Source organism: Balaenoptera musculus, chromosome 3, assembly GCF_009873245.2.
Source record: "Balaenoptera musculus isolate JJ_BM4_2016_0621 chromosome 3, mBalMus1.pri.v3, whole genome shotgun sequence".
Taxonomy (NCBI): Eukaryota; Metazoa; Chordata; class Mammalia; order Artiodactyla; family Balaenopteridae; genus Balaenoptera; species Balaenoptera musculus.
Genome location: NC_045787.1, coordinates 61,566,530 through 61,854,887, shown reverse-complemented (window position 1 = coordinate 61,854,887; position 288,358 = coordinate 61,566,530). Strand labels below are relative to the sequence as shown.

The 288,358-nt window shown below is 37.6% G+C and overlaps 2 protein-coding genes and 1 long non-coding RNA gene across 7 annotated transcripts; 2 read left to right on the top strand and 1 right to left on the bottom strand.

The window, feature by feature from the left end:
* The first annotated feature begins 46,701 nt into the window (after positions 1-46,701).
* Positions 46,702-172,888, top strand: HOMER1 (homer scaffold protein 1). Of its 2 annotated transcripts, none has more exons than XM_036847662.1 (9): positions 46,702-48,029; positions 91,063-91,219; positions 95,651-95,782; positions 99,375-99,467; positions 109,773-109,912; positions 146,067-146,223; positions 150,312-150,422; positions 151,043-151,123; positions 168,673-169,086. In XM_036847662.1, exons 1-9 carry the CDS (start codon positions 48,025-48,027, stop codon positions 168,718-168,720), a joined length of 924 nt encoding a protein of 307 aa, XP_036703557.1. In that variant the 5' UTR covers positions 46,702-48,024; the 3' UTR covers positions 168,721-169,086. The 2 variants fall into 2 exon arrangements, with proteins under 2 accessions (XP_036703557.1, XP_036703555.1); XM_036847660.1 differs by lacking the exon at positions 168,673-169,086 and adding an exon at positions 169,806-172,888 and having other exon boundaries at positions 47,908-48,029.
* A 10,970-nt stretch (positions 172,889-183,858) lies between these two features.
* Positions 183,859-206,179, top strand: LOC118892757. 2 transcript variants are annotated; one of them, XR_005019339.1, is made up of 6 exons: positions 183,859-187,329; positions 188,586-189,012; positions 189,575-189,770; positions 191,003-191,086; positions 195,928-196,060; positions 206,029-206,179. It is a non-coding gene; the product is annotated as an uncharacterized LOC118892757 (long non-coding RNA). The 2 variants fall into 2 exon arrangements; XR_005019338.1 differs by having other exon boundaries at positions 183,859-189,012.
* JMY (junction mediating and regulatory protein, p53 cofactor) lies at positions 197,622-269,466 on the bottom strand. 3 transcript variants are annotated; one of them, XM_036847657.1, is made up of 11 exons: positions 268,295-269,466; positions 239,185-239,358; positions 228,738-228,888; positions 224,988-225,157; positions 222,256-222,421; positions 221,583-221,770; positions 219,208-219,294; positions 209,325-209,429; positions 207,552-208,143; positions 206,184-206,491; positions 197,622-201,907 (listed from the first exon to the last, which is right to left on the bottom strand). In XM_036847657.1, exons 1-10 carry the CDS (start codon positions 269,333-269,335, stop codon positions 206,187-206,189), a joined length of 2,979 nt encoding a protein of 992 aa, XP_036703552.1. In that variant the 5' UTR covers positions 269,336-269,466; the 3' UTR covers positions 197,622-201,907; positions 206,184-206,186. The 3 variants fall into 3 exon arrangements, with proteins under 3 accessions (XP_036703552.1, XP_036703553.1, XP_036703554.1); XM_036847658.1 differs by having other exon boundaries at positions 209,334-209,429; XM_036847659.1 differs by lacking the exon at positions 219,208-219,294.
* Positions 269,467-288,358: the final 18,892 nt, after the last annotated feature.

The window sequence follows — 288,358 nt, the reverse complement described above, 5'->3', positions numbered from 1 at the left end:
CCTGGTGGCGCAGTGGTTGAGAATCTGCCTGCCAATGCAGGGGACACGGGTTCGAGCCCTGGTCTGGGAAGATCCCACATGCCGGGGAGCAACTGGGCCCGTGAGCCACGACTACTGAGCCTGTGCGTCTGGAGCCTGTGCTCCGCAACAAGAGAGGCCCGCGCACCGCGATGAAGAGTGACCCCCGCTTGCCGCAACTAGAGAAAGCCCTCGCACAGAAATGAAGACCCAACACAGCTAAAATAAATAAATAAATTTATTTAAAAAAAAAAAAAAAAAAAAAAAGTCTGACCCCGTGACCCTGCTTTTGCTCTCAGAATGCCTGGAAGAGTAATCATATACAGTCTACCCCCAGAAACAGCAATCCTCCAACTAACCAGTCATGAGCACAGTGTCATGGTGTGAGGATGGTGTGAAACATTTTTTTATTTTTTCCATTAAATTATCTCCATGCAGAGACAGCATCAGATGGGTGCCAGCGTCCCTTTTTTTTCTCGTCTCATCTTGTCTTCCCTTTTTTTCCCTCTGCCCTATCCCCAGGATCCTCTCCATCAGTCAGTGCTCTCTGTGGTCAAGTCCATGGAAATTCCTGTCTCTAGTACAGTTCTAGGAGGGCAATTGTGAGACCTCTCAAACCTTCATTTTAATTGACTAAGGCCTTTTAGGGTCTTTAGAGTGTAGCACCTACAAAATAAACCGCAAACACATTTTAAAAACGAGACATTTTTTCCTGCAAATATTGGTCTCCTCTTATAGTACAACGTGGGTATATTATTTTACTAAAGACCTTCTGCTCACCTGTGTGAGAAAGCGAAAGATTCGGGGGAGAGGGCAGGGAAGATGAAAAGAATGCAGTGGTAGCTGGAGATGCAAGTCATGTCCAGAGAGCATTTCAGCAAATGAAAATAGCATGTTGAAGTCCCCAAAGCTGGGAAGCTGGAACATTTGTGGAACTAAAATAAGGCCAGTGTAACTGAAGCTTTGTTAGCAAGAGACAGAATGGTTTGTGAGATAGAGCTGCGAATCAGAGAAGGCAGAGCATCACGGGTCACATTAAGGAGCTTGACTTTTATTCTAAGTAAAGAAAGGGTGGATGGTTTGGGGGAAACCTGAGGGAAGGCGAGTTAAGTAAATATTGTAAAAGTTTGGTTAAGAAAGATTGAGAAGCTGACCCATGTGATCTATTGCATATCACTCTATTTCTTGGCTTTCTTGCAAAATTTTTTTTTAATTGAAGTATAGTTGATTTACAATGTTGTGTTAGTTTCAGGTGTATAGCAAAGTGATTCAGTTGTGTATATATACATATACATGTATATATACACATATATATATACACACATATATATACACACATATATATATTCTTTTCCAGATTCTTCTCCCTTATAGGTTATTACGAAATACTGAGTGTAGTTTGCTGTAGGTTCTTTTTTTTTTTTTTTTTTTTACTGCATTGGATCTTCGTTGCTGTTCACGGGCTTTCTCTAGTTGCGGCGAGCAGGGGCTACTCTTTGTTGTGGTGCGCGGGCTTCTCATTGTAGTGACTTCTCTTGTTGCATAGCACAGGCTCTAGGTGCGCGGGCTTCAGTAGTTGTGGCTCGCAGGCTCTAGAGCGCAGGCTCAGTAGTTGTGGCACATAGGCTTATTTGTTCCACAGTATGTGGGATCTTCCTGGACCAGGGCTCGAACCCATGTCCCTTGCATTTGCAGTCAGATTCTTAACCACTGCGCCACCAGGGAAGCCTCATAAATATGTTCTTATAGTAAAAATTTTCAACAATACAAACTGAAAATTTCCCCTGACTTATCGTCCTTAATAATTCTTGAAACTTCCTCTCAGTTAACTATTATGTACTAGGAATGTTTACATCTACAACTAACAAGAAAACCTGGCTATCAATGACCTAAGCTAATTGGAGTTTGTTTGATAGGCAGCTGTTAGCGTTGGTTCAGTGATGTCAAGATGGCTGCCATAGCTCCAAGCATGGTATCTATCATTCACGAATCAGTGTGTGGCAATAGATAATTAATTTTCACCATTGTGTGGAATTCCATTGTACAAATATACTACACTGTATCCATTCTCCTGTTAACGGACACTTGGGTTATTTCCAGTTTAGGGGGTTTTGTTTCATTTGTATTGTCTGGTTTTGCTATTAAAAACATGTGCTATTAATAGTCTTATACAAGTCCTCTGGTGTACAGATTTCTCTAGGCTATACCTAGGAGTAGAACTTCTGAGTAACAGAGTTTTCACATTTCAATTTTATTTTATTATGCCCTTTATATAAATGGTATCATGTAGTACATATTGTTCTGTATCTTTAATTTATTGCATAAGCTCAAAGATTTTTCTCACTACTCGATCCCCAGCACCATTCATTCATTTAATAAATATTTATTAAATACCTACTCTGTACCAGGCTCAAGTTGGAAACATTTACTTGAGTTTTCCTCTGAAGTCCCTTCCCTCCCTATCTTCCATAAAGGCCCTCAATTCTGATCCTTCAGTTTACAAGTTTACAAGCCGGTATTATCCCAAGAATAGGGCCACTGCTAGTCCACAGGGTGCTTTTATGCTAGTTGAAAAAAAGGCATATCCCTCCCACGGCACCCAATCACATGCCAGGGTTACACACAGCCAGCACTGCGCGATGTTTGGTGAGCAGAGCTCAGCCTGAATTTCAGCCCCCTCACTCCCTCAGCAGATGCTCTTATGCAGGTACAACCTGTTCAACTGTACAGAGCAGCCCTGCCCCAGAAAGCTAGCTAATAGATGCAAACTTCTCTTTAACTGTCTCTCAACCTGGCTATACTCAAAGATGTTCTTCCTTTACCTCTGTTATTCTCTCCTTTACCTATTGCACTAAACAGACTGTAGGAAGAGTCCATAATATTTGCCATGAAGAAAATATTTGCCATGAAGAAAAGCAGCACCAATCAGTTCTTTTAAATATAAGTTCTGTGGCTCAAAAAGCATTCTTTGTCAGTAAAACCAACCCAGATACCCAAGCCATAATGATTTGGGTTGGCTTGGATGGAGAACTGGTATATGAGCCAGAAATGATCTCTGTGGGCTAGGAATAAAATATACCAGGTTCCTCTGAAGTGGCTTCACCCAATTTCTGTCTAGTGGCCCAATTTCTGTGGATGCAAAGTGACAGCAGACAAGCCAATCAAATTCTGTCTTTGAGAACTACACATGATAGATGAATATAGAAAGGACAGATTATTCCAGTTTAATGAGCCCAAGTAATAATGAGAAATTTATGATTTTTAGTGATACTCAGGGTTGCACTAGGATGAAGGGAAATTTGGAGCCTGAGGCAACTTCCTTTGTATAAAACTTCCAACAGAGAATGAAATCTGTGTGACTCTTCTTAACACTAATTGGTCATTTCCCCCACAGTTAAGTAGAAAATGTCTTATATCATTTTCTAAGTTCTGCTTTTCTCTGCAACCGGATGCTAACTTCCCCAAGACGACTTCCTTGTGAGTTCTTTAACCCCTGGCAGAGTGCTGAACATGCACATAAGAAGAATTCAATAAATATTTGAGAGGCTGAATTACTTTTTAAAAAATTGTTAATAATTCAACCTAAAACATTTAAGTATCAAATAACATATAACCATTATAAAAAATGTAAACAGTGTAAGTTGGAGTTCATGTACTTTTTTTCTCCTCCATTCTCAACTATCTCTGCTGAAGGCTTATCACTGTTAACAGTTTTTTATATGTATTCCCAGACCTTTTTACATGCACAGACATATTAATTTGTAAGGTTTTTCCTTACATAAAAATGGAATCATATATTGTTCTGCAACTTGCTTTTTTAAATTAAACAATTTTTTGGTCTGTTCTTCGTGTCACTGTGTGTGGTATGTACCTCATTGTTTTGGATGGCTGCTTCCATGGTGTCCCTTTCATAGGATGGATATGTTAATTTTTTAAATAACCATCTATAGCTGAATATCTAGGTAGTCTCCAAGCCCTCACTATTATGAATAATGCTACAATGAACACCCTTGTACATATATTCTTGCACACTTTGGTGGTATTTTTGTAGGCTATAGACCCAGATGTGGAATTACAGGGGAACTTATAGTGATGTTTTGAAAAGGACATTTAGTTAGGAAAGTCTAAATTCTAGGCTTGACTCTGCCACTTCTAATCTGTGTTACTCTGAGCAAGTCACTTCAACTCCCTGAGATTCTTTTATTTCATCTGTAAGAGAAGGAAAAATCTCAGTATGTTTCATAGGATTGTTGCGAAAATCAAATGACCAAACTAAAGCATCATGGTTGACTAATATTAGATTTCAGTATAGTATTAGCAGAATAGGAGTATTTCTTCAGCCTTTTTGTAATCTGCTGAATCTCATTAGATGACTTGCCAATTTCTAGTAGTCGGCTGAAATGTTCCTCTTTTGAATATAGTATAGGGAACCAAGTAGAAGAGTATTATTGAAATCAAATAGACAAACCATTGCATTCTGTGGAAATAGGTCTTCTTCCTTGAAAAGATGAATTCAGATCTCAGTTTTGATCATCCTTAGAAGAGCATGAAAGTGACCCATAATAAACTCCAAAAACAGAAATACAAAGAAAATGTCTTCTCTAGAATCCTATAAGGCAGCGGTCGCCAGCCTTTTTGGCACCAGGGACCGGTTTCATGGAAGACAGTTTTTCCACGGGGTGGGGAGAAATGGTTCAGGCAGTAATGCGAGTGATGGGGAGCCATGGGGAGCAGTAAATGCAGCTTTGCTCGCTGGGCCTGCCACTCACCTTCTGCTGTGCGGTCTGGTTCCTAACAGGGGGTTGGGGGACCGCTGCTACAAGGTCGTAGGCAGAGAAAGTCTTTGTAATCAAAAAAATCCATTATAAATACCTTTACTGGCTAAAAGTACTTGTGCCAGTCATTTTGTTATCAAAACCTGAGCTTCAGTTCTGGTTTTTACCATTAAGTTGTCTGTGAGTAAGAACCTACATTTTCCTCACTTGCAAAATGAAGGGGTTGAATTAGATCATGTTTAAGTTCCCTTTTACTGAAACAATAGTAAAAATTATAATAGTTGCATGTATAAAGTGTTTACTGTATTAGAACCAGCACTGTTCTAATTGCTTTATATATGTTGATTCATTTAATCTTCACAGCAAACATATGAGGCAGGTACTACTATTATCATTTCCATTTTACAGATGAGGAAACTGAGGGACAGAGAGGTTAGGTGACTTGCCTAAGGTTACACAGCTAGTGAGGGACAGAGGCAGGGCTTTGGGTCTAGGTTGTCAGGCTCCAGAGTTCGTGCTCTGAACCTTTCATCCTGTGATTCTCTGATCTCCTCAAACACTTGAGTTCTTTGCTTTGTGTTCATATTTGAAAGAAACTTCTTTTCTAGGAGTTTCTTTCCACTTTGTTTTGTTTCAAAGCTTTATTGACATAAATTTATTTGGAGGTCCTTTTGTCTTTTTTGAGAAAAAAATTAAAAATGAATAACTTATATTAGTTTTCTACTGCTACATAACAAATTACCCCAAGATTTTGCAGCTTAAACAATAAACATTTATTATCTCACTTAATTTCTACTTAGCTGTGTGATTCTGGGTCAGGGTCTCCCATGAGCTCATAGTCATGTCATTGGCGAGGGCTGCAGTCACGTGAAGGGGCTGACAATCTGCTTCCAAGTTTACTCATGGCTGTTGGCAGGAGATTTCAGTTTCTCCCCACATTGGCCTCTTCATCAGGCTGTTCATACAACTTGGTAGCTCGTTCCTTAGAGTGAGAAATCTGAGAGAGACAGAGACAGAGACAGACAGAGACAGAGAACCCAAGACAGAAGCTGAAGTCTTCTGTCCCAGCCGCTCTCCTAATCTTGGAGGTGACATTCCATCACTTCTGCCATATCTATTTGCTGGAAGCAAGTCACCAAGTCCAACCCAAACTCAAGGGGAGGGAAAGTAAGCTTCATCTCTTAAGGGGAAGAATATCAAAATATGTATAAATATATCTTTAAAACCACACTGAGTACAACAAAAACATACGAACAGTTGTATACTCACTGCCTCAAACTGGCAATTATTACCTTATCATATTTTCCTCAAAACATTTCAAACAAAAAACATTAGAAATAAAATCTCTTTGTTCCATACCCAGTCCCAATCCTTTTCCTATTCTCCAGATTCTAATCTCCCACAATTCTAAGATTATATGGTGTATCATTCCAGTCTTTTTATTCTTTTAAATACATATAGGTCAGGCTCCAATAGGTCAGGGACCTTGTCCCGCTAGCACCTGACATAGAATAGGCACTCAGGGCATATTTGTTGACTAAATCAATGATTTCTAGCCTACAGCCTCAGTCTTCTACTCTCCACTCCTATACCTGATGGATATTTCGAAATGAAAAGCCTGTCACACTCCCCCCCCAGCTTGAAAAATGCCATTGGCTCCTCCGCATGTGGAATAAAGTCCACTCTTCTTACCACGCATTAAAAGTTTCTGTGAAAACAACTCTCCCCTCCCCCCCCCCAAAGCAAAACAAACACCACTTCTTCTAATAGAGGAAGCAGAAGAAGAAAAACGCAAATCAGCTAATACTATTATAGCTGATGGCCCTGGTAAAAGAAGTCCCAGAGGAAGAGTTCAGAATCCATAGATAAAGGAGGTTATGTAATTATTTATAGATTTCATCTTCATTGTTGTTGTTTTTTTTTTTTCTTCATGCTCTTTCTCTTTCATGAGAAAAGTTTTACCTATTGTTTAAAGGGAAGGGAATCTAACATTTCATTGAGCACTTCACGATATGCCAGGCATTTGGCTAAATGCTATATTTACTTTATCCCATCTAATATAATTTTCTTCAAAAACCTAGAGTAGGTGTCACCTCTTCTTTCAAAAAGAAAATGACTGAGGTCAAAAATGTCAAATACACCAAGGAAAATAAAATGTGCTGGTGATTTCTACATTACAAGAAAGTACAAAAGACTTGTACAATGCATATGCTTCTTATTAGTTAATATTAGGTCGTGGGCCATCTGTGGTCACACATCTCATGTGTGATACTCTTGATGTGCCAGTCTTCCTCATAAACTCCTCTCCCATCTCTCTCTCTCTTCCTGCCCTCTCTTTCTCTTCTCTTCCTCTGGGCTTGCCTCTCTTTCCCTTGCTCTTTCTTAATCCCATTATTTTCCATTTTTTTTTTTTTTTGGTTTTGGTTTTTCGTTTTTCTCTCTGCCTACCTCTTAAGCCCATCAACAGCTTCACTGTTGCCTTCTAGGCCAAAAAGTTTACTGAAGGCTTGTCTAAGCTGAAGTGAAAGTAAACAGAAAGAAAGGCTTCCTTTAATTCCTGAGCTAGAATTGCAACAAAGTATAATGATGTTTCAGTACAATATGTGACCCAAAGTGATAAAGTTATATACTCTAGCCAGGCTTCAGCTTCCAACATGCAAGGGACAGTTGCCCACTTTCAGCTTCCAACATGCAAGGGACAGTTGCCCACTGAGCTCTTTATTTATTTATTTATTTATTTTTGGCTGTGTTGGGTCTGTGCAAGGGCTTTCTCTCGTTGCGGCGAGCGGGGGCCACTCTTCATCGCAGTGCGTGGGCCTCTCACTGTCGCGGAGCACAGGCTCCAGACGTGCAGGCTCAGTAGTTGTGCTTCACGGGCCCAGTTGCTCCGTCGCATGTGGGATCTTCCCAGAGCAGGGCTCGAACCCGTGTCCCCTGCATTGGCAGGCAGATTCTCAACCACTGCGCCACCAGGGAAGCCCTGCCCACTGAGCTCTTGATGAGATTCTCAATCATTACTGGTAATACGAAGGTTCTCATGTTTCCATTTTGAAAAAAAAGGACCTGTAACCAGGAGATGTTCGTATTTTATCAATATGTAGAAGTTGTAGAGGGAAGTTTCCCTGAGACTTGAAAAGTAAGAATGGAAGCAGAAGAAAAATTTTCTTTAAAGGACAGACAGGATGTGGAAATCTGAAAATAGCATCATGTGGAAAATTCAAGATGAGTCTGGTGGTCCTCAAATTCCACCCATTCATTAGGTCCTGAGAGTGCGGAGGCTGCTTTGGCAAACCAAAACTAGATTACTAATAATGCAGGAGGTTTTATACTCCGTTCGAGTGTTTAAGTGGAGGTTGCCCTCCATTTTGATGCTTTCTGATTCTCCACTTTTAGGCAAACGAGAAGAAACCAAGAGGATCATTCCTTTGGCTCGATTTCAAGAAAAAGGTATTCATTTACTTGCAAAACTTTTCAAGTGCTCTCTGAATATCAGACTCCATATTTAAACAAACCAAATCTTCATGAGCAAGCAGATGCTATAAATCATCAAAACAGCTCCCTCTTGCCCCACCTCCCGGGCAAACAAACAGGCATTAAAAGAAAATTAGCGTTGAAGAACGGAGCTAGTGGGTAGGTGGTTTATAGCTTGTGGGTTGATGATCTGACAACATTTTAGCAGAGAACTTTGCTGACTGGCAAAAAGCAGTGAGTTGCTAAACACTGAGAGATTGTTATGAAGACTTAAGGGCGAAGATATTGTTTCCTGGAAAAGGGGGCAGTGTTTGAAGACTATTGCCCTACCACTTTCATGATTTGAATCTCATGTGGAGGTGTCTTTCCTTAGTAAAAAGCAATTAGATTCTGGCCAGGTACCACCCCCTCCTCTTCAACAGACTCTTACCACCCTGAATTAATAACATACCTTGTTGACTCGTTAAGTCTTGGTGTCATTTTGATGCATATATTATTACAGCAATACATACAAAGCTACAATATTCAATCTGCTTAAACGATGTTAAGGCTATACTTTGGAGATGAGAAACTTTGAATTATCCAGTTGATTCAGGAAATGAGTTTACTGGCCTATTGTACATTCGTTGGAAGAATGAAAGAGAGAGAGAGAGAGAGAGAGAGAATCCCCTGAGGCTTAAATCTGAAGGGAACTCAGCTTTTCACTGTACTTTTAGAAATAAAATAGTAATGGTACTCATAAGGGAGTTTTATAAATCGGCATGCCCAAAATTTCTTTTTTAGCTATGTGCTCGTAACTGGGTAAGTGAATGAGCTGGACTGCATCAGGGACTAAAGGAAGCCACTTTGCTCTTTTTCTCCACTGCTCTTTCAAACCTCCTCTGTCAAATTATTCTTCTCCAGCCTTGGATGAAATCTGAGGCAGAGATCCTAGTTTTTCTGGTCACATTCGTGTATTAAAAAGCTCAATATCATCTAATATTAAAATGTTATGGTCTCATTTGATTCAAAGTTTCTATTTATGCCCCCATCCCCCATTCCCTCCATCCTCAGGCCTGAATCAAGCTTGCAAGCCCCAAATGGGAAAGGTCAGGGTGGTTTTGTGTGGAATGGGGGCGGGGGGAGGGGGGAGGGGTGTTCTTTCTTCCTAGACCCACTGACTTCTACACTTTCCAGGCTGCTCTTCGTGGCTTTTCTATGGTCTGATCAATGGAGGAGGTGGATTCAAGGACAAAGGCAATGTTCTCTGCCTGGTGCGGTGGACTTTCTGAGTTCTCACTACTGAAGACCTCCAACGTCCAGTTTCCTTTCACAGAAAATGATTTCAGACTGACGATTGCTTTCTCCACCACTTCCCACTCCAATCACCACATCTCAGCTTGAAGCTTTAGATGGCTCACGACCACCCTTTAGAAAGATTGTTTTGGTGGAGTCTCTCTTTTTTTTTGAATTTTATTTTTTTCATTTTTTTATACAGCAGGTTCTTATTAGTTATCTATTTTATACATATTAGTGTATGTATGTCAATCCCAGTCTCCCAATTCATCCCCCCCCCCCCCCCCCCACTTTCCCTCCTTGGTGTCCATACATTTGTTCTCTGGTGGAGTCTCTTTTAAGATGACCCAAATCCAGTTCTTTTTAATGTAATCCACATGCAGCCCACAGGAAACCTGTGTATTAGCCTCCTCAGATCCTTATTTCTAATTGCATTAATCAGGGTTCTCCAGAGAAACAGAAACAGTATGTGATAGAGATAGAGACAGATGTAGATAAAGAAAATTTTTTTACGTTTTATAAAAACTTTATTATAGACATTTAAAAACATACATGAAAGAAGAGGGAATAATAAAAAGTGAACTGATGTATACATCTCCCAGTTTCCACAATCATCAACAAACTGTCAGTTCTGTCTTATCTATGCCCACAGCCACCAGTATCCCTGGCCTTCTACCCCAGAACTATTTTGAAACAAATCCCAGATATCATATCATTTATCTGTAAATATTTTATTATATATCTCAAGAAGATACAGATTTTTTATAAAAAACACAATCACAATTATTACACTTAAAAATTAACAAAAAAAGTTCTTGGGCTTCCCTGGTGGTGCAGTGGCTGAGAATCTGCCTGCCAATGCAGGGGACATGGGTTTGAGCCCTGGTCTGGGAAGATCCCACATACGACGGAGCAACTAAGCCCGTGCATCACAACTACTGAGGCCTGTGCTCTAGAGCCCGCAAGCCACAACTACTGGGCCTTAATGCTGCAACTACTGAAGCCCACGTGCTGCAACTAATGAAGCCCGCACACCTAGAGCCTGTGCTCCACAACAAGAGAAGCCACCACAATGAGAGGCCCACGCACCACAACGAAGAGTAGCCCCCGCTCGCCGCAACTAGAGAAAGTCCATGCGCAGCAACAAAGACCCAACGCAGCCAAAAATAAATGAATAAAATAAATAAATTTTTTAAAAAAGTTCTTAATACCACCAAATGCTGAGTCAGTATTCACATTTTCTCAATTTTCATGTATATTTTAAAATATCTTATTTGTTTATCTATTTATTTATTTATTTGGCTGCATTGGGTATTAGTTTCTGTGCATGGGCTTTCTATAGTTGCAGCGAGCGGGGGCTACTCTTCGTTGTGGTGCGCGGACCTCTCATTGTGATGGCTTCTCTTGTTGTGGAACACGGGCTCTAGGTGCACAGGCTTCAGTAGTTGCAGCACGTGGGCTTCAGTAGTTGCACAATTTGGGAGCCTACTTTAAGGAAATGAATATAAAAAATTAGGCCTTTAAGTTTTACAAAATCATGAGACCGTGTGAGCACATTGCCAGAGCCCTTTCTGGGAGTGAGGGGCTTCATATAAATCTGACTCAAGACTCAGTCTATTTATGAAAGCATTAAATCTTTAAGGACGGGGCTTCCCTGGTGGCGCTGTGGTTGAGAATCTGCCTGCCAATGCAGGGAACACGGGTTCGAGCCCTGGTCTGGGAAGATCCCACATGCCGCGGAGCAACTGGGCCCGTGAGCCACAATTACTGAGCCTGCGCGTCTGGAGCCTGTGCTCGGCAACAAGAGAGGCCGCGATAGTGAGAGGCCCGTGCACCGCGACGAAGAGTGGCCCCAGCTTGCCACAACTAGAGAAAGCCCTCGCACAGAAACGAAGACCCAAAAAACCCAAAAATAACTAAATAAAAAAAAAAATAAAAAAAAAAAAAAAAAAAATCTTTAAGGACTATTCTAGATTGTACAATGGTGAATTGGGTTCTACAATCAGATCGGCAGACCTATATTAGATCAATTCAGCTATCTACCAGATACTTCCTGTATATTTTGGGAAAAGTTATTTAAATTCTCTAAGCCTCGATTTCCTATATTAGTAAACCCACTTCATACGATAGTTGCAAAGATGAAAATACGTAAGTGTGTAAAACATTTTAGCATAGCTCATAATTAGTGCTTAATAAGTGTTAGCTATTATTAGCTATTAGTATTAAAATCTGAAGTATCTGAACTCTGCCCTGTATTTGCCTTTTCAAAACTCACAGATCCTTAGTTCCTCACAACAAAATTCAAGGGATCATCTGTAAGGAAATAAAATCCAGAATATCCAAGTCTGAAGTTTCCTGGTGAGAACGAGCAGCTGGATCCCACTCTCCCCCGTGAAGTTCCCCTCCCGGTGGATCATCTTGCCACCATCCTACCTGGATGATAAGGAGCTGCCCCTCTTTGAACACACTGAGAACAGACTGGGCTGTGAAAAAAGAATCGACTAAAATCTAGGGGATAGTTTAAAAAAAGAATAAATAAAAATAAAGTATATCCAAGGTAGACTCTGCTTTCTCACAGCTATCTCCCCGTTCCACATGAGGCCTTAGAAAAAGAAATTTTGCTTGGATTCCTCCTAGCTTCCAATCTTCCTCATCATGGTAAATACCATACATGAGTACCCACCACATAGGTGTACAATCCCAGACACAGAACTAACATACAGTTAGGCAGGTTGGGCACTGCACAAAGATATCACATCTTAGAAGGCACTATTGGCATTGTAGACATCACAGATTTCTATGTTTACCAAAATAATTTTCTGGTGAATGGCAGCTAAGTATCTTGTTACATAGTCAATACATTGTGATACTTTTTATAATCATTGAAACTAGAATGCCTTGAGGAAGACTTGGGGAGGGGGTGCCTTTTCCACTTTGTACACATGTATGATGTGGGTGTGGAGGCCTTGACTGGGCATCTAGAATGTTTAAAGTCTAGAAAGAGGAAGAGAGATCCAGCTCCCTGGCTGTTACCCCAAACCTAGAGCCTGCTCTCTCAGTTCCCATTTCCTGTCTAAGGTCTTACCTCTTCCTCTAGCAACTGACAGAGAGAATTGCTCCACCCTTCAGGCAAGAGGTCTTTACTTTTTCAGAGCTTAATGATATAACTAGATTCATATAATACAATAATCTACAACAATAAATACACACATTGTAATAGAAAATGATTTCCTTATAAAGTTTCTAAGATACACACGTAGAGTTGTTTATTTTAAGGCCATGTTAATTTCAGGAAGAACAAATTTCTGTTACCCAAATGGCTGAGGATGTATTAAATTGAATAATAGATTACATCTGCTGTTTGCTTTGACAACTTCAGCTTTTATAATATCACATCTAAAACACGAGGAAAATATTACTAAGTTAATTTGGTTTTCAATGTAACACTCACTAGATATGATGTCATATTTCCTGAAACATCAATGAAAAGAGAACGTTTGGTTTTTCAAATGTGTTGGCCCAGTATAAATACAGCTATTTCCAACAACATCAGACCTAGCCATTTTTAGCCTTCCCACCCTTAGTATAAGTGTATTTCTTAAAACATGGTCCTTATTGCAATATTTTGTACTATGTTTAATTCTCAATATGTTCTGAGATTTAAGCTAAAACCAAGCCTTAATTCTAAATAAAAAAGAAAACAGTTTTTAAGGTGTATCTTTGTAACTGCAATATAGAATTTCCAAGTTAATTAAAAATATTAGCTTGTTATTGTTTAAACTTTCTTAGTGTAAAATATATCATACCTTCACAATAGTGTATATGTGTATATGTGCTGTTTAAAGAAGAATAATAAAAGAAGAGCTATGTACCTACTATCCATCTTAAGAAATAGAACATAACCAGTACCTTAGAAGTTTCCTTTCTACCTCTCCCTGGTGACGCTCCTTTCCCTGTCCACCATAAGTAACCATATGTTGAAACTTTGTTAATCATTCCATGCTTCTATCAATTGTTTTATCATATACCTGTATCCTTAAGCAATATATTGTCTAATTCTGCCTTCTTTTACAATTGATGTAAATGAAATCATACATATATAGGCTTGTATGATTTGCTTTTCTGTTCAACATGTTTTTGAGTTTTATCATCTATTGATACACAAAGCTGTATTTCATTCAGTTTTGCTACTCTGGTATTCCTTTGTTATGAGTAGACCACAATTTAGTTATCAATTCTACTACTGATGGGTGTTTGGGCTGTTTCCCTTTTTTTTTTTTTTTTTTTGTCTTTTTATGAACAATGCTGCTGTGAGTTTTTTTAAATTCACATCTCCCGTGTACATGTGCACAAGTTTCTTTAGAATATAAACCTAGAAGTGGAGAGTTTTAGTATTCATCAAAATAGATTAAGAAATCAAAGCAATGTCAAACCACAGTATTCACAGAACATATGTTTGATGATGATGATGATGATGATGATAATCTCCTTGCTGAATAGTGACAAAATAGGAGAGCTCATGCTTTGCTTACTAGCTCTGGCTTCAGAACATTACTAAATATCACCAATCTCACAGAAAGAAATTCCAAGAAACTTAACTCAAGTCCCCAGGTTTTTCCTGATAGGAGACAAGAGCTAAGAGTATGGAAGTCTTAATGAAGGGGTTTATCAATTGATGGTAAAGGTTTGCCAAGTGATACAGAACGAAGAACTGACTGCTGTGGGGAAAAATATGGGCTGGATAGGAACAAGAAAGCTTGACTTCTAAGCTGCTTCTATCTATAGATGGCTGTGTGGTTTTTGAGCAAATCAGGTAATATCACTGATTCTCCGTTTTCATGTCCATAAAATATGAAGTTTAGATTCAATGACCTTTGGGTCACTTCCTGCTCTAATTCTGATTCAGTGATTTTAAGTTCTTTTGGAAACGACAGCTTTGCTCGCCCCCTAGTGGTGTCCTCTGGCCTTGCAACTGGAGAAACCGGTTTAAAATGGTGGTTATTGTCTCTCAAAAACTTCCTTGTACAATGTATTTTAGGCATTATAATTAAAAGGCATGAAAATGAAAGGAAGCTTTTTGTGAAGTTATTAAATTTTTTGAAAACACACATTTAAATAAAAGTTTTTTTTCATTGACAAGAATATTTGGTTTTAACAATAATGTCCTTGAGCTGCACACTTATAATTTTTGCATTTATTTTAATAACTTTAAATACAAAATGAGAAAAAAAAAGGTTCTGCCTTCTTCGCCCAAGATGTAAAAAGAAATTAATTAATACATTTCCCTTCTACTAAATTAATGCCATTAATCATTATTTAAGTACTGTAGATAAAAGACCAGAGAGTTCCTGAGGATTAAAGAAAATAACTTACATAGTACCCTGCCCATAGTAGGCATTAAATACAGGTTAGATGAGTATGAATCTTCATCTGAAAAAAACCAACAACAACACTTTTTTTTCAGCTGGAGCCTGAGTTGTCTAGTGGATTGAAAGTAAAAGAGAATGGCATTGATCTACTTTGTAAAGCTCTTGGGAACAGACTTGCTTAACCACTTTAAGAATGGGTTTCTCTATTTGCAAGGAGGGAATAAAATTCCTGATGCTTCTTGAAATGACAGGGACATCATAAAGATTAGTGATTCGAATGTTGGTAAAGAATATCATATTCCTTATAGGCAGTGTTATGTAAAGACTCAGGTCAGTATCATCAGAAACTGGCTACAAGGGCACTATGAAATGCATTACCTGCCATTTTTGAAATAGAGTATAAAATCCCAACAAGAAAAATAGCCCTGCTCACAAAACTATAAAATGTCATTTTTCTTCAAAGAGAGGAAAATTAGAAAAACGAAGACTCTTACCTTTGAATTTAAACACCAAATCGATACATAAAAGAAAAGAATCAGGTTCTGAGTCCTGAATGTTTTTTGTTCTTTCAGAATTTTAATGAATAAATGAAAAATAAGTTTAATTATATAAAAATACTTTGACAGAAGTTTAGCTTTGTCTTTCTGTTGTTGTCTTTTCAACAGTGGCGCTGCCTTGGGAAATCTTTTCCTATGCTCTCGTATCTGTTCACCTGACTCATAGAGACAGCCCAGTTGAGGGGGAAAAAATGAGCTTCAAGTCAGGGAAACTAAATTGTAGCTCTGGCTCTGCCTCTTAAAGTATAAGTGACCTTGAGCAAGCCCCTTGAGCTCTCTGAGATTTACTCTTTTCTATAAAATGGAGGTTTTGATAATAGCAGTAGCTCCGCGCCAGTGCCGTTCTGATGATTAATTAAGAGTGTGTAAATTCTCTTTAGCGACTGCAAAATTATTTCCAAATGTTAATGACTGTTTTTCATATTTTTATTTATTATTATTATTTTTGTCTATACAAACTTACCCATCTTGTCTTTATCAAGTCTTGATGATTTTACCTTCAAAACTCCAGCTCTTCCTCTATATTCCCACCTCTTCCTCTATATTCCCACCTCTTCTTCCCTGGATTCCACTAGGACCTTTTTATTCACAGCCCCATCTCTCCCTAAACCCCGCCCCGGACTCTCCCCCAGCTCCAGTCAAACCAATCCACCACCAGGGTGAAATTTCTCACCTGAAAATATAGGCACACCCTTCTAGTGATCGGTATTCTTTCTGGCTCCTAATCCACTGCAGAATAAACTCTCAGTTCCTTCACCATCTAGCCCTGCCTACCTGTTCCCTGCATCTTGTGCTCGTCCTTTCTTGTACTGCACAGACTCATAATTCCATAATTGTCTCTTTTTCCTGTCTGCATGCATTTGCACATTTATTTCTCCTGCCTAAAAAGTCCTCCTCCTCCCACTCAGCAACTCTAGTACAATTTTTCTGCAGAATCTTCTCACTGATTGCTGGCAAAATTCTACTTACTCTTCACACCTTTGTTCAAACTCTCCCCCTTTCACATGCTCCCTTTGCACTATGTTGAGATCTTCAGAGTTTTTACTGGATGGCTGTCCCTCTTCCAGAATGTGGATTCTTAACAAGGGTCGATCATGCCTTTTCATGTTGCACAAGGCCTGCACCTAGCAAACATTTAACTTTTTTTGTTGCATGAATGACTATTTTCTAGTATGCTTAGCCCTGGACTGATTTCATTTTATACATCTTATTTTTCTAGTTGTACAAGTTTTAATCATTTCTGTATACCAGTTTGGCCTCCTTCCTTCACTCTCATGTAAGTATCAAAAGTTGTAACAACCTTATCTTGGGACAGCATTACTGTATCAAATACAACATTCTTGCTTAAGTTAGGGTATTTATAATTAGAAGGAACAGAGAATTACTCAAGCTAACCCAAGGGAATGGGTGAGGGTGGGGTTGTTTTTAAGACTCTGCAGGGATATCCTGGGGATCCTAGGGAAAGCCTCAAGGGAAATGTGGTGTGTACAGAGCAGTTTCTCCATCTCTTGTCACATCTTCACATCATTCTATATATGTTCTCTAGGCCTTCTTTCCCAGCTCCATCTGTTTTCAATTTCCTAATAGCTTGCCTCTGAATTTTGGCTACAGTTCAAGTCCCCGACATCCTTTCACCCTTTGCCCCCGCACTTCCTCTGTTTTCTCAAATTTCACATCCACATGAGAGGACTCGAACTGACACAGCTTATCTCCTTGGGCCAAGCCACATTCATTCATTCATTCAAAATTTATGGAACACCTGATATATGCTAGGCACTCTTTTAGGTGCTGGGGTAAAAGTAGTGGAAGAGACAAATAAAAATGTCTGTTGCCACAGAGTTTACGTTCTTCTGGCCACAGACAAGACCCTAAACTGGCTATCCCTAGACCAGATGCCACTTTTCAGCACCATCGTGTGTGGTTGGCAGTGGAGAGAGGCAGGGTCACGTGGTAGAAAATGTGGTCACCTGGTCACCCAAAATTGAGCAGGACAGAGTCCCTAAAAGGAGGTGTGTGCAGGCACAGAGACTTTGGTGCAATTTTAGTTTGAATCTTCTCTTTATTACTCATATTCCCTTACTTTATTTTCCTTCACATATTAAATATCTCATATATGGTTTTAAAAGCATTCTTTTGATCTTCTTTGATCCATTCAAGGCCACCATGATATCTGAATACATTCTTACATATCCTAAGTATGTGTAATACTGCAAGGGTTTGTAATGTTTTTTAACGCCTGAAGAGTGTAGCCTGAGAGAGGATGGGTAACTTTTTATTCTTGATTTCACTGTATCAGCTCACTTTGCAATTACTAGATGTTGTTATTCCCATTTATATCTACAGTTGGGGAAAAAAGAAATGACTTTAGAAGCCTTTAGGACCAAGCCCTAAACTCCATTAAAGTCCATCTTTCTTTGTGAGTCTACCTGTCTCTCTGGGATCACTATGTGCATGTGCACAGGTGTGTATGTGTGTGCACAAAAGTTTATGTGGCATAATATTCACGCTGCCCCTTGATAGCACCATCTCTATCTCTTTGCTGTTCATCTCTCTCTCTCTCTCTCTCACCTCTTTATCTTTTTCTCCTCCCTCTTCCCACGAACCCTGAGTCCGTTGTTTCTCTCACTTATGTAAAACAGAACTAAAGGCAATGTTTTCTGCTGGTGCCACCACTTCATTGGGCTGGGATTGCAGATGAGTACCTCAGGACTGGATTACCATTTGGTAGCAGCCATCAACAGGTGAGAAGTAATGACCCAGCCAAGGGCCCAAATTGGAAGACTTTTTACAGGAGTGAATAACTGCCACTAAGAGGCGCCTTTTCACTCAAAACTTAGTTACTGAAATGCATAATGCATTATGTAAAATTCATAATGACAATAGACAAGAATTTTTTTTATTAAAAAGAGATCCCAATGTGTAAAAATGTCAAGGAAATCTAACATCCTTCTACAGGCAAGAACCTTTCTTATTAACCTTTAACATAATTACAGCTAAGTACCCTGCTCTGCAGTTCACTGCTTAAACTAACCCAGGTTCATTTAGGCCCATGCAGATTAAATTTGCCATAAATATTCTTTTAGAATCAGAAGTCTGCAGGGATGTCCTGGTTCCAGAACTATAGACTGCAGAGCTACTTTTCATAAACAAATTCTCATAGGCAGTTTCCACCCTGCTTTTAAATCCTAAGTGGATCCATAACTATTTGCTTACAATGTATAGAAAGAAAACATTCATTTAATTTCTCTTATTCTCCCTGTTTCTGTCTTTGACCTCATCTTTTGAGCCTCATAGCAAGAGAGAGAGAGGGAGGGAGGGAGGGAGGGGGAGAGAGAGAGAGAGAGAGAGAGAGAGAGGACAATGTTTAGCATAATCCAGACCTGAACAAAAATCCTAAGATTCCCTTTGTCAACAGCCAGTTCTACAACTATGGACTAACTTCATCCGATTTCTCTCAACCTCATAATTGATTTTTTTACCTTCACTTGCCATCTATGTATTATTAACTTGTTTCAAACAGCTTTAGTACAATTCCAAATTCTCTTTTAAAACTTGCTTCTTAAAGAAACTCACTCTTAAAGTGGTATCAGACCTTCCCTCTCTTATTCTAAAACAGTTTTCAATATGTTAAAATAACCAGAGTTTTTAAACAATTAATTTGATTTTTCAACAAACATTTAGTGAGCCCCTACTGGGCTGGGTACTGGGAATACAGCTGAATAAAACAGACAACAATCCTTGCCCTCTTGGACTTTACCTCCTACTGATGATAGGGGAGACAAAGTAGCTAACAATTATGTACTATCTTAAAAGGTGAAGTGCGGTAGAAAAAATAAAGGAAGGCAGGGGGATAGGGAGTGGGAGTTGCAATAGTAAATAAAGTGGCCAGGTAGGCTGAGTCTTTTGAAACAGTTTCATGTTTTCTATTCTTAACTTTAAAAGCAAAGATATATCCATTTATAATCCTCCCACTATAAAAAGGTGAAATACTATTTTTAATTGCTTTTGAACTTATACACCCTTGATTAAGTATTTTTATGTGGCTCTATCACCTGCCAGGAAAAAATAATCCTAAACCAGAGTTCATGGTTTGCTGGTTGTATGCAGCTGCTTTAATTGATCGCTTTATAGCAGCATTCCACTTTCTGAAGTGAATAGCAATCTTGGGCATCAGAAGACCTGTCTCTAAGAGTTGAAGATCCTGTGAATAAAGAGTGCAGTACTCTAGAATATCTGGAACCAAAACCCTCTGGCGAAGCCACCTGATTTTAGTTTTTTCAGACTAATGCAGAAAAAGCTTACATGCATACACTTCAAATAACAGTACTAACCAACTATAAATATTTGGGGATTAATATGGCATGCAATTGTCATTGTTTTCCCACAAATGAAAATGGGTTTTGTTTCTCTGTCTTGCTTTGCCTGGATTCTCTTGAGCATCATTCTTACTGGCCAAATAGTCACACGGCATCAGTTCAGCTTCCAGTCAGCCAAACCAGTGGGTCTTAACCTTGGCTGTGACTGGAATCGTCTTTTAAAATTACTAATGCATGGGCCCCTGATTCCAATTAAATCAGGATCTCTGGTGGGTAAATATATGTATTTAATTCCAATTACACAAGAGATTCTAATGCATAGTCTGGGCCAAGAACCTGTGCACCTAGCCTCTCAGTCCCTAACAGCCTCCTACTCAGCACCTCTGAGGGTCTCCTAAGGTCATTAGCAATTTATTACCTCCATAGAGACCTCAGCTCTCACCCTCACTTGCTTTTTCTTTCAACTACTTTACTCCCTTTCCTTTACTTCTTGTCCCCATTATTTCTGCTTCTGCCTCAGGCCTGCCAACAGTACCTGGTAAGGTTGTTTGGCCCTATTGGTGGCCAGAGGTGAGCTAGGTTTTCAGCTCTCTGATGCAAAACACACTGATCTAATTACCTGCAGATTGCCCACTCATCACTTCTGCAGCTGCTTCTGTGGTTCTCCAGGGCCTCTCCACCCCCTGCCAGCCTGGCTGCCCTCCATGTCTGGTGCTCCGCTCAGGGCTGGCCCCCAAGGTGGAAAGCTTTGGCACTCAGGATTCCCGTTGAATACGTACTATCATAGTGTCCTAGTATGCTCTCAGTGTGGCATAGAAGGCATTTCATCATCTGGGCGTGGCCTCTTCCCCACCTCACTCCCCTCCACCACCACCAGCACCTCTCCCACCCCACACACTTCCCCTTACATTATCACGTTTCTCTAGATATACCTGTTTGTTTGTTTGTTTGCTTGTTTAATCTAGAAACTCCCTTCCTCATTCTTCAGGCCCCTAACTCAACTGTTGCTTCCCTAAGAAGCCTTGTCTAACCCCCTTGATTATAGCGTTGTTCACACTGTATCATGATGGCTTATGTGTTTATGCTCCTGGCCGCCCCTCTAGACTTGAGGCAGAGGCTGGATCTTTATCTTCCATATTTTAAAATACAGACTAGCTTCTTGGGCAATGTTGGGTGGAAGAAAGACTGAATAGACTCATAGACTGTGGATGGCAAACTATAGCGAGCCTGTGGACCACATCTGGCCCATCACCTGTTTTTGTAATTGTAGTTTTATTGAAACACAGCCACATCTTTTGGTGTATGTACTGTATAAATATACCCATTTGTATGTACGTATAAAGTTTTATTGAAACATAGCCAAGCTCATACGTATTGTCTGTGGTTGCTTTAGTGCTGCAAGGGTGGACTTGAACAGTTGCAAAAGAGACCATATGGTCCCCAGAGCCTAAAATATTTACTATCGGGCCTTTCACCAAAAAAAAAAAAAAAACCAGTTTGCTGACTCCTGATCTAAAAAACACCTGAGAGATCTCCTATGGCAGTGTGCCAAGTAAAAAGATAATGCAAACCATATAGGTAATTTAAAATTTCCTAGTAGCTACATTTAAAAAAGGAAAAGAAACAGATAAAAATAATTTTAGTAATATGTTTTATTTAACCCCAAATACCAAAAATGTTATCATTTCAACATGTAATTAATATCAAAATGATATAATGAGATATTTTACATTTTGATAGTCCTAAGTCTTTGAAATCATAAAGATATTTTATACTTACAGACCATCTTAATTTGAACTTGTGCTCAATAGCCACATCTATAGCTAATGACCAAATTATTGGACAATTCTAGGCCAAATCCACCAGTTTATAATTGAAGAAATTGGTCCAGAGAGGTTAAGAGTTTAAAGTCACATAGTGGAAGAATCAAGCACTAAACCTAGCTCTCGTTATTCCTAGGCAAGTGGTCCTTCCACAGCATACTGCCTTTGGTCTTATTGTTTGTTTACTAGAAGAGCTATGATAAGGAGACCTGGCTTCTAATTCTGTACAAGCATCAATAAGTTGTGTGACTTTGGGATAGTTCTTAGCTTCCAGGATTTTCATTTCCTCATCTCTAAAAGCATTGGACTGAGTGATCTTTAAATTCTACTGTTATGTGACTATCAAACATGTCGGTTTGAAAACCAGAATACACCGCAGTCATTTTGCCCAAGAATTCTGTTCCTAAGAAGTTGTGTGTAGATATGAATTCAAGACCATGTAGGTTGTCACCATAACTTAAAGCTTTTAGGGGCCAGAATTTTAGATAATTCATCCATTCAAATTTACATGTCAGTAATCAGGAACAAGCCTAAAGCCTGATACCTTCGTCACAGAAGCTCTCACAACATCAGTGTTATGTTCGCAAGAGATTTTGGAGATGATCCAAGAAGGCCACTGCTGAGCAGTGAAAAAGCAAAGAAGGGACTGGTGTTAGGGCCCATTCAGGGCAGCAGAAGGGTTTCCTTTCTCTGCTAACCAGCATCAGGGTCTGTCACAAATGACAGGAGGGTAGGACAGTGAGGAAATTGATCTGGCATAATACCTATGGGAAATTAGGGGATAGAGAACTGTGACCATGATTAGATAATGAAATTTTAGTTTGCAATACCAAATTTTATAACAGAATCAGTAGTATTAAATTTGTAATCCAAATCACAGAAGAAACATAACAGTGTAGGAGAAAGGTTCAGAAATGGAAGTGGACAGGCACCAAAGAGAGCTGCATCTTATTTACAAGTTTGCCTAAGACCAATTGTGCTCGCTTTTAAACTTATTCATATCTTGCCCCTCCTCCACCACAGAAAAACCTTTCTTTCCTTCCAGATACTGGAGAAGATTGCAGTAGAGGGCAAAAGCTATGTGCTTTGGAGCTGGTATGAACCCCAGATCCTCCTTTTAAAAATGATATGGCCTTGGCACAAGTTTGTGCCTTAGTTTCCTGCTCTGTAAAATGGGCATGATAATAGTACTTACCACATCGGACTGAATATTAAATGAGGCAATATGGAAAAAAGTTTTTAGCACAATGAGTATCACATATTAAGTACTCAGTTAATCTTAGCTAGTATTCTCATTCTGAAAACAGGATTCAAGAAGCAGGAGAGGAACTACCAGTGTGCTATACCTGCAAGTGACTGCTGGTGATTCACAGATGCTCTACCACGTTTATGGGAATATTGGTGGTATATATTAAATTGTGTGCATGGAAAGCAGTGGAATCTGACTGTGTCACTGAATCCTCCATTATTAATGCTTCAAGATCAGTGACTGGACATGATGGTGTGGAGTTCCCCAGTGAAGCTCACTGGGCATTTTGCTTTTATTACTTGCTAGGTAAGTTCTTCAGAATTCTAAAGCTGAGTTTTGCTTCTTTATGACAGTATTTCATTTTCATAAGCTTGTGCATTGCTAGCTGACTTTAGTTTGCTTTGGTTAATCTGCCTTCTTTCTGGGAAAAACAACGTGAGAGTAGCTTCAAGTTTACATCCTGTGTTGGGAAACTTGCCCTCCAGGACCAAGAGACTTTATAAAACAGTCCTTCAGCAGTTGTTCAGCCAGTGGAGAAGAGGTGGGTTCTCTTCCCTGCTGACTCATTGATCACGTTTCCTGCAGAATGGATTCAACTCAGCATATTTGGAATTACTGGCCAGAGACCAAGGTGACAGCCCTGGGTGTTCTTTCCTGGGACATTTATCAAGGGAAACTCAGCCCCTTAGATAGAACAGCAGGTTGGTTTTGAACCAATCATCAGCTACAGTAATTATCATCCCTATTTTACGAAACTGAAGGACAGTGAGGTTGAATAATTTGCCCAAGATCACACAGCAAGTAAGAAGCAGAGCCTGCGATCAACCCTAGGCAGTCTGGCACCAGAGTCTGTGCCTTTATTTCCCTCTTCCCCCGTCTACAAGTTAGGAGGTGCCTTTTTATTTTCGACCAGTTTTTTCAATGGAACTGCAAAAATGTAGATTTTTAAAATTTTTTATTTATTTTACTTATTGTTCTTTTGGCTGCGTTGGGTCTTCATTGTTACACACGGGCTTTCTCTAGTTGCGGTGAGTGCGGGCTACTCTTCGTTGTGGTGCGTGGGCTTCTCATTTCGGTGGCTTCTCTTGTTGCGGAGCATGGACTCTAGGCGCACAGGCTTCAGTAGTTGTGGCACATGAGCTCAGTAGTTGTGGCTCGCGGGCTCTGGAGCACAGGCTCAGTTGTTGTGGCGCACGGGCTAGGTTGCTCCTCGACATGTGGGATCTTCTGGGATCTTCCCGGACCAGGGCTTGAACCCGTGTCCCCTGTATTGGCAGGCGGATTCTTAACCACTGTGCAACCAGGGAAGTCCGAAATATGTAGATTTAAAAGTCTATTTTGTTTAATCGAAATGATTTACAATAATTGATTTTGATACAAAGGCAATTTGCACTCTTTTAAGAACTTTTACTTTATTATTAGTTCCTTGCAAAAATTATTATAGAATTATAATATGTTTTATTTTGTGGCTAAACAATGAGACAGATGATAGGAAGTACACTCCTTCCGCCCCTTATCTTCATGTTGTCTTCCTATACATCCCTCAAAACCCAGGAGTTCATTACTTCCTCCTCTGCTACTCCTACAACTATACACATATCTATAATTGCACTCATCACATTGCATTGTAATTATTTGTGTATCTCATTTATGGCCCCTGCTCAACTGGACAGGATCTATATTTTTCTTCATGTCTGAATTTGTGTAATAAAGTCAACAAAGAACAAATGCTCATTGAACTGTATGTGAGGAAAATGCTTATGTTCAAATAGATTTCTTTTATGTGAAATGTCTTTTTCAGCTGATCAGATAGATTTAATATAAGAGAAAGTTCTGGAGTTACATGATCCCTGATACTCTATTTTTCAATTTTTAAAATAAATTTATTGATTTATTTTATTTATTTTTGGCTGCGTTGGGTCTTCATTGCTGCACACGGGCTTTCTCTAGTTGCAGTGAGCAGGGGCTACTCTTCGTTGTGGTGCGCAGGCTTCTCATTGCGGTGCTTCTCTTGTTGCGGAGCTTGGGCTCTAGGCGCACGGGCTTCAGTAGTTGCAGCACACGGGCTCAGTAGTTGTGGCACGCGGGCTTAGTTGCTCCGTGGGATGTGGGATCTTCCCAGACCAGGGATCGAACCCATGTGACCTGCACTGGCAAACAGACTCCTAAGCACTGTGCCACCAGGGAAGCCCATCACTGATACTCTTATAAAAAATTTTCTTATTTGAAATACTGAGTGTGAAAAAATATGGAATAACTTATCTGCATTCATTCTAGAGAACTGTAGTCTTCACATCATGGAATATTTGTAATCCATTCTTCCAAAATTAATAACTGTGTGGCTATTCATGTTTATCTACCATTTATTCTAAAATCTTTTGGACTCAAAGTTTTTAAGAGTTACATGAAATCATTGTGATCTGATTTTTTTCTTACTATTTCCCTATTGTGTCTTAGGTATTATAATTAGAAAATGTATCCTTGCTTTTAAGTTTTGTTTTTTACACGCTGTCATTTCTCGTTATTATTCTATGAAGCGAATGTCATTGTACACAGGATAAAATGTTTAGCAAATATACAAACACCAGATTTTAGCTGAAGAAACAAAGAGCACAGTGTTGCAGCTCAATTATACACATAGAAGCAAATACATTTATGTTACAGCTTACATTTTCACTGTTTTTTTTACAAGGATAAAAACAAAGTAATTATGTTGCATAATCTTTGATTAAAGTTAGTTGAAAACCAATATAACTCTAACATGTTATGTTGTAACTCACCTAGCAGTCAATCTTTTCAGCTTTTCAAACCCCTGCAATTTATGTAATTCCTGCTGTTAAACATATTAGTTTAGCTTGAATTAAAGCAAAATTTAAGCTTATGCTATCTACTGACTGGTTTCTTAAGTTTATTATATTTTAAATTAAAATTTGGAGTTTATTTATGCCATTTTAAGATGATTAAATGTGATTTCATATGTTTAAATTATAAACATACTGGTGTTTATAATATTTTTATTACAAGCCGTACGGATCTTGGACCTCAGATTTCCTAAGGGGCTTTTAGGAACTTGTGGTAAATATTTATTAGAGGATATGAGCTTTCTTTTCTTATTTTAATCTTTCTTTTTAAATTTCATTTGATTTTTTTTTTTGGCCGTGCCATGTGGCTTGTGGGATTTTAGTTCCCAACCAGAGATTGAACCCGGGCTCTTGGCAGTGAGAGTGCTGAGTCCTAACCACTGGACCACCAGGGAATTCCCAATCTTTATTTTTTTAGAAAGAGATATTATTTAATTCATCTATATTTATTCTATATTTTCATACGATAATGCAGAGGGGACAGCGTGCATTTATGGAACTTAACTTCCAAATTCCAAAAGGCTTTTTATATTGTGAATGTTTGCCTATAATGAAAGTCTGTTGAACAAGCTGAAACAATTAGAGAATCACAGGATACCAAAAGAACAATTTCCTCTCTTATACTACACTTACAACTAGTCTTGAAGATTTCTAAGAGTCAATCTAGAACCAAACTCTTTTTGCAAACATAGTACTGAATGACTTTTTCCTTCATGTGCACTGTTTGATGTGTAAAAGGAAGCCGTAATTTTTGTGAAATCATCTTGCTTTTTAAAAATATGTTTGTTTTTAAGTTTGTGGCTTGCCCAATTTTAAAACCATGATGGGAAAAAATTTTAATGGCCTACAACCTCACCAGCTTCACAAATTGAGATTTTATTATTTTCTGTGTCTGCATAAGATTTGTTTTGCATATTGCTAACTAGCCTGTAACATGAGAATTTTAATAACATCATAGTTTTCTCTATATTCAGCCACTAACTAGGCATTTTAACTAGTATGGGGATGGACAAATGAAGGAAAAGTAATCATTAATCTCTGAAATGGCTGAATCTTTTAAATATTTCCCTTCATGAACAGTTTACACTCTTGCTGCTTTGCTCCTGATGGCAAAAAGCAATGCTAACTTTGGTCATTACCAGTATTTCCTTTTGTGCAAGTCCAAGTTGACTTTGTTCAACTTAAATTCAAGCCATTTTTGTTGATTTCTCTCTGGAGCTTAGAGTGCATTCAACAGACATGTGGACCTTTGATTTATTGGTTACAAATAAAACCTAAAAATCTTCCAAGAGGATAAAACTCATCTTTGTTTCAGCTTATTTTAGCAGGAAAGTTGTTTTAGCCCCACAGAGACTCTGAACCTTATTTTGAACTTATTGCCTGGTGCCTTTGAGCCATGGGATCAATATTTTGAGGCATTTGTTCCAAGCCCCACAGTTCCAAATCAGTCTCAGCAAGTTGAACTAAACTTTATTTGGCTTTAGCAATTCAAACCTCCAATATTTCTTTCAATACATGATTGAAAGTCAATCATATCTGCTCATAAATGTGTTTAGGTTTTGTTTAAGCACAGGTGTTTTATTCATTTGTAAAAGCCTTGAATTTTTAGGCTTATGAAAAAAGGATAAACTCATTATAAAAAAAAGTCCAAACATTACAAAATTATTGTAGAAAGTCAAGCTCTTGTGATATGGCGAGCCGTTATTAACAGAGGAGTAGCAGTATTCCACAAGAATGTTTTCCTGTTTACTAGCATGTATTACTGTCCTGAGAGACCTTTTTTCAATAATTCCTTGACAATTATATAGCTCTTGAAACATACTAATCATACAATACATACTATTTTGCACATCGTATTTCTCATTAATATCTCTTGGATATCTTTACATGTTAGTATTACAAAGTCTACTTCATTCTTTTATTTGGCTAAATGTCATCCCATTATACAAATGTACCATAATTCATTTAAATAAATCCATAATTACGGGCACATGGGTTGTTTCCAGGTTGGTTTTGTTCATTTGTTTGTTTGATTGGTTGGTTTGGTTTGGTTTGCCATACCAATGTTGCAGTGAATATCCTTTTAAACATATCTGTGTACAGTTGGAACACTATTTTAAAGCATTAAAAAAAGGTAATGGCATAATACTGTTTTCATGTATGTATTTCATTCTTGTTAGCACTCCAGATTATTGTTACCAGCATACCAAACTTGTAATAAATAACATTTCAAAAATTTAACTTGGTGGCTTTAGTTCTAAAGAATAAGTGCGTTTTTCTAGAATTGGAAAATATTGACCCATGAGTGACCTTCCAACACATTATTTTATTATTCATTGAATGATAGTAATAATAATTCCTTGAGCATTATATAACTTCAGTTTACAAAGCACCTTCATATAATTATCTCATTAATAATATATTAATATAATTATCTGACTTCACATCAGTGTGATGTGTGCAGTGCAGGTTTATAGGAAAAAGTGGTGCTGACTTGGAATTTTTCACTGCCTGAAATAGTTATATAGAGTGTAAGTCCTCTGTTCTGCTAACTCAAAGAGTCAAGGCCACTGTCATGATAAGAGCGTTATATCATACCGGTACCTTAATGTGAAAAAACACTTATGTGACACTTCAATAACTGGTTGCTAATTTACTATCCAGTTTTCAGGCATTTTTATTTAATTGTTTAATATCCAGAGATTAGACTCACCAGGCATTTATTAGCTAAATGCTCCAATAATTGCTACTCCAGAACCAAGTATTTAAAAGACATTTATGCAGCAGTTGTTAATGGTGGAGGAGTCTCGGTGCCACTTTACCTCATTTGGAATTGGGAGAACTGAGAGTAATGGGAGAAAACGAAAGTCTGTAGAATGTAGCACCAAGAGGACAGTGCTTGCTAAAACCTTAGAAATTACTCTCTCCACCGATTATTACTTCTGTATTTTTATGACCCTTCCTTTACCCAGTGCCTATCATGGTAGGCTAGTAATAAATGGCGAAGCTTCTCTGATTTCCCACACTCCTGGTAGGAAGCAGGCTCCTGTGCAGAGAAAGGAAATCATTGTTATGTTGCCTCCAGTTTTGGGAAAGGAAGCAATCTTGAATGACTATTGTTGCAGTAGCTGCAAATTTATGTTGCCTCATTAGTGGATCTATCCCCACCCTGCGTTTAGCTGAGAATGCACTTCTGAACTTCCTCTCTTCCTACATCTATTGTAACATGCGCAGGACCACAAAATCAGTTTCCAGATCTGGAATCTTATGAGATGGTATCCACTTCAAGCCCTGCTTGTTGAATATGATAGCATTTCTAACCAACCATGATTCTACAGAGTGGCTACTGGGATAAACATATACATACTACTATATATAAAATAGATAATCAACAAGGACCTACTATATAGCACAGGGAACTCTACTCAATATTCTGTAATAACCTATATGGGAAAAGAATCTGAAAGAGAATGGATATATGTATAGCTGAATCACTTTGCTGTGTACCTGAAACTAACACAACATTGTAAATTAACTATATTCAATAAAAATTTTTTAAAAATCACATTGCTGACAATACTTAGAAATTCTGGTGTTCTCTTCTCATCAGCACCATTATAGGAAGTTGATCTGCCCCTATTTCATCTGTCCAATATTACTTTGTACTTTTCAAAGTATACTTGACTGTCAAGTCAAGCTGGTTTTTTCATTGTCCCATGTGTAATACCTAGTTCATTTCCATCTTTCTGTCCAACCTTATATTTTTTCTCTCTCCTACAAGTCCTTTTTCTCTCTTGCCTAAGTGAATTCTAATTGAATTTGAAAACAAACCCCCATGTCCTGATAAAGCCTTTCCTGTTACGACAGCCTTTCCTGAGGTTTGTACACAGGCAGAGAAACTCAACACCTTTCTGCACATTCTGTCTTTCCCTTCCCAACCTGTGGCTGAAATATCAAGTTTGTACTCTTGACATTCAAACTCTTAAAATAGTAACCTGTTTACTGGATTACAATAATCGTATTAGGCACCAGAGTATAGTGTATGCCTTTCTCATTCTCCCACCTCTGGGCCTTCTCTCTGAACCTAGTAGGGAGATATACTGATGAGCAAGGTTGGGTTTTAGTGCATAACTCTGGACCTATCAGAGGACTCCCATTGAAGTTCAGAGTCAGCTGCAGTTGATCAGTTTCTTACTCACATAGTGTATGGGAATGGTGGAGAGTTTCAAACTGATCAATGGCAAATACCCTACCATTCTTCTTACTTGACTAACAAATTCCTCTTATGTACACAAGAATGACCTTTTGGCCCTCATGGTGTTTTTACAGCAGGTACCTTTGGACACATTTCACTTACTCAGGATATTTCAAGCATTAGTATTCCATGGCTGGTTAAAATTTCACTAATACTTTCTCATTCAGAATAATATATTTTATGTGTAATAAATAAAAAATGTTTCCAATTCAGAAAATTAAAAAATACAAGAAGTATGGCATATCTGGAGGGTGAGCATTTCCTATGATAATTTTATCTCCTGTCTCCTGACTAGTCTTATGAACTACCTAATTTAAGATTTAAAATCCTGGACTTCCCTGGTGGCGCAGTGATTAAGAATCTGCCTGCCAATGCAGGGGACACGGGTTCTAGCCCTGGTCCGGAAGATCCCACATGCCATAGAGCAACTAAGCTCGCGCACCACAACTACTGAGCCTGCGCTCTAGAGCCTGCAAGCCACAACTACTGAAGCCCGTGCGCCTAAAGCCCGTGCTCCGCAACAAGAGAAGCCACCGCAATGAGAAGCCCACGCAGCGCAATGAAGAGTAGCCCCTGCTCGCCGTAACTAGAGAAAGCTTGCGTGCAGCAAAGAAGACCCAACGCAGCCATAAATCAATCAATCAACCAATCGATCAATCAATTTATTTTTTAAAAAAAAGATTTAAAGTCCTGGGAATTCCCTGGTGGTCCAGCGTTTAGGCCATAACACTTTCACTGCCATGGGCCCAGGTTCAATTCCTGGTCAGGGAACTAAGATCCTGCAAGCTGCATGGCATGGCCAAAAAATAAAATTAAATTTAAAGTACTGTGTTACATGTTAATTTTTTAGTATATTGACCATGGACTTTCTAATTAGATTATAAACTTCTCAAGGCCAAGAATCATGTCACCAATGACTTTGGTACCTCTCACAGCACTTAGTATAATCCTGAGCATATCAAGATGTTCAATATGTATTCATTGACTGAAGTCAATGTCATCTTTAGATTGAAGTGCTTAAATTCCAATTCAATGGCCTTTAGGTAAGAGATGGTGAATCAGTTGGGGTCCTAAGGAAGAAACAAAATTCACCCTAGGTGATTCAAATGAAGAGATTTTAATGAAAAGACTACTCAAAGATATACAGACAAGGATAAGATAAAGTATGGTGAGGCACCCAGCAGCCAGCTACAGAGAGAGAGCCATTTCCCCCCTGGGGATGAAGAAACAAAGAAAGGAAATAGAGTTAGCAGAACCCAGTGAGAGCTGGAGCTGGAAAAAAAGAGTGATCTGACAGAAAATGTGGTTGAAGATTGATGGGCCAGAGCTGGGGTGCCAAAGCAGGGGGGCACAAAAAATACCCCACTTTCCACCGTCAGATCTCCTATGTGTTCCAGCTCACAAAGAGTCATGGAGATATAGTCAGCAAATTTCCGTCTTCTGAGGCACGGAGCAGGGCAGAGAAGGGTGGAGGAAGATTGGTGTGGCTAGGACTTGGGCAGGACTGGGGATGGGGTGGGAGGGAAGGCATGCAAAATAACCCCCATAGAAGGTTTCTATTATAAACGGAAACAAGAAAAAGGATGAATTTTTTTTTTTCTTTTTTTTTTTTTTGCTGCGTTGGGTCTTCATTGCTGCGCACAGGCTTTCTCTAGTTGCGGCGAGCGGGGTCTACCCTTCGTTGCAGTGCACGGGCTTCTCATTGCAGTGGCTTCTCTTGTTGTGGAGCACCGGCCCTAGAGCTCACGGGCTTCAGTGGTTGTGGCTTGCAGGCTCTAGAGCGCAGGCTCAGTAGTTGTGGCGCATGGGCTTAGTTCCTCCGCGGCATGTGGGATCTTCCCGGACCAGGGCTCGAACCCGTGTCCCCTGCACTGGCAGGAGGATTCTTTTTTTTTTTTTTTTTTTTTTAATAAAGCCTTGAAACTGCAGTCTTTTTTTTTTTTTTTTTTTAAGAAATTCACGTTCTTTTATTTATTTATTTATTTATTTATGACTGTGTTGAGTCTTCGTTTCTGTGCGAGGGCTTTCTCTAGTTGCGGCAAGTGGGGACCACTCTTCATCGCGGTGCGCGGGCCTCTCACCATCGCGGCCTCTCTTGTTGCGGAGCACAGGCTCCAGACGCGCAGGCTCAGTAATTGTGGCTCACGGGCCCAGTTGCTCCATGGCATGTGGGATCTTCCCAGACCAGGGCTGGAACCCGTGTCCCCTGCATTGGCAGGCAGATTCTCAACCACTGCGCCACCAGGGAAGCCCTGGCAGGAGGATTCTTAACCATTGCGCCACCAGGGAAGTCCCAAGGCTGAATTATTATGTAAAGAATAAGAGAAGCCTAGAAATCTAAAAATTATCTGGGGAAAAACTAAGTCTGACTTAGCCAAATCTAAGCCCTGACTGTTAATTTTCTTCACTAGATCACTCTGAATACAATCTGAAAAAGGGAATAAACACTCTGTTACATTCAAACTTTCAATTATTGCAGTTTCAAGTCAAGCAATGAACATGTATAGCCATGACTCATAGCAATGAATAAAATTCATTTGCAGATATAAGTGCCATCACACTCAAAGTGGGGGCTGTACTGCTCAATGGGGGCCTCAGTGGGGTTTTTTTGGCGGGTAGGGCTGTGAAGTAAAATAACAGAACACACATGTTCCTCCTGTGTGGAGGAATTGTTATGAATAATATCAAACTGTTCTCTTTCCACTTAAAAGAGAAGAACGTTTTCACATTTTTTCCTTTTGTTTGGTGCCTTTCTATTGACCACATAAGGTTATGAATATTTACATAAATAGAACGAAAAGGTCTTGTAATCTGCTAACACTTTTAACACATAAAGAAACAGGTTCCCACAAGTCACCTGCCCTTGCTCAAATAGCTGTTCGTGGCAGAACCAGCCCAGAATGCAGATTGTCAACATCCTAATCTGGCCACTCACAGTTCTAGAAATGCTTGATTTAGCTCCAATTAAATGGCAAAAGAGTATAGGGGGTTAAGGGCAAAGGTTTGGAATTAGGCAGATTTGTGTTCAACTCCAGCTGGACTTCAGGCAAGCAACAAATAAATTCCTGCTGTGCTTCCGGTTCCTCTTCCATAAAGCGGGGGTGAATATCCACTCCATTAAAGTTATTGTGGGACTAAAAAAAATATAAAATGTTCAGCACAATGCTTGGCATGTAGTAGATGTCCAATAAATAAAAGCTATTATATAGTAGTTTTCTTTGAAAATCAACTGATAATTTGGTAATAGATGATGGTCAATAAGAATTTGAGAAGCATTTTGTAGGAAACCCTAAACCAAGAAAAGAACCTTTAAGTCAATCAGAAGAGGTAAAGCAGAGAATGAGGGGAATTACTTACCTGGAGTGGAAAGGAATACAACAGACAGTCCTAACGGTAAATGAATTGGTTTTCTTTTTTCTCCTCCGTCGTTACTAAGGAAACACGACCATGAGTCCCACTTTTAAACTATGTTTTTTTGATTAATAGGCTTTATTTTTTAATGTAGTTTATCTTTTGATTCACAGAGTTTAATACTAGTGGACCCACGGAAAAGTGGAAAATAATTGAAAAGCATAAAGCACTATACAGATACAAGGTCATATTATTCTTATGAATAAATACTGTGAAGTGCCTGTTACTAGTTAACACACCAGAAAGAGGTGAATCAACAGAACTTCATCTACATAGGTTTTTAAAGAACATCAAGGGTTAAATGGTGCAACTGCTGGCAAACTTTCCCGGGGACTGATGGATTGCTTATCTGAATTCTATCTAAATGAAGAATTGCAGGCATAGCTGTGGAAACTTACAGACAGCGAGTATTGCACCATACTGGATAAACCAGTTGAATCTGTAATTAAATGGTAGGACCATTGAAAAACGTATAAAACAACCTACTGGGGAAAAGGCACCATAGCTTGTAAGGGAAATTCACATAGAAATATTATGAGGTCTTTAGAGAAATAAAGACTATTGTGCCAAAGGGAAAACTAGTGGGCAAAACTTATAAGACTTTCCCCAAATCCTTAAATGCAAAGACATCTCCTACTATTTAATAAGAAATTTTGATGAGGTCATCAGTGGATTGGCAGTACTTTAAAAATAAAATAAGGATAGAGACCTGGCTTAAAATGAGGAAACAGAGTATATGAACATGTCTTAATGTAGGGAAGCATAAACAGCAGGATTTCAGAGATACCTCTGTGCTGAGACAAACCTATTTAAAATTTGTGTAGGTAATCTGGAAGACAATATCAGATTCATAGATGATAATGAGTTCCTCCAAGTAGGAAGTACCTATGAGAGCAATGGGAGAAATGATAGGAAAAATCTGAGCATTTGGGTAAGTAGGCAGAAAGGTAGCAGCTCTCATTCCTGTACACTTCATGCTCAGGAGTGTTGACCCCCTTTTTAGATGAGAGGGTCCCAGGGAGATGCTGTTAGTTAAGGAAATGCCACGCACTGGAGGAATGCTCCATGTAGCTGAAGCCTCTGTGTTCACTCCAAAGTAGGTGCTGGGTGAAGGACAGAGGTAGACCACTTTCTCTCTGGCTCCAAACTGTGGGATGTTCTGTCGTTCCAGAGAAGTCTTCTTGCAGGAGTGGGAAGGGCAGAAGAACAATGAAGAGAGATTTTCCCCTTAAGGAAAAATGTTTTGTGGACGTTTAGCTAAAAACTGTAATAGGTACCCTAATGTACTCTTTTTGGTTTTATCTTTTGGCCGCACTGCTTGGCATGTGAGATCTTAGTTCCCCAACCAGGGATCGAACCCATCCCCCTCCTGCAGCGGAAGCATGGAGTCTCAACCACTGGACCGCCAGGGAAGTCCCTACACTAATGTACTCTTAAGGGCTCAGTTAACTCATGCGGTAGGCTTTGAGGTCAACTTTGACTGAGATGTCCAAAGGCCTTTGAAGTTTGACATGAGCCTTTGTGCAAGGAAAGGCATTCTTTAAAGGCTGGGAGTTTACTCTGGTACCTATGTGGTAAATCCAGGGTCAATGATAATCTGCAGACCAGTTCATGGATGGAAGAGACTACAGTGTAGTAGTTCAGAAGGATTCGGAGATCACTGGGCAAAGTAGAAAAGATTTTGTATTTTTATGCTAGATTCTCTGTATTTGCTTTCCTTTTACACTTGATAAGATCACAGAGTTGGTATGGTATGCCTCTGTGTAAAACTCTCAAAGGTTTTGGATGCTTTAAAGGAAAGGAATGCATTTTAGAAACAACTTTGAAGTCAGTTTCTCTAATTCTTACATAGTCTAATGTTGCTTGTCCATGTATATAGTTCCTCTTACACAGCTGATTACAGAAGGAGTAGGAAGAATGCCATTAATTTTCATGCCAGTAAAAGAAATAAAAAACTGACAGCTGCCTTTCATACATAAAAAATGCATTTACTAAGCATTTGCAATGTACCAGTGTTTTATTCTTCATTTAATTATTATAGCAAACCCTTCAGGTATTATTATTATACACATTTTAGGGATTGGAAAGTTGAGGCTCAGAGATATTCAATAATTTATCCAGGCTACCTGGCAGGGCCAAGAAGACTCAAAGTCAAAGTCTGTCTGATTCCAAAGTCCATATTCTTAATATCCATATGTATAAACTTGTTGATGTTCTTTAAGTCCATGTTTGATTGTAATCTGTATTAACACAACAAAAGGAAGTTTAATTAAAACACTTTATCATCTTTAATCTATAATATTTTCATCTCTACTTTTAAAATCTTTTCATTTTATTCTACATGCAGCTTACCCTGTTAGTAAAGAATCCACCATTACAGATTATAAAAAATATTTTTCAACAAGGGACATGCCACTGAATGTCATGACTATTCATGTGCTGGCTCTAGTGCTTTCAGACAAATTTGTTTTTGGGTGCCCACTCTATTGCACTGAGTAGGTTGTAAATCTTGTTAAAACCAATAAAAATGTAATTTCAGAATGTTTTAAAAGCAATCTCTCATGTCACTGGATTCTCAAATGCTTTCTGTTTCTACTTTCTTTTACATATAGTGCAAAAAAGATTCTGATAAAAATAATTTTATAGTTAAGTATAATATTTTTCTAATTATAAAAAGTAATACATGACTTGACAGAATTTAGAATATGTATAAAGGTATAAAGAAAAAAGTATCCAGAATTCCATTACCCACAGATAAAACATTATAAACATCTAATGTTCTTCCTTTAAATGTATATGAGAACAAAATGTTAACTGTGGATTATTTTGGAAAGTGGTTGAAGAATTTCAAGTAATTTAAAATTATGTATATGTACATTTTAAAAATACTTCTATTTTATATATGTATATATTCATCTAAGATATTCATTGAAGTTTTCAAATATTCTCTAAAGTTAATTCCATTTCTCTATATGGTGACTATGAGATGTTATGACTTTAAGCAAAACTTTGGCCTATTTGTCTAGATGAGAATTGAAAAAAATTAATGTGATTTATGCATAATAGAAAATTTGAATTTTTGCATCTTTTAATTTTATTTTTCCTGTTTACAAAGATAATATGTGGTCCTTGTATACAAATCAAATAACACATAAAAGTATTAAAAATAATTAACATTTGTTGAGTGCTTTCTATGTGCCAGGCACTGTTCTAAGAGTTTTGTTTATATTAACTCATTTAATCCTCACAATAACTCTATGAAGTAGGGACTATTATTTATTTTTATTTTACAAATGAGAAAACTTAGGCATTGATAAGCTAAGTAATTTGCTTGAAGTCTTGGTTTAGTAGGAAAACAATCATGCCAAACAGCATGGTTTTTATTTGTTCACTGAGTTGTTTTAATGAGAAACAAAGATGATGAATTAGAACCTTGTCATGGACATATTATAGTTTCATTTTGGGAAATAAAATGATCAAGTTCCACGTGATGTTCTTATAGATGAAGAAGGTAAAGGGAGGGTGGATGCACACCTAGGAGGATCTGGAGCTGGCTGAGCCCTGGGACTCAGGACAGGTAGTGGGTCACTGTCAAGGACATGTAGATGCTAAATGACAGAGTTGAGACTCAAACCCAGGCAGGATGTCCCCAGAGCCCACAGTGAAACACTCCCTTAATTGCCTCTATAACGTATAAAAAAGAAAGGCATTAAGAAGAAAACCAAAAACTCTGATTCCACGACTCAGGGACAACAACTGCCATCATTTTGGTAAACATATTTCCAGACCCTTTTCGATGCAAAGCATACCTGCAGCTGATCTAAGTTTTGGCAGACTGTTCTGTGATCCTCTTGGAACGTGAGACCATGGGAAGCTTGTGAGGAACTGCTGCTGCAAAGCCATTTCTCACTTGTCTCCACATCTTTCTGGGAGGGTATCATGAGACCATTTCTCACCATCTCTTAGGTTCTGAACAGGTATGAGGTTTTCTGCCTTCCCCTCTGCAATGCAATTATGATGCTAACCACCCAGAATCAGGTCAGACTTCACAGGTTAAGAGCACAGTTCCTTGCTATACACCTGAAACTAACACTACATTGTAAATCAACTATACTCTAATATAAACGAACAAACAAATAAATAAAAAACCCAGTCCCCACAAGGCTGTGCTCACTTAAGACACTAGCCATTAGCTCAGGGGTTCTCAGGCCACCCACACTTCTGACCAACTAGCTACAAATTCAGGTGCTCCCACTATCCCCTCAAGTTTGATAATTTACTAGAACAACTCACAGAACTCAGGAAAGCACTAGACTTATGATTATGGTTTTATTATAAAGGATAAATCAGGACCAGAAAACTGAAGAGACACATAGGGCAAGTTCTGGAGGGTCCCAAATATGAAGCTTCCATATCTTTAGGCTGTGTAACCCTCCCACACATCCTGTACGGTTACCAATCAGGGAAGCTCACCTGAGTCTCTGTGTCTAGAGTTTTTATTGGGGTTTCTTTATGTAGGCAGGATTAATTGACTCATTGACCAAATGATTGAATTGATCTCTAGTCCCTCTCTCCTTCCCAGAGACTGGGGCTGATATCACCTGGCTCAAAGCCCCAGCTCTCTAATTATATGGTTGGTTTTTCTGGCATGGCCAGCTCCTGTCCCAAGTCATTGTATTAGCAAAAAATTCAGGTATGGCCCAAGGTACCCACCATAAATACTGAAGACACTCTTATGCCTTGGGAAATTCCAAGGATTTAGAGGTTATCTCCTAGAAACCAGAAATTAAAATGTCAGCCAAATCCTTTATTATATAACACCACCCCCCTTAGCACATCACTGCAGGCTATAAAACTACTTAGCTGCAGCATGGAATCAGTTCCTCAGCAACAGTGTGTCCCACAACTCATGTTGCATTGTCACCCAGGTCCTTTTGTTTCTGTGTTGTCTTGTGGGACAAGGGACATGAGGAGCTGGCACTTTTGCTGTCTTTGCTTTTGCTATTTATGTAAGTAATAAACTATTTGAATTTTAAAAGGGCTTGTTGTTTCTTTACCAGTCACATGTGTTAGCCTTTCTTGACCTATCGTGTACAGAAATAAGAAAATCCCAAGAGGACAAGTATGGGTATTAAGGTGTTTAACTTGCTTTAGCCATTTTGATTTTTAAGAACACTCAGTGGGGCTGTTCAGTAGGCTAGATGTGAGATCAGAGCATGGAGGGTAGTGAAGAAGGTAAGTTGTGCAGTAGCAATGACTGACATCAGAGGAGAGGGTAAGTTTTCTGAAGGAGACAGTGTAGAGAAGCTAATGGTGAAGGATGACTTTGATGTGAGCTCAGACTTGAATAGTCATAAAATCTTTGAATAAAAAATGACTTTAAAGGTCTTATATCCAACCTCTTACCCAATAAGAGTAACATCATCCCAACAATTGGTCATAAAGCCAGTTTATGCTGTAATAGACATAGTGAGGAAACAATAAGCCAATTATTCTCAGGGCAATCAATTCTACTGATAGAGATCTGATCGTTTTTGCATTCTTTCTCATACTGAGCTAACAGTTAACTTTTAATAAATTTTACCATTGACCCTTTACTACCTCATGTAGCACATATTCACACAGCTATTAACTATTGTTTGGGACAGACATGCTATGAAGTCAGTCATCATGTCTCTCCTTGGTTTTGTCTTCAGCAAATTAAACATCTGCCTTCACCCACACCTCACGTGGCCTTGTCTCGGTTTTCACCACCTTTGTTATCTTGCTATCCCGTTAGCATCTTTCCTAAAATAAAATATCAAGATATTGTTGCATCAGTGAAGAGTATAATGAAATCACTATTTCCAATAAAATATCTTATTTCAATTTCTTCTCTTTGTATAAATATATTTTTGAACTTACACAGTCTTCTTCAAAAAAGGATATGAGGGAGATAGGAAAATAAAATGTATATTAATGTCTTATTCTGTCCTCCTACTGTGAAGTTTTAACATATTTGTGTGTTTTAAATAATATTTTTAAATAATTTGGTTTGGTTTTACATTATGAAGATAATGTGTTAATGGTTAAAAAAAAAATTCAAACAATACAAATAGTAATAGGGAAAAGTTTTTAAAAATCCCCCTAACTCTCAAACTTATAATCCCACTCCTTAAAGCACAACTTAGTTTACTGTATTCATCCAGAATTTTTTTATATTGGGCATCTTTCCTTATCAGCACTATGGATCTATCTCATTCTTTTTAATAGCTGCATAGTATTTTATTATACGGTTATACCATTTTTATTTATCAGTCCCCTTTGATGGATATAGATGTTGTTTGCTCTCCTTTTTTTATTTTATAGCAATACAATAAATTTTTGCATGTGTCTCTTTGAATGCATGAGAAAGCATATCTGTGGGATAATTTCTTTAAAGTATTTAGAACCGCTATGTCAAAATTTATGTATGCCTTCAAGGGTACACCAATTTACATTACTGCTAACAGTCTGTGGTAGTACAGTGGACCCCTGAACAACATGGGTTTAAACTGCACAGTCCACTTACATGTGGATTTTGTAATACTACGTGATTGGTAGTTGGTTGAATGGGAGAGGTGGGGACGGTCACTGTAAAGTTATACTCAGATTTTCAGATTTTCCACTGGGTGGAGGGACGGTGCCCTAATCCCCATGTTGCTCAAGGCTCAACTGTACTTGTTTTTCCATGTGCCAAACTCTAAATAATTGTTAATCTAACAGCTGACAAATAGAATATGATTGGGGCTGGATTCCTTCTGTTCACCCCACCAGATACACCCTGCACTCTTCTCCCTGCTCTTTGCCCCAGGAAGACAACCTGTATAGACTACATCACTGGACTCCTGTGCCCTCTAGCTTCCTATATGTCAAGTTTAGGAAGGGGGCCACCAGTAGGAGATGGGGAGGGGGTAAGGGGAGAGGTATTTATTGGTGAAGTTGAGATCTTTATTTCCTGGGCTCCCTCCTTGTGGGATCTCTGTGGGCTGGCTATGACCCTTAAGCCAAGGACTCAGCTCCTGTCCACACAATCTTCTCTGTTTCGTTTCTAGCCACTGCTTTCTATTCTTGTCCTTTCAGGCGTAGAAGGGTGGTCTGCCCTGCTAAGCCAGATATTGCCCTCTCTCTTATGGTTTTCCTACACCCTGCCCCACCTTTGTAAGTAGTATCTTTATTAAGCATGCCTTGAAGTACCCAATTTGAATATTCTGTTTCCTGCCAGTTCTCGTTCCTGAGAGCTCCACTTAGAGAGATTCCCCGGGATGTTCAGGAGGTATCTCTCAAGGGATGCAACGTGAACATAGACCTGAATGGTAAGGAGGAGTGTGACTGTCTTAGGCATATGTGTTCCAGGCGGCAAAGGCCCTGAGTTTGGAACAAGCTTGTCATAGTTGAAGAGCAGCAAGAATAGCAGAGCAGCTTTGGGCCGAGTGGCAAATATATGGTTTGCTTGTCCAAGAGCCATTGCCTCTTCTTCCTTGCTGAGAGAGCTCTAATTTTGTTCAGACACAATGGGAGGATTCAAGGGATGAACCGTCATTTGTCTAAGTGAATCATGAAAATTCTGTTCCAAAGCGTCAGTGATTGATTTAGGGATGGGCATGTAACCCAGTTCTGGCCAATGAGACATGAGAGGGAATTTTCTGGGGTCCTCTTGAGAATTTTTCTCTCTGGTAAAAACAGGCATAAAGGAGAAAATTCCTGTCTCTTTCTCTCCTTTTCTGCTTTGGATGCTTTTTGTGAGACTGTGATGCCTGGAAATGCAATAGTCTTTTAACAACCATGAGACAAAGGGCCAGGTTTAAAAAGCAACATATGAAGATAGAAGAGCGAAAGGTTGGAAAGAACCTGGACCCTAATGATACACTGGACCTTCCAAACCAACTGTAGGACCACCTAACTTCAGACTTCTTGTTAAGTAAATAAGCAAATAAAAGCCAATCTTAGCTTAAGTCACCATTAGGTGGGGTTTCTGATCCTTTGCAGTTGACACACCAACTCACACAGTAGCAACGGAGGGGGTGAGGAATGGTAACCAAGGTAAGAGAGGTGGGCAGGGGTCCGTCATGCAGTGTCTCTTAGGCCAAGGCATGGAATTTGGATTTTATTCCAAGGGTAAGAAATTTTTGCAGATGACCCGGTCAATACAGGCATATAATACAGATCTATCTAGCTATCTGTCTATATCAATGTACATATTTATCATGTATATGATAAGAATATTATTTATTATTAAAATAATAGATACTGACTAAAGATATATTTACCATTTCCATTTTAAACTTTAGAGAAATTACTATTTACAACCAGATAAAAAGAAATAAAAAGTCTCACGAGTAGCTTATAAACTAACTTGGCTGAAACTCGTAAATGTTGAGAATCTTTTTTTTTTTTTTTTATAAAGCCTTTTAAATTTTATTTATTTATTTATTTACGGCTGTGTTGGGTCTTCGTTTCTGTGCGAGGGCTTTCTCCAGTTGCGGCGAGTGGGGGCCCCTCCTCATCGCGGTGCGCGGGCCTCTCACCGTCACGGCCTCTCTTGTTGCAGAGCGCAGGCTCAGCAATTGTGGCTTACGGACCCAGTCGCTCCGCGGCATGTGGGATCCTCCCAAACCAGGGCTCGAACCCGTGTTCCCTGAATTGGCAGGCGGACTCTCAACCACTGCGCCACCAGGGAAGCCCAAGAATCTTTTTTAATGTCTGACCTCTTATGCTTGGGAGACCCTTCAACACAGTTTCTAGGTATTGCTTCCGCCTGCTTTAGCCATGTCAGTCTTTACCAGTTATGTTCTGCTTCAGAGAGCTTGCAATTGTCACCTCAACCCCTTATCTCTCTTTGAAAGAGCCCCCAGTTTTTGCCTCAGCCTTGTGTCTTTGAAAAGAAGGCAGCTTCCTTTAAGCATGGCTGTCCTAAATACCTTGGATGGTGTTTTTCTCCTAGCTGGCACCAAAAACATCACAGAATAAGATAGATCATTTAAAACATTTGCCTCATGGTTGTCCTGTTCCCCCATTCAGCAGAAAGATTATTGGTTACCATGGCAATCAGCTTCCACAGCATTCCATTCTAAGGAACTGCACAGGTAGAGCGCAAGCTTTACTTTGCGTTCTTTACCCCAGCTCTCTGCAGATCTGCATATTTTTCCAGCCTGTACTCTGTAACTGCTGTTTAGAACAATCAATCAACCAACCAGACAAACAACTTGGAGTTAAGCCAGATAATTTTTTCAAAGGCACCATATCCCCTTCTCTTCTGAATATTTTAAAAATTTACATAAACCGTTGTACAATGATTTTCTCACAGCACCAATTGAAAACTTTCTGGTATGTTCTTTCACAAGTCTGGGATTCTAGTTGTATCTCTTTAACCATGTTTAGAAAACAAGTAATGAATTTACAGTAAAAATCAGAGCAGGAGATAGTTCTATGAGATCACTGCCCATGGGCTTTATAGCACATCTTTCCTAAGGATAATTCTCTGACTTCCCTTCCTCTACCACTCCCAAGCCCTCTGATAAAATAGTGCAGATACTCAGAAGGGTAAAAGTTGTCCTCAAGCCATTGCCTTGGAGGTGCCAAATGCTTAGACTTTCACCCCTGAGACCATTAACTACCCTGTTTCTATTCAGAACCTTATTGGTAATAGTAAAAGATGGTTTTAAACAGGCCAAACAAATTACTGGCACCCAGTACCTGTTACATTCATGGAGGAGATGGAATAACTTTGGAGCATCAACCAGATAAATTCTATTTCCCTACAACTTTTAAAAAAGTCTTATTACTTTTAATCTTTGCTGATTATTTAGTTTCTTCATGACTATGTCACATAAATGAGGAATCTAGAGATTTCTGTGGTATGGAGAGATATCTTTCAATCTATTATTTCTACCTATGACTTTATTTGAAGCAATAGTGGTATTTTGGTAATGAAAAAGAGAGAACGTGGAAGGGGAGTTGCTATTATCTAATGTTAAGCAATTAAAAATAAAATCTGGCTTTAACCCTCTTTCATGGAAGGCTTTTCTATTACCTAGATATCTTTTCATTGAAAAAGACGTATCTCATGACCTATCTATGAACATCCCATTGAACATCACCATCCCCTATTGAGGGCACGGAAGTAAACTCTGTAACTAAAACAGATGCCTCCGCCCACAGATTCTAAAATCAGTGGGTATTCATAAACCTTGCACAAATTTTCAGAGCATAGTGGGAAAAAGGAACTGTTAAAAATTTGAAACTCTACTAAAGTACTTTCTGCCTCTTCCGGTAAAAGAAAATATATTGCTTTCTAGGAAGCTCACTACTTTAAAAAACAAAACAATCAGGATAGGAAATTCATGACCAGCATTTGGGTTACATCAGCTCAGTTTTAGGAGAGAAAATATTTACTTTTAGATGGAAAGCCATATAGAATGGTTCTCTGACTCCTCTCAGAATGGTACTGGAATTGTTTCAAGGGAGGAGAGAGACAATTTATTATTATATTTTCTGAGCAGACATACCATGATACATAAAATGTTACAAAGTTTTACTTATTCCTTTGGGTACATGAACGCATGTATTACCTTATATGCTAATCCCACATAAGTTAGAAAGAAAAATTGACCAATTATTGGTAGAATTTTCTAGATTAAGTGCAGAGGCTAAAATAAAAAATAATCGCACAAACTTCGAGTAATTATATCACAGTGCACCCTGAGATTTATATAGAAAAAAAAAGTTGTTTTCAATTTTCAGTTGACAAAAAGAGCAGTTGAGAAGGGACCATGTAGGTTTGAAAAGCAGAAACGCTAATGACGGGTCAACATTGTAAAAGCAGGGAGGCAGATAACATACTGTTTTGACAGCTGAGTAAAAATGAGGGGAAAAAAGATTGTAAACCAGAGGAAGTCATGATAAAAAGGTAGAATGAAGTGTTTGAAAATGGTAAATTGAGAGCTTTAACATTGATGGCAAGAGCACAAAAGAGAGAAAAGTGATTTAGTTTAGATAGGAAATGGCTTGTAGAGAAATTTGAGTAGAGTAATAATTTGTATTTTAATTTGCAAGGGCCAAGAGTTGACTTTATTTGAAGAACGATAGCTCTATTGCTTTAACATTTTATACACACTTAAGAAGCTCCATTTGTCTGATATATAAATTAGTACAATTTCTATTAATATGATATATATATTAGACAAATTGGCAAGCAGGGGTTTGCTTTTGATCAACTTTTGTTATAACCTTAATAGAAACTAGTTTCAATATTTCAAACTATAAGCAAGATCATGATTTTATAATGTGAAGATAACAGAAAGCTTGATTTAGTTGCAACTTGGTCCTAATTCTTTTGGCAAGTGTTCTTTAGTCCTGGGCTCCTAACCTGATCAAGAAAGCATAAATGCAGAAAGAAGTAAAAACCAATGTTCCTTAATTAGGAATCATGTGAGTAGTTTAATATTAAAAACATTAAAAAAAAAACTACACATGATATAAATTCCGTAGAGTTTTAGCTTCTTTTATTTAAACTGCACTGATATCCATTTACAGCTCTCCTAACAATCACCGAATAGGTTGGCAATCCTATGTCCTGAATTTCCCAGGTCATTTCAGATTGCAAATATTTTGTCTATTGTTAAATGATGTGTTTGGATTTTGGTTTGGAAAACATGGTCACTGAACTTATAGACTAACTCTGAAATAGCAATAGCCTTTGGCATTTTGTAGTAGCTCTGTTTCGGGGCCATGGTTACCATGTTAAATCAGATCAAATCAAAGTTCATTATTTGAGTTGACCTAATAATAAACTATGAAATAACGGAGACATTTTAAAAAACTTTGTAGTAATTTGGAATTTGAAGAGCATTCATAGCATGATTTATTATAGACACAAACACACACATAGCTAGTAAACCTATAGATAGGTGGCTCCTCATCGTTGCCATATAGGAAATGAAAAACAGCATACTTAAGAGATATTGTGTTATACGTTATACGGTCAAAACTAAGGAAGACAAAATTAGTCTAACTGTGCTTGTATTAATACTTAAACAAAAAGGATTTGGTAGTCTTTTTTATTTTCAATTTCCATAGACTGAAACTCATATTCTTGATAAACCAGAACTGAGAGGTACACTGGGATTTGCTATGTGTTGTACATGACGATAATTATAAGGGAACAAAGTCAAGATTGACTCATTATCCTATGCCAAAACATTGCTGTTTTGCAAATGAAAACGTTTAGATCATTTGATGCCCCCCACCCCATTATTATCCTTCATATCATTAAGATAGTGTTCATGGCTCCGCTCTTTATTCTTTAGTGATTTAGGTAGCCACTAAGAAAGAAAAAAAGTTTTAAAGACTACTAAGTCCATAATGGCATTTAATAACTCTTTCGAAAATTAAGGTGCTTCTCCCCAAGTCTTGCTGGAAACATATCTACCACTGTGCTCAGTCTCTCCTCCCACATTTCCGTGCTAGTGGGGACTTGAGAAACCCGGGAAAGCTGCTGAAACAGGGGTGGGAGTGGGAGATAGGCTATCACCCGCTTGACACTTCGGCACTGTTGCTATGAATGATTCACTTGTGTTTGGCACATTTGTTGCAAGGAAATCTCCTCCCGCCGCTCCTCTCGGCTGTCTCCTGCGCTTTGGCCTTTAAGGAGAAGCGAGAGCAGGTGGGCACAGAGGAGCTCACCGAGTCCTCCTCCCCCTGCTCCTTCCCTAATTTAGCAGTACTTCCGGCCGCGTGACATCATCCCCCGCACCCCGGTGACGTGAACGGCGGGTGACGTGTGTGCGGAGAGGAGCGCGCTGACGTTGCTATTTAAAGGTCCTCCTGCGGGGAGGATGGAGACTCAGCGAGAGCACCGGGTGTGGGGCGCGGAGGAGGCTGTGGCGGCAGGGAGCGGGGCCAGGAGCCAGCAGAGGAGCAGAGCGCACGGCCCGCGCGCCGCCGACCACTAGGGGAGGGGGGAAAGCAAGGACGGACCGCCGGACCTGCCGCCTGGCCTAGCTCCCCACGAGGGCCGGCTCGGCCCGTGACCACGAGCGTCCCCGCCGCCCTCGCAGCTGCCGTCTCCTCCCGCTACCCTCAGGGCCCCGCCGGGCCCTCGAGACGGATCAGCGCCCCAGTCCCTGGTGCCCGACCGCGTCCTCGCGGCCGCGTCCCGCCCCCTCCCGCGAGCAGGGGGAGGGACCGCACTGCTCCCGATTCTCCCCGCCCCCTCCCCCGCCCCTCGCAGCCAGCTCCACTGCCGCGCTCGCCTCTTGCGGGCGGCGCTGACCTGGGAAGCGGCGCCCTCCGCTCTGTGAGCGGCCGGTGGAGGCGGAGGCAGCGGCGGGCTTCGGGCCGCCCGGCCAGCGCTGCTCTGCCGAGCAGGAGCTGGAGGCCGGCGAAGGCGGGCGGTGATGGAAGTGTGAGAAGGCGGCGGCGGGGCCCGGGGACTGTGAGGCGGCGTGTGGCAGCGGCGCGGAGCGGGCGAGGCGAGGAGCAGGGGTGGGGGCGCTGGAGCAGCGACTGTTCTGCGGCTTCGAGCCCCTTTCCCCTGGTCCCGACGCGGGATTAGCCGCCCGCCTCGGCTCGGGCGGGCGCCCGTCGACCCTTCAGCCCCGTCCTTCGCCGCTGCTCGGCCCGCCCCGGAGCTGGGGGCAGGGTGCCGGGGGCCAGCGTGGGGCTTGGTTCTCTGATTCATTCATTCTCCGCCGCCGGAGCCTCGAACTTGCGGTGCTCCGAAGAGCGGAGGGAAGAGCGGCAGCAGCGAATGAAGGGCCGGGCGCGAGCCGGGCTCCATTGTGCTCGGCGGCGGGGGGCGGGCAGGGGCTGAGGGAGGTGGGATCCGGCCCCCTCCCCCTGCTCCCCGGCGTGCGCTGCGCCCCCAGCCTGCTGCCAGCCTGGAAATGGCTCCGTGTGTTCTCCTCGGGAGAATGAATCGATCCTGCCCAGCCTTCTCTTCCTCCTCCCCGCCTCCTCTCTGCTCCCAGTCTTAGGAGGGGGAAAAAAATTAAAAGACAGATTCCAATGTGGAGTGCCGTGCACGTCGCGAGCCGCTGGGTTTGCACTTCGAAGAGATTTTTCTACATAGCTTTTTCTAATGTGAGCGCAGGGAAGCAGTGGCATTACTGCGTTTAGGATTTTTATTTTCTCGTAGGGATCTCTCAAGTGCACGTCGCATTGGGTTGCACGCTCCACCCCCAGGGACCTGGTGTGGTGGAGAAATTTGAACCCGCAGCCTTAGTAGCACCGAAAAGGCTGAGTTACCTGGGCTCTCCCTGAGTGTGGAGGAGGACAGGAGAGAAATGACCACTGAACTCATTTTTTATAGGACTCCGTGAAGCTGGATTCTGCATTTCCCGATTCATAGACTCGTTTTGTGGAATAGAGTTGACCACCGTCTCCTCCGCGCAGCATTTTAACTCTAATAAGCAAATGCCACCTCTGTTTGAACATTTTGGTATTTCCCAGAGAGAAATCATTTTACCTAAGGGAACTAACTGAATTTTCAGCATCACTGAAATACCTCCACAAAAGGATCTCGGGGGGTGGAAAAGCAACTGCGAAATAACGGACGGAGAAATTCCTTTGGAGTTATTCCGTAGCATAAGAGCAGAAACTTCCGAGCAAGTTTTCGTTGGGCAAAATGGGGTAAGGATTTTGTGCTTAACCCCGCTTCGAGTCTGTTTATGTATGTGTGTTACTGAGCGGTGGTGGTGAATTGTCTGTGTTTTATGTTTTCAAACAAATTTGCCACCTTGCTAACCTGGTCGTACTTTAAAAATATAGGTGTATTAACCTTTTAAGAAGTTATTTTTGTGGAGTGACACCGGAGGCCGTAATTAAGGAACGTACGTCTATTATTGTAACCAGAATGTAGCTTTATTAGTGGTATTTAAGAAGACCACACGTACTGCCCTTTCCTGGTCGAAGTGCCGCAGCAGTTTATAATCAAAGTCGTGTTGTCTTAGGTTTTGTTGCCCGTATCTTCCAAAAAGAAGTCCTGCGTTCTCTCAGTACTTTGAGAATAATCAGGTGCACAAAGGACAATTGTAAAGTAATGAGTGGTTAGACTACAGTCCTTGAAAATGATCCAGTGTAAATTGTTGTCCTCACTGTGCCCTCCTTTTTGCCCTTGAATAGCCGAAGCTAAAATCTATAGAATTGCTCTATTGGGGCATTTAAAACGAAAATCTGAAAGTCTTAGGAGGACTCCACAGTGCCCTGCATTTAGTTGAAGATCAGAGCCTGAATAGGAAACAGCTTTTTGTTGATGGAACTTGTTCACTTTCTCTGTTTTTTTTTTTTTGCTTTTATGATCAAGTCTTCAGTTTGTGTTAACAATGTCAGGTGTATACCTTCTTTCAGATCCAAGTCAACCAAGAGTTCATTTTCCAACCTTTAATTAACTTTTCACACATTAACTCGATAAAATGCTAGTGACTCTTCCTAATTTAAGCCAGACTTCCATAATATATTAATGGAGTAATGATCTAGTTTCATTGACAGATTTTCAATGATTTTTTGTCAAAGAGGAACTTCTAGAATTTTCTCTCTTTCTCTCCCTCTCTTTTTTGTAGTTGAAAAAACACATCTAAAGTGTAGTTAAGGGACAGAGATTGAAAGGACAGACACTGAAATTCGTTGTGACAGTTTAGGGGTGTGCACACCTAAACTTTAATTCTTAAAACGTTCAGAGGAAAGTCCTTAATAGTACTGCCCTTTTTTGTTGGAATTAGAACTTGAAGTTTATTAACTTAAGTTTGAAGATGTAGAACGTACGTTGTAGGAGTCCATCAGGAACTGATGAGAAAGAGCGATACTTGTTTTTAAAACTTAAATGACAAAGTGATGACAATGTATATAACTTGCATGTTTTGGGATACTGCTAACAGCAATTAAAATACCTCATTCTATTTCTAGTGCTGCTATTAGTAGCTTGGTGATCTGAGGCAAATTGCTTGACCTTTGTGGACTCTTGTTTTTTTAACCTGTAAAATGAAGGTCTTAGGTGAGTTTTAAAATTTTTTCCAGCCTGTAAAAGTGAATTATTTCTTTTTCTCCTTCAGTTTTCATATTTGCTGTTGGTTTCTTGAAGTAAATCTCTCAGATGGAGAGATTTTCTCTAAGCAGTTTTGAAGCATGTAAGCTGGAAAATAATGGCATTTGAAAAATGTTTTGGATGAATTGTACCAATTTTAATGAGAGAAAATACTGAAAAATACTACTATTCAAAACCTTTGAAATATGGCTTCCCTTGAGAGTCTGCAGCTCTTATGTTTAAAACGTGTCAGAGAAGAAAAATCAAGTGGCAGTTTTTCATGTTGAAGGCGGCATTCTCTCTAAGCTGTGGAGTGGTGGCATCATGAAAGAAAATTCATGGTTTTCCACAACCTTTAAGCTGCATGAATGTCCATGGTTTTACCAAGGGAAGCTTGAGATGAACTTAATATGAAGGGGATTGGTCTTTAAAACATGAAAATAAGCCCCTGCACATAGCCCGGATTTTAGATACTTCAGTGTAATTAAATGTGTTTATAAACTAATTTATTAGTCCTTAATAAAGTCTTAAAGGTGGACTGGAGAGGCAAAGGAGTGAATGTTTATGGCATAATTTTTCTGCAAGTCTGCGTTTGGGGCTGCAATTCTCAGTAATAGTGACCTGTTTCATCTAAGTTGTCAAGAGAAGGCATTTGTGGAAGTTTCCACACTTAGTAGGTGTTTGTACCTAATAAGTGTTTGTGGAATAAGCACAGCCTCCTGCACCTACTTAAAACAAAAGGGAACAGAGCTTTAAATGGCCTTTAAAGTTTTACCTAGGCAATCCTAAATTACCTTACTCTGACAGGTATCTAAAATTTAATATTGTGGGTGAAGAGTTTCATGTCTTATGAATACATTTTTGACTAATGTTAGGTTATAAAATATTTTTATCTCTGCCTTAGTTTTGGATATAATTGCAAGTCTAGGGGCAAAATCAAAACAAAAGGAATGATTTTGAAAGAAAATGAGTGATTAGTTCAGGCAAAAAACAAATCTAAGGCTCCTGTAATAGTAGTTTATGAACTATGGTGGAAATGAAAAAGAACAGCTGAAACTGACAGTTGGCAGAATCTGTCAAAGTATCTTGGATGCTGCCTGAACTGTTTTTAATTACAGTGAAGGTGGTTGAAGTATTGGTTTGTGAAATAGGTGTATCAGAACCCCTAAAAATGAGAGCAGGTATGTAAGGTGAAGTCTAGGAAAACTTCCGGGCCCCAGCGAGGAGCCCTTGTTAGGTATGACCCCCAGTCCTCCAAGTAGTATCTCCTAAGGAGAGCAGTGAGTCAGGAGATATTTTGGAATGATTAGAGTAGGCAACAGAAATCACATAACTTCAGTGAGGTATTTCATGCTACCTTTTGTTTTACTTAGCTCCCATTGGCAACTTAGTGACCTCAGCAAGGGAATATTCCCTCCCCCCTCTTATTAAGAGTGAGTTATTTTTAAAATGTGATTTTCCCTGCAAATGAGGTTGATAAGCTGTTTGTGATTTATCTCACCTGCCTGTGGGCGCCTCTGGAAACCCTCTTCTCCACCTTTCCTCAGATAACTTCCTGAAGCATGGAAGTGGGTGCTGCCTCATTGCAACCTGAACCAAGTCGCTTCTTTGCTGGGAGAGGAAGCTGACACCTCTTTCTGCCCCAGGCTACTGGGTGCTGCTCTCCGGGGACTTTAGCTAAAATGCAGAAATCTTGATCCAGCATGCATGCACTGCAATCTGAATGGGCTTTGTTGCAAAGGCAACCACTCAATCATTTCTAACTTCAGGAAAGTTAGATGGAAGTCTTAATTATTTGTTCTTTTTACCAGGTTTGAACCCCTATCACATGGCATGTACAGCAGCTCAGTACTGCTGATACAGAGACTAGTAACATGTGCTTCTTCCCTTAGGGAGTTTATAGCTTAGAAGTTGATCTAGGATAATTACCCGAAATGGAATTCATGGCAGTTAAGGGATTGACAAAAGTGTCTTTATACTTAGTTGTAAACTCAGTTTAGTTTTAAGTGATTAAATGTCTCAGATGAAAAGGTGGTTAAAATCTCAGAAGGTCCAACATCCCTACTGCAGTGTGTTTGTTTTTCCAGACCTATGGTGTTTAGTTGAAATATTTATTTTTAGTTACTCCATTGCTTTGTTTTGTTACTTAAGATTAATCCAACTCACTGGATAGAAGAGTAGGGAAAATGAGTTCCAAATATTTAAGTGTTTCCTGATATAATTTTTAAATGACTGAATATAAGGCATTTTAAATAGCTTTATTTCTCAGTTAGGATCTGTTTAGTTGAATGAAATGTGCAGTTTCTTGTTTGTGTTGCATATTTGTAATGACCCATGGCTTATACAGTAAAGTGACCCTATAGTTTAAGAGATTGATTATGTTTGTGGAATGACTGAGATTTTCCTAGAAATCAAAAAGACTTCTCGGTTGAGGTTTGAAAAGTTGAGTGCTTTTTGAGACAATATAAGGTTTCATGCTCATTAAGTATCTTCATTTCGAAAGAATCTCCATGTGATAAGCAGCATTTATATACATTACAAGAATTGAGATAAAATTTTCCAATCTTATTGAATGGGCATTGCAAGAGTAAGTAAAACTTTTTAAAGGCTAATCATTCAGTGGTCTTTAACGTGTAATCATACAGAACTGAGTCTTACTTTTAGGTTAAAAAATCTTAATTTTCACAACATATCTCTGTATACTATAAAATTAGGACATCCATTATCACTCTGTTAAAAGAGACAGATTTATCAGTGACCTTGTGCTCTTAATTGCAGTTTGATTTTCCTTTCTTCATCCATCATAAGTGTAACACATTGGTTATTTCTGTGCTCCCTAATAAAATATCTGATTTGAAAAAAACATGAAATTGATGAGAATCAGTGCTGCTTGTTTTAAGCAACATTTTTTAGGGAAGCAGTTGAAATTAATCACATGTATATGTTACCTTTTTTTGTGCTTTGTCATTACCCTCCACTTGTGTTTTATTTATTTCTCATCTTGTTTTTAAAAGTTTTTAAAAATCTCACTTCTCTGGTAGGTATAATTTAGAATTACTTTTACAGGTACAAAACTAAATTACTTGTTTTTTTTGGATGTGTTGGGTCTTTGTTGCTGCTTGCCGGCTTTCTTGGCGAGCAGGGGCTACTCTTCACTGCAGTGTGTGGGCTTCTCATTGCGGTGGCTTCTCTTGTCACAGAGCACGGGCTCCAGGCGTGCGAGCCTCAGCAGTTGCGTCTCACGGGCTCAGTAGTTGTGGCGCACAGGCTTAGTTGCTCCATGGCACGTGTGATCTTCCTGGACCAGGGATCGAACCCGTGTCCTGGCAGGCAGATTCCCAACCACCGAGCCACCAGGGAAGTCCCTAAATTACTTTTTAGTGACCTTGCAAAGGAAAAGAAACAAATATTCTTTCTCATGAGGGTTTTTTTTCCCCCCAATGATTAATTGTGAACCCAGTATGGCTCTTGTGTAGCTAAAAGAATTTTAAATATGTAAAACAAACATTTGACTTAGTTAAGATCTGAATTTCATTTACACATAATTATCTTTTCTCTTTTAAGATAGGCTACTGGAAGAAGGCAAAGCGTCATTGTTCTCTTTTTTGTATCAGAAAATAAAATTATAAAATCCGAAAAATTAGCAGTCTAGTCAGTACTTTCTCTTCATAGTACAGTTTACCTTTGCACTTTCTCTAGCTTTTGAAAAATCACGTTAGTCTTTTAACACCTAATATTAGCTTTTAAAAAATTGCTTTGCTTTATGGACATTTTCTTTTAATGTTCTTCCATAAACCATGAAGCATTTCCGTGTTATCTTTGAAAAGAGTTGGCACCAGTTCCTCAAGGCAGAGCAGTTTTAAGAACTGAGGGCTTTCTGTAAAATTACCAAACAAGAGTTAGACAGAAATTAAACACAAACAAAAAAGTGTGCTGAGGGATCACAGATACCAAACAGCTTTTATTCCTTTATTAGGTTGTTTTAAGTCATGTTTATGATGTCATGTCTATGGGCACATCTGGATCCATGTGTCCACATGCCTCAGAGTCCAGAGGGCTATGGAAGAGAGTGTCCTTGACCCCTGCCCCGCCCACAGAAGGGCTTGCTTCTCATTTGTCCCTGTCTTTAGTAGGAGGGCAGAGATAGAGAGCCGCAGCTCTGGTACGTATCTCGCTGAGTACTGTACAGTGTGTTTCCTAACCACCTAGGTTGTAGCAGAGCTCACACGTGCGGTGTAAGTTGAAGGGATCTGGGGAATTAGACCCCACTCTTAGTGTACAGAAAATGCCGATTCCTAGCAGTTGGGTATAAGTTGGATGTACCAATTCTTCTTCTGATAAATTTTCTTGGTAAATTGTTGGATCCTTTAACCTTTACATTTAAGCATGCCTCAATCTTACTTAAGTAGTGTTGCTTTCCTTCTGTTTCATTTAAGTATGAAGTTTAAGACGGTTATTTTGAATAAGGCTTTTCTATGAGTTGGTATTTTCTGCCCTAGTTACTTTCAGTTTCCCCCATTAGGCTCTTAATAACGGTCTCTACGAAATTCTCTTAAGTGGATTTGACTATCAAAGAGCTCAAAGTACTCGTATTAGAAAATTTCTGTCCGTGTTCCTTTGTGGAAGGTAAGTTTGTACATGACTAAACTTAGGTAGGACAATTATTTTGAACCAACTGTAATATTTGAGTGTGCTTAGCTTATCCTTTTACTACTGCTGTTTTCTGTCCTCTGTAGTTATGAATCTCTGTCATATGACTTTTAACGTTAAAATTCATGTGCTTTGCTTAATCACCCTGCCAGCTCCCAAGATGTTTACAGAATGAGGATTCCACCTACTCTTGTGTACTCAGTTTTGCCAGGGATCTGTATACATTCAGCTGAATGGGAAGACTCACAAATCACCCTTCAACTCATCTTCCTTGAGGTTCTGTTGATTAAAAAAAAAAGTTCTGGATCTTGCAGGCTGCCTTTTTTCCCTACTCAACTGAAAATATATAGGATTTTAGTTGTCTATTTTTATTGTTGCTTTCATTTACTATTTTTTTAATGCTAAATTGATATTTATTGCTATGCCTATGTTAATGTGAGGGTAATAAGACATTAATGGCAATATTGCTACTTAGTTTTACTTGGTAGCATATTAGTATATTTGGATGTAATTAGTGTATGATCTGTGGGTAAACTATAAGCTAGTCATATGGTAGAAGCTAGCCTGAAAAATATTTTCAAAGATGGTGCAGTGGTCGTTTAGAACCAGGATGCAAAACTGTATATTCTCAACTATATAAAATACATCTGTACATGCATAAAAAGATTTGAAGGAAATTCATTAAAGTGCTACCATGTTTATTTCTGGGACATACGATTGTGAAATTTTGTTGAGTCTTTCTGAATCTTTAAGTTTTCTCTGATGATTAATGTATTAAGTTTTAGAGCTTCTCTGGGTTTAAAGAGTGAAGGTATTAAAAAATACTAATATCTACAGTACAAAGTTACCAGGATCAGTCACTGTTCCTACATATTACAGATACTTATGTGTTTTGTATCAATTTTAGCTTGTTTATTTCAAATTTTATTTTTCTTTTCAAAATTGGCTAAAGAAGTAATTACACCAATGATAGCAAAAATAGTTTCTTGTTTAAGTGTAAGGAGTAGTTCAGAATGTTAGTACTAATCCCCACTTTTTTTGGAGCTAGAGCTCAAAGGGAAAATGTGACTAGGGGGGGTTATGCAGGGGCAGAACATGTGCTATATCTCCAGCTCCCTGGGGTTCCTACCATTAGCTCAGGGGATCCTAAATGGATGCTCACATATACAGGGGGGTTTCTAACCCCTCATAGTTAAAAAAAAAAAAATTCTAATTTAATGTAAGCTTAGTGTCTTGATAGTGAGTTTTAACTAAATGAATGTTGTTTTCCTTTTAGATGGTACTGAAAGAAAGTGCATTCTAATTTTAGCATAATCATTGTCTGCTCAGTGCATTATATTTTAAATACACTGAAGTCTTTCTCATAAATGAATTGAAATGTTATTACATGTGTTTTGTATAGTTTCCAAAGTTGATTCTACAGTGTAAATTCCATCAGTCAAAGCCCTGTTAACTGCTCTTGTAGTTACTGGACACATGAGCCTCAAGAATATGTGAGGAAGCAGGGTCTACTTCTCTGAAGACTTCAGACCAGAAAAAGAATGCTTAAGATGTTATCTTGAAACACTTTTCCTAGAGCTTAATGTTGGACCATGAGACCCACAAGTGGAAGGATCACTTGTAGCATACAGTACAATTCCTGAATCATCATGCAACAGCTGTAAGTTGTTTGATTCCCTAGAATTCGTAAGAGACAGCTGGGCCATATTGTATACAGATTTAAAATTGTTATTCTTTCTGAATCTTTTCCCCCAGAGGTCCCAAACTCTAATGCTGTCATTGGCTGGGCAGAAAAATGTGTGAATATATAAGGTAGAAGGTAGTAAGGATTGGTGGGGACTGTGGGAAAGTGAAGAGAGCATGTCGTGCCTGAAGGCATTCATAGCCAGTGTTCTAAAAACCCTCTGGTGAAAGAAATATACCTGAATCCTAATCTCTTATTTATTTGGCAAACACTTTTTGAGCTCCTACCATGTGTTAGTGACTGTGATACTTTGATCTAGGTTGGATACAGTAGGTTTGGAAATGCTTTAACTCTTGACTCAAGAAGGAACACCAGAGCATAGCAGGGTAGCGGCAGAAATTCACACTAGATTAGTGGTTCTCAAATTTGAACTTGCATCAGAATCACCTGGAGGGCTTGTTAAAAACACAGATTGCTGGACTTCAACCCACGTTTTTGATTCAGTAGGTCTGGAAGTGAGGCCCACGAATTTGCTGTTCCAATAACTTCTCAGGTGATGTTGATGTTGGTCCAAGGACCTTACTTAGAGAGTCATGGCGTTTGAAAAACGAAGCTTACGTATGAGAAACTTCTGTCCATTCAGAAGCCTCGATGATTCTTGAAGCTTTCTTTTCTCTGCTTGCAAATTGCAAAACATTATAAATTTGAACTAAAGGGGGAAACCCTGATTGAACCTTTTATCTACTGTTTTTAAGCTAAAAGATCCAGGACAACTTGAAACTGATCTCTGTCTCTTTAAACCTGATTACCTCCAGCAGTACTTACCAGTTAACGCCCCTTTCTTCAGAGTGACGTCTGCTTTCTGGCATTTCGGAATGTATTATTTTGAAACTACCTGACACTGCTTTGACTTCTGAAGTTTTTTTTTGTTTTTTTTTTTAATTTATTTTAATTTATTTCTATTTTTGGCTGCATTGGGTCTTCGTTGCTGCATGCGGTCTTTCTCTAGTTGCGGCGAGCGGGGGGCTACTCTTCATTGCAGTGCGTGGGCTTCTCTTGTTGCGGAGCACGGGCTCTAGGCACGTGGGCTCAGTAGTTGTGGCTCGCGGGTTCTGGAGCGCAGGCTCAGTAGTTGTGGCGCACGGGCTTAGTTGCTCCGCGGCATGTGGGATCTTCCTGGACCAGGGCTCGAACCCGTGTCCCCTGCACTGGCAGGTGGATTCTTAACCACTGTGCCACCAGGGAAGTCTGACTCCTGAAGTTTTTATGCTTTTGGAGGAAGTATGATTTCCTTCTAAGTTGTTTATCCTGTTTAGCTATCCTTAAGTTTGTCCACATCCTATCGTATTAGTTTTCTGTTGCTGTGTGACAAATCACCGTAATTTTAGTGGCTTTAAAACAACACCCATTTATCTCAGTTTCTGTGAGTCAGGAATCCAGGCACCTTAACAGGGTCTTCTGCTCAGGGTCTCACAAGGCAGCAGCAGTCAAGGTGGCAGTTGGGACTAGAGTCTTATCTGTGGATCAGCATCTCCCTCAAAGCTCCCGTGGTTGTTGGCTGAATTCATTTCCTTGCAGCTATAGAACTCAAAGTGACTGTGACTTCAAGGCCAGCAGGAGGAGCCCCTCTCTGGTGCTTCATCTTCTTCTAAAGGACTCGCCTAAATAAGTCAGGGCCACCCAGGGTACCCTCCCTTTTGATTAATTGAAAGTCAGCTGATTAGTGACCTAATTACCTGTGTGACATCCCATCGTATTCAACCCTTCTACCCATACTTAAGGTGAGAGTTTTATGCAGAAAATGCCCACCAGGGGGCAGAAATCTAGGGGCCATCTTAGAATTCTGCCTGCTGCACCACATCAAATACCTATGGATATTTTCCAAATGCTCAAGTGTCAGTATGACCATTCCATTTTTTTTTTTTTTTTTTTTTTTTAACTTTTACAAATCTGTAGTCCTCTGCATTCGTGCTCCACTATGGACTGGTTACTCTTTAGGCATATTATATAGTCCTCATACTAGACTTTCCCTTAATTTTTTTTGGGGGCGGTGGGGAGGCATCATATCTCCTGTTTCCTGGACACTGTTTGTTTTCTTCATTTATCCTTTTGTTTTACTGAATCTCCTTTTCCTGTAGTTACCTGAAAATGACTAGGTAGGAGACAACTTTTTTGAGACATATGTGAAAGTGCCCTCCCCCTCAATTGAGGCTAGATCTCTAGAGAGGAAGTAATTTTCTCTCATTACTGTGAAGGCACTGATCTATTGTCTTCTAGTTTCCAGTGTTCCTGTTGAAGCCTGCTTGTTTCTGATTCCTATTCCTTCACGTGTTACTCTTACCCCACTTTGGAATGTTTTAGGATTTATTTTTTTTCCTCTGCTGTTCAAAAATTTCACGATGATGTGGTGTGGCGCTTTTTTTTTTTTTTTTTTTAATTGTTCTTTTGGTCACTGCTGGACCATTTCAGCCTGTCAACTTCCCTAAGTTTGGGAGATTTTCTTCTATTTTTAAAAAATATCATTTCATACATTTTTTTCTCTTTATGACCTATTAGTTGGATGGTAACCTTCTTTTTGTCTTATCTACCAGTTTTTTTCTTTTTATCCTGCCTTCTAAGGAAATTTCCATGACTTCATCTTCTAATACTTTTATTGGATTTTTAATTTTCACATAATTTTAAATTTCCAGGTCTTCTTTCTCAATATGTCATCGATTTGAGGACACTTATAGTGTTTTGAAGTTTTGTTTTCTGTTCCCTAAATTTTCTTTTGTGTTCCTTTTTTGTTTGTTTAGTTTCTTCTTTCATGATGGAAACTTTCCTGGAATATCTGGTAATCCTGAGCTGTGTGTAAGAGTAAGATACTAAAAAGCTGGTTAGAAGCTCTCTGTGACCCAGTGAGTCCTGTCACCGGTAGGCTTCATGTTAGGCATTTAGGTGGTGAACAGGCCATTTTCTTGGGTGATTTCCAGGTGTCAGTAGTAGAGATCTGTTCTCTGAGATTGTAGGTCTTTTCTTTGAGACTGTTCACTCTAGAGAACAATCTTCCAATGTATATACCTCTTGGCATTCTGAGAGCAAGGTATATACCCAGGAGGCATACTACCTGCTGTAAACTGAAAACCATGAAGGGGAGGGTTTGCAGCCTTTCTCTTAATGCTTCATCCTTGTTTTCTGCTATTGGTAAAGGTAGTTGCTTGACTATGGAGGGTGGGAAAGGGGGAAAGGGAACTCTCATTGTTCTGTTACTTAAACTTTGGATCAACTCCCCAGTATCAGTCCCATACCTCACACCCTCTCCTGCAATTCCTTTGCCTCTGAATTCTGGCCAGCAAGTTGTTCACTCTTTAGTTCCCTTTTTGCAGGCACTATACAGTTTCCTTGGCTTTGCCAAATCACGTACTATTCCTTCTTCCAAATTACTTCTTTCAAAATTGTATTAAAATTACACAGTGGAGTCACTTCTGTTCTTTGGTTTCATGGGTTTATACCTTCTTTTTCCCTTCACTTTCATTTTAGTGTAGTTTCAGGAACGGAAGATATATGTGTGCAATTAATTTGCCATGTTTGACCGGAATCACTGAGCCTTAGCTTTTGAATTTATATAGGGCATCTTTCAGAATGTGTTGACAGTGTTGATGGTTAATTGATTAGCATTTGGTGGATGATGAAGTGTTGACTTTCTAAAAATCTCTCTGATTTCACCGGAAGACTCAGTGCATGATGTAACCACATCTTAAAATTTAAAAGTTAAAGTTGATCATCAGCCCAAACCGCAGCAAAGCAGAGCACTTACTCTCTCAACGTGTCAGGTAGCTAAGGTGTTGCTACAGTTTGTTCCTTAGCACTGTGCCTCTTGAGCACTTGTAACAAACATTAAGCACTTTATTTGTGTCATGAGTCACGCTAGGCGCTGGCAATACAAAGATGAGTAGACAGTCATGTAAACAAGAAATTACATTACTGTGACTTAAGTGCTGTAATAGAGATGTATGTTGTATTTGCCAGCACAGAGAGGGAAGTGCCCACCTCTACCTGGGAAGGTCAGAGAAAGCTTCACGTAGCCAGTTATGTTTGTTTGGAGCATTGAAGAACAAACAAGAGTTGATGAGGGCCGGGGGGGCCAGTGAGGAGAGGGAAAATGTGTGAGGAGGTTGTTAGGGTATTTTGGGGAGGGGAGTGGCAAAGGTACAGCTAGCTTCAAAGGCGGCATATGCTAGTTAGAAAGTTTAAGGTAGTTTGGCATAACTCAGATATAATATAAAAGTAGATTTGGCTAGAAAGTTAGTCCAGGGCTAGATGATGACTGTGTCATGTTAGAGGATTGTACTTTCTGTAGATTAGTGGTCTCCACATGTTTTTGTGGCACCCATATTAATGAAAGATGTTGAGCATATTCCTTCATATGTGTATATTTATAAGTTGCATGTCCTACTGTGTGTTTGTAAACACACATACATATATATTATAAAACATAAAAATAGAAATGAAAGAGGAGAAAATAACTTATTCCTGTACCCCACTTTAGAGGCCATTGCTTTACATAGTGGTGAGCAAAGGAACAATTTTAAGCTGGTATAGTTAATACCGCGCTCGTGTTTTAGATTAACTACTCAGGTTACAATATGGGAAGAAGTTTTAGACTTGGAGGAGGGGTGTGTGTATATGAGAGAGAAATGAGTGGGGGTCTTGGAGATCCTCAAATTTAATTGTTTAATAGGTTAATGGCAGCAGCTTAGTCAAGAATAATGGCTTGAATTAAGGTAGAGTAGAACATGGGCTGAATTCAAAAGAGATTTAAGTAGTACTATCTATAGGCGTTGACAGTGAACTCTGTTGATATAGAGGGGTAAGGAGATTGGCTTGGTCAGCCATTAGTTGAGATAGGGAACAAGAAGAAAAGCAAGTTTGCAGTGAGGTGAGATGACAAATTGAGTAAAAACTGATGTATTTATGGCCAACTACGTAGGAATGTCTTATAGTTGGGTATCCAGGTCTGGTATTCAGGAAAAGAGAACTAGGCTGATGATAGAGTTTCGGGAGTCATTAGACTATGTCAGTAGTGGTTGAAACTTTGAATGTGGATGAGCTCATTCAGGATATTTATAGAAAAGGGCAGATCAGGCCTCTCTGGGGGAATAGTCATTTAAGGGGCAGCAAAGAAACTGAGAGAGCTGTCAGGCTAGAACAGTGAGGGAACAGTGTCGAAAAGCCAAGAAAGGGAGTTTCCAGAAATGAGTAGCTAGGATCAAATGTAGCAGAAACATCAAATGAGGCAAAAAGTATCTATTAGGTTGGGTAAGTAGTGGTCCTTTCACGACCTTACCTTGGGAAGTTTGAGCAGCCTGGGATGGAAGCCAAATTGCCACCGGGTGATGGTGCTAATGAAGGATGAGGAAGCAGGGACCATAAGTGTAGGCTTTTCCTTTAAGACTAAGCCTCTCTGAAATACAGTGTAGCTTCAGCAAGCTCTAGAGTTCAAGAAATTGTTGTGGTTTTGTTTTCAAAATGGGACTAAGCATTCTTCTTAGGCCCTGAGAAAGGAGTCCATAGCTAGGGGTATTTAAAAATTAGAGTACAGAGGGATAATTACTGAGAAAGGAGATGGGAGAGAATGCAATCTGGAGCACAGGAGAAATAGTTAACCTTAAATAGGAGGCATATCTTCCTTGTAGACTGGAGGGAAGTATGTATGGAAGGATATGATTGGGTTAAGTTTGTAGGTTAAAGGGCAGGAGACTGGGAGAGGGAGTTCCTTAGCTGGGGGACTCCATTTCCTCAATTCATTCCCTGATTCATGTAATAAACAAATATTTATTCTAAATGCCTGCTATGCGTCAGGCACTATTCTAAGTATATGAGCTACATCTGTGAACAAAGAGTCTTGCCTTCATGGGCATGTATTCTAGAAAATGATGAAAGACAAGGCCATCTTCTGAGAATGTAGAGCAGCAGTCCCCAACCTTTTTGGCACGGGGGACCGGTTTTGTGGAAGACAGTTTTTCCATGCGGTTGGGGGAGGGATGTGGTTTGGGCAGTAATGGGAGCGCTGCGGAGCGATGGGGCCGCGGCAGATGAAGCTTCACTCACTCATCCACCGCTCTCCTCCTGCTGTGTGGCCTGGTTCCTAACAGGCCACGGACCGGTACCGGTCCGCGGCCCGGGCGTTGGGGACCCCTGGTGTAGAGGATGAAGGTTGGTCAGAGCCTTGGGAAGAGAGGTGAAGAATGGGAAAGATTACCGACCATGAACAGTGAGGAGCTTGGAGGGCCCACCTGAGGTTAAAGCCACAGGTTTTGGTGCTCCTGTTGTGGAAACAGTCTAAATCCAGGTTGCTCCTGTACCTGAGGAGCAGAGAACTGTGTCTTAGAAGGGCTTTCCTGGCCTCCATTCTGCTAAAAACGAAGCACAAAAGAGGTATGTCCAATTTTGGTAGTGTTCTATTTAGAGTTATTTTCATATGCCACTTTTCCCCACCCCAGTGGCCCTTTTCCTTCTGTAGAGAACATTCTTATCTTAGGAAACCAACCTAGTAAGTATTAAGTTTGCCAGAATGGCACCAGTTTCTTAACATTTGAAGCCTTTTCTGTGGGAAGCATCCTGGAGCCTAGTCCTGTGGCATGTCCTGGAGCTCTCCTGAGTTCTGGGGCTCCATTTACTATTTATCTCCCCATCCCCGACTTGTGCCCTGTACACATGCCACACACAACACACACATGCATTCATGGGGAACCAGAGTGCAGAGAGGTCCTTTACTGAATTTTTTCTTCTGTCATACTGGGGAAAGTCACAGAGGTTAATTGATTGGCGTAAGCACTCGAACATAGCTCTGATGCCTATTGAGAACTCAGTACAGTATTACTATTTTGGAAGCAGTTTTGCAACTTTAACTTACCCTGTCTTTCTTACTCTTGATAAATGTAAATATTCTTAGCCTTCTTGGATGGGTGGGCTTTGATTTCTTTCTAGTCATTCAAAGTACCTGTACTCCTTGGCTAATTCTAATTTCACTATCATGACAGCTTGGATAACATTTTATTTTTTATGGGGACTTTCATGCTGGAGGAATATGTCTTAAATAACAAATTGAACAGCATTTTTCTTTTTTTGTAGTAGTTAGAATCAGTTAAGAAACAGAGACTTTGAAGTGAAATAAATTTTACTTCATCTTTTGTTCTATAAACTTTAATTTCACCATCAAGCTATAAATTGATGGGACTGGCACCATTTTTTAAAGTTTGTTTGTTTTTTTTTTAATTTAACATCGAGAGATGGATTTAGGCTGCAGAAGCTCTAGCTGTGATATAGAATAGCATAGCATAATACAGGCAGAGCAGTTTAGAAGTCAAATGAGGTCTCTTGAACCAGCCAGTGGCTGCGTTTAAATTGTTGATCCTCTTAGCTCTGTGATCTTGGGCAGGTTACTTAAGTGTTGTATGTCTCAGTTTCCTCATCTGTAAAATGGGGATAGAATTATGAAGGTTAAAGGATCACATATAAACAAGTTGTTAAAACATTGTGGCAATAGGAACTACTTAATAAATCACAGTTATTATAACTAGAGTTTTTATACAGTTACATTTCTGGTATTAAAATTAAGTTTTGTGTTTTTTTGACTTATAAATAAAGAACATGAAAAAATTTTTTTAAGTTCTAGTATTACTGAAAGCCAAAGATAAGATTGTAGACTTTATCGCCTTCTAATAAAATACCCATTAAAAAACCCCTTCCTCCTGTATTTTATATCCAAAGAACTTAAGCTGTTTAATGTTCTAATTTCATTGATTATCTTGAAACATCCTGATTTGGGAGGCCTTGATGGAACCATGAAAATATTAATTCTCAGTAAGGAAGTTGAGGTTTAAATATTATATGTGGGCTTCCCTGGTGGCTCAGTGGTTGAGAATCTGCCTGCCAATGCAGGGGACATGGGTTCGAGCCCTGGTCTGGGAAGATCCCACATGCTGCGGAGCAACTGGGCCCGTGAGCCACAATTACTGAGCCTGCGCGTCTGGAGCCTGTGCTCCGCAACAAGAGAGGCCGCGATACTGAGAGGCCCGCGCACCGCGATGAGGAGTGGCCCCCGCTTGCCACAACTAGAGAAAGCCCTCACACAGAAATGAAGACCCAACACAGCCATAAATATTACATTTGATAGGAATAATCACCTATTCTACTGTAATTAATTTTATAAGATGCACATACAACTGTTTTTATGAAAACTCTTCTGTATAGTTAAGCCATCTTGTTGGTCACCTTAATAGGTCTACAGAAGATTATTTAAATACCTGATTAGGTCTTTCTTATTAGACATGTTCACCAATTACAAGAATCTTTAAAGTCAGATATTATTAAATTACTCAGATTAGAGTTTAATATAGGAAAAGTTAAGTAGAAAAACAAAACAATAAAACATACTCATACTTATTACCTGAAAATATGTTTCTAAATTCTTATGATAGCATTAGTTTAGACCATAAGTGTCATGAGGGCAGGGACTGCCTTGTCTATTAATTCAAGTAACACATGTTTATTGAGCGTCCACCGTGCACCCAGCACTTTTTGAAGTGCTGGGAATATTTCAGGGAACATAATAGACAAAAATTCCAGTCCTCATGAGATCACATTTTAATGTAAATTGTATCTGCACTGCTTGGCACATGACAGGTGTTCAAGAATATGTTCCTCTACACCCTTTAGCTGCCCCAGAGGCTGAGTATAAAGGTGCAAATAGTCTCCTTCCCTAGCCAGTTACTGTTAGGGGCTACAAGTCAAGTTATGCTAGGGAGCTTCGTATGTCCCCTCCATGGGTCTGTCTGCAGAGGTCATAGGTCCCTGGAGGATTTTAAGCAGCAGAGTGAAATTTCAGTTCACGTCCAAGTGTTGCATTTATGCCGTTGAAATACTTGTTTGACCCCAGAGGGCCCGTTTTTCCTCTTTTAGTAACTGAATGTTGGGTCTAACTTGAATATAAGTTAAAAATTAAAGTAGTATATTAACTTTTTCAAGTAGAGTTTTCATGTAGATGGAGGAAAGAACCTTAGAGATATTCTGCCTGTGTTTTTTTTTAAATTAATGTTTTGTTTCCCTTTGTTTTCAGATGCAGAAATAACCTTGTAAGTCGGTATCTGTGTTATTTTTAAAATTTTTTTATTTATTATTTTTATTTTTGGCTGTGTTGGGTCTTCGTTTCTGTGTGAGGGCTTTCTCCAGTTGCGGCGAGTGGGGCCACTCCTCATCGCGGTGCGCGGGCCTCTCAGTATCGCGGCCTCTCTTGCTGCGGAGCACAGGCTCCAGACGCGCAGGCTCAGTAGTTATGGCTCACGGGCCCAGTTGCTCCGCGGCATGTGGGATCTTCCCAGACCAGGGCTCGAACCCATGTCCCCTGCATTGGCAGGCAGATTCTCAACCACTGCGCCACCAGGGAAGCCCTCTGTGTTAGTTTTAAGTGAAGCAGGTGAGGGCTTTGCCCAAAGTCCCAATGTTAGATGGTGGTAGAGCCTAGCCTTCTATTGCTTGGCCTTGTGTTCTTTCCTCTAGAAAGAAACATACACCACTCAGTACACCATCCATTAGTTAGTACAAGCCAAACTAAAACTCGGTTGTTTAACAAGTTTATACATTTCTTGTATTTTGAAATTTTGAAATCTCTCCCTTTTCTGAATCCTCTTAACACTTTATATTACCTCTCCTGTGGCATTTATCACTTTGTACTCTTCCATAATTATCTTCTATTAGAAAAAAATTTTTTCTAGTTGAAACCTCTCTGAGAATAGGATATGTATGTGGTTCCTCTTTGCATATTCCCCACAGCTCTTAACCGAATGCCTGGTATTCACTAGGTACTCAAATTATTAAACATGTACTCACAGAGATTATATTTTGGGTCTGGTAACCATGAAAACCCACAAGAATCTATTTAGCCTACAACAATTTAAGAGGCTCTTTGGTTTAGCCTCAAATCTGGGTTTGAATTCTGGCTCCATCCTCAGCTTGGCTTTGTGATCTTGAATAGGTCACTTACATCCTTTTCTTCATCTGTAAAATGGAAATAATATGTGCTCCATCCAGATTGAAGATTTAGGTAGTAAAATGTATCCAAAGGATCTAGTGCTTGATGTACTAATAGCCACTCAATAAATGGTAACTATTCCATTTTGAAATTTATTTTCTATTTATTATAAATGTGCAGATTTTAGTAATAGCTCTATTACTATGTGCAGGATTTATAATAACATAGAGGAAGTTCTGTGGTGAAAAGTTGACAGTATTTTGGTGTGGTTATCAGATTGTAAAGTCTGGGCTTTTTGGCTTACTAGTTATTTATTTAGGATGTCTGATTTTGGGCTCTATGGACTGATTTACACTACGAAAACTTAAAAGCGACTGATAAATAAACTGGAATGGCAATTTATTAATAAGTCATTAGAAATACATCCTCTCCCATAGAAAAAAGTGCCACAGTGGAACCCTTGCAATCAGGAGGTTGCTTGATGAGTAAAGGTAATTGATTGGATGTTTAGTGCTACAGTAGTCTCATGAATCAATCTTCACCTGCCACTGGGATTGTTGGGACCCCCACACCCCCAGAGAGTGCTAGGGGCACTGCCTAATCACCTCTCATGAATCACCTGTTCTTACAGAGTTATCTGCTTTTGTGTTGCATATTCTTGAAGGAAAAAACAAAACACTTGGAGGTTTTATACTTAGTCATTAGCCTGTCATTTCTGCCTGAGTTTACAGCCTCACTTTGGTTGGATTAGGGGAGCTTAGATAGACTCCTAAATATTTAAGATTTAAATTTTGTATTAAGAAAAGTTTTAAGCATACAAAAACCTAAAGAGATTTGTATAATTAACCCCTATGCATCCATCATCCAGCTTCAACGGTTATTAACATATGGCACATATTGTTTCATCTATACTGCCTGTCCCTCTGCACATTATTTTAAAGCAAATTCTAGACATGATATAATTTTACCTGTAAATATTAAGTATGTATCACTAAGAAATAGGACTATTTTAAAAAATATGTACAGTACTATCATCATACCAAAAAATCCCACTAATAATTTCTTAACATCTAATCAGTGATCAGAGCTCCCCAGTTACCTCATCAGTCTTTTAAAATCATTGAATTGTTCAAATCAGCTTCCAGACATGTTTCACACATTGCACTTGGTTGATACATTTCTTGGGTTTCTTTTAATCTATAACAGCATCCTCCCTTTCTTGCTGTTTATTTATCAAATTTGTCATCTAGAATTTTACATATTCTGGATTTGGCAGGCAGTATCCTCACGGTGTTGTTTCACTTGTTCCTCTGTTCTCCTATCTTTGGTAAACTTGTGGCTAGGTCTAGGCTTGATTGGATTCAGGTTTGAAATTTTTCCCCCAAGAATATGTCATAGGTGGTTGTGGTTTACTTCCTGTCTGTTGCATTATACCAGAAGGCAAATAGCAGTGTCTTGGCAGTTCTCTTTTTGTATGTTAACGTTGATCATGGGGCTCGGTATTATCAACTTGATCCATCAATTATATTCTTTCAGTGAAACCATTATAGTTTAGTTATTTCTAATTTTATTCTCAAGGAGTACCTTGCTGTCAAACATTATTGCCTTTCTTCTAATTTGTTCTTCACATGCAGACAGAATGATCTTTTAAATATTAGTTAGATCATGTACTACCCTGCTTAAAACTCTTCAGTAGTATCCCATTACTCATAAACTAACACCTGAACTTCCACCCATTCTGTGAAGATCTGCATAACCTGGGCTTGATCTGCCTTTCTACACCTCATGTTATGCCATTCTGTCCTTTGAGTGGAAGTACGCCTTTGTTCATAGCATAGGCTCTTGTAGTAGACTGCCTGAGTGTGTGATCTTGGGCAAGTCATTTAACTGCTCTGTGCCTCGGTTTCCACATGTGTTAAAGTCAGTGTTTTAAGAGTATATGCAATAGGATTCTAATGATAAAGTAATACATATAAATCACTCAAAACAATGCCATACAAAATAATAAATACCAAATATTAACTGTTGGTTGTTGCTGGTGCTGGTGTTATCTCTCTCTCTGTGTTGCAACCACACTGTATTTTTCAGTTTCTGGAACTGCCAAGCTCTTGCCAGCCTCAAGATCTATCCACATTGTTCTGATTATCTCTTGCTACATAACAAACCACTCAAAATTTAGTGGCCTAAAACAACAGTATCATTTATCTAGCTCACCAGTATGCAAGTTGGGTAGAGCTTGGCGAGGACAGCTCATATCTGCTCTATGTGGCACTGTCTGGGGTGGCTTAACTGGGGGCTGCGAGATCTCCTTTTAAATGGGTCATTCATATGGTTGGCAAGATAGTGTTGGCTCTTGACTGAGAACTCAGCCAGGGACCTTGGTTCTTCTCCGCAGGCTGTTTAGCTTTCCTTTCTGCATCGTGGTCAAGTTTGAAGAGTGAGTGCCCTACAAGAACCAGGCTGAAAGCTAGATGGCCTATTACAACCTGGTCTCAGAAGTCATACAGCGTCACTTTGGCTTCATTGTTTTGGTCTAGCAATCACAAAGGTCTATTCAGATTTAAGGGAAGTGGACATAAACTCCACCTCCTGATAGGCGGATGACATGGTTCTGGAAGAGGGACAGGAGTTATTGTTGCAGCCATCTTTGGAAAATGCATTTTGTCACACACATGCTATTGTCTGAGCCTATGAAACACGATTATCACTCCGATTCCCACTCTTTAGCTAACTATCCAATCTAAATCTCTTCCTCCATTCCTGATGTGCACTCTCTTTCCCACAGCTCTCTATTTTCTTTGGCAATACTGATCACAGTTAGTAATTATCTCTTTAAGTCCATGAAGGTTAAGGCCTGTTATATACCCAGTACCTTGCATAGAATCCTTTAAATGTTAAAATGTATTCTTAGTAACTTACAAATATAAGCATCATATATCACATTTTCATTAGCAATAGCATATTCCAAACTTTGTTGGAAGAAAGGAACAGAGATATAGAAACACCAGGAGTCAGTCCTTTAACTCCTCAGAGTTCATCTCCTGTTAGCTTAGGGTGAGGATGGGGTAGAGAGGAGAAACACATATATAAATTTTGTGAGGGAGAGGAGGTAGGAGGAGGAAGCAGTTTGAACGGCTGAATTCCTACTATTCTCCCTGTACTTTTAAACCTAAACCCACAAGTCTATTTTCTATTCCCCTATTCCTCTAGGATCCAGTTCATGGCAAAAGGCTTCTAGCTGGTCTGACAAAGAAATACTCACTACTCTCAGGGAGCAGCCAAATAGATGTACTTTATTCAAGAAAAGCTAACCAGACCCTCACTCAGAAACAGTGTTCTTTTACTTTTGGCACAGATCTAACAAGATTAGGTTCCAGGTTTCTCAGCCCCCAGGAGACTGGGTAGGAAAGAGAGAATAGACTTTTCGAAGTGAGATATAGATAACAGCAAGAAAAACAGCTGTTGGTGCCTCAGATATTGTGGCCTGGGAGTAGTTAGGTGGGGCAGAAGTTTTCACAAATTCTAAAGGCTTTTATTAGTTAATAAACATAGCATGCCAGTTGCTGAGTGTTAGAGACAGAAGGGTGAACAAACTCATGGAGCTTGCGATCTGGGGATGGGAGTAGACTTTATGATTACCTTTACTTTTAACCTACATGTGTCTTTATATTTTAAATGATTTTTAAAATGATTTTCTTATAAACATCATATGGTTAGGTGTTCCTTTATATCCAGTCTGACCACCTCTGCCTTTTAATTGTGGTGTTTAGACCATATACATTTAATATGATTATTGATATTATTTGGGTTTAAGTCTACCATCTTACTTGTTTGCAGTTTGTCCCATCTATTCTTTGTTCCCCTCTCTTCTTGCTCTTTTGCCTTGTTTTGGCATACTTCCTTGAGTATATTTTATAATTCCTTTTATTTACTATGTTGGCTTACTAACTATACCTCTAAATATGTTTTGTTGTTGTTTAATGATTCTTTAGTGTTTATAGTATGTATTTTTAACTCATCACACTCTACCTTCAGGTGGTATTATATCCCTTCACATATAATAAGAACCTTACAATAGTATAGTGTTTGTGCTATTGTTATACATTTTACTTCTACTAATAACATAACCCTCAAAATAAATTGTTATTATTTTTACTTAATCAATTATGTTTTTTTAATTTATTTTATTTATCTATTTTTGGCTGCGTTGGGTCTTCGTTGCTGCGCATGGGCTTTCTCTAGTTATGGCGAGCAGGGCCTACTCTTCGTTGCAGTGCGCGGGCTTCTCATTGCGGTGACTTCTCTTGTTGCGGAGCATGGGCTCTAGGTGCACGGGCTTCAGTAGTTGTGACATGCAGGTTCAGTAGTTGTGGCTCGCGGGCTCTAGAGAGCAGGCTCAGTAGTTGTGGCGCACGGGCTTAGTTGCTCCGCAGCATGTGGGATCCTCCCGGACCAGGGATTGAACCCATGTCCCCTGCATTGGCAGGTGGATTCTTAACCACTGTGCCACCAGGGAAGTCCCTTAATTATTTTTAAAGAGATTTTTAAAATAAGGAAAAACACATTATATTTACCCACATATTTACCATTTTTGGTGCTCTTCATTCCTTTGAGTAGCTCTAGATATTGATATCCATAAGGTATCATTTTCTTCTACCTAAAACTTCCCTTTAACATTGTCCCACAGTACAGGTCTGCCAATGGTGAATTCTTTCAGCTTTTGTGTGTCTTGAGAAAATAATTTCACCCTCATTTTTTTAAAGGTTTTTTTTTTTTTTGAGGTAAAATTCTTGTAACATGAAAGTAACCATTAACTATTTTAAAGCATATAGCATTTAGCACATTCACGAGGTTATGTAAACATCGCCTCTGTCTAGTTCTAAGATATTTTCATCACCCTAAATTCACTTTCATTTTTGAAATATGTTTTTACTGGGTAGAGAATTCTTGATGAGTTTTTCTTTTCATACTTTTAAGATGTTGTTTCACTGTCTTCTGGCTTGTGTTGTTTCCAATGAGAAGTCTGCTATCATTTTTCTCTTTGTTCCTCTGTATGTAATGTGCCCCACAATCCTGAGATTGTGTTTAAGATTTTCTCTTTATCATTGGTTTTAAGCAATTTAATTATGATGTCCCTTGGTGTAGTTTTTTTTCATGTTTCTTTGTGCTTCACATTTGTCAAGCTTTTTGGGTTTGTGGCTTTAGGATATTTTCCAGTTTGTAAATTTTCCAACCGTAATTTCTTCAAATATTTTTTTCCATTCTTCCCATCTTTGCGGATTTCAATTGCATGTATATTAGGCTACTTGAAGTTGTTCCATAATAATTACATTGATACTCTATTTTTGTGTTCTTTTCCTCTGTGCTTTATTTTGAGTAGTTTCTATTTCTGTATCTTCAAATTAGTTTTCTTTTCTTCGGCAGTGTTTAATTTGCTGTTAATTTCATCCAGTATGTTTTTCATCTCCAGAAAACTGATTTGGGGCTTTTATATATCTTCAAGTCTCTCCCTAAAATGCTTATGCTTTTCTCTGCCTTCTTGAACATGTGGACTATCATTATAATAACTATCTTAATGTCCTTGTCTACTAGTCCTATCATCTGTGTCATTTCTGGGTCTCTTTCTGTTGACTGATTTTTCTGTTCTTTATGGATTTAATTCTCTGAGTGTTAGATATTTAGAATTCTAGTTTATTGAGTGCTGAATATTTTTGTATTTTAAATATTCTTGTAGAAGGGCCTAATGAAAAAAGCAGGATATTTTCTAATATTTATATGGAGATAATAACTTGTATAGTTATAACGCTCATCTCAGAGGGAATGAGGAAGTAAAATGTATTTGTTAGCATGACAATAACAAAGATTTATAACCTATGAGATTTTGAATCAGTCAGTCAGTAATTCAAAAATGAAGAAGAAAGAAACTTAAGTCTAGTTTTCATCGCCAGACAACATTCTCTTCTTTGGAAGTAGTGAAAAGTCCTGGGCTTTGCAGTTGGTCTTGGATTTGAATCCTAGAGATACCAGTACTGGCTGTGACCTTTGGCCAATTATTTAAACTATCCCCTCCTCCAAGTCCTTTTTTGTTTGTTTGTTTGTTTTTAATCTAACTTCTTTTATATCTTAGAGTTGTTTTGAGATGGAAATGAGAATTTATATAAGGTATTTACATGTAATAGGAATTCAACAAAATGTTACTTTCTTCCTCTACCTTTTCTCCTTTTAGCTGTTTCATTTTGCAACAGTGCTGCTTTTGAATCACATGTTGGTTTGAAATGGGAGAAAAATAGTCACTACTCAACTACTCTTGTTACTCTTGAACAATTATTGTAACTCTTCCCATGGCAAGAGTTATTCTTGAGCTTTAATTTTCATCAAATTACCCGCAGTTGAAAATACCCAGTTGGCAAACAACTTGCCTAAAATTGCTTTAATACATTCAAATTTGCTTCTATTAAGATTTTATGCTATTTTTTTCAGTTATTCTATCCCTATTAAGTAAACATATTATTTGAGATATATGATGAGAAACTTATTTTTAACATAGTTTAGAATAAATTAATTCTATAAATGGCAGAGGGTTAATAGATTTTAACTGAAGATTTGTACCGTCTATTAGTGTATTAGTTTCCTATGTCTGCTGTAACAAATTACCACCAAGTTGGTACTAAGATAACACACATTTATTCTCTTACAGTTCTAGATGTCAGAAGTCCAAAATCAGTTTCACAGGGATGAAACCAAGGTGTCAGCAGGGCTGCAGTCCCTCAGGAAGCTCTAGGGGAGAATGGTCTCCTTGCCTTTTCCACTTTCTAGAGCTGCATTCCTTGTATTCATGGTTCATGGCCTCTTCTTCCATTTCAAAGCCATCAGTGTAGCATCTTCCAATCTCCCTGACTCTTCTCCTTTTGTCACATAAGCTTCTTCTTCACTTAAATCTCCCTCTGCCACCTTCTTATAAGGACACTTGTGATTACATTTCGGGTCCACCAGCATAATCCAGAAGAATCTCTCCGTCTAAGGAGTCTTAATCACAGCTGCAAAATCCTGTTTACCAACAAGGTAACATTCACAGGTTCTGGGTATTAGGACCTGGATATCTTTGGGGGCAATTATTAAACCTTCCACAATCATTTAAAGAGGATATCAATAAATCCTATTTTTCAAGTGGTATATTTGCAGCCCTACATTTAAAAGATCTGTCAATTTATTGAAGTCTTCTGTTGCTCTCCCATTTTACATTGATTATTTACAGTTTCACCTAGTGAAGTATGTTTTTTTCTATGTCCACGTCACAAATACTTAGTTGTGATGATTGATAAGAAAAAGACTGTTTAAAAGTCACATCATTTTCAAATAATTGATAAGTATTTCCTGAAGTAGTTCATATAGCCCACTTTATAAAACTTGTTTTTATGGAATCTAACCTTTCTGACTGTGTGTGTGTGCGTGCATGTGTGTGTAGGAATCCTGTAATGGTTCAGACAGCTTTTACAGAAAGTATAAAGTACAACTAGTTATGGAATTACATTTTTAAAACTGAAGGGAAACACTTTCCCGGAAAAACTTCTTTATCAGAGGTGAAGTGTTCAATAAAATGCTGGAAGAATTGAATTCTTAGATGTTTTTTGCCAGAAAGAAACCAAATCAAGGCAGGAAAAACAACAAGGAGAAAGTAGAAGGTATCTTCACAAGTGTATAGCTCCTCTGTCATCAAGATATGCGTATTATTCCTGTCATATAATCCTTTTCAGAAATGCCATGTGTGCTGAAACCTAGTTAATGTCTGAAGCAGATATAAGATACATTGGAATTAGTAACTTCTAGTCTCAAAGACCAATGTTTTCACCTCAGACAGGCTAACACTATTATTGTTATTGTTGTTGTTATTATTGTATTTTGTTACAGAGGTGAAATCATTGTATCAAAATACAGATCAGAGAGTTATCTTCCCTTGCAGAAGGAAAGCTCAAGAACTATGATAATTGGCATGACTAAAAGTAAGTTTTTGGATTCTTCCAAACCACACTATCATTCCAATAAAGTGTTATAATACAAATTGTCTTCAAAATACAAGTAAAAGGTAAGTGGTGCCAGTGCACATACATATGTCCCATGAAAACACTTAAGTACTCTTAACAGTGCTTAACATGCATAGTAGGCATAGTTGTCTAGCTATACTATCCCACTTCTGTCAACAAAATTTCAGCTCAAGGGCCATGCGAGAGTTTGGTTACATCAGTGAACTCGGGTTTACCTGGTAAAAGAATTCTTTTCCCATCCAAGGAGTCAGTATAGGACAAAGATGTGGGCTCTGGAGCCAGGCTGTGTTTGTGTGCTGGCTCTACCATGTGTCATCTTGAGCAAATCACATACCCTCTCTATGCCCCAGGTTCCTCATCCTCAAAAGAGGGTTAATAGTAACTACCTCGCACAGGTTGAGAGGATTAAATAACACAGGCGTAGTGCTTATAACAGTGTCTGACCATATGGTAAGCTCTCAAAAATATTAATTATAACCAAAGAATTTACCACGTATCCATTTTGTAAGTTTAAGCTTTTGTTTTCAGGCTTAAGAGCGGCATATTTGAATTTCTTAGTTTGAATTATCCAATCTACGGATCTCTTCCTTTGGCACAAATGATGGAAGTTGTATGCTTATTGATTTATAAAAGGGAAACGGTTAAGATGTTATATCATTCCAACTGCAAAAGGTTAAAAACTCAACTTTTTTGTCACTATTACTTTTTAAAATTCAATAACTAGTGTTTAAGCTATTCAGTTTTTATTATATTAGTTCTGTAATCTTTCAGTTACTACAGAGAATTTCCAGTAATTTGTAAAATCAGGAACAAGGTAAAACAGGATGGTTAAAGATACAGTGTTGAAAAGAAATATGAATAGATACAGCAGACACCTGAGATAAGATCAGTATTAGTGGAAAACAGAACATGGCTGAGCTTCTTGACAAATGAGTGAGAAGTGTGTTGAGTTGTAGTCTTGTTTCGGCATAACAGCAAGCAGACAAGATTTTCCCTAGCACTGTCATATGAAATACTGAATAATATGGGGATCCAAAGGGAGTTTGTTGTTAGTCTGTTAAGAGATTCAAGGGATAACTTTAAATCTTAATTCAGTGAAGGCATTCTTCTAAGGAATTGCGATAAGCAGAAATTTGCCTTCTGACTCTATTAATAATATAGGAGGAGGGAAGGTTTAGTCTTGGAGAATTTATAATAGTTAGCAGGGTTCTTTTTTTTTTTTAATCTTTATTAGATTATAATTGCTTTACAATGTTGTGTTAGCTTCTGCTGTACAACAAAGTGAATCAGCTATATGTATACCTATATCCCCTCCCTCTTGGGCCTCCCTCCCACCCTCCTCGTCCCACCCCTCTAGGTGGTCACAAAGCACCGAGCTGATCTCCTTGTGCTATGCAGCACCTTTTCACTAGCTACCTATTTTACACATGGTAGTGTATATATGTCAATGCTACTCTCTCAATTCGTCCCACCCTCCCCTTCCCCTCCCATGTCCACAAGTTTGTTCTCTACGTCTGCGTCTCGATTCCTGCCCGACCACTAGGTTTATCAGTACCATTTTTCTAGATGCCATATATATGTGTTAATGTACGGTATTTGTTTTTTTCTTTCTGACTTCACTCTGTATGACAGACTCTAGGTGCATCCACATCACTACAAATGACTCAACAAATACTTTTGATATTTCTGCCAAAGTAGAAAATAGTAGAAAAAAGTGAATGCATTTAGGATACTGGGGATAGGAAGGTGTTGATTTTTTTTAAAGTGTTATGGCCTAGCTTATAAATTCATATAAACGTTGCATTTTTCTCCATAGTCTAGCCATATTTATTTTTGATATGATTTTTTTTTATTACCATGATGGAAAATTGTTGTAGGATAACATGCTGTGCTCATGTGCTGTCTGTAGTACCCTTGCCATTAAGACCACTGCTCTCTTCTTGAGAAATAAGGCTAACTTGTTTTTTCTCAAATGTCTCAAAAAGAGCATTCAATTGAGGCTCTAGAGCTATTTTTCACATGATGAGAGGCTATGTTTGAGTAGGAAAGATTTAAGAGTAGATTTTACCACTTTGTCCAGAATCCAGGTTATAGACTTTTATAGAAGAACCGAAGAGAACTGGTTCCTAAATGGTCACTGAATAGTTGGATGAGGCAACCTTAATCCGAGTTCTATTATTATCCACTTAGATAGTGTGGAATGTCTGCCAAACACAAAGCCATTAGTAGAATTGATACTTTTCTATTTATCAATTGGTTCAGCTAATATTTGTACTTAATGTTTAGTTAATCCATCATCATCTTCTATGCTGTGTTAGCTGGAGAACCAGTTAGGGAACTTTCTCCAGATTTAGATGATTGGCTTTCTTAGAGTTGATACTTTACAGGATTTCTTAGGACAAGCTTGCTGGTTCACAATTAAAGGCACACAAGTAGTTTTAGATTACTGTTGTATAGGATAACTCTAGGTATTGTTACACACCATAAAGAGAATTCTGAGGAGACCTAGTTGATGAAGAAACTTGCATCAGTGGAGATTTGTGGATGATTTGTAGGAAGTATCCCACAGGCAAGAGTGTCTCCAAATCTCTGTTTGCCAGATGAATCCATTATCACTCAGGCTGTAATATTTTTAACTGTCATTCACTTTTTAAAAAATTTAAGGCATATATTCAGTAAAGTGCACAAATCTAAAGCTCAGTGGATGTTTACATAGCTATTTATTTGTGTAATCACCGAGATAACGTTCCACTAACTGTGTTTTTTTAAAGCAAGGAAATACATTGCATTAAAATTGTTTGCTTAAATTTTTTTTCTTATAAATATAGTACATGTTCACATATTGAAAAGTTGAGATAAGAAAAAATAAGTCAATTGTAATCCCACCACCAAGAACTCTAAACGTCTTGGTATATAATCATTTATTCATTTATTTATTAAGTATTTTCTGGGTGCTTAATATGTGCCAGGTGTTTGAGTTGCTGGGAACACAGCCCTGATTAAAAATGGCAAAATCCTTGCCCTTGAGGAGATAACACTTTAGCTGGGGGAGAGGGATAATAAATAAGAAAATACGTTGTATGTCAGATGGTGATAAGTGCAGTGGGGAACAGTAAAAGAAGGGAGATAGGAAGTCCTGGGAGAGGAGAGGAAGGGGCTACAGTTTTTATATAGAGCAACCAGGAAGGCCTCACTGTGAAAGTAACATTTGAGCAAACACCTGAAGGAGGCAAAGGAAGATTCTAGACAGATCTGAGGGGAAAGAGTGCTTCAGGCAAAGGCCCTGAGGTAAGGGGTTCTTGGCATTGTTTGAGAAACAAGGAGGGCCATTGTGGCTGGGCAAAAAACAGTAAGCAAATGGCATTATTTTGTTCTTTTTTATGGCTGAGTAATATTCCATTGTATATATGTGCCATATCTTCTTTATCCATTCCTCTATTGATGGGCACTTAGGTTGATTCCATGTCCTGGCTATTGTAAATAGTGCTGCAGTGAACACTGGGGTGCATGTATCTTTTCGAATATTACTCAACCATAAAAAAGAACAAAATAATGCCATTTGCAGCAACATGGATGGACCTGGAGATTGTCATACAGAGTGAAGTAAGTCAGACAGAGAAAGACAAATATCATATGATATCACTTATATGTGGAATCTAAAAAAGAAAGGGTACAAATGAACTTACGTACAAAACAGAAGTAGAGTCACTGATGTAGAAAACAAACTTATGGTTGCCAGCGGGTAAGGGGGAGGAGGGATAAATTAGGAGATTGGGACTGACATATACATACTACTATGTATAAAATAGATAACTAATAAGAACCTGCTGTATAGCACAGGGAACTCTACTCAATACTTTGTAATGGCCTCTATGGGAAAAGAATCTAAGAAAAAGAAAGACTGAATGTATGTATAGGTATGACTGATTTACTTTGCTCTACACTTGAAACTAACACAACGTTGTAAATCAACTATACTCCAATAAAAATTAAAACAAAACAAAACAGTAAGCTACGGACAGGTTGGAGAGGGAGCAGGGGTCATATCCTGTAGTGGTTTTTCCTCCTGAGATGTGATTCCACCTGAGAATCACCTTGGAAGCGGGACTGCCCACCAGACCAGTGATTCTAGGGCTTGGGGCCAGGCGTTTGTAATGCAGCCAGGGTTGAGAAACACTGATGGCAGGTCTTTAGACCATTTTAAGGACTTTGGCTTTTACTATGAGTGAGATGGGAAGCCATTGGAGGGTTTTGAGCAATGCTCCACCTGATTTAGGTTTTATTACTTTAAAACTCTATATTATGAAATTTTTTAGACATACAAAAAAGTAGAAAATACAGTCTCCTATACCACCATTTTCCCACCCACTTCAGTAGCAGCCTCATTTTGCCTTACTTGGTTTATCCTAACCTCTCGCCCCCTTTTTTTTTTTTCCTGGAGTATTTTAATACTAGCTTCAGTTTTTAGAAAGATCACTCCGGTTTCTGTGTTGGGAAAAGGCAAGGCAGGGCAAGGGCAGAATATAAGTATATCTTCCATGGATTTTTTTCTCTGAATATACAGTTGACCCTTGAACAACACGGGTTTGCGCTGCGAGGGTCCACTTATGCTTGGATTTTTTTCGCTAGATACATATCACGATACTGCACGATCTAAGGTTGGTTGAATCCAAGGATACAGAGAGCTGGCTGTAAAGTTGTACTCGGGTTTTTGACTGCTCAGAGAATTGGTGCCCCTAACCCTCACGTTGTTCAGGATTCAACTGTAGATAAATTTTTAAACAAAAATTGAATTATGCTGTGTTAACAGTTTTACATAAACTCTTTTCACTTACTATATTGGACACCTTATGTCACTGAATATTCTGGAACTTTGTTTTTTAATGGCTACATAGGATTCCGTTATGTGGATCTACCATGATTTATTTGATCTTATGTCATTAGATGTTTTAATTTACAATCTTTGCTTATCATAAACAGTGTGGTGATACATCCCTATAGCTAAATCTCTGCATATATATATATTATTTCCTTAAGGTAAGTTCCTAGAATGGAATTGCTATGTCAAAGGATATACACAGAAATTTACAGCTTTTGATATGCACTGTCAAAGTGTTTTTGGAAAGCCTTTACTAATTTATACTCCCACTAGGTGTTTCTGAAAGTGTCAGATTTCCTTAAACTCTAACATTGAATTTTTTCATTAAAAAAAAAAGTTTCCTGTTTAGACAGGTGAAAAAATGATAACTCATGGTTTTAATTTGCAGTTCTTTGATTCCTAGTGAGGTTGAATTTCATTTCCATTTGCATTTAAAAAAAATATGCTTATTATATCATTTTTTAGCTGTATGACTTTGGATAAGTCACTTAGGACCTATGCTTTTGTACTATGAAATGGGTGTTGTATACCTGCTTCACAGAGTTTTCATGAACATTAAATAAAAGCATTTTTTATCTCCAGGTTTTTAAACTTTTTGACCATGATCCACAGTAGGAAAAAAAAAAGACATCCTGCTTTGTGACAAGCATATATAAATATGTAGCCAAAAGTTTCATGAAATGATATATATACCCTTACCAAGTGTGATACACTCTGATGTTTTACATTCTCATTCATTTCTTAAAATGCCCATTAAATTAATTATAACCCTCTGGGTTGTGACCCAGTGTTTGAAAAACACTCTCATAAGCTCTGGAGTACTATATCTTGTCAGGTGCTCTTTTATCTTTAGTGATTATCTCTTCCAGGTAGCTCAGAAGTCAGCCTCCCTTTACCTCTACTAAATTCATTTTCAGAAAAACTAAAGAGGAAACAAACAAACAACCAAATCTAGCTTACTGTACTGTTGAATCAAATTTTTGGTCAGTGAAAAATGTTAAATAACTTCGCAGTCAGAAAATTTGTTTGTTTGGGCTTTTGTGATACCATAATGACTGAATTGTTAACACAGTTGTTGTGTGATAGATCTAATGCATTTGAGCAAAACACCACATCATTACAGGGATGGATTGTATTTGCAAAACCCCAAATTGGGACACAGCGTCTGCTAGTTTTGCCTATAATTTTTGTTACCTGAAAAGCCGACAAAAATGGAAAACATAAATCACATTTAGTTATATTTAATACAGCCTTTTTCAATGGAAAAATAAAATAGTATGAAAGCTAGGTAATCCTGAGATACTGGGAATGTGTGGCGACCATGCATAAAATACCAGATGCTGTTCATTGGTAGGACTTGTAGCTAAACTACTTGAGGACCACTCAGAAAGGAGATAAATCTAATTATTAGCTTTGACTAGAGGAAACTTGATCAGATGAAAGTGAGAATCACTTCCAAGCTTGAGGGCTGTTGGAATGAGAATTGCAGAGAGAAACAGAGTGGGAATGGACTGGTGGCATTTACTATTTGGAAAGCATCCAGGAGTTTAACGTCTTTGAGAAGAGAACTGTGTTGTTACTTTTGACTTCTAGTTTTAACATTAAATATGTTTTATCTGTTAAAATTATTTTTTGATGCTAAGACAGAAAAATTTTTTGATGACTCTAAGTTAAAAGTTTGACTAATACACATTTACCATTCTCCTACTAGCCCCTCCACAAAGGAGAAAATTTTGAGGCATGTCAGAAACAATTTGGTACAAAAATATGAAAACTAAATTTTATACCAAAGAACTGTAATTTACCTTTGAAAAATAGCAGAATATATATGCTATATCTATACTATATTGATTTTTAAACATTAAATGTCATCAGATTTAGAAAAATAAGCAACTCTGCCTTTCTCTATGTTAGTGGGTGTTCACCTTAATTCTAACATGTGGTTAGAATTGTATATATGAGATGTTTCCATGCATATAGTTTGAGTGATGACTTTGGATTCCGGTCTTTTCACTCTCTGCAGCTAAAATAGAGTTTTAAACAACCTTAGGAATAAGGGTAGAAATCTTTGGGGCTCAAATGGCCCAGAAATATATGAAGACCTCCTCAGCCTCACTAGTAATCAGGGATGTGCAAATTCAGCAATGGTGAAATACCATTTCATGCCCATCAAGTTGGCACACATTACTTGGACCTTACCAAGTGTTGTGAGGAAATAATATTAGACTATTAAAGTATAAACTGGTACATGTGTTGTGAGAAGCAATTCGGAAATATGCTATGGTGCATACCCCGTGACCAGGAATTCAGCTTCTAGTATCTCTCTTGCATGAGTACACAAGTGAACATACAGGGGCATTGTTTGTAATAGTGCAAAAATTGGAACAACCTATATGTCTGTCAGTAAGGAAGTGGCTCCAAAAATTGTCCAGTATTTTCCACTTGAAATACAGTATGAGTAATACATGTAATTTTAAATGTACTTTTACAGTTTTTAAAAGGTAAAATAAATTTTAATATATGTTGACAATACAGTTGACCCTTGAACAGTGCTGGGGTTAGGGGCACCAACCTCCCACGCAATCAAAAATCTGCTTATAACTTCTGACTCCCCCAAAATTTAACTACTGATAGCCTATTATTGACCAGTACTGTTACCAGTAACATTAATAGTTGGTTAACACATATTTTATATGCTATATGTATTATATAGTGTATTCTTATGATACAATAAGCTAGATAAAATAAAATGTCATTAAGAAAATCATAAGGAAGTGAAAATACATTTACAGTATTGTATTTATCAATATCATTAAGTATATATCATCTGTTTACAAGATGAATCACCTGTCAGTACGTACATTGATATTGTCTTATATGATACAAAACAGTGTAAATGTTATATATATTGCTAACACTAGACATCAAAAGTGATAAGATAATGTGAAAAAGAAATTCATTTTTATTTACAGGTGTAACAATTCATGCATTGATAACGAAGAGGCAACAATGTGATGGCTTTATGGTAGCCTAGTGTTAATAATCAATACAATTGCTTCACAGTAGCCTTGCCTATACACTAATGAATGAATTATTATAAAATTTTTATGGCATACAGTATTACAGTCATATTCATAATATAGTATTAGAAACATTGTTACTTTTTGGGTTTTTTTTGGCCACGCCGAGTGGCATGTGGGATCTTAATTCCCCGACCAGGGATCGAACCCGCACCCCCTGCATTGGAAGCATGGAGTTTTAACCACCAGACCGCTGTTACTTTTTTTTAAACTGCTTACCTGTGATGATAGGCTGATACGCAGTTTCTCCACTTATCAGAGAGAGGGGCATACTGTACAGTAATGTAATTCTTTGAAAGCAAAGTTAAAAAACAGTAAGAAAACTAACTCATTATTAATTTTATATTAAATATTACTCACCTTATACCTATGTGAGGATAGACCAGTATCTACATATATTTTATGCATTCATGACATACCTAACTTTTTCTTAGTTTTTCAATTTTCCTAGGCTATGTGGTTTGTCTGTGAGTTTTTTCAAACTGTTGTGTAATCTGCAAAAAATTTTCTAATATATTTATTGGAAAAAATCCGTGTGTAAGTAGACCTGCACAGTTCAAATCCATGTTCAAGGGTCAACTGTATATCCATAATATTTTTAACATATGTAAAGAGATTCAGATTTTACATTCTTTTTTCATGCTATCCACTGTGTATTGTACACTTAGAGCACCTCTCAGTTTGGATGCTAAAATTTTTATCAAAAATACTTGATCTGAATTTAAATTTCATAAAATTTACATTTGAAACGGTAGATTCACATATCGAAGTTGTTCCATACATGCTTAAAAGTATTTCAGTAACTGACTTACTTGAGTATCAAATAAACTAATTCACTTTCTCAATTGCCCGAGCCACATTTCAGATGCTCAGTAGTCACCGTATTGGATAGTGCAGTTCTGATCATAGTGCCAACTTTTGCACAGCAGTTTAAAAAAAAAGATCTATATGTGCGTAAAATAAAATGTGGCTGATTTAGTCAGATTTCTCGGTGTTAATAAGAATTCTAGAGAAATGGTGTGCGGTTTTTTTGTTTGTTTTGAGCAATTAAAAATATTCAGAATAATACAGGGAATAATGTAACATCTGTGCAACCACTCTTCAAATGTAGCAAATGTTAATATTTTGCCAAAATACCTTTGGATCTTTCTCTTCAATCATAGGTTTATTTTTTAGAGTATTTGCTTGTTCAGATAGAATATGGATTGCATATTCACTTGGTTAGTTTGTAGTTAAGTGTAAAGGAAAAGAGTACCTAAGAGTATTATTGTTCCTTGAAGTATTGTTGGTATTAGAACTTAAATAATCTTTTAACATTTAATTCACTTAAAAAGTTTTTAGGAATTGGATGTCTACTAGAAAATTACTTATTTTGGATTTTTAGGAATGTGCCATATATATTAACAAGATTAAATTCTCATTAACAAGAGGCTATTTTCCTTAGATTTCCCTAGTGTATACTGTGAGTTCTCAGAATATAGCTTTATTTAGTGGAAATCAACTGGGAAAAGAAGAATGTTGAAAGTACAGTACTAATTTTAAATGTAACTGAGTTACCAGGAATACCTCCTCGTATATTTTAAAACACCAAGTATTTTATCTGAAATAAATAGGGTTTTAAAAGGGGGAGTGGGGCAGAGATGATATCACTTGGGAGTCAATACTCAAAGGACCTAGCAAGCCAGGTCCTTTGAGTATTGAAGATGTTGCTTAAATATATACATTGAGTGGGTTTACTTGCTCTTTCCTATGAATTTGAACATATTCCTTTGATCTTTTAAATGTAGCTACTGATTAAAGTGCCCAAGGTAAATGAGTACTGTAATCCCTTTTAATAACTAGTGCTGTGCCTTAATGAAAGGACTGAGACTGAGAAAAAAAAAAGAAAACTTAAAATGAAGGCTGTATATAAGGAGTATAAACAATGTTGTTACTGTTGAAGTACAGTTTTATAATTTAGTAATCTTAAACTCCAGATTGAAAATTTTAATTTATTTGATTATATTTTCTTCAGATATGCTAATTAAGTCAAATACCTGATGTCATGAAGATATTTCTGATGCGCAGTTGTTATGATACAATGATTTTCTTAAAAAATCTTCCGTTTGAATGTGTAATTAACCAGTTCAAAGACCAAGGAATTTAGATCATACACTTTTTAAGAATTCTTCCAGAAAGGACGTTTTGTAGTTGTTGGTGTCACATTTTAAGTCTGTATACCTATGTTATAGCAATATCCTTTACAATTTTGTATTTGCTGTATAGTAACTTGGAAGTTTAAACAAACACCTGCTATGTTTTTGGTTCATCACTAGATGGCGCTCTTGTGGTACAACTATGTGTGGGGTAGCCATTAGTCGGATAAGCTTTGCTTGCCTCAGAGGAAGCATGTGTTGTTTGTTTGTTTTAAAGAAAATTCAAAATGGATAAGTAATCACCTGTTAAACACATAACATGGTAATAGAAATACATAGCTGATAATATGCAGTCATAATCTTTGAGCCGCATCAAAACAGCTGTTTTAGTCGGTAAGATTTTTCTTACAGGCGTGTGCTGGGAGAGTAGAGCTGGGTGGTGGGATAGGGGAAGTAAACCAATTACCTGATAATCCAGTGGAATTACACTTTATATTATTAACTAGTACAGGACAGTTCTTTTGAGGACATTCCAGTGCTTGAGCTCCAGCTTGTCTGAAGACATGCTGTGCCAGCTCATAATGGCACTGAGACTAAATTCTTCAGGCATTGCATTTGAGGTTAAATGGTCATTAGTGTCCATCCACTCCTTGTCTTATCCTTGCCCATGTCCTTTTGGCCTTAACACATATTATCCCACTTCTCTTCCCACTTCAAACTCCAAAAACCAAGCTAAAGGTAGAATGTTTTTTGTCTTACTTCCGGTGTATTTACTTCTAATGAAGGAGGGAAGTGGACGTACCTTCAGCACTTCCAGAGCCATAGTTGGACACATTTGGAATTTCTGCTCCTGTCTTACTTTCCCTTTATTCCTCTTTATGAATAATAAGAATGCTTTCAGATGATGTCCTGTTAAGTTAGTTGAGTTCCAAGCTATTAAAAATTGTCACTTATTCTATGGTTCTTTGGCAGTCTTCAAAAGTGGCCCCTAAAGCATTCTTTTCTCAGCATTAACTGTGATGTAAGTGTAGCTTCCTACACTGTGCCACTTAAGAAAATCTTTTAGTACTAGAACAAGTTTTAAAAGTTAAATAGTACTTAAAGGTTTGTAAAGACAAGTACTAAGTTTCCTATCTCATCTTGTCCTTCATCTAGCCCCATCCCCCCAGGCAACTGCTTTTACAAATTCCCATTTTTATTTTTCTTGGTAGTTGTCTGCATATCTCTAATATGCTGTTATACTGCTGTTTCTTGATTAAAAGACTTGGATATTAAATCCTTATAGCAGAAAGTCAATTGATAATGAACTTTTATGATTTCCATGTTTCTTCCACCCATCTCAATCAGTTAGTCTTACAAATTTTTCCATTGATTACCTCTACAGTATTAAATGGGGCCCTAAAAATCTAATTGTATGTGGATCTGTGTTACAAAGTTAATGAATGACCAGTGTGTGCTAGCTAGCCAGAGGAACTGGAAGACCACCAATCACATTTTATTGGGGAGCACGTTATTGCAGAATTTATTATATGTAAACTTCTTTCCTCAATTATTATTTGTGTAATTTTTTAAATGACAGCTGCTTGGAACAACTAGGAAACTTGTTTTATCACATAAAAAGCCTAGAGGCTGAGTCATCGATTCAATGACATAATCAAGGAAACAGATTCCTGGTTTTTCCATCTGCTCTTGTTCACAATGTTGGCTTTGTTCTCAGGTTAGCTGCCCTCAAGGTCCTAAGATGACTCTTCAGGTCCGAGTGTCACTGCAAACAACGTTATTTAAGAGAACGTCCCTTCTTATGTGTGTATCTTTTTGTGAGTGTACCCAGAAGCTTCCAGCAAACTTTCCCTGATTATTTCATTAGCCAGAACTGCTTCAGAGGTCCATTCCTAAACAGACTTCTGGCAAGGAGAATGGGATTGCATTGATGATCTTAGTGAAGCTCACAGTCATGTGGAGGAGGGTAAAGAACATCTGAGGTGTGTTAGGAAGGAGCCAGGAGGAATAGTTGGCGGATAGTCAGCCAGCAGTGTCTGTAGCAATGTCAAACTCTTAGTGGAAGGTATCATCTACCTTATACCTTTAACCTCTGCCAGGCTACTTTCTTTTGGAAAATTAAGTGGAAAGTCTGGCAATTGTTTGAAACCATAACTTTCTTCATATCTGCTTTGCTATGTATGTATTATCAATACTTTTACAGAGTTTTAGCCCACAATTAAGACCTTCAGAATTCTTCTTATACCAACTTCCTAGAATTATTTTATGAACCTTCTGGAAAATACTTCAGTAACCTCTTCTAACAGTAAGGTCATTTGAACTACTCATTGCCTTGACTTTTTTTTTTTCTTAATTTTTCTTGCTTTCTTTCTTTTTGGTTGCACTGAGTCTTCGTTGCTGCATGCGGGCTTTCTCTAGTTGTGGTGAGCGGGGGCTACTCTTCGTTGTGGTGCGCGGGCTTCTCATTGTGGTGGCTTCTCTTGTTGAGGAGCACGGGCTCTAGGTGTGCAGGCTTCAGTAGTTGTGGCACGTGGGCTCAGTAGTTGTGGCTCACGGGCTCTAGAGCACAGGCTCGGTAGTTGTGGCGCATGGGCTTAGTTGCTCCATGGCATGTGGGATCTTCCTGGAGCAGGGTTCGAACCCGTGTTCCCTGCGCTGGCAGGCGGATTCTTAACCACTGCGCCACCAGGGAAATCCTGTCTTGACTATTGATGTAAGAAATTAGAAAGTAGATGATTCTCTAGGATTAAAATGTGTGTATGTCTCTCTCTGTGTGTTCTGTGTTTAGTTTTGTTTCTCTGAGCTAGTTAAAAGCATTTCATGCAAAAATCTATTTGCTTTCAAAATTGATTTTTAGATTAATGTTTAATTTCTTAGGAGAATTACTTTGTGTTGTTATATCTGTTTAAGAAATAATACTGTAGTCATGACTAAGGCCTCAATTTTATATTATGCCATATATATGTATATATTCTAGTAACAGTAATGTCAATAAAGATGGTAGAATATACAGATTGGCTTTCAGTGAGATGTGTTTACCTCAAAATTTATCTTTTGATTCTCATATTGTGGTTATAAATGTAAGTCCTATGAGATGTTACTGTGTTACGTGAAAAAGAATTCTAGGATCAGATCACTTTGCTGCATGCTGGGTTATTCAGGGTTAAATGGATTTCTTTACTGCAGGACTTCTCAGAAACTTTAATATATTAACGTGCATTATAAATGTTTCAGAGTGGAACACGTAAGTGTTTGCCGAACTTATTTAAGTATGGAACACTCAATTCTAGGACTTTTGTTCCATAGAACATACTTTGGAAAATGCTGGTATTTGATGCAGTTAGTTTTGTGTGAATTGTTATAAAGGAAGTAGTGTGTCTAACCTTTATTTATGAGTGCCATCCAGTTTATTTGAAAAAGTATTAGCACTTGAACACTTGGGATAATCAATGTCAAATGCTTTCCAGATCCTTTAAGAGATAAGTGCTTTAAGATTTCAGGTATAGCTTCTCTACTTCTGCTTCTACAGCTTTTCTCTAAAATGAAATTTATCCACATGCTTAGTGTTGAAATGTACCTTAAACAGACTAGTGATAAGTTCTCTTGATGATTCCCAGAACTTTTCACTCCAGCCTAGTTTTCTCTACTGAGCTCCAAACTAACATTTTAAGTTCCCTTCCTGACAGTTTTACATGCAAACCCTGTAGGCATCAGAACTTGGTCAAAACTGAGCTCATCCTTTCCCTCACCATCCCCCCTGTTCCAGACTTTATTTTCTGTTTACCATACTGCCTAGTGGCACTGTCTTCTTTTCAGTCACCCAGACCAGAAGCCCAGGAGACTCGGATTCCTCCTTCACCTCCTACATCACGATTTGTTAACCTTGACACTGTTGACATTTTTGGCTGGATAGTTTTTTGTTGTAGGAGGCTGTCCTGTGCATTGTAGATGTTTAGCAACACCCCTGGCTTCTTCCCACTAGAAGCCAGTAGCAATCTCCCTCCGTTGTGACCACCGAAAATGTCTCCAGACATTGTGAAATGTCCCCTGGGAGACAACTCACCCTGTTTGATAAACCACTGCCCTACGTCCAAACTGTTACTTTATCTTATTGATTCTACTTTCTAAATTTACCTTTAACCCCTCCTCATGTCTTCATTCCACTCCCTAACCTCCTATTCTTTTTATTTTTTTAATACTTGGAATCCTTTGTAAGGTTCTGACTAGTGTTCCTATGTCCAATGTTGTTTCCCTTCAACCCACCCTTTTCAGTGCTACTAAATTTATCTTTCTAAAATGCAAAGCTGTTCCTATTTACATCTCTCAGTAGTTTCCAGCGGGTACCCTCATGAACTGGCTTCTCTCTCTATCTCTAGCCTCATTCTTCAAAGGCACACATACTCACTGAGGTTCTTGCTACACATGCGTAAGTACTATGCCCTCTAACCACTGTGCCATGGTTTCAGACTCTCCTTAGGCATCAGTTTCGCCACAGTAGCCTTTACCCACTTATTTTCAGAGGCTCTGTCATGGTGAAGAGCATTTTATTTGTTTAACATATCTGTCTTCCCTCACCAGATTGAACTTTTCAAGGGCAAAGACCATCTCTCCCTGTTTTTACCATGTAGTAGATATTCCGTAAAAGGGTGAATCATCTGCTTGTATGCCCTGACAGACGTAGTAACATCCTCGTTACTTCTAGGAATTCTCTTCCCTGTGTATCAGCTGTAAAATTATTTCACTTTATCATCCAGATGTTGATGGCTAGGCCTTTAGCCACGGAGATCTTGAACCACAGCTTTTTTTTTTCTTTGAATGAACTATAACTTTCTTTAAGAAATCAGCTATTCAGAAAAGGATTGAAGAAAACAGCGTGTTTAGTTGATGTCAGACGTTATTTGCTTGTAAAATAGCTAGTTTACCCTAAAGGTTTTTATTCAGAATGGAATTAAGTTGTGTGGAATAATTGTGCAGATTAATTACACTGTGTGAATTAATATGGTGTGGAAAGTATTTATTGGACTCAAAACATCGCATTTCCATTGAATAAGGATTTGATGATTGGTCATATAAGGCTTGCAAAAGCAATATCATTGTCTTAACAGTTTTACTTTTTTGGAAAATACATTTATTAGAACACATTCTTATAATTATCAGCCTACACTATCTAGAAATTTATCCCCTGTCAAATGAAAAAAATATTATCAAGTCAATAGAGACAAGAATGGCCCACTTCCCTTCCTTATGTGTCTTAAAACATAGAATTTTGTGTGAATGAATTTCCCTGTGAATTGGAACTAGCTGCAGTCACTGAACTTTAATTAAAAGGTGAAAAAAAGAAAAGCAGAGGTTGCAGGGCTTTTGGACGATAACCCAAATGTAGCACCAGCCTTACTATGAAAGTCAAGCATTGAGGATGGGGAAAGGGAATGAATAGGGCCTACTCCTAATTTGGAAGAATTCTGCATCCTGGCATAGCGCCTTGCCAGATTATTAATAATTATTTGCTGAATGAACCCATGTATAATGGCAGTTAAGCCGGAAGTGATGACTTTCTGCTTCATTTTTTAGGGAGGGGCATAAAATGTATCGCTCACTTCCTTTCAAAGAGCCCAGTTACATACAGGGAAGGTACCTCCCTTTCCTAATAGCTCTCTAAGGGCTAAAGTAAATCATAGGAGACATATGTGACACCCAGCCCATTATTATTAATCCAAAGAATCATTTTTCCAAAGACCAAGATTTGCCTTGCCTGTTTTCTAATCTCACTCTTTTCCATACTCTCTTTTCCCTTCTTTAAATTTAAAATTGGAAAAAATTTTAATTCTTTAAAATTAAAAAATTTAAACTTACTTAATTTTAACATTATATATATAATACCAGTTAAAAGTCTCTTTAGGACCTTAAGCTGCTTTAGGAAAGAAAAGTGTTATGTAAATGAAAGAAACATTTGGACTCCAAAAAAATTTTTGGTAAATGCTCTTTACAAGAGAATTCTTACTGAGAACTTGGAAAATTTTGCCTTATAATGCTTCTATCACATACAGATCATCTCATGCTTGTTTTTTCAGACTGTAAAAGAAATCTGTAATGATCATATTTTGAATATATATTTTTGATAAGTTTTGGTTCTTGAAATTATAATTTTAAAAACCTCTATTTATCTTTAAGGCCTTACTTGATCTAAGTAAAAGATACTGTGATGATGGGCTACTTTTTTTTCCATATATTTTTCAGTATAGAGATTATATTGAAAGTAAACTTTCCCAGTAAATTCTTTACCTGTTACCAGAATAATGTAGTTTTAAATGGGTAAAAACTTTTAACTTAGTGAGAGTCACATATAAGATACTTGTATTTTAACAGCATATCGTCAGTTCTAATTATTTGCAGTGGTTTTGTTCTATAAAGGCACCACAAACACTGAATTAATGAGTATTGAACCATTGTCCAGAGGGAAACACAGGGTTAGATTCCTGTGAGCCTCTGGTCACAACATTTTCATCAGCCAATCAATAATGACCTGGTTTGATGTATGTTTCTGTCTAAAGACACCCTATTTAATATATATTGTTGATTCATTACCATTGAACTCATGGCCGAAAGCACTGTAACTCATGCCTGAACAAAACTTATATAACATTTTTTCTCCATGAGGCACATCACCGTCTGCTTACATCTAGGAACAGACAGCACTCAGCACTGTGCTTGGGGGCCATTTGAAACAGTGAAAGCACCAACAAAAAGAACAAAAATGCAGACTTCATGGTGCTAAACAGATTGCAAAAAGGACACTAGTTTATAGTATGAGAGCTGAAACAGGACGGCAGAGTGCTGCCTTGATCAACCTCAGGTGGAAAGGTGCATGTCAGGTCACTGGAAAAGACCAAGGAAGTACCTCAAGTATGGATTTTGGGGTTACAAATGCATTTTATTGAGTAGGCAAAATCACAGATACAGAATCTTCAAATAATAAGGATTGACTGTAATTGTTTTAAAGAAGCTTATAATACTGAGTATTCAAATTTAAAAGAAAGTTTCTCTTATTTTCAAGGATGTGGGAATTTTTGGGTAAGTGGAATCATACAGTTTTCATGTTCTATTGTCCAGTGGAATAAAAGTGGCTGCTTTCATCCTGTCATTTTGTTTTCTCCCCCACAGGGAACAACCCATCTTCAGCACTCGAGCTCATGTCTTCCAGATCGACCCAAACACAAAGAAGAACTGGGTACCCACCAGCAAGCACGCAGTTACTGTGTCTTATTTCTATGACAGCACAAGAAACGTGTATAGGATAATCAGTTTAGATGGCTCAAAGGTAAGTTACATTTACATTAAATAACCTTGCTGTTTTGCTTTATATAGTATACACTTCAGTTTCATTCAGAAGATTTTTTTCTTCATTAAAATAAAATATTTCCTTTTGAGCTTTAAAAACTTACCTTTTAAAAAACAAAATTGATCATTTTTAGGGTAGCAACTTTTTTTTTTGTTTGTTTGGTTTAATTTTTATTTTTAAAAACTAAAAAAAAATTAATGGAAGTATAGTTGATTTACAGTATTATCTTAGTTTTGTAACCAAGCAAAGCGCTTGTGTGCTCATGGCTCAGAAAGCCAAACTCTGACAGCGGGAGTTTGCAGCAGAGTAAGGGTTTATTGCAGGGCGCCAAGCCAAGTGAGTGAGAGACAAGCCTCAGACCCACTCCAGCTTGGTCTTTGAGTTATGGGTGTTTTAAAGGTGAGGAACAAAGAAACTGGAATTAATCGTGGTAGCAACTTTTTCATCCCCTAAATTACGTGGATTAACCACCTTATATATATGTATTGAGTTACATGCCAAAATATTCTACAAATTTGAAGTCAGTTTATTTGATAAATATTCATTGCATATCTGTTGTGTCAGGCACTGTGTTAGGTGCTAGGAATATAGTTTTCAACAGAATGGACACAGTTTCTACTCTTGGAGCATGTAATCTAGTGAGGAACTAGACTTCTTTTCAGATATACTTCTATAGTCTAGTAGGCAGTTCAAAATCCCTAAATCATAGGAAGTCTTTCAATATTAAGTTCAATATTCAATAATAAAGCTGACATCCATTATTCAGAAGAGAAGCGTATGGACAAGACCTGTTTTTATTTGTTAGGAGAGGCAGATAGTAAAATGTTTACGAGCATGGATTGCCTGGGTTTCTATCTCAATTCTACCATCTACGAAGTTTTCGATTTGGGGCAAATTATTTATTTACTGTTTACTTCTCTGAGCTTCACTGTTCTCACCTCAGTAGTAGTTGTAAGGATTGAGTTAGTATCTACAAAGCACTTGGTTACCTCAGTGCCTGATGGAGTATACCCTTCAATAGGGGGGAAGTTCCATTTTTTCCTCAATGAATTTTGAATAATACATGTAGATAATTCCTAGGAAATTTTCACAGTTCAGTGTAGAGTTAAGACCACAGACTCTGAAGCTGGACCATCTGGTTTGAATTTTTACTTTAATACTTAGTAGCCATGTGACCTAGAGCAAGATATTTAATGTCTTCATGTCTCAGTTTTCTCATCTGTAAAAAAGGACTAATGTAAATAACTACATCATTACACCGTGGGATTATTGTGAAGATTAAATAAATTAATTTAGGCAAAAGCACTTAAAGTGTGTATAGTAATCACTATACAAACACTTACTGCTATTGTTATTATTAATATTATTCAGCTTTTAATTATGTATTGCCTAGTGGTTTGGGGGAATAAAAGGTAATTTAATTTAATGTTGAACTTTCAGTCTGTTTTTTGTATGTGCTCATTCCTTATCTCCTTAACTGGATTATAGGACTCCAGGGGCTGTTTGCACTTTGTCTTGTATATAAGTGACTAACATGTATTTATTTGAATAATTGATCCTCTTTTCATTTTTACTCAGGATTTATAGGACTTGGGAAATAGCAATAGTTAATTTCTCTGAAGTTTTATTTAATGGAGAATAATTTTGCCACATTTTGTAACTGTTTAGTGAAATTAACAGATATTAATTATTATAATCTCAGACCCTAGAGTGTTAATTTATTTCTTTTCCCTGACTTGAACCTTCAGTTCTCTGTAATTTGTATTTCTCTCTTGGCCCAAACCATGGATAAGATGTGGTTTTATTAGAGAGGGCAGTTAAATGATATATAAAAGTGAAGTAGGCCCAAGTCCATTGTGATTAAATAATCCTCATGTGTTTTTCTCCTGAAGCAGTATGAACTATTGCTTCTGTCATTTCCATTTTTGAATACTTTGTAGCTTGTAATTATTAGGCTCTTATATAACTCTTGTGAAAAAGTTTTTTTATTTCTTTTAATAAAATCTACTCTTTGTACTGGAGTTATATTTTCTATCACATTTTCCATTTTCTAGTTACTTTTCTAAACTGATGCTATTAAGTATTGCAGTTTCCTGCAGTAGTAGTTTTTTGGTAAGCAGTAGTGGTTTATTTGATGCAGCTAAGTGGGTGAGTTTCTTCTCCCCACCCTCACTTCTATTTCTGCACAACATGATGAGTTGGGAAAACCTTAGGTGCCCCTAATTAGAAAACGTCCATTTGTTCTCACTTAAGGCCTTTTCTGTGCATGTCAAGTTTGCTTGAAGGTTTTCTAATCCTGCTGCAGAGACATCAGTATGGCCAAGGGCCAGGATCAGGGCACTATATGGTTGGTAATGACACAGCATTTCTACTTCTTTTCCTTGAAAAGACAAGAACTATGGGATTGAGAGACATATTTATTTTAAAGAACTAAAAATTTTAAAAAATGGATTTATAGTAGCATTCTATTTTAAGAATTCTAATAAATAATTTTAAGTGCAGAATCATCTATTATTTTAAAGTTTTATTCACTGATGAAAGAATCCCCAAACAAGTCATATGGTTGGCAAGAAAAGGTTCAGAATGGGGATTAAAATGGAACTCTTAAACATAAAAGCAGAAAGAAGTTAGTCTGAAATAGCCAAACCAGAAGGTCAGTGACCAGCAGCTCGTGAGTCACAGCTCTTACATGCCTTATAAAGCCTGTGGTCGCCTCACTATGTGAGAGTTATTAGGGTCAGCTGTAAGATGCCCATCTCTCCTTGGAAACACTCAGATCCCAGCTCACACGTCCATGTACCCTCCTCAGGGAACACTCAAGGACCACCAAATCTAAAGTAGTGCTGGCCAGCCCTTGCCGTCCTGCCTCTCAGTCTTGATCCCATCCTGGTCTATGGTCTTCACAGAACTTAACCACTCTCTGAAATGTCATTGGTCAGCTACTTGTTTACTTGTTCAATGACTGACTCTTCTTGCTCTAGAATGTAATCCACAATTACATTGCTTCTCACTGTTGTATCTCAAGTTCCTAGAGTTGTGCTTGGCATTTAGCAGGTACTTGCACACGTGAAAAGTTGCACATCCAAATGAGTCCTTACCATTCGTTAGTATATTCTTTCCCACTCGATCTTTCATTTGATGACAACCCTGCATGTTAGAGCAGTTGTTAACTACGTTTTACAGAATCTAAAATGACATGCCAGGAAAAACAGCTTTTGAACCAAAGGGTAAGGCAGTATATTAGTGTATTAATTTTGTCGGAGGTGAAAATGCTTATAGAGGATAAGGGTTCTCATGTAACCACAGGTAACATGTCTACTGTCTGTGAGAGAAGGCAAGCCACCACTCTCTTACTGTCTACTTTAGTAGGACAAATGTCATGTATCCATTATAACTTCATCAATACCTGCATAGCTCATAAATATTTACTGTTTATACTGTTGTTCATGTGGTGTACAGATTTAGTTTTGTTCTGGAATGCTTGATCCTTATTCCACATTTAATAGTTCACCAAATAACTGCTTATGGATTTGATAACGTATCTATTTTTATTATTACTGGGATCACTTTGTAATCTCAATCTCAGTTACAGAGTCATTAGACTACTTAACTAAAACTGATTCTACACCTTAACAGTACTGGCAGAGGGCATGAATGAACTGAAATTAATGTGTTAAAGAGTAGTTGAAGTTTATTAAAGTGATCAGCAAAGTTAATATTTAATAAAGTACTAAAAGACTAGTTTTCTAAGAAACTCTGTTATAAACAGAAGTGATAGTGATTCTCATTACCATGATTTTATATCACTTTATATGTAAAGAAGCAAAGTATATATTTAAGGGTTTGTTTTTCTCTTGAGTAAAGGAAAACTTACTAAAGGATTGAAAGTCTTTTCTGTATCACAGTATATTTCAGGTAAGTTGGCTTTAAGAAAATTCTTGTTGATGGATTTTAGAAAATAGTGATCAAATAGAAAATTTGTTCTATTGCTGCCTTCATTTTTGAAAGATTCTTTGGAGAGGGGGACCTTACTTTTAAATAAACAACTATTAAAACCTACTTGCTACTGGTGAATATCATCCAAAATTCATAGATATTGATCCTAAATGTTCAAAGAGAAGACACTGACCACATTAAAAACTCTTTAAAAGTTTTTGCATCACAGGAAAACTTATTTTGCTTGTAAAGTATTAAAATTTATGAGAGAGTGCCATTATATTTATAGTTCTATTATTACCATATTGCCACACTGTCACTTCAAATGTTAAAAACTGTTTCTCTAACTCTCTTTATATATTTAACATTGTGGCACAATAGGAGTCCTGAGTTTTTATGTAACTGAATAGTCCTGTGCTTAAATGCCTATTTACGAATTTTGGGCTGGTTACTCATACTTGTTTTATTTTTCAGGCAATAATTAACAGCACCATCACCCCAAACATGACATTTACTAAAACATCTCAGAAGTTTGGCCAGTGGGCTGATAGCAGGGCAAACACTGTTTATGGACTGGGGTTCTCCTCTGAGCATCATCTTTCGAAAGTAAGTTAAATCATAAGATCTGAGTGGAAATCTACATCTTCAAGTCAGACGTCTTAAATAATATAATAGAAAATGGAGAGTATAAAATGTAGGAGAAATTTCTTTGATATTTTCAGAACGGCTGTAGCGACAGCAGAGCAAGAAGTGAGAGATCAGTGGATCCCACTGTCAGCTGGAAACATTGTATACATTAAAAACAGTCACCATTGATGGAGGAGGGTTTTTGTGGTTAACTAGGTATGATAGGAAATAAACTGTGGGAATTATCACTTCAGAATGGACTTTGCTCGGGAGTTAGCACCCTTGGTTGATGTTCTGTAAGATAGGTAGACACCAAACGCTTCTGAATGGTGAAAACTCAAGCTGATAGTGATATTTCAGACATAATAGCAGGCACACATAAGTTACTGTTTAGGAAAGTGGTGCTTTGGCTGGGTGAGAATTACTCTGATCTCTCTGATGCAACACAGAGTAAGATCTAAGAGACACCATGAGGAGTTCTCGGAACTGACCAAGTAAATTACTGTGGCTAGAACGGCTGATAAAATACAGAGCATCACCAGGCTAAATACTGGAAATAAAACAGTTTTCCTGCATATAAACAAAAGCCATGCAGTGTTCATACCAGCAGCATCTTGAGTTCTTGTGGATGTCACAAAGAAAGAGTTTATAAGGAAAAGGAAACAATCTCAGGATAACAAGATGATCAAGGAGATGAGGATTACTCACTTTCACCCTTCACATTTGATGCTCACCAGACCCAAAGAGTTATGCTTAAAACTTCTCTGTTTGAAGCATTCAGTTAAAAGAATAACCCTACATTTTAACCATATTTTATGTATGATTTGGTATACATAGGATCTGATGGCTTGAGAGTTGAAATTGCTCAAGTGCAGGATAATCAGGCTCTTGTTAGATATACACCGTTAATACTTAAGTTAAACCTAAGCTGTTTGTTATAGAAATCATTGAGATTCTTAAAAATTACTTCTTTTAAAAACTCTTACACTTTTGTGAATATTTATTGACTTGAAGTTATAATTAGATAGTTCAATAGTTAAAATAATCTTTCTTTCCTTTTGTTTTAGTTGTAAACTTTCCTTAACACTGTTGTTTTCAAGTGCTTTTGTTATCTTTTTGATATAAATTAGAGTTGAAAGCTCAATTTTATGACTATTTTAACTTTTGTCTTGATGATTATAAGTCATTCTCTGTAAGATGATTAAAACAAACAAGTGTTGCCTGATTTCATTTCTCTTACACCCATTATATTCTCTAAATACATTTCTTGAACTGTGGTAAAGTTATAAGTTTTAGACTTAAAGTATTTCAACATAGCAGGGACACAGGCGTTGAATTAAGCATTGCCCCTCCATAAACAATCCCCTTAGGAAATTACACATTTATTCTAATAGTTTTGCCGTTACTCAGAACCTTTTTGGAAATTTTCTTTTGAAATTGTCTATTAAAGCCCATAGCAAAAACATTAAAACTATAATTATATTACACTTGCTGAATTTCTTGACAACAAAGGAACTAAATTGTGGATTAATTTCTCAAACCTGCATGAAATGATTTTTGAGCCTAAGTGATTTTGACTATATTAAGTTGTTGTTGTTTTTTTACTACATCTTTCAAGTTACTGGGCAGACAGCTAATGTGGCAAAGAAATAGTTTATTAAATTCTGTCAATCATATTGTCTCCTCTTATCTGATCTTTTTTCTGAGAATAGCTTTTATAGTTAAAGAATTTTATTTTTCCTCTTTAAAGTTAACATATGCTTTTGACCAAACTGACTGGTAGCGAATTCTAGTATTGTATTGTGAGGGTGAATTAACCATTAGGAAACAACTCAGTAGCTCCTGGAGCCAACTCTAGTTTGTTTATTCACTAGACTTGGCTCCAAGAGCTTATGATCAGTCTCTTCAGAATGTTTTGGTCCAAAGATCACAAAATCATGACTTATTTTCCAAGCTACCTTGAAGATTAATGTTGGTGCTTTGTAAACTATAAGGGACCCAAAGGAGTACATAATCTTTTACATGAATGAAGCAAGCATGTAAATATTCTGGCTTGTTTTTTCACTAAAATCATACATGAAATGAAACATTGTAAGAGTTTGGAGAAGGCTCTGAAGGCAATTCTAGACAAGGTACTCTCAAAATATGAGAGAGCAGCAGCATTGAAAGAAATTTGTGGTCTCCTAAGGTTGATGTATGAGGAAAATTCCAACTATGCTTGGATTGTTAGAGTGCTTACAAGTTGTATTTTGTTATCATGGGAACCTAAACCTATAAAAATTAGCAACAGCATGGGTCTTTATGAAGTTGAGAAGACTTTTAAACATTAACTACTTTGGAATGCCAAATTAGTGTAAGAAAAACTTTGTGTATTATTTCAAATTACATAAAGAGAAATTAATTATGGTTTTGCTTTTATTTCAGTTCCAACAATGTGAATGAGACCTTTTTAGCTCTATATTCAGACTTTTTTTTTTTTTTTACAGTAATGAGATATTCTCTTTAATTAGATAAGTATAATAATACAGATTCAGTTTCCTGATCTACAAGTTGTAGGTGGGGGTAACAAGGTTTAAGAAGGAAAGTTGTAATAATGACAACTTTTATTTTGACCCTCCTCCGTCTCCCTATTGGCAGGTCAGAGTATCATGAGACTTTCCTTACAAAGCTTTCCTTCCCAAGATGGCAGTGAAATCAGGGTTGGCTTATGGGGTTCGAAGAGGGACCTATAATTTCGTATTTTTATTGCTAGCTATAACAGATGTTTTGAGTTGCACAAAGATTTTAGATTTTTAAAATTTGGTTATTTTGTAGCCTTACGTTATTCTCTCTGAGAACAGTGGCAGACTAGTTTCCACTTCCAGTTCCTAAGTAGATACTGTTTGTGGCCATGACATTTATTTGATCACCATGGGTTCCTAAGAGTTAGCATTTCATATAAAGTAATTTTTTTTAATTGTTACCAGTCTTAAAGACCTTTGTGGGGTCCTGCTTTTCCTTTCTGCTGCTGTGCATTAGCTGTTTAGGAATCTTTGGAAATGAAGTTTTAGTAATGTCAGTTAGTGATAGTAGTAAACGTTGCTGTTTGTACTGCTGCAAATAAAATGCCTTACATAATACAAGAGTTTATATTCTAGTAAAAGTTAAAAGCATGCTCCAGATACAGAGATGATTAGGAGTGGACACTTAAGCGATTTAGCTTTCTCCATGAGAAACAAACATAGTATACCCATCTTTACTGATTCCACTCCCAACCTGTACCCCCACCTTGGTCTTAGTAAGGTATATCTGAACAACCAAGGAGAGACAAAACTAAGTTAGCTGACACCAAATTTTAACTTAGTTGTATCATGATTTTTTTTAATGAGATTTGTCAGAGTACTTTATAGTGCGCAAATGTTTGATATTAGGTTTATTTTCCTGTCATTTTCATATTATGCCTGTAATTGATTTGAGGGCTAAGTTGCTGTGTAAGAGTCAGTTATTCCGTAAAATGGAAGAAAACTAAGATAAAAGTGGGCATTAAGACCTATTTGTATTTGATTAATGTATATAGTCTTTCTGCGTTCAGTTTGCAGAAAAGTTTCAGGAATTTAAAGAAGCTGCTCGACTAGCCAAGGAGAAATCACAAGAAAAGATGGAACTTACCAGTACACCTTCACAGGTGGGTATCTAATTTCTATTCTTACTTATAAGCCTTGTTCATTTTAGATGGTATCCTTTATGCCAGAGATAAGTTTAGGAAAATAATGGCAAAATTAAGGTGATTGGATTCCAAAGTAGACACAGAAATGCGCCCTTCAGTTAATCCGTACTAGTGGAGAAAGGGTTTTTTTTCCTATATACCAATGTGTACAAGAATCTCGGGGAAAAATCTGTTTAGTAATTAAAACTTAGTTTTTTTAATGTGCATACAACTTAAAAACAATTGTATATAAAAAACATAGATTGCCCTATTGTTTGTATTCTGTGTTCTGTGATGGTCAGTTGGGTGCAGCCCCGCTAGAGAAGACATAGGAGAGGCTTGGGAAAACAAAAGTTTATTGTCCTCACAGGTCCTAGAAACAGGAGGCACGACACACCTCTGGGGGGACATCAGGGATGCCTCAGGGTGGTCAGAGGGCAGAAAGCAAGAGTACAGGGGAACACTAAGGCTAGAGCCTGTATTGGGGTTTCTGTTGGTAATGGTAGGGTAGGGTGAACAGTTTAGGACTGGCTAGTCTGAATGATTTCAGTGGGCCGTAAACTATAGAGTTAGTTCCTAGTTGCCTGGTACTGGGCCCCTTGGATGATTAAGGCAGAGGAATATTGTCTCCTGGGATGGAGGGGCCAGATAGAGGAGTTATGGCCTGGAGTGGTTAATTTGCATATCAAAGCCATGCTCCCACCTTAGCCCCCTGCTATCTCTAAGAATTGGCTTGCCAGAAAGGTTTTTTAAGATGTCAAAACATCACAATAGGGACTTCCCTGGTGGCACAGTGGTTAAGACTCCGCGCTCCCAATGCAGGGGTCCCGGGTTCGATCCCTGGTCAGGGAACTAGATCCCACATGCTGCAACTAAGGTTTGCATGCCACAACCGAGGAGCTGGCGAGCTGCAACTAAGGAGCCCGCCTGCCGCAACTAAGACCCAGCGCAACCAAATAAATAAATAAATAAAATATTTTTTTAAAAAAAGAAAACCCCAAAAACATCATAATATACAGAAAATAGAAATATATAAACAATATAGTTTGTTCTACCTGATTTTAAGGTGTGTTTAAATCTGACAGTTCGGACATTTTACATCTCAGCACTGAGACCCAAAGGTTGTAGGTTTTAAAGTATCCCTTTTTGAGATTGGAATTGATACTATGTATAAAATAGATGACTAATGAGAACCTACTGTATAGCACAGGAAACTCTACTCAGTGCTCTTTGGTGACCTAAATGAGAAGGAAATGCAAAAAAGAGGGGATATATGTATACGTGTAGCTGATTCATTTTGCTGTACAGTAGAAACTAACACAATATTGTAAAGCAACTATACTCCAATAAAAATTAAATAAATAAAAAGAAAAAAAAAGAAAAAGCATCCCTTTTTCCTTTAACAAATGAGTTAACACCTATTACTTGTCCATTGTAGTCTTTCTTCAGTTGGAAATTAATTACATCTCCAAATAAAATTCATTAAACAGTTACATTTAAGTACTTTCACAAAGGTTTTTTTTTTTTTTAATTAATAGCTACTTTATTTATTTATTTATTTATTTATTTTTGGCTGTGTTGGGTCTTCGTTTCTGTGCGAGGGCTTTCTCTAGTTGTGGCAAGCGGGGGCCACTCTTCATCGCGGTGCGCGGGCCTCTCACTATCGCGGCCCCTCCCGTTGCGGGGCACAGGCTCCAGACGCGCAGGCTCAGTAGTTGTGGCACACGGGCCCAGTTGCTCCGCGGCATGTGGGATCCTCCCGGACCAGGGCTCGAACCCGTGTGCCCTGCATTGGCAGGCAGATTCTCAACCACTGCGCCACCAGGGAAGCCCTCACAAAGGTTTTAATGTAATAATATGACTCATAGAAAGCCAATAATTTTCAGCTTTTTAATAATAGACTTTTCTAAAGTTAATCTTTATTTCAATTGTCATCTTAAGAGTAAGGTTCAGCTTTGTGCTGGGTTCTTCTCTAGAGTAATTGTTTGTTTTTGAAGTGTACTTAAGAGATTTTATAAAAGGAAGGATTGGATGTTACAAATGTTTCTGTGGAGTATGTCAGTAGTAGCTGATTTACATAAAACTTTCTTAAGTAAGTAAATGGTAATTGCCTTGGAATTTTGTGACTAGCCAAATGATTGGAACATTTTAGAAAATATTTTGCTCTTCACCTTCCTCCCCACCCCTGGCACCCAACTCTATTTGGTAAACCCTACTGGTATAAATAGTTTTGAGTGTTTTCAGAGGAAAGAAGAGTTCTGTTGAGTATGCTTAAAGTACATACTTCCTCATAAACTAAAGGTGTACTCTGGATTGAAGCCAAAGCTCCATGATACCTCCTCTGTACTTGCAGTGACCTGGAATAACAAGAATGATCATTTTGAAACTTCCCTTGAATCTATCTTCCCTAAGTGCTGTGATAATGTAGTGATGCTTTTAAGCATAAAAGCCTATTTAAAATTTAGTACCAGTACACGTTGGGAGCTCCAGTTCCTCGGGTGAATGATTCTAGTGTCACAGGAGGATGCTATAACACATTCAATAAGAGAATACTGAAAAAACTCCAATAAAATTGTAATGGTTTACACTTTGCCATTGTACTTAGTTCCTGCTTCTCTAATCATAACTTGTTTTTGTTTAATTGGTCATAAAGTGTTACAAGTTGCTGCTAAGATACCTGCTTCTCTTTGGTGGAAGGAATGTCTTTAAGCCTTTACTTTCTATCAAAAGAATATATCAAAGATGTTTGTATTTGGAAAGTGCTGTGAAATATAAGGAATAAAGAAATGTCTTAAGTTCATTAGGATTTGATAGCCAAAATATGCTGACCTTAATTTACATTTTTAAAATATTTGAAGTCTGATTGTTAATTTACAGAGCCAGAGAAATAGGGGGAAAATGGTATTTTCGTTTCTCTTTCCTCTCCTTTCTTTTTTTTTTATGACAGTCCCTTACAGAGGTCATTACTATTTCTGTTTTGACTCGAATTGTATGACCTCTGGCCACTCTGATTCTATTCAGCTAGAAAGCACAGCTTGAGTCTCACTGGTTTAACCCAATCTACTAAATTAATGCTCTGCCTGAAGACTAGAATATTACTCAGGAATTCAGCAAAGGGGATAGAGAGATTAAATGGGATAATTGATAATAGTAGACACTGAGTTGGTCATAGCTTTTGCTTTTATTCGAGGTGGTATAACAGACCAGTTAGGCGTATGTATTTTCAAGTCAAACAAACTTAGACATAAATTCTTTTTCTGCCACTATGTGATATTGGAAAAATTGCTTAACCCAAGTCTGTTTATACATCTGCAGCATGAGTATTACATTACTTACCTTACAGGATTGTTGGGTGGAATAAGTATGATAATGGCAATGTCATGTTGACACAGTCATACAATAATGGCAGTAATGTAGACTCTAGAGCTTGGCTTTGATCTGGGCTCTAACCCTTGTTAGTTTTCTGAACTTAGGCATGATAGTATTTTCTTTAGTCCATAAAATGGGAATAAGGACAATATTTTCTTACAAAGTTATTGTGAGAATTAAATAAGGATTACAAAGTGCTTAGCATATAGTAAAGGCTTAATAAATGTTAACAGCTGAGTTTCCAATGTGGCTGTAATGGTGAAGATGATGATGTAAAGCCTTGACATAGTTATTTAGAAAAATACAGATGCCTTAATTGAATAAAGTCTATATCAGAAGCCCCTGGAAGACATGTTAAAACACAAATTGCTGAGTCCCAACCTTAGCATTTCTGATTTAGAAGGGCTGAGATGGGACCTGAGAATTTGCATTTCTAACAGGTTTCCAAGAGATGCTGATGGCTTGGGGAATCAGACTTTGAGAAATAGTGCTGTAGACAAACCATTCCATCTCCCTAAAGGCTTGTGATGAAAGGAGTCTGGCATTTAGAACAAAGTTGGCCAATTCCCTCTTAGACTCTTGAGCTAAGGTTGTATACTTGATATAAATATGTGGTCATATCAGATAATCTTCATGTTGTCTTCATCAAGGTAACATCTCTAGGAATACTTTGAATCACATATTAGTTGTCAGTTTCTTTCACATCTCTCTTTAAATAACAGACGTTAATTTAGAACTTTTCCTCTGTTGGAGATCTTATGTTCTCATGTTTCCATGGGAATATTTTAAACAGTCAACTTGATATAAAATCAAGAGAGATGATTGACTTTAAACTTGAAATTTCTTACATAGTTCACAGTTTTAAAAATACTATATTTCAGTTAACTTGTTAGGCACTTTCCTCAGAATATGCATTGAAGAAAAAGGGGCTATATGATCATATAATCCACATTTTTCTTCATTGGAGTTTAGAAAAAAAATTATTTTTAGCTGTCAGTTGACTAAGACTTTTAAATTGAGTAAAATCTATTTACTCCATCACTTGTTTGTAACCAAACAAAAGTCATGGGCTTTTTTTCCATTTAAGATATCAGGTTGTATAGCATTAAACATATTGTAGTAGCTATCTTGATTTATATTTAGTATGTCTAAACCTCTTCCTCAAGATTTTTTAGAATTCACTTTATAGAAAAAACGGATTATATGTGTGTGTGAGTGTGTGTATTCAAAGAAAAATAAAGTTTATTTAGCTTTGTTATAAATACCATAATTTTTAAAATGTTCATTTTAACGATAAATTATATTTACCCAATGGCACTGGTTTATTGTAAGTGATTATTAGGCTCTCTGTGACTAGCTATTTGATCCTATGAAAGTCAGTTGATCTCTTTGGCCGCGGTTCTTGAATCTGTAAGGTCAGAGGTTTGAACTATATCATTTCTAAGGACATTTCAAGTGCAGTAAATCTCGAATGTTTTAGATTTTCCTGCTATAAATGGATTTTTTGAAAAGTGGTCTGCATTAGCCAACTGTTACTATCGTAAACTATATTATTTATATATCTAGCCCACAAATATACCATTAGAATTAGTGAATGCCTATACATTAATATGATGCCTTCTTAGTATCATATGACAAGTGTGGTTTTACTGAACCAAATACCACGAGAACAACTTTTACAACTTCAGGAAAGGTTCGCTAGAGTTCCCTGGATATTTTTTTTTTGCTCTCCAAAGTAAAGGCAGTGGAGATATGTGTCATTAATCCTGTTACTTGTCCCAATGGAGTATTTATCTGTTTCTCTATTGGGTTTACCTGCTAGGTATTGGCAGTGAGAATAGAGAGGGAGGGAATAGACATAATGGTGAACTTGACTGAACTTGGAGGAAATGTAAGAATTGAGGAAATAGTGAAGGCAAGAGAGAATGGTAAAGTAAGATATTAAGTTAGATGTTTCTGAAACTTCTATTCTTGGTTTGTAACATGAACTTCAAAGGAGGATATCTACTTCAGAGAATGAATTTCAATCCTATTGGACATACAGGTGAATAGTGTGTAGTTAGAAATTCAGAATTGGAACTAAGTCTCAAGAATCATCAACAAATGAGTAATAGTTAAAGCTGTAGGTGAGAATGATATCATCCAGAAAAAAATAGGATGGAAAGACAGGAGAGACAAGGGTCAAAAATTGTCACTTAAAGATTGTCACTTAAAGGGACTTCCCTGGTGGCACAGTGGTTAAGAATCCGCTTGCCAATGCAGGGGACACGGGTTCAAGCCCTGGTCCGGGAGGATACCACATGCCGTGGAGCAACTAAGCCCGTGCACCACAACTACTGAAGCCCATGTGCCTAGAGCCCGTGCTCTGCAACAAGAGAAGCCACTGCAATGAGAAGACTGTGCACCACAATGAAGAATAGCACCCATTCCCCGCAACTAGAGAAAGCCCGCGTGCACCAACAAAGACCCAACACAGCCAAAAATAAAAATAAATTAATTAATTTAAACAAAAAAAAGATGGTCACTTAAGGAATTTGAGGGAGATATAGGGAAAGACACAGAAGTAGGAAATGAACCAGCAGAGAATGTTAGCACAGAAGTCAAGAGAAGAGCATTTTAAGTTGGAGACAATGACTTGGCAGTGCAGGGAGCAGAGTTCCACTAGGTTGAGACTTTAAGAGGACTTTAAACCTAACACAGTGGAGTCCACTTGTAAATACAGGGACTGTTGGTGAAGGAAGGGCAATGTGAAGCACTTTCTAGAATGAAAAGAGATAGTTAGTGACTTTAGGTTATTCTTGAGGCCAAAATGCTTAGTAATAAGAATAAGGTAACAAATATTTTGTTCTCTTGTATGAGGAGAAAAAGGGTTAGCGTGATAATCTCAGGAGGATATGGAGCTAAGAATTTTTTTTCTGGAATGTATGTGTGGGAGTGACTGGAATGTGTTCTTAAATGGAAGGAAGGAGTTAGATAAGGAAAAAGAGACGAGAAGGAAAGGATCATTGATGGAGCATTGTGCAGAAGAGGGTAATGTGAGAGGGAAGGGTGGAAACAAATTAGCTACTTGATTTGAGACAAGAGGGAAGGATAAAAACAGATTTAGATGCAGATAGGTGGGAGATCGAGGAAGTCTATGCCAGTTTATTTCCATTTTTTCTGTGAAGGAAGAGTTAGATCATTCTCTGAGAGGAAGGACAACTGAAGGAAGAGAAAGCTTGAACAGAGGTTTGAGACTGCTGTTAGTTAAAGAAAAAGAAGAGTCAAGTGGGAATAAGTAAAATTAAAGAATACTCAGCAGTTCAAGAGCATAATTGAAGTCAGAGCTCAAAATTATTTTCATGACACTAACCAGCATATTTAACGTATTTTCTCCCATAGCATTTGGTAGCTTGGGCACATGAGAATAGGGAATGATGATATGAATTAGAAATTGGCAAGACGGGTGTTGTGGAAGGTAAGGAAGCCCGGAAGTTGGGATGATGCTACTGAGAATATAATTAAGGTGATTGACTTTCTATTGCAGGCTGGGTATGGAGAGAAATAAAGCCAGGTTGAGCCTGACAACTAGCATAATAGCAGAGGGCCAAGAGGATGTAAGACTTGATGAGGTTGAAGAGCAGGTGGAAAGGGAGTGGGACAGGTTGGGAGGATAGGAGGTTGTACAGCGTAAGCCCTCTTATCTGTTGGAATCAAAACCAGTAGTTGATGAGTTAATCTAAAAAGTCAGTTAAAGACTTTTTTTTAAAAAAAGATTCTTTTACATTTATAAATTAACATTCAATAATATTATGTTTCATTTGTTCACCAGTATTTTGATTTAAAGCTGAAGGCTTTTCTTTGATTATTAATCTTTCTTACGTAAATCATACCAGTAATTGATCGTCTGCAATTTCCTGAGTTTTTTTTTCTTTAAGTAGAGCTAACCCTTGACACCCCATCCTCCTTCTATGGCACATACACCTGAGAGTAGGCTGGTGACACCACCCTGAAGGCCTGGCCTGGAGTGAGGGCCAACATCATTTCTTTTCCATGTGATTCAAGATATTTCTGGAGCTTTTTGCTTTTTGCGGGGGAAGGCTTTCTTGCCACTTCATAAATGAGTAGAGAGAATTCTTAAGCACTTTCTGAGTCTTACGTCGTTGCTCAGGTTCCTTTTTTATAGTGTGGTCACATGTGTTAGTTTTGGCTTCCTTGCTACTCTCACATTTTAATATGCAAACTTTTTTTTCAATCTGACTGTTATTTTTCTTTTTCAGATTATTTATTTTGGTGTGGGGTGTGAGGGAAATTTCCCAGAAACAGTGAGATGTGAGTTTTATTTTCTCAAAATAAGGATGGAGAGGTGATAGAAGTTGATTAAATCTCAGTTTTTATATTTTGCACTTTTTATTTTTTTTATCAACTGTGATCAAAGAATATATTATTTGATAATTTTTTCCTTAAACATTTACCATAGAAGTGGCTAGCCATATTAGTTTAGGAATCTCTTTCTAAAGAGGAATTATCCTACTTTCTCAAAAGTTCATAGTCTAACAGATATACCTCCATGCTTTTTATTTTAATGTTTGATTTAAAGATGTAAAATGTAGGTTTTATGAAAGTTAGGGTTTTTAAGGAATAACTAAAGTGGAATGTTGAGGAAATTACACAAAATTTAAACTAAAAAACAACTAGATGCTTGGAACATGTTAAATAAAACAAGTTTCACAGTGCTATTTTTAGCATATGTAAAATTTCTAGAAGGTTTCACACAACACTTTTGGCTGCCTGTGCGGCTACCTAGTTGGAGTAGTTGGAAGGCAAAGGAGTTTCATTTCCCTTATGTACTGTTGGAACTATTTCTTGTTCTCTTGAGCAAATGTTAATTTTTTTTAAACATCCTTAAAAATGAAACATGCTTTGGGCTTTTGTTTTCATTTTAGGTATAGTGTCTAGGGTAATTTCAATATGCCTTTTGTTAAATATAGCTAATATTCGAGCTTTCAGAAGAAAAGCTTGCCCTGTTGAGATGCTGGAATTGTTGCAACCTCTGTCCCTTTCTTCCTTCTCTCCTTCTTAGCTTGTCTCTGAGAAGTGTCGACTTCAGTAGCATCAACAGTTATAGCCTCCCCAACACCCATGCCTCATAATCTTTCTTATTTCACCCCAGAAGGTAATAAGAACCAGAAATCACACTACTCCTCCTCTGACTCTTTCTTGTAATCCTAATCGACTTTTGGCCCTCACACTCTTATCAACCAAATCTAACAAATCCTTAGTTGCTAATACTGGTTATGCCCTTTCAGGTTAACAAGGTAATTTTTTCTGTTATCACTTCCACTGAATTAGGTCTTGGCCAACTTACTGTTTAGTTGATTGGACAGTCAATCTTGATTATTTTAGTTTGGCCTTTCTTGGAGAAAAATTTTCCTGATTTATTGAAACCAAATATGAATACCTCATGGTCTCTTACTGGATGCTTAAACTTTTTCAGGCTAATTGACATGGTCCATAATTGATCTGGAGATAGTCATTTTGGATACTATTCCCTCAGTAGGATTTGACTTTGTTGTAAAACAAAATTTCATGTTTTCACAGTATACTACAAACTATTCATACACTGACTATCAGTTAATAGAAACAGTAGATTCAGAGAAAAGATTTTAAAAGAATGAAATTAAAGGTCAAACTAGAGGTCCCATTAATAATTGAAAAATAGTTAAGGGAGGATGTGGAATCAAGAAAGTAGTCTTTTGATCTTTGATAGCGTGTATAATTTATAGCACTATGGTACTATTAGTTAAAATATTTAAATGTAAAATAAAACACATACAGCAATATAAAACCAGAAGCCCCAGAAAAGAAAGTTGGTCTCACCACATTAATATCAATATTTTCCATATTTCTTTCTAGTGTTTCTTCATGTGCAATAATTTTTATGTAAAGTATATAAATTAGCATAATCTAGATATCTCCTTATATTGTCCTCTTTTTTCTAGTTATAAGCATTTTCCTATATTACACATATTCTTCTTATTTTTAATTGAGGAAATCTTATATTCTTTCAAGTTGACAAATTATGACCATCCCCAACTACTCCCCTATTGGACACTGATGTTTTATTGTGACGTTTTATTGGTCAGAGATTGCAAGGGGTCTGTCAAGCTGCTCTTTAACAATCTGGTGCTAGGATGTCCCCTGGTTACTAGGGTTATCAAATGACTCCTCATTCTGCCTTCTAATATCAAATTTAGATAATCTGATGATGGCAGTCATAAGAGTAGGTGTCAGAGTGACCTTTGTTTTAAATCCCATCTATTTTCCAGTGGGATAAACTAAATTTACCTTGATAGAAATAAGACAGGAAATATTGCAAAGAGAAATAATTTCCTTATGAGTAGCAGGCAAGAAAAACTGAAATACATTATATATAATGTGTTATAGAAATATTTCCAGTTACTTTTCTAAATGACTCTTGGAATTGAAAGCTATGGCAGATCAAAAAAATTGACTTGTTGAAGATTTCGTTCCCTTTCTCTTCCTACCCTCCCAAATAAAAAATAAAATCTTCTTGCATTTTTGTCCCATCTTTTTTCTTCTCAAGTAATTATTTGAATATCTTATTTTAACCAATTAATTGCTTATATAACCTAAAAGTTTTTCAGTTCTTTGAAACTACATTTCTAAATTGGTTATGTTTACATTTTTTAATTGTATTGTTTCAGTTAGTTTTCTTGTGCGTTGCTTTGCTTTAAAATTTTTTCTCCTTCAAATTTCATTTTTACGTCTTTGACTCCAATTTCAATTGAAATATAACTATATTTCATAAGTAAGCATACATCAGAGTCAGTTTTAACTTTTAGATGATCTTGTGTATTTTAACAAAAGTGTAACACTTTTTTATCCCCACTCCCTTTTTTTTTTTTTTTAAAGGAATCAGCAGGAGGGGATCTTCAGTCTCCTTTAACACCAGAAAGTATCAATGGGACAGATGATGAAAGAACACCTGATGTGACCCAGAACTCAGAGCCAAGGCCTGAACCGACTCAGAATGCATTGCCATTTTCACATAGGTACAGATTCAATTCAACCATCATGATTAAGTAAAATGTGTAGAAACTTACTTGGTTTCAGATAAATCTTGCGAAGTTACAACCCTGAGTGAAATTCCAGGTCAGACTTTTTTTTTTAATTGTTAACCTCAGAAAAGGTTGAATAATTTATAGTTGCCTAGATGGACTGGAGTGGACATTTCCATTATCTTTGTAGAAAAAGGGCTACTGAGCTAATTATAGTACAAATTGTTTTTCAGTGAAACAACATATTATTGCAAATCTCTTCTACTTATTTCTTAACCCAGCCCCTAAAAGGCCCTCTTTGTTAACCTGGTTTCCATTTTCATGTATGTTCTTGAGGGTTATAAAAATTTTTTTTTAAAAATAGGTTTCCTATTCTGAAATTAAGCTTTGCTGGTCTTAGAGGTGATCTCACTGTATTATTTCAAAGAAGAAGACAAGTTATTGGTGTAACTTCCAGTATGGACCTGTTAATGTTAATGTCAGGTTCATTTTTGCACACCACCTAACAGGAGATAAATCTTCACATGCTTCTGAATTTTAAAGAATTTGATACTTTAAAAGATGCAATTTATCCTAAATATGTTCAAAACCAGTTACATTAATTATTGGCCATATTGTGGTATTTTTAGGATGTAAGGAGGTCTATGAAACTGTAAATGTAAACAAATACCTCTCAGTCATTGTCTTAAAGTTAATTTTTATCCTTCTTTGGAAACTTTTGACCTAGATAATTTTAATTAAAATTCAGAAAAAAGTTTTCCTTTGTTGTGCATCTCTTTGGACCAGTTCAAAAAGATCAAATTCTTTAGCATATTCAGAAGAATTGTGAAGTGAGATATTCTAAACTCTCTTTTTCATGAGAATTTTAATTTTGATTGTATTGGTTGAATATTAGGGGCACAGGACGAAACTTATTAGAGACTAACATTGAGGGACCTCATAGTCAGGCTGAGGAAGAAGAAGGAATTTGTTAAGATTCTTCTAGGAATGAATGGGGAAAAACTCTTCGACTATGAGGCTATTCTAATTTGTTCCTAAAAATGCTAATAATTTTGCATAAAAGAGTTAGGCATATTTTAGAATTTTCATAGAGGTAATGCTTTAACTATTGCAGTATAAGTGTGTTCTCTTTTCTATAGCTAAAAAATGACTGAACACGTGAACATTTTTGGTTCTTCCAATCTGAAGACTATATGTTTACATTGATTTGTAAGCCATACTGGTTTTTAAAATACGCAATTACTACTAAAGAGCAATGTGATTCATATGCAGTTTTAAAAATATTTGTGTTGAGGGAAGCAAAAATTTCTTTCCTATTATATTTAACACGTCCAATTAATAAATAGATGTAACTATACTGAACATAATTATAAACTTGATTTCTTTGGCTGACACTTAAATGAGACATGTGCATTGGATACTGTAGCATTATGAAATAAGAACTTTTATATTTATCATTTGTAAAAGCTGTTTCTAGTTTACTTTATGCACCTAAAATTTTCTGAGTGTTTATTATTTTGCTAATCCTTAGTGTTTGGAGTTATTAATTGTGATTGGTCATCTATTGATTTTCTCTGTTTTGGGGAGTCAAATAGGAGTTTACTTTCTTTGATGTGAAGGTACAGCTTCTTTGACTACTGGAATATATAATTAGCCAAGGAGATATTTGACTTCTGAAAATGAAATTTAACAGGTCAATTTAAGCTTTTAATTACGTTAAAGGCATTATATAATCTTACAGTTTTCTTATTATTTAAAAAACACTTTAGCATAGGATTTTAGAAGACTTATTCTCTGAACTTGTTTTTACATCAATCAGTATCAATGAATATTCGCCTAGTTACTTGATTGAAATTAAGATTTCTACCTGAGATAGAAAATTGAGTATTTTACAGCTAATGTTAGAACCTCAAAATAACAGAGGGGACCTCAGAGATGGTGTAATCTAGGATTTTTCAAACTGCAGTGGTTTGAAATCAACTTAGGTTATTCATGGCATTCTGAAAAAATGAAATATAAAATGAAATAAGAAACACCAGGATAAAACCCACATTAAGAGATGAAATTGTGTTTCAGTAACATACATATTTAAGTGTGGGCTGGATTATAGGGTAAAACGTCAAAGTTTGAAAGCATGGGCCTTTGACACATCCCAGAAGTTAGGTGATTTGTCCTAGGTCATACAGTTCATTAGTAACAGCTTTAGAACTACAGCTCAGCTCTTTTGACCCTACTATGTACTGCCAGTTAGTTAATAGTGCATTTTAGTCTAATCCCCAAAACAAGCACATTGTTGTGTCAGGAAGTTAATAACTGTTTCTATTTTGGGAGAACTATATAGAAATAAGATCAGTGTTTCATTAATGAGAGACACAAAGAATATTAAAATAATTTCTATTCAAATCTGAAACTCACAAATGTTTAAAGTTGATACACTATCCTTTTTTCCCATAGCAGAGAACATTTAAAATCTATGTTTTTAAGGCTTACTTATACTATTTATTTTTGTCTTTCTTCCTTAGCACTTATTTCAACAGAAAAGAATGAATAGGAAAAAAGATACTTTGCCAACATTCCTCTGTTCTGGTTGATACCATTTTATTGCTAAATTAGGAGCAAAATCACTAGAATATCTGTGTGGTTTTTGTTTTTTCTTTCAAAGATGGAAGGATATAGGGAACAATGATCTAGTCAGTCAAGTTGATTGAGTTGATTGTAGTAATAGCTACTTAGCAAGCCAGCTTGTGCTCTTCTTAAAATTTAAATTTTATACCTAAATCTTATTAATTCATTAATTAACATACCAAAAGAAAACCCTGATTTTCATTTGGTCCTGAAAATTTAGTAATGTGTTTATAGTTTATTTACTCTCTGTAAACTTTATTTATTTTTTTAAAAGTATTACTTAACTTTAAAGAGAAAAGCAAGATTTTTTTGTTAGTCTTTAAACTAACACAAATTTTCAAGTATATTTGAAAGAGATAATACTATAGTGAACTCCCATGAACACGTCTCCCAGCTTCAACATTTAGGAAAAAATGGCCAGGCTTGTTTCGTTTCTAATCCTACCCACTCTTCCACTTTTGTATTATTTTTAGAGCAAATTCCAGACATATAATTTCATCCACAAATACTTTTTTAAAATTACTTTTGAACTTTTAAAAAACTTATTTACTAAGCTGGTACAACTTTTTATATTCCATCTAACTCACTGGCATTATAGAGTTACCTTTATTTACTCTTTTCTTTGTTTTTTTAAAAATTACACTGCTGAACTAAATTTTAAAATGTATGGGCTGCTCAATGCTTAGTCAAGTGCTATATAGTACTGTGTTGTGTCCTTGTTATAAACTATGCAAAAACATTCTCATTGAATAAGTTTAGATAAATTAACACTTTTTTTAGTATATTTATTTAAATGCTTTTAAAAGTCTACAGGTGTGTAAAATAGGAAGATTATGAGGATGAAAATGTTTACTAATTTCTTTGGGGAAATGGTAATAACTTTTATCTAAATTGCTATTTTTTCTTAAAAAATATTTTTTTAACCTAAATGATAATCTCCTTTTGGGACTGAACAGGTGTACACTCTGACCCACTGAAGTGTTCAGGGCATCCTTTGAGACTGTAGTCTGAGATTAGCTATATGGTTGACCCTTGAACAACACAGGTTTGAACTGCGAGGGTCCACTCATGAGTGGATTTCTTTCGATAGTAAATATTACAGTATTACAGAATCCGCAGTTGGTTGAATCCGTGGATGTGGAACCACGGATACAGAGGACTACCTGTAAAGTTATGCATGGCTTTTTGTCTGCACGGAGGGTAGGCACCCCTAACTCCCTGCATTGTTCAAGGGTCATCTGTATACTAAATAAAATAACTACTATATGCTTGATAGTATTTATATATATATGGAGGAAAGTTTTGTGCTCTCATTCCAGGAGGGATTTGCTTCATAGCATCAGCTGTCTGGAATTTACTTGTTATTTCTTAATAAATTCTAGGATTTTTTTTTTAAAGATTTAAAACTATCTAAAATTCTCTTGGAAATAGTTAATTTTATAGTTTCCCAGTGCTGTTAGAATGTAATACTGAAATATAATACTGAAAACTGAAACTTTTTATTTTGTTCATTGTGAATATAAATTCATAAGATCCTCAGATATATAGTGATATATTGATAAGTAACTGCTGTTATCCTATTTTTGAGAGTTGAAAGCAGATATGTGTATACAGCAGTAGTTCGTGAAGCTATTTTTGTACTGATAAATTTTTAAAAGTTTGATTATCTTAATGGAAAATAGGCTGTTTTGAGCACCAATTATATTTAAATTCTTCTAATGTTTAGATAATGTATTCTCATGGTGCTGCTAGAATTTATGCATTTTGGGGGTTCTGCATGTATCTTCTATTCTGTTAAAGAGATTTTTTTTCTGCCACTTTGTGTGTTTCCAGCAGATATTCATTAAAGGATATGTGTAGAATCATCACTCCTTAGTATGTTGATTTTGCTTTAGATCAGTATAACTACAATTTTACCATAATCTGGGTGGGTTTATTCCATTTGTATTTAATAGAGTCATTTCTTCATTTATTTTCAGAGTTTCCAAAAGCTACTACTTTAAAACTGTGATTAGGGATTTTTGTAATCTCAAAAACTAAATTTCATTGGAAAATATACACACCACTTTAGTTTTATGTTAAAAAAAACAAGCAGTATTTTATCTTGAATCAAATATATTTTGTACGTGCTTTGAAGATGATACAAACAGGAAAAAACTGAATGACTGTTAAGAGCTCTGGGGTACTATATTCTCCACAGCTGTGCCATTTGTCTCTCTTTTTTATGGATAGTAAGCAAAACTTCTAAGATTATAGTTATGAAGTAAAAGAGAAATAATTTCTGTGGATAACTCTTGTTTGAATAAAACTGAGTATAAAGCTGGGGGTTGATTTCACAAGAAGTGCCTTATCATTAATAAAATTACAGATGAAAAATTTAACTTGTAGGATTCCCCTTATTATTAGTTACAATTGACTTGAATATTGTTATTCCTCTACCATCGAAGCTCAAAATTAGAATTAGTTTTTAAAAATTAATTTGAAGACCAAGACAATTTGTGAGAGATCACAACTAAACAATTTGGAGATGTCAGAATTTCCTGTAGCATAACTGTGAACAGATAGCATTTTGTAAGAGGTGCTGTGGTAATTTGGCAGTATATATAGGTCTGCATTTTCTGGGAACTAAGAAGCAATTCATATATTTTTGAATAAGACACAATAAAAAAATACAGTTTAGTGACTAAGACTGTTTATTAGGTTTTTACGTATGTATACTTAAATTTCCTATCTTAAATTTTTAAGAACTAATTTTTATTCTATTTTAATGTCTTCTAAAAGATTTTGAAGAAAATATAAAAATTTGCTAATGCATTTCCTTGGGAATTATCACTTAATATGGATTATTTGCAAGAAGAAAAATACTATTCATATGCGATAAGGACATTGCTAACCCACCTTCAATAGGGATCGGTCCCTTCCCCTTCTTCTTCTCTGCCTTACCATTGTAATTAATGGGAAGAATTTTTACCAGTCCATCCCTAGCGATTGTTAGTTTCTATTTTCAGGATGATGGGCTTGAAGTTAGAGGTGTGATCATTCACAGTGGAACAGATTGATCTTAGGTTAGTTATGACCTTTTTCCCGTGGAGGGCTTCTAAAAATTCTTTTTTCCTTCCATTTCTGTTCTTAGAAGACCATAGTGGGGCTTCCATTGGAAGGGAGGTGTGTGATAACAGTTCTGCTCTAGGACTTAGGGAAAAATACTCTTCCTTTGGATTTGGCTTTCTATCTTTCCTCTTACTAGAATAGTAAGGGACAAGATGAAGTAGTGAATGTAGGCAGAGGCCAAGCAAGTCACATAAATGTGTGAAGTTTGTGATGTATATGACGGTATGGAATTGTGAGGTCTGTGGTAAGGTGGAATGTACACGGTTCATCTAAAGATACTAAAGTTTTTAAAAAATAAGGCCAAACAGAGAGATGAGGATTAGATGACCCATCTGGTTTCTAGCTTAGACTTTCAAAAGAAATCTTTGTGATTTACATATGGTTTAGCCCAAGGTAAGGATTTTAAGCAAATTCCCAGCTAGTAATATCCGTTGTCATGATGCCTTATTAAATTCTTGCTGGTGGTATTTGGGAGGATATGATTTGCAGATTTGGAATCCTGGATATTTGCTCTTTGGTGACATATTACTCTGATAGGTGTTATTACTAATCTCAGACACAAAAATCTGACCATGTCACTTTTCTCCTTAAAATATTTCCGTGGCATTATGTATGTAGACCAATCCATGGTCATCAGATGAGGCTTCCCCAGCCTCATCACTTTGTGATTCTGTAGTAGTTACTTGCATTTGCTTGTAACTACTTACAACCAAGCAACCATGCTATTGCTCATCTGCAAGTCTTTGCTCCCTCGTTTTTGCAACGTTCTCCCTTCTCTTTAGAGTGGCTGCATACACACACACACACACACACACACACACACACTCCATACTTCCTTGCACCCCACCTCTGCCTCTAACTTGATCACCAACTGGTGAACCCTGGTATATCCTCATAAGGTCCAGCATCGTCTCCTCCAGTAAGCTCTCTTTCATGTCCTCAGACTGAATTATGTCTCCTCTATTAAATCCCTTTTGCCTCTAAACTGACATATACAGGTTAACATTAGCTTTTCAGTCTCTCCTGGAACAAGGATTGTGCTTTATTCATTTGTATCACTGGTGCTTAGTACAGTAGACATCCATTAAACATACGAAGGAAACAATTTCCCTCACAGAAATTGAGTATATGCTCTGAATGCCCTTGGTACGGTGCTTCAGTCAGCTAAAGTTACGCCTACAATTTCATAAGACCTTGAAGTTAAAATGTAAAACTAGTTATATTCTTTGAAAAGCAGTCACTCTTGTCAAACTTAAGACTTGAGTTTAACTGACTTCGTCTAATTTTCTTCAAAATTTCGTAGTTTGTGTAAAGAAATGTTAAAGATAGTGTTATTAATAAACAGTGTTATTAAGTACCTAATAATGTGAAAGATACTAAAATGTGCATTTTCAATGTAATAGAATCATTTTTCATCCCTTTCTTGAGAATAATTTTTCTTATTTCAAAAGCAGTGCAGAGTAATTCAATGATGTATTTTCTGTGAAATTAGGCAGTATTTATATTCTGTGTTTTTAAAACCAGTTAGAAGCAAACTGTGTTTTTAAAAATATCATCTCTTATAAAGTTCAGCACAAGTACTTACTATTTGACTCAAAGAAGTGAATTTAGGGACTACAGATTTTTTAAATTGAGAATTGTACTATGTACATTTGGCAAAAGTAAAGATGGAGACCAACTCTTGCTTTGTGGGATAACACATTTCACAAGGAAATAAGCTGACAAGTAATTCACTGAAACATATTGAAAGTAGTCCTGTTCCAGGGACTATCTTCCTTGTAGAGTATGTAAAATGTGAATACAACTAAACCATTGAAATACGTGTAAATTTTACTTTTATTTGTTTATCAGTTTGCCATTTTCCTTTAACAGTTTAGATTAGCCGTATATTCATTGTAGACAAAATAGTTAATCTTTTTGACTCTGGCCTAAATTGAAGTCTAGATGTTGATATTAGAACTTTGGAGATAGAAGGAACCTCCACTATTAATAGTCCAGCTACTTCATTTTACAGAAATGGAAGCAAGTCCAGGGAAGAGGTATTCAGCATCACTATTTGCTGATGGCTAGATAAGACCAGAAAGGACTCCAGAGTCAGTGGTCATTAGGGTCCATCCTGGTTGTGGCAGCTCTCCTTCTACTAAACTCCAAGAGGGTTTGTTTTCTGTATGACCTTTCCGATACTCGACGTCTCAGTTTTTAATCATTGTTGAACGCATATTTAGCACCACTTGCCAAATTCCCCTGCTAGAGTCTTAGCTTCCGGCTAAGCCTTGTTGAGTTGTATTGGTACAATATTAGAATTACATTGGTTATATTGGTACCAGTATTTCTTGGTAGCCCATATTGTTTCTAGTCATTTAGGCATGTAAGAGATAAGGAATAAATGTGTTGCATAAAAAAAAATGTATATGCTCTTACTGTTACTGAGATGACAGAAAGGGGTAAATAAATTGGTGCAACTTGATCATTAGCATCAAAAACATACCATATACTAGGCAGGGCTAAAAAAAATACTGATATAAAGAATAATTAGTTTACCTTTTTAATTCTAATGGGGTCTACTTAGCTATTAATATTCCTATTAATATTGTTAATAACAGTTTTATTGAGATACGATTCACATACTAGGCAATTCACCTTTTTAAAGTGTATAATTCAGTGATATTTGGTACAACCAAAATTGTACAACAGAGTTTCTGCAACCATCACCACAGTCAATTTTAGAACACTTTCATTACCTCCCCCCAAAGCCTGTACCCATTAGCAGTCACTTCCCTATTTCGCTTCACACACTTCCTGCCTCCCCCAGTCCTAGGCAACCACTAATCTACTTTCTGTCTCTGTAGATTTGTCTGTTTTGGACATTGTGTATAAATGGAATCACATAATATGTGGTCTTTTACGACTAGTTTCTTTTACTTAGGATGTGTTTTCAAGTTTTATCCATGTTGTAGAATGTGTCAATACTTCATTTCCTTTTATTACTGAATAATATTCTATTAACCCACTCATCAGTTGATAAACATTTGGATTGTTTCCACTTTCTGGAAGTTCCACCATTGTTATGAATAATGCTGCTGTGAGCATTTGTGTACGAGTTTTTGTGCGGACATATGTTTTCAGTTCTCCACGTATATACCTAGTAGTGGAGTTGCTAGGTCATATGGTAATTCTATGGTTAACCTTTGGGAGCAACTGTCAGACTGTTTTGCAAAGCAGCTGCACCATTTTAAATTCCCACCAGTGGTATATAAGTGTTCCAGTTTCTCCACATCATCATCAACACGTTATTATCTCTTTTTTATTATAGCCATCTTCATAGGTGTGATGTGGTATCTCATTGTGGTTTTGATTTGTATTTCCTTGATGGCTAATGTTGACCATCTTTTCATTTACTTATTGTCCACTTGCATATCTTCTTTGGAGAAGTGGCTACTCAGATCCTTTGCCCATTTTTAATTGGGTTGTTTGTCTCTTTGTTGTTGAGTTGTAATTACGTATATATTCTAGATGTTAACTCCTTATCAGATAAATGATTTGCAGGTATTTTCTCCAATTCTGTGGGTTATCTTTTTCACTTTCTTGATGGTGTTCTTTGCAACACAAAAGCTGTTAATTTTAATTAAGTCCCATTTTTCTTTTGTTGCTTGTGCTTTTGGTGTCATATCTAAGAAACCATTGCCTAATCCATGGGCACAAAGATTTACACCTGTTTTCCTTGAGAGTTCTGTGATTTTAGCTCTTATGTTTAGAATGCCTTCCTAGAATTTGTTGTTCCTTGCACTGTTCTCTGAACCTTTCTTTGGTCTCCTTGCTCCATTGTCATCAACTGTCTGTCAGGGAACCAATACATTCCCTTCTTGATGTGCTCTGAGTAGTGGCTTCTCACTTTGTTATTTTGCTTACAGATATGTTTTAGGTAAATTACAAATTTCATGGGCTGGCCAATTTAGGTAAATTACAAATTTCATGGGCTGGCCAATTTTGAGTATTTTTGTATATGATGTAGGATAGAGACGCAGCTTTATTCTTTTGCATGTGGATATCCAGTTATCCCAGCATCATTTGTTGAAAAGACTGTTCTTTTCCTATTGAGTTCTCTTGGCATCCTTGTCAAAAATCAGTTGACCATAAATGTTTATATCTGAACTCTCAGGTCTATCCCACTGATCTATCCTCATGCCATTCTTCATTATTGTAGCTTTGTAGTAAGTTTTGAAATTGGGATGTGAGTTCTCCAATTTTATCCTTCCTTTTTTAAGATTTAAGATTATTCTGACTGTTCCGAGTCCCTAGGATTTCCATGTGATTTTTGAATCAGCTTGTCAATTTCTGTAAAGAAATCAGTTGGGATTCTGATAGGAACTCCATTGAATCTGTAGAAAAATTTGGATGGCCATCTTAATAATGTTAAGTCTGTCAATTCATGAACATGTGATGTTTTCCCACTTAGCTCTTCAATTTCTTTCAACGGTGTTGTTTAGTTTTCAGAGTATAAGTTTTGCACTTCTTTTGTTAAATTTATTCCTAAGCATTCTTTTTGATGCTGTTATTAGTGGAATTGTTTCTTAATCTTATTTTCTAATTGTCATGCTGTATCTAGAAATACAGTTGATTTTGTATAGTGATATTGTGGCCTATAAACTTGCTAAACTCATTAGTCTTAATAGTTTTTTCGTAGCTTCCTTAAGATTTTCTATATACAAAATCATGTCATCTGCAAATAGAGATAATTTTACTTCTTCCTTTCCATTCTTGATGTCTTTGATTTCATTTTCTTGACTAATTGCCCTGTCTAAAACCTTCAGTACAATGCTGAATAGAAGTGACAAGAGTGGACATATCCTTCTTGTTCCTGATCTTAGGGGGAAAGCTTTCAGTCTTTCATCGTTAGGTATGCTATTAGTTGTGGCTTTTCGTAGATGCTCCTTATGATGTTGAGGAAGTTCCCCTATATTCCTAGTTTTTTAGTGTTTTTTCCATTAATATTTATTCTGATTGGTTAATGATTACCTCCCCTCAATTGGTAGCTTTAGGAAACTATGCTTTGACAAATGTAGCCATATGCTTTCCTTACATGGAATTGTTCTTAAAAGGTAATTTTTTTAAATTAATTTTTTTATTGGAGTATAGTTGATTTACAATGTTGTGTTAGTTTCTGCTGTACAGCAAAGTGAGTCAGTTATACATATACATATATCCAATCTTTTTTAGATTCCATTCCCATATAGGTCATTACAGAGTAATGAATAGAGTTCCCTGTGCTATACAGTAGGTTCTTATTAGTTATCTATTTTATATACAGTAATGTGTATATGTCCATCCCAGTCTCCCAATTTATCCCTCCCCCACTTCCCCCCTTGGTAACCATAAGTTTGTTTTCTACATCTGTGACTCAGTTTCTGTTTTGTAAATAGGTTCATTTGTACCATTTTTGATAGTTTAAAGGAAAAAAAAGAACTCGATTTGAGGGGAAGAATTTTCTTTATAAAACTGTCATTAATTTTTAAAAGCTCATCACTAGGCTTCAGTTTTCCTATCTAAAAATATGAAACCTTCCAGTTTTCTAGCTTTTTATCTGCAGAATATGTGAAGCAGCTTTTATAGACAGTGGGAATGGTGGTACATTCACTTCTTATCTGATTTTGTAAGTGATATAGTTGACTTTTTTCTTCATATTTTTTAACTAAGAGAAAACTGATTAAAATGCCCTTTTTTTTAAGAAGAGAAAGAATGTAAATAGTCTTTTTAAAATGATAACTGGATAAATCATAGCATTATTTCAATAAATATAAAGCATGTCCTTATTAAATATGAATAGAAATACACATATTAAGTTATTCATTGCAAATAACTCTGATTTCTAGTGTAAATATTACTCTTGAAAAGACTAATCCTGCATTTTTTCCTTATAGCATTATAGAAATGTTAGCTGATGATTATTTTAAATCATCAGTTACGTGATCAGTACTTGTTTTATGCCAATAGTGTTCTACCTAGTTTACCATGAAGGAGTTGTGTTTCTGGATGCATATAGTCTAAAAGAGTTTTCAGCATAGTTGTACATTAACCTTTAAGCAACATAAGCATGTTATAATCATGCCGCAGGACATTTTAAAGCCTGCCATTGCATACAAAGTAGAAAATTAAGTCACTAGGTAAATTTGGTCAGATTTTTTTAGTGTCATTTACCAGGGGAACCAAAGTTTTTTTTTATTAATTTAAAAATTTTAACAATAAAATTTCTCCATGATACTTAATATGAAACCTTAGACACAGTTATATAGAGAGATTTCCTTCATAGCTGCTTTGGCATCTATAACATGAGGTTTATGGAAAAGCATGTTAGCAAAAGTGACTTTAGAAAGTATATATGATCCTTTGGGTTAATAGTTTTTTGTAATTGGATCATTTTAGGGTATGCTTTACTCACAAGCTAACTTATTATTAAAGAGACGACCTGAAGCCTCTCTGGCTCTATGAAATAATAGATTTTTTTTTTCTCTAGAGATATAGAGAATGAATATTAGTAATTTGTTAAATTGCAGGAAGAAACACATCATTGGGTATTATCTGAGTGCACAAACACTGCTATTGTATAGTAGCCATACCTTTTCAACTTCTTTTAAAAGGTGTAGCTAAGCCATTCTGTCATTATTACATATTGTCAGAAAGTCTTAGTTTCCATAGCAAAGGAGATGTACTTTATCCTACAGGTCTCACAATCCACGGGACCTACTAGGTATCAAGCCCTTAACTAGTACTAGACATATATCACATTTTGGTTTTTTGGAGAGAAATAGGTATCTTGGGCAGAAACAATAAAGAAGAAAAATCACATACCTAAATGAACTCATTTCCCTTTCCCCCGCTTCCCACTTTAAGAAAAATTTCTGTTTGAACGTTTTTTCTTTTTATGGAAAAGCTGGACTCCTTACTTCCTTACATCCTTATACCTTCTGGATAGGGTTTTTTTTTGAAAGTCAGAAAAGATCAGTCCTCCAATTTGGATTTTTTTCCTACTGTGGAAACAACCAGTTTTCCTTGGTAGATGACTTCTGTGACCACCTCTAGTTTTGGAACATAGTGGAGTCACCATTTCCATGGAAGAAGAGGATCTGCAGTTTATCCTAATTGAAAAGATGCAAATAGACCCTGACGAGAGAGAATAACTGGCATGGAAGAAACATGACACTTTAAAAAGACCCAGTCATCACAGATTTAACTTTGAAGAGCCAAAAGAATTAGTACCTATAAGGAAGATACTGAAATGTATCAGTTCCTCACTATGCCTAGATAGCATTTAAGATACCTCTGAGTAGCAGAAAAAAAAAAATGACTTGGCATGGCATCTTGTGTTTCGTTCCTTTGGCAAAATGCTATTATACTTGCTCCACTTAATTTTCAGAAGTCTTAAAAGCCCTTGATGGAGAAAATTTTCTGTTTCTTAAAAATCAAAATAGCTATTATTCCTGATAAAGATAGTGAAAAAAAAAAGCAACCTAATTTTCCTGGACTTCAGAGTAGAAGTGGTTCATAGATGCTGTTTCTATTAAGAGTTTAATGTAGTTATTTTCCTACATGTAATCTGATACTCATTTCTTGGTCCATTTCTTTTGTCGTCACATGACAACACTTAACTCCCCACCTCACAGGGATGTTGTGAGGCAAGTTTTAAATGTTTCTAAGAAAAGTGTAGAATTTATAACTCTTGACTGTCTCTTTGTTGGTAGTTTCTACAATCATAAGATTTTATTTTAAAATTTACAAGTGCTTTCCTATAGTTATAAATGGATGTTAGGTATGTTAAAATGGAAGTAAGATAATAAAGTTGTATTTGATTTATCACTGAGCATCCTTGTAAATAATTTAACTGAATGAAATGTTGCATTGATTTTTTTTTCAACGAAGAGCTTTTATACAATTATAATTAAAGAAAAGCTAAAGTAAAAGTGTCTGGTTTCCCCTTTTATTTAGTTGAGATTTAATTACTCATATGTCTTAGAGAGATGAAAGGTAACCCAATTCATCAATTGCTAATGAATAGAAAATGAAAAATACAATGAAATAGATATAATTTAAGGGAAAAAGTTATAGAGAGGTGCCCAGAATTTGGGTTTTGAGTAAAACTCTGTGTTATTAATTAGATAGAGGTGAAATTTTAGTAACATTTTCATTAAAAATAGGATTAATATAGGAATAGAGATTTGATAAGCACTTGCTTCACATCACAGCAAAAAGGGTTATAAAGGAAATTTGCCTTATTAAGTAAAGGAAAAATGTTTAAATATTAGCTAAAATTCATGCATAGAAAAAACTTATTAGCCTGCAGAATTTGATTTCATTTATACAATTTCATTTTCATAACATATTTTAGAAAGTAATTGTATAACATATTCTCTTCCACATAAATCAACCAGCCCGATTTTGCAAATCAAACTTAGATATAGTGTGTGAATTATCAGATAATGACTCCCAGAGTGAGGTTTTTAAATTGCTATCAAATGTCTACTTTCTGCTGCTTTGTTTTCACTGTGTATAGTATCAAAAGACAAATCAATTCAAAGTGAATCTTTGGAGTCAGCCTTATAATCTGGCATTTGTAAACAAATAATTTAGAAAATCTTTTCTAAATTGCCATATTATTTAAATGTGTGTTTTATAATTTATTCTGTATGCTTTAAAAATGGGAATGGACATAGTCCTGTGTTAAGTGTGTTAGTATCAAGAAAGCATTTGAAACCAGAATACCGTATTTTTTGAATGCCTCACTTTAAAAAAATTGAATGGCTTTAGATGAACTTTGTATGCTTCATTTTACCAGAGATCCTACTGCTCCCTACTGTCGTATATACCACAAAATTCACTCACTCATGTTGTTTAAATTATTAGTTTCTTTAACTTGTATAGGGAGGTGACTGTTGAGGGGCCTTTCTTTGGCTAACTTGGTTTATCCCTCTTTTCAACATTTTATAATTTGCCCTCCTTTAAGCATTCTATGCATATGTTCATATCAACTACCGATATGAATCAAATACATTGGTTCATAGTGTATTCCTCTTTATCCAGTTTAATGCTGATATGTTTGCATACTGCAGGGAGAATAATATTTTGGAAATTCTAACCTCATAATAATGAGAAAAACACTGTGTAAACAGCTAGTTTGAGGATAATTATGAAATTATTCATAAACTTTATGTATAAGCATTAATAAAAATGAACTCCTTTAAGAATAATTCTGAACCTGGTTTCTCTTGCCCATACTGATTTTTTTTAACATCAAAAACACTGAGAAGTTATTTTTTGATTAAAAAAAGTAGAGTGCTTTCTTTTCCCCTCAAATATGATAGCATCTAATATAGTATGTGTGTTCTTCTAACCAATCTATCATAGAAAGCAAATATTAAAGTTGGTGAACATGTGCTTCAGAAATAATGAAGAAATATAACCATATTAGTCATTACCTTAACAGTATTCTTTTTCTGATGTTTAAAACTTAGAAGGGCTATCTTGTATGAGTGTCCATTTTATTATGGGAACAGTTTATAAAATACATCCTGAGCCTGACATAATTCTAGAGAGAATAATTTCCTGGGAGGAAATGTGAATAATATAATGGTTTTGTGATTATTTTGTTGGTCTCTAAAAATAAAACATGTTCTTACCATCATATACCTCTCAAAAATAAAAAGGTGAACTTGGGTTCTTCTGGCTATGCCACCAGTAATATTCTTTCAGGAAAATTACTTAATCAAATTACTTGAGCTGGTTTCCTTATCTATTAAGTAAAAGCGGAGGGGTGGGGGTGAGTAATGATTTATAAGGTACTTTCTCTTGATTATCTTGAAGTGATCCTGCCTTTAATCCAGGAAATAAGATATCCTCTTGCAGTGTTCTGTGGCTGGGCGTGAGATTTAGTACTGAGTTTATAATCATTAAGAACTTTGATATGTTACTTGCTACATAAAAAATTATACTACGTAAGTCAAATTAGCCATCTCTGTCTTTAAATAGAACATTAGGAAAAAGAAGTCTTATGCTTTTGCATTATGTGCACACATAATTAAAATTATTTAAATTCCTTCCAGATGACACTGTGGATTCAAAATGTGTGATCCATCAGTTATTACTTTTCAATAATAATAATTTTCATTTAAAATTAGAGCGCTAGCACAGGAGATAGCATAGTATTGTAATGTCCTGGATTGGATTATTATAATGGGATGAATTTCTGCACTAAATACTACCTAATAACTAGACTTATAGATTGAAACCCATAATGACAAGTAAATCTTCTATACTTGGGAATGGATTTTTAGCAGTATCAAATCATAAACAGCAAACTGAAAGAAACTTGCTTTATGTAGTGGCTCACTTTGAAACATGGTATTAACCAATGGAAAATGGTGAGGTCGGATATGCTGTCCTTTGAGAAAGTAAGATGTAAAAATTTAATAAGTAATATATTGCTACAGCTGGAAATAATAGTGTAGGCATTTAACACTTCAAATAGTGTTGTTTGATGTCTCATCTGTGAATCATACCTCACAGTTTAATACAACTTCTAAACTAATTTGTAGAAAGCATTATGCCCAAAAAGGCAAGGGGAGAATAGTCCTTGCTTTTAATTCACTGAAGTTCAGTGATACCAATTGAGGGAAAAATCATCTTTGTGTTTCTTCTTCCTTTATTTTCTTCCTCAAGAGATCATCTTGTGTTTGTTTGTTTGTTTTTAGATTTTTATTGGAGTATAGTCAATTTACAACGTTGTGTTAGTTTCTGCTGTACAGCAAAGTGAATCAGTTATACATGTACATATATCTAGTCTTTTTTAGATTCTTTTCCCATATAGGTCATTACAGAGTATTGAGAAGAGTTCCCCTGTGCTATACAACAGGTTATTATTACTTATCCATTTTCACCTTATAATAGTCAGTTTATTTCAGTTCAGAACTCTGAATGCTAGGCTATGTGCACTATCCTTAGTGCTTCTAAAGATTAGGTGGTATGGTGTGTATGGAAGTCTATTTATTAAAGGGCCTTAGATGAGTATATACGTACACATTTTACTTTTTTTATAGTTTTATCTCTACTCATTTTATTTTATAATTGTCTCATGAGAAGAAGAACAGATACAATTTCTTCATTTTCCAGGAAAAAAAAAAATCTGAGGTGTAAGGAGGTTAGGGAATTTTTCTAAAATCTATAGATATCAGAATTAGAATTTGTCTCTAACCCTCTGCTTCTCTGCCCCAGTCTTTTTCCAGTTTATCCTGAAGAAATTTTAAGCCCATGTGGAGACCAAAGTTGAAAAAGATAATTAACAAAATTCATTTGTTTTTTGGCACAATAGTTTTTAAATATGTGGTTGAAATTCACCAGTAAGTGGTAGGTCTGTAGGCATTTAATTCATTTGAGAATGTATTATATATTTTGGTTAAGTCAGCATGGTCATATTGATTTTAGAGTTATTTACATTGACAAATATTTTAATAGTTTATCGTGTGTGCTTGTATATGTGTATAGTCATAGTATTCTTGATTATATAGCTGCAAGCAAAGGAAAATCATTAGGGAATCTTAGATTTAGGTAATTTATATTAGTGTCATAGTAAACATTATACACTTTCTTTGCTCTTTAGTCTATTGATCTAGTAATATAGTTAAGAATACAATCTGGGTGTTTACTGAGTAGCTGGCTAATGGTTTTATACTGCTTAGAGCTCACCTTTATGTTTCCAAAACCATCATGGCATGGACAAACATTTGGAACACTTGTCCTAAGAGTTCTCAGATTTGCATGTAAGGGTATGGCAACTTAATAGCATCTAGAGAGGGTCTCACAGCAAAGGTCATTTCTTAGGAGCAGCAAGTTGAAACTTGCAAATAGCTTCAAAGGTATTCTACAAAATATGGTCATAGGCCCTGAATAGTTCAAAATTAGATTCTAAATTTTATTTGAAGGTAAAGAGGTTAAAAGTAGCTCTACTATAAACCAGTGATTCTAAAGATGTGTCCAGAGGTGAGGAGCACCTGGAAAGAACAGTTATCTTTGTGGAGTGTTTTTATATGTATATATATATGTACACATATATAATCACATGGATTAGAAATCATTTAGCTAACCCATTATATATGTAAAAATTACCATGAGCCACATGCAAAAGTGTGGTCAAAATAAACATGACCAGCTGTTTCTGGAAGTTATCCACATATAGGTCCTTTTTAATACTCATTCGTTCAAAATCATTTATTGAGCGTGTCTGTGTGCCAGGACAAAGGGACTAAGATTGCCCTCAAGGAGCTTTGTGAGGCAATAGAACATATATTTGCTGGTGATGATGATGATGCAGAGGTAGTGATTCATGGAGTGCTCTGCAAGCCCCAAAGAGCCCCAGCTGTCTTCATAGCTACTTCAACACTCTCTGACCTCATGCTTCCCTTTATACTCTTTTTGACATATTTGAGTGCCAGGTACTGTGAATACCTCAGTGCACAAGGCAAACATCTCTGTTCTCATGGTGTTTAAACTTAAGTGGGGGGAGCAAGAAAAAGCAATAAATGACTGTATAATTACTGTTATGAAAAGTATCGTGTAAGAGGAGATCAGAGGGAGAGGGCAGGTAGTAGTCTGTCTGGATCAGAAGAGGAGGCCTCCTTGAGCGGTCACTTATCAGTCATCCTTCCAGAGAATAGAAACCACCTAGAAGACTGGGGGAGGAGCACTGCAGGCAGAGGGAGGGGTGCCTGCCTCCGCCTTGAGGCCCTTGGGTGTTCAGTGCCCTTATCTGAGGTCTTGGTAGTGACAATGGAAGGAATCTGTAGAGAAAAACTGGGATGGAAGAAAAGAGAGGGTTTTTTCACTCTGCAGCTCTGAGAGCAAGGAAATAGGAAAAGATAAAGGTGTTTCTACTCCACGAGCTTGTAAACCATTTGAGAACAATAGCCATGATTATTTATCCTTAAATTCACATTGCCTGGTAGAGTGCTTGACACATAGTAGGTGTGCAAAAAACATTTGTTGACTCAAGTGACTGAGTAATTGTTCCTTATGTATTAGAATTTTTTTTTCTACAATTAGGGTAGAAATTCCTTTGAGGACGAGAAAAATATATACATCTATTTAGTGTTAAGTGGTATCAGTAAATGGAATCTAAAATAGACTTGTCTTCCTTCTTGAATTTCTCTGTTCAGTTTTACAAAAATGCATCTGAAAGAGTATTTATACTCTCAAAAGATTAACATTTTTAAGTTGCCTATGAAGTTAGCTGCCACAAGTCATGTCATTTTAATATAATTCTTGAAAAAAATTCAGCATGGAAGCTAGCTTTCCGGATCTATATTTGCATAGAGTTTCTCCTAAGTATTTTTTTTTCCAGCTTGAGATATAATTGCTGTATAACATTGTATAAGTTTAAGGTGTATAATGTGTTGACTTGGTGCATTTATATATTGCAGATGATTGTGTTAGCTAACACCTGTGTCAGGTTACATAATTACCATTTCTTTTTTTTGTGGTGAGAACATTTAAGATCTACTCTTAGCAACTTTCAAGTATATAATACAGGATTATTAACTGTAATCACTTTGCTGTACATTAGATCCCCAGAACTTATGCGTCTAATACCTGGAAGTTTGCACTCTTTGACCAACATCTCGATTCCTTTTCCCCAACCCCATCCCCTGGTAACTGCCATTGCGGTCTCTGTTTCTTGCGTTTGGCTTTTTTAGATTCCATATGTAAGTGATAGAATATAGCAGGGGTCCTCAAACCCCGGGCCTTGGACCACTGCTAGTCTGCGGCCTGTTAGGAGCCGGGCCGCACAGCAGGAGGTGAGCGGTGGACAGGTGAGCGAGCAAAGCTTCATCTGCTGCTCCCCATCGCTCCCCATCGCTTGCGTTTCTGCCTGAACCATGGCTCGCATCACCGCCTGAACCACCACCGCCCCCCACCCGCCTTCCGTGGAAAAATTGTCTTCCACGAAACTGGTCCCTGGTACCAAAAAGGTTGGGGACTGCTGGCATATAGTATTTGTCTTTCTCTGTCTGACTTATTTCACTTAGCATAAATGCCCTTAAGGTCCATCCAATGTTGTTGCAACTGGCAGGATGTACTTCTTTCTGGTGGCTGAATAATATTTCATTGTGTGTATACCACATCTTTATTCCTCTATTGATGGACACTTAGGTTGCTTCCATATTTTGGCTATTGTGAATAATGCTGCAGTGACCCTGGGATCATAAGCCTTTAACTTGTTTTTTATAAATCAGTAACAATCATAGAGATATAACTTAACTAATTGAAAGGCAAAAAAAAAAATCAGTCATTACAAGCTCATAAAATATTTACATAAGGACTTCACTAATATGGGCAAACTAATATATATGATAAAAGCTCCTCTGAAGCCTGGGATATGTAGTTATTTGGGGTTATTTTCCAAAGGCTGTTAATAAACCAAGGAAACCTCAAAGCATATTTTAGTGCTAAGAGCCTAGATTTAGTAGAATCTGCATTCATTTGTAGAAAACAGTAAGCAAATAGTAATAGAAGGCCCTTAAAGTAATTATGCAGATATTCACATTTATATGTTTTATAAAATTATTTACTTTTACATGTAAATGTAAGTAAAACAAGTCATCCATCTCTATAATATAAAGTCTTTTGATTTTGAGTTATTTAGTGATATGGATGTCTACTGTTTTCATATCCTCAAAAAGAAGTATAGAGACCCTGCTTTATTAGTCAGTCCATACTTGTAACCGTTCTCCATTTCAAAATATGTTTTGCAAATTTTGCTATGATGTCGAAGACCTTTGGAGCAATAACTTAGATCTGTTTAATCTGTTTAATCCAAACTTAATCTGTTTAAATTAGTATAATCTGATAATTATTTTTATTAATCCACATTCTAAGCTAGTTGAAAAGTAGTCACCTGCATGGCATTCTCAACACCCTTACATATGATTGCGTGTAGCCTATTGTGATAAATAATAGAGCAGAGGAGCACATGTGAAAAAAGGCTTTATGGTTTAGTTGGAAAAACCTTAAGTCAGGAGTCTTAATTCAAGTTTTAGCTCTGTTGCTGCTATATAGAAGGCAGAAAGTCCCCATCCATTACAGCATTTGGATTCAATAGTCTGAGTTAGTTAATTCAGTTACTTAAGCTTGGTATAAATGAAGCCCACGTCACTGATCTTGATATCATATGTGATAGCTTCACACAAACAAAAACTCTTTCCAAGTCACAGATTACGGAAGAGGCGTTAGAGCAAAAGGGAAACTTAAATTGTGGGATGGTTATGTTCAAATCTGTCACTGTTACTAGAAAAACAACACAAAGCACATATCCTGCTGACAGTGATTTTAGTTGTATCATCTTTCTATTGCTAAAGTGGTGACTCTTGCAGAACTAATCTGCAGTTGGAGTACAACCAGTCTTCATCAACTTGGCCAATAAAGTTAGTGCTTGGAGTTACTTTGGCTTCCATCCAGGCTGAGTAGGCAGGCTTTAGAGGGAAAACCAAAAAAGCCTGTCTTGGTAATAGCCAATCAATCAGTAGTTAGACTAAGCTATTATTAATTCTGAGGTATATTCACTTATCATCGCCCCCTTTTTAAAGTTCGTTTGCATAATACTTCTGGTCAGGGCCTTTACTTTTGCATATTATTTACATAGCTCACGTATACGTTAAATAAATGAAGTTAGTAATGATGATCTGCCTCAACTAAAAAACAATAATAGTTGCAAGTAAAATTTTGTTCATTCTACAACTCAAACTTTTAAGTAATTTGAAGTTATGTCTTTTGACTCTGGCCTTACCTTTGAAAACAAATTTAAACTGAAATGTAAAAGTTCTCTGATTCTGAGTATTAAGTAATGGTCAATTAAATTATTTATTACAATTGGTTTCTAAAAAAATGAAAAGTTTTCATGACAAGAAATTGGAAAACAGATTTTACTGTAAAATTATCCATATATTTCTACTCAATTTTAGCTTTTGCAAAATCTCTGTTAATAGCATCTTTTCCATTCTGCTAGTACTGAGCGAGATTTCTATTTTATATATTTTGTTTTTCCCCAACAATACTAAATATTGTTGCTGAACAATTATTGCTGAACAATTTTTAGCATGGATTTTCTTTAAGTGACCTACTTTGCAAGGAAACAGAGGCATCTTAGCCTCTAAAACTCAATCAAATTATGGATAGATAAAAATATTCATTTCTGTCTTGAATAAAGTATGATGATTATAATGCTATTACCCTGTAAATAAAAGAACAGCCTCAATATTAATTGATCTCACTCTTTGTAAAAGATAGATGTATATTCATAAGAGATAAGAGGAACATAATTCTTAGTATGTAAGGTTGTTTCCCTGAAGACATCTCCCCAATAGGATAATCTAACATCGTTCTCTGAATAAGTTTCCAAAGAAAGTTTTTAGTCACTGATCAGTTTTTATAAGAGGGAAACCAACACAATTATTCACTTGCCTGAAGGCAGTAGATGCACTATTCACAGTATCACCTTGAGTAAATTCTTTTCTTTTCTCATTTATGAACTAGCAGTAGGCCTAAATAGCTTTTTCTCCCTTCCCTTACATCCAGCATCCAACCCTCCAAATTCACTGATGGTAGGGAAAGTATGATTTACATTAAAATATTTTAAACACCTATAATGTAGTTTGAGCCTTTCACAAATAAATATCTTTGAGCAAGAAGTTGGTATCCACACCTACTTTACTTTAAAGAGAATAGGCTGCTTTACATTTTCAAAGGGAATCTCTTTAAAGGTTTTAGAGGTCGAAGAGGTAGGGAGTTGCAGTGAGAGTAAAAAGGGAAAATGAAATTGGGAACTCCCTGATCCCTTCACCTTGTTATCTCCATTCCTTGACCACAGGTACTTTAAGGCACATGGCAGAGACCACAGACGTTACTGTGCCAGGCAGGCCATGTGCAGATGTTAGCAGATACTATAGCATGAAGCCATCTCCAGTGAAAGCTACTCTAGCACATAGATATGCTTCCATTACTGCTAGGAGCACAGTTATGGGTGGTAGGGGATTTCTAAGGGCCTCTTTTTAGTGGGTTTATGGGTCCCTCCATTTTAGTGAATAAAAACAGGCCTAGGGCTAGACTTTTTGTGTCCTCTAAAGTCAAATGGGAAACTCTGCATTGAAGTGCATGATGTTTTTATGAGGTAAACATAGCGTAGTTCAAATTCAGATTTCACCTTCTCTTGTCACCCCTCACAATCAGAAAGCAACCTTAACACTTTATGAGAATCATTTTTGTTAACTTATTTTCTCACTCCTTCATTAGCTTGATAAATTTATTCTGAGGTCTACACCAAAGGTTTAAACTTATAAATAATACATCTATTTTACCTAAGGGTGACAGCAGAAATCATGGAGTGCACACCTGATGTGGTTTCACTTGAATTGTATCTACTTAAGTTATTTACATCACTAAACAAAAATATCTCCCTTAAAATATTTAATGTTAAATCTTTTTTAGCTTTATAGCTTACTGAAGATTCTTTCAGGATTCTTTATTGCCTGTACATGTACAAAAGGCACTAACATATGACGGTTAGGTGCTTTCTTCAAGGGTACTTTTATTTGGGCTGTTTATTCCTCAAAATTAATGAGGAGAGTTAGTATTAATCCTAATTTTACAGATGAGGAAGCTGAGACCCAGTGAGGTTAGATAACATGCCCAAAGTCCTGTAACTAGCAAATGGCTAGAGCCGTGATTTGAACCATGTCAACAACGGAGTCCTGAGCCTGTGCCTTTTATAAATTGAGATATAATTGACATATAACATTGTATTAGTTTTCAGTGTATCTGAGCCTATACTTTTAATCACTGTTTCACAGTTGGTTCTTGCTTAATGTGTACTTTTAACAGAATTCTTCACAACTTAGAAATTTCTATTTATAGACTGATACAGACATGCATTATACATTTGGAAGTAATTTGCTTCAGATTAGTTTCATAACTTCCTCAGAAAAGTCAGTGGTATTTCAGTTTCTTTACCAGAACTAAGGAAAATTCTGTAGTTTATCTGATTCCAGATGCCTTTGATAAGACACACTATTATTTATATACTACCAAGAAAAAACATTGTCAATTAAACTGACTATAACAGCTCTTTCAGGTATATTTAAACATAGATATTAATATATCTATATAACACTTTTGTACATACGTAACACATGTCAAATAAATGGTTTAAGATGTTCCTATAATTTCATCATATTCAGAGTCCAACTCTTCAATTCACTTTCTGATTCTATAATTTATGTCCAGTTTTACAACCCAGTATCATCTTTTGGGGCTGTCAATAACATTAGTGATACAGTGTTTCTTTAAAAACTACTTTACTCTTATCTCTGAGATTTTCTTCCAAACCACTGTTTATTAAAAGCTTTAATACTTAAATTCCATTTCACTTCTGAAAACTGTGTTTCCCAATTATAACCATGTGATTTCCAGTTCACGACAGGGCTGTCTTTAAAACTTTATTGGCAAACATATCTTCATCGGTTTACCAGTAGCGATCACTTTCTATATTGTATGTTAATCCAGACACACCAGGCTCTGTGCGAAGATAATGGATTGTGAGGCAGGGAAGGAATCTGAGCTCGAAAGTAAAATTTGGGAGATTATCAAGGCAAACATTGAAAGCAATGGTCAGAGGAGGCAGCTTTTAGAAGCAGGTGCCAACAGGAGGGTAAGGAACAGAGCAAAGGGAACATCTGATAAAAAGGCCCCAAGGATAAGCATAAAGATAAGGAAGGAAGTTGCCAAAATTCCAGTCAGCTTTGAGAGGCACCTTGTTAAGCATTTAGGCAAATTGGGGCTTTCAGCCATATCTAGTAGAAAAATTCTTAGTATACTAGGTTCTTTAAATACTGTTTATACACAATGCAAAATTACTGTTTTCATTTAAGAGGTATTTCTTTGCTCTAAAAGGATAACTTACATTGTATTAAGAAAAACAAATTTCGATCCAAACTGTTGAAGAAGGCCTTAGTTTCTCAGTGGCACTAGCTTGGGGCCAATAGGCTGGCATGAGAGCACCTAGCCCAGAAGTGGCACACAAATAGGTTGAAGGCCATGGTGGCTGCAGCTGCATCCACAGGTGTGGAGAGGGAGTGAGGAGAGAAACCAACAGGCAGGTCCTGAGACAAGGCAGTATGGTGGTGTGCTCATGTCAGCCCTCTTGCTTTCATAGTTAGGGAGTGACCTCACTACCAAGATTAATGTCAAGAAGTAAGCCTATTGCAACCTAATCTTAAATCCTCTTTTAAAAGCTTATCTGGATATTTTTCACAGTTCTACATAATTAACATGCTTATTAGGAAATATATATCAATACAAGGGGCTACCATTCCAGAGACTCTGATGGTGGATCCTGGGCCCTGGAGGCATGGGAGAGAGGCATCTTTCTTCAATGCTATAACTGACCATTCACATAGAGGATTCACTCCACAGGTTAAATAAGTGCATTGTTTGTGCATAAGATTCTTATTTTGTTAGACAGTCTATTTGTTAGATAGTACTTTTGAAGTACTTTTTCTTCTAGATTTTATGTAACTGATTTAATGAAGTTTACTACTTTCTTGCAGAACTCTGACGTTAGATGAAGGAAAACAGTAAAATTCCAGTTTAAGGAACCTTTCAAATGATGTTTTTGGAGTGTTTTGAACTCCTTCATCTGACTTCTAGATCTCAAGCCAACAGGAAATCAGCTGGTCTTTTTTGAAGGGAAACTCTACCAAACAGTCACAAGAATAAAGAATTATTTTGCCCTTTACTCCAGCATTCAGACATGAGATCATAGTTGTATTTCAGTATATCTTCTGACTCACTGGTGTCTCCAGCTAAGCAATTTCTTTGCAAACAGTTAATGTGAAACTATCAAAACTGTACCTGTAAAAACAGACCAAATTAGTAGCTAGAGAACCCCAATATTTTTTTTAAAAAACAAGTGTTCTGAAATGTAAAATGCCAACTTAAAGTGTTGGTATCAGAATTAATCCCAAGGTATTCATTACCGCTAAAAATCAGGAACGTGATACCTTAGAGTTGTACAGTAAAGCAAGGAACATTGTTTTTGCAAACTTGCGAAAGTGTGCCAAGTATTTAACATTATATGTAAGGGCTGAGCATGTCTGAGATAGCTCACGTGTGGAACTTCCTTCAGGACACTCTAGAATTCATTATAAACCGAAATTGTGGAAGGTATTCTAATATACTGGATGGTGAAAGGAATATATAAAGAAGCTGTAGAGAGAAAACAGGACAGATTGACCAAAATCAAAAACATTTTATTTCCTAAGTTGTGCTCTAGAAAGACAGATTATTAGAGGAGCAGCTCATAAAGTACAGGAAGCAAGAATGTTCTGAAAGATTCAGATTTACGAACAAAGATGAAATTTTGGTTGATATGGCAAAATAGCCTTAACAACACATATTTATTTACCTTGGAACCAAGTATAAAAAAATGCAGAAACAAAAACTTAGCATTGAACTGCTCTGCAATAGTATTCATTTTGGCACTATTAAGTCTAAAATTGTTATGGTTTACTGTACTCTTGTGCAACATGCGTAAAAGCATTTGATATGACAGTTTTTTCAACATTTGTTTTTTAGTGCAATCAGCAGTACTTTGGGCTCTGCAGAGGAAAAAGGTTAATGGGAATCCATTGATCAGCTTATCTGTGGCCAGACATCACTACTTAATACATTAGAGGTTCAAAACATGTTCAGGCATATGAAGTAAACAAGATATAGTACATCAAAACTTTGTTCATCTTTTTCTTTCCTGTTCCAGAGGCATTGTTTTAATTTTTTCCTGCCCAAATCAATTTTAATTATACCTTGTCTATGTCCCATTCCTTTCCTTTGCGTATATCTCTGCCTCTCTAATCCTATTTCTCCTATCTACTTCTTATCACCATCTCCAGTTGCCCTCATCTCCTTCCTTTTAATTTTCAACTCTCTTATTATGTGTCACAGCTGTTCTGTTTCCTGCCCACCCTGTCTCTTCCTATGCCAACAAATACAGACATGAGTGGAGCAGCTTAGAGACCATTCTACCCATTTTAAGAAGACCTGACTTTCCAGAGCTCCTATTATTTGTAATCCTACAAGTCATAGAAAGAGTATCTAGGAGTGCTTCGATAGACTTTTTTTTCTTTTAGTTGTATGATATTTTTATTTGAAGTATAATTTATGTATAGTAAAATTCACCTTTTCTACTCTACAGTTTTATGAGGTTTGACAAATTTGTACAGTTGTGTACACATCAACACAATCAAGGTAAAGAAGGGTTCAATCACCCCACAAAATTATCTCCTGCTCTTTTGTAGTCAGCCTCTCCCCATTACCCCCAGCTCCTAGCAACTAGTGATCTGTTTTCTGTGGCTATAGTTTTGCCTTTTCCCTAATGTCATATAAATGGAATCATACATTAAAGAAAGAATGGAATCATACAGTATGTAGCCTTTTTTTTCCTTTTTAAAAAAACTGGGGTAAAATATATATAACAAAATTTATCATCTTAACCATTTTTAAGTGTACAGTTCAATATTGTTAAGTATATTCACGTTGTTGTGTAACCAATCTGTAGAACTCTTTCATCTTGCAAAACTGGCACATTATATACCCTTTAAACAAAAATTCTCCATTCTTCTCTTCCCCTTAGCACCTGGAAACTACCCTGCTACTTTTTGTCTCTATGAATCTGACTACTCTAGCTAACTTATATAAGTGGAATCATATAGTGTTTGTCTTTTTGTGACTAATTTATTTCTCTTAGCATAATGTCCTCCAGGTTTGTCCATGTTGTAGTATGTATAAGAATTTCCTTCCTTTTTCTTTTTTTTTTTTTAAAGTTTTTGTTTGTTTGTTTGATTTGGCTGTGTTGGGTCTTCATTGCTGCGCACAGGCTTTCTCTAGTTGTGGCAAGCGAGAGCTACTCTTCATTGCGGTGTGCGGGCTTCTCATTGCAGTGGCTTCTCTTGTTGCAAAGTGCGGCCTCTAGGCACGTGGGCTTCAGTAGTTGCAGCACGCAGGCTCAGTAGCTGTGGTGCCCGGGCTTAGTTGCTCTGCGACATGTGGGATCTTCCTGGACCAGGGCTCGAACCCGTGTCCCCTGCATTGGCAGGCTGATTCTTAACCACTGTGCCCCCAGGGAAGTCCCAATTTCCTTCCATTTTAAGGCTCAGTAATACTCCACTGTATGTATGATGTATGTACCACATTTTGTTTATCCATGCATCAGTGGATTCTTGGGTTGCTTCTACCTTTTAACTATCTTGAATGATACTGCTATGAACATTGTTATGCAAATATATTTTAGATATTTACCAAGAAGTGGAATTACTGGATCATATGGTTATTCTATTCTCAATTTTTTGAGGGACTGCCATACCGTTTTCCACGGCAGTTGCCCCATTCCCACCAACAGTGCACAAGGGTTCCAATTTCTTCATATTCTCACCAACACTTGTTATTTTCTGTTTTTTTGACAGTAGCCATCCAAATGGGTGTGAGGTAGTATTTCATTTTGAATTTGATTTGCATTTCCCTAATGATTAGTGATGTTGAACATCTTTTCAATTGCTTACTGGCCATTTGTGTATCTTCTTTGGAGAAATATTTATTTTAGTCCTTTGCCCATGTTTTGATCAAGCTGCTTGTTTTTTGTTGTTGTTGAGTTGTAGGAATTCTTCATATATTCTGGATATATGATTTGCAAATATTTTTTCCAATTTGTGGGTTGCCTTTTAACTCTCTTGATTGTATCCTTTGATGCACAGAAGTTTTAAATTTTGCCATACTCCAGCTGTATCTATTTTTTTCTTTTATTACCTGTGCTTTCTGTGATATATCCAAGAAATCATCGTAAGTCCAATGTCATGAAGCTTTTCACATATGTTTTCTTCTTAAGGGTTTTATAGTTTTTGCTCTTATGCTTGATCCATTTTTAGTTAATTTTTGCGTATGGTGTGAGACACAGAACTAAGTTCATTCTTTTGCATGTGGATATCCAGTTTTCCCAGGACCATTTGTTGAAAAAACTGTCGTTTCCTCATTGAATGGCCATGGCAACCATGTATGTGAAAATCATTTGACCACATATGTGAGGGTTTATTTCTGGACTCTCTGTTCCTTTGGTCTATATGTCTGCCTTTATGTCAATACCACATTATTTTGATTACCGTAGCTTTGTAATACATTTGAAATCGGGAAATGTGAGATCTCTAACTTTGTTCTTCTTTTTCAAGATTGTTTTATCTGTTCAGAGCTTCTTGAGGTGCCATATGAATTTTAGGATGGATTTTTCTATTTCTCCAAAAAGCACTGTTGGGATTTTGATAGGGATTACATTGAATTTGTAGATCACTTTGGGTTGTATTGACATCTTCACAATATTAAATCTTCCAGTCCCTCTACATGGTATGTCTTTCTGTTTATTTGTGTCTTCTTTAATTTCATTCAGCAACATTTTATAGTTTTCATTGTACAAGTCTTTCACCTTCTTGGTTAAGTTTATTCCTAAGTAGTTTATTTCTATTTAATACTATTGTGAACAGAATTGTTTTCTTAATTTCCTTTGCAGATTGTTCAGTGTATATAGAATCACAGCTAGTTTTTGTGTGCTGATTTTTGTATCCTGCAACTTTGCTGAACTCATTTGTTAGTTCTAACAGCTTTTTTGTGGAATCTTTAGGGTTATCTACATGTAAGATCATGTCATCTGCAACAGAGATAATTTCACTTCTTCCTTTCCAATTTAAATGCCTTTTATTTATTTTTCTTGCCTAATTCCTCTGGCTGGGACTTCCTGTATCATATTGAATTTAAAGTGGTGAAATAGTCATCCTTCTCTTGTTTCTGGTCTTAAAGGAAAAGGCTTCAGTCTTTCACCTTTGAGTCTGATATTAGCTATGTGCTTTTCTTACATGGCCTTTATTGTGTTAGGTAGTTTCTTTCTATTCCTAGTTTACTGAGTGTTTTGAAAAATCACAAAAGGATGTTGAAATTTGTCAAGTGCCTTTTTTACATCAATTGAGATGATCACATGGTTTTTTTCCCCTTTATTCTGTTAATGTGGTATACTATATTGATTTTTGCTTTGTTGATCCACTCTTGCATTCCAGAATCTCTTTTCATTTTTAAATAGTGTCTTTCAAAGAGAATGTTTCAATTTTTATAAAATGCCTTTTCTCAGTTTTTTAAAATGGATCATCCTTTTGGTGTTGTATCTAAGAAGCCTTTTCCTAACTGAGGGAGACAAAGATTTTCTCCTATGGTTTCTTCTAGAAGTTTATAGTTTATATTTTGAGTTAATTTTTGTATTGAGTATGAGATATGAGTCAAGATTCTTTGCTTTTCCTTTTGTATATAGTTATCCAGTTGTTTCAGCACCATTTGTTTAAAAAGACTATTCTTTCTCCTTTGGATTGTCTTAGACCCTTTATAACTATCTTCATTTTAATCATTTTCAGATATTTTCCTGTCTTTTCTGTCTCCCTTGGAGATCCAGGTTTTGCTCTTGTATCATAGTCTTTCACCTGAAGAACTTTCTTTAATATTTCTTATAGTGTATGTCTGCTGTTAATGAATTCTCTCATCTATTGTTTGTCTGAAAAACTCTTTATTTCACTTTCAGTTAGAGAGGTATTTTTGTTGCGTGTAGAATTCTGAGCTGAGAATTGTTTTCTTTCATGACTGTCACTCCATTGTCTTTTAAATTACTTAGTTTGTGATCAGAAACCTACTGTAATTGTTACTTTTGTTCCTCTATATGTAATATGTTTTTGAGTTTTTTGGATCTGAGGTTTAATGTCTTTTATTATTTTTTGAAAATTCTTAGCCAGATTCTCTTCAAAATATTTCTTCTGCCTTCTTCTCTCTTCTCCTTTTGGGATTCCAGCTACACATTTGTTGAACAGTTTGATATTGCCCCACATCTTGAATACCTTGTTTCTTTTTTCATTCTTTTTTCTATTTGTGTTTCAGTTTGGCTAATTTCTATTTGGTTTCAAGTTCACTGACTTTTATGCAGCCATGTCACGTTTACTGATGAGCTTGTCAAAAGAATTCTTCATCTCTATTATCATGTTCTTTACTTCTAGCGTCTCCATTTGACTCTTATAGTTTCCATCTTTGTTGAAATTCAACATCTGATGATACAGGGTGTCCTCCTTTTCCATTAAAACCTTTAGCATAGCTATTTTACATTCCTTGTTTGATAAATACTACATTGTGGTCATCTATGGGTGTGACTCTGTTGACTGCTTTCTCTCTTGGCAGTAGGTTTTTTCCCTTGCTTTTTGGTATGTCTTATAATTTTTTATTGAATGCCAAAAGTAAGGCATTCAATAAAGATAAATAGTATTTACTCCTGGAGATGGGCCTGACTCTTCTGCTAGGTTGTTAGTGTGAAGGTTAAGCTGGTTTATTCAGAGGTTGACCTGGATTTGGAATTTGTTGTTGCTATGGTTACCATGAGTACATCACAGGCTTTAAACATGTCTAGCATCACCATGTGCTTAGAGTTGGGTTTGGCTTGCTAGAAGGTTTTCTTACTGTTTCTGCTCCACCCTCAGCTTTTGGTCTTTTCTATGTACCTTTGCCTCAGAGGGGGTCTGTCTCTTGACCTTCCCCCGGTAGAAGGCTGCTATCAGCTTGGTGGTAGGGGATAGGGTAGGTTTCTCTATTGTCCTTGTCCAGCCTCACTCTTGGGCAGGCCCTGTGTCCTGGGGTATCAGGGTGGGGTTCTCTTAGTGATCCTGTACCCCTCCAAGTAGCAGACAAATTCAACCTTGTAAATCAAACAGTCTTATACAGGAGTTTCCTGCCCCATCCCCCAAGGTTGGAGACCTCTAATGGTCTAGGACCTCTAGTAGTCTAGGACTGTTTTTTGTTCTTTTCACAGGGTTATAGAGTTTTATTCCCTACTTTTCCCCTAGCCATCACGGGTCTTCATCTGTGTCTGGGAGGGTGGTGGTAACAAGATTTTCTCCCCTTCTCCCAGTGATTTAAGGCTTTGTTTCCATAGAGGAAAAGAATCCTGACTATGCTTTTTTTTTTTTTTTTAAACATCTTTATTGGAGTATAATTGCTTTACAATGGTGTGTTAGTTTCTGCTTTATAACAAAGTGAATCAGTTATACATATACATACGTTCCCATATCTCTTCCCTCTTGCATCTCCCTCCCTCCCACCCTCCCTATCCCACCCCTCTAGGTGGTCACAAAGCACCGAGCTGATCTCCCTGTGCTATGTGGCTGCTTCCCACTAGCTATCTATTTTACATTTGGTAGTGTATATATGTCCATGCCACTCTCTCACCCCGTCACATCTCACCCCTCCCCCTCCCCATATCCTCAAGTCCATTCTCTAGTAGGTCTGTGTCTTTATTCCCGTCTTGCCACTAGGTTCTTCATGACCTTTTTATTCTCCCTTAGATTCCATATATATGTGTTAGCATACTGTATTTGTTTTTCTCTTTCTGACTTACTTCACTCTGTATGACAGACTCTAACTCCATTCACCTCACTACAAATACCTCCATTTCATTTCTTTTTATGTCTGAGTAATATCCCATTGTATATATGTGCCACATCTTCTTTATCCATTCATCTGACGATGGACACTTAGGTTGCTTCCATGTCCTGGCTATTGTAAATAGAGCTGCAATGAACATTTTGGTACATGACTCTTTTTGAATTATGGTTTTCTCAGGGTATATGCCCAGTAGTGGGATTGCTGGGTCGTATGGTAGTTCTATTTTTAGTTTTTTAAGGAACCTCCATACTGTTCTCCATAGTGGCTGTATCAATTTACATTCCCACCAACAGTGCAAGAGTGTTCCCTTTTCTCCACACCCTCTCCAGCATTTATTGTTTCTAGATTTTTTGATGATGGCCATTCTGACTGGTGTGAGATGATATCTCATTGTAGTTTTGATTTGCATTTCTCTAATGATTAATGATGTTGAGCATTCTTTCGTGTGTCTGTTGGCAATCTGTATATCTTCTTTGGAGAAATGTCTATTTAGGTCTTCTGCCCATTTTTGGATTGGGTTGTTTGTTTTTTTGTTATTGAGCTGCATGAGCTGCTTGTAAATCTTGGAGATTAATCCTTTGTCTGACTATGCTTTGTGGCTTTTCCACAGTGGTGGCCTCTTCCCTCACCCAAGGATCCCTGGAACTTCTGTCACTGTGGAGTTTGGGGCCCAGCACAGTGGCACGTGAATGCATTCTGGTTCACTGATGTGGAGACTCTCCAAACCTCATCCTTTTGGGTTTTTGTGGAGGCTCCATTATGTAGACATAATTGATTAACTCATTGGCCGTTGGTCATTGATTCAGTCTCCAGCCCCTCTTCCCTCCCTGGAAATCAGGGATTGGGACTGAAAGTTCCAACTCTGTTCTCATGGTTGGTTCCCTTGGCAGCCAGTCCCCCCATCTTTAGGGGTTTCCCAAAAAGTCACCTCATTAACATAAACTTACTTGTGGCTCAACAGGACTTATTATGAATAACAAGACACATTTCAACTTTATGGCTCTGGATCAGTTTCAGGAACTAAGGACAAAAGACCAAATATTATAAAAAAGATGCTCCCATTGCTGTATTGCTTAGGAAAGTCTAAGCAAAGGGTTTGGGGAACTGTTGAACCTAGGAACCGTGGACAAAGACCAAAATGTATGTTTATTATAAATTACAATATTAACAGATATACAGTGTTTTTTTTTTAAGTTATATGTAGTATTAGTTTGTTTGCTAGGGCTACCCTAACATATACCACAGTCTGGGTGGCTTAAACAATAGACATTTATTTTCTGTAGGCTGGAAGTCTGAGATCAAGGTGTTGACAGGGTTGTTTCTCCTGAGACCTCTCCTTGGCTTGCAGATGCTTTCTTCCAGTGTCTTCACATGAACTTCCTCAGTGCATGTCTGTGTTCTAATTCATCTTCTTATAAGGACACCAGTCATATTGGATCAGGGGTCACCCTAATTACCCCATTTAACTTAATTACCTCTTTTAAGACCCTGTCTTCAAATATACTCATATCTTGAGGTACTGGCGGTTAGTATTTTAACACATTCATTCGTGAGCAGACACAATTCGCCCATAATGCAAAGAATTGGGGAAAAAAACGGAAATGTAGAGGTCATCTAGGACAGTACTGTCCAGTAGAACTTTCTGTGATGATGAAAAGTTCTGTATCTTTGCTGTCCAGTATGGTAGCCACTAGTCACGTGTGGCTGTTGAGCATATGAAATGTGCCCAAAGGGACTGAGAAGCTGAATTTTTACTTTTATTCTGAGCAATTTAAATGTAAATGGCCACATGCAGCTAGCGGCTAACATTTGGACAATACACAAATAATGACTGAAATAATTGTGATGTAGGCTGAGTTCTCAAATTCTTAATGGACTTTGCTACCTACAGATTGTAAAATAAAACCTAGAGAAATAAAAAATAAAGCACTTTCATTTTTGTTCTTTTTCCTTTTATAAAGACAGTAATCTTACTTTATAATTGTGAAATTTTCAACAAATATGTTTTAGAAATATTCAAAATCATTTTTTCTGCTCTTTAATTTTTAAGAGGTTTGACATTTGCATGTATCAAGCGTTTAAATTAGTTCAGTAAGATTTTTGTTGTCAGATTGTAGAGTCCATTTAAATAAAACTAACATCTGTAGCAGAAAAATTGGTAGATGGTTTAAAAATCTGTAATTCAGTTAGGACAGGTGAATCGGTGCATGGTTTACTCAGAAAATCTGAACCTCGAAAATCATTCCACAAAAGAAGAAATGGAAAGAGCTTTCTTTTTAAGGATAGAAATGGATTAAATTAATAGCTTAACTTATTGTTTGATTTTGTCCTTTCATGTTTGATGAAGTTTTTTCTGTAAACTTTAGAAAATTTTTTAACTTTTCATTTAAAACTAATTTTAGACTTATAGAAAAATTGCAAAAACTGTACAGAGAATCCCCATATACCCTCATCCAGCTTGTCTTCATGTTAACATCTTACATAACCATAATATAATTATCAAAATCAGGAAATTAACATTGATATAATGCAACTAACTAAACTACAGGTCTCAGTTTTCACCAATGTCCCTTTTCTGTTCTAGGAACCCATCCAGGATCCCACATTGCATTTAATTATTTCTTCTTAGTCTCCTCCATTCTGTTTCTCAAACTTACCTTTTCTTGACACTTTTGAATTGTGCCAATCAGTTATTTTGTGGAATATATATGATGTTTTTTCAAAATTGGAATGATGGCTATGCATTTTTGGGAAGAATGCCACAGAAATGATCTTGTTATGCTGATGTGTCTTCTTACTGGTGATGAGCTCTAGAAATCTTGATGATTGAAATGATGCTTTCTTTTATACAATATATATTAAGATTACTATAAAATATCAATCCACCAAAACATTTGCTCTGTGATGCAAATGACTTTTTAAAACCCAAAATGCTGATTTAAGAAAGCTATTATCATCACTAGTTAATGGGATGAAGTTAGTAGAATTTCACTAATAGGGATAAACTGTTCAATAATGAGAAAGAGAAACCATCTTTTTCTTTCAAATGAGGTAATTCTTTCTTCATTGGAAAGTTAAGAAGGAATTATCAAGAGAGGGGTCTTCTCACCTAATGGAATTGTCTTTGTAATAGAAAATTATCTTGGTTGAGATACTTAACTCTGGGTAACTTATCAAGTAGAACATTAAATGAGGAAAAAGGTGATTGCTTTAGTTTTGTTCTATAAGTGACACTGGAATTCTATCAGAAGTTAAGTTTTTAGAACCAGTTTCTAGGTCTAGCCTATCATATGACCTGAATTCAATTTATTGCAGTAAATTTTGTATTTCGGGCAATTAAAAATTCTGAATAAGATGACGTAAATCAACAATTGCAAAAGAAATACTGTATTACATGTTCCAGACCTTATTAACATTGAAGCATCCTCATATGTTTTATATGAAGGAATGAAATTGTACTTCAGGCTTTGACGCTCTTAAAAAATATAGTACATTGTTAGGTTTTGTTTATAGATATTTTTCAAGATATAATGTTTATTCCTCAAAAGAGAATGGGTAGAATCTCTTCTGCAGATACTTGTATCTGTCATAAAGAAGGGAACTCTTCCATATTAAGCCTCCTACTTTGGTAGCTTTTATATTTCTTTACTTGGTAGGTTTTATTCACTAGGAACATTTCAGTGAAATATTTGTGTTTTTATTCTTTTTGGGTTGTTTTTGAAACATTCATGGATTATAAACCAAATAATAGAAGTGAGTACTGTTTTCTCTTCAATGTACCAATATTCAGCGTAATGGGTAGAATTTTCTTTTATTTTAGTTCAGCAATCAGCAAACATTGGGAGGCTGAACTGGCTACCCTCAAAGGAAATAATGCCAAACTCACTGCAGCCCTGTTGGAGTCCACTGCCAATGTGAAACAATGGAAACAGCAACTTGCTGCATATCAAGAGGAAGCAGAACGTCTGCACAAACGGGTAAGTTCAGGGCTGCTATCGGTAAGGATTTATGGCTAACAGATTTTCTTGATCAGAGGAAATTTACATGTAGATTCAGCACAGGAACATTTTATGGAGATTTTTATTGGTTATCAAAACATATATATGGTTTGTATTATATGTTTATTGGTTAAGAAAAATATTTTCTGCAGTTTAATGGGAATGAAGAATATACAGCTTTTGGAGTCCAAACACCTGATTTCAAATTCCTGTTGTGCCACTTATTAGCTGTCTGACCTTTGGTAAGTTATTCCCCACTTTCTGCTCAGTATTCTCATCTATAAAATAGGAATAATAACATAGACTCTGTACAATTCCTGTGAAAATTGAGATACTGAATTGACATGTAATTCCACTGACTTAATGATAATGCTTTTATTATTTTATTTTATTGTTGTTTCTTAAAGAAACAACAGTAAATTTGAAAAATACAGGTAGAAAATTCTTTATAAAAGTTGGTAACAATACAAATATGGGGCAGTAAAAGAAAAATCAGACATCACAATACCATTAATATCAGAAGACTAAACAATTACTTAATAAAGAAGTTTTTTATTCAAAGCATATGTATTCACCCAATAGGAAGCAGATGCCACTAGTTTCTGTTTTTCAAACAGCTGCCAAAGAAGTGAACCCCATAGACAAAAGGAAATGGACTTAGAGCACAATTTGAGGAGTGTACTTAGTGGCCAGGATGACCGGGGAAGTAAGATAGAAGTTGAGTAGAGACAGGAGGGAGAGTAAGAACCCTGAGTAAACACCATTCTATCCTAAGTATAAAAGTCAACTCATGAGTGGGAAAGAGGGAAGTTGTTGTTTAATGAATATAGTGTTTCCATTTTGCAAGATGAAAAGCTCTGGAGATCTGTTTCACAACAATGTGAATATATTTAACGCTACTGAACTGTACATTTAAAAATGGTTAAGATGATAAACTTTTACTGTGTTTTTTATTGTGTTTTTTACCACAATAAAAAAAATTAACTTAAGACAACTGATTCATAATCCAAAAAACTTTCATTGAGGAGCTATCCTTTTTATGTATTCCCTGCCCTTGAGGAATTTTTGCTTTAAATAGTCAATTGAATTTTAAAGAATTTAAGAAACAAAGTATTTTTATTTACTCACATAGTTATAATTTCCAGTGCTCTTCTTTCCTTCCTGTAGGTCTGAATTTCCATCAGGTACCATTTCCCTTCAGCCTGAGTAACCTCCTTTAGCATTTTTTATATATATTTATAAATATATATACATATATATTTTGTCTTTACTACAGGTTGCGTTTTCCTATTTCTTCACATGTCTAGTCATTTTTGGTTGTATATTAGATATGGTAAATGAGATGATGTTATAGAGCCCATAGATTCTGTTATCTTTCTCTGAATATTCAGTGTTGAGTTTTGTTTCAGCAAGCAGCTAAATGACTTGTATAGTCATCCCTTGGTATCTGAGGGGGATTGGTTCCAGGACTGTCCACCCCCCCACCCCCACCACCTCCTGGATACCAATATCCACAAGTGCTCAAGTCCCTTATATAAAATGGCATAGTACATTCGTCCCTTCGTATCCATAGGTTTCACATCCACCGTGGGTATGGAGGGGTGACTGTACTTTGAAGTTTGGGAGGTATAGACTTATGCTTTACTAGTTGGTTTATTTCTGTTTTGTTCTTAATTCTAGGGTGAATCCTTGAGTCCTGGAAAATCTTTATTTCTAAGGCATAACCCTTCTGGGGTTTCAGTGGGAAGCTTAAGGTGCTTGCTAAGACCTAATTTGGTGGGACTCTAACCTCAAAGTGTTTTCTCTGTGGTGAGCACTACCACGGCTTAGCTCATTCAGCCTTCTAGCTTTTCTCCCATACCCCTGAACTCCTTGGAGTCCTACTTTTACATGTTCAGTTCAGAAGTCAGCCAAAGATTTAAGGGGTGTCTATATGCTTTTTAGAGGTCTTTTTTTCATACAGTTCCCTGAATTTCTAGTTGCTTAAGCTGTTCTGAGGCATCCCCAACTCCTCAGACTCCTTGAGAAAATAAGATCTCAGGTTTTTCCTTGAGTTCTAGTCAAGCAACTCAGCCAGACTGCACAGTGCCTTCAGGCAAAAAGATGTGTAAGTGTGTATCTCACCGAGTATGATGCTTTCTTTCAGTCTTTTGCCCAATTTGGTCATTCACCAGGGCCTTCTAACAGTTGATGTTTACATTTTGCCCATGATTTGCAATTGTTATCTGAGGGAAAGGTAATCCAGTACAAGCTACTCCATCATTATCAAAACTAGAACTCCTCGTGAGGAATATACTACCTAATTGAGCAAAGAAAACTAATATATATTAAACAGTAGGGAAATAATTCCCAAGATTTTTTAACAGATGTTCACTGTTGTGGACCAGCGGTCAGGAGAGCCTTGAGCACTTGAGTAGATGGGAATGGCTTTCTGGAGAAGTGCGTTCTGAGCTGAGAGTTGAAGGTTTGGTTAGTTTTGAATGGTTTTCAAAGGTAAGAGAAGACATTCTAGTTAAGTCAACAAGATGGATATGAGCATGGTTTGTTCTTAGGACAAGGAGATTTGCCTGCTTTTAGTTGAAAGTGCATAACTAGGTGTCTTGAGCAATGAGATGTTTAAGTAGTTTGTGGCTAGCTTATGGAGGACCTGAGAGTTTAGATTTGATGCTATGAAAAAGATGAGCCATTGAAAGGCTTTTAATTGGACAGTCACACAATGAAAGATGGTTATTAGCAGTTTGCAGAAGAGATAAAAATAGACAAAGGATATAATTAGGTCCCCTGGCAGGTCATTGTTTTTGTTTACACCTGGATGATAAGGGTCTGCACAAGGCTATTAGAGCGTGAATAGAAAGCAAGAAAGCGATATGAGAGGTAGAGTGACAGAATATGGAGGTTAATTCAATATTTGGAAAATGTGAGGGAGAGAGATTTGCTGTTTCCTTAGTAGTCTACAATTTATTATATTTTAGTCAATTAAGATGTATGAGATCCTGACGTGTAGAGAGCTTTGATAAGGTGTGTGTGTGTTTATGTTGACTTCTGTCTATTTTGACTGTTTTTGGATGGTATAACTTTTAGGGATAATGCCGTTCTCTGTTCTCTCAAAAAATAGCAAGTGCACATTAGAAGTTACGTTGCTCTCTGGACCCTCAGTAAATTTGTATTGAGTAGAGAACTGTTCTCTTTTGCTCTAAGAACAAATTGATGTGAAGATATTCTAGTATCAAATGATTTAAGTTGTATTTTAAGCATATCTTTTCTTCCAGATTCCTTTACATTTTAGAAATGTCTTTGAAAAATTTTTCACTTCTGCAAGGCCAGTTTTCAGAACCCATATTTAATTTGAAGGCTACAGATGGAGGGCAGATGGCTGATTTTGGATTTGTTTTCAGAAGAAATTTTTAAAGAAGACTTTCGTTACAGGGGTTCTCTACTGTCATTAATCACTTAATTTAAGTTTTCCTAACCTTTTCATGACCAAGTCTAATTATTTCCTTTGGTCTTTTTCCTTAGTCCCAAATTGATATTTTTTTTTAATTTTTAAATTTTATTTATTTATTTTTGGCTGCATTGGGTCTTCGTTGCTGCGTGCAGGCTTCCTCTAGCTGCAGCAAGCGGGGGCTACTCTTCTTTGTGGTGTGCGGGCCTTTCATCGTGGTGGCTTCTCTTGTTGCGGAGCACGGGCTCTAGGTGCACGGGCTTCAGTAGTTGCAGCACGCAGGCTCAGTAGTTGTGGCTCTCGGGCTGTAGAGTGCAGGCTCAGTAGTTGTGGCACAGGGGTTAGTTGCTCCATGGCATGTGGGATCTTCCCGGACCAGAGGTGGAACCTGTGTCCCCTGCATTGGCAGGCAGATTCTTAACCACTGTGCCACCAGGGAAGTCCCCTAAATTGATATTTTTTAAAGAATCAATTCTATTCATTCTACTCTGTCAGTATGTCTCAAAATTAATTTTGATATATTGATCCAAAATTCATTAGTCACCTATCAGGGACTTATATGTCTACAGCAAGAAATCCTTTGAAATTGTCGTGTAATTTAACCTGTGTTCTCATTTAATTTTAGGTTACTGAGCTTGAATGTGTTAGTAGTCAAGCAAATGCGGTGCATACCCATAAGACAGAATTAAATCAGACAATACAAGAATTGGAAGAGACGCTGAAAGTGAAGGAAGAGGTATTTGCTACTTCTCACTTGTCTGTAATCTCACTAAAATATGTGTACAAACATTACAGTCTATGTCAGATTTAAAGGTACTTTATGCAGTAAGGTCAGGTTGTGGGGTGTTTTTAGGATGAAATTTTTCTTGAGTGATATTAAGCTTGTTCATATTTTTCCCATCCCTGTGTCTGTTGTTATGAACTACAGTGAGGCAGTCAGACTGAGATACTGCCTCTTGCCTTCTGTATGAGAGTTGCATTCATACAATCAACAGAAAACCATTAGAAGTTAAATGAATTTTACAAGCTGTTCCTTTCTCTAGTTTCCAGTCAAAAGATTTAATATCCCAGGAAAGAATTACATCCACAAAGCTTGAAGCAACCTTAAAATGTTCAGACTGCTGTTTCTTAGCAGTGCTGTACCAAAGCAACCAAGCTGATTTGTTGCTTAAGATTATACTGTACTAGACAACATACCCATAAAGATGAATTTACCCCTTGAAATCAGTATAAAGGAATGTTTTTTAAGTCATCTTTTTTCTACGGACTGGGACAATAATTTCAGGGAAAAATAAGGCCTTCTCTTTCCTTGATATAGTTAAAATATTGTTAAAGACATTGCTCTACTTTTTCTAGGAAATAGAAAGATTAAAACAAGAAATTGATAATGCCAGAGAACTACAAGAACAGAGAGACTCTTTGACTCAGAAACTACAGGTGAGCTATAATAAAATTTTTATTCATTTCTGCATAAATGAGAGTCATCAATCATTCTTTCACTTAGTAATGACTTTTTTTCTGCAACTCCATTTTGTAGGTTATTGGTCACTTTTCTTTTCCAGGACTTCTGATTCATGCCTGATCATTGATTTTTCAAATATTACTTGATAACTTCATCTACATAGCTTATCATCATAGACGGTCATTTTATAAATTGTCTTTAGTAAATTATTTTAGAAATGTCTACTTTTTAACATAAAAAGTACTCTGAACTTAAAGAAAATTTCTCAGATGGATTATATTCAGTTTTGGAATTCTGCTCATTTTTTTTCACTCTGAACTAATGTATGAATTACAGCAGTAGTTGTGCCCTAATGGAAGTCAAGGTAGTGTTCTTTTTCTTTCTTTGCCCTAACTAATTTTACTCACTTTTCTCTGCATAAATAGTATGCTTCCTGACTCTAATTCACATATACATATCCTGTGTCAGTGGTAATCAGCCTTGGTTGGGGAAAATTTCTCAAAATTACAACCAAAATCTCCTGCTGCCAGCTCAGGCACTTTTCTTACACCCCATGTCCTCAAGAAGGGTTAGGACCACTTCAGGGTTTGGAGTAGTTATAAATGTATGTATAAAGTGATGAATTTGGGACAAAGGGTGATAAATGGGACCTGAAAGCCTAGGATTGGAAATAGTACCTAGATTATTATAAGAATGACCAACACTTATTGAGTGCTTACTATGTACCAGATACTGTGCTTTACTTATATTATGCATTTAATCCATAGAACAGTCATATGAGGAAACTAAGGCTTGGATAAGTTAACTTGTCCAACCTACATTTAAATGAGCGCAAATTCTGTAACAGAGACCCTTCATAAAACAAACAGTTTCTTTATATGAAATGAGATATTTCCTTCTTTCTCTCCCATCACTGACTTTCAGCAGTCTACGAAAAATGAAGTTGCTTGTTTTGGTCTGCCCTATTAAACAGTGTTCCTATATTTAACCATTTGTGTAGATTAGTTGTTCTCAACTGGGGTTAGTTTTGTGCCCCAGGGGACATTCAGCAATGTGTGGAGACATTTTTGATTTTCTCAGCTAGGGTAATGGAATTGATATTTAGTAAATTGAAGCCAAGGTTGCTACTGAACATTGAATTATCCAGCCCAAAATTTCAAGAGTGCCAAAGTTGAGAAAACCTTGGTGTAGAATTAAAATATGAAGCATGTAATCAGTGCTGGAAGAAATGGGAGAAATGCAGGCTAGTTTTGTCTTTTGTTTTGGTTTGGCTCCCCTTGTTTAATTACTTGCTTTGATACAGGCAGTTGCTAAGCACTTACACATATTAGCTCTAACTCTCACAGTAACAGGTATGGTATCCCCATTTTCAAAGAGAAGGCAGCAGTTTAGAGGTGTTAACAAGTTTAATTAAAGCACTTAGAAAGTAGTGAAGCCTAGATTTGTTTTGATTCTAAAATCTCTGTTCTTTCTGCATTACCACACTGTTTCAGCAGCCAAGCATCCAAGCCATCCCTAACAATTCTTGGGAAATTTTTTTTCAGTTATGTATACATTTACATTGTCCCAGAGAAACCAAGAAATGATTTATTCATATCAAACTTCTAAATGTATTTCATCATTGATTGAGCAGTAATTGAATTTTACAGCTGGCACCTAGAATTGTGACTATCAATTCTTACCTGTTCTTTCACTGAATATCAAAAATACTTATCAAGACAGCCTACCTGGAATAGGACAGGGAAACTTCCAGAAAACCTAAGGGTGAATTCTAAAAGGCCAAGCCACAGAAATAACCTGTATTTTTCCAATTTGAAGAAAGTTCCTCCTTTATAGCCTGGCCCCTCCTACCTAAACATCTGCTTGTCAAAAGTTCCAACACTCTTGAACCTCCATTCATAAATTCAGTCCAAAAATTGGGATCATTAAATATTTGGAATGGTAGAGGAACTTTGAAATTGCAGTGCATGGATTTGGATTGTAGGTATGAATATGGATAAAAAATTTGTAGTTATGGGTAAATTAAAAATAGTATGATATGATTTTTCCAATTTGCAAGTGTTTTTTTTCCTCAAATGTCAATGTAACATATGCTCATTGTAAAAAATTTAGAAAAGTGTAATTTAGCAGGGAAAAAAACCCCATAATCCCATCATCCTAAGGCAAGTGTTTAGAATTTTATTCCCCCAATGTTTCTTTGGATAACTTTTTCTTTATGTGAGACATATAGATACCAATTTGTTGTCTTACTTTCCTAACTTAACATTATGTCATAAGCTGCATATGTCATATGGCTGTATAGTGTTCTCCTATATAGACATACCATAATATTCTTCCAACATTCTTACAGGGATGGTTATTTGTTTTCAGTGTTAGCTGTAATAAATAATGTCATAATGAATCTTTTTACATAATCCTTGCCTTTCTCATTATTTCCTTAAGATGAGCTTTTTAAGAAGAATTACTAGGTGTCAATGTTTTTAAATTACTTATGCTGAGAAATTGATGTCAGGAACAGCAGGATACCCTCTGGATATTGGTCTCCTCCCATCTTTGCTGTCTGATAAGGAACAAAGGGGTAGCTTACTATTTTTTTAGTATTATCATTTTTTTGATTACGAGTTTTCCATATGCTTATTGTCATCCTTCTGTATCTTGGAGACACCAAGTACATTTTCACCTTAGAGTACCTGGTGTATCCTTGCCTGGAGGTCTAAGCCCCCAGATCTTCAAATGCACTGGTTTCTAATGTAATTTAGGTCTTGGCTCACATGTTAATTTCTCTGATTTCCCAATTTAAGCACTACTTTGCAGGCCGCCACGCCCCCTCCCCCAGTACTCTTTATAATATTACCATGTCTTATTTTCCTTGTAGCAGTTATCACCGTATGAAATGATCTTGTTTTTTTTTTTTAATTTTTAAATATTTATATATTTATTTATTTATGGCTGCTTTGGGTCATAGTTGTGGCATGCAGGATATTTCATTGCAGCATGTGGGCTTCTCTGTAGTTGTGGTGCGTGGGCTCCAGAGTGCACAGTCTCAGTGGTTGCAGCGCACGGGCTCCAGAGCACGTGGGCTCTGTAGTTGTGGCACGTGGGCTCTCTAGTTGTGGTGCACAGGCTCAGTAGTTGCGGCATGTGGGATCTTAGTTTCCCAACCAGGGATCGAACCCGCATCCCCTACATTGGAAGGAGGATTCTCAACCACCAGGGAAGTCCCAATGATCTTGTTTTTTTAATTTATTTTTAAACTTTTTATTTTGAAGAAATTTCACACAGAAAAGTTGCATGAATAAGACAAAGATTTTTCATGTACCTTTCACCCACATCCCCCAGATGTTAACATCTTTGCCATATTTGTTTTGTTTTATCATTATGGAACTCTCTCTGTATATATTCATATTTTTTTCCTAAACGTTTGAGAATAAGTTCCAAATATGCTATCCCTTTGCCTCTAAACACTTTAATGTGTATTTTCTTTTTTTTCATATTTAATTTTTTAATTAATTTTATTGGAGTATAGTTGATTTACAATGTTGTGTTAGTTTCTGCTGTACAGCAAAGTGAGTCAGTTACACATATACATATCCACTCTTTTTTAGATTATTTTCCCATATAGGTCATGACAGAGTACTGAGTAGAGTTCCCTGTGCTATACAGTAGGCTCTTATTATCTATTTTATATAGAGTAGTGTGTATATGTCAATCCCAGCCTCCCAATTTATTGCTCCCCTTTCCCCTTTGGTAACCATAAGTTTGTTTTCCACATCTGTGACTCTATTTCTGTTTTGTAAATAAGTTCATTTGTACCATTTTTTTAGATTCCACATATAAGCGATATCATATGATATTTGTCTTTCTCTGTCTGACTTCACTCAGTATGACAATCTCTTCAATGTGTTTTTTCTAAGAGTAGGACAGTCTCTTAGATAACCATCAAAATCAAGAAATTATCTAAAGACTTTATTCAAATTCCCATAATTGTCCTAATAATCCTCTTTATAACAAAATTTTTAAAATTGTTTTTCTGGTCCAGGATTCATTCCAGGATCACAAGTTGCATCTAGTTGTCATGTCTATTTATTTTGTTGTTTAAGTTGTCCCAGATTTGGCAAGTGGGAACCTTTTTAATCCTGCTTCTGTGTCCTTTGGATGTGACCCTATCATTTTTTAAAGAACTTCATGTTTTAGCTCAACTAGATATTCCTAGTTGTATTTATCAGCTCCAGCCTTGAAATTAGCTATTTCTTCAAAGAAAAATTTTTTTTAGCAAAGTTTGGCATTTAGAAACCAAGTTCTGGGCACAAGATATACCTTTTGCTATTGAGATGTCATTGTTTCTAGGCTCTATTAATGATCAGAGCTAGAAGTACACACATAGCACATTATGTCCATTACAATAGCTATATTGAAAAAAACAAACCTGAAATCATACTCATACCTCCCACTGCAGTCCAGTACTATGGAGTTCATTTTAGCCTTCCCCATTTTCCTGTTAGTAACTCCTTTCCCCAATATTGTTATAAAGCAGAAACTAACACACCATTGTGAAGCAATTATACTCCAATAAAGATGTTAAATAAGTAAGTAAATAAGACACAAAAAAAGAAACCACAATATGTTTATTTGCTTGCTTAGTCCTTGAAAGCACAGAAAGTAGTTTCTAATTGATACCACTGCCAAAACAACAACGACAACAAAACTCTACTAACTAGAGATCAGTATTCTTTTTGTCCTTAGCCTGTGTTCAAAAGTTAGGTTAGTTCTTCCACTCCCCCTTTTCAATTGGTTAGTTATTCATTTGAAACACACTTATGTTCATTTGTATCTTATTATATTCCATTTTAGTTTCTTCTTCCCCATCCTTTATTTCATATTTGTGTGCATTTACAGAGCGTATGAAACATTAACATGGTTCTAAAAATCAGAACTATTCAGGAAGATATCTTCAGGGACACGTCATCCTGTCCAATCCAGTCTACCCCCATTCTTGCCCCCCATTCCCAGCTGCCCGCTGTGGTAACCAATCTCATTAGTTTCTGGTATAACCTTTCTGTGTTTCTTTTTACACAAATGAACAGATATGTCTCTTTCTTAATTTCCTCCCCTTTTTTCCCTATGCAAATGGTAACATACTCTAGATTACTCTTCCGCACTTTGCTTTTTTTTAATCTAAGGTATGTCCTGGAAATCACTCTATGTCCTGTCAGTTCATAGAGACCTTGTTCAGTCTTTTTTTTGGCTGTATAGTACTTCATTTGCATGTGTGATAGTTTTTTCAACCACACTCCTTTATATGGGTATTTAGGTTGTTTCCAGTATTTTGCAGCTGTACTACAATGAGTAATCTTGCACATAGGTGTTTTGTTATTGTTGGAGGTGTATCTACAGGGTGAACTCTTAGAAGTGAGATTTCTAAGTGAGAAGATCATGTAGTCAAATTCCTCTCCATGATGGGTTGTGCCAGTTTTCCCTTGTATCATCAGTGTGAGAGAGTGCCTGTTTCTCCACAGCCTCACCAACAAAATGTGTTCTCGTACTTTTTTAACTTGTGACAATGTATGATAGGTGAGAAATGATAGTTTTAATTTGTGTATCCCATATTATGAGTGAGATTAAACATCTTTCATAAGCTTAAAGGCCATTTTGGTATCTTTTTGTACCTATGTAGATTGTGTATTCTTGTTTTTGCCCTTTTTTGGTCCTTCTTCCACAAAATTTCAAGAGTTCTTTATGTATCTGCAATTATATGTTACAAATATTTTCTCTCAGTTTGTCAATGTTTTTTGACTTTGCATAAGATGGTGGTGTTGTTTTATGTAGTAGTCAAATATATCATTCTTTTCTTTCATTGCTCTAGCTGTCAATCATAGTTAGATGGCTCTTTTCCAAACTCAAATCACTTAGGAATCCATCCATATTTCCCTTTAGTACTTCTGTGGTTTCATTTTTTACATTTAGATCTCTGAGTCATTTGAGGTTTGTCCTTCTGTGTGTGGTGTGAGATATGGATCTAACTTTATCTTTTTCCAAATGTCTATCTAGTTATCACTACCATTTATTTAAAACTTTATCCTTTTTTCCAGAGATTTGAGATATTCAATTTCCATGTGTGTTTTGGTGTATATCTGGACTTCCTATTCTATTCTACTAGTCACTCTTATCTATTCCTAGTACCACACTGCTTTAATTGTAGAGGCTTTACAGTATGTTTTAATATCTGATAAGGCCAATCAGTCCTCATAGGCTTTCTTTTTCATTGTTTTTTAATATATTCTTACATGTTTATTTTTCCATACAAATTTTAGTATTAACGTTAGAACCAATTTTAGTATCAATGAAAAGTTTAGCTCTATAAAAAATTTCATGGGGATTGCTTAAAATTTATAATGCTAGTTTAGCAGAAGTGTGGTTTCCATCCTATCCAAGAATAAGGGATGTCTTCTTATTTGTTCACATCTACTTTTGTGTTTTTCGGGAGCATTTTAGGATTTTCATGCTGTGAATTTGGCATGTTTCTTGTTTATTTGTGAATATTTAATATTCTTTTTTCCTATTGAAAATGGAGTTTTCTCTACCATCGTATCTTTTAATTGATTATTGTTTATATATTGGTTTGGCCAAAAAGTTCATTCGGGTTTTTCCGTAAGATGTTACGGAAAACTGGAATGAGCTTTTTGGCCATCCCAATATACGAAAGCTGTTGAATTCTGTTTGCTAATTTTATATCCCTCTACCTTACTAAATTATTTCATTGTTTGAACTAGTTTTGTCATTTATTCCATTTATTCTCTAAGATTTCCTAGGTATACTAACATATGATCTGCAAATAGAAATAATTTTACTTCTTTTCTTCCAGTTCTTATGCCTCTGTTGATTTTTCCTGTTGAATTACACCTGTTAAAAATACAGGTACAGAGGCGTAGTCAAGGTGGCCTACCAGAAGGACGCGGAATTCGCGTCTCCTCACAACTAGGGCACCTACCAGGCACCAGTGGGGGACCACGGACACCTAAGGGGACAGGAGGAACCCCCAGCAATCGGCTTACAGGATCTTGGTTCCCAGGCCAGAGGTCGGGCCCAAGCTCCTGTGGTGGGAGCTCCAAGTCCAAACTGCTGAACTAACAGAGAACCTCAGACCCCGCGGAATATCAGTTGGAGTGAGGCCTCCTGGAGGTCCACATCTCAGCACCAAGACCCGGCTGTATCCAACTGACTGCAAACTCCAATGCTGGACATCTCAGGCCAAACAACCAGTAAGACAGGAATACAGCACCACCCATCAAAAAAAGAAACAAAAATGAAACGACAAAAAAAAAATGTTACAGACGAAGGAGCAAGGTAAAAAACTACAAGACCAAATAAATGAAGACAAAATAGGCAACCTCCCTGAAAAAGAATTCAGAGTAATGATAGTAAAGATGATCCAGAATCTCGGAAACAGTATGGAAAAAATACAAGAAACATTTAACAAGGATCTAGAAGAACTAAAGAGCAAACAAACAGTGATGAACAACACAACTACTGAAATTAAAAATACTCTGGAAACAATCAATAACAGAATAACTAGGCAGAAGAACGGATAAGTGAGCTAGAAGATAAAATGGTGGAAATAACTGCCAGGGAGCAGAATAAAGAAAAAAGAATGAAAAGAATTGAGGACAGTCTCAGAGACCTCTGGGACAACATTAAACAAACCAACATTCGAATTATAGGGGTCCCAGAAGAAGAAGAGAAAAAGAAACGGTCTGGGAAAATATTTGAAGAGATTATAGTCGAAAACATCCCTAACATGGGAAAGGAAATAGCCACCCAAGTCCAGGAAGCACAGAAAGTACCATGCAGCATAAACCCAAAGACAAACACACCGAGACATATTAATCAAACTATCAAAAATTAAATACAAAGAAAAAATGTTAAAAGCAGCAAGGGAAAAACAACAAATAACATACAAGGGAATCCCCATAAGGTTAACAGCTGATCTTTCAGCAGAAACTCTGCAAGCCAGAAGGGAGTGGCAGGACATATTTAAAGTGATGAAAGGGAAAAACCTACAACCAAGATTACTCTACTCAGCAAGGATCTCATTCAGATTCGACGGAGAAATTAAAACCTTTACAGATAAGCAAAAGCTAAGACAATTCAGCACCACCAAACCAGCCTTACAACAAATGCTAAAGGAACTTCTCTAGGCAGGAAACACAAGAGAAGGAAAAGACCTCCAATAACAAACCGAAAAAATTAAGAAAATGGTCATAGGAACATACATATTGATAACTACCTTAAGCATGAATGGATTAAATGCTCCAACCAAAAGACACAGGCTTGCTAAATGGATACAAAAACAAGACCCATACATATGCTGTCAAGAGACCCACTTCAGACCTAGGGACACATACAGACTGAAAGTGAGGCGATGGAAAAAGATATTCCATGCAAATGGAAATCAGAAGAAAGCTGAAGTAGCAATTCTCATATCAGACAAAATAGACTTTAAAATAAAGACTATTACAAGAGACAAAGAAGGACACTACATAATGATCAAGGGATCAATCCAAGAAGAAGGTATAACAGTTGTAAATATTTATGCACCCAACATAGGAGCACCTCAATACATAAGGCAAATGCTAACAGCCATAAAAGGGGAAATCAACAGTAACACAATCATAGTAGGGGACTTTAACACCCCACTTTCACCAATGGACAGATCATTCAAAATGAAAATAAATAAGGAAACACAAGCTTTAAATGACACATTAAACAAGATGGACTTAATTGATATTTATAGTACATCCCATCCCAAAACAACAGAATACACTTTCCTCTCAAGTGCTCATGGAACATTCTCCAGGATAGATCATATCTTGGGTCAGAAATCAAGCCGTGGTAAACTGAAGAAAGTTGAAATCGTGTCAAGTATCTTTTCCGACCAAAACGCTATGAGACTAGATATCAATGAGAGGAAAACATCTGTAAAAAATACAAACACATAGAGCTTAACAATACACTACTTAATAACCAAGAGATGACTGAGGAAATCAAAAAATTCATAGAAAGAAATGACAATGAAAACACGATGACCCAAAACCTATGGGATGCAGCAAAAGCAGTTCTAAGAGGGAAGTTTATAGCAATACAATCCTACCTCAATAAACAAGAAACATCTCAAATAAACAACCTAACCTTACACCTAAAGCAATTAGAGAAAGAACAAAAAAACCCCAGAGTTAGGAGAAGGAAAGAAATCATAAAGATCAGATCAGAAACAAATGAAAAAGAGATGAAGGAAATGATAGCAAAGATCAATAAAACTAAAAGCTGTTTCTTTGAGAAGATAAACAAAATTGATAAACCATTAGCCAGACTGATCAAGAAAAAAAGGGAGAAGACTCAAATCAATAGAATTAGAAATGAAAAAGGAGAAGTAACAACTGACACTGCAGAAATAGAAAGGATCATGAGAGATTACTACAAGCAACTCTATGCCAATAAAATGGACAACCTGGAAGAAATGGACACATTCTTAGAAAAGCACAGTCTTATGAGACTGAACCAGGAAGAAATAGAAAATATAAACAGACCAATCACAAGCACTGAAATTGAAACTGTCATTAAAAATCTTCCAACAAACAAAAGCCCAGGACCTGATGGCTTCACAGGCAAATTCTATCAAACGTTTTGAGAAGGGCTAACACTTATCCTTCTCAAACTCTTCCAAAATATAGCAGAGGGAGGAACACTCCCAAACTCATTCTACGAGGCCACTATCACCCTGATACCAAAACCAGAAAAAGATGTCACAAAGAAAGGAAACTACAGGCCAGTATCACTGATGAACATAGATGCAGAAATCCTCAACAAAATACTAGCAAACAGAATCCAACAGTATATTAACAGGATCATACACCACGATCAAGTGGGGTTTATCCCAGGAATGCAAGGATTCTTCAATATATGCAAATCAATCAATGTGATACACCATATTAACAAATTGAAGGATAAAAACCATATGATCATCTCAATAGATGCAGGAAAAGCTTTTGACAAAATTCAACACCCATTTATGATAAAAACTCTCCAAAAAGTAGGCATAGAGGGAACCTACCTCAACATAATAAAGGCTATATATGACAAACCCACAGCCAACATCGTTCTCAGTGGTGAAAAACTGAAAGCATTTACACTAAGTTCAGGAACAAGACAACATTGTCGACACTCACCACTATTATTCAACATAGTTTTGGAATTATCAGCCACAGCAATCAGAGAAGGAAAAGAAATAAAAGGAATCCAATTCGGAAAAGAAGTAAAACTGTCACTGTTTGCAGATGACATGATACTATACATAGAGAATCCTAAAGATGCTACTAGAAAACTACTAGAGCTAATCAATGAATTTGATAAAGTAGCAGGATACAAGATTAATGCACAGAAATCTCTTGCATTCCTATACACTATTGATGAAAAATCTGAAAGAGAAATTAAGGAAACACTCCCATTTACCATTGCAACAAAGAGAATAAAAATACCTAGGAATAAACCTACCTAAGGAGACAAAAGACCTGTATGCAGAAAACTTATTATAAGACACTGATGAAGGAAATTAAAGATGATACAAACAGGTGGAGAGATATAGTATGTTCTTGGATTGGAAGAATCAGCATTGTGAACATTGTGAAAATGACTATACTACCCAAAGCAATCTACAGATTCAATGCAATTCCTATCAAGCTCCCACTGGCATTTTTCACAGAACTAGAACAAAAAATTTCACAATTTGTATGGAAACACAAAAGACCCCGAATAGCCAAAGCAATCTTGAGAAAGAAAAATGGAGCTGGAGGAATGAGGCTCCCTGACTTCAGACTATACTACAAAGCTACAGTAATCAAGACAGTATGGTACTGGCACAGAAACAGAAATATAGATCAATGGAACAGGATAGAAAGCCCAGAGATAAACCCACGCACATATGGTCACCTTATCTTTGATAAAGGAGGCAAGAATATACAGTGGAGAAATGACAGCCTCTTCAATAAGTGGTGCTGGGCAAACTGGACAGCTACATGTAAAAGAATGAAATTAGAACACTCCCTAACACCATACACAAAAATAAACTCAGAATGGATTAAAGACCTAAATGTAAGGCCAGACACCATCAAACTCTTAGAGGAAAACATAGGCAGAACACTCTATGACATAAATCACAGCAAGATCCTTTTTGACCCAGCTCCTAGAGAAATGGAAATAAAAACAAAAATAAACAAATGGGATCTAATGAAACTTAAAAGCTTTTGCACAGCAAAGGAAACCATAAACAAGACGAAAAGACAACCCTCAGAATGGGAGAAAATATTTGTAAATGAAGCAACTGACAAAGGATTAATCTCTAAAATTTACAAGCAGCTCATGCAGCTCAATATTAAAAAAACAACCAACCCAATCCAAAAATGGGAAGAAGACCTAAATAGACATTTCTCCAAAGAAGATATACAGATTGCCAACAGACACATGAAAGAATGCTCAACATCATTAATCCTTAGAGAAATGCAAATCAAAACTACAATGAGATATCATCTCACACTGGTCAAAATGGCCATCATCAAAAAATCTACAAACAATAAATGCTAGAGAGGGTGTGGAGAAAAGGGAACGCTCTTGCACTGTTGGTGGGAATGTAAATTGATACAGCCACTATGGAGAACAGTATGGAGGTTCCTTATAAAACTAAAAATAGAACTACCATATGACCCAGCAATCCCACTACTGGGCATATACCCTGAGAAAACCATAATTCAAAAAGAGTCATGTACCAAAATGTTCATTGCAGCTCTATTTACAATAGCCAGGACATGGAAGCAACCAAAGTGTCCATCAACAGATGAATGGATAAAGAAGATGTGGCACATATCTACAATGGACTATTACTCAGCCATAAAAAGGAACGAAACTGAGTTATTTGTAGTGAGGTGGATGGACCTAGAGACTGTCATACAGAGTGAAGTAAGTCAGAAAGAGAAAAACAAATACCCTATGCTAACATATATATGGAATCTAAAAAAAAAAGAAAAGGTCATGAAGAACCTAGGGGCAAGATGGGAATAAAGACGCAGACCTGCTAGAGAATGGACTTGAGGATACGGGGAGGGGGAAGGGTAAGCTGTGACAAAGTGAGAGAGTGGCATGGACATATATACACTACCAAACGTAAAATAGATAGCTAGTGGGAAGCAGCCGCATAGCACAGGGAGGTCAGCTCGGTGCTTTGTGACCACCTAGAGGGGTGGGATAGGGAGGGAGGGAGATGCAAGAGGGAAGAGATTTGGGGACATATGTATATGTATAACTGATTCACTTTGTTATAAAGCAGAAACTTACACACCATTGTAAAGCAATTATACTCCAATAAAGATGTTTAAAAAAAAAAAACCTAAATGTAAGGCCAGACACTATAAAACTCTTAGAGGAAAACATAGGCAGAACACTCTATGATGTAAATCACATCAAGATCCTTTTTGACCCACCTCCTAGAGAAATGGAAATAAAAACAAAAATATAAAATGGGACGTAATGAAACTTAAAAGCTTTTGCACAGCAACAGAAACCATAAACAAGACAAAAAGACAACCCTCAGAATGGGAGAAAATGTTTGCAAATGAAGCAACTGACTAAGGATTAATCTCCAGAATATACAAGCAACTCATGAAGCTCAATATCAGAAAAGCAAACAACCCAATCCAAAAATGGGCAGAAGACCTAAATAAGCATTTCTCCAAAGAAGATATACAGATTGCCTACAAACACATGAAAAGATGCTCAACATCACTAATCATTAGAGAAATGAAAATCAAAACTACAATGAGGTATCACCTCACACCAGTCAGAACAGTCATCATCAAAAAATCTACAAACAATAAATGCCGGAGAGGGTGTGGAGAATATAGGGAACCCTCTTGCACTGTTGGTGGGAATGTAAATTGATACAGCTGCTATGGAGAACAGTATGGCGGTTCCTTAAAAAACTAAAAATAGAACTACAGTATGACCCAGCAATCCCACTACTGGGCAGATACCCTGAGAAAACCATAATTCAAAAAGAGTCATGTGGGCTTCCCTGGTGGTGCAGTGGTTGAGAATCTGCCTGCCAATGCAGGGGACATGGGTTCGAGCCCTGGTCTGGGAAGATCCCAAATGCCGCAGAGCAACTAGGCCCGTGAGCCACAATTACTGAGCCTGCGCGTCTGGAGCCTGTGCTCCACAACAAGAGAGGCCGCGACAGTGAGAGGCCCGTGCACCACGATGAAGAGTGGCCCCCGCTTGCCCCAACTGGAGAAAGCCCTTGCACAGAAAAGAAGACCCAACACAGCCAAAAATAAATAAATAAAGAATTAAAAAAAAAAAAAAAGGTCATGTACCACAATGTTCATTGCAGCTCTATTTACAATAGCCAGGACATGGAAGCAACCTAAGTATCCACCGACAGATGAATGGATAAAGAAGATATGGCACATATATAGAATGGAATATTACTCAGCCATAAAAAGAATCAAAATTGAGTTATTTGTAGTGAGGTGGAGGGACCTAGAGTCTGTCATACAGAGTGAAGTAAATCAGAAAGAGAAAAACAAATACCATATGCTAACATATATATATGGAATCTAAAAAGAAATGGTTCTGATGAACCTAGGGGCAGGACAGGAATAAAGACACAGACATAGAGAATGGACTTGAGTACACCAGGAGGGGGAAGGGTAAGCTGGGACGAAGTGAGAGAGTGACATGGACATATATATACTACCAAATGTAAAACAGATAGCTAGTGGGAAGCAGCTGCATAGCACAGGGAGATCAGCTCGGTGCTTTGCAACCACCTAGAGGGGTGGGATAAGGAGGGTGGGAGGGAGATACAAGAGGGAGGGGATATGGGGATATACGTATGCATATAGCTGATTCACTTTGTTTTACAGCAGAAACTAACACAACAGTGTGAAGCAATTATACTTCAATAAAGATGTTAAAAAAAAAAAAGATCTCACGCACTGAGGAGTAAACAAACAAAAAATACAGGTACAGTGTTAAACAGTAGTGGAGGTGACAGACTTATCTTGTTCCTCATCTTTGTGGAAATGCCTCTAATATTTTTCCATTAATTGAAATGCTGGCTTTACCACTAAAATATACGTATCTTACCATATTATGAGAGTGGCTTATTCCTATTTTCTTGAGTGTTTTTACCACGAATGAGTGAATTTTGTTAATAGCTTTTTTAGTATCTATCGAGATAATCATAGTTTTTCTCCCCAGATCCATTAATATGGTTTATTTTATTAATGGATTTTCTAAAAGTGAACCATGTTGCATTCCTAGAATAAATACCACTTAGCTGTGGTGTATCATTTTATTAATGTGGTACCAGATTTTTGTTCCCTATTATTTACAGTTTTTACGTGATATTCATTTGTAATATTGGTCTGTAACTTTCTTCCTTTTTCAGGTGGGGGCTGATTTATAAGATTTAGGTATCAAGGCTATACTAGCTTCATAAGATAATTTGGAAGATTTTGTTTATTTTCTATGCTCTGGAATAATTTATGTCATATTGGAACTGTCTAGTCTTTGAAAGTTTAATAGAACTTCCCCTTGAAACCATCTGGGCCTGTTGCTTTTTATGGAGTAATTCCTTGATTACTCTCTATTTCTTCTGCAGATATTGGGCTGTTCAAGCTTTACTCTGGGTTTTCAAATATTCGGTGGGAACTCTTATAATTTCTTATTTTATATAGTTGTTTTTTTTCCTTTTCTTTCTTAAGTAATGGTATGTCTATTTTAAGTTTTTTGCAAAAGGAGATTTTGACTTATTAATCAGTGTTACTCTTTTTCTGTCCTCCACCTAATGAATTTTTACTTTTATCTTTATTTCTGCCTTATGCTTTGTTTTGGTTTACTTTTTTATTCTTTTTCTAGCATTTTGAGAAGGGAATTTAATTCCTTTATTTTCATTTTTATTTATTTGTGTTTAAGGCTATAGATTTTCCTCTGGTCATTGCTTTAATGTGTCCCATAGATTCTGACAGTGTTTCCATTATCATTATTTCTTGAAATTCTGTAATTTTGGTTTTATTTCCCTTTCACACTAGAAGTGTTTAAAAGAACATGTTTTAATTTGCTCTTGGAAGGGCCTTTTAGTTTTATGATTTAGTTACTTATTTCTAGTTTTACTGCATTGTGATCACAAGGGTTTGTTTATGTAATTTCTCCTTTGCATAATTTACCAATTTTTTGTGTAATCTAGCATATGATCAATTTTGTGAATGCTCTTTATTGATTTTGTAGTTTAAGCCTTCTATATCCTTACCTTTTTTGTTGTTGTTCCTCTTGATCTGTCCTATATTGAGAGTGGAATATTAAAAGCTCTTATCAGTGTATTTTTTTCTATGTCTCCTTACAGCTCCTGTAGTTTCTACTTTATAAAGGTGGCTACTGTGTTTCTTGGTACATAAACATAATTGTTATATCTTCATTGTGTGTTGTCACTTTTAGCATTAAAGGTGTCTTTCTTCGCCACTTTTTCTACCAGTATTACAACCCCTGCCTGGTATACCTTTGCCCATATCATAATTTTTGGACTTTCTAAATGAATTTCCCAGTGGAAGGACCATTTATTTTATGATTAGCTATCCCCAAAGTCCCTTTCTCTTCTTTTTACTCTCAGAAGTATGCCTTTCCAAGGTTGCTTTCTCGAGTGTCCTGTACACTGTGAATTCGCTTCTTGTAGGCTGCTCTGGTCTACCAGGACTTTTTGTTTTCCACCAGTATTTTGGCACTTTCAGTGGTCTTTTTCTTTCTTTGGATTATTAGAGTTCAGTCTTAGGCCTTTCATTCTCCTCTTCCTTCTTCTGTACATTTCCCCACAGCCCTGCCTTGCCCTCTGTGAAGAGAGTAAGAACTTGAGAAATATCTTTGCTAGAAACTGGTGCTTATATCTCCTAATTATAGGTAACTTGAAGTTTGTATTGTTCTCTTTCTTCTAGTTGAAGTTGTGGAATTCGTGTCATTTTATTTGTTCTTATTATTGGTTTACACAGTTTGGAAAGATGGTTGAAAGATTTCAATGTACACAGTGATTTCCTTAGTTACACAGACGTCTTCTGTTCTGTTGACTTCTTTGTTACCAGTATCTTCCTTCTAGAATGCATGCTCCATCAAAACAGGGCCTGTCTTTGTTTATTTTCTACTTTATCTTCAGTGCCTAGTATGTAGAAGACAGTAATAATTGTTGAAGAACTTCTTCTTTTACCCATTTTTCTGTTGAATTATTAATACTTGTTTTGATGATTTATGTCATGTTATATATGAAGGTTAATAATCTAATAGAACAATAATATATCTTACTTTTAAGAGTTTAAGGTGTGAATCAGATATCAATAAAGACAATTTTTTGTAGCTTTTATTTAGATTAAATGATGCAAGATTTAAATTTATAACCTGACCTGGTCCCATTGATGGTGGTAATAATAGTTTACATTTTTTTAATCACTGTAGTGTTGTAGACCCCATATCTAACAAATACAGAGCATTTGCATTTCTATACTTTCAGTTACTGCCTTTTAAAGCACTCAAAAGGGATTTAGCAAATTCTGGCCTTAGTGCTTTATCTTGGTGCCCCTGGCATATGCTCACATATCGGTAAAGGAGAAGGGGAAATACTAGCACAAAAATGCTAATAAGCAGAAGAATGAGTTGGGAGGAAGAATAAAAGTCAAGAAGAAGGGATGGAAAATATAGACAGAAGGTAGAAAACTGGGACATGCCACCAATCAGGTTGCTTCATACTGATCCTGGGTTGTCTGTTCTTCCTCTGGGATCTTATTCTCTGCCTCAGAATAGACCAGCACCAACAGCATTGTACTGGATCCCTTTTGTTACGGGCCTAGTGAAATTCCTCCATCAGAGAAATGGCTTAGAGCACGAGACTCCTGGAGAGAACAGCTCAATTTTAATAGCTGAGGGAATTTGGTGTTTTTTCTTGCTTCCACTGAAAATGGTTGGATGTTTCATTGATTGGCAAGGAGAACAAGGAAGCCTTTCATTTTTAAGGACGGCTTTAGAGGGCAAACTGGGCGGTGCCTGGTGAAGTGGGTGTTTTCTAGTGAATGACATTTGGTCTATTTTTACAGTTGGAAACATTCTACAGTACTCTTAAGCTTATTGTTTAAGCAGGCAAGAGAGCATGCTGTGCAATCATGAGTGGAATTTTTACATTTGATCCCAGGGTCTGTTTTCTCCCCCATAGTTTAGAGCCTCCATGAACTTGGCTTCTGAATTTATAAATATTTTATTGGTTTCAGAATCTGCTCTCAGTTTACTTATCTTCACCTTGTAGATTATTCAAAGGAAAAAGATTAGAAACATACCTGGTTAACATCTAACAGTAAATACTTTAAGATTAGATTGGAATTCCCTAAATTCTTTCTTTATAAGTCATTATAACTGCTTTCTTCCTTTTTTTGTATTTTCCCAGGCTCTTCGACTCATCTGTGGTGTCCTTTTGCTTGAGCTTTGCTCTTAAACATGTGAATATTTCTTTGTGTTGAGAATGCTAAATCAATGGTTACTTTCTTATATGTATTCAAGTCAATTTTCCAATTATTTTTCTCAAAAGTTTAATTTTGCTGACATTATAGGACAAATACATTTTGGAAAGAAGTGCTCATAATGCCAACAACCAGAACTGTTTCCTATTTTCTGTGTGTACTTTAATTCCCATTGTTTGTCCTCATGCATACAAATTTTTGCCTTGTTGCAGTGTGCTGCTTCATGTTCTGTTATTTTCATTTAACATTTACCAGATTGCCTTTCAATAGTTTTTTTTTTTAAATCTACTGTCCTTCAGATATAATATATAGTAACTTCTAAATAATTTTTAAGTATGCCAGATTTTATTCTGTTTAAAAAGTTAAAAATGTTTTTGTTGTCATGAACTTTTACTTCCCTTTTGTCATTTTTTTCTTTCCTTAATCTGCAGTATATTGGAATTGTTAGTTGTATAATTCTCTTATATGTACAGTTATTATATATCTTCACTACAGTTTTTAGCAGGTGAGCTACATTCTCTACCATATGCATTCATTTGATATTGAGGCGAAACAAAGAATAATTAACATATTCGGAGGATCCTAAAACCTTATTTGAGTCATTTTTCTTCTCTAAGTCTTTCTCCAAAATTTCCAATAAGGAGAAAAAATTAATTTCTCTCTTTTTCTCTGCCTGCTTTCATCTGAGATTGCTAACAATTGTGCCAGAGGAAAAGGACATGGGCAGAAATAGAAAAGAGATGCAGATAATCCACAAAATGGGTCTTCATCCGATCTCAGTATTTGAAGTGCCTACACTAGTGTTGCCTGGCACAAAGCAAGCAGTCAGGAAATTTGTGTTGGGGGGACAGATGTATTCATGAACAAGCCAATCAATAAAACCACATGGATTTCTCAGATGGCAAAATCTAAAAACCTCCTTAAATTGCATTGAGACTCAGAAAGTCATCCTAATTATCAAGCTGCATTAACTACGACAATATTAGTCATAACAAAAGTTATATTGTTTGTTAAGTCTTAAACTGACACACATATATATATCACACTTCTGTTTCTAAAGGAAGTAGAAATTCGGAACAAAGACCTGGAAGGACAACTGTCTGACTTGGAGCAACGTCTGGAGAAAAGTCAGAATGAACAAGAAGCTTTTCGCAATAACCTGAAGACACTGTTAGAAATTCTTGATGGAAAAATCTTTGAACTAACAGAATTACGAGATAACTTGGCCAAGCTACTAGAACGCAGCTAAGGAAAGTTAAATTTCAGTGCCAATTGATTAAAAAATATACTGTCTCTCTTCATAGGACTGTTTGGGCTCTGCATCAAGATTGCACAAAAAATTTGAATATCCCTTGTCCAGGAGGAGGATCTTTTGAAAATTGGAATTGTATATTTCAGTGTAAATTTTAGAGTTCAGCTTGTAGCTAGCTGGGGAAAAAGAGATGAAAAACTTGAACTACAGATTACCTCCATGTATATTATTGGCCATAGTTAACTAGAAAGTTATAAACAGACACTTAATGCAATCTTTTTTTCTGATATTAGCCAATGGGAGAATTAACAAATGTCTGGGTCACATCCCCTTTTTGTGTTCAACACAGTGAAAGTTATCTGCTTTTTAAATTAATTTATTTATGATATCTAAAGCTGTGTTTTGTGCAAAAACTTAGTGATGAAAGCCCTGTCTTTTGTTGTAATCTGAATAATTTCTCAGGATATTTTTGCACTGCTGGCAGCAGTGCCATTACCAATTAATTCTTGCCAGGAGTGAGAGTGAGCTGCATCTTTAATTGAAACATACTTACTATAACTGGGTGTATAGAGTTCTTCCCTTTTTTTATACTGGAAGATATTTCACTCTGGTGACCACTCTGGTACACTCTGGTGTTCTCTAATCTTGTCTGCTGTATAGTTTACTTTTCCATATTGATTCCATGTATTTATGAGAAGATATTGTCTCCCATTTTATTACACATTTTAAAGCCAACTAATGAAGGCAGCTGAGTCCCTCCAAAATCTTTCTTTTTAAATTTCTAATAAATTTGACACACAGTACTGAAATACAGCAGCCCGTCCCTGGCGGTCTGGTCTAGCAATGTTAAGTATATTTACAGAATATGCAGTTACATTTATTTATATATTTTGCAAGAAATCTTTTCTGAATGATTAATGCATTTCAATTTACAAATAATAATGGTTGTTGGGAAACTGTTTATTATAGATCATTTTAAGGTGTATAGCTATTTTAAAGGCGATCCATTTCCATCAAGCAGCCAATCAGAGGACTATTGGGATTGGAGCCGTGTACTCTGTCTGGGTCTTCACATCAACCACGTCTCTAGTCAATCCTCACAAGGCAATATTCTAAACTGTTAACTAGGCATTTCAAAACAGGAATTCAATTCAGCGGGCTCTTCTCAGTGAACAGGATTTAATGTTGTTTTGAGGTAATTTTAAAGGACTTTTAGCAAACATGCATTTCTTTATATATTTCTTTTAAGAAACTGTTTTAAAAGTAAGTCAAGTGCTGTCTAGTCTGCTTTGGAGTAGGAACTGCATCAGAGTCCATATATTCTTGCTGTCCAATGCTTGTGATGTTGAGGAGGGTTCTTATTTAAAGTGTATGCTTGAGTATCTGACTCCATGGAGTTTACAAATGCACTGACTTTTTGTCTGTACCCCAAAACAGTTGAATTGTTAAGTACAGAATTAAGCTGGTTAGTCAATCTGTAACCATTTTTTCACTCACAAACAGCTAATCAACACTAGACAATTTTGTTTTATATATGTATGTGTATGTATGTAAATACATACATATTAATTTATATTAGAGTGAAAAATAAATGGTTTGTTTCTAAAGTTAGTTTCTAAAGTGAGTTTTCAGGTGTCTCTGAAAAGTTTATATCAGACACTTAATCATCTTGTATTATATGTGCTATAATATCATGTAAGTTACCTCCATCTATTTTAGGGTATTTTCCTCACCTGTTTATAATAGGGAGGATAATTTAGGTACACAAGCTCAGAGCTATTTCTCTGATAAATCAGGTAATAAAATTTATTTGATTGATGGAATTTTGAAGTAGATGTGATTTTATCCATCAGTTTCTGAGTAACAGAGCACCAGATTTTAATTTGAATAGGGGATTTAACACTAGGGATCAGGAAATTTGTTTATGAAGAGTTAAAAATTCAAAAAAAAAAAAGGGTAAGCTGTTGAAATGGTAAGTGAATTATTTTAATGATGTAATAAGATATTTTTAAATTTTGACATAGTTGTCATTTAATGGGAAAATAACTCACCAAAATGTCTCCACTTGAATTGTATTGATATATGAGACATCTGTAATTCAATATATACATATACTCATATGTATATACAGAAAATTATTTTTAATATTTTCCTATGGACATGAAATCTAAAATTGGAAATTTTGTGAGTTTTTTCCTTTCCAATAGAGTCTAATTTTTTCTTTTTTTAGTGATTAAACAATTTCTTGAGGGCTGCACCTTTAAATTCCCAGATTGTCATTAGACGTGTACAGTATATGGGATAAGGTGGACACAAGTGCACATATAAATAAAATTTTCTTATTAAGACTATTTTAAACATTCATTTACAGTAGGAGAGTATCTAGAAATCATCATCTACAAGTCATAATTAGGTTGTGTGCCTACTGTAGTTTTCTTCATTTCTGTATTATATAAATAAAAGTTTGCATATTAAAATTTGATTTTTCCCAGAGACAAGTATTATATAATGTATATTTAGATCAAACTGTGGTAATATATTTATCAGAAAATAATGTTGGGGACTATAGCCTGAACATGTGGACTTGAAGTGACACAGAAAAGGAGAGCAGAGATTGATCCCATTTGTGTGTAAGTTATTATATGATAACTATGAATTCTTGTACAAAAAAAAATTGAAAAAAAGAAAAACAAAAATACAGTTTTTATTTTGAAATACATTTGTTGTTCTCTGGAGAATGTATCTTTTTTTCCTTCAGTCTTTTACAGATACTTTTTAAAAAGCATTTAAGTGATGGCAGCATTTACTTAAATCTTACAGGTGCTACTGGATTTTGCATTAGTGTGTTATGTTGTGAAATCCTAACTTTGACATAAAAGGTTTTATAAGTATTTCCCTGCCTGGAAAATTAGTTTTTGTTTCTCCTCTCTCTCTCTTTCTCTCTGTCTTTTTTTTCTCCCCCTTTCTTTCTGCAGATTAAAAAAAGTTCATGAAGTTGCATCCCTCTTGTCCCTAATAGAAGAACTCCAGCACCACCATAGATTTAAAGTTTTGCTGTCATTGAACTGTTGGGAAGCAGTTAGAGGGAAAACTTACACCTTTTTTTCAAGTGGAACTAAAAGAGACACTCAGTTAAACCACCACCACCTTTTAAAACTCATTTCTTTGCCTTGTTAAAATTAAATGTATTCTTTCACATGTGTGCTCCGGCCTCCCATGTTTTTACTTAACTCTGGAGTATGCAGCTCAGCTGCTGTCTCCTTGCAGACCTGATTTTCTGTCAGCTCTGGAATGCGAGGCAGGCCATTTGGGAAAATGTGTTTGGTGGCAGTGGTTTCTTGTTTTGTTTTTTAAAGAAATCCTTTTGTTTATTTGATATCAAATGATTTTAACATCCTGATATTCAGTGCTTAAAGCCATGAAATAGTCTTCATTGAACTTTTTTCTTCTGGATATTTAACATTGTTCCTTTATCATTCATGAAGTCAATTAATTTATATAAATCTTAAAGAGGAAAACTTTCAGGTAAGAAGTAGTTGAGAATGACACATTTTAAAAAAATTTCTCAAGTAGGATACTATGCTATAATAAGTATTTGTTGAGAAGATAATTTTCATGTGAGAAAATATTGTAAAAATTACTAGAAAAGGATAATTTTATAATGGAAACAGATGTATCATTCACCTTACTCTAAATTGTGAAAGTGTATTTTTAACTAATATTCATGTTAAATTGGACCTTAAATTTTTATGGCAGTTTTTCTCTATGGGAAACCAATATATAGGTGTCACACAAATAAGCATAGCTAATGAATTAAAAGAAATGAATGTTTTTCTCTTTTTGTTTATATATTGATATTACCTAGTAAAGTAGCTACAAGTTGCTAACAATTTTATCCGAGGAAAAAATCAGCACTACACTGCCAAGTGATTTCTGCTTAGTATATTAGATAAAAAAGAATTGAGTTATTTTTACCAAAAACAGGTGACCCAGGGAGAGAAATTGCATCTAGAATAGGGGACAGGCCATAAGCTCCCAACAGATTTCTAGTCAATTCGTTGATCTCTTTAAGTACGCATTTTATCTTGTAGATTAAAGGACACGTTCCAAAGGCTACCAGAAGTGTATGTGGGTAAGGAGAGGATATTTTTTGTGAAAACAAAGCCAGCAAAAAGAGTAGGAGCATGATGACTTCAGCTTTTATCTAAGACACATCAGGGTAGCCAGAGTCACATGAAGTTCTATTTCCTACCTTGCTGCTGCTTTTAACTAAACAAGTTGGGACTGCCCTAGTGAATTTCAAAGGCTTTCAGAAGATCCTGTCATTATTGCCTGTCAGGATTTATAACCTAATATAAGACACCTAACATTCAGACCTCACCATTCCATGGGATTCTGACCTACTTTTGTCAATTATTTTCACGTCAGATCTACCCAGGGACAGAAATGTTACTCTCTTTTCTCCTAATAAAACCAAATTAAGATGACAATGGGTGCCCCCAAAAATTAAGCCCATTTCTGTAATATAGAAAAATTTCTTTTGTGGGTATTTTTTCTAACTACATTCATGATTTTATCTTGTTATCCGTGTTTTATAACTATGTTACTATATATGCATATATATGTATATATATATAGTAAGTCATATCTATATGACTTGTGTATATGACTTATTTGATTGTTATACCTTAAGTGGAATGACTGTTTCAGAAAACAGGGCTAGAAAGCAGACGTACTTGAAGTAAATGCTTTCCCAACAACTTCAGTATAAAATGGAATAGAAATGGGTGTTTGTTGAATATCTGCTATGTGACAGGCACTGTACTAACTGTTTGACATTTCATTTCTACGTATAGGGTCCCTGCCAGGGGTTTTCCTTTGGAGGGGGGATGAGGGAAAAAGGCTCAGATGATGCACCTGCTATGTTCCCACAGCAGTCAGTCTGGTCATCCAGCCCACTGTCAGAAGGTGGAGATCTTACTCATGTTGCTGGTACCGTTCTTCCCTTGAGCTTGCCTGTCTGCAATACCTCTGTTAGGACACTTCTTAACTATATATTTCATATTTGCTCTTCTTGAACTTCTTCATTCAGCTTCCTTTGATGTTTACAATGCTTGTCATCATTCAGTTGCAAGTCATACTTTGTTTGCAGGTGTTATATTCATGCAATATGTTTTACTCCCCAGTTTTTTTAAACTTACAGGCTTCAGATAATCCAAAGAAAGTAAGTTTCATATGCAGAATTTCAGTCTATAAAATTTAAGTAGCAAACTGTTTATAAAGGCCTTGGGAAGACAATTTATCTCTTAAGTTCCCTAATGAAGTAAGTTGTAAACTTGTAAAACTCATCCTCCAACACTAAATAATAGTTCAGCAGGATGTGGGTTTTGCAGTCAGTACTAGGTAACTTTGTGATCAATTCTGTTTCCACAGAAGTTAAGGCCTCTGTGACTGATCAGGCCATTAGATCATTCACAGAAGTGACTCATGGCCCTAGGTTCTTTAGATGGGTGGTAGCCCTCATATAAATGGAATCATATAATATTTGTCTTTTTGTATTTGGCGTTATTTCACTTAGCATAATGTTTTCAAGGTTTATCCATGTTGTGGCTTATGTCAGAATTTCATTCCCTTTCGATGTTGAATATTCCATTGTATGGATATTACCACATTTTGTTTATCCATTTATCTATTGATGGACATTTGGATCATTTCCACCTTTTGGCTATTGTGAATAATTCTGCAGTGAACATTCATATACAAATATTTGAATCCTGCTTTCATTTCTTTGAATATATACCTAGGAGTGGAATTGCTGGATCATATGGTAATTCTATGTTTAACTTTTTAAGGAAGGGTTGGGTTTGAATTGAATTAATTAAAAAGACTCATAGAGCAAGGTGCCTTCTCACTGGGAAATCACAGTTGTGGGGTTAGTATTTTGTTAATAGGCCTGTAAGTGATCCATTGGCCTCTTAAGTCATGCCTTCTATTCTCTTACCTAAAATATTTGTTGAGCACCTGGTATATCCCAGGAATAGAGACACAAGAGAGAAGCTCATACTTCGGTGCAGGACACAGACAGTTTACAGTGCATAAGTACTCTGATAAAGAGGACTAGCATGAGGAAGCCCAGAGGGAAGAAGAGTCAAGAAATCTTTTCCAGAAGAGATGATACCTAGCTGAGTTTGGGTGGGGGAGTAAGAGCTAGCTAGTTGAAGGGGTGTGAGAGAATTGTAGAGAATTTGTCATGTGCAAAGGCTTAGAGGGATGAAAGCATTGAGACATTTAGAAGGTTAGAATGGGTTAGTACACTGACACACAGGGTGTTAGGGAAAGGTATATGGCAAAAGATGGTGATGGAGGAGTAGGCGAAGGGTAGATCAGGAAAGACTTTGTAAGTCATATGAAAGATTTGGGTTTTATTCTGAAGATAATCTAGAGATATTGAAGGATTTTTTTTTTCTAAAGAAGTGATACAGTGTTAAAATATATGGTTTAAAAGTCTAGGTAGTTCTGCAAATCACAGTAGTCCCTGTTGAGAGGTGGCTTTATGGTGGTTGTACTGGGATGGAAAAGGTGAAATGGATTCAGAGAGTATTGGGGAGGTAGAATGAGTAGGGCTTCTTGGTGGAATCAGTAGATGGCAAAGAAAAGAGAAGAATGTAAGATGACTCCTAGATCTCTTGAGTTGGACAGCCAGGTTTTACCATCCCATTTACTCAGATAGTGAATTCAACATGGGGAAAGGGTTAGTTTTGGTGGAGGCAAGACAAAGCAAGATGAATGATGGGTTAGATCTGTTTTGAGTTTAAGATGCCTATGGAATATCCAAGTAGAAATGTAATTCTAGTTGGAGCTTAGGAGAAAAATATGAGCTGGAGATAGATACTTGGGAATTGTCAGCATATGTATTGATAATTGTAATTGAGAGCATGAGAAATGGGGAGATTACACGATGAAAATGTCACTTTGAGCCAGGTACAAGACAAGAGCTTGTGAAAGAGACAGAAGGAATGACTGAGAGCAGTGAGTAGACAGAGTGAGGGACTCGTGGAAGCGCACAGTAGCCAGATTTCACACGCGAATAAATAAATCAACAAATCAACTCATGTCTTGAGGCAATGATATTCCAACTGTGTTCTGTTGAAACTCTTCATTAATATTTAATATATTTGAACATAAAAATTAAAAGCCAACAAACTCAGATACGCAGTTTATAACATTTTAAAATACTGAAATCCAGCAAACATCAGTACCAGGTTAACTCTTTTTGTGCAGATGCCAGAATAAAGCCATCTCTGGTAAACTGAAGAGCGCCTTGGTATTTCAAGGTGAGCTGTTAAAGAACTGCTACCATTTCTTAATGTGAATCAGGACTTTCTCAATACTGTGCAACTGAAACAAAATACAGAAATAGGGTCTACGTAAGATAATGTCTGTCTTCTGTAAACCCAGTCTCAAATGCTGTTTATGAAAATAACTTCACTTTTCTTATTGACTTATTAAATTAAATGTTACATACCATTCTTTCTGTTAATATATTGGTTTTCCAGGTGGCTGTCATTTCTAAAAGGTTACAGGGGTGAGGGTCACTGTTCCCTAGTAGAACTTGGCTTATTATCTTTCTGTGGCTCAGCTGCCTCGCCTCAAAGTCAAGTTCTAGAGGCTTAAGTGTATTACATGTACCTTTTTAAATGTGTTATTTTGATAGTAAATTCACCACTAGGACCAGACGGCGTTTGTGTTTGCATTGCTATAGAAAGTTTTGAGAGTTAATATTTCTGTTATCTTAAATGATCCTTACTTTTTTTCATACTGATTCATAAACATAACTGTATACAAATTATCTCTGGTAGAAATTATCTCAAACAAGGGCAACAAGCACAAAATACTCTCTGTATTTGGTTTTAGAATGCTGTGTGGTATATTTGATTTTTATTTCTAGTTTAAATTAAAATTAGCTTGAATTCCTTGAGTAGGCACGGCTTGCACTACTTGGGCAACAAATTAGAGCATGTTAGACATTCCAGGAAGAAAAGAGGAGCTACTGGTTTTCAAATTTGGCTCCAACTAATCCATAAAACTTGCAAATCACTTGTGAATTGTCAAATAAACTCTAACTTTTCAACCACCTTTGTTCATATTTTTCTTATGTAGTGATTAATCTTGGTCTCCTGTGGCAGAGCCTTTATTTTAGAATATATTCTGTGCATTAAAATCCCATGTTCTATGTAATAGTATAAAACGGAATGTCACTGTCTATGGCACGTGGCCATCTCACAACAGCTCACAACAGATTTTCACAGCAATGTCATGACCTACGTGTTATTGTTATCCCCATTTTATAGATTTTGTAGAGTCTGAGATTCAGCAAGATTAAGTGATGGGCCAAGTAAGAGACAGGAGGAGTAGAACGCAGGTCCTCTGCCCGCTAATTGTGTTCCCTTCCCACTCCATCGTGTCTGAACTATGAACTGCAGACCTTTTGTAAGAAGGCAGGTACAAAAATTTATCAACTCACGATACTTAACAATCTATCACTTAATGAGAAAAATCGTTCGTTTTCCATTTCACAAAGGTATTATGTCTTTGAATGCTTATCTCCCTGCTTCTCTCCTTTTTTAGATAAAAAACCCCTTTATTTTCATTTTAATTATGCAAGTGGTTCATATATGCTTTCCTTTTTCAAATGTCTTTAAAAGTATAGATAAAGCAAATGTCACCCTTGATCTTTCAGTTCCAGCCCCAGAAATTACTAGTATAATCTATTCCATGTACGTCCCTCCAGCATTTTTATATGCATTTATATACAACATATATGTGCTTATAGAAATAACTAGTTGTTTGGAGGGGAGGGAGTACATAACTTTCATCAAATGGTATGTCTTGTTATAAATTTGCTATTTTTTACCTAATCTCTTGGGAAGATCTGTCCAAGTTGGTACACATAGACCTACCTCATGCTTTTTAGCTTCTTCAGAGTATTACATTTTATGGATGGATGATGGTTTAAGCATTTCCATATTTTTTTCTTACTTTTTGTTCTACCCCCTTCTTTCTGACCTTGATGCTACTTTTTCAAGTATTAGGGATATTCAAGATTGATTAATCATCAGTTAATCAAATCAAATGTTCCACAGTCCCTCTCGTGTCCCTGGGGAGTCAGAATGAACTCTGGATAAATAACTTTTCCTGAAAACTAAAACTGCAAAAAATTTTTAACTGGTCTTGATGAAAATCCTTCTAAATTACACTACACGCAGCAACCAGCAGCATGCTTTGGACGTAGTCATCACTCAGTAAATGTGCTGCATGACCGAACACGCTTACTGTCTTAGAAAAGAGAGGATGCTTAGTGTAAATGTTTACCTTTGCTTAGTGACTTGGTCCACCAACCATCATACAGGGCCACCATCTGGGATGCCTGGAGGACCCCAAGGGTGTGTAGGACAGTTTAAAACCCACAGTGCTGTGCTTTATAGCCTTCAAAGTGGGGAAGAAGGACATATGTTTAAAAAGGAAAGGAGAAATAAGGAGATGCTTAAACTGTGGTGTATCCAGCTACTGTCTCCCTCTTATGCCAGGAGACTTTTGTCACCTTACTGGTGGCTTTGCTTCTGGTCCATCCCCTGCCATTTGGCTGTTCATTCAGTGAAAGATTTTTTGAGCGCCTACAATGTCACAAGGGACTGTGCTGGGCCCTGGAAATACAAAGCTGATAAGACAGAGTCCCTACCCTCAAGAAGCTTATAGTGTAGTGAAGGAGGAAGCATGTATGTTAGCCAATAAGTGCAATAAGACATTAACCTTATCATGGAAGGAGTCATAGCTTCTGGGGAATATACAGAGAGGGGAGATAGTGTCATTGAGGAGGTGGCGTTTGAATGTAAAAGATGAATAGCAGTCCACTTTGAAGATCAGGTGAACGGATGGAGAGCCGAGGAGAAAGCCTCATCACAAGGACAGAGAGATGTGCTCAAATTCAGTTTAATGCCCAGTGGCTTAGCTTGGAGCATCAGAGCAGACAACGGTGGACAGATTCCAGATGGGACCTTGTCTTGTGTTCTCGGCAGTTCTGACTCTTCCTAAAGGGAGTGGAAAGCCACTGAAACCTCAGGGGAGGGAAGTAATGGGACTGGATTTACATTTTAGAAAAAGTAAGTCACTCTGGCCACAGTATCAAGAATGAATTCAAGACTATGTGAGGTGATGGAGGTGTTAACTAACCCTATCCTGGTGATCATTTCACAACATATACATGTATCCAATCATCACGTTGTACACCTTAAACTCACGCATTGTTACATGTCAATTATATCTCAGTAAAGCTGGGGAAAAGAATGGGTTAAAGAAAGGTTCTGCAAGACCAGATTCAGGGTTCAGGGTGGCTTTTTTTTTTTTTTTTCCCAATTGTAACAATCCAGGTAAGAGACAAAAAAAAAAGTGATGCAAAAACAGCTGAACTAAATATGAGAGATGTTCAAGAGATATGTGTTGGGGTGATATTTTGGAATTTTTAGTTTCTCCTTCTTTCCTGGCATTTATTGCTCCTTTCCCTGCCCTGCACTCTCAGCAGTTCAGGCACCAGCACAAATATCCTCTTCCCTGGCTCTCAGGACTGGGTCGTTGCTGTAGTAATGAGAGAGTCAACTCCCTACTTTTGAATTTCTCCCCTCAAATGAGGTTTTTTTTTAAAAGACCCTCCCTCCTTATGTCAAGGAAGAGGAATGGAAGGGAAACGAGACAATGAGAGGGCGGCAAGTATCACCAAGAAGGAGCCCCGAGCACTGCCTCTCCTGCCAACACTGCCTGAGATGAGAGTTTGTGGGACAAATAAGTGAGTCCCCAGAGAGGATGGAGGATCAAAGTGACAGCCCTGCCTCAGTTTCCAAGCCTTGCCTGGAAGTTTCTTGGGGGTCCAGGGTGGCATAGGGAAGCAGCTGAGAAGTTCCCCTGCCTCACTCTCTCTAGCAGGCACAGAAGCCACTGGCAAAGGAACCAGTGAATCGGGATAGAGGGTCACCTGCGTGGATCCGGCACCAACGACCAGACGGACATCTCAGTGGATGCTGGTACAGAAACATGCCAGTGACCAGGGCCAGAGGGAACCCAGCCATGTAAGCGAATGCAGCATCAACAGAAGTGGATAAAGAGCAAGGACCCATACTCTCCAAGCCCCCCCAAGCGCTTGATATGAGGTGAAACTTAATTGTAACCGCAGGGAGGAGGTGGTAGAAGGGAAACTCTGATTGGCTGAGTTTATGTTGAATTGACAAAAACAATGTTTCTGCTGCTATGCAGAATGTATTTTAGAATAAAATTATATTCTTTGCACACTCTAATTGTGGCCTGGGAAAATGTATCCACTAGCAGTAGACATTGCAGGACTTGGTAAATGTCGAGGACTTCTAGGTTTCCAGATTGGGTTTGAAGAAAGATAAATTCTGTTTGGACCTGGTGAGTTTGAGGTACTTCTCCAGAAGCCTCATGGATCTGAAGCTTGGGAGAGAAGTGTAGGCTGAAGAAATGAATTTGAAAGTTACCAGAAAACAGGCTATTGGTGAAGCCATGAGTAGAGGAAATCAAACAGAGGGTGAGGATTACAGGACCGGAGCCCTGGAAAGCCCTGACATGTAAAACGGTGTGCAGAGAAAATGGAATTAGAAAAGAGCCCATGAGGAAAGGTCCAAAATAAACTAGAGAAGAACTAGCAGGTGACACCAGATAATCCAATTGATAGCTCTCATTTAATTTTATACTAAATCAATAGGATCTAGCTCCAGCGTAGTTCATGGATACAAACTAAAATTCTCTGTGACATCTCTTCTCCTTATTATCCAGGAAATGATCTTCCTCATGTCCAAACTCAAGGCCACATTCTGGTTGCCTGAGGATGCCGGGATTCCAACTACAAGGGCCTAATTTGTGTTAAAATGGTGAAGGCTTACTTATTTCCATAGTGTTCCTGCAAGGTAGATCGTACTTCATGTACACGGAGAGCATTTTTGCATGTTATGCCAAGGAGCTGTCAGAACTTTTTTTTTCACTATCTTACCCAATTCCCCTTTTAAGAAAAGAGCTCTCACAAATTATTTTCAGAGATTAAGACTAAAATAATTTGTTCTTTTTTTTTTTTTTTTAAATAAATTTATTTATTTATTTATTTATATTATTTTTGGCTGTGTTGGGTGTTTGGTGCTGTGTGCGGGGTTTCTCTAGTTGCAGAGAGCTGGGGCTACTCTTTGTTGCGGTGCGCGGGCTTCTCATTGTCGTGGCTTCTCGTTGCGGAGCACGGACTCTAGGCACGCAGGCTTCAGTAGCTGTGGCACGTGGGCTCCGTAGTTGTGGCTTGCGGGCTCTAGAGCGCAGGCTCAGTAGTTGTGGCACATGGGCTTAGCTGCTCCGCAGCATGTGGGATCTTCCCAGGCCAGGGCTGGAACCTGTGTCCCTTGCATTGGCAGGCGGATTCCTAACCACTGCGCCACCAGGGAAGCCCCAATAATTTGTTCTTTTGACCTGTGCTTCTTATTTCTAGGCATTGACAACTATATACATCCATTATTCCCTTATTACCCTGGCTGCTAGGAAGCTCAAGACCAGATTTTGGGCTTAATTGCTGTAGGGTTCCTCAGATAGGTGTTCTTAGAAATCTAGGTTTTTTTCTTCCTTTTGGCCCTTACTTATTTGTTAGTGTTCCTGTTTTTTTGATCAGTAGTTTGGTTTTGTTATACTGGCCTGATGGTACCCATATATATATATATATATATATATATATATATATATATATATATATATATATATATATATTTTTTTTTTTTTTTTTTTTTTTGTGGGGGGCTGCGTTGGGTCTTCATTGCTGCACAGGATTTTCTCTAGTTGTGGCGAACAGGGGCTACTCTTCGTTGTGGTGTGCAGCCTTCTCATTGCGGTGGCTTCTCTTGTGGCAGAGCACAGGCTCTAGACGTGTGGGCTTCAGTAGTTGCAGTGCGTGGGCTCAGTAGTTGTGGCTCGCGGGCTCTAGAGCGCAGGCTCAGTAGTTGTGGTGCACGGGCTTAGTCGCTCCGCGGCACGTGGGGTCTTCCCGGACCAGGGGTGAAACCTGTGTCCCCTGCATTGGCAGGCTGATTCTTAACCACTGCGCCGCCAGGGAAGTCCTGGTACTTATATTTTTATAGTAAGCTACTTCAAATCTTTTTCTGAGTTTGGCAAGAATTAGAATAGCTACAAAAAAATAAAAGCTATGTCATCATAATTTTGCAGGGTTTTTTTAACCTGTATGTCTAAGGCTAACCATTGGTCTATGTTAGTAACTGTCTTCATTTATTAGTTGCAAAGTTCATTCTGTTGAATAATTCAGAGAATCTTTTTTTCTCTATAGTCAACCCATATATTAACAATAGCAAAACTTAAACATGTGATTGCTTTATGTTATAGAGCATTTAAGAAGACAAGGTAACCCCAGTGAAGTGATAAAATTAGCTTTCCTCTTTTGTCTGTTAGCTCTGCTTATCTGTCATGGCACGTTGGTTAGAATAGTGGCCACTAATCTTATGTCATTGATATAAATTTTTTTCTCCATATCTCATGTCAGAGCTGATAACAAGCTTCTTGCTCTGACTGTTGAACTATCATGAGCAAGAACTCAACAAAAATAAATAATAGCATATGTACGGTGCTAGGTTCATAACTGTGGGCATGCTTTCATTTGTCACATCTTTTGGACTATCACGTCTTTTTTAGGTGTCAGGATCTACTTTTACCATCACCAGTGAGGAAGATACAAGGCTTGCCTCCAAGGTGAAGACGGAACGATTGAAAGAGACTATGTCAAGACAAAATTTTTCCCCAAGAGTCCTGCCAAAAATTGCTACTAAGTTAACCTTTAAGCCACATATGCCAGGTTAGAATGCAGTCACCAATCACCATTGCTTTAATTCTCCCAACTTACATGGCGCTGAGCCACCTGAACTGAAAGTTGGATGAAACTCTCCTTTGAATAAGGCTCATCACAGGACTTAATGTAGCCTGGTTCCTCAGCCAATGCCTGCTAAATACCAGCTTGGACCCCAACAAGGAGAAAAAAGGTCCAAACTCTCCTTTTGGCTAATGATTTGATTGTCAAACCAAGATGTCTCAAACCTATAATTCTAGTTTTAATTGACTGCATTCTGTTTGAAAGAGCAATAGCTTCAGGGGAGGAGAGTAAGAACTTTTATTAACCACAGAGTGTGTATTGGGCCCTGGACATGTCAGGTCATTTGGTCCTTAAAACAGCCCTGGGAAGGGCAGTAGTGGCTCTGCTTCACAGAATAGCACCCAGGGACCCCAGGAAACCAGTGGTCACCCAACGCCATATAACTAGCAAAGAGTGGAATCTAGTCTGAACTCAGATGGGCTTAACTCCTTTTTTCCTCTAAGAGGCATGTTTTTCCTTGCCAACCTCAACAATGAGAGAAAAAGAGGCAGAAAGATAATCTAAAAAATGGAGTGACTGCTTACTTAAGAGGCTGTAACAAGATTGGAGCTTGGTGGCTATTGCTAGAGTCTCCAGGGCAGGGTCCTTAGGAAGATTCCTAAATTGCTGACCGTGACTCATTCAGTCCTTTTTGTTGCCTGATTTATCATCTGATCCTAAGACTGTGCTGTAACTTTGGGGTGAAAAAAACAAAGCTAAGAATCCATACAGTATTCACAGCTCCCATCTAATGCCTTGATTCCTGAGATGCCTACTTTATACAGAATGGGGGAAACGCATACAAGGAAGTTGCATGCCGTGATTGAACAACACTCCAAATACAGCTTCCGACTTGTGCCAGGACAGACTAATTCATGTGGACTCAGAGGAGCCTCAGGGACAGATTTTTGGAAAAGCAGGCCTTGGGGTTCTGGAAGCTTAGTGCTCTTACTACAGAGCACTCCTGTTCCTGTCTCCTCTTCCCTCTGGAAAGAGTCCCGGGGTTGCTGGAGTCGGGGTCAAATGAGGGGTCAGTAGTAGCAAAGGTGATGACACTCCCTCATTCCTCCGCCTAGAGAACCTTCTTAGCCTTTCCCCAGACATGTTCTCTAGTAAAGAACTCCTTCCACTTCAGCCTTGCTGGGATCCACAGATTTCAAAATGAAGATTTTGGTTCCGCCTTGTCCAAACACTGAGACCGTTTTCGTTGCAGACTGGGAGCTGGCAGCGGCTCTTCAGAGCCAGGATATGTAGAATTCCTTAAAAACATGCAGCATGGAGCAGCATGAAAACCTTAGAAATGCTTTTGAGAATCAACTTAATCTTCCAGCTCTGAAACCAGCTACGTGATGATGGGGGCTTTTGTTTTCTTTGCAGAGCCTGGGCTCCCTTTGAGAAAACTGACAAATTTGTAAATGTGGTAAAGATAACACTTTTCAATAAGCTGTTATTTCTCCCTCTTTATTATTTGGGTCAAAGAATTTTTTGAATTCATTCCAATTCTTTTCACTTTGTGTATCAGGAAAAACAGTCATAGCAAGAAAGACTTGACCAATATATTCTTTTCATATCACAAATTCTCAAAGTTTTTTTTTTCTGAGAGGAATGAAAGTAATTTTATTCGTTGTTGGGTTATGGTCAAGTACTTGCAAATGACATGTTTTTTTCCATGAAATAAGCGCTTTCTGATCTACCTGATTGCAATACTTAAAATGTCATGCATCCAGTGGCGTCCCGTCTAAAATGATTTGTTGTTACTGCTAAAGATGATTTTACAAATATCCCTCCAAGTGACAACAGAAAGCAGACATGAACTGATTTTTTTAAATTAGAATTTTGTTAGCCTTATGTTTTGGATTAAGAAAGAGATGTGGTCAGTTAATGGTTTTATTCCATTTTTATTGCAAACAAGAATGAAAAAGAGAAAAAATATTTCCACACTGGATTCCCCTTGAATGAATTCAAGCAAAGTTCATTACTAGTGATTTTGCATCTGGCAAAGGTGTAAAATTGTGCCGATAGAGGTGTCGATTTGCTCCAATTCAGCAGGGCCCAGCCCTTTGGTGGGCAGTGCTGGCCTGGGAGAAGTGGCCTTCTCTGCACATCTGTTAAGTCCCAGGGGCTTCTGGGGTTTGGTCAGAAGCTCATGCTAAAAACGATCTTTTTCCCCACCAGATTCTAGGTAGAAGAGGTATGTCATCCACTATAAACGATGACTGGATCATTTCAGACTCTGACAATACGAGCCACGTCTTAGGACTATGCAGTTCTTCCTGACATTTCCTTCCATGAACAATTGCACACAATTCCACACACTTGTGTTTGCCATTCAGTGTTCTTCATACACGTGGGACCTGCCAAAATCTTTAACGCGCCCTGCAACTCTGCTTCTGACAGGTCCCTCATCGCCCCAGGCCCCCGTTTCCTCCTCTGCAAATGAGGGAAATGCTCTATAACTCCTTCCAACCTCTTCTTCCATCTCTAGAATATTCCATTAAGAGGACAGGGTTAAGAATCATTGCTTCGAAAGAAACTCTAAGGTTTCTATCACCTGAGGGCAAAGGTGGGCCTGCAAGTCATTTATTGTCTCAAAAAATTAAGACCTTTCTTTAAACATAGACCTACCATATGATCCAGCCATTCTACTCCTAGCTACTTACTCAAGAGAAATAAAAACATGTCTGCACAAAGACTTGTACAGGAAGCTTTATTCCCAAAAACCCCAAACTGGAAACAACCCAAATGCCCATTAATAGATGAAAGAATAAGCAAAATGTTGTACATCCATACAATGGATTACTATTGAGCAATATAAAGGAACAAAATGACACATGCAATAACATAAATGAATCTCACTGTGCTGAATGAAGGAAGCCAGACACAAGGCTACATACTGTATATTCTGGTTATGTAAGATTCTGGAGAATGCAAACTAATCTACTACAGTTACACAAGGCAGGTCAGTGCTTGCTTGTGGACTGCAGAAGGGTACAAGGGATCTTTTTGTGGAGGGAAATGTTCTGTATTTTGATTGTGACGGTAGTTTCACAGGTGGATGCAACTGTCAAAGCTCATCAAAATGCGCACTTTAAATGAATACAACTCATGTAAATTGTTTCTCAAAGTTATCAGGGAAAATTGTTTTGTAAGCTCTTGACTGTTCAATCTGAGGCTTGAAGAAAATACATAATGGGCAGCGGATAAAGTTTTGAGGGGCCATGATATCAAAAAAGGATTGATAAACCCAAAATATTCTTAAACATTCTGGAAAGCCCTTTAGTTTCTGGGCAGCATGTATGAATTTGTAGGAAAAGAATTTATCTTCTGATTTCAGGTAAAGCCCAGAACAAAGAACTGCCTTGGGAGCTAAGCAAGGTATGTTGCTCCACGAACAAAGGCAAGTACATGGTGGTGCGCAGCTTCCTGTCTTTGCAGCAAGTCAGGCTCCTTCATACCGATTTCTTCCTTCACTCTGCCCGAGGTGGTATTTACGGGTCTACTCAGGAGTGGATTCCATTCTACTTTTTGAATGTCTATTCAGAAAAACTAGAAAGCTGTAGGGCATATTCTTCCTTTATAGGCTACATGGGGCGACCGATTTTAGTTGGCACCACTTGTAGAATCACAGGATGTGAGATTTGGAAGGAACCTCAGAGATTCTCCTGTCCAACTTCCCAAAGGAGGAAGCTGAGGCCCAGAGAACGTAAGTGACCCGCCTGAGAACACAAAGCACAAGCAGGACTAAAAATCACTGCTCTCCGGGAGTCTCTCCACTTTAATACAGTGGCTCCTCACGTATTGAAAAAGTACAACCCAAAATCTCTAGCCAGATCCTAAATCCGAGCTTAATTAGCCTGCTGCATCTTTATTTTTTTTAATTTTTAAAAATTTTTTATTTTTTTTAATGAAAGCTATAAAGTGGTTGGATTCTAGCTGAGAGAAAAGCAGCAAATTCTCAGTTCTGGCCTACTGTGAGGAAATGTAAGGAGCAAACCTCGGCACGGGAATGAATGCAAGGCATTTATGATTCTTGTAGAACTTGGCAGCAATTACAAAAGCCTGTTCCATGGTGGAAATGACCATGTTAAATTTCCATTCTTATTTGCATTTGCAGAAATAGAATAAAATTATTTCTTGGGTAGAAGCATTCTCTGTGACTGGGAAGTGCTTCTTGTTCGTTACCGCTCCTTTTACTCTTCATGTATTTCCCCTTGATCGCTGTTGAAATAGCAGATATTTCATACAGAGAGAACATTCATCACAGCAGATTCTTGACTGCAGTTGAGTCAGATTCTGCCGTCAGAAGCAGCCACTGCCAGGGAGTAAATTAGGCCTTTCTGGAAGCTCCACTACCACCCAGTCTAATATGGCTTTAATTTCCAAACTACAGTTTGGCAGTTTGGCAACCTCCTCTTCTTGCATCTGACCCCTTGGCGCCTGGGCAGGCATGGGGTTTCACGGGGCCGAGACGTCCCCTCGGGGGTCGTGAGGTTGCTTCCCAGTGGTATCTGGATGGCACTTGCCAGCTGGTGCTGGTGCAGGGGAGACAAAGATGATAGCGGTGTAACTTAGCATGGCCTTGGCCCTTTGGTTGGCCGGTGCACTGGTAACATGTTTTGCTCTTCCCGCAGACTCTGCAGAAGGTCTGTTGTAGAGTTTGGTAGAATGACTAGGACAGTAACTTCTGGAAGAAGACTTCGGATTGTTGGAATCACCCCAAGCCGAAGAAGCAACATCGGCGGCCCCTGCTTCTGTGGGGGGGCTCCTGGATCACCAAGCGACGGCACGTCCTGGGGGTGTCGGCAGTGCTGGGGCCCACCCTTCCCCGTGGTGGTGTTTCCTGGGTCACTCTGTCTTGTCCTGAGGGCCATGCTGTGCCGTGGCTGCGGGACACACCTTTCGTGTGTGGGCACCGTGGGTGGGCAGGTCTGACCCTGTACCCAGTGCCTCCTGCCACTGAGCACCGTGAGGGACAGGCCCCCTCACACTGCCGACACCTGTGCGTCCACGAGGGCATCTGTCAGCGCTGAATTCCTTGTTGAGCAAGTGGATAATAAGGTACTGGCCTTAATGGTCTAATCAAACCAGTGTAGCAGTGACACAAGAAATCATTGAAAAACTGTGGGAGAAGAGCTGAAACTTTCTCTAGAAAGTTCATTAATGACCAGAATAGATTATATAATCTACATACAATCATGGAGAATTGAGATGGGTACTTGAAAAAAAAAAAACAACGAAGAACACATATTCTCCCCACCTCCTCTAATCCTTTGAATTTAAATCATTCCCATCATTGAGGTCAAAGGTGTTTGGGCCACCTGAAGTACAGAATTAATTTTCTTCTCCATTTTCTATTGATTTATTAATTATAAATGTAGTCTTTTGGTTACCTAAGAGACAGGAATACAATTGCTATTTCAAGTCACTTTTACTTTCTATTTACTATTTTTTTTTTTATCAGCACACAAGCATGTTCTAGTGTCTCTTACCTTTAAAAAAAAAAATCCACCCTTAATCCTTAGACCTATCAGTTGATTTCTCCCCTCTTCACTGAAAAACTTCTGAAAGAATTGTGGGCTCATGAATTATCTCCATTCTTATCTTTCCATTTGTTCTTCAGACTTCTCCACTCTGGCTTCTGCCCACACTGCTCTGCCAAAAGTGCTCTCTCCAAGGTAACCAGTAACCTCTATGTCGTCCTTTCTGGGGAACATTTCTGAGTCCTCATCTTCCTGGAATGCTCCTTAGAGGACCATCTGAGAATCCTTCTACTGCACACGGAAGAAAAACCAACTCAAACTGTGGCAAACAAAGCAGTAAGTTTATAGTATGGTTTCTTTAATAATTTTCTCCCCTCCACTTCTCCCTTCTTACTGGCATTAATCAGATATTAGATTAGCTGAATCGATCCTCTATCTTTTCTATCTCCTTAGCTGTTTATTCAGCTCTAAGAGTTCCTCGCCTATCTTTTAAACCTTGTATTGCATGTGTAATGTCAGCTGTCAGAGTTTTTGTTTCTCAGTGTCATCCCTTGTTCTCAGATGGTTCCTTTTTATTGCAACACATTCTTGTTTCATGGATGTAGTATTTTGCCTTACTTTTCTGACAAAATTAATTTTAATTTTTCCTACTACTTCCTGAATTGTCTGTTTTCTGAGTTACCTTGTTTGTTTTGGTCTCTGTCTATTGTGTGGGGACTTTCCGAAAATGTGTGTGACTCAAAGCAGTCTGTTCATATTCTACAGGGAGACCCTGGGAGCTCTAGGGGACCAAGAGGGCAGAGCTGGTGGACTGGTGGCTTTGGGGGTAGGTTGATTGGGTGGGAGGCCAGCTTTGTCATTTGATAATCTCCATCTCTCCTCACACCCAAATATTAACATGTGCTGGTCTTTTCTCTGGGGTGATTTAGTTTCTCCGGAAAGGGATCTTCCAGACTCCTCTGGGAGGGTATAGATGCCTAGCTGAGAGCCATCTCAGAACCAGGCAGGAGGAGGAGGCCAGGGGCCTTGTGATTCTGAAGGTAGATTGTAACTCGATCCTACAGTGTTCAGCATTACCTCTGCCCGCCTCTTGGACTGCTATTTGAGTCTAGATCTTCCCTGGCTCAGTTTATCCAGGGAATGAACTTCTAGACTCTTGCTGTGGGAAAGGAGGGTCTGGAAGGTGGGGGGAGGGAAGGTCTCTTGCTCCTGTTTGAGACTCCCACCACTCTCCTTCTTTTCACCTGATACCTCCCCCCCACCTTTCACAGAACACAGCGCCCCCCCAGTGGTGCCACACCCCTCAGGACTCGGCCGGCCCCTCAAGTGTCTCACTGCACACTCTCAGGTCAGCTCCCTCCACTCACTTAAGCCATTTACCTCCCATACATCTTTCAAAGGCTGGACATTTTTTGTCCATAATTTTCTCCTCTTTTGTTCTTTATTCCTTTACTGTCATGTTAGGGCTTTAGGAGGGAGTATCAATAAAGGCATGTTTCAAGCCACCATATTTAACTGGAAGTATGTTGGCATTCTTTATAACTTCGGATTATATTTTGATTCTTTAGGTCTGCCTTTCCACAGAAAGTCAAAATTGAAATTCTGACTTTTTCAGCTTCACCCAGTTCTTTCTACAAAGAGTAAACATGAAGGTAAGGATTTTTGTTGTTAATTTAAAATGTTGCCTGTTACGTAATATTCATTTTGTGTCATGTAAGTAAAATTATGTTCTATTGAAGAAGGAAATCTATATGGTTATTGCTGCTTTTTCAAATTATCCAGGAGCATCTATTCTACTCTCAGATGTCCTTGCTGCTAAGTTACTCAAATCTTTGTAGTTCTTTGTGAAGGATTTTGGTATCAGATCTTCCGAGTAATAATAGCTAACATTCATATATGTGCCAGGCACTCTTCTGTGCACTCATTTAACCCGTACAACAACCATATGAAGATGATATCATTATTTGTCTCTCCCTTTGGAACACAAAACTGAAGCACAGAGAGTAATCTGTCCAAATTCACATGGCTAGAGTCTCAAGAGTCCTTGCTCTTCACCACTATGCCATGCTCTGTTGCAAAATCTTTTTCTTCTATCTGATGAAATTTCTAAAGATTTTCCCACCTACTTCCCCAGAGGAAACTTACAATATTAAAACACCTAGAGATAGCGTTTAAAACACACACACATGCATACACACACAGAGCCAATTAAAGGAAGCTGTGTAGACCGGAAGTCTGAGATGAGTTGGTTTTTCCATTGGAGCACTAAATTTGGCTCTGATTTACTGTCAACTAATTTTAAAAAGTGAAATGTTAGATTATATGGTTCTCATTGTTTTGTAGAGCAAGCATGCACATTATTTTGCAGAGAAAAAAGTTTTTGGCAACTGAATTCTAGAAGCAATTTCTAGAATGCTAATAAAAGAACTCTAGGGTTTTTAAAAAGCTTTTTATTGGAAATGTAATACATAATCAGAAAAATACAAAAGCAGAAACACATAGCTTACTGAATTATTATAAAGCGAACCCCCATCTCACCACTACCCTGGTGAGGAAAGAAAAGCTTAGCCCCACAGAAGCCCTCTGTATGCTCCTTTCTGGTCATGAAGCTCTGCTCTCCCCAAACGTACCATTATCGTGACTTTTGTGCCAATCATCTTTTTTTTCTTTCTTTTAGTTTAACCACCTAAATAATATCCTAAATACTATAGTTTTGCGTATTTTTTTTAAAACTTTGACTGGAATCATGTATTAGATATTTTTGCTTTTTGCTCAACTTTATGTCAGTGAAATTCATCCAAATTATTTTGTGTAGCTGTGTTCATTTTTATTCTATAGTACTCCATTGTCTAACTATACCACATTTTAGGGATATACTACAACTGTCCATTCATCAGCTGATGGACCCTTGGGTTGTTTGGTTGTTGGCTATTAGGAAGAATGCTGCTATAAGCATTCTTGCATATGTCGTCTGATTCAAGGATACACATATTTCAACTGGGTCATTGGGTGACCATATTTTCCTTATGTCTCTTCCCATAATGTTCCATCTATACATGTCTATATCCAAATTTCCCCACTTCATAAACATACCAGTCATAGTGGAATACAGCCCACCCTAATGACCTTATTTTAACTTGATTATCTCTGTAAAGACCCTATCTCCAAAAAAGGACACATACTGAGGGTCAGGACTTCAACATATGAATTCTGAGGGACACAACGAAGTTGGCCATACTAAAACAAGGAACAATTCTAGAAAGAGGACAGTTTGTGCATAGGCCCTAAGGTAAGAGAGAGATTATACACAATGCTAGAGCTCAGTAAGCCATGAGGCTGATAGGAAGGGCCAGATCACATTCAGCCTTATAGTCCATAGGAAGGAGATTCAGATTTTATTCTAAGTGTGATGGAAAGTAACTGGAGGGTCTTATGCAGTGGAGAGACATGATCTCACCACTTTTGAGTGGAGGATAAGTTGGAAGGAGACAAGAGTGGCAGTGAAAGATCAGTTAGGAGGCTACTGCAGTATCCTACTTGAGAAATGAATGTGGTCTGGACCAGTGTAGGGGTTAGGGACAGAGAAAGCAGTGGATGTATGCCAGATGTAAAATGGAGTTAGGGTTGATAGGACTCGTTGGATATGGAGGATGAGGGTGAGAAGGGCAGCAAGGATAACTTCCAGGTTCCGAATTCCAGAACTGGATGAATTAAAAAAAAAAGAAAGAAAGAAAAGATAAAACTGAGAAGGATTGGGTCCAGGTTTTAATAGAGTAGGAGTCAAGGGAACCATTTTGGACATGTTATACTTGAAATTGCATGAAGCATCCAAATGAAGAGATCACGGGGCAGCTGAATACATACAGATCCAGTGTTCTGAGAAGAGGTATAGGCCAGATAAAATTGGGAATCATTATGACACAAATGTCATTTAGAACCATGGGGAAAGGTGAGACTAAGAAGATAGAGAAAAGGGTTATGAAGAAAGTCTAGAAATATTGCTTATAGTGCAGTGAAAGAATTGCTGGAGTTGGGGAGATAATATTCTACGTATTACCTTCTGATGATTCACCTTAATGCAATACCAAAGCTTAGATAACGTTAGAGAAACTCATAATTGAAATGTAAAAACCTTTCAGCAAGTTCTGGGTCACAGTGAATTTATTGTTGCATCTTCTGATGGTTGTTGGAAGAGTTAACCTTCTGTTTCAAAAACCTGGCCCTGACCCACACACTTGCCCGGATAGGCCATCCTATTTCAGACAAGAGGTGGGTCACAAAGTGGCCTGTAGGTAAGACCAGAGAATTTTTAAATTGAGATTTGAGCCACTGGAACACTTGAACTTTTACGTAAAGAAGATTCCAGAGGTTTGGGTCTTTAAGCATGAAAAAGATCATTTTGGCCTAAAACATTTATGGGATGTTTTTGCCAACTGGACTACTTCCACCATAGAGCCATAGTGTGGCTTTTGCATAATGTAATTTTGAATAAGATTATATTGCAAAATGCCCATGTTGGCTACTTTCCCTCATCTCACTCCTCTCCCAAGTCAATAATGTTAATTTACTGTTCTAGCTTAAATATATATTTACACACTGTAGAATATCTGCAAAATAAAATAATTCAGAGTAGTGCTTATTCTAACTCTTTCATTAAGAAGTTTTAGGAATAACTGATTGATTCCTGCTAGACTTCATTTTCTTTCCATTGGAAAATGGTTACAAACAACCTAAGGTTTCTTTGAGGTTTGCCAATCTATCATCTTCAATTACACAAAACATCTGTCAGTGGAGGAAGTTCAATGCCCTTGGGGATGAGTAACTTTTTAATTGTTCTTGGTGGTAAACTATTCTGACAGAAATTGGCCAGTGGCTTTAGTTGCTTAAGGCTTTTCCTCAAAAACCATTATCATACTCATAGACTTGCTATAACTTGATAAAAGGACTTTTAAATATTATTTCAATATAAAAGGCCTCCAGATAACCACAGAGATAGACTAAGACATTTATTCAGGGTTGAAACAACTCAACCTGGCTGCAGTCACCGGGAATTTTCTAGCTCTAGAAGCACATGAATACAGATAAGCTGCTGAGGCTAAGAGAACACCCCAGCATCTGAAATTCTTGAGACATCACTGGAAGTGAGACAAATAATGGTCTAGGAGTTTTTATGTGGGGATATATATGTCCCCATGACTCTCCCTGCAGGAACTACGCTCTGGGGAACAAAGTTCCTAAATCCACAGAGCATAATAGCACTATGTTACACCTAAAGCACTTCAAAGGAATCTGCTATGTAACTCATTCATGTCTTAAAATAAGTTGCCTCTGAAGAGATTTGAACTTAATAGCTTTTTTTGGACTGACTTTACTTGAATATTATTTGAAGTTGCATCTTGATGTCTTTGATACTCTTTGTTTTTATTCTTCTTGAAAATGTTTAGTGATCAAGTGTTTCTCTGGCACATCTCAACATAGGAGACTCAGGCCTAGTTTTAGCCTAGAATGAAGTGCTCTTCTCCAGACCATCTGAAGCGCCACTTGCACCTTACAGGGTTAGGGTTAAGAGGAAGTTGAAGATGCTGTGGGAGATAATTGGGTGGGGCAGTGTTTAAAGCAAAGCTCCCTGCCACTCAGTAGTTGTCACCCCAGACACGTTTAATATCTAACCCTTTTCTTGTGCCTCATTTGAATTGTGAAGATTAAATCAGATTCTGTGATTCTTCCTTTCATGTCTTGTTTTCCTTTCAATGTTCTGATTAAGAATGTTGACAGACAAGGAGGGCCAGACACATACTGCCTATGTGCTTTCCAAATGAACATACTTGACGGAATTTAGATTATGATGAGGTCTAAGAACAGCATTTTAGAAACGTGCAGGTGGAAAGGCATGAGCTGAGCATGAAAATGCAGATACTAGAGGTAGACTTAGGAGACCAAAGTTGGCCCACAGAACGCCCTGTGGCATTGGTGCACGATTTCCTTAACCAGCATGGAGCCAGGAAGCCCAGGACTCTACCGCAAGGCTTGGCCATTGGAATTGGTGACAGGGAAGAAAGATGCGTAATGTCCTGAGTATTATGAAACCCTCCACAGCAACAGGAACAGCAGGTGGAAGAGGCAGGAATGAGGGAAAGTAGGAAGTGAATGTGATTAGAGGACGGACCCGCTTGAACTCTGTAGAAGAATTAATGGGTCAGCAGTCTGTCAGAGGTTAAGCTGACAAATAGTTGAGTTCAGAGAACGATGAGAGCACAAAACTGGTGAGCTCTTGTGATCAAGCAAGATTATTAGTAGAGATCTGGAGAATATGTTAGCAGTGAGGAAGAACTAAGTTTCTGGTGAGCAACAAGTTGTGGGTCTCTGTGGGAAAGGTATCCACTTGGCACTGGGACAGAGCGCTTGGGAAACGTGCTTAAACTTCAGTAACTAACAGAATGCGATGGTATTCTGGTGGGTTTGCACCAAAGAATTTTAAACCTCTTCCACACAGACTCCTGTAGCAAAAAAATGAAGTTTCAACCAGTTTACAGAGCTCAGCAAAGGTCAGGATGAACGACGGAATCACAAAGGACTAAGGAATTCCACAGGGCCTAGATTTCCAGGAGAGGTTTTCTCCTGTCTTGGTAAGTCACCCAGTAAGCCCATTCCAAACCAGCCACAGCATGATTTTCACAAGGGTGGACTAGGGTGTACTGTGTTGAGAGCTGAATTAATGTATTAACTAACTCATTTTGAGGCAGAAGGTGATTCTATCAGTTTGGCTAAAGCACTTCTATTAAGTCCATTCTCTAAACTCTCACAGAAAAACTATCTAGTAATCAAAGCCCTCTGTTTAGTTTCAGATATATTTATGGAGGGAATACATGGAAGAAAGGCCCTTCCTTGGGAGAAATGTCTCCCTTAATCTCCCCCAATTTAGATGATCACAAATTGACTGCTAAAATGAAAGGCATTTAAGGACCTTCCAACTTTGGAGGTCAACATTTCTAAACCATATTTTGTTACAAACAGTGGTCGGGAAGAGGCAGAAGTACAGGGGTGGAGAGTCTGAATCCTGTTCATCATGTTGTAACAAATGCACAACTTGCTATGCTCCTTCTTATTAGAAATGAAGTGACATTATATACCACCATTGCTATTTTAAACAAACAAAATGAGCTTAACTCAATAAATATCTTTTATTAAAGAAAAAAAGGAATATTGTTAAGCACCAAAACTGTATGTTGTTATATTGCATGTACAAGAAGAGAAAGGTGATTGCAATACTTAGTGTACAAGTACTTTGAAGTCGTGGGTGTAAAAAACATGAAATACAAAGCGATACAATAATTACAATGCAGAAAGTTGCACTAAAGAGCAAAAGGCAACAGTCAAAACCATTATTGGAGATTTCATAGTATTGCTCTAAATGCTTGCTTAGTTTTTTTTCTTTGTACTTTTAATACTTTAGAATGTTAACTGAGCATATTTAAGTACTGTAAATTTGCAAGAGTTGTCACTTACAATACATTTTGCACACTGTCCATTTAGTGTAACGGTGTTAAAGCCATCCTGAAAAGCCAAGCACAGTGTGCTAGTGTTTTGCTTAATATTGCACAAAGCTAGTAAGTGGTGAATTGGTTTGCCATTAAAATTTTCATTTAACCAGAAAGGCTAAAAGAACATATCAGTTTCATTCACCCTAATGGGCTTTTATTCATGCAAAAGGATCTGTAGCCTTCGATTTTTCATAAATTATATATTATGGTTTCACACTTTGCAAGACATATAGTACAATAAGAAATTCAATGGAACAGTGGGGATTCTGTCCAAGTCGAAGAAGTCAGAAGTCACTTGCATGGGTTGTACTGTCTACCCTTCTTTGGTCACAAATGAAGGGAAAATGTCATCTTGTGATTATGAAGAATTCTTAAAACCAATATAATTAGTACTCGGAAAAGCTGGAATAACCTGTTGCACTCTTTGATAGTTAACCATAGAACATGCAAATTAAAGAAAAAAAAACTTCCCTTGTTAAAACTGAACTCTTTAACCAACACCCACACCTTTTTAGTATACATCTCAAATCACTTACCACAGACTTTCCTTAACTCACCAGTTGGAGCCTCTCTTAGTCATACCTGACCAAAAAACCCAAAACTTTCTCTTAACCCTCAAAATAAATGACTGCTTTGAGATTCAGCATAACATTGATAAAATATTTAATATATCAGCCTCAGAAGTATTTCCTGTACATGCACCTTACAGTGGCATAATAAATGTGTCTGGAGAAGGGGAGAGACACATGAATTTGGATTTCCATCAATTAAGTCCCTCAAATACCAAGCTGAACATTTACTGTGGGTAAAACAGAAAATTTTAGAATGAACATATCTTTGAAATAATTCAATGGGCAAACATTTATAACAGACTGACAGACACACACACACACACACACACACGGAATCCAGACTCCCTTTTGCCTTTAAAAATCCTTTACATAGATGATAGTTTAGGCAATAATATAAACTCATTTTGTAGGAAAAACTTTTAAATTAGACTATATTTATAGGATAAAAAATACCATTGCTTCATTTTACAAAGCAATTAAGCAGAGACTTTAATGTGCTTTAAATAAAGAGCACTTTGCAGCAAAGTTCAGAAATAACTACTGAATTGTTCAGTAGCACTAAATGAATGCAACATGCTCCAATAGTAAGGTGCTTCTACTTTCTTACCTCTCTTCCATCTAAAAATCAATCTTGTGGTCAATCCTCTAACACTAAGCATAGTTGTTCTTCTATGCTAAGCAATAAATGGGAAATAAAATCTATTTAAAATGCACATTTAATTTTATATTATTTAAATTCAGTGCAAGAGTTAGGTAAAACTTGTTCAGGTTTCTGCTTTCACTATCAAATGGATGCATGTTAACAATGCATCTGCCACAGTTTTTAAATGTTTTACAGCTGTTCAAAAAGACTTTTTACAAATAACCTGGTATAAGTATATGAAATTTCAACTCCCTGATAAGGCCTTTAGGGACCCATTAGCACTCTACAGGTTGGTATCTGATGTTAAGTACATAATAATTAACTTATAAAGGTTAAAAAAACAAGCTTGTATTTAGTGAAAGAAAAGCTTTCCTTATGCACACACGCAATGAACGTAATTTAAAAATGGAGTCTTAGGGAATGTATAAATTTAAATTGTATTAATTGTATACTGGTCCCATTCCGAACAGAGAGGGTACTGCCCATTGATTTTTGTCCCACTGATACAAGAGTTTTAATTCTTAGTGTCTGCTATGGCCAAAGTATGCTTTACAATCTAACACATCACATTTTATGACATAGAGACGTCATGCCACATGTTAACAAATATTGCTACATAGTTCAGCTTCGTAGAAACAAGGCTCCCCCCACCCCCATTATACAGAGTAGAAAATTTTCTGTGGGTTCGCATAATGAGAAAAGCCCCCATATTCTCACTGTGGAAATACTACACCTGATCAACTGTTACAGCTGTGCATTTTATAGAACTGTCTCAGTTCCACAATGAAGAACTAAAGAATGATTGTTTTTATACTGCTCACAAACTCAATAAGCCTATAAAATATACATGAAGTGAGCAATTCTCATCTTTTAAAATTCCTCTTTAGCCAGGTATTTCCTCCTCAGACTGCTACCCTACAGTACCACCAGGATTTTAAATCATTAGGAATACCTTTTCTATACAGGCCACATTGATTATATATACATAATTTTAGTTGTATTAGTAGAAGAAATATTCAAAATTGACATTCAAGTGAGCAGTAACATTAACCACCAAACATCCAAGTCATCATCTACTTGTTTCCCTATTTTAAGTATACTGCAGTTGAGACGAGATTGGTAAATTAACTTCTAAATTGATTCAGCATAAGCAAGCAGCTGTTTGTAGATTCTTGATACAGAAATGATACATTAACAGAAATATAACTGTCAAGTATTTTAAACCATATAAGTAGTACAGGCAGATTTGGAACTGGAAACATGATCATATATAAGTACCATCATAACAATATATACAAATTTTATACTAAGGACAAAGATGCTCATTTTATTAGGGGCAAGGATAAGAAGGAAACCATGCTTATACAATTTTTGTTGGGCTCTGAAACTGCTTTTTAATTATCATGTAGATTCAACTGGACACATGGACTGTAGTTATCTGAAATTCTAATATTTGTGAGAACTCCAAAGGTTGATGACCTACAGTAACATGTAATTTTGTGGAAGGAGGAACCTGAATCCAGAGGAAGGGAAGTGGATGTGCTGGAGAGAAAGTTGCTACCAGAGAATGAGCATAGGGGTTGCTAGTGAGGCTCTACAAGTGTGAGGACAACCTTCAAGGAGTGCTGTGGTGGGGTACGCTTCCAGCTGTGGATGCACTCCTGAAGGATTCATGCAGATCTGAACACCCTGCATTCTTTGCTAGAGACTTATTACAACATGGCTCAGGAAAACAGATTATAGGACCCTTTAAAAGTGAGCATTGTCTCTTAATGGAATCCCGGCTGCAACACTAAGTGGGTAGCAATTTCCTCTAGACATATTAAGGTTCCAGTGCTTCTGCTGTCAATAATGACATAAGATCCTCCTATATTTTTCTAAATGTCAATAAATGAAACAAAACTGAAAAAACCGTTATGAACAAGCATCCAAAGGCATAAAATCGATACATGATTTAAGATTTGCAAATTTGCTTTAAAAATTTTTTCAAATATATCAATCTAATCAATCATTCTTTAGGTTAAAAGGCATGTTTCAATGCATTACTGAAGGTGTGTTACAAAAATCTACAACCCATCCCCACTGTAATCAGGGGATTGACATTAACTTTATATTAGATCTGTATTTCTAATATTCTCAGACAAGGTGTAAGAATGATGCTAGAATAAAGCCAATATATTGTGAAAATGCTCATATTCTCATCAATAAACATAGTCAACATTTAAGCAGATTTTGTTTTATATAACCTGTTGCCAGAAAATTTTCTCCATAATTATTTCAAAGGAAATAACATTTTCAAGTAACAAAGGTGTGAGCATTTTTTTCCTTCAGGATCACTAATTCAGATACATTTGAGGGCTTTTACTTCAGGACTGCTTTCTGGGTCTAGGCCAGAGAACTGCCTCATAAGAAATAAAGTTCATTTTGGTATGTCAGCCATTCATATAATGGTCAAGACCTGTCTTACACAGAATTACACTCTACAGAGTACTGTAAACTGGGTCCAACATATCTACCTTCATTCAAGCCCACAACAGTCCTGCTGAGAATTAGTATCGGCCCCATGCATTCTTCAGGACTCCATTACAGCAAAATCAGCACCTAGAGCTACATACGTATGTTTAAGAATTTAGTGACGATAACAAAGGCTGTCTCCCAAAATTCAACTCCAAGCATGTGAAGATAGTGAAATGCCAGCCAAAGAGGCTTTTCTGCCTGTCTACTTTCTGTACATTTGTAGAGCATGTTTTTTTTTTTTTCCATTGTGGAGCATAAAAATAAAAACAAATGGTGCATGTTAAAAAAGACTTAAGATCTGCATTCCTACTATTGAATCCTGATTTTTGATTCTCAATAGGAAAGTCATGTTGTTATAGTAATCAAGCAATAGTTCAAACAAAAAGACTAAAAATAATTTGAAATATCAAATTACAAAGTATTGCTTCTCATAAACAATGCTGCACATAAAATTCAAACTATTATAAATTCACAGTTATGAAGGGCTATTTAAAAGCATGGAAATTTTTACTCTGAAACCTTACAAATTGTAAGTGTGTGGGCTTCTAAAAATAGGCCATGTTAAATGCATCACCTTGTGGTAAACACATTTATAGGTGTATCTCCATGGTTATGTATCTTTTCAGATGTTGTAGAACATCTTTATGAAAATTCCTTTGGAGATGAGTAATGTGGGAATTATCAGTGCATTTCCATCTGATTTCTTCCAATTCCTGCCCTATAGCTATCATGATTAACTTCTTTTTCAGAATGTCACACTATTTAAGCTGATATGGAAGAAGCTCTGTATTTTGGGCAGACGACTATTCAGTGCACTGAACGATGGATTTCAAAGGAATCTCAACGCAGCTCACAGTAGATCTGTCAACCCAGTGTTCTTCCAACTCATAGCGACCCCTAGCTTTACTGGCCACTACAAGGATGTAAATGGGTAGACAGGTGGGGAAGGTGCTTAAAAAACAGGAATCTTCACAAGGCCTTTTCTCCGTTGCAGTCAGGAACATTGCACATCTAAAACTCATGTTAACCACCATCTGTTGGGATGACTGGAAAAGTGGTAACTTGCCGATTGTGCTTCCTTTTTCACACCACTGAGCCAATACACTTTGGATCTAATGGAATCCAATTGTGGAACCACGTTTACAATTTTGTAAGAGCCGATGTTCAACTGTAGGTATTTTTTTCGTTCTGTTGAGTCACCTGTTTACAAACAAAAGTAATACTGTATGTTAAAAAGGACAGCCTATTAAAGACAGTATGTATATATATTCCCTCACACCTTTCACAAAATCCGGTATGAACACTGATGGTTTTTTCTTTCAAATGACCTTTCTATATAGATGTTATATAAAAAAATCTTACAAAAGGATATGTTTGTATTCTTAAAAAAAAATTAAAACAAAATTTGAACATGGATTTTGATTTTGATCACTGTTAAAAGGTCATATGTCAAGATGACTATAGTTAACACTGCTGTGTGATATACAGGAAAGTAGCTAAGAGAGTAAATCCTAAAGAGTTCTCATCACAGGAAAATGTTTTTTTTCTCCTTTTTCTTTCTTTTCTTTAAGATGGATGTTGGCTGAACCTACTGTGGTAATCATTTCACAATATATGTAAATCAAACCATCATGCTGTACGCCTTAAACTTATACAGTGATGTATGCCAATTATTCTCAATAAAGCTGGGGAAAAGAGTTTTTTAAAAAGGTTGTACGTTAGATTCACTTTCTCTTTTCTTCCTTTTACTCTTAACATTTTATGTCAAAACTATACACTAAAAAGATAAATACAATCTAAAATCTTTGCCTCAAAACTGCCAGTATAATAAGAACTATCAAATGGCAAGTTTAAAATACACCAGAGAGAGTTGTCATTATAATTGAGATTTAGAGGACAGAGCTAGTACTGTCTTTAAATGGATGATTTTACGAGGACTTTGTAAAATTCAAAATAGTTGTGTTCGAGATCCATGCACTGACCCACAGCACAGGAGAAACATATATATGGCCTACTTGTCAGATAAAAGCTGACATGTGGCTTTTGAGCACTTGAAATATGTCTAGCGTGACTGAGAAACTGATTTGAATTGGACTTAAAATCTAAAACTTTGTAAAAAATACTTTTCCATTAAGCACAACTTGGTTGTTTTGGTACGACTATTCAATTTAACCAATGAATACTTGGCATCCAAATTGAGATGGTGCTACTAGTAAGTGTAAAATACTCACTGGATTTTGAAGACTCAGTACCCAAAAAAAAAAAAAAAAGTAAACTACAATGTGGAATTTGATATTGACAAGATACTCTTTTGGATATATCATTTAGTAAAATATTACTAGAATCAATTTCACCCATCACTTTTAACTTTTTTAATGTGGCTCACATTATATTTCTGTTGGACACCATCATTATAGTTACTTATTTTTTTTTGTTTGTTTGTTTTTTGTTTTTTGTTTTTTTTAACATCTTTATTGGAGTATAATTGCTTTACAATGGTGTGTTAGTTTCTGCTTTATAACAAAGTGAATCAGTTATACATATACATATGTTCCCATATCTCTTCCCTCTTGCATCTCCCTTATAGTTACTTATGAGTTTAAGAAGGACCCCACAGGAAACAAGTTAGAAATAATAAAAAGCCTATACAAATATATATATTTCCTTATGTTTAGAAATCCCCTTCAAAGACACTATTACCTACGGCTGGTCTGAGATGAGTTTTTAGAGGAGGATGAGGCTGAACATGTCCAGGACCCTCAGTTTTTATTTCATGAAGTTTTAAGAAATTAGTTCTTCAAAAACAAGTATGGAATTACATTAATTATTTTGAATCTATAAGAAAGAAACCAATTAATAGGAAATACAAATTACACCCTTTTTAGCCATCTGTAGAAAAGTGTCTAAAAGTTCAGAGCCTTTAAAAATGACTTCCTAGGGACTTCCCTGGTGGTTCAGTGGTTAAGACTCCACGCTCCCAGTGCAGGGGGCCCGGGCTCAACCCCTGGTCAGGGAACTAGATCCCGCATGCCACAACTAAGAGCCTGCATGCCGCAGCTAAAAAGATCCCGCATGCCGCAACTAAGACCCAGCACAGACCAATAAATAAATAAATAAATAAATAAATAAATAAAATATTAAAAAAAGAAAAAAAAAGACTCCCTAAGACCACACACAGGCAGTGATAGATAGCTCTTTATCAATGGCTGCTCAGCTGGCAGGGATCACAACTAGTCTGGTTTGCTTCTGGTGTAGGATACATTTAGTCTTCAGTGACTTTGCCACTATCCCAGTGCATGCATTTTCTGGCAGTATTTCATTGTTCCTCTCAACATTATACTACATACACCAGCCATGAACAATCAGCCAAAAAAAGGGAAGGTTTTAGGCAATTTTCAGAGTGGTATTCATTATGGACATATTCTTAACACCTGACATAAGGTTAAATTAGCAGCCAAAAGCTATAAATAACATCCCAGCTACTTGAATATATGAAATGCATGCTTATGTGAAGGTCCAGTGCCAACATGGTAGTTTTTGGCATAGGTTTAGGGGTTTACTGAGAAGCTACATGCTGAAGGGGACAAGGCAAGAGGTAGCAAGCACTGTGAAGTGGGACACAATCTACAGTCATCCAGTGTGGGAAAGATTCCCAGTCAGGCACACCTGAGTCTCTAGACACACTCACACACTTGAGTGGACACATTTACATTCCTCTACAAAGCATGGTGTACATATGTACAAGCACAAATAGTTTGAAATTATTTGGGGATCCAAAAACAGTAAGTGACCGATAATTAAGGCCTCTACGACTAACAGGAAAAAAGGGTGCCAACAGTCCCAAGACCCATGGCCATGGCAGACAGTGTTACTATCAAATGTTGGTTAGAGCACATTAAAGTTAACACCCAACCACTTATCAAGATTTTTCATGCTTTCTGTTAAGCTACAGTGCAGATGCTGGTGGGGAGAGGTGGAGTTGGGGAGTGTGGAATAGGCACATTTTCCTGATGGACCCATGCCCAAAAGGGTAAAAACTGCTTTTAGTAATATTGATATATCCAAAATAGTATCTTCCAACATTTAATCAATATTTTAAAAACTAATGACACAGTTTCTGGGTTTTGTTTTATCTTTTTGTAATAAGTCTTTAAAATCCAGATGTATGCCTACATATAGTTCTACTCAGTTCTACTCTTTCAGAATCTTTGGGAGTGAAGGCCATGAATATGCATTTTTAATAAGCTCCCCCTGGTAGTTCTTAAGATCAGGCACAGTGATTCTTCCTTTACCTACTCCCACCTACTTCCCCCTTTAGTAAAGCCCATAGATACATATTCCATCAAGAGAGCATAATGAGGGCTTCCCTGGTGGCACAGTGGTTGAGAATCTGCCTGCCAATGCAGGGGACACGGGTTCGAGGCCTGGTCCGGGAAGATCCCACATGCCGTGGAGCAACTAAGCCCGTGAGCCACAACTACTGAGCCTGCACGTCTGGACCCTGTGCTCCGCAACAAGAGAGGCTGCGATAGTGAGAGGCCCGCGCACCGCGATGAAGAGTGGCCCCCGCTTGCCGCAACTAGAGAAAGCCCTGGCACAGAAACGAAGACCCAACACAGCCATAAATAAATACATAAATAAATAAATAATTCCCACTAAAAAAAAAAAAAAAAAGAGCATAATGATTAGTAGAATATATTTGCATACTTTATATTCTGCACAAATAATATTTCAATTATGGTCATCAGTAATTCGATATACTATTTGATTTATAGCATGTGTTATCTTTACCAATTCTATGTATTTAGCATAATTTGTGCCACATAACTATATAAATTAGCTTATTAAAGCGTAGTGGGGGACAACTCTGTATTACCTTGGGAGAATGCCAAATGTGTACCAATTCCCACAGGGGACTCAATAAGATATGTATATTATGTCAGCTGCCATTTTATATATGTCAGCTGCCATTTTATCTAGACAATGCAGTAATTACAATAAGCCCTAAATGATAAACTTTAAAGGCTTAGAAAGCTAAATAATCTGACAATGCAATGACTTTTCTAGATTCCCTTGTGGGCAGCTAACAAAGCATCAAAATTCAATATGCATAACAGTTTGCAACTGAAATACCTAAGTTAGAAAAAGCCTTTTCTGTTTTTTTGAAGCTAGAATAAGGCTGTCACTTTACTAGAATAAGACTATACTTTTTACTTGGGATATAGCTTGTACTGAAGAAATTTTTAATGAGCAGGATATAAAAAAACACAGCATTTACCCAGGAACATCTCTGTAAAGTACTTTTTTTGTTACGTTTCCAGAAACTACAGAAGTAAAACCTGAAGTTATGATCCAGGCTATAACTGAGCTGTATAATAAATAATGAACCTCAGATTCAATGAAATATAACAGACCTCATCATCCAATACAAAAGCTGTATTACTGAACACTACTGAAGAAAAGTAAGACCATTTACTTGTTAGTTTTCCCAGTCTGTGCAAGGCAAAGCCTCCTCTTCATCCTCTGACTCAGGGGATGCTTCTTTGATTCTTCTAAGAGCTTCATGGATGCTCCGTGTTAGAGGGTCCGTGTCGGGCAGAAGCGTGAAGGATTCTCTCAAGACTTCCTTCTGTACCTTCTTCAATTTTACCCCCTTCCTTATTTGTGCCAAGATATTATTATCATCTTCATCAGGAAAAGGAGGCAGAGTTCGCTGTTCAACCTTTCTCAGATGAAAACTACCACGCTTCAAGGAAGCCAGCACCTCATCCATGGGTGAGCTCACTTTAGAAAATGAAAGAGAACAATTATGATTGCACTTAAGAGTCAGGAACTGTGTAACCTCCAGACTTTAGGACTGTGATAGCCCAGGATGCTAAAAACACATCTACAGAAGGGACCATGAAGCATGGACAGAACATTGCCAGAACACAGGGGATACTAATTATGCTTGTTTAAAAAAAAAAAAAAATTCCAAGACCCAAATTCCATGTCAGGCATTACTGGTATTCCTATCATTTCCCATGTGAGAGAAGTGAGCAGACTGGGGGCTGGGGGGTGATCTTTAGTATTATTATGGGTGAGACTCCTAAAGAGTTTCCATAATGCAAAAGTCCAATCTAAATTCAGACAGTGACTGGACTGCACATTTAATTTTAAAAAATTAAATTCTGGTTCATTATGGTGACTGTGTGTGTGTGTGTTTTTCTTTAATAACTGCTTTACATATGAAATTCCACTTGGGCTATGGTAAGAAATATTTTATAGGATGGTCTCTCAGATTAAATTGTAATATACAAATAAAATGTTCTCTCTGTGAATGCTAAAGCTCCTAAGGGCCAAAATTATTTGCTGTTTCAAAAAAATCTTTATTAAGGCATATCTGACATGCAATAAATTATACATATTACTCCCTATTCTTCTTTGCTTCTTTATACAAGATATGCCAGGGTCCTCAATAAATATGTAGCCAAATGTTACATGGTTTTGCCAATGTTCTCCTGACCAGATAGCTTCCCTTTTCTTGTATTTCTGAGATTTAAAATCATATTCTAACACAAAAGGAGCCACCTAATACATGTTACCAAATAGATCAAGTCAAAAGATATAATTTAAAAAGCATCCCTAAGAGCTCAAGCAGGTCCATATTTGTGTCTGTACACATTTGCAAACATGTGCTGGTAAGAATTCTGCCATGCTGAGACCCTGAAAACCTGTTTGCTAGCAAATAATGTCCAAAAATAAAATGTTTAAAACTTTGTAATGTCCTAGGAAATAAACAGTCCTTTAACTACATGCCTCAGTCAACAGATGAACTCAAAAATCTTTTTTTTTTTTAACTCACCTCTCTTCCTCTGCAAACCTTCAGCAGTCTTTTTGAGCTTCTTCCTGGCACTGACAAGCTGGCTGCTGTCAAAGAGGTGTGCTGAGGGGGCACTAGCTGACTTTGGGATCCTCTTCTCGTTCCCCTCCACTCTAGGCAGACCTTTCTCCAGTGTCTCTGGGGCGCCGTCCTTTCCGACAGGCAGAGGCGGTGGCGGTGGGGGAGGAGGAGGTGGCGGGGGAGGTGCCGGAGGAAGAGGTGGGGGGAGTGGATCTGCTGTGGCAGAACCTGGTTTAGGGTCAATCTTGCTCAGAAGTGGAGGAGATACGGCGGGAGGCAGTTCAGAGGTAACACCACCGGGAGGTAACAAAGTAGCTTCAAGTTGTGCTGATGAATTGTCTTCAAGCTGTGTGAGGTTTTGGGCTTCTGTTGTCTGTGATGACTTGAGCTTGCCCCTTCCTTCCTCCACTCCCTCACTTTTCTCTTCTACCTGTAGCGCTCCTGGCAGAGGGTCGCACTGGTCTTCACAGGACACGGGACTGGCTGCACTTCTTCTTCTTGCATGAGCCAGTCGCAATCTGGTTGATTTAAGTATGACCTGGCCTGGGTATCTCTAAGAAATCAGAAGTTATTATAACTGGTTAGATTATAATTTATGAACAAATGGCTGTTTATTTTCTCCCTCCAATGCAAGATTTTATTTTAGAGCTTTTGTGATTTTTCAGGGAAAATATACTAAAAACCAAAATACCAAAATATAATAATACCTTACAAATAATTATCACCAAATTCTTTATTATTTGCTTATCATCAAATCCTTCTCCCCTCTTATCCACTTAAGAGGTCAACTGTTCAGAATTACCACATGATTAAAGAAAGATCCTTAGTGAATAAAAGTACTAATTTAAATGGAAAAATAGCAGCAGTGTAAAATACAAAACAAATGATGTCAAACATATATATGCTATTGGTATGCAGAAAGCTAAAAAACTATTCTTAGATTCTTACATGTATTTTCAAATGCTTACAGATAAAAAATTAAAACATTAATGTTCTTCAAAGGGTAACATGGCATTTTTTAAAGCTCTGAAAACAATATATGCATTTAATGATAGAATAGAAGGAGAACGAATAAAATTTTTTGGAGTACTGATACACAGAACTCTCATTCTTTTACTATGGTAAAACCTAGCATTAATGCATTTGGCAGACAATATTTTCTTAACACAAAGCTTATCCTTGTGTTAAGGACCCCATTCCCACCCACCCCCACTCTTTCACTTGATCAAAAGCTCCCTTCACCTATAAGGAGACCCCTCAGAATAAAGAGTAGAAGTAAGGCTCTTGAGTGCTGCTAAGAACCAGAACTACCTAGTTTAAGCACATTCCAAGGAAATGCTTAGCTGCTGTGATGTCAGTGTCCAGAGTCATGGATAAGCCTGGCAAGAGAACTGCTGAAGCATTTCTCACGTATGTTGATCCACCCTCTAATTATGCCACTGGTCAGATTATTACCACAGTGTTGATGTACACAGAATTAATAACAAGTTGATGCTTAAAATGGATAGTCAGTTGTGAACTAACTTTATTAAATTCAAGAGGAATCCAGGCTTCCCAGAGGCCCTGACCATTCCTCTTCTATCGCTGAAGTGGTAAGCCAAGGACTGCCATAACTAAAATTGTTTTCTAGATAATAAAGGGACAATCAAGTTTTTCTCATAAAAGAAATCTTACAATAGGAGTATATATGTAGCTCTGGTTAAAAAGCAATGAAAAATAATAAATTGACCATACTTTTACTACCTGTTTAAAGGTTCGAAGTCTATCCAGTGTTCTTTGTCTTTCTTGGCTAACCCAGGCACTTTTTCTTTCTTCTTCATCATGTAATTTTTCTCTTTTCTGGTAAAAAAAAAAAGAGTAATTCCATTACGATGTGTCCCATTATATTTTATCATTAATAGAAAAAAAGAGAGTTCTCCCAATATGTAAGCTGGATTACTCCAAAGAATGATGTATTTAGCATTGTTTTGTGGCATGAAACACTATCAGTTTTAATTGAAATGATATTGTTGTTTCACTTTCTGCATGACCTACCAATTAAAAGACGTTTACTCTGTAAAGTAAATATTTTCTCTGAACTGAAAAATGTTTCATCTTTGGGGTTCTGGCTTGAACAATTTTATTATGCAATACTTGTAACTGCTATATTCTGCTAACTCAAATAGTTGACCTTAAAAACAAAAAACAACCACTTGTTTGGTAATTTAGATATTATATACGGGTTAAGCCTGATGTTCTGCAGATAATGTCTACTATTACTGAACCTGTTCCTCTTGCCACAAATCTAAGTGTGTGTTTTAATACCTCATTCAATTTTTTTCCTTCCCATTCCCCAATCCCAAACCTCTTTGATTTTGTATTCCCAAACTGGATTAACAGTATCACCACCCACCCAATGTTGGCCAAGTTAAACACGAATTGCTCTTTCTAAAGGAAAGAAAGTGGCATTCTTGGCAGGAGGATAAAGAGTGGGAGTAGTGCTTTTGACAACCTCACTACTGAGGGTCAGGTGACAGACAGGTAGTTACCAATTAGGGAATGCACTGCAGAGTGCCACGATGGCCAACCACGTCCCCAGAGAGATGTAACTATCACATACAATACAGATCGGTTCCACTTTCTATCTCTTGGTGAGGTGGGTTGAATCCTTTGTATATAAATCAGCCCATGGAACTCATGGTCAGGGTGCAGGGGTGTGCCAAGGGTGAGTAAAGATGAACATTCTTCCATCTCTTCTTATGGCAGGTCAAGAAGACCTTTTCCCTTTAGAGAGCTCTCACTTGGGGAGTCTTAAGAGTTCAAAAAGGCCATTTATTAGTAGATAAAAAATCAGGTATTTCTCAGTAACAGTCCCAGATTGCTATATATAATCCTAAAGGTTTCCAGATGGGAAATTAAAGAAGATACGACCTGAGCTCTTCATTAAAAAGAAATAAACGTCCCATGTAGATTCTGTCCTTTACAGAGGAAAGCCCAGAATGGCTCAAGGACACAGTGAGGCAAGAACTTATCCCAACTCCTCACCCCTACTGCATACTCAGTTCCATTCACATAGCTGAGCCAACAAAAAGGAAGGAACTGAAAAAATCTCATATTTACATCTGGTAACCACCTGGAATTGGGAGTGAGCTTGTACTTTCCCACACTGGGATACATGCCATGGGATACTCAGGGACAAAGGGTCTTCTAAGGCCTATTGAGTAGCACTGACTCAGAGATGAAGAGATTTTTCTATACTTAGAGTGTTTTATCTAATGAATATAGTGCTTAGTACTTGAGAAAAAAATTAGTTGTCTAAGAGATATTCAGCGTTTTCAAACTCTGAATCTGCATCTCTAAACATAATATACAAATAGCTGAATGTGAAGTTCAGAAATAAAACTGATCAATCATTTTGCTGGTCTGTCAGCCGGTATAACCAGAGTCAGATCATACTATTATCTAAAAGATCCCAAATGGAAAGAGAAAGTTTCAGACATGTTCAGGCATGAACTGATGGGTTTGTATGGACTTTTCATAGAGCACAGAACTGTATTTAAAAGCCTAGTGAGTAACAGGCCTGGGGTGAATATCACCTCTCCCCCTCTGGCTAGCTAGCGGAAAGTTATTTAACGAAGATAATTTACCCTTTTGTGGAGGGGAGGTGGGGAGGGAATACTCACTAGATGGTGACACAAGGGGCTTTGAGTTTCTGTTAACACTGTTTAAGAAGCTGGGTGCTAGCTGTATGCATATGTTCATCTAGTGAAAATGAAAACTTATGAGCTGTACACTTGTGTGTGTGATAAAGGTGGTTTAAAGCCAGATTTGATCTAAGCCAACTTTCATTTTCCTCTAGCTTTGCATGTTAAGAATTGATGATTAATGGATTCATTCTCCTACAGTGAGGTATTCCACCCAAAGTCGGTAGTAGGCAAAATTATAAGGCAAATGACATTCATCTTTGAGATTTCCCCAAATATCAATTTCCTCTTTTTACTCATCTTTGCCACGTAAAACTCTTTGAGAAAGGATCTGATACTCATTCATTCTAAAAGGCTAATTAGTTCCTCCATCCATAAAAATATTGGCATTTTATCAGAATCCAAAACCTTCACGCAATAAGGAACGCATTCTAAGTGTGGAGTTTAAAGCTGACAGCATAGGGGCCGATGGTGAGAGTAGGAGGCATTCTTATTCATCTAACTCTTAAGCTGGCCCACAGTCTGACTTTCCTTACAAAGCAGTTCCTGGCCCATGAAAACAGTACTGAACAATAAAAATACAATAAATTTGCTGTTGATTTAAGATGAATCTTACAGTTTACGGGTAGTCTGGCTACTCTTACGTGTTTAAATTCAAGAGTTTTAGCTAATATGTGCTGAAATGAGCTAGAAGGATAACATCAAAACCCCTACAGCAGCTAACATCATTCTTAATCACAACAAATTAGAAGCTTTCTTAAGACCAGGAAAAGACAAAGAAGTCTCCTCCCACCACTCTTTTTCAACACCCTACTGGAAATCCTAGCTAACACAATAAGAAGAGCAAGTAAAAGGTACACAGACTGCTACAAAAGAACTAAACTGCCTTTATTTGCATATGACCTGATTGTCTATGTAGAAAATCTCAAAGAACAACCAAAAAAGCTACTAGAACTAATACACAATTATAACAAGATTGCAAGGTACAGGGTTGACATATAAAAGCCAACTGCTTTCTAATGTAACAGCAATGAAACACTAGAATTATGAACCTTTTATATAACCCCTACAATACTATTTACATTACCACACCCCAAAAAGCAGATAGATAAATTTAGGTATAAATCTAATAAAATGTGAACAAGATCAATGAGGCAAGCTATAACTCTTAGAAAAGAAATCAAAGAAGAACTAAATAAAGAGATATTCCTTGTTCATGTATAGGAAGACTCAATACTATTAACGTATCAATTATTGAGAGGGCAGACAGCAGAAGCAAGAAGAACTATAATCCTGCAGCCTGTGGAATGAAAACCACATTCACAGAAAGATACACAAAATGAAAAGGCAGAGGACTATGTACCAGATGAAGGAACAAGATAAAACCCCAGAAAATCAACTAAATGAAGTGGAGATAGGCAACCTCCCAGAAAAAGAATTCAGAATAATGACAGTGAAGATGATCCAGGACCTTGGAAAAAGAATGGAGGCAAAGTTCGAGAAGATGCAAGAAATATTTAACGAAGATGTAGAAGAATTAAAGAACAAACCAAGAATACAAAAACTGAAATGAAAAATACACTAGAAGGAATCAATAGCAGAATAACTGAGGCAGAAGAACGGATAAGTGACCTGGGAGACAGAATGGTGGAATTCACTGCCGCGGAACAGAATAAAGAAAAAAGAATGAAAAGAAATGAAGACCGCCTAAGAGACCTCTGGGACAACATTAAACGCACCAACATTCTAATTATAGGGGTCCCAGAAGGAGGAGAGAGAGAGAAAGAACCTGAGAAAATATTTGAAGAGATCATAGTCAAAAACTTCCCTAACATGGGAAAGGAAACAGCCACCCAAGTCCAGGAAGCACAACGAGTCCCAGGCAGGATAAATTCAAGGAGAAACACGCCAAGACACATAGTAATCAAACTGACAAAAATTAAAGACAAAGTAAAATTATTAAAAAAAACAAGGGAAAAACGACAAATAACATACAAGGGAATCTCATAAGCTTAACAGCTGATTTCTCAGCAGAAACTCTACAGGACAGAGGGAGTGGCACGATATATTTAAAGTGATGAAAGGGAAGAACCTACAATCAAGATTACGCTACCCAGAAAAGATCTCATTCAGATTTGACAGAGAAATCAAAAGCTTTACAGACAAGCAAAAGCTAAGAGAATCTAGCACCACCAAACCAGCTCTACAAAAAATGCTAAAGGAACTTCTCTAAGTGGAAGACACAAGAAAAGGACCTACAAAACGAACCCAAAACAATTAAGAAAATGGTAATATGAACATACATATCGATAATTACCTTAAATGTGAATGGATTAAATGCTCCAACCAAAAGACACAGGCTGGCTGAATGGATACAAAGACAAGACCTGTATAATATGTTGTCTACAAGAGACCCACTTCAGACCTAGGGACACATACAGACTGAAAGTGAGGGGATGGAAAAACATATTCCACACAAATGGAAATCAAAAGAAAGCTGGAGTAGCAATACTTGTATCAGATAAAATAGACTTTAAAATAAAGACTATTACAAGAGACAAGGAAGGACACTACATAATGATCAAGGGATCAATCCAAGAAGACGATATAACAATTATAAATATATATGCACCCAACATAGGAACACCTCAATACATAAGGAAAATGCTAATAGCTATAAAAGAGGAAATCAACAGTAACACAATAATAGTGGGGGACTTTAACACCTCACTTACACCAATGGGCAGATCATCCAGACAGAAACTTAATAAGGAAACACAAGCTTTAAATGACACAATAGACCAGACAGATTTAACTGACATTTATAGGACATTCCATCTGATAACAGATTACACTTTCTTCTCAAGTGTACACGTAACACTCTCCAGGACAGATCACATCTTGGGTCACAAATCAAGCCTCGGTAAATTTAAGGAAATTGAAATCATATCAAGCATCGTTTCTGACCACAATGCTATGAGATTAGAAATAAATTACAGGGAAAAAACTGTAAAAAACACAAACACATGGAGGCTAAACAATACGTTACTAAATAACCAAGGGATCACTGAAGAAATCAAAGAGGAAATCAAAAAATACCTAGGGACAAATGACAATGAAAACGCAATGATCCAAAACCTATGGGATGCAGCAAAAGCAGTTCTAAGAGGAAAGTTTATAGCAATACAATCCTACCTTAAGAAGCAAGAAAAATCTCAAACAATCTAACCTTACACCTAAAGGAACTAGAGAAAGAAGAACAAACAAACCCAAAGTTAGTAGAAGGAAAGAAATCATAAAGATCAGAACAGAAATAAATGAAATAGAAACAAAGAAAACAATAGCAAAGATCAATAAAACTAAAAGCTGGTTCTTTGAGAAGAAAAACAAAATTGATAAGTCTTTAGCCAGACTCATCAAGAAAAAGAGGGAGAGGACTCAAATCAATAAAATTAGAAATGAAAAAGGAGAAGTTACAACAGACACCACAGAAATACAAAGCATCCTAAGAGACTACTACAAGCAACTCTATGCCAACAAAATGGACAACCTGGAAGAAATGGACAAATTCTTAGAAAGGTATAACCTTCCAAGACTGAACCAGGAAGAAACAGAAAATATGAACAGACCAATCACAAGTAATGAAATTGAAACTGTGATTAAAAATCTTCCAACAAACAAAAGTCCAGGACCAGATGGCTTCACAGGTGAATTCTATCAAATATTTAGAGAACAGCTAACACCCATCCTTCTCAAAGTCTTCCAAAAAATTGCAGAAGGAACACTCCCAAACTCATTCTACAAGGCCACCATCACGCTGATACCAAAACCAGACAAAGATACTACAAAAAAAGAAAATTACAGACCAGTATCACTGATGAATATAGATGCAAAAGTCCTCAACAAAATACTAGCAAACAGAATCCAACAACACATTAAAAGGATCATACACCATGATCAAGTGGGATTTATCCCAGGGATGCAAGGATTCTCCAATATACGCAAATCAATCAATGTGATACACCATATTAACAAATGGAAGAATAAAAAGCATATGATCACCTCAACAGATGCAGAAAAAGCTTTTGACAAAACTCAACACCCTTTTATGATAAAAACTCTCCAGAAAGTGGGCAGAGAGAGAACCTACCTCAACATAATAAAGGCCATATATGACAAACCCACAGCAAACATCATTCTCAATGGTGAAAAACTGAAAGCATTTCCTCTAAGATCAGGAACGAGACAAGGATGCCCACTCTCACCACTATTATTCAACATAGTTTTGGAAGTCCTAGCCACGGCAATCAGAGAAGAAAAAGAAATAAAAGGAACCCAAATTGGAAAAGAAGAAGTAAAACTGTCACTGTTTGCAGATGACATGATACTATACATAGAGTGTTCTAAAGATGCCACCAGAAGACTACTAGAGCTAATCAATGAATTTGGTATAAAGTTGCAGGATACAAAATTAATGCACAGAAATCTCTTGCATTCCTATATGCTAAAAACAAAAGATCAGAAAGAGAAATTAAGGAAACAATCCCATTCACCACTGCAACAAAAAGAATAAAATACCCAGGAATAAACCTACCTAAGAAGGTAAAAGACCTGTACTCAGGAAACTATAAGACACTGATGAAAGAAATCAAAGATGACACAAACAGATGGAGAGATATATCATGTTCGTGGATTGGAAGAATCAATATTGTGAAAATGACTATAATACCCAAAGCATCTACAGATTCAGTGCAATTCCTATCAAATTACCAATGGCACTTTTTACAGAAATAGAAAAAAAAAAATCTTAAAATCTGTGGAGACACAAAAGACCCCGAATAGCCAAAGCAATCTTGAGGGGAGAAAACAGAGCTGGATGAATCAGACTCCCTGACTTCAGACTATACTACAAAGCTACAGTAATCAAGACAATATGGTACTGGCACAAAAACAGAAACATAGATCAATGGAACAGTACAGAAAGCCCAGTGATAAACCCACACACCTATGGTCAACTAATCTATGACAAAGGAGGCAAGGATATACAATGGAGAAAAGACAGCCTCTTCAGTTAAGTGGTGCTGGGAAAACTGGACAGCTACATGTAAAAGAATGAAAGTAGAACACTCTCTGACACCATACACAAAAATAAACTCAAAATGGATTAAAGACCTAAATGTAAGACCAGACACTGTAAAACTCCTAGAGGAAAACATAGGAAGAACACCCTTTGACATAAATCACAGCAAAATCTTTTTTGACCTACCTCATAGAGTAATGGAAATAAAAACAAAAATAAACAAATGGGACCTAATGAAACTTAATAGCTTTTGCACAGCAAAGGAAACTACAAACAAGATGAAAAGACAACCCTCAGAATGGGAGAAAATATTTGCAAACGAATCAATGGACAAAGGATTAATATACAAGCAGCTCATGCAGCTCAATATTAAAAAAACAAACCCATTCAAAAAATGGGCAGAAGACCTAAATAGACATTTCTCCAAAGAAGATATACAGATGGCCAAGAGGCACATGAAAAGCTGCTCAACATCACTAATTATTGGAGAAATGCAAATCAAAACTACAATGAGGTATCACCTCACACCGGTTAGAATGGGCATCATCAGAAAATCTACAAACAAATACTGGAGAGGGTGTGGAAAAAAGGGAACCCTCTTGCACTGCTGGTAGGAATGTAAATGGACACAGCCACTGTGGAGAACAGTATGGAGGTTCCTTAAAAAACTAAAAAAGAATTACCATATCACCCAGCATATACTGGGCACATACCCAGAGAAAACCATAATTCAAAAAAACACATGCACCCCAATATTCACTGCAGCACTATTTACAATAGCCAGGTCATGGAAGCAACCTAAATGCCCATCGACAGATGAATGGATAAAGAATATGTGGTACATATATACAACGGACTATTAGCCATAAAAAGGAACGAAATTGGGTCATTTGTAGAGATGTGGATGTACCTGGAGACTGTCATACAGAGTGCCGTAAGTCAGAAAGAGAAAAACAAATATCGTATATTAACGCATATATGTGGAATCGAGAAAAATGGTACAGATGAACCAGTTTGCAAGGCAGAAATAGAGACACAGATGTAGAGAACAAACGTATGGACACCAAGGGGGGAAAGCAGCGCGGGAGGGGGATGAATTGGGAGACTGGGATTGACATATATATGTATATGTATGTATAATATGTATAAAATATTGTATAAAATATGTATAAAATAGATGTATAAATATGTATAAAATAGATGTATAAAATATATGTATTTTATACATATGTATATGTATATGTATATGTATAAAATGTAATATGTATATGTACTAATATGTATAAAATAGATGACTTATAATAATATGTATAAAATATGTATAAAATATGTATAATATAGATGACTTATAAGAACCTGCTGTATAAAAAAGATAATAATAATATTAAAAGAAACAAACAAACAAAAACACTCTGCTCTTCGAGATAATGTCAAAGAATGAAAAGGCAAGCCATAGATTAGGAGCAAGTATTTGCAACAGGCATATCTGAAAGGGGCTATTATCCACAATAAGAAAACAAATAACCTAATTAAAAATGAACAAAATATCTAACACTTACTAAAGAAGAGGTACAGATGGTAGATAAGCCTTATGAGAACATGCCCAACATCCTACACCATTAGGGAACTGCAAACTAAAACAACTATGAGGTACCACTACACACTTATTAGAATGGCTAAATTCCAAAACACTGACAACATTAAATGGAGGATATGGAGCAAAAGGAACTCTAAATTCATTGCTAGTGAGAATGTAAAATGGTACAGCCACTTTGGAAGACAATTTGGCAGTTTCCTACAAGGTAAGCATACTCTTCCCATAAGATCCAGCAATCATGCTCTTTGCTATTTACCAAAAGAGCTGAAAACTTAATGTGCACTCAAAAACCTTCCCACAGTATCAGCTTTATTCATAAGTGTCAAAACTTGGAAGCAAGATGTCTTCACCAGGTGAATGGACAAATAAACTGTGGTATATCCAGACAATGGAATATTATTCAGTGCTAAGAAATAATCTACCATGCCATGCAAATAAAAAGAGGAACCTTAAGTGCAAATTACAAGTTACATAAGCCAATATGAAACAGCTACATATATGGTTCCAATTAAACGTTCGGGGGAAAGGCAAAACAAAAGATCAGTGGTTGCCAGGAGTTTGCGGAGAGAGGGGTATGAAAAGGTGGAGCACGGGGAATTTTTAGGGCAGTGAAAATATTCTGTATGATGCTATAATGGTGGATTCATGTCATTATATATTTGGCAAAACCAATAGAATGTACAGCACTAAGGATGAACTGTGGACTTTGGGTGGTAATGATGTGCCAATGTTGGTTCAGACTGTAACAAATATACCACTCTTGTGTGGGACTGCTCTGGTAGAGGAAGCTGTGCTATAAGGAGTATATACACAATTGGGCCTCTGAACCTGAGGGTTCCATATCCTTGGATTCAAACAACCTCGGATTGAAAATACTCAGGGGGCAAAAAAACCACAGAAGGTTCCAAAAAGCAAAACTCGAAGAATTTGCCTACTGGCAACTACTTACATAGCATTTACATTATATAAGGTATTATAAGTAATCTAGAGATGAAGAATATAGGAGGATGTGCACAAGTTACGTGCAAATACTATGCTATTTTATATAAGGGACTGGAGATTTTGGTGGGGAGGTTGGGGGAGTTGGAAGGGCAGGTGTCCTGGAACCAATTTCCCCATGGACACTGAGGAATGGCTGTACAGTGACTTAATGCTAACATCTAGCTATAACATTTTCTTATTCTCTACAGATTTTATTCACTTTGAGATACGTAAAATTCGAAGTTTTATTCTAAGTCTTCCAGAGTGCAAACTTACTAGTTGTACTGTGTGGTGGGTTCTATATTCATCTTCACTCCGAAGGCGCTGTTGGAATTTTTCTTTGTGTTTTGCAATACAAATTTCCTATAAATACATGAAATGTGTTTTAATATAAGTGAAACTTGAAAGACTCAAAATCTAATTCAATTTGATAAATTTTAATCTTAACATATACCTACACAGCAAGTAAGCCACCTCTGGTTTCTCATCTGGAATATCAAAGCAGCATAAGCCAAATAATTAGGATCTTAAAAGACTCTTCTATTAAACTACTTAACATTTGTAGAATTCCTGATTTCTCCCTTTTTTTGGAAGGGAAGGAATGGGGCATGGTAGAGTGGAAGGGGGGTGTACCTAGATAATCTCAAAAGTTTCTTTCAAATCTGAAGACTGTGGCCAGAAGATTCTAAGTATTATTGTACTCTTTAAACTAGTCTGAGCAAAAAAGGACACATAACTCTTGACTTAAAATCTGTTTCTTAAGTGCTCTCTGATGAAGTAAAGAACATGATTTTGCCTGGATTGGTTTAAACAATATCATGAAATCTGAATCTTCTGATCATAGACTTCAGAGCTAAAAAGACACCTTAAAGACTAGAAAGTACAATAACAGTATGCTACAGATTACATGAAAATAATATTAAGAGATATGTGCTCTTTACACATACCCTATCATCTGGCAACTTCCTACTGGCACCATGCTAAGTCTTCATTTTCTCTGGGTCCTTCCGGAGAAGTCCTCCAGATAAACATTAGTTTCTAACACTCTCAAAGCTATACCAAAAGATTAGTCTTATAACCTCGTTAAGTCATACATGAATAACCTTTCAGGCCAGGAAGCTGTATTTTAAAGCAGCTCTTCTATCTCCTTCCTATCTTTACCCACACTGCATTGACTCTACTGCCTAACAAGTATTGATCATGGATTGAACCTGTCCAAGGCAGTCTCCAAGGGGGAAAAGTGGCATGATGTAGTGATATAATGGCTCAGGCTTCCAAGTCACACAGACCTAGGATAGTATCCTACTTTGACCCACACTAGCTGCTTTTCCTTAGGTAATTTATTTAACGACTGGAAGCCTTAGTTCCCTTGGTTATAAGATGAGGATACAAGTCTACAATTCCTTATCAAGAACAAAACTCAGATGTGTTTCAAAATTAATTTTTTTTTTAATTTTAGAAAGGTGATATGTTGCATACACCATCTATTGCCCAGTAACTCCAGCAGGATCTGACGCAACACCCCATAATAAGTATTACTGATGTTTTTGCAGCGAAACAGATGAATAGTCAAAGTAAGTAGGACAAAGAAATGTTCAGGTCTGGGCTTGCCACCAAATCAAGTATCAGAATGCTTTTTGGCTACTGGGAGAATAAAAGAAGATAATATACATAAAGAACGATGTTATTTCTATTATTCTTCTTGAAAAGTTTAATCACAAAGCATAGACCTCAAGTCCTCATGGCACAGCCAGAGACCATCTTTGTTCTTTCAAGAGGAGAAGCAGGGCATGATTTACTTATAGCCAGAGAACTACCCCTGGGTATGAAATTCTAGTGTGGGTGCCAGATTAACCACGGAGCCTGTGACCCTGGGGATGCTGACATGCGGACAACAAGGAATGTAGGCTGCTGTTACAAAGAGAGCCATTCTGATCTTTGGTAAAGTATGACTGATCTTTCTTCTCAGAACAGTGTTTCTAAGTTCCTCTCTTTCCAGCCCTTCTTTTGTCATTCCTCCTTCCCTCTGCAGTTCTGTCACCTAAGCCGTTGGATTTGGGAGTCTGGGGGCAGGGAAAGGGGAGGACAGGGGGTAAGACCATTCAGAGACCCTTGGCTGTGTGCTGTGATAGGTCACAGCAGATCAGAGGCTGCGGTGTAAATGGGCAGAATCTACAGGGCTGAGTTTCCCTACCTCAGATTTAGTTTAATATAAGAATGAAGAGTGAAGAAGATAGATTAAATTGGTACACACTTTTATATATAAATAAAAATTTCCTTGAAGACTGAGGTCAGAACCAGTCAACTTAATTGTAGAGCATCCCTGGCCTCCTTAAAATAAAAAGGAGCCAGGAATTGCATTACATGGAATCCTGTAGTCATGATCAGAGTCACCTTTGGGTGGCTGAGGCAAACAGCATATCACCACTGGCTGTTCCAATGTGTTTAAGAGAGTAATGCTCAGACAACCATATAATGTCAATATAATGGTCCAAGTATTGAGAAGATACAACTCGTACTCAGTTTTAAAAGGTATGTGCATTAGTGACAAATTGGGTTAGAATTATTGGATATGGGTCAAAGATTAAGTAATGAATAAAAGCAAGATGTAAAATTAAGGTTATATTCAATAAATATGTAACCTATTATACCTTTTTATTTCTGAGGTATGCTTTCTTGGCTGAAACCCGTCCACGTCTTGCCTCCAGCTGCCGTGCTTTCTGCTGAAGTTTCTGTAGCTCTTCTCTCTGTAAATGCACAGACGCTGCCATCTCTTCCTTCTCCAGCATGGCCTCCATGCTTTCATAAGTGTCATAGTATACCACTTCATCTCTCTTTTCTGTTACAAAACAGCAACAAGGGGTAGTGGTTAAGAGCATGGCCTACGGAGCCAGACAGAACAGGGCTCTGATCCACTCACTGATTCTATAACCTCAGGCAAAGCCATCACCCCTTTGTAAAATAGTGATTAGGAAATATACCTCTTAGGGGGAATGTGTGTGCCAGTGTCTGGCACATAGTTAAGTGCTCAATGTAAAATGCCAAGAACCTTGTCTCCCAAATTAAAAATTTGAGAATACAGATTCTGGCTGAAGCAACAAAGCAAGTTACTTACAAAGTAAGTAGGAAGGAATAACATAGTTGCACTGCTACATCTACTAAATCACTTGTTTGACTTTACATTAAGTTTTCTTAGCCTCAACAGAAGAAATAAAACTGGTGTCCATGTACATTTTCCCTATGTATGCAAACAAATACATGGGGAAATTCCATCATTCATTCAAATGTATTTTTGTGGACTTATGTATTAGACACACATCATACCCGATATAAGTCTTTTGATGCTTTCCAGTTGTGCTGTCAACAGTAGCTCTTCACACTTTAAGATTTCAAACTGCACTTCATACAACTGAAGTTGCAGATCATAATAATCAGCTTCTAATTGATCCAACTGAGCGATGGCTTCTGTACCGCCCTGCAAACTCTGCATCTGCATTGAAAATAAAAATAAGAACATATCTAGTTTGAGAGAACAAGAAATTAAGTTATGATTAGAAATGAATACTAACTAATCAGACAGGATAAATCCATGAAGCAACTGAACACCAGCAGACAATGTGGGATCAGAGGCTCATGTACAGATAATTTAAGAACCTACTAAATTTGTGTATAAAGCTGTGTGTACATGCATATTTTTCTCTGAGTAGCGTTCCTAGCTTTCAAATTCATAAAGGGACAAGAGTCTGTGACTTAAAAGAGGTGAGAATGACGATAATCAAGACTCGGTTAAAAAGGAATAGTACTTACTCCTAAGTGTGGTTAAAAATTTTTTAAGTCAAATAGAATTTTGCTTGCCTGGGTGATATTTAATGTTTCAGCGTTACTTTACAAATTGTCTGATGTTTAGCATTATACCATGGCAAATACCACTGCCACATCAGGAAGACGTTTTTGTTTTTAAAATAACCTAAGGAGATGTGACATATCAACATTTTTTTTAAAGAACAAAAGTCTCCCCATAATTTAAACCACAGAGTAGTACTGTACTATAAAGCAAGGGATTTGTTTCGGCTGGGCTTAATAAATCCCATTTGGTCTGTTTCTCATGAGTCATGTGGTCATGTTAAATTAATGCTAATAAAACTAGTGCAGTCATCATCACAGATATATATAAAAAGCACAATGCATATATTGTATCACTCAACAGGCATAAACCTGGAAAGAATGACTAACTGACAGCTTTACCAAATCCTTTGAAGAATTCAAACACAATCGAGAACATTCAAAAACAGACTATTAAGGATAACCCCAGGGAAAACGACCCCACAGATAAACATGCCAGACTCCCTGGCCCATTTCAGCCTCATCCTTCCTCTACCATAGGAGACCAGTTCCAGTAAGAAATGTTCTTGCAATAGCACATAGTTATAAATCTTACCTCAGCAGCTCTTTTAGGCACCCTATGTTGTCATTACAATTCATCCTGGTTAGAATAAAGCTAGTCAATCTGATGAAGACAGTGGCACTCTATTTCAGTCAATAAAATGCTAGCATTTCAAGTTTTAAAGTTCAAGACCTTAAGAAAATTCCAGATACCTAGTAACATAAAGGAGAAAGCTAACTAGAAAAGAAGATTAGAGTGCAAATGCCTCAGGTGAAGGAGAGATGGAGCTGAAATCTGTGAAGAGATTCTGAATAGTGTGGAAAAGTTCAGAACAAGTTCTAATTTTTCCTTTAACAATAGTAGCAAATCAGAAAATATAAGGGAAAAATAAATCCATTAACAAATCTAAATCCGTAATTTAAAATCCATTAACAAAAAGATCTTTCTGGATCGTACCCTTAAAATATTATAGATTACCTCATACACTATTTTCTAAACAAGAGTTAGACATGCATATGCACATTCGTAGAACAATATATTTTACATAAAGCTGTATTAATAAAAGCAGTGATGACATTTTGTTCTTCTCTAGAGAATATACAACTTTCACAAATACATACTCAATGTATTTAGAAGCCAATATGGTCAAGCCATAGAATGGGAGCAAATATTTGCAAATCATATATTTGATAAGACTTGTATCTGGAAGATGTAAAGAACTCTTTCAATTCAGTGATTTAAAAAACCCAATTTTAGGGAGTTCCCTGGCAGTCCAGTGGATCCCGCAAGCCTAGCAGCACAGCTCCCCCACAAAACAATTTTTAATGGGCAAATGACCTGAATAGACACACTTCTGCAAAGAAGATATATAAGTGGCCAATAAGCACATGGAAAGATACTGGACATAAATGCCATCAGAGAAAGGCAAATCAAAGCCACGAGATACCACGGTGCCTATAATAAAAAAGACAGTGTTTAGTGATAATGTAAAGAAAGATGTGGAGAAATTCTATCCTTTGTACACTGCTGGTGGGAATGTAAATGGTACAGCTGCTTTGGAAAACAGTCTGACAGTTCCTCAATAGGTTAAATAGCATTTCACGCCAAGATAAATGAAAACCTTGCACATGGATGTTCATAGCAGCTTTATTCGTAAAGCTCCAAAAGTAGAAAGAACCCAAAAGTTCATCAACTGATGAATGCATAAAATGTGGTGTGTATCATTTGGCCAAAAAAAGTAAATTAAGTAGTGATGCATGCTACAATATGGATGCACCTTGAAAACATTACACTACGAGGGGGAAAAAGCATTAAAAAAATCGCATCTTTTATGATTCCATTTATATGAAATGTCCAGAATAGTAAATCTATAGAGACAGAAAATAGTTGCCTAGGTGTGGGGAGGACCGAAGGGGAGATAGGAAACGAGTGCTCCTTTTTCTTTTAACAGTTGCTGCCTACAGTCATGCTGGCATGCTGTGAAAATGCCATAACTCTAACTCTTCTATCAGAGGCCCCATGGTGAAAGTTATCATCATCTCATGGAGATAGTGCAAAATTAACAACTGCCTGTAGAGTCAGAAAAATTTAAGTCTTATACCAAAAAAAAAGTCAAATAGCACATCTTATTTAAAAAAATTTTTAAATATATTTTTCTCATGGCTTTTGTTACCTCTTCTTTTAGTGCATGTTTCCTCTGTTCCAAACAGATCTCTTTAGCTCTCATCATCTGCAGAGTCTCCTTAGAAACTGCATACTGGAGTTTTTCCATACGTTCAGCGGCTGCTGCCCATGATGCTTTACCAAATTTCTTCTGATCTGCTCGCATTCGATCGTACACAGCTATTGATAATTTTTAAAAAGACATTGAGACATTAAGACATGAAACAACTTGACACTAAAGAATTGAAAGTCTTAGATTCCACTGATCACACACTCAAAGATAAACACACAAATCCTACCCTCATGATAAATTACCTATAACAGCTCTAAAATATAATTCAACAGTATCTTAGATTCTCTCTAATGTCTCCAATAAGAATTTTAAATAATCATTCTCAGAAATAACTTTCTGAAGATGAGTCTTCAGGTTAATTTTAAAACTTACTTAAAAAAATACTCTTTTCACATTGTCCAGTGTTATTAAATTTCTAAGTTTCTATAAAACTTTATTCTGTGACGGTTTATACTTTTTCCTAGGTATATTAGTTGAAATCAGAACCATAACTATTAAACGGTATTTAAAAATTATTTAAATTCATGTACTTTTGAGTTCTCCAAAAGTATTTTAACGATATGACATAGGATGAAATAAATCCTAGACATTAGCATGGAGCTGATTCTGCTAAGGTTAGTGCTGGAGCAGAATGAGTTAGTGCTGGGCTTAACTAACTAAGCCACAAGGAAGACACCCAACTTCTCCTTGCCACCACACAAAAAAAGGAAGAACTCTTTAGTTTGCCACAATAGAGGCCTCATTCAAGAAACATTTCTTGACAATCAAACACCTAGTATCTTCCAGTTAAAGAAGTTTATCACTGATAATAGCATGGTGCTGGCTCATCTTGGGTCCTTATACAAATGAACCCAGCCATCCTTATGACCCTTATGCCTAATAGGTCAGACATGCTTTAACTATCATAAAAGAGTCAGGCAATCTGATCATGCAGTACCTAATGTAGTCTTTAGATCAGTGTACATTCTCTAGTAGTTTCTTTACTACGTTCAGAGGTAAGTGATTAATACTTTTGTAATGCTACTATATCATAACCCTCTTTGCAAGAAGTATCTCAGTAACATTTGTCTCAGGATTTTAATTTTTTTACAATAATACGAGTACATACTTGAAAATTAAAACTGTACAGAGATGCTGGTAGTGGAAAAGAGCAGTTTCTCATGCTCAGCTCTCCCCCCACCCTTAGTCCCAATGCCTAAATGCAACCAACTTGGAACCTGCTCCTGGGTAGTTACCTCCATTCAAGAACGTTACCATTTCTTGATTTAGTCTTAAACATCTGTTGAGTTCTTATGAAAAATGAGCAACCTACTTACTCAGAATCTCCTCTCAATATAGTTCTTTTGGTTTCTCTGGTTTTTCGTTGGCCTTTAAATGCTAACATATTTGAATATTGATCTGATCCTTTATTTTAGGGTTTCTAACAAATAATAACTAATTCTGTTGCTTACATATCAAATGATTCTGCCATTTTAAATCTCTTTTAAAAATGTATGATAATATTTATGCAACCATAAGATCAATACAGTAGTGCACTGCAGGGGAAAAAATAACAGCAGGGGGTTTGGAGTTAGACAGCTTGGAGTTAAATTCCCACTTCTACCCATCAACATGTAACTTTCAGAAGAAACTTAACTGTTCTTGGGCTAAATTCCCTTGAATGATAAACATAAGGAAATACAGCACCTCCTCGGAAGACTTGTGGAAATTAAATGAGAGAATAATAGATATTCAAATGTTTCTCTCACTTCACATGGCAATATTAATCAAATACATGGTCTGTTTTGTTTCTTCTCTCCCTCATGCACACGCAACCACAATCACTCATATTTATATGATGTTGTGTTCATTTCAAAGTGCTTTTTCCAAGTGTTCTATTTATCTGCCCAGCAATCCTATAGAATAGGCATGGTATGCATTATCAACACCTTCAACATAGATATGTGAAACTTGGTGACTTAAGACCAAGGTTACACACCTATAAAAGGAGAGTTATATTAGTACCCAAGTTGCTTAAATACCTAGTCTGCTGCTTCTATCATTTTTACCTGAACTTGTAATCACAGCATACAGTCAAACATTCTGCATAATCAAAACTAGTCTGGAGCCTTATCTCTTGCTTCCCACTTAAGGACCGTGTCTGTGGAGCAGTTCCCTGCCCTAATTCAGTCTCAGGTTGTTACCTACCACAAGAGCTAGTCAATACTTTGTCTTCCAACATCTTTAGATAGAATGTATTCTTCTGCCTAATTACTGCTCACTTCACCGGGAGTTATTTTCCAACAGCTCAGGAATATGAAGATAATGTAGAAAATTATGAATACAGAATGCTCGGAATACCCCTAGAACAATATTGGAACACCTTGAAAACAGATTCTTCTCTCCCTCTGCTGGCAAGAATAAAGATTCTTGCTAAGATGACTGATAACATTAACAGGATAACAACCATGTAATAACACCCTATGGTGATCATTATATGTAAAAAAGCTCTGAAGGCAACAGTCCTGGTGTTTACAAGGAATCAAGTTAAATTTGTTTTAAAAACCTTAATGTTCTAACATACATATACCTGTCAGAAAAGGGCCCATTTAAGATGTTTTTAAAAACTAAGCAGTAAAATTCGGCTACACCTGGCTTTGCATAAGGAAGGAAATAAAGGCCTATTTTACTCCTCTTCTAATATATAGATAATACAAGGAGATCTTATATAGATCAATAGGGGGAAAACAGCCCAATAGAAAAATAGGCAGAAGACAGTAACTGGGAAAAAAGGAAGGATATGCAAATACCAATTATTACATGAAAACAAAAAAGATGAACACTCAGTAATAACCAAAGAAATGCAAATTTTAAAAACATGGTACTACTTTTCATCTATTAAACTGGTTTTTTTGTTTTTTTTTAAAATGACAATGCCAAATGAGGCTGAGGAATAAAGGAAAGTATTCTCATTCAGCACAATTGCTTCGAGTGAAACTTTTAAGGAAACGTGGATTTGCTGAAAGAATAACCTGAATAACTACTTTAATGCCAGGTATACAGAGAGATTATTAAAATAATGAATAATTTAAACTGCTTCTCAGGCAGTGGTGGAACGATTTCTGTGGCCTCCTATGGAAGGGAGTTGGAAGGAATGGACCTTGCCAGACAGACCTTGCCAGATGTATCTCTTCATTTGGCTTGATTTGTATCCTTTATAAATTGTAATGGTAAGTGTGTGTTTTCCTGAGTTCTGCAAGTCACTGTAGTGAATTTTTGAACCTAAAAGGGGTATAGGAACCCCAAATTTGTAGCCAGTTGGTTAGACGTACAGATGGCCTAAGGACACCCCAAATTTGCAAGTAGTGTCTGAAGGGCAGGGAGTCTTGTTGGTGACTGGGCCTTTAAGCTATGACGTCTGTAACTGTGAACAATTATTGTCGGAATTGAATTATGCTATACTAATAGCCATCACTTTTAATTTTTTTAAAGGTGGGCTATATGTAAACACATATGCCTAGAAAAGACTGAAAGGATATACCTTAACTTGTTAATAGTGGTCTTCTTTAACTGCTAGGATTATGAGTGGTCTTTAATTCTTTTCTATATAACTATTTCGAACATAAAATACTTAAACCACTCATTTTTGAAAATACCTCCATCCATTTTGAAAATACCTAACAAAAATAATTCTACTGGGAAACTCACCTTTTTGAGCTTTAGCTGTTATTTCAAAATATTTGACAGTAAGATCTTGAATGGACAGCACAGCCATATGAGCTTTCCGCTGCCAATCAGCATCTTCTTTTTGTAGACTTTCAATTCTTCGGGGACCCAGGTAATCATTCTCTATAGAAATCTATAGAGAGAAAAAAGAAAAATGGAAAAGATCATTTCTTTCTCTCTTTTAACATTTACTGAACGTTTATATATCAGGCATTGTGCTTGGTACTAGAAGAAAGAATACTTGTTTTTCCCTGCTCTGCAGTAGAAGCTATCAGTTTACAAAACAATTAAATTAACAAGAAATTTGTTCCCCCTTCCTCCTCTATCTTCTTCTTCATCCTTCCCTCTTCTATATATAAATAAAGGACATATAACAAAATGTTTAAGACTGATTATTTTCAAGTGCTGGGATGAGAAATTTATTTCCTCCTTTATAATTATATTCTCAGGTTAAGAATTATTTGTGCCAATAAAATGCTTATTTAATCATTGACATAAATAAATAAAATAAGATTGACAACATATAAAAATCAGCCTATCTGCCTACTGAAGGACTCTGGATATAAGTAACAGAAAAACTGGCTATGTATTATTTATAAGAGTCACAACTAAAACAAAAGGACAAAGGAAAGTTGAAAATCAAATGATGGACAGAGGTGTGCCAAGTGAATGTCACAGAAGTAACAATATCAATATTAAAGTATAGAAAAGTGCTAAACCAGTATGTTAATATGGAAGAAAGGTACAGTCCAGGAAGAACAGCAATAGACCCTCTGTACTGCTTTACCACATACTGAGTAAGAGACTTAAAACTTAAACAATAACACCATATTAGGATGATGGGGAAAAAATATTATAGAGAAAAATGTTAACCCACCCCTGGCACACTTAAAAAAAAAACTGATCAAGTAATTTATCATACACCACTAAAAAATTATAATGAATTTCAAAAGTAGAAATAATGCAGGTCATAGTCTCTAAACAGTACAATAAATAGAAATCAAAGGAACAGTCTAAAACAGTTGATTTAGTCTTGAAGCAACAATATACTGCTCCTTAAGCAAATGAAGTCTTCCAGAAAGAGGGAAAAACATATGAGCACTCACTGTAGTGCTCAGCACACACAGAACAATTAATTAGCAATGTTAAGGGGACAGTGGCAAGGTAGAGGAAGAGGTCAAGAATGATCCTAGGGTTACTGGGAAAAAATATGTACATGGAATTGCCAAGGATTTCATTTTGCATGCTAAGTTTAACTTCGCAAGTCATACCCAGAGATATAAGCTTGGGTACCCCTGACACACTAGAAGACATTTAAAGCAACGAGAGTGAATGAGTTCATGTAAGGAACTGTAATCATATAAGTAGCAAGATTCAATGGAGGAGAAATCAACACTATCAAACACTGCTTAGGGGTCAAGTAGATACACAACAAGTACCCATGGACCTAACAGCATGAACTTGGCGACAACAGTTCTGCAGTACAGGCAAATTCCTTTTGCCTATTAATTCCCACCATATCTTCAGACCTCAGTTCAATTACTGGTTCATGGATGTCGTCCCTGACTCACCGTTATAGGCAGTATAAGCTCTTCAATCTAACAAATAGCCTTCATTCTTAAGTCTTATCACAATCATACTTCATATTATTTTATATCACCTGCTTTCTGCTCTGAATGTTCCATGAGGGCAGAGAATGCACAAGTGGTTTTTATCTCTGCTTGCTTGCTTTTCACTAGCACACTGTCAGGCATGAACTAGGTAACCTACAATATTTCCTGAATGAGTGAATAAAAATTCACCTCCATACATGTTTTTAATGAGGAGAGAAATGTAGACACATGTATAATACTCTTTTGAGAAATCTGTGTGAGTGAATAGAGGGGAAAAGGGTGGAGAAGAGGATAAGGCTTAAGGGTAGGCACTCTGCTTTATTTTAATGGGAGATCACAGAGCAGGTTGAGAGGGAGAACCTATGTCTTCCCCTGTGAAGAAAGAACCCAGTTATGAAAAGAATCTGAAAAAGAATTATGTATATGTATAACTGAATCACTTTGCTGTACATCTGAAAGTAACAGAACACTGTAAATCAACTATAATCCAAAATAATATAAAAATTTAAAAGAGAAAGAAAGAATCCAGTTAAAAATAAATTGGTAGAGGAGACGGGAGGAGAGAAGACACAAGACAGCTGTTTTTAGATGGTAGGGTGACAAACCATTTATCGTAGGAAGACTCATTAAGCAAATATTAAAAACAATACTAACCAAGGTTAGTGAAGTCACGGTGAAATAGGCACACATAATATACTGCTGGTGGAACTATAAATTGATTAAAACCTTTTCCGGAAGTATTTTATGATACCATAATCTTTGAACACATTTAGCTGTTTAGATCAGGACAAACTTTATTGAGGCCCATTAATTGCAGAGGGCTTTGAAGGAGGGGTAGGATTTTGACAGTTACATGGGGAGCATATGGGAAAAGAGAACCACCCAAAAGGGATGCTGTAGGTAAGAATTAACCTGAACAAAAGCCTTGAGGCAAGTAAGTTCAATGCATGGTAAAGGACAGAGAGCAGTCCAGCCTAGCTGGAGTTTAGGTAAAACAGATGAAGGTAGTGGGAGATAAGACTAGAAAAGTAGGTTATGATCACTATGAGGAGGCTGAGGAGTTTGTACTGCATATGACAGGTAACTGGAAACCACTGAGGGATTCTCAGCAATAATAAGTGGCATATTTAGACTTCAGTTTACATTTAAGGTTTTAGAAAACTTGTTTTCTGTAATAAAACCATCAAGGTTTTGTGCTTTCATTTGTTGTGATTGCCTCTGATTTTTAAAACAAGTTAAAAAGCAAAAGATTAGTGTTCACAAGTATGAAAAAGAAATTTAATAAATTGATATTATGATAAATTTAATAAATTGTAGCAAAAATTTAAATTCTCACTCGGCACGTTATGATGGAAGTCCTTTTCAATGACATAATTAAACTTCGTATGTTTATTATACCTAAGACCATAAGCTAGGTTAGCTAAGTTTTTTCCCTGACTTTGAAAGTCAAAATGTATTCAGATTCTATCAACTCCCAAGTTCAACCTTCTGCCTTGTGATGCTAGGGTTCAGGCTCTGAAAACCACATTTAGCCTTTGCCAACAGAAAGGGTTGGAGGAGATTTCAGAGTTGAAGGGAAGAGAAGATTTGCTTCTTCCTATCTGTATCACTTGACTTTCCTGTTTGCTGTTCCTGTGATCGTCATCCCAGACTCGCTTCTTCATCCCAGCATCTGCAGTACCTTCTTAAAGGAGTTAACAGAATCGAGTTTGCAGTTTTTTAACCTTCGCAGAACTGACCTCATTTGTGTGCCCAAGACAAACCAGCACCTGTCCACCACTGCCCTATCCCCAGAGATCTGGTTCTCTCCATTGAGATCAGACACACCAGCACTAGAAGAGCAATGTCTTCTTTCTCAGAGGTCAGCTCCACAGGTCCTATCCTTTAATAATTACCACCTCTTCCCTTTGTAACCCCCGATCCTAGGAGTGGCGGCTGCTTTTGCAATTAACTCTGATATCTTAGAGTTGCCTTCTTATCTACCTTGTTAACAACTTTATACCTGGTTCTTAAAATTCCCTCTGTTGAAATAACTGATTTGATCTTCTGGTCAGACCAACAGACACAACTATGGAATAGAAATGTAATAACCAGAACAGGCAGTGCTCAAAATTCAAAAATCTTAACTCAGATCATGAAGATAGAAACCCTTTTCACTTTCATAGTTAAACACTGTACAGAAATGAGAAACCTTGCATTATGGCTTTTTGAAGAGAAAAAATAATATAAAAAATCTGGTGGTAATTATTTGGCGATAACTTGCTCTTTGTTGTTGGATTATTTTTACCTTCATTGTACATGTATATTCAAATATACAGAAAACAAACATGCTATGCTTAAATGCTGGTTTTTTAACTGACTTCTGAAACTCAGTAGCTAATGCTGCAGCCAACTGTTTAAAAACATGATTACAGTTTACTGTACCTAAGACATTAAGCTAGGATACTGAGTTCTCTTCCTAACTTGGCAAATTTGAAGATGTACAGCACTGGTCAGCTGGATCATGTGCTAAAAACAATGACACCTCTGTTTTCAATTTTAGGGCTAGAAAGAAAACAGTGTCTGTTTTTAAGATGGAAAAAAATGTGTCAGTTTAGGTAGCTAGGATAGTGAGACTAGTTTATAAACACAAATTTCTTGGCAAGGAAATACTTATTATAAAGTACATCACTAGCTTGGATACTGGGTTTTATATGAGAAGCTGAAGTGTTACTTCTGTCTATTGCTGAGATTGTAATTTTAAAAAAATTCCAATTCTTAGGTGAAACAAATGTCAAGATAAACTTGTCAATATACTGATGTAGTAGAGACCTTAATGTGAATTTTCCAGGCCCAGGAGTCATCAGAAGGTGACTCTTGATTAAGAGAATGACATGATTAGACTTGGCATCATCTATTTCATGCATTTTTACATTCAAAGCAAATATTAAGTGTACTATTTCCAGGAAAGAGTGTGAAATGAGGCATTTTTTGAAGGTAAGAGACATCTAAAGACAAGGAAACCAAAGGAAAAAATAGTTGAGGTAAGAGATAAGTACCTTAATGTACAGTGGTAGCACTATATATTTCATAGTGTGCGTGGTAAAGTATATAGTGGTCCAATGGTGTAAAAATTGCACCCTGCACAAAACCAGGGGGGTTTGCCAAGCCATGCGTACTGCTGCATATGCCCATTTGTCTGCTGGAATAAGGGTGGAGGTGGGTGACTTTTTCTATTTCACACAAAGACACCTATAGATTTGCTTGGTCCTGGGGAAGGGTGGAGGAAGAAGAGTACATTCAAGTTTCAACTAGAAGACAGCTGAATTGCAAAATGACATGACTGGCTACAAAGGGGAGGGAAAAGCTGAGGGTGTCTTCTAGTTTCTAGCTTATGTACTTTCAGCAAGTCATTAGAAATAAGTTGGACAATGTGTCTGAAGTGCTTATAGTTAATCCAGGAAGACTACCAGTAGGTCAACTCGCTAACTAACCCTGACTCATTAAGACACTGGGCCTAAAAATCTAGAGAGGATCATCTAGTTTATTTATTTTTATTTATTTATTTAAGCTTTTTTTTTTGGTCATGCCACGCAGCCTGCAGGATCTTAGTTCCCCGACTAGGGATTGAACCTGGGCTCCGGCAGTGAAAGTCCTAACCACTGGACCACCAGGGAATTCCCCAAGGATCATCTAGTTTAAATCTCATTTTATGGATGAAAAAACTGGGGCCCAGAGAGAATGTAACTTTGAATTTAGTGTGCTCCATCCCTTAGCTGTTTCAAATTTTATTAGACACGTGGTTCTCAAACTTCATATCAGAATTACCGGGAAGACTTGTTAAAACAAAGATTGCTGAGCTTCTCCCTAGAGTTTCAGCAAAGGAGATCTGAGGTGAGGCCTAAGAATATGTATTTCTAACAAGGTTCTAGGTGATACTGATGCTCCTCGTCTGGGGGTCACATTTTAAGAACCAGTGTATTAGAGTCTGGGAGCTTCCGAAAGGGGTGTGTATTTTAAAGAGGCTAAAGAATAAAAGTCAAATTCCATAGGATGAGATAGCATTCTAGCCCCTGACCATCATTCCTCTCCTACAAATCCTTAGACTGAGGCATATCAAACAATTCACACCCTGTGGTATAACTAAAAGAGCAGGCTTTGCAGTCAAACATGTGTTTCAATCCCAGCCATGCCACTTACTGGCCTCCACTCATGGTGCTGGGTTGGTGACTCAGTAATGTTTGAATAACTTATTGTGACTAAAAGCCCTAGTATTATGCCTGTTCACTATACCATTCCTGTTTTTATATACCTATCTGGAATATTCTCAATTCCAATCTCCAATACAGACATACGTACTCACTTCCTACTGAATTCTTATTCTTCAGTGGTGAAGCTTGATAATCCCCCTTTTTCCATATATCTTCAGGCAATGGTGATCACCTCATAATGCATCTCTACATAAACTTGTACATACTGCTCATTTTTCTTTTAAAAAATCATCTGACTTATAATTTACATACAACAAAATGTACCTGTTTTAAGTGTAAATTTTGACAAATATATATACCCATGATAACAGGCACCATAATCAAGATTTAAAGCACATCAATCTCCCCAAAGGATTCTGTTACATCTGCTTCCTCTCAGTGGATCTCCCCGGCCCCACCCCAGGCAACAGCTGTTTAGGACAATCTTCTAGAATTCCATGTAAATGGAGGCACAGTTTATACTCTTTGTCTGGCATCTTTTGCTCAGCACAATTTTTTATAAGCTATTTAATCAGGATTTAATTTACATACACTATGTTCAAGTGAATCCATCTAAAGTGCTAAATTTGATGAGTTTTGATTGCTGTATACACCCAAGAAACCACCACTACAATCATGATACAAAACATTTCCATCACCTCCAAAATATTCTCGTACTACTTTGCCATCCATACCTTCTCGTACTGCTTTGCCATCCATACCTTCACACATATACAGGAGGGTATATACCCTCCTGTATATGGCTTCAACTTAGCATGACTTTGACATGTGTCTGTGTTGTTGTGTCTATCAATGGTTAATTCCTTTGCTTTGCTGAATATTATTCTACTATATGGAAATATCACATTTTGTTTATCCATTCCCCTGTGTATGATAATTTGGGTTGTCCCAGTTTGGGGCTACCGGGAATACAGTTGGCACAAACACCGGTATGTAAGTCTTTTTTGTGAACAGATGTTTTCGTTTCTCTTGTATGAGTAGCTAAGAGACAAACAGCTGAGTTGTAAGGTATTGTACAGTTGACCCTTGAACAATATGGATTTGAACTGCATGAGTCCACTTACATGCAGATTTTTTTCCCCATAAACATTACAGTGCTACAAGATCTGCTGTTGGTTGAATCCACGGATGGGGAACCACGATCTGGAAAGCCACTTTGGGACTTAAGCATCTGAAAATTTTGGTATCACTGGCGGGTCCAGGTCCTGGAACCACACCCAAGGGTTGTTCAAAGATCAACCATATATGTTTAACTTTTGAAGAAAGTGCCGAACTGTTTTCCAAAGTGGTTGTACCACTTTAAAATTCTGTTAGCAATGTATGAAAATTCCAGTTACTCTACATCCTCACTAGCCCTTGGGAGGGCCAGAATTTTTTCACTGTACTCACTTCAATGGGTGTGTAATAGTATCTCACTGTGGTACCAATTTGGATTTCCTAGATGAGTATGTTGAGCATCTTCACATGTGATTATTAGCCATTTCTTTGTGTCTTTTAAAATATTTAGCTCATATTGAAAATTTTGGGGTTTTGTCTTACTGAGTTGTACAGTTCCTTTTTCAGATGTACTACAAGTTATTTTCTCTCAGTGTGTGGCCTGCCTCCTCATTTTCTTAATCCTTAAAATAGCAAAAGTATTTAATTTTAATTTTAGTGAAGTCCAATTTTATCTTTTTTTTTTTTTTAGTTTTTGGCTGAAGTTTTCTGCATCTTATCTAAAAAACCTTTGCCTTTCCTTCTGAAAGATTGTCAAAACTTCCTAGTTTTGTTATAAAAGTTTTATACTATGAGCTTTATGTTTGGGTCTAAGATGTATTTCAAATTAATTTTTGTGTATGGTATAAGATAAGGAAGCCTGGACTTCATTATTTCTATATGGGTATACACTTCTAGCACCATTTGTTGATGAGACTATTCTTTCCCCACACTGAATTGCCTTGTCACCTTTGCAGAAAACTAATTGACTATATAACCACAGGTTTATTTCTGGATTCTGTTTAGTTCCATTCATTTACACGTCTATCCTATACTATCACCACAATGTCTGGATTTCTCTAGCTATTTTATAATTGGCTGGTTAGTTTAAAAAAAAAAAAACACCCTACTGGAATATTAATTTGAATCTACAGATCAGTTGATAACTGACATCTAAACATTATTGATTACTGTTAATAGATTATCTTCCAATCTATTAACATGGTCTATCTCCCATTTATTTAGGTATGCTTTAATTTTTCTCAGCAAAGTCTTATAATTTTTCAGTATATAGTCCTTTCATATATTTTATAAAATTTATCCCTAAACATTTCATGTTCAGAGATGCTAATGTAAAAGGCATTTAAAAAATTTTGATTTCAACTTCATTTCTGGAAGATAGAAAATGCAATTGAATCTTTAATACTGACCTTGTAACTAAACTTCCAGATTATTTCCAGTAGCTTTTTTAGATTCTTAATTTTTTTTTACATGTGTGATCACATGATCTACAAATAAAGAAAGCTTTACTTTTTTTCTAATTTATATATGCCTTTTATTTTTTTCTTGCCTTATTGAACTGGCGACAAACTCCAGAGAAATACTGAATAAAAGCTGTGGGAGCAGACAATCTTACCTAGTTACCAATCTTAGTGGGGGAAGAATTCAGTCATTCACCATCATGTATGATGTTAGATAGGCTTTCCATACATACCCTTTATCAGCTCAAAGAAGTTCCCTTCTCTTCCCAGGTTGCTGAGATTTTACCATGGATGGGCAATGAACTTTTTATCAAGTGCATTTCTGCACCCAGACATGTTGATTTTTTTTCCTTTATCAATAATATGGTGAGTTACATTGATTAGTTTTTGAAATGTTAAACCAATCTTGCCTTACTAAGGTAAACCCTAATCACAGTATATTATTGAATCCTATTTTTCAATATTATGTTAAGGATTATTGCATCTACATTCATGAGGGATGTTTATCTGTAGTTTTCTTTTTTTCTATAATGTCATTTGATTTGGATAATGCTGGCCTCAAAAATGAGTTGGGAAGTGTTCCCTCTTTTAAATCCTCCAGTGATCCTTTACCTGGCCCTGGAGTTTTCTTTGTAAGAAGGTTTTAAATTATGAATTCAACTTTGTTAATATAGAGCTACCAAATTTTTTCTATTTTTTCTTGACTCTATTTTGACAATTTGCATTTCTCTAAGAAGTGTATCCATTTCATCTAAGTTGTAGAATTTTTTGGCACAAATTTGTTCATGTTCTCTTACTAGCTCATCATCATAGTTGATGGGGCATTTGAGGGGCAATGCAGTAAAATACGATTTTTACCTTTGAAAATGTTAACAGTTTAAGAAATATGTTGTCTGTTCCTCCTCACCTATACTCTGCTTCCCAGGGGAAAAAAATGGAGTAATAAGTGACACGAGTGGACAATACAGCCTGACAAGAAGGTTCAATCCATTTGCTAATGTTAATACTCAATACAAACCATGATATAATACGAAAGCAAAAATTCACATAGATTCTGATAATCAATGTTAAGCTGTATATAGATTATCTCAGCTAAACACTGCAGCCTAGTTTAGAAGTAGATGGGGCCTCCATGTATATCATCCAGTTCATCCCTAGCCTTCCAGTCAAGTTTTCAATGGACAAATATCTATAGTTCATTTTTTAAAATTGGAGGAAACTGTAGTGCCTAAAAATTCTTAGTTACTAGTTACCATTTTACCCAAAATGCCAAGCTTATGATAAAACTGACTTAACAACCCAATATTTTTCAAAAGTATTAATAAAGAAGAGTGTGTCAATTACGTGACAGTCTGTGCTGCTCCATATCTTGACTCATTAGTAAAGGGAAAAAGACACACAAACATGCTTTACCTTGTAATAATTTTTCAAATATTATACTACTCATTCTTGCCCCCAAGCATAAAGTTTTCAGAATAAGTGGCAATTTCCCAGATATAAATTTCGTAAATAATGTTCCAAATTCACGCATTAATGCACAGTTTTTTAATATCCTAGTTCAGCAATATTTCCATGTGAATTAAACACAGCAACATTGATTTGAGGTCAGCTATAAAACCAAACCCTTAACACTTGCCTCAGAAAATGTAATATATATTTTACACACAAAAGTCAAATGTCATGAATTTTAAAGCTGTATCATTAATGCCTTGTAACTTGCAAAACAAGGTCTTCCCAAAACAAATGTTCTCAAAACTCCTGCTAAAGAAGTCTAAGACTAGATAATACCCAAAACATTAGAAGGGAGACAGGAGTAGATGGAGAGGGGAAAAAAAGCACAGGAAAGGGGGGAAAATGGGAATCTCAATGTACTTACAAATTTCCTAGGTTTTTCTCAGCCCTGGCTACTCAGCAAAGTCACCTTTTCAGATGCTTTTAAAATGAGGTGTTCAGGCTCTATGTATCACAAAACTACCAAACTAGAATCTCTGGGGACAATGGATCAGATATCTACATTTATAAAAGCTCCTCTGATAATTAAAATGTATAGCCAGCCACGCTGAGAACTATGAAACAGGCAGGTTACTATTTAGATTTAAAAAAAAAATACCTTGATCTGCTGTCTTCGTAGCATGGCAAGTTCTCGCATGTCTCGGAATGGCTGTAGTAAATACTGATAGAGTTCAGTTGTGGCTTCTGCAAGGCCGCTGTAGGCTTCATCCTCCATCTGATACAAGTCCAGAAGCTCTACCATGCTCTCTGTATTCTTGTGCTTATCCAAGAGCTGTGGAACAAGAAAATTTCACTACAAAGAAATCCAACTGTAACAGCCTATAAAACTTGCAAATTCCCTATCACCTCAGGACCTTGGAACTCTGAAATGCAGAATTAAAGAGAATGAGGAGCACTAACTGCTTTCATCACTTATCTCCATGCCTTAGGTGTCTTACTACAAGACCACTGCCTAAAGCATCCTTTTCTAACTACTGTCACCATATTATTCCTGTTCTCTGCATTTTCTGGAATTCCATACTATCTGCCTACCCTTAACTCTTAAAATTTTTTTCCCAGCATCTAGTAGCTTTCTCCATATTTATATAATCATTGCTAATCTACAAAGTAGTTATCAACACTTGCCAACATTATTTTACTAATTTCCCCAAATAATCTTGCCACTCTTTTCCTCCTCCAAATTTGGAACATTCCCTCAAAAACTTCAACTCATGCCTATCACCTCCTTCAAAATCTAGGTGAAAACACCCCTCAACTCTATTGAAGAGTTTAAGACTGACTATAACAGATTTTTATAACTTTCTTACTTTGCATTCCTTGGTACTCACGTGTATATGTACGTTTATAAAGATATTCATTCATTTCTGAACAAGTTAGGACTGAGCATCTTAATACATGTTAGGCACTGGGCATACAAAAACACGGTTCCTTTCTTCGGTTTGCAAAGCAGAAATAGAGAGACAGATGCAGAGAACAAACGTATGGACACCAAGGGAGGAAAGTGGGGGTGGGGGGTGGGATGAACTGGGAGACTGGGACTGACATATATACGCTAATATGTATAAAATAGGTAACTAATAAGAACCTGTTGTATAAAAAAATAAATTAAATTTTAAAAAAAACATGGTTCCTTTCTTCATGGAGTTTACTGTGTAGTAAATAAACAAACTAAATAAAGTTTTAAAAAATTACAAACTGTGATAAATGCTATGAAAATTATTACCTTTTAAAAAGTAAAGAATAAAAGTAACACAATGAAACAATGGGTGCCAAGAGAAAGAATAAGAGGTGGGGAGATGCTGAAAAACTATGACCTAGTTCAGAGCAGGTTAGAGAGAAAAGGCTATCCACGGAAGCTTAAGCTGAAATTTAAAGAACCTTTGAATGAACCATGTGGCAAGACACTATTTTATTTTTATTTATTCATTTTTGGCCATGCTGCATGGCTTGCGGGATCTTAGTCCCCAGGGATTGAACCCAGGCCCACGGCAGTGAAAGTACCAAGTCCTTACCACTGGACCGCCAGGAACTCCCAGGACACTATTTTATATACTTATTCTTGGTGTCCATTTACTTGGTGACAGTCTCATCTCCTCAAAAGCACAAAATTCTGCTATTCTTTCTCATACCTAAAGTTTCCACTACTATCCTCTTTCCCAGCTTCTTGCTTTGGTTATCATATTGTGTTGTACATATTACAGTTGACCCTTGAACAACTGTAATATGGGGTTAGGGGCGCCAACTCCTGCCTAGTTAAAAATCAGCATATAACTTTACAGACAACCCTCCCTCCCAATCCACAGTTCTGCATACAAGTATTCAAAAAATGAAATACACAGGTATAAATCTAATTATGTACAGGATCTATGAGGAAAATTACACAACTCTGATGAAAGAACTCAAAGACCCAAATTAAATGGAAGTATTCCACATATGGATTGGAAAACTCAGTATTGTCAAGGTGTCAGTTCTTCCAAAGTTGATCTATAGGATCAATGCAATGCCATTTAAAGTCTCAGCAAGTTATTTTGTGGATATCAACAAATGAATTCTCAAGTTTATATGGAAAGGCGAAAGATCCAGAATAACCAACACAATATTGACGAACAAAGTTAAAAGACTGACACCCTCCATTCAACTTCACTAGTTACTATAAATCTACAGTAATCAAGACAGTGTGGTATTGGTAAAAGAATAGATCAATGGAAGAGATTCCAAAAGTAATCCCACACACAAATAGTTAAGTAATCTTTTGACAAAAGAGCAAAGGGAATTCAATGAAGAGATCAGCCTTTGCAACAAATAGTGCCGAAACAAACGGACATTCGCGTACGAAAGAAAGAAAAAGAAATCTACAGACCTTACATTTTCCACAAAAATTAACTCAAAATGGATCACAGACCTAAATGTAAGATGCAAAGTTATAAAACTCTTAGAAAATAACACAGGGGAAAATCTAGGTAAGCTTGGGTTTGATGACTTTTTAGATATAACACAAAAGCACAATGCTTTTCTACTCAATTTTTCTATTAACCTGAAAGTGATAAAACAGTCTAATAACTTTTAAATGATAGCAAACCTATTTAAAGTCATAGTTTTATATTTCACTGTATGCATGCTTTTTATTTTTTAAATAAAACCGAGAATCATTAAAAATAAATCCGTAATATCCAATTAACACTGATTTTCATCCCTGTTAAGCCCTACTGTTTTAAGGTGATCAGACCAATCAAACAATATCTTTCTGCTTTGTTAACAAGTAGTTTTCGGTAGGTTGGTTTTGTTTGTTGTTTGTTTTTAATAGAGGTCCACTAGAAGAAAGAGAATCAATTCAAACATCAGAGATTTTAACAACAGATAACACATAAATAATTTACAGATGCAGACAGAAGGCCAGACCAAGTGGAATCTTGCTTTATGCCGAAAGCAAAGAGATGCCATAAAAGGATTGTTGTTGTTTTGTTTTTCCTTCAAAAACCTCTCTGGTTCCAGGGAAGCATTAGGGAATAAATACTTTCCCAAGTAAGGGAATCTTGACTTTTATTCTGAAGGATAAAAAGGGATAAACTAGGCAAAGTGTAAAGGGAAGACTGGGTCAGAAAGACAGAAGGGCATTTCCCTGGATACCATAAAATAAGGTTTACAAACTGGAGTAAACAGAGAAAGGGAACATAATGAAAGACAATTCTGGAGACACTAACATACATGATGGACCTGAGTTATACTACAGTGGTGAGAAGGGGCACCAGAATGGATGCAGATAGATCAGTTCATAATCTCCTGGGTCAGTCCATGTAAGCCTAGATTGGAGGAAGAGAAAAGCAAAGATTTAAGAAATGCTTTGGAGATAAAATTACTAACAGGACTTGATGAAAGAGTGGATTTTCTCTTTACCCTTAGGTCTTTGGTATTCATTGATACAAAGAACACAGGAATAGAAACAGGTTTTTAGAGGCAAAAATTATGGATTCAGAGACACTGTGTCCAAAGTGTTTTTTAGATATCCATTAGGAGAGGTCATGAAGGGAATGCAAAATGTCCAAGATAAACCTTATCTTTAAGAAGTCTACAATCTAACTAGGGAAACAAACAGACATGTAAGTAAAATACTGATTGTAGAAGACAATCACGGTTCATAGTGGGCTAAAGCAGCTGAAAAAGATGTTCTAAAGCTAGGATTTGAACTGGGTGTCGAAGGATGGGAAGTGCTAGACAGGTGAAGAAGAGCAACCCAGTCTGGAGAAATCACATGAATAAACGCGTCACATATTTGAATCCTGGATGGGGGGACGGGGGTGGCAGAGTGTCACCATGCCCTCTGGGGTAGGGGGTACACACTAGTGAGCAGGACATCACATTGAGACTGTAAAGGCAGCACATTCTAATAAGCAGTGAAACGAATGATGAAGTAGAAAAAAAGAATGATGCATTTGATCAATGGGACCTGTTTGATTTTTAGTTTACAAAGTTAAACTCATCTAAATAACCATATTAAAGTCATGGTCATTTAGTACCTGGTTACTTGAAGCATGGTCTGGGATCAGCATCATCTGATTACTTGTTAGAAATATAGAACCTCAGAGCCCACTCCAGACCCCCAGAATCAGAATGAGTGATGAGTATGCACAGCAAAGTTTCAGAAGCACAGCTTCAGTAAACACCTTATATGGCCACATTAACTACAACATGAGGCAAAAGTCTCTGTAAATTATACAAATTATGTAGTCCATTTTCAAACTGAGAACTGTAGAATTGTGGTATGTAACATTTTTTTCCTGGATCTAAAATCATTTTCCCCTCTCACTCTTTCTCTTACTATTTAAGTATTATTTTATTTTAGCTCCATTAAAATTAAGCCAAAACTCCCATTTCTTATGGTTCAGTTCCCTATTAAAGCATTTTTAGCTAATCTAAGGAAAAAAGTTACTACTGAAGCCAACCCCGGAATGATCTTCATCTTTAGAAGACAAGTACAGGGACTTTCCCTGGTGGTGAGTGGTTAAGATTCCGCCTGCCAACACAGGGGACACGGGTTCAATCCCTGGTCCAGGAAGATCCCACATGCCGCGGAGCAACTAAGCCCATATGCTACAACTACTGAGCCTATGCTCTAGAGCCCGTGAGCCACAACTACTGCAGCCCACGTGCTGCAACTACTGAAGCCCACATGCTGCAACTACTGAAGCCCGAGCACCTAGAGCCCATGCTCCGCAACAAGCCACTGCAATGAGAAGCCCGTGCACTGCAACCAAGAGTAGCCTCTGCTCACCGCAACTAGAGAGAAAGCCCGCATGCAGCAACAAAGACCCAAAGTGGCCAAAAAAAACAAAAAACAAAAAAACAAAAAGAAAAAGAAAATCCTGTTTAAAAAAAAAAAAAAAGAAGATGGGTACAAAGAGACAAAGTCAGCCTGGCCTTACCTCCAGCCCTGGCCAGGATGTTACCTTTAATACATGGGCCATTCAATGAAACTGGATGTTTAAAAGCAATAACCCACCCCCCCATCCCTGGCAAATACATTAAATAAATAAATAAATAAGAATAAACAAAAAGTAAGAAAACAAACAAAAAATAAAAGCGATGGCCATTAAAATCATCAAATTAACTCCCTTCATTTTGATGTGTTTATTCCTTTTTTAAAAATTATAATTTAGCCTTTTACTACTATAAAGAAACAGTGAAATGATCATGAAAATATTCCAGTTCTTTTGATAGAATTCTATTAATTTAAAAACTAGCAATTGAGAATCCCAATTTAGAAAAAACTGAAAAATCACAAGAGAAATAGAATTCAGTAAGGTGTTATAATTTACACACAGAAACCAACAGCCCCTTTCATATTAAATACAAAACAACCAGCCAGGATTCCATCTGCAACAAAACAGAAAAATACCTAAGAATAAACTTAAACCGGGGCTTCCCTGGTGGCGCAGTGGTTGAGAATCCGCCTGCCAATGCAGGGGACACGGGTTCGAGCCCTGGTCTGGGAAGATCCCACATGCCGCGGAGCAACTAGGCCCGTGAGCCACAATTACTGAGCCTGCGCGTCTGGAGCCTGTGTTCCGCAACAAGAGAGGCCGCGATAGTGAGAGGCCTGCGCACCGCGATGAAGAGTGGCCCCCACTTGCCGCAACTAGAGAAAGCCCTTGCACAGAAACGAAGACACAACACAGCCATAAATAAATAAATAAATAAATAAATAAAAACTTAAACCTTTTAAGAGCCATGTAAATAAAATGTTAAGGTACAAAAAAACTAAGTAAATAAATGGAAGAGTAAAAATAAAAATATCAATTCTCACTAATCTATAAATTTCACATGGTAATAAAACAACCTCTTCACACTTTCATGGCACAAGAAAAGGCCAATTTTAAAGTTCACATGGAGGGGGTGCCTTCAAGATGGTGGAGGAGTAAGATACGGAGATCACCTTCCTCCTCACAAACACATCAAAACTACATCTACATGTGGAACAACTCCTACAGTACACCTACTAAACACTGCCAGAAGACCTCAGACTTCCCAAAAGACACCCTCAGGTGACCTACCCACAGAGGTGGGACCAAATCCAAAGCTGAACCGCAGGAGCTAAGTGAACAAAGAAGAGAAAGGGAAATTTCTCCCAGCAGCCTCAGGAGCAGTGGATTAATCTCCACAATCAACTTGATGTACCCTGCATCTGTGGAATACCTGAATGGACAACAAATCATCCCAAAATTTAGGCAGTGGACTTTGGGAGCAACTGTAGACTTGGGGTTTGCTTTCTGCATCTAATTTGTTTCTGGTTATATGTTTATCTTACTTTAGTATTTACAGCTTATTATCATTGGTAGATTTGTTTACTGATTTCATTGCTCTCTTCCTTTTTTAATTTATATATATATATATATATATAAAATTTTCTTTTTTCTCTTTTTGTGAGTGTGTATGTGTATGCTTCTTTGTGTGATTTTCTCTGTATACCTTTGCTTTTGCCATTTGTCCTAGGGTTCTGACTGTCCATTGTTTCTTTTTAGTATAGTTTTTAGCGCTTGTTATCATTGGTGGATTTGTTTTTTGGTTTACTTGCTCTCTTCCTTTTCTTTTTTCTATTACTTTTTTTAAAATAATTTTTTCTATTTTAATGATTTTATTTTATTTTATTAATTATTTAATTTTTCTTTCTTTCTTGTCTCCCTTTTCTTCTGAGCCATGTGGCTGACAGGGTCTTGGTGCTCTGGCCGGGTGTCAGGCCTGAGCCTCTGAGGTGGGAGAGCCAAGTTCAGGACTATGGTCCACCAGAGACCTCTCGGCCGCACATAATATCAAACGGCAAAAGCTCTCCCAGAGATCTCCATCTCAACGCTAAGACCCAGCTCCACTCAACGACCAGCAAGCTACAGTGCTGGACACCCTATGCCAAACAACTAGCAAGACAGAAACACAACCCCATCCATTAGCAGAGAGGTTGCCTAAAATCATAAGTTCACAGACACCCCAAAACACACCACCAGACGTGGTCTTGCCCACCAGAAAGACAACATCCAGCCTCATCCACCAGAACACAGGCACCAGTCCCCTACACCAGGAAGTCTACACAACCCACTGAACCAACCTTACCCTCTGGGAGCAGACACCAAAATCAACGGGAACTATGAACCTGCAGCCTGGGAAACGTAGACCCCAACACAGTAAGTTAAGCAAAATGAGAAAACAGAGAAATACGCAGCAGATGAAGGAGCAAGGTAAAAACCCACCAGACTGAACAACTGAAAAGGAAATAGGCAGTCTACCTGAAAAAGAATTCAGAGTAATGACAGTAATGATCCAAAATCTTGGAAATAGAATGGAGAAAACACAAGAAATGTTTAACAAGGGCCTAGAAGAACTAAATAGCAAACAATGATGAACACCACAATAAATGAAATTAAAAATTTTCTCTAAAAGGAATCAATAGCAGAATAACTGAGGCAGAAGAACGGATAAGTGACCTGGAAGATAAAATAATGAAAATAACTACCACAGAACAAAATAAAGAGAAAAGAATGAAAAGAATTGAGGCAAATCTCAGAGACCTCTGGGAAAACATTAAACGCACCAATATTCCAATTATTGGGGTCCCACAAAGAAGAAGAGAAAAAGAAAGGGACTGAGAAAATATTTGAAGAGATAATAGTTGAAAACTTCCCTAATATGGGTAAGGAAATAATCAAGTCCAAGAAGCACAGAGAGTCCCATACAGGATAAATCCAAGGAGAAACACGCCAAGACACATAATAATCAAACTATCAAAAATTAAATACAGAGAAAAATATTAAAAGCAGCAAGGGAAAAGCAATAATTAACATACAAGGGAATCCCCAAAAGGTTAACAGCTGATCTTTCAACAGAAACTCTGCAAGCCAGAAGGGAGTGGCAGGACATATTTAAAGTGATGAAAGGGAAAAACCTACAACAAAGATTACTCTACCCAGCAAGGATCTCATTCAGATTCGATGGAGAAATTAAACCTTTACAGATAAACAAAAGCTGAGAGAATTAAGCACCACCAACCCAGCTCCACAACAAATGCTAAAGGAACTTCTCTAGGCAGGAAACACAAGAGAAAGAAAAGACTTACAATAACAAACCCAAAACAATTAAGAAAATGGTAACAGGAACATACATATCTATAATTACCTTAAATGTAAATGGATTAAATGCTCCAACCAAAAGACACAGGCTGGCTGAATGGAAACAAAAACAAGACCCATACATATGCTGTTTACAAGAGACCCACTTCAGACCTAAGGACCCATACAGACTGAAAGTGAGGGGATGGAAAAAGATATTCCATGCAAACGGAAATCAAAAGAAAGCTGGAGTAGCAATTGTCTTATCAGACAAAATAGACTTTAAAGACTATTACAGGGCTTCCCTGGTGGCGCAGTGGTTGAGAGTCTGCCTGCTAATGCAGGGGACACGGGTTCGAGCCCTGGTCTGGGAAGATCCCACATGCCACGGAGCAGCTGGGCCCGTGAGCCACAACTACTGAGCCTGCGCGTCTGGAGCCTGTGCCCCGCAGCGGGAGGGGCCGTGATAGTGAAAGGCCCGCGCACCGCGATGAAGAGCGGTCCCCGCACCGCGATGAAGAGTGGCCCCCGCTTGCCGCAACTGGAGAAAGCCCTTGCACGAACCGAAGACCCAACACAGCCAAAAATAAATAAATAAATAAATAAATAAAAAAGGGAGCAGAAACTAACACACCATTGTAAAGCAATTACACTCCAATAAAGATGTTAAAAAGACTATTACAAGAGACAAAGGAGGACACTACATAATGATCAAGGGATCAATCCAAGAAATATAACAATTGTAAATATTTATGCACCCAACATAGGAGCACCTCAATACATACGGCAAATGCTAACAGCCATAAAAGGGGAGATCAACAGTAACACAATAATAGTAGGGGACTTTAACACACCACTTTCACCAATGGACAGATCATCCAAAATGAAAATAAATAAGGAAACACAAGCTTTAAATGATACATGAAACAAGATGGACTTAACTCATATTTATAGGACATTCTGTCCAAAAACAGCATATTACACTTTCTTCTCAAGTGCTCATGGAACATTCTCCAGGATATATCGTATCTTGGGTCACAAATCAAGCCTTGGTAAATTTAAGAAAACTGAAATCGTGTCAAGTATCTTTTCCGATCAAAATGCTATGAGACTATGTATCAATTACAGGAAAACATCTGTAAAAAATACAAACACATGGAGGCTAAACAATACACTACTTTATAACCAAGAGATGACTGAGGAAATCAAAAAATTCCTAGAAAGAAATGACAATGAAAACACGACGACCCAACACCTATGGGATGCAGCAAAAGCAGTTCTAAGAGGGAAGTTTATAGCAATACAATCTTACCTCAATAAACAAGAAACATCTCAAATAAACAACCTAACCTTACACCTAAAGCAATTAGAGAAAGAAGAACCAAAAAAAAAAAACCCCAAAGTTAGCAGAAGGAAAGAAATCATAAAGATGAGATAAGAAAGAAATGAAAAAGAAATGAAAGAAACGATAGCAAAGATCAATAAAACTAAAAGCTGGTTCTTTGAGAAGATAAACAAAATTGATAAACCATTAGCCAGACTCATCAAGAAAAATGGGAGAAGACTCAAATCAATAATGAAAAAGGGGAAGTAACAACTGACACTGCAGAAATACAAAGGATCATGAGAGATTACTACAAGCAACTCTATGCCAATAAAATGGACAACCTGGAAGAACTGGACAAATTCTTAGAAATGCACAACCTTCTGAGACTGAACCAGGAAGAAATAGAAAATATAAACAGACCAATCACAAGCACTGAAATTGAAACTGTCATTAAAAATCTTCCAACAAACAAAAGCCCAGGACCAGATGGCTTCACAGGCGAATTCTAGCATTTAGAGAAGAGCTAACAGCTATTCTTCTCAAAACTCTTCCGAAGTATAGCAGAGGGAGGAACACTCCCAAACTCATTCTACAAGGCCACCATCACCCTGATACCAAAACCAGACAAAGATGTCACAAAGAAAGAAAACTACAGGCCAATGTCACTGATGAACATAGATGCAAAAATCCTCAACAAAACACTAGCAAACAGAATCCTACAGGACATTAAAAGGATCATACACCATGATCAAGTGGGGTTTATCCCAGGAATGCAAGGATTCTTCAATATATGCAAATCAATCAATGTGATAAACCATATTAACAAATTGAAGGAGAAAAACCATACGATCATCTCAACAGATGCAGAAAAAGCTTTTGACAAAATTCAACACCCATTTATGATAAAAACCCTCCAGAAAGTAGACATAGAGGGAACTTACCTCAACATAAAAAAGGCCATATATGACAAACCCACAGCCAACATTGTTCTCAGTGGTGAAAAACTGAAACCATCAGGAACAAGACAAGGTTGCCCATTCTCACCACTATTATTCAACATAGTTCTGGAAGTTTTAGCCACAGCAATCAGAGAAGAAAAAGAAATAAAAGGAATCCAAATCAGAAAAGAAGTAAAACTGTCACTGTTCGCAGATGACATGATACTATACGTAGAGAATCCTAAAGATGCTACCAGAAAACTACTAGAGCTAATCAATGCATTTGGTAAAGTAGCAGGATACAAAATTAATGCACAGAAATCTCTTGCATTCTTATACACTAATGATGAAAAATCTGAAAGAGAAATTAAAGAAACACTCCCATTTACCACTGCAACAAAGAGAATACAAAATCTAGAAATAAACCTACCTAAGGAGACAAAAGACCTATATGCAGAAAACTATAAGACACTGATGAAAGAAATTAAAGGTGATACAAACATATGGAGATATATACTGTGTTCTTGGGTTGGAAAAATCAACATTGTGAAAATGACTATACTACCCAAAGCAATCTACAGATTCAATGCAATGCGTATCAAACGACCAATGGCATTTTTCACAGAACTAGAACAAAAAAATTCACAATTTGTATGGAAACACAAAAGACCCCGAATAGCCAAAGCAATCTTGAGAAAGAAAAATGCAGCTGGAGGAATCAGGCTCCCGGAATTCAGACTACACTACAAAGCGACAGTAATCAAGACAGTATGGTACTGGAACAAAACCAGAAATATACATCAGTGGAACAGGATAGAAAGCCCACAGATAAACCCACACACATATGGTCACCTTACCTTTGATAAAGGAGGCAAGAATATACAAAGGAGAAAAGACAGCCTCTTCAATAGGTGGTGCTGGGAGAACGGGACAGCTACATGTAAAAGAATGAAATTAGAACACTTCCTAACACCATACACAAAAATAAACTCAAAATGGATTAAAGACCTAAATGTAAGGCCAGATACTATAAAACTCTTAGAGGAAAACATAAGCAGAACACTCTATGACATAAATCACAGCAAGACCCTTTTTGACCCACCTCCTAGAGAAATGGAAATAAAAACAAAAATAAACAAATGGGACCTAATGAAACTTAAAAGCTTTTGCACAGTTAACCATAAACAAGATGAAAAGACAACCCTCAGAATGGGAGAAAATATTTGCAAATGAAGCAACTGACAAAGGATTCATCTCCAAAATAAACAGGCAGCTCATGCAGCTCAGTATCAAACAAACAAACAACCCAATCCAAATGGGCAGAAGACCTAAATAGACATTTCTCCAAAGAAGATATACAGATTGCTAACAAACACATGAAAGGATGTTCAACATCACTAATCATTAGAGAAATGCAAATCAAAACTACAATGAGGTATCACCTCACACCAGTCAGAATGGCCATCATCAAAAAATCTACAAACAATAAATGCTGGAGAGGGTGTGGAGAAAAGGGAACCCTCTTGCACTGTTGGTGGGAATGTAAATTGATACAGCCACTATGGAGAACAGCATGGAGGTTCCTCAAAAAACTATAAATAGAACTACCATATGACCTAGCAATCCCACTACTGGGCATATACCCTGAGAAAACCATAATTCAAAAGGAGTCATGTACCACAATGTTCATTGCAGCTCTATTTACAGTAGCCAGGACATGGAAGCAACCTAAGTGTCCATCGACAGGTGAATGAATAAAGAAGATGTGGCACATATATACAATGGAATATTACTCAGCCATAAAAAGAAACGAAATTGGGTCATTTGTAGCAAGGTGGATGGACCTAGAGACTGTCATACAGAGTGAAGTAAGTCAGAAAGAGAAAAACAAATACCGTATGCTAACACATATACATGGAATCTAAAAAAAAAAGGTTCTGAAGAACCTAGGGGCAGGACAGGAATAAAGACGCAGACACAGAGAATGGACATGAGGACACAGGGAGGAGGGAGGGTAAGCTGGGACAAAGTGAGAGAGTGGCATGGACATATATACACTACCAAATGTAAAATAGATAGCTAGTGGGAAGCAGCCGCATAGTACAGGGAGATCAGCTCGGTGCTTTGTGTCCACCTAGAGGTGTGGGATAGGGAGGGTGGGAAGGAGATATAAGAGGGAGGAGATATGGGGATGTATGTATATGTATAGCTGATTCACTTTGTTATAGCAGTGAATAGCAGAAACTAACACACCATTGTAAAGCAATTATACTCCAGTAACGATGTTAAAAAATAAAGTTTACATGGAAAAATAAGAGAATAAAATAGCAAAAAAAATAATTTTTTTTTTTTGGCTGTGCTGTGAGGCATGTGGGATCTAACAGTTCCCCAACCAGGGATCAAACCCGTGCCCCCTGCATTGGAAGCATGGAGTCTTAACCACTGTACCGCCAATGAAGTGCACCCCCACCCCAATTTTTTTATAAAGAGTAATTGTGGAGAAAGGCAATGGCCTACCAGGAGGTATAAATATTTAATATAAGCACCAAGTACAATGAAGTAGTAAGGTGTTCAGATATATGAAAGTTTACTGCACAATAAGCATGAATCATTCAAGAAATGTTTGTGATAATTGTCATTTAGTCAGGAATAAAAAAAAGTTGGATTCCCACATTATTCCTTACACCAAAATAAATTAAAGCAGTGTCAACAATTTAAGTCAACAATTTAAATGCAAACAACAAAATCATCTGGCTACAGACAAAAAAAACTAAATCAACAAACAAATAACAATGGGAAAAATATTTGCAATATAGACAATTTCCAAGATCAAAACAAACCAAACAACAAATAGGTAAAAAATTGAATCAATGAGTTCACAGAAATTACTCCTGAACAAATGAAGACTCATTCATACCTCAAAATAAATCACAAACTGAAACTTTTCATGGATAAGATCAAAAGGTTTTGAAAATACAGTCTTGTGTTTAAAAGGATACAGAAACAAATAGCAACCTCCTCCTTTTGTTTGAAAAAGTGTAAATTGATACATCCTCTACAGAAAGCAATTTTAACAAAATGCATATTTCTCTTTGACCCAGCAATTCCTCTTACAGAATTTTATCCTGTAGATATACATGCACATGTGGGAAAAGATATGCTATTTCAACAGCAAAAGATCAGGAAAAACCTATATATCAAACCAAGTCGAGTCAATGGAGCATTATCTAGCAACTGGAAGAAATACCGTTTATTAAGAGGAAAAAAAAAAAACAAGATGTATATAACATGCTACCATTTGAGTTGTTTAAAGGCGGAAAATAGGACATATATATACTCTATGTCTTTGTACATGTAACTGAATCTGCAAGACACACAAGAAACTTATGGGTGACTGCCTCTGAGGTGCCTCTGAAGAGATGAGGAGATGGGGGAAGGAGTTGGGTTTACATTCCACTTTTCAGTCATGATCTATCAAGTAAATACACTCTTTTTTTAAAAGGAAAGTCTTATACTCTATTTCTTCTTTACTTTCCCACCCCAAAAGTATCCTGGCTTACACATCAAAAAAGGAAAATTAAATTATCCTCTTTGCCCTAATATCCAAAACTACACATATAACTTTTACTAAAGTATGAGAAATATGAAAATGATACACACTTCTCTTCCTTTGCTCACCTACTTATTATTCATAAGTAGCTAAGTCATGTGTTAAGTCATCTATTTTAAGCTACAATTGAAAAGGAGGATTATGAAAGTAATAGGAGCTGTGTGAATAATCAATTTCTAATCACAACACTCTTCTCAAGTCCCAGAAATCAGTTCTAACTCGTGGCAAAGGTGCTCACCTCCACCATAGCTTAACACCAAGGCTGCAGCACATCAGAAATAAAATAACCAGATTAAGGAAGAACAGGACAAGAAAATGGGGGGGTGGGGGTGAGGTGAGTGTATAATAGCAGCAAAACAATGGTAATCTTTACAATGAATTATGAACTTTTTTATTTTTGGCCATGCCTTGCAGCTTGTGGGATCTTAGTCCCCCAACCAGAGATCGAACCCGAACCCTCAGCAGTGAAAGCACGGAGTCCTAGCCACTGGACCTCCAGGGAATTCCCTAAACTATCTTTTTATAGTTTTAATAAAGGCAATAATTCTCTCCTTGCAAGAAAATGTACATTCACATAAGCCCTTTATTTTTTATTCCACTTGAAAATGGAACATTTACGTTGATTTTCTACCGAGTCCTAGGAATAGCAAAACTGTTAAAAGAATGAGGAAAAACCCAACATGGTAGCAACGTCTCTCAATAATAAATTTCCCCGAGCCATTTACAAGCACTCAAATGACAGGATTCATCAGTAAGACAATCCTCAAATACTAAGCTTCTTTGAGCTCTTCTTACAGAGACACTGAAGTAAATATAACGCACCAAACAGTTCAGATACTATTTTGTACCAACACAAAAACATCAAGTCACTATATGCTTGTTAATTAAATCATAATAAGACTCTACACAGACATGCAACCACAAGAAAGAAAATCAGTTATTCTATTCAAATATTAACATTTATTTATTTCCCAAATGCCTCTGATCAACAGAGCAGTACTTCTGCAAAGCTATTATGAACCAACTAAACTTAATACTCCTGCAGAGAAGCTCAAGGCATCTCACCTAACACTGCTAATTTATTAATTTGTCTTCTTTGCTATAAAGTTTCATGTTTTTCTAACATTCGATTACCTAAAAACCAATTATAGCTTCAATTGGCAATCTATTTTAATCTATGGATCCGAAAATAATCTTAAAGGAAATGTATTTTAAAATGTCAAAAGATGCAATTTACTAAGCATTAGACTGTTTAGTCTAAACCATTTCCTATAATCTCTGATAAAAGAATTCAACTGTAAAATATAATCACAACCTGTTATAGTAATGTATTTAATTTTCTATTTTGCTAACCAAAGCTGACTAAATCCAGGGACTAAATAAACTGAACTGTGGCTATTTGCAGGTTATGAACTGTAAAATGTAAAAGGTGCTATAAATAACACACACAAGAAAGAGTACAAAGAAATTGGAAAGAGAGACAGCTTGCTTAGGATTAAGGATGTTTGGGATGTACAGGGAAGGCCTGAATTTAAAATGGAGAAAATGCTGTTTGCTAATTTGAGAAGATTCATTGATGGACACAAATGGAGTCAGAATGCAGATGGATCTGAGAATACAACATGCCTGCAAAGGATGATTTCAGAAGGGCTCAACTGCACCCAATACAATATCGAGATGCTCACTACAGGATGCAGAGGAAAGGAGGACAGGCGGGAACAGGGGCTGAAAGTAAAGAGCTGAATTATTTGTTTCCAAATCTGACACATCTCTGATGCAATTTTAGAAAGTTATTGTGCTTTACTGATTCACTTAAAAGAAATGAAGCAGAATTATATAAAGCATTAATTAAATATATTAGCCTAATAAGTAGAACACTTCTCCCCTACCCTTCTTTCTAGCTTTCCTAATGGACACCTTTTTTGCCTCCCCTGATCTAACCTGATAAAAACTAAGCTTTTAACCTACACTGATTTTTGAAACAAAGCTCTGCTTATTGCAAAATTTCTCTAGGGCAAGGACCCACAACTTTCATCAGGTTGTTAAAGGAGGCAGTGACAACAGCTTTTAAATAATTTTTTTCAAAACTCCCCATAACCACTGCAACAGAGAAAGTACAAAACTACCTTGTGCCATTTACTCCCTTCCCTAGTCCTATTCAACTTGGCTTCTAACCCAGTGAAAAGTTACAAATACAGGAGAGAAAAAGAATGCACCTCCTGTGCTTAACTGTGGAGTCCCCATCCTGTACCATGCCAATCAGAGTTAGTTCTACAGTCCTCTTTCTGACTTCAGGATTATAGGACTGCCACTATCCTTGAAGATCTAGAATAATTTCTGAAGTCCTAGGTATAAAATTTAGAAGCTAAACTCTCTCCTGAGCAGAGTTTTATAACTTTCTTCCTACTTTAACGTGTCAAACCCCATACAGTGCCTCATTTTTTTCCCTTAATTAAGATGTTAAGGGACTTCCCTGGTGGTCCAGTGATTAAAGACTCTGTGCTTCCACTGCACAGGGCGCGGGTTCGATCTCTGGTCTGGAAACTAAGATCCCACATGCCTCGCAGTACAGCCAGGAAAAAAAAAAAAAAAAGATGTTTAGGACTTCCCTGGTGGTGCAGTGGTTAAGAATCCGCCTGCCAATGCAGGGGACATGGGTTCGATACCTGGTCCAGGAAGATCCCACATGCCACGGAGCAACTAAGTCCGTGCGCCACAACTACTGAGCCCACGCTCCGCAACTACTGACGTCCCCCATGAGCTCTAGGGGCCCGCGAGCCACAACTACTGAAGCCCTCGCGCCTAGAACCCGTGCTCCGCAGCAAGAGGAGCCAACGCAATGAGAAGCGCGCGCACCGCAACGAAGAGTAGCCCCCGCTCGCAGTAACTAGAGAAAGCCCGTGCCCAGCAACGAAGACCCAACAGAGCCAAAAAAAAAAAAGATGTTTAAGAAGCAACATAAAAATCTACAAATAATATCATCATTAATTATTAAGACATGCAAACAATTATCTGTTTGTGGAAAAGGGTGACTCAAGACTAGCAATGAGGTGCTCAGATGGGAGAGGCCTATCCCAGCAATGAAATTGGATCTGTGGCCCTAGGAACTGCCCTTAGGTCTAGGTGACTTGTTTCCCCAACTGTCAAGTAAGGACCAATGCCACACACATTTTCCACATTCACAAAGCACTGCTCAACTCTGTTCTTGTTTGAATCATTTTTGTTATTTCTATGTTAATCACTGATTAATTGTCAACAACTGTTAATGCTGAAATCCAATTTTAGAAAGTGTAAGGGCTACTGATAGTAATGACCCATTCTGATATTTTAAAAATTGGTTTTCAGATTCTTTACTTCATAGGTGAGTGGCAAATTTGATTTCATTTTACTCCTGGGGAGGAGACACCTTTAATTAAAATGTTAGGTACATGTATACATATCATACACAGAAACCAGCTTTATAACATATCAAAGAACATCTACCGAGCACCTGCTGTGTACAGAAACACTGGGGAATTCAGGCATTAGAAAAGAATAACAACAAAACCCGTCTCTGTCTCCTGGTTAAATGCATTTTAAAGGGTAAAAGGGGTCCATAAGGAGAAAAACCAGGGCAGCAGTTATGGATGATATGAACCGTATGTAACATAAGGCCTCTCTGATCTCTAAATTTCTGACAGCAAGTCCTCTGGTTTCTGACAGTGGTCAGAAATGACTTTCTTCAGGAAGGGCACCTGACCTGGCCCTGGAAAGAAGGGTGGAACTTAGACAAAAAAGGACAACATGGGTGGGGTGGGTGTCCTATACAATGGAGCATGGTGTACAGTGAGTTCAGTGAATAATGGGTGAAAGAGCTTGACTAGAATAATGAAAGGTTCACGTAGAGCAGAGAAAGAGATAAGAGACTGGCAAGCTAACCAAAATATGCATGACTGACTGTCAGGAATTTGGAATCTGTTCACAGGACAATGGTAAGCAATGGAAGAGTTTGGTTTGGTGAGTGTATGTTACAGCTAAAGAGCTGGGTATGAAGATATGCAAAGTAATGCTTTAAAATAGTTTGGGGGACTTCCCTGGTGGTCCAGTGGTTAAGACTTTGCCTTCCAATGCAGGGGGTGCGGGTTCGATCCCTGGTCGGGGAGCTAGGATCCCACATGCCGCCGGGCCAAAAAACCAAAACATAAAACAGAAGCAACATTGTAACAAATTCAATAAAAACTTTAAAAATGGTCCACATCATAAAATAGTTTGGGAGCAAGGTATACAAAGGCTACAATGCAAGGAAGACACTGAAGGAGAGCTAAGGATGAAATAGTGAGATGAAATAGTCCATCCATCCAAACTAGTCAAAATATTGAATAGTTTCAATATTTTCATCCTTGAAATAGTCCAAGGATGAAATAGTGAGATTAAACTAAAGTGGGTGTAGGAGCAACATGAGAAAACAGTAACCAATGCATGAATGACTCCATAGTTCTTCAGTTCTAAAATTCATATTTAACATTTCTGAATCAGTACGCATTTACAAATCAGTATGTACATATAACACAGTGATGTAGGTATAACTATTATGCCATTTTACAAAGAACCAGAGGCAAAGAACCAGAACTTGCCTAAAGTTAGGTAGCTGGTGAAAGATAGAAGTGAATCCTCCGCAGCTTAACTCAAGCTCTTAACCACTACCTTATGTGTCCCTGCTCATAACCAGTCTATCACCTTTCCCTTACGTGAATGATACCAATCTTCTGGGTCTAGGAAGACTGAAAATACGATGAAATATATATGCAATGGAATAATACTCAGCCATTACAAAAAATGAAATTTTGCCATTTGCAACAAGATGGATGGACCTGGAGGGTATTAATGCTTAGTAAAACAACTCAGAGAAGACAAACACGGTATGATATCACATACATATGGAGTCTAAAAAATAAAACAAAGGAATGAACATAACAAAAAAAAAGAAACAGACTCTGAGATATAGAGAACAAACTAGTGGTTACCAGTGGGGAGAGGGAAAGGGGGATGGGAAATAGAGGTAAGGGGATTAAAAGGGACAAAGTATTATGTATAAAGTAAATAAGCTACAAGGATATACTGTACAGCAAAGGGAATATAGCTAATATTTTACAGTAAATTTTTGTTTTATATGTAAATTTATTTATTTATTTTTGGCTGCATTGGGTCTTCGTTGCTGTGCGCGGGCTTTCTCTAGTTGTGGTGAGCGGGGGCTACTCTTCGTTGCGGTGCACTGGCTTCTCATTGAGGCGGCTTCTCTTGTTGCGGAGCACGGGCTCTAGGTGCGCGGGCCTCAATAGTTGTGGCACACGGGCTCAGTAGTTGTGGCTCGCAGGCTCTAGAGCGCAGGCTCAGTAGTTGTGGCGCACGGGCTTAGTTGCTCCATGGCCTGTGGGATCTTCTCGGACCAGGGATCGAACCTATGTCCCCTGCACTGGCAGGCAGATTCTTTTTTTTTTTTAAAGTTTTAATTTATTGATTGATTGATTGCTTGATTGCTTTGTTGGGTCTTCGTTTCTGTGCTAGGGCTTTCTCTAGTTGCGGCAAGCGGGGGCCACTCTTCATCGCAGTGCGCGGGCCTCTCACTATCGTGGCCTCTCTTGTTGCGGAGCACAGGCTCCAGACGTGCAGGCTCAGTAGTTGTGGCTCACGGGTCTAGTTGCTCCGCGGCATGTGGGATCCTCCCAGACCAGGGCGCGAACCCGTGTCCCCTGCATCAGCAGGCAGATTCTCAACCACTGCGCCACCAGGGAAGCCCCGGGCAGGCAGATTCTTAACCACTGTGCCACCAGGGAAGTCCTGCAGTAACTTTAGATGGTGTATAATCTACAAAAATTTTGAATCACTATGTTGTACACCTGAAACTAATATAATATTGAAAATCAATTATACCTCAATAAAAATAAATAAATAATAGAGGTTTTTTCCTTCAAGTTTTAGGTCTCATAAGACTCAACATATAGAGCAAAACCTGCTCAAGAGCCAACTCCAAGGTCCTCCAGGGAGCCAGAGACCTTTTAACACACTATTTACAAAAATCAAGCACCTCGACAGGCTTCACTGTGAGCTGGCACATAATTTCCTTTTACCAAAATAATGCATGTTCAGATATTGCTAAAGTTAATTCTTGTCCCTTCCTCTCTTAATCCTTTTTTTTTTTTAATTTTTATTTTATATTGGAGTATGGTTGATTAACAGTGTTGTGTTAGTTTCGGGTGTACAGCAAAGTGATTCAGTTATACATATAGTACATGTATCTATTCTTCAAATTCTTTTCCCATTTAGGTTATTATAGAGTATTGAGCAGAGTTCCCTGTGCTATATACAGTAGATCTTTGTTGGTTATCTATATTAAATATAGCAGTGTGTACATGTCAATCCCAAACTCCCTTTCTCTAACCCTACCTGTCATAACCTTTCATTTTCATCTGGCAACCCCAATACCCAAATTCACACCACCTAATATAAAAGGGAAAAAAAGGAGGCAGGATTTCCAACTGAAAATAAATCAAGAGAGTTAACATCCTTAACTGCCTTCCTCCTCTGCCTAGCCAGAAAAATAAGATAATTATTTAGTATAGTTATGAGGGGAAGGGGAGTGCAATATTAACTATTCAAAGTTATGTACCAATTGTTTGAAATGGGAATAAATAGCATGAGAAATGAGGTAGATTTCAGGTCTTACCTTAGAATACACCAAATTCCCTATTTCTACTGTGGGGGGAAAAAGTATCAGGAAATGTTTGGAGGAGAAAATAAATTTTCTTGAAAGTAAGCTATTATCACACCATCTAAACCAACTCACCCTTAGCTAGCTTAATATAGAACAGAACTTACAACAGATATTTAAACATCAGTGTAACATTTATTCTTCCTGTGGTTACAGGAAAATTATTTTTATGAGTCTGTATAAGAAAGACATATGCATTCTGTCTCACATTAAAGTTTTATGTACCATACATGCACAAATTCAAATTCACCTCCTCTGGGATTACAATCTTCTCCAATGACAGACAACATTGTTGATTACAGTATATGCACATAATCAAGGTTTTCCAAAAACAGTCATCAGCCAAACACTGTTAATGTCTCTGTCCAATGATGAGACATTAACCATGTATTTCAATTTGACAAAGGCTAAGTTTATCAGTTAGCCTTACTCCCTTTCTACAGGGGTGAAGATAGTCTAGTGGTTAAGAAAACCAGCTGGAATCAGGCATGGATTTGAATCTGGTTCTCTTACACAGATAAGTTATCTTAGGCAAGTTTATCTAATCTCTTTGAACCTGTTTCCTCTACTGTAAAATCCCTATCTCTTAGGTTGCCATGAAGATTAATATTAATAAGAGTTAACATTTATCAAGTGTTTATTGAGTAAATGGCACTGTTCTAAGTACTTTACATAAAAGCTACTTTTAAATCACTCTATGAGGCAGCAGTATTATTCTCCTCATTTTACAGATGAGGAAGCTAAGGCACTGAGAGAATTAGGTGGGCCCAAATACACAAAGCTATTCAGTGGAGGAGCCAGGACTCAAACTCCCTTGAACCCTACCTCTTAACTCCTATCAACATGCTAACTTAATGTATCAATATTTAAATACCTCTACACAGTGCTTGACCCACAGGAAGCATTCAATAAAAGTTAGTTATTGTGATCATTAAAAACTAGAGCCTCAGGACTTTCCTGGTCGCACAGTGGTTGAGAATCTGCCTGCCAATGCAGGGGACATGGGTTCGAGCCCTGCTTCGGGAAGATCCCACATGCCACGGAGCAACCAAGACCGTGCGCCACAACTACTGACCTTGCGTGCTCAACTACTGAGCACACATGCTGCAACTACTGAAGCCCACCCACCTAGAGCCCATGCCCCACAACGAGAAGCCAGCAGAATGAGAAGCCCATACAGCGCAACGAAGAGTAGCCCCTGCTAACCACAACTAGAGAAAGCCTGTGCACAGCAACGAAAACCCAACGCAGCCAAACAAATAAATTAACTAATTAATCAATTTAAAAAAAACTAGAGCCTCACATACATCTCTACATATTGGTTGCCCCAGTTATTACCCTGTTAAGAGTCAGTAAAGAGGGAACAGACTCAGATAGCAAGGTGAAGAGGAAGAATGGCTTTCAGAAATAATTTTAGTAATTAAACATTGGTTTTGTAATGTAACTTTAGCAAGTTATCAAAAAAGTGATGGGAAAGCAGTTATAACAATAAAGTTCATAGGGAAAAGCACACACAAAAAAACCCCTCAAGTAATGGTAATGAACAAAGTGAGGACTAGCAAACAAATACAAAAAACAGGCAGAAACACCACTCCTGCCTGCTTCAGTGCCCTCGTGTACTCAAAAACGAATCAGAGCTTTTTCAAAGCCTGAAGAAACTCTAGCAACATTAGAAGTGCTATGTCCTAGACAGTCACCTTACTACAGAGGGACCCAAAACTGGATACAAGCACATAAAACAAGTGGCTCAGGTCCCAACAGTTGCCACACTGTGCTTGTAAACTGCCCCGGATCCTTACGGAAGAGAAGACTGTAATTTCATTCTGCAAACATGAGATTAACGCCCACAGAGGGTAAGTGACAGCATAAGGTCAAGCAACTAGTACCACAATTACGACAAAAACACAGATTTTCCTGAGCCATGTTCAATAAGTTTTCTTTCCACTAAGCACTAATTAAGATAGTGTAGTGAGACATTTCTTAAAAAGTACCCTACCTCAACTAATTGTTAGCAGCAGGATGACTTGGTAACCAATTTTAATTAAAATTTTTTTCCTGAAGAAAATGACCATTCTTGTTTATCACTGTATTCTCCCTGTGCCTATATTATTTCATTGCACTAATAATATTTGTTGAATAAACTAAACCCCAAGCCATCACCCTCACTGTACCCTTACAAGTTACAATAAAGCCCCAAATCATTAAATGAACTTCATTTATCCTTAAGACCACTCTCTATAAAATGTCTAGCTCACAAGGCCTATTTTTATTTCATAGCCTATTATACAAAGCCTTCACTATAGTCTGAAAAGTCTATTATATGCAATTATAACTATATAAAATTTAAAATTCAAGGACAAGCATAAGGGCAATTCCCCACACTTAAGAAAACAACTCAAAAATATCTAGCTTTTTGCTGAATGAATCCTTCTCTGCTCCTATGCAGTTTTAGTAACTTAGATACTCTGTGTTAAGGCTACTTGGTATTAACAGTCCCCTACAAGAAGCCTGAAAAGCCAAATGAACTTCACCACCTCTATCAAAAAACAAATAGCACCAAGAACTAGTGTTCAGTCTTCACTGCCTATGCCTCTCACGCATACAGCTTAATTTTTCTCCTATGACAACTAAGGAAACTGGGTAGATTCAGAGGAGCAGATCTTGGCCTATTAATGAGTAGTAAAAAGAGCCACAGGGAAATTTCCCATTACAAAAAAATAAACACACATACATCTAACCATCAATGGAAAGCCACCCTGTGCTTTCAAGTACCACTTCCAACAATATTCTACAATCCATAAAAGGCCAAATAAAGCAGCAATGGAGAACAGTGAGACTAAAGTTACATGTTAAGATTTTGGGAAAGAAGATTGCTAATTCAACCACAACAACTGTTATGTTTGACAAACCAAACCTCCCACTCACCTTCTCCCTTCAACACATACACACACACACATACATACACACACACACACACAATAGTACTCACATTATGAAAGTATTTGTCCAAGTTGGTCTTGCTTTAGCAAGGAGGAAACACGTCTGTGAAATATCTGGTGGGCCAGGAATCATGTGATGTTAAATGGCAAGCAGAGAAACCACCACATAAATTATTTATCAGGAAAGTTGCCATCCTGCCACCAGCCTCCATGTTTCTGTTTTACAGAAACACTAACTGAGAAACATACATTCAACTTTTTTTCTACATCTACCTTTTTTTCTTTTCAGTAATATGACAAATGGCCAAAAGTTTATTGGGACATAGGATTGAAGAAAGAGATAAATATCTAAGTCATTATTTTAACAGTTTCCAGCTGTTAAAATAACGTTGTTGTCTTTCATCACAACTTTCAAGAATCCCACAAAATTCATTTAGCTTCATTATTCCTTAACTGTTTTACAGTAAAAGAGCAGTTTGCACCAGGTTTATGGAAATATCCAGGCAGAACAGCTCTCTCCTCTGCAACTAAGTACATTATGTCCTTCCCGAGACTGCTTCTACTATTTATACCTAATCATGCGTTGTGGCTCACTGGCCCAAAGACCAGCATCTTAGGACTCCTAAACGACTGTCATTTCTCTAATGTATACACAGATCTTCCTTGACTTACACTGGGGTTACTGCCCGATAAACCCATCATAAGTTGAAAGTATTGTAAGTCAGAACTGCATTTAATACACCTAACCCACTGAACTTTATAGCTTAGTCTAGCCTACCTTAAATATGCTCAGAACACTCACATTAGCCTACACTTGGGTAAAAATCATCTAACAAAAGCTTATTTTATAATAAAGTGTTAAATATCTCATGTAATTGATTGAATACTGTACTGAAAGTGAAAACAGAAAGGTTGTATGGGCACAGAACGGTTCTTTACCCTAGTGATCCTGTGGCTGACTGGGAGCTGCAGTGTGCTGCCCAGTGTTACAAGAGTAAGGTACCCAGAAAAGATCAAAATTTGAAATATGGTTCCTACTGAATGCGTACCACTTTCACATCATCTTAAAGCTGAACCACCTTAAGTCGGGGACTGTCTGTAGTTGGGGCTTCAGCAGTGCTCTGGAGTTTTATAGCTAATCTCAGTTTTCCAGGAAAATTAGTAAAGTCATAATTGGGAAGAGGGGTGATAAATAAACAGTCTTCATAGAGCTCCTTGCCCCTTCTCTTAAACAACTCAAGTCAGGAGTTGTTTATAGTCATTTTAAAATACAAAGGAAAACAGTGATTGGGCACGCTTGTCTAACATAAACCTATCCTTGCACCCTAGGCAACCTACTTCTCCTAAAACACAACGTGTGGACTATGCCCTACACTATGCCTATCATGATTAATTTGAAGTAAAACAAACAAGTTACCTTAATTTAAAAGTTCATTATTGACCTGACTAGATTTTAAATTATTGATGCCACCCTCCCATTCTCAGGAGCGGAGACTGACATCCTTTCTAATGTCATCAGGGAAACAAGGCATGTGCAGAAAAGGCCTATATTTGGATTAGGACAAATCAAGTTTGAATCTCTGAGTTTAGTCACTCCTCAGCAGTTTAAAATTGGCCAAATCTCAACTTCTGCTTCAGTAAAATACGTATAAAACGCCACTTGTCTCAAAAGATAGAGTGGAGGATGAAAGGGGATAGGTAATGTGAAGCGCCCCAATACCTAAGTAGTGCCAATATTTACATTGCCTTGAAACAACACTTTCTGGAAGCCTCCTTTATAAGTGCCAAACACATTGTTAGGTACTTTTTCATGTCTTAAGTCTTCAGAAATCCTTTAAGCATTTCCCCCATTTCTCTGTTTTAAAGAGGTTAAATAACTAAACAGGTCACAGAAGTGATGAGTACTAATTCAAGCCCAGATTTTTCTGAATCCAAACAGAGTACGCTCTGTCTACTGTGTGCCTTACACGGCACTTTTGAAAACACATGTTTCTCTCAGTGGTTTCAACTGGAAAAGTTAGAATTGAGCAGTTTTATAAACATCATAAATTCCAAAGTGAACAATGATTTTTAGATTTTAATCAAGCCTACCGTCATAGTTAAGGTTTACTATCTAAAGGACCACAATCATTTCAATAGTTGTCCTTATACTGAAACCATTATTTACAAAATCCACGTCATCAAAGGTAAACCACAGTATGGCTTGTAATATGATACTTAGCTTTAACCAACAACCAAGGCTACTGTAGAAACCATTCCAAGAGGTCTTGGTGGCACTTGATTCATTCAGGGATTTAGTGCTCGCTATATAAATAGCACTACTTACAGTAAATCCTTGTAAAAGTCCAAGACAAGCCTACCATGTAATAAATTTCACATTTCATTTGTACTCAAGATTAAAGCCCTAAGTAGTATACAATCTACAATTCTTATGTCATCTAAAAATAATTTCATTAGTATTGTATAAATTGTACCACCTCACAAACTAGTCATTTGACCAAATTTGTAAACCATTAACAAAAACTTCTGGCAGAAAACTTAAGGTTTAATTCTTCAATACTCCACAAGACAGATATAGGACTGCTTCTTATAACCCCATATTAAATCATAAATATATTCCAAAAATTAAATTCCAACAGAGGTTATGTCCTAAGCTTACAAAGCAGATAATTTATAATTGTGGTTTTAAGGCTCTTTTTGAAGAACACCTTTAAGCCTTTCCCTCCAAAACTGTGACTATGCCTATGCATATACAGGCGCCTATGCATTCTACTTAAGGTACTCTATTAAAGTCCATCTATAGCTCCCCTCAATTTATAGGAAATTCACCAACCCCAGATAACAACTCCTTATTTAGGAAGTTACGTACAGTATTTACAGTTTTAAGAGATTTTTCTCCTAGTTTTTAAACAGTATGGTCCCTTGAGGAATTTACATTTATCAGCTCAAAATTTTTATTTACTCACAACTTTACATTAAAATGACACTTCTAAATCTTTTAAATTCCTGCAACACTAAAAAACAACAACAACAACAACAAAAAATTGGTGTCCTTTGTCCACTATTATTAAGAGTGCTCACAAGATGTGTGGCCCTGAACTAGGGGTGGCAAAGAAGAGAATTCCATGATACTGTCAAGGCTGGTGACCTTGAGAAGTTTACAGTCTCGTTGTACAGTCTGTTCTATTAAAAAAAAACCCTCCTTCCACAATTTACTGACCATTTTGCACAAATAGGTGTGGTCTCTAAACTGAAACCTTTAAATGGATAGGAAAAGGAAGACTGTAGAAAAAAGAACCGGAAAACAGATTCAGAGAAATTAAAGGAAAAACATGACCAAAGGATCAAATTTTCCAGCAACACATACCTAAGAATATGTTTGCTTTACCACATATACCTAGTTTTTAAAAACCTATAGCCAATTCCACAAGAATTGTGGAACTGGGAATTTAAAAAAAAAAAAGATTTAGCCATAATTACTAACTCAATAGAATTGATAAAACAAAAATGACACAACTTCTACAATGATTTTACCTAAAAAAATGGTACTGCAAACTATTAAGACAGCAAAAAATTTAAGCAGATAGGGAAGAAAAAAAAATATGGCAGTTATGCTATACACTCCCACTGTCACGCCCATGGCAGACATCACTAATTAATCATGCAATTCTTTCCCCCTACTGAGCTTAATTTCTTCCAAAATAACCTTCCAGTAGAAATCAGGGTGGGCATTATAACTGAAACTATTTGTTGTCCTTGATAGCTATTTTTCAAATACTGTTCAACTAAGCGAAGAACCAAAAATTTATGTATTTAATGTTCAATGCATTTATAATAGACTTCATTTAGAGTTTTTCCCAAAACAAAATACTCATTAAAAGTTTAAATTTTCTCTGTTGAAGAGAATAAAACATTATGGTCAATATAACCTTAATTAGGAAAAATACTCTTTTTCAAAAAAGTACGTGAGTTCTAGAAAACTCTAATTAACTATATTTTTCAGCAGCCTTCGTTTTTGACCCAGTTTGAATGAAATAACCAGAAAGAATTATTTTTTCTGAGTATCAGTAAAGTTGAAAGCAGACATACCTACATCATTCAGGGATTAAACAATAGAAAGTTTAAAAAAAAGGATAATATATACCTGTAAAATGAATAAGCGAAAGAAGCACTAACTTTGTCCTTGCAGTTTAAAAGAAATACCGGTCACTATTAAAACTCTAAAGAGAATGTGACCATTTTAAGATTTGTCACTTCCTTCCAGAAAGGATTTAAGGTAGAACACAGACTCCAGAAGTAAGATGATAAAAAGGGAAATAAAAACAGATTCCTGGAACTACAGGATCGTACTATGATGGGTGATGTTTATAACATAAAGTAAACTAACAGAAATCAAAACCTGGATTCACTCTAAGTTTTAAGAGAGCACTGTGGGATAAGTGATAAACTATTATTTCCTAAATCCTTAAGTCTAACAAAAACTTCGTAATATTCTATGAAGAAACCACAAGGCTCCAGCTTCGTAGCACTAATAGCAGGATTCAAGTAGTACATAAACATAGGCAAGGCTGACAGATGACAACACAATGTCAGCAATATAAACATGATAAAAGGGGACATTTCCCCACCTCAACTCCAACCTCAACTGATACTAATACTAAAAATAATAAATTGCTTTAAAAATGAGAGTACTTCTTTAGTAGTTTTTCCGGCAAAAGCTGATAAGTACACATGACCCCAAATTATACGTATCTTTTCCACATCGTAGAGCTCCCTGTGTATAACCATTCAGACCTTTTCCCATTGTTTCCTGTTATTTTAAAGATTCGTTTGAAAAAGTGTTTGCACTACTTTTACTCCTCAAGTCCAAAAGCATAATAAACATTCCTGCCCAGGGCCTTTTTTCTGCCTAAAACAAGAGTGAAACATGAGCCCTCTTTAAAGACTGGCTATATTCCTAGAGTGTGTATAAAACCTTTCAAAGTCCATTTGCATCCAATTGTCAGTAGGGGGTTTTTCATTTGGACAGGCCACTCATCTGGAGGACAATGATTTTTAAATTTGCCTAAGTTGCCAAATGACATATGGAGACAAAAAACTGACTGTTTTGCTCCATAAGACAAACCATTTTGAATAAATGAACATGACGCCAGGAAAGTAAGGTTAATAATCTGGGTAATTATTGCTGGAAACAACTTCAGGGACAAAGAGAAACGCTCATTTAGCTTATATTTATGGGACAGCTTTCTGCTAAATGGCTTTAATCTTATTACCAGTACTTAGTAGCAAACAGAGCACTTTATAGAATCTATGTGTTAAGTGGGAGGCGGGAATCTAAAGACTTATCAAAGTTCCTTCAGAGGGCAAATAAGGAAAGCCACGGTTTTCCCCACTACTGAAAGGAATAAAGAGGGAGATAGGTCAGGAACCATTCTTTTCCATTGTCTAACTAGAAACACAAGCGCCTCAAATGCGCACAGCCTAGACCGAGGCTCCAGCCTCCGGCAGTGAGGAGGGACCAAAAGCGATGAGTGGAGCCCAGACTACGTTCTTACCTCCTGGATGCGCTTCCTGGCCCGCTGAAGCACCTCTTCGTAGCCCTTCTGCCGCAGCTCGCTAAGGCTTTCGTAATACTCCTCCGGGTCATCGGTCTCGGTGAAGAGTACCTGGGAGAGGATCTTCCAGCCACAGGTGTCCAGGCCGTGACCCAGGTAAACCTGTAGCTGGTAACACAGCGTGTCGATCTCCTGCTCGGTCATCTCCGGGGCGCCCCCGAACAGCACCGTCCACATGCCCGAGGGCTCCTCGGGGAACACAGGCAGGCACGGCTCCAGCTGCGAGTTCACGGAGCACAGCTGCTGGTGCACCGCGCGCAGATCCTGGAAGGAAAAGAGCCCGGCCCAGCTGCACTCCTCGGCCGGGGACTCCAGCTCGGCGGCGGGCTGCGGCTGCTCAGCGTCCGAGAGCGCCAGCGCCGCCGGGTCCGCCTCGTCCTCCCTCACCATTTCCAGCACCTCTATCTCCTCGGTGACCGTCCCGCAGGCGCTCACTACCCGCACCGACGACACCGGGGCCTCCTTCGGCGCCGGCGGGGCTGCCGCAGCGGCGGCCCCCGCCACATCCCTGCCTCCAGATGTCCTCCGGACCGGGCTGGAGTTGGCCCGCACTGGGCTCCGAAGAGGGCTCTCCGCCCCTTTGGCGGCCGACCTCCGCAGCAGTGGGTCCCCCCGAAGGCTGCACGCGCTCCGCGGAGAGCCTCCCTCCGCCCAGGCCAGGCGCCTCCGGGACCCGGGGCTCCTGCCCAGAGTCGCGGAGGCAGTGGCCTCGGGGCGACCCTTGCCCGCCGGGCTGCCCGGCCCCCGGGTCCCGTCGGACGCGGGTGCGCCAGGCTCAGCGCCCCCTCGCGCCCCCGCCTGCTCCCGGGTGCCGCTCCTCTGCCTCTGGGCCGTCCGGTTGTGGCAGGTTATGGCAAACTTGCCCTCAATCTCGTTCCAGGCTACGATGAAGACGAACTTGTGCTTCTCGCGCTCGTCGAACACATGGGGCCGCACGGCCACCCAGTCCGACTCGAGCGTCTCCTCGAGCGCGAACGACATGGTGGCTCCGGCGCCAGGCCGCGGGGAAGGCGCAGCCGGCCCTGCCCGCCCGAGGACTCACCGGCTGACTGCACCGCGCCCCCAGCTCACCCTCGCCGGGAGCCTTCAGCCATCTTAGCGCGCCGGCCGGCTCTCCCCGCTCGCTCGCCCGTCTCTTCGCACTCGCACCCGCCGCGCTCCTTTGTGGTGCTGCTCGCGGGAAAGACAATACGCGTCGCAGGAGCAGGTAGTTCACATGGTCACGTGCGGCCGGATCTGTTTACAAGCCCTGCGCTGCGGCAGCGCCTCGCGCCCGCCCGGGCCGCCCCCCGAGCGAGGCCGCGGTGCTGCGTCTGCGGCGCTCCGGAGGTGAGGCGCGGGTTGCGTGGCGCCGGGCAGGCGGGTAGGTGGTCGGGACCGGGGGCTTGTGAGCCTCCGCCGCTCGCCCGGACCGATCTCCCCGCCCCTCCTCCTCTTCTTCCCGACCCACTGGAGCCGGCGTGACGGAGGGACGCGTCTCCTAAACTCTGCGCCTCAGTATCGCCACAATGTTGCCATTCGGCTGCTGACGTCGCGGCTCCACGAGGGACGTAAACACGGGCACGTGCCGCACGCTGGTGACGCGGCGGCGGAGGCGCGCACACCCCGCTCGCGCGCGTCGGCCCCGCCCCTCTGCGTCTCCCGGCCCCGCCCGCTCGCGGCCGCGCGCCTGAGTCTTCTGTTCCTCCGACTCAGCCTCCTTCTCCGGCGGTCTGGAGCCAGTGACCCGCATGCAGAGAGAGGGGCAGGTGTACTCTGCGGGACAGGTGGCCTCCGAACCCAGGAAAAGAGGAACGAAGGTGGAGGAGCTGAGAATTTTTGAACTCCAGTCATTCAAAGGTACCCTCAGGTGTAAATTTTCCTCCATTCGCCCGGAGGGGTAACTCCTATATTCAGAAAGAAGTAGTCCGTAACGTTATGTGAACTATGTGCTAAGCTTTATTGGGATCCTCTAGACTACTGGATTCTCTCCTAGTACCCTTGCGATACAGTTTAAGATATGAAAGGAAGGTGTCTGAAGACAACCCAGTAGAACTCCAAAACAAAATAAAATTAAATGAAAATTCAGTCATGTGCCAATAGTATGAATGTTTACATCTCGGTTCATCAGTGTTTTATTGCTTCAGGATTCATCATTGTGTGCTGTTCTGTGAACCTCGTTGTGAGGTCACTGACTTGAGTCTTTTGAAACAGTATTCAATTATGAGTTACCAGAATGCACATACCAAAAAAAAAAAATAATCATGTAAATCTGAAGAATTCTGTTCATCTGAACTATGATGAAAATTCTTAAAATTGCCTAGTGGATCTTATAATCTAGTTTATATTATTGGCATTCTTTTTTCCTGCTAGTATCCAATTCATATTGCAGGTATTCTGCATTCACAGTAAAGTACAATGGGAATTATTTGTTACTTTTATCCATATTTCTAAAATATATGCGAGACCGTTTGGATTAACCTGGCATTGTTAGCCATACTTCCTTCAGTATTGTCCTAACATCTGAATAAACAGCCAAAAGCTTTAGTCCTGTCACTCAGCTGGACATTTTAGACCTGTAGATCTAATCTGACCAAAAAAAAAAAAAAAATGGGGGCACTTTGGGCAGGGCAGGATGAGCAAAAAGGGAAAAGGACTGGTTTTTAAACCTTTTTACAGTTCTTTATGTGAACCATAAATTTTCAAAGCTTGTAACTGAACTTGTGGCAACTCTCAAATGCAAATCAGAAATAACACCTTTTGAAAGGCAGGAAGAAAGAGAGAAAAGCCATTGCAAATCTGTATCACCAGCTAAGCAAACAATAGCACGTTATAGAAAAATTTCCTCTTTTCTGTGGAAAAGTTACTACTAACAGTTTTTCTGATAAAAAGTGATGAGATAATTGTAGCTCTCTTCTTATAATACATTATAGGTAAGTATAAATACTAAGAATGAATGCCAAAAGAATATGTTTATGGGAAGTATTTTTATTTACATGTATATTAAAATTGCAATATTTATCCACAACATTACGTCTTATCACTATAGTGCTAGAGAAAAATTGTTTGTGGTCACACAGGTGTTAAGTATTTTCCCCCAATACTCTGGCAACTGTGTTTTGTCAAAAAAGTTGTTTCAATGTTTCTGGTCTCCTCTATTCTCCTCTATCTTAGTAACTGTTATCCTAGAAATAAAAAAAAAACAAACAAACTGAAATTCCCATGGCAGGTTACTGTAGTACTTTACAATTCTTTATTTAGGGCTATATCTGATTGTCAAGCAAGATCTCTTGAGTGTATAAATACTCCCTGGGAATAAGTAAAGCTACAGAAATCTACATTTTGACCTTATTCCATAACCCCAGGAGACTGGGTTGTGATTCTCCCACTGGGACTTGCTGAAAACTTCACACCATATCTTTTACTACTACTGCCATCTCGAATACCATAGGGTGTGCTGGGATTTTTGTTCTAAGCGGCAGGGTTGCTTGTTCTGCAATGAGGACCTGCTGCAGAGCCATTCTCTACTTTGAGCCCTACTCAAAGCTGGCACCTTCCACATTGCCTGATATATGAGCTGGAGCAGTTTTCCTAGGTGTGAAATGTGTTGCATCCAAAGCCCAAGGAGGCTTAACAGTCATTGTGGTAGTGGCTGCGTCATGCACCAATGTGTCCTTTACTTTGAAGGGAATGTCCTGACATACACCTGACCATAGGATGTGCAGAAACTTTACAGAGTTGGCAAATGCCTGAATTTTTGTAGAGTTTGTCTCCCTCCCTCTGGAGTGCATATGTCTCCAGCATGCCAGCACCCTCTTACTCATCCTGCCAGATCACCATGATGTCATCAGTGTAATGTATCAATATGATATTCTGTGAAATGTCCAGGTGGTCCAGATGTCTTCAGGCTAAATTATGGCAGATGGTGGGAGAGTTAACATGGCCCTGGAGCAAAGTGTTTCTGATCTTCTTTCCTGACTAGGATAGAAAAGTACACATTTGCCAAATCAATGGCTGCATATTGAGTACCAGAGACCATATTATCTGCTGTAGCAAAGAAACTACATCTGGCTGGGCAGCTGTGATCAGGACTATTTCTTGGTTGAGCTAGTAATAGTCTTTAGAATCCATCTGGATTCTGCAAGGACCAGACCAGCATATTAAACAGAGCTATTCTAGGGACAGCCATGCCTACATCTTTAAGAGGGGCATTAATCTCTGCTATCCCTCTCCAGGGTTATAGTGCTTTTGATTCACTATCTTGATGGGAGGTAGGCAGTTTCAGATGCTTCCACTTGAACTTCCCTGCTATGATAGCTCTCATCAACAGACTCAGTGTATGGGTGACTCCATCTGCCACATATGTCAATCCCAATATGTATTTGGGGACCAGGGAAATGAGTACCAGGTGACTTCACATACCTGGTGGACCCAGACTTTGGTCAAGACTCCATTTATTACCTGATCCACAGAGCCCACGATGAAGTCTCTGGTTGTCAACTTAGACCCTGTCCTCAGTAGTCCTTGAAATGCCTGAGAATTTCCCTTTCCCCAGTGAACAGTCACTCAAATACACAGCCTAGATCCCTTTGGGGAAGCACTGGGGAAATCATTATGTATTGCAGAGTTCTTTGCACTGGGACCCAGTCATCTCTTCAGTCAATGGTACCAGGTCTGAAAACTGAAAACTGGGCAAGAGACTACTTTGAGTACTTCCCTCAACCTCCCGCTCATCCATTCTGGCTCTATTTTGACTATGTATATTAAGCAGTGTCTATTGGCTGCTCGGCTATTTTGCCCCTTGGGATGCTGTGGTTTATTAAGCATCCCATAACTGTGGACATTGTGACCCTCTGACTTCTGATGGTGAAATGCTATCAATGGCCTCTGTTGCTCCAGGGCCTTCTCATCCCCATTGCTATCAATGAGACAAATTCTGTGACCACTTCTGCCTTTAACCCTGGCCTACAAAGGAGAGCCACAATGAACTTCATGGGGATGCTGGGGCCCCTCTCACCAACACATTTCTAACAAACACCCTTGGTGAATGGCATATTCTTGGGACCTTCCTGGGAAACATATTTGTTCTGGCCTCACATAACATACCCATTCCAGCATTCCCACTTCCCTGAGTCTTTTATTCCCTTCCTCTTTTGTATACCATGGCAATTCAAGCATTTCAATTCAGGCTCTGGGAGGCTCATTGCTTTTTCCAGGTTTCTAGGAGTCACCCTCATGGCAAGTTTTCAACATCCACTAGGGTCTTAGCTTGGACGTTAAATTCTCTTGTCCTGAGAGAGTGACCTTCAAGTCTATAAACAATGTTAGTTACCCACAGCTTTTGCATTATCAGTCTTAGGATGACAGCCCAATCTCATAACAACCCTCCACTTCCATTATCCTTATATATTATCATTACCCTTACATTTCAAACGCCTAAATCTTCGCACCAGCCACTGGTACATGTCCACTGGTACGTTGTCCCAACTCACCACCAGTGAAAATTTTAGAAAGAGGACTCTCACCTTTTGCCAGGGCCTCTCAGTGGCAAAAAGAAAGAAAAGCAATTGAGGGGAGCTGAGAAGGTGAACAAAATTTACATCTGATACAAATCTGCTTTCAATGTTTGACAGTACCTAAGAGTAGCATGCTTCATTAAGGACTTCAATATTTCTTTCAACCTTAAAAAAACTTTCTTAGGTATTATTACAAAAGCAACCCATGTTCATTGTAGACAAATTTAAAACTGCAGATAAACCAAAACAAGAAACTTTAAATACTACCTAGAGATACCACTTTTAAAACCTTGATATGGATATTTTTATACTTTTTTTCTATACTTATTTACAAAAGCGAGATCCCACTATAAATACTACTTTGTAAACTATCTTTTTCACGTAATAATGTCTCCTGAAAATTTTAATAAGTATACATCTTTGATACTGTTTTTTAAAAGAATTCCATTGTGCAAGAAGCTCCTCACTCAGTCCTGAACAGATTTTTCCTCCAATTGCAGCCTGAAGTCTCATATTTATCTTCCTGCCCCTATGGAGTTGCACCACCAAATGTGTCAGAGTATAGAGACACCCTTATTCTGCAATTGTTTAATATACTCTACAATGTCTAATATCTTTTAAGGCATCCATCCATTTATCTGTAATTTCAAAAATCTGGGCATAAGATGAGCATATACTTATGCTTAGTATTTAATGGTAATTTAAATGTAAGTACAATAAAAAGTGAAAACCAGAAAAAAAAAGGAATTCCATTGTGTATATTTACATAATAATGTATGTTATCAGTCCCTTCAGAACCAGATTTAAGTTGTCATCACTCACGTCCTTGAACTAAATCCTAATCCTATATCTTTATGTCCTAAATCTTTGAGCACCTACTGAATTGTTTCTCTTTTGTTCTCAGTGTCCCATCTAGGGAATCCTTTGAAGCCCATACCCTTAACGACAGTATTAAGATCCTCCAATAAGCAGATAGAATGATGGGATTAGATGTGTAAGAGAATTTGGAGGGAAACACCTCTAAGGGAAAAATGGGGAGGGAGCCAGAGCAAAGGGGAGAACTGGTGGTGGTGAAGGAGTGGGGAAGAAAGGAAGTTTCAATAGAAAGCATCTTGGAGTGCAATGCAGTTTAGAGTGTTTTCTGTAGGTCAATGGGGAATCCTTAAGCCAAAGTTACCTGTCAGAGGAGTTTCGTGTCTCACAGCAACAGGCCTGCCATACTCCCCATCTCCTCAGTCAGTGGCTGGGAGCAGCCTGGAGGAAATGTGGTGGATTCGTAATGCAGCAACCCGGGCTGTCAGGATTATGCTTGGAGATCTGAGATGCACGTTCTCATGGGTGCCACAACACCATCTGTGCTTTACAAAACCTTGGTACTATTCATTCATTGATTCATGACACATCGAGGGCACAAATAGAGTACAATGTGGTGCTCACATTCTAGTAATTGGCTTCAGTTTGAGTGGATCATCACAAATAATTTTTTAGAAATTAGAAACAGAAATAGATTTCCAGACTCTCTTGAGGAAGATCTTCAAGGTATGGCTTCATTATCTTGTTTGAAATGATTTTTCAGGATCTAAGGTAAATTCAAAGCTAAGTACTAGATAGGGTTTGAGTTCTTCCTCATTGCGTAGACCCAGTCCTGTATTCATGTCACTTGATGCAGATAACCTGGGTGAGTTTTACATAATAAAGTCTAGAACCTGAAACAATAACTGCCATTTCCAAAAAAAGTTTGAGAGAGAGAACAACATACCTCTCCCAAATACATACTTACTTTCCTATCCTTATATCCCTTCTTTTATATATATATGGTTTGTATTAGTTTTCTATGGCTGCTTCAACAAATTACCACCAACTTAATGACTTAAAACAACTCAAATTTATTATCTTAAGGTTCTAGAGGTCAGAAGTCTGAAGCGAGTCTCACTGGGCTAAAGTCAAGTTGTCTGTGGGGCTGCGTTTCTTCTAGAGGCTCCAGGGCAGAATCCATTTCCTAGCCCTTTCCAGCTTCTAGGAGCTGCCCACATTCACAGGTGTCTAGCCTCTCCCTCCATCTTGTAAGCCAGCAATAGTGGGCCAAATTCTTCCCACAGCACATGACATTTCTTCTCAGAGACAGATCCTGCTTCTCTTGTCACATCTCCTTTGACTCTTGACTTCTACCTCCCTCTTCCATTTTTAAGGACCTTTGTGATTATATCGGACCACAGGGATAATCCAGGATAATTTTTTTTTTCACTGTGATTTTTTTTTATTGAGATGTATAAATCAGGACACTTTGGACTTACTTTAAAAAATAAGTTATTTGAAACGTAAGCACAGAAAAATATTAATAATAATGTAAGAGTTCAGTTCAAAGCTTAGATTCTGCTATTTTTAAGTTTTTCTAGCAAAAGATAATCAAAGTGATTGTCGTAGGAGGAGAGACACGGTCAGGATAATTTTTATGTCTGCTGATTAGCAACCTTAATTCCATCTGCAACCTTAATTCCCCTTTGCCAGGTAACCTCACATGGTCACAGTTTTGAAGATTATCATGTGGATATCTTTGGGGGGTGGGGCATTATTCTGCCCACCATATATCTTATAGCTAAAGCCTCTGAAACAATATCTATTGGAAACAGTTCCGGTGTTTATTAATCTTTTGGATGTTCATGGGAATGAAACTAAAGATTTATCATTCTTAGAATATTTTTCCTAGCTTTCGGTAGCTATACATTATCATGTTAAGGAAGTTGTCTTCTATTGCTATGATCTCCTTATATATTACTCTGTAATAAACCACCCCCAAACTTAACAATTTAAAACAATTTATTATTATCGCTCATGTTACTGCAGGTTGATTGGTCTTAGCTGGATGGTTCTCTCTTGAGGCTTGAGCAGGCTGGGTGTCCAATATGCCTGCTTCCCTCACATGTCTGGGCTTCTGTGCTCCTCCATGGGGACTCTCTCCCACAGAGTAGCTTGTGGCATGCATTGGGATAATCGTATTTTTCTTCTTTAATCTGTTAACGTTGACAGTGTTTAACATGCAGGTTGTTTACTAGGACACGCCCTTGGGATCAAGACCTGAGGAAAGAAAGAGGAGGGAGCAGAAGTAAGGAGAAGGAGGTCTCAAGCTGTGGTGGGGGCCTGATACCCCTGAGTCCATGGAGATCATTGTAGCTGAGGTGCTCCCACAGTGGGCCAGGTGTTTATGCATTCACCCAGTTGTTGGATGTGGGTTGTCCCTGGAAGGGTATATAACCCTGGATGAAGCTGAAGTGATTCCCTAAAGGTGAAGACTGAATGAATATTGTACACTGGCAACTCTCTCAGCAGGTGAGGCAACGAGCCATTCCTTGGAAGAGGATCTGGGCTGAGCCTCTCCATGTCTCTTCCACAAGGTTCCTAGTAGTAGTATTTATAAGAGTAAAAAACCAGAAAAACAAAAAACCAGAAAACAAAACAAAAAAACCCTAGAAACAACCTAAATCTTCATCATACAATAATCAATAAATATATGTAGAATAGCTACATGATGAAAAAACATACAACAATGACAATGAATAACTAACACCACATCTGTCAAGAACTAGAGCCACCGTCTGTCAGCATGGTTAAAGCTCAGAAACATGATGTTACATGAAAAAAGCATGTGCAGAAAAAAGCATGCCTGTCATTTGTATAAAATTTAAAAGCATTCAAAACCCAACTATATTTTGTTTATGGATCATGAATATATAGGAAAAGTAATAAAATATTCATCAGGATCATAAATTCGTCATAGTGTCTAGGAACGGAGGGTGGGAACTAGGATCAAGAAAAGGGGCTCAGAGGCTACAATTGTATCTGGAAGTTTGGTTTCTTTAAAAAAGATCTGAACTAACATGGCATTATAGCACAATGCTATTATATGATGAAATGTGGTCTCGAGTACATGAAAGTTTATTATATTTATTTTTTCTGTGTTAAAACAACTTCATTATAAAATTAATAATTTTTAAAACTACCATGCAGTCATTAAAGCAAAATTAATTACCCTTACACACATTAACATAGATATATTGTAAAAGCAATGCTAAATGAAGAAAAGAATTTGCAGCTGGGTATATACCTGATGATGCCATTTCAATTTTTTTTTATTTTTAAATTTTTTTTTTGTTTTTCTCTTTTTCTTTTTTTAGTTGTTTTTTTTTCTTTTTTATGTATTTTTGCCATTTCAATTTATTTTTTATTTCTTTAAATTTTTTTTTTTTGATGTGTACCATTTTTAAAGTCTTTATTGAATTTGTTACAATATTGCTTCTGTTTTATGTTTTGGTTTTTTGGCCATGAGGCATGTGGGATCTCAGTTCCCTGACCAGGGATCGAACCTGTACCCCCTGCATTGGAAGGCAAAGTTTTAACCACTGGACCACCAAGGAAGTCCCCCATTTCAATTTTTAAATAAGCAAAATGACATTCTATATTATTTACAGACCTATACTCATGTGGTAAAAGTATTTTAAAATGCAAGGGCAGGACACACACCAATAATATCCAAATAGTTTTACCTTTGAGAAGACAAGGAGATGAATAGGACTGGGGAAGGATACAAAGAAGATTTCCAGATATTCACATTGGCTCAATCTCAGTGTTGACTACATGGCTATTTATTGTATGACTCTCTGTGCTTCTTGGTATGCTTGAGATAGTTCATATTTTTTAAAAACTTAAACATTCCATTTTGATTGGTCTTTCCCTCTGGTTATAATGAAAATAACCACATCAGTATATGCCATCACTTGGTTGGCATTGAAAAGGAAAGGAAAAGAGTGTCTTCTATAAATCTCCAATTGCCATTTTTTTCTGGTATATCCTTTGCTGCACCCATTTTTTCAAAACACTGACTTAGTGTCCCTGATTAAAAACAAGTGCCCCAGTACTTACGTGTCCAGTTATTTTTGTGGGTGTTAAACTCCATTGCTGCAGTGGGACAAAATCACTGGTGTACTCAGGCACTGGAAGTTAAGAGAAGAAGCAAGGTAGGCAAGTCTTAGGTTATGCCTCTCCCTCATTAAGAAATCCAGATTTTAAACAATTTTATGGAGAAAGGATATTAAGTTATAACTATTTGCACCCTCCATGTAATTTTCTGATCCCTACAAAGGGATTTTGGTGTTGTCTTTTTATTTAGCATCAGTTAACATTTCTGTGTATCCACTTGGCCCACACACTAGTCAGTGTTCCATAGTTTCCATCTTGATAATGCACTGCGGTTTACTTAGCCTTACCACTATTGTTGAAGTTTTGAGATTTTTCCAACTTTCCAGTATTATAAATAGCATTTCTATGACCATCTTTGTGCAAGCTACTTCTTTTCTTTCTGGTCATTTCCTTGAGGTATAATCCTAAAGTGGAATTAGGCCAAAAGGTATGAATAGTTTTGTGATTCTAAGTTCATATTCCAGTATTATATCAATTCATCTTAGATCTAAAAACGTTGGGTTTACACATTTGAACATACTTTAAAAAATTTAATAGGTACAGAATGATTGTTAAAAGGTGCTTAATGAAAAGTTCTCTCAGCTGCTTTTTTAATCTTTTTCTTTTTTGTGCGTGTGTGTGTCTAATTATTAAAAGTAATACTCTCACTGTGGAAAAATAAAATCAAGTAAGTGAAAGTACCCTCTAAACCCGCACTCTTAAAAGATTCCATGTTCCGATTTGACTTACACTCTTTCACATGATTCTATGTGCATGCAATGTTTCATTCTTGAGACTTCAGGCAACATTTGGAAGTTCTTTAGAAACCCATCCAATCAAGACATCCTGTGTGCTTGGGCCTTTTCTCTCTTTGCAATTCTTTCAATTATTCCCTTTCTCTTCAAATCTACAGCTCTACTCTCTTCACCAGCTATTTTTCCTGAAACTTCCAACATAATCCAATCTCCCAAAAATCTTTATTTGCCATGTTGGATCTTTCAACTACAAGTTTATTTTTATTCTTCACAATCTGTTCCAAACCTCAGCACCATCTCAGAACAATATCCTTGACCCCACCCCGAATTATTGAAATCAGGATCTTAAAGCATGGGACCCAGGAATCTTCACTTTCAAAAGTTCCCCAGGGGGCTTCCCTGGTGGCGTAGTGGTTGAGAATCTGCCTGCCAATGCAGGGGACACTGGTTCGTGCCCTGGTCTGGGAAGATCCCACATGCCGCAGAGCAACTGGGCCCGTGAGCCACAATTACTGAGCCTGCGCTCCGCAACAAGAGAGGCCGCGATAGTGAGAGGCCTGCGCACCACGATGAAGAGTGGCCCCCGGGGCTTCCCTGGTGGTGCGGTGGTTGAGAGTCCGCCTGCCAGTGCAGGGGACACGGGTTCGAGCCCTGGTCTGGGAGGATCCCACATGCCACGGAGCGGCTGGGCCCGTGAGCCACAATTACTGAGCCTGCGTGTCTGGAGCCTGTGCTCCGCAACAGGAGAGGCTGCGATGGTGAGAGGTCCGTGTGCCGCGATGAAGAGTGGCCCCTGCTCGCCGCAACTGGGGAAAGCCCTGGCACGGAGGCGAGGACCCAACACAGCCAAAAATAAATAAATAAATAAATAAATTAAAAAAAAAAAAAAAAAGAATGCAGCATGTCTTTGAAAAAAAAAAGAGTGGCCCCCGCTTGCCACAACTAGAGGAAGCCCTCACACAGAAACGAAGACCTAACACAGCCATAAATAAATAAATAAATTAATTAAAAAAAAAAAAAAGTTCCCCAGGTGGGGCTTCCCTGGTGCCGCAGTGGTTAAGAATCTGCCTGCTAATGCAGGGGACATGGGCTCAAGCCCTGGTCTGGGAAGATCCCACAGAGATGCCATGGAGCAACTAAGCCTGTGCGCCACAACTACTGAGCCTGTGCTGTAGAGCCTGTGAGGCACAACTACTGAGCCTGCGCCCTAGAGACCACGAGCCACAGCTACTGAAGCCTGCGTGCCTAGAGCCCCTGCTCCACAACAAGAGAAGCCACCACAATGAGAAACCCGCGCACTGCAACGAAGAGTAGCCCCCGCTTGCCCCAACTAGAGAAAGCCTGCGCGCAGCAACGAAGACCCAAAGCAGCCAAAGAAAAAGAAACAAGAGAAACAAAAAAGTTCCCCAGGTGATTTTAAAATACAGGCAGGGTGAAAACCACTGTGTTGCTCTAATTTCTGGAGTGATTTCTCCATACCTGCATGTTTTTACTTTTTCACTAATTGTTTTCTCCTTAATTCCCTATAAACTGGACTCTGAGTCTTCTGCTTTACTGAAACCATTAACTTTAAAAAAAAAAAAAATCAAATGCAATACCATTCAGTCCTGAGAGTAGGTCATAAGTTCAGAAGTTGCCTTTTCTGCCCCTGGTATACTTTTCGTGTTAGTTTACTTTTCGTATTTGTTTATTTCGAAGTTTCATGTTTGTTAATGTATGTTATCTACTGCTGCACTGCAAACTACCCCAAAACCTAGTGGCTTAAAGCAATAAAACCATTCCTTTGTTCCGATTCTGCAGTGTGGGCAGGCCTGGGTGGAGACTGCTGGTATCTGCTCCAAGTGGTGTTGGCTGGGAAGGTGTAACTGGGGCTTGAGGATCTATGATGCTTGACTCACATGTTTGGTGCCTCAGCTGCCTCATTTTTTCTCCAATGGGGAGGTTGAAATTTTTTACATAGTGGCTTGGGGCCCTCAAGAGAGCAAAAGCTGAGGTTGTCAGATTTCTTAAGGCCCAGGCCTTTGGCCAGCAGGGTGCACTTTTGCCACATTCTATTCGTGAGAGCAAGTCACAGGCCAGCCAGATTCAAGGAGAGAGGAAATAGACTCCACTCTGGATGACGAGGAACGGCATGTGTGAACAGGGATGGGAGGCTTCAAGCAGGGGAAAATGTGCATGTAGTAGACAAAGAATATCAGTTGGAATCACTGAGTGATTGAATGAAAGAACAAATGAACAAGTGAATGAATAGAGTAATAAAAAACGTAGGACAGAAAATATTTTAAAATATACAGACAGTACATAGACAACAAAATACCCTTTTATATAAATGGAATGTATTTAATGGTAGAGACTGACTGCATTCAATTTTGCACCAAAAGGGAAGCTGAGGGAAGCAATAGATATATTCTACATCAAGACAGATTGTGTTAGGCCAGGCCAGATGGTGTGAGGTGAGAGATGCTTCAGCTAGACCAGGAGGAAGTCTCCATGCAGGTGCCTAAGTCAGGCAGGACAGAGGTCAGATCCAGAGAGATCAGTTCTGGGTGCGGAGTGAGAGCGGGAGTGAGAAGTGAGAGAGGTTCTGCAGGTCAGGGCAGCAAGTCCAGATCAGCAATGTCAGACTCCATGACCAGAAACTCAAGACAGGAAAATGGGAGACAAAAAAGGGACCAGGCCAACAGGAGACAAGATACCAGGCATTAGCATCAAGTGTGACAGTTGACACTGGGCATGCTGCTCAGCTGCCTGATCGGTGGGTCCTGGAGTCTAGGTTCACAGGGGCTGACCCAGCACTGGGTTGGTCAGGATCTGTGTTTTATTTTCTTACTGGATCATCTGTTCTATCTAAATCTGTAGAAAGAAGCAGCTTGTAGATGATATTAGTCACTTTTGCCAGCATTACCCAAAATGTAGTATGGTAGCCAGCCTCCAAGATAGCTTCCATTGGTCCTCACTTCCTGGTATTCACACCCTAGTCTAGTCCCCTCTGACATTCTATGAGGACTGGTCTGTGGGGCCCATAGAATATGGCAAAAGTAATGATATGTCTCTTCCAAAATTAAGTTATTAAAGACTGAGGATTCCATCCTGGGCTGTCTCTATCTCTGGTCACGCACTGTGAGGGAAGTATGTGGTCAGGTTGTAAGCAGCCCTATGGAGAGGCCCACATGGCAGGGAAATGAAGGCTCTGGCCAACAACCACGTAAGTGAACTTGAAAGTCAGATTCTCCAACCTCGTTGAGCCTTGAGATGACTGTAGCCTCTGCTAACGGTTTAACTACACCCTCATGAGAGACCCCAAAGCAGTAACATGGAGCTAGGTCCCTCCAGAATTTCTGACCCTCAGAAAATGTGTGAGATAATAAACGTGTGTAGTTTCAAGTTGCTAAATTTGGGTAATCTCTTATGCAGCGATAGATACCTAATACATGTGGTATGTATCAGAATTTTCTGGAGAGCTTATTGAACATGCAACTCTCAGGTCACATCTGAATGAAAAAAAACTATCTTTGGTAGGGGCCAGCCATCTATATTTTTAACAAGCTTCTGAGGTAATTCTATGTACTCTTAAACTTGAGAAACATTACCTTATGCATTTAGTCCCTTAGTGTTACTTCTTCCAAATGAATTTGCATTTTAATCCTAATTTCTATGAAGACCTTATGCAATAAGTATTATCCAAGGCTTAAACACTAAACCCAGAGATTCTTGATATTTTTGAGTTCAAGACACTATTTCAAATATTCCAAGTTTTTGTGATATGTTTGAAACAATTAAAAGGCTAAATGAATGCTAAGCAAGCCAGCGATGATTACAATCAATCACTGCTACAGTATAGCCTTGTCCATAAAAGTGTCCGTACTAAATATGCTTTCCCCTGGTTACCCTTCAGCCTTGAGGATGAATTTATTGCTCTGTATGTGCTCACTCATAAACTCAAGAGGCCAAGTTTTTCCACATTCCAGCAGGAGTATGTCAAACTTTGTGCTAAACATGTATTAGGCCTCACCCTTATTTTTGCACTCTCTTCCATGCTCTATCATATATCCAACTCAGCACAGTGTCTCACTGGTAAAAGATTCAAACTGGGTGAGTACCATATTGATGATACTCAGCAATAGAGATGGTTGTTATATTAGTTAAGGTTCTGATATGAAAAACATTACATATTCAACTTGGGATCATTCAAGAAGGGTTTAAGGAAGGGAGGATGAACAAAGGTGTAAGACAGGTGTAGGGAAACACAAGACATAGACACTAGTAGCAGAGCCATCCCTAATGGCAAGAGGCGGGATTGGTTCCTAGAACTGGAGATAGAGAGAGGGCTGTGTGGAGAGGACCACTTGACAGGAGTTGAGATCTTTGGTGGGAGGAGGCACCCAGCCTCTAGTGACCCCCACATGAGGGGGGGCAGGAGATTAATACCCAGGCCATGCTTTCTTCCCTTCCTTTATCTCTTGCCAGTGCTCTGCATTGGTCAAACCCAACAGGAAGCCAGAGGGTAGGAGAGTTCATGGTGGCAGTTCATAGAGGTCAGCTTCCTGGAGAAGTGGGGCCAGTGGTCTGGGGTTACAGGAAGGGGAGAGATATAGAAGATGTCTACATTACAGTCATCCATCCGTCTTTGCATAAAGCTGTCCTGAGAAGTTTTTAGACATAAAATGAACTACTTCAGGCTCAATGAGACATAACTTATTTCATAATGTGAAATTTGATGAATACTTGTTTGTTTCCAAAACTTCATGACCACAAACATGGCAGTCATATCCTCTTTAAGTCTTCATATTTCTCAACTGATTCTTAACATTTTTATTCTATTTTAATATGTGAAACTATCTTCTTGGTGATTTTAACTAGAAGTTGTAGAGGAAAATGGGCTGTCAGAAGTTGTATCTGTGATTAGGTGGCAAAGTTAGGGGAAGATGAAAGTGTCCTGACTTACAGTAGAATGTTGGAGAAGGTTCAGAGGTAGAAGGGGACCCCTGGCCTGTGGTGAGCGGAAGGAAAGAATGGACCAGGAGGAGAGAGAAAGTTAAATACAATAGTTCAAGGCACGCTTCTGAATGTTTTTGAACATAAGAAACAAATGGTTAGATTAACTCCACCAACTCTTCCTAGTTGGTAGGCATGGTCTGTAAATGGTCCTCTTCTCCCCAGTTTGGGAGGTAAGCAGGAGCTTTATGGGTAAAAGTTCAGTACCCAGTAATTCTTCACTTTTATGGGCTTTGAACCTCTGAAATGTGTAGGTGGGGAGGAGGTACCTCTGTGATACCAGATCACAAAACCCAGGATTTGGAAGGGATCTTCTACCACTATGAATCTAATTTACAACATCCTTACTATGCGACTTCTCAGTCATCAAAGGTGGCCAGTGATAAGGAGCTCAATATTTTATTAAGCAACTTTTCCACTCTTTGCCTGCTCAGTCACAAAACAAACACTTTTTCCTAAGGGCAGAGATATGCTTTCTTACAACTTCTGTCCGCCATCTAGACAGGCTTAGAATAGTCTATTTCCTCTGCTATATGAAAAACTCTCCAAACACTATCCTTCCTCTTTTTTCCAGCCTTCTTTTATCCTGCTGAAATAATTTAAACAGATATACATTTTTTTTTTTTTTTTTTTTTTGCCACACCATGCAGCTTGCAGGATCTTAGTTCCCCAACCAGGGATCGAACCTGGGGCCCCGGCAGTGAGAGCACTGAGTCCTAACCACTGGCTGTCAGGGAATTCCCAGGTATGCATAATATTTTATTGCCCACTATGAACCAGACACTGGCCTAGAGATTTTTGTTTGTTTGTTTTGGCCACACCGCAGATCATGTGGGATCTTAGTTCCCTGACCAGGGATCGAACCCATGCCCCTGTTGTGGAAGTTCAGAGTCTTAACCACTGGACTACCAGGGAATTCCCTGGCCTAGAGGTTTTGTGCACTGTATTGCTAATCTTTATAAAAACATGAGGTCAGTATTTTCATGCTCATTTTACAGGTGAGAAAGCCATACAAATTCTATGTGGCTGAGTTGGGAGTAGAAAGCAAGATGTGTGAGTCCTGGACTTCCCTGGTGGCACAGTGGTTAAGAATTCCCCTGCCAATGCAGGGGACACGGGTTCGAGACCTGGTCCAGGAAGATCCCATGTGCCGTGGAGCAACTAAGCTCATGCGCCACAACTACTGAGCCCACATGCCACAACTATTGAAGCCCGTGCACCTAGAGCCCATGATCCGCAACAAGAGAAGCCATTACAATGAGAAGCCTGCACACCGCAGCAAAGAGTAGCCCCCACTCGCAGCAACTAGAGAAAGCCCACACACAGCAATGAAGACCCAACGCGGCCAAAAATAAATAAATTTATTTTAAAAAAAAATGTCGAATCAAGTTTTTGTGGCATGATGCCAGGAAATTCTCTCTCCCTTTGTTTTAACTCTGAACAAAGTTGCAAAATTTTATCACTTAGCTTTCCACTGATTTAAAATCAATTTGTTGAGGTTTCATATAGCCCTGTCTTCGTGGTTAGATTTAACATAAACATGGAACCAAGACTCCCTAATAATAGACTACAGCTCTCAACTTCCTGAAAACTATGCTCCTTTATTTATATGTTATTTTTTTTCTTATTCATTTCTTGCCTGGTATTTAAATCCTAAAATGTTGGTCAAAAAACCCCACTTTGAGACATTTTAAAAATTAATAGCACAGGGCTTCCCTGGTGACGCAGTGGTTGAGAATCCACCTGCCAATGCAGGGGACATGGGTTCAAGCCCTGGTCTGGGAAGATCCCACATGCCGCGGAGCAACTAAGCCCGTGAGCCACAACTACTGAGCCCACGTGCCACAACTACTGAAGCCCACGCACCTAGAGCCTATGCTCTGCAACAAGAGAAGCCGCCACAATGAGAATCCCGCGCACCGCAAGGAAGAGCAGCCTCCACTCGCCACAACTAGGGAAAGCCCACATGCAGCAAAGAAGACCCAACACAGCCAAAAACTAAATAAATAAATTAAAAACAAAACAAAACAAAAAACCAACCATGCACTGGCAATTCTAAACAATGTCAGTGATAAAATACTTCTCCCTAAAAAAATTTTTTTGTTTAGTTGTAAAAAATTGCTTTATAGTGTTGAATAATACATATAAACTTCAAATTAGCACCTTTTATTGCTTATATTTAAATAAACATTGTATTCTAATGGCAGTTAGAGAATTGTTAGTTACACAGTTGGCCCTGAACTACAAGCATTCATTTTGTAAATTCCTAAAGGTTTTGAATTATTGAGCTATATTGGGTGGGTTGTGGATGAGGGAGACACAGCTCGTGTCTGAGACCCCAGTGGTACTAATATTTCTGCATCTAGACAGTAGATGAACAATGATGGCATAATGACTGTAAAGATAAAGAGAACTTGAGTTACTACAATTCCGTCATTCTATGTGACTGCTTGGAGTCGTTATTTGGGTTTAAAACTTAAAACAGTGAAACAGTTTGAACTGGGAGGTGAAATATTTTTGTTTGGTAATTTTACATTTTCTAATACCTAAACAACTTTTAGTTTTGTGGACAGAATTCAGATATGGGTTAGGCCTAATTTCATAAAGACTTGATCTCATAAAGGGTTTGGGACAGACACTAAAACTCGTGACTTGGAGCAGGTTGGAACTCCTGAGCAGAAAGCTAACAAGTTTTAGTTCATACATGAAACTATTTTAGTTGGAATTCTTCTTATTTAATTGCAGTTAATCTCTAATTGTAAGTAGATAAGGTAGGGGGTCTATGGAGAAAGAAAACCAGGCATGGCTTTCTGGACATAAGAGAAACCATTTTAAGCCTAAGTCATTGTGTTATCCAAGCCTGGTCACAATGCTTGCCCTTGAACAGATCTCAGTAATTAATGATCTTAAGGGGATAAAAGAATGCAGAAACACACTACTGTTATTAGGCAAGAGAAGTAGCAACAGCAAAGACAATATTATTAGTTGTAAAGGCTCCCAGTTCTGTTTCAATGGTAAAGATTAGCTTGAAGTGCTCAATCACCAGGTCAGCTGGAACCTAAGGGATGATGATATTTGACCTTTTCTGACCCTGGGAACTTCAATCCACTAAAGCTTGGACTCTATAGACCACCCAAGGCCCTTCATGAATATGTGTATAGCCTTAGCTTAAAATTTACCCAGTTTTGCTATTCTGGGAGGCACTGCTTTGGGAAAGATCCCCAGTGTTCTCCTTACCTGCTATGTCTTTCCTTCCTTCCTTCTCTCAATCTTTGGCTTGGTTGAATCTTTTCACTCCACACCCACCAAGAGGCTAATCCAGTTTTGGGGTAATGTAATGTTATCATTCATTACTGTGAAAGACCAATATGTTGGTATAATTTTTTCCTTTAAAATTAATGTAATTAAATAGGATTAATTTGTTACATTTTTGGGTATGTAATCTTTGTTTTGTTATTTCTTTATTTTACTGACATGTTTTGTACATACGAAGTTCAATAAATGAAAAATACACTGTTGCTTTTCCTGGCCATTATGATCAATTTGATTTCATGATGATTACTGAAACATTTTTGTTGTATAGAGAGTTAGGAGTTTAAAAATGATCAGCTCCAGATATCAAATAAAATAGGTATGCCAGTGATCATGCCTAAGAAGTTAGCAATAATCCCCTATCCTTATCAAAATCCAACCAACATTTCAGGCTCTAGATTTTCCAGAACTTGGTCAGATCCAGGAGGAGGGAGAAGGATAATTGATATTCCTACTTATTCCCCCTAGAAAATAAGGTAGAGCAAGAGAGAAGA

What these genes read in the sequence shown, in the direction of transcription:
- HOMER1 (XM_036847660.1), top strand. An exon ending in TTACCAGTACACCTTCACAG is followed by an intron (nt 99,468 to 109,772) that starts GTGGGTATCTAA and finishes TTTTTTTTAAAG; the next exon opens with GAATCAGCAGGAGGGGATCT. An exon ending in CAGAACGTCTGCACAAACGG is followed by an intron (nt 146,224 to 150,311) that starts GTAAGTTCAGGG and finishes ATTTAATTTTAG; the next exon opens with GTTACTGAGCTTGAATGTGT.
- JMY (XM_036847657.1), bottom strand. Translation starts at nt 269,335, where the DNA reads ATGTCGTTCGCGCTCGAGGAGACGCTCGAGTCGGACTGGGTGGCCGTG. An exon ending in CATACCTCAGAAATAAAAAG is followed by an intron (nt 219,295 to 221,582) that starts GTATAATAGGTT and finishes ATGTATTTATAG; the next exon opens with GAAATTTGTATTGCAAAACA. An exon ending in CCCACCACACAGTACAACTA is followed by an intron (nt 209,430 to 219,207) that starts GTAAGTTTGCAC and finishes TTTTTTTACCAG; the next exon opens with AAAAGAGAAAAATTACATGA.